The following is a 237,396-nucleotide window of genomic DNA, read 5'->3' as shown; positions in this document are numbered from 1 at the left end:
TTGCATGCGATGGCTGTGGAGCCTCCTTGTAGTTTTTCATGAGGATCCCAGGCTGTCCAGAGGGAGTGGTGCACAGATAAGAGGATTCAATTCGCCTCTGGGGTCCTTGAGGGACCTTGAGGATGAAGCGAAAGTGGAGACTCTTCGGGATTCTTTAGAGGAAGGGGAACTGTTATCTGACAGAGAAGATTCCTCGATAGTTTGCCTGTTCTGGAAGGGGGAATTTTCATTCCTCATTGATCCACCAGGAAGGATCTTCACTGTGTACGTTGGCCTCGAAAGTGAAAGAAACACTGGATGAGGATGAAGCAACCTGTTAAGGCTTTCTCTCTTCATAGAGTTCTAGCCAGAGTGGGAGATCTTCAAAGGGGGGGGGTCCTAAATTTTTCACTTTACTGGTGGAGGACAAGGAAGCCAGGTTCCGAGACCCTAAGGTGGATATTCTAGTCTTCGCTGTGATCCATAAGACAATAATTCGAGTGGAAGGAGGGGCTGCCCTTAAGGATACAGGGATAGAAAAGCTATTTCCTTTTTGAGTCTTGCAGTTCAGTTTTCGATTGGTAGAGGTTATATGGCTCGTGTTTTTGTACGTTAGTCCCAGCAGTTTCCAAAGAGCTCGGAGGTAGCTTGGCTGGAGTCTGGGACTGCCTATATGGCAACTGGTAAGGATCTCTTCTAGGGCTGTAGCAGCAGTTCTGGTAGCACACACGCATCTTTGGTTGCACATCTGCACCATAGATTAGTCCTGTTTGGGTAAGCTTCCTTTTAAAGAGAAGCTGTTGTTTTGTCAGGATCTGGAGAAGTTGGTTAAGAAATTGGGAGAAGGCCCACAGTCTACTGGAGGACATGCCCCAGGGAGTGTTGTGGGCTGCAAGGGGTTATATACATTTTCAGGAGACTATCTGGGGAAGCAGTCCTCATCGCAGCAGTTTAGATACACAGGCGCCAGTCTTTTTGAGGGGCCAAGAGGCCCGAAGGTGACATTGTAGAATCTCCAGAATGGCTTAGTTAGTGCAATGGGTCTCATTGGGTGATTCTGGTGGGAGGTCATCTCCTGCTTTATTACTGGGAGTGGACTTATATGATTTTGGACCAGTAGGTTGTCCCAATTGTGCAGAGTGGTTCTACTTTGGAGTTTGCCATTCCACTTTCAGATGGCTTTACGATCTCCCTCTGCAAATCCAATTCCAAGTAGGTGGCAGTAAATGCTACTTTGGAGAGACTTCAGAATTTGGAGTCATGGTTCCTTTTCCTCTCAGGCAGCAGGGGCTGGGCTGCAATTCCTCCTGATCCTGCTCCCGTTCTTAGCCACTGGTGAGGTGGGGTCAAGCATCAGCCTCGCAGGCCTCTTCCTGTTCTCTGTTGCTGCTCTCCTGGATATGCACACAGTTAGTGTTGTACGGCACACCCTGTTTTAAAGTGGGTAGTGCCGGATACTGCGCCCATGCTTGTACATTGTTAGGCTTGATATTAGGAGCTACCACCCAGGAAAAAGATCTGGGCATCATAGTGGATAATACACTGAAATCGTCGGCTCAGTGTGCTGCAGCTGTCAAAAAAAGCAAGCAGAATGTTAGGGATTATTAGGAAGGGAATGGTTAATAAAACGGAAAATGTCATAATGCCTCTGTATCGCTCCATGGTGAGACCGCACCTTGAATACTGTGTACAGTTCTGGTCACCACATCTCAAAAAAAGATATAGTTGTGATGGAGAAGGGCAACCAAAATGATGGCTTCCCTATGAAGAAAAGCTACAAAGCCTAGGGATGCTCAACTTGGAGAAGAAACAACTGAGGGGGGGATATGATAGAAATCTATACAATTATGAGTGGACTAGAATGGGTAAATGTAAATCAGTTATTTACTCTTTCAACAAAGACTAGGGTCACTCCATGAAATTAGTATGTAACACGTTCAAAACAAATCTGAGCACATTCCTTTTCACTCAATGCACAATTAAGCTCTGGAATTCATTGCTGAGGATGTGGTTAAGGCAGTTCCCATAGATGGGTTTAAAAAGGTTTGGACAAGTTCCTGGAAGAAAAGTCCATAAACTGTCTCACGGGGTTTTTACCACTGGCTCCTCTCCCATTCACAATCTGGCTGCTTAAAAAATTGAACTGATTAAGCTTCTGGGGGATGTTTTTCCTCCTCTGTCTGTTCATTTGGTTCTGGTAGGACTCCTTCCTGTTTCTGTCTCACCCTTCTCCCATCATGCCTGAGCTCTCTCATCCTTTCGATAGGGCAAAGCCTGGGTAGTTCCTCCCTCTCCAGAACCCCTGTGTCTTCTGGGAATTGGAGTCAGCCTCCTCTTCTGATTTCTTTTACATACTGGATCTCTTTCCCAACTTTTCCTTACAGCCTGCCTTCTTGTATTCGCCAGAGGAATATAATGCCCCTCACAACTATTATTAACCAAGTAGACTTAGGGAATAGCCACTACTTATCGCTGCTTGATAGCAGCACGGGGGATCTATTTATGGTTTGGGATCTTGTCAGGTATTCGTGACCTGGATTGGCCACTGTTGGGAACAAGATACTGGGCTTGATGGTCCTCTGTCTGACCCAGTATGGTAATTCTTATGCATCTACTGGAGACAGAGAATACTGGCTTTTTGCTGGCGTTACAACATGGTAACTATCAGTGATAATGTCACAGAAAAAGTTGTGTCCTCTCTGAGAAGAGGGAGAAAACACTCACACTTCTGGACTGGTATAGCAGGATGATAGATCCATAGCCACCATGGACCCATGTGCTGCCGCATGGGGTCCAGAAATTGTCAGGATGAAGGCAAGGAAGGAGAGGGGAGCACTTGCCCTGAGCATTGCACCTCTATGGGCATCAGGCTACGGCCCTGACTCCAACTCCCATGTGGCCCATGGGGACAAAAGCAAACTGCTCTGCCCCCACCTTTCTGATCCAGCTCAAGTGGGACTGAAGAATCTGCAGCCACCACCAGAACCAAAAATGTGATCAGCTGCTGGGGCTCTTTCCTCTCTGACCCAGCACAAGCCCGACGTGTGGAGATGGCTCCTTCCTTCCCTCCCATGTGATTCAGTTCTACAATCCCATTATTTATTTATTTATTTATTATTTTTACTATACCGGCTTTCATGACATGGATCACATCAAACCGGTTTACATTTAACAAAGTGTGCAAGATAAGAGATAACTCAAACAATTGTAACAAGAGCATTGTAAGGAGAGTGACAGTTACAATAAAACAGGGAAATAAATAACTGGGAGTTGGAGGTGAGAAGAGGGGGATTTAACTTACAGCAACTTATTTACAAGGTTACAAGATTGAATCCGATTAAATGTGATTTGTATAGTAAATGATAGTGTTAACAATGTGAGGGTGATGGCAGCGAATGACAAAGTTTGTTATTTAAAACCATTTTTTAATAGTGTGGTTGAGATGTCGGGTGTAGGTCTCAGTCGGGGCTTGGATAGTGTGGAATAGAACCATGGAAAAGGAGTTTGAAGCAAACGAGGAGGAAGGCACCCAAGCCAGGAAAAAAACCAGGACCAACACAATTAGAAAATATGAAAAATGACCAAACAAAGGTAGAAACCATTTTATTCCAGTTGTTAAACTTAAACGCTTTGGGAAAGTGCATTTCTTAGATCTTGGTATTTTGCACAGTACAGAAGGAAAAGCAGTTCTGTTTCTCTTTCTCCAGAGTTGCATTACATGCATATTCCAGCTTCTTGATGTTTCTATCTGCATATTCCTATATCTAATTTGTGGTCCCTTGTTCTATTTTGGGGGAGGGTCAGTCTGTGTTTTGCATGTGTGAGAGTCTGCTAGTTTGTTGCTTCTGGGTAGGGATCTGTAGCAGTCTAGCTTGATTGGTTTTCCCAGTTGGAGGTGTTTTAGTGTCTAGGGCCTGGTGTGGATGTAGTGTCTGTAGTGTATGCTTTTCACAGGTTGGGTTGTTGCTGTTTGAGTCCTGAGAATCAGTGCTGCTCTTTAGGACAGGTTTGCATATGGTTTTTGTGTTGTTTAGAAAGTGCCTGGTACTGGATAGTTTGTGCTGCCATTAATGAGGTGACACCAGAATTTGCATATTATGTATATTGTACTTCATCACTGAAGGTATAATTGTGTATTTCGGCTGAAGTACATGTTTTATAGATTAATTCTAAAATTCACAGTTTGGTGGTGTATCCAGATTCCATATTAATTATTTAAATTAATGTATCTGTTATGTAACATTTGTGACATGATAAAGTTGTAAATGGGACAGAAATATCTTTTTCTTCCTTATCATGGTACCGGACCAGTCCAGATCGGTGGGTTTACTCCTCCTAACTAGAAGACAGAGGCAGAGAACACAAGCCTTGTCTGATGTCATCTCGCCATAGAGCTTGGGATAGCTGGGGAACTACCGACTGGATGGGCCAATTGATCTTTTTTCTACTGTCATTTCTATGTTCTCAATAGGCTCTGTAAGATAGCATGTCAAATACATTTTTGTTGGGGTCTCATTTGCTGGGATGGGCCAAGTTGCTTTAGGTATAGCCTGTGTCAGGAGAGATGGTTCTGAGCAGGCAACTTAGTTTTGGCATATTGAGGTGGTAGAGGAAGTAGTAGCTGACAAGATGTTCGTACCTGCACTATTCTCTGGGATGGCAACTCTTTCCCCACTCTGCTTCTGGTGCTTCGGTTCACATAATTTACCTACCGATAGGTTCTCTGCCTCCAGCAGACCGTGTAGACCAGGGTACACCAAACTCTGTCCCCGAGGGCCCCACCCCAGTCGTGTAGGCAGGATTTCCACAATCAATGTGCACGAGATCTATTTGCATGCACTGTCTCTATTGTATGCCTATACATCTCATGCATGTTCATTGTAGAAATCCCAAATCTGGACTGGGTTGCAGTGCTTGAGGACTCCTGGTCTAGACTGACTGGGATAGCAGGATGAAGGCACGCCCTGGTACGACGGCCTGCGAGGCTCGATCTTTTGCTAGGGCTGATCGAACTGAGCCTTAACACAATGGGCAGCAGTGGCTGCTGTTCCTATGAAAAGAGAAGAGCCAGTTCTCATTTGGGCCTCGTCGTGAGTTTTGGTCCTAGAGAAGCAGGGGCAAGGCCTTGTTCTCGCTGGTAGATAGGCTCAGTTCGTGCAGGACCCTCCTTGTGGGACAGATAGCAGAGAGGGGAAGGACGTGCTTGTTGTTTGGCAGCCGACAGCAGAGCTGAATTACAGGTTCCTTCTGCAGGACCTGCATTGGCCTGGTTACCCTGGCACTGCGGGAGGCAGCCAAGGGAAGGACCTCCACCCCGTCGGGACCGTGGCTGGGGCTCCGGGAAACCGGGTGGGACAGAGCCTTGCCCATAGGCCTGCTCTTTTGTCCTGGTGGTTGCCTCAGACTCGCGGTTATGAAGAGACTCTTCCCCCACAGCAGGACCAAGAAGCAGCAAAAAAAAAGAAAGCGGGAGAAAAGAAGACGTTTTTTGATTCAATTAGTTGTGCGCATTGGAATTCCCTTTAATAGGAGCAGAGAAGGAGGAACAGGAGGACCTGTCCTTGATGGTCACTTGTGTAAAACCAAAAAAAAAATATTTTTTGTGTTTTCATCTATTTTCTGTTTCCCTCCTTTTACAGGGTGGGGACAAAAAGAACCAAAATGGAGGGAAGGGAATCCGTTGCCGATAAATCCAAGGGCTCAGGCAGCAGCCTCTCCAGCTAGCTGAAGCTATATAGGGCTACATGATCTCGGAAAAGGCTTGGGTTCTCTGCCTCTGCTGGGGAGAGGGCGTAAACCCATGGGCCAGGACTGGTCTGGCAGGACTCCCAGGAAAGAAAATTAACAGATGGGTTTATAGCTCAGCTTTTTAATTTAGGATGGGGTTACGAGAACAGTTTGTCCAGTCCAGTCCAACTCCTTGCTCACATGCCCCCCAACCATCCAGGCCTTTGTTTCTCAGTCTTATTTCTTGATCCTGGTAGAGGTTAGGTTGTGGATTTGGCTATCGTGCCCAATTGCCTGGCTGTGGCGCGGTGGCATGATAAGGAACGGAAGTTGCTGACGTCTCTCCTGCACGCTCTTTCTGCTCCAATCAAGTTTGTACATTACAGAACCGAGCTTGATCGAGCACGCAATCACGTTTGGTGTCACACAATTTCTCTCCCTCTGTTCTCTACCTAGGGGCACGTCCTGCAGGCCTGGATCTGCTTGACCAGGGCAAATGTTACAAAATGTCGATTTGGCACTGAAAGTAGAAAAATGACAAAGCTGGCAGCCTGGAACCAGGCACTGCTGTTTGTAAGCAGTGGGCGTAACCTCCCCCTTCCAAGTAGGTTAGTGCTACCCTACAATGGAGAACATTTAAAAGAATTGTATTTTGCGTTTTTTTGGTATATTCCAGCCGACTCCAAAACTATTATGGAATTTTTGCTGTAGATCTATGCACACAGTTGGGATGCGAGGGGCAGTCGTGCAATCGCAGCGTAGTTGCCCCTGCAAGGCCTACAAATTGCTGGTTTTCCACCAGTACTGGGGACTCCTCTTAGCTACAGGGTCAGGAACATTTAAAAACCAGTGGGAAAGGAATGGAGCAGCCGTCGCAACGGCACCAGTTTTCAGCAGACCCGGTGGGGAAGGCGTGCGGCTGCCGATCTCTCAACCAGAAAAGCGTAGCTGTACTAAAAAGGAAAACAAACAAAAAAAGTAAATAAAATAAAACAAAAGTTATAAAAACTCACTAACAAATATAAAACTGTAAATGGCGAACGTTTCCATCCACACTCTCCACCATCACTGAAATCTGAACTGCAGTAGCCCACCAATAAGTAATGCAAAATTCATGTAGGTACATAGTGGGGGATTAAGAAGCTTTGGGCACCAGCAATTCTGGTGTCCGGCCCAGCTCATCCAGTCCTGGCTCCTCCCCCGGGTAGGCCCTGCATTCTTTAAAGAAACCAGCAGGATTAAGGAAGAGTAACTGGACAGGAGAAGGGACTTTCACTGCTGCAACTGGAATTTTTAGATACAAACTTCAGCTTCATTCCCACTCTGCCTGCCCCTGGAAGACACTTACAGCTCTGGTCCTCCTAGCACCCAGTTCTACCAGGGTCCTAGCTCCAGCTGAGCAAGGAAAGGGAGAATACTCAGCCTCTCGTCATGCTGGTGCAATAGGGGGAAGACCAGAGGTGCTTCACAGCTTTTAATATCTTCTTCTTAACCAGATATGTTATTTTATTTATTGAAAAGCTTTTCTATACCGACATTCGTGGTTTACAAGGAACTGGGCTAACATAACTCGGGGGAAAAAAAGAGGCAAAGTTACAATAAACAGGGAGAAATAACTTGGAGGTAGGAGGAGACAGAAATAAATTGAGATTAAAATAGTAAAAAGGTAAGGGGTGACTAGCTAAGGCCTAATTAAACTAAATGGATAGGCAAAAGGGAGTCAACTGCTAATCCAATGGTTTAGATAGAATTAAGAGGGTTAAAAGGAAAAGAAGTAGGCATTGGGATGAACGGGAGAGACTAGGACGGGGCGATGAAGGATGTGGTTATGGGAAGGCTTGTTTGAGCAGCCAAGTTTTTAAAGGTTTGGGTGCAGCGTTCCAGGCGTAGATCTGGAGGCATGGAGTTCCATAATGAGGGTAAAGTTATCGCTTACCTCCTTCTCAATATCCGTGAGAGATTTGATGTGCAGGTCTGCAAAGGAGGAGAAGACCTAGAGAAAATCACGAGGAAAAGGACACTAACTATCTTGGAGATATATACACACACACACAAAAATGACAGCAGAAAAGGCCCAATGCTCCTGGACGTTTCTGCCGCGCCATCCCGATCCGTTTCCCAGAGAGCAGTTCTTCCTGCAGTAATCCCTTCCTTTCTCCCAGTACGGGAGGACACTGCCGGCTTGCAGAATCTCACTACAAGGCCCAGTGGTTCCTGGAGCTGTTCCATCTCCCTAAGGGCCTTCTGGTATCTGAAACTATTCAGCCTCCAGCAGGAGCCCCTGTTCGGCTTCCCCTCCCCAAGGGGCCTGTGTCTTTTTATGGAGCTTATCCCAGTTCATGATGAGCCGTGATGAATGGTGACGCTTGGGGCAGAGAGCGCCAGGCTCGTGAGTGGCCAGAAGGGCTCACTTGTTTGCAATATGTACCTTTGTCTCCGTATTCTTGCTTTCAAACTTTGGATGCAACGTGAAGGGCACCCCGTCCATGGCTGGGGAGGAGAGGGAAAGCAGTCTCAGATTAGGAACACACACATTTGGTTTGGTTTTCATAATCACTTTGTGCTTTAGTTTCTACCAAACACCTGTTTGTCAGGCTTCAGCCGTTATAGAAGGATAAAAGCATGAAACGTATGTACGATATGCATTACCATCCCATCCAGCTTTTGTTTTTTTTTTTTAATTATGTATACTTGGATAATACCTAGAATTTTTTTTTTTAATTCCATTTTTGGATCCAGTAATTTCCTCATCCTTCTAGCTCAGTTGAACCTGAGGCAGGGACCTGATGTCTCAATGCATTCACAATGACCTCAAGCATTCTCCATCCCACTCCCTCCTTGAGGTTGACCATCATGGCAATGGTCCTCAGCCAGAGGCCATGCACAATGGCTCTCTCTGGAAGGTGCAAACATGCCCCCCCAGTCTGACTGTTGAGAGATTGTTTCCTTCCCCATGAGGGCTGCAAATGTTGGAATTGAACCCTGGTCCTCTGTATAGCACCCTGTTCATCCCATGGTGCACATATTCTGAATACAGACTCGACCACACCCATTTCCATGAGGTCATTCCTCAAGGTCTTCCTGTTGCTTTCCAAACTTGTTTAAGGTTCTTAATACGGATATAATGGCCCACTACTAAACTCTACCCAACTAATCCTCCACTAAGTTAAAGTTCCCAGATCTAACTCCAGCAATTCCCCATCCTTTCCCCCAAACTAAGTTCTAATATTGACCCAATATGTCCCCCCTAAGATCCACTAGAACTGGTGTGCATGATGGTGGCTACTTAATTCATGGAATATTCAATCTGACAAAGTGTGGGATATTTTATCAAATAATTCTGGTTTGGGTACTAGGTCACAGGTTAGCTTAAGCAATTTTAGATAAATAGTCAATGAGATAAGATATCCCTCAAAATTGGAAGCAGTTCTATATTATATATTGTGATGAAGCGCAGCCAGCTTTGAGGCAGGAACACCCGGGCTGGATCCATGCTGGGAGAACCCGGAGCCGAGTTAGGCAGCAGAAAAGGGACTACAACTCCCAGATTCACGGAGGCCCAGCTGAGCCAATGGGCAAAGGAGGACGCTGAGTATGCAGCTGAACTGAGCCCCTGTGACTCGGACACACCCGAACCAATGGCGGTGGAGGAGGAGGGCGTGCCGGAGTGCTACAACTGGCCAGAAAGGCCGAGCTCCTCGGAGGAGGAGATGGACACTGATTCCCCAGCAGAGGAAGCCGCTGACTCCAGCGTGGAAATGGAGTGAGTGACACTGCTGGGGGGGGGGGGGATTTTGTCTGTTTGGGGATGTTTTACTTTGTTTTGCTGCACCATGTTTTTGTTAAAGGAATGGGAAGGCCGTGACCCGCTGCACAACTGAGAGGAGTTGGGGGCGGGTTGTGTGACTCCCAGGCAGGGCAGTTGTTTGCTGGCTGGAGAAGCCAGGCGGTGTTGGAACCCACTGCGAGTTGTTTCTGTGACCCACCCGTGGTCATCGGGGAGGGAGCTATAAAAGAAAGGACTGTTACATTCTGTCTACAAACTGTTTTGTATTTGTTTGCTGGGGAGCCCGGCTGGACTGGCTGCCCGGCACCTGTGCAGACCCAGCAAGGGCCTGGAGGCCTACGTCCAAGCCTAGAAAACTGAAGTACAGCAGAGCTCGGTAGCGGAGATCCCTGGAGAAGAAGTGGTTTGGGGACAGTGCGGCGCTGGACTACCCTCCTGTGAGTGACGTCCTACGTGACAATATACAGTACACACACACCCATATTTTCTGTTTTGTTTTGTTTTTTTGTACTACTTAACCCATCATGTCCCACACATTTTTTTAAGATGATAGGAATTATTAGGAAGGGAATGGTGAATAAAACGGAAAATGTCATAATGCCTCTGTATCGCTCCATGGTGAGACCGCACCTTGAATACTGTGTACAATTCTGGTCGCCGCATCTCAAAAAAGATATAATTGCGATGGAGAAGGTACAGAGAAGGGCGACCAAAAGGCTGAAGAGGTTAGGGCTCTTCAGTTGTCTCTTCTCCAAGCTGAAAAGTCCTAACCTCTTTAGTCTTTCCTCATAGGGGATCTGTTCCATTCCCCCTTTATCATTTTGATTGCCCTTCTCTGTACCTTCTCCATCGCCTCAAAGCTGGCTGCGCTTCATCACAATATATAATAGAGAACTGCTTCCAATTTTGAGGGATATGATAGAGGTCTTTAAGATCATGAGAGTTCTTGCACGAGTAGATGTGAATCGGTTATTTACACTTTTGAATAATATAAGGACTAGGGGGCATTCCATGAAGTTAGCAAGTAGCACATTTAAGACTAATTGGAGAAAATTATTTTTCACTCAACGCACAATTAAGCTCAGGAATTGTTGCCAGAGGATGTGGTTAGTGAAGTTGGGTTTAAAAAAGGTTTGGATAAGTTCTTGGAGGAGAAGTCGATTAACTGCTATTAATCAAGTTTACTTAGGGAATAGCCACTGCTATTACTGGCAGCAGTAGTCTGGGATCTGCTTAGTATTTGGGTACTTGCAGACTGGATCGGCCACTGTTGGACACAGGATGCTGGGCTTGATGGACCCTTGGTCTGACCCAGTATGGCATGCTCTTATATTCTTATCTCGTACAACTTTCAATCTATCTAAATAAATAAATAAAATATGTCCTCCAGTTCACCTTGGATCAGACTCTTTCCTCTGCTAAATCAAGAAGGAAGCTTGGATGTTGAGTGCTTAGTGACTGCGAATCTTTCCTTGACCAAGTCTATTGCAGATATGATGCTTTCAGCAACTAGATGCAGTTATTCATTTAAATGGAAGAGAGATTCAAAATGGGGCAACCGAAATGGCTTAGAGCACCCGTTCTCATATTTACTCCTTTTATTCGACTCTGGACTAAGAGAACACCTTCGTGCCGCGGAGGGATATCGTACGTCCATATACGTGTAACGCAGCACATCCTCTCATAATGAAGTTTATAGGTGGTTTGTGGCACTCGAAACTTCCAGGGGCTGGGGATTTAAACACGGCCCTTGCACGTTTGAGGACGCTGCCCTTTGAAGGTTGGAGACCGTGCCCCTGAAGCTCGTTAATTAGCCGGATATAGCTATCCGGCTAAGGTAACAGGGATATCTTAAAGGTATATCCGGCCAACTATAGGGCAGCACAAATTAGCCGCATAACCTATGCGGCTAACTCTGGCCCACCCGGAACCACCTCCCGCCCCCGGAAGTCATTGTGTGGCTAGAATTTAGCTGCATGTGGCGCTGAATATAGCCGACCTCATGGTGGTTCGAGCAAGCGGGCTGAGAAGCAGGGAAGCCAGGGTTCAAATCCCGCCAATGCCTCAGGTACAAACTTACATTTAAGCCCTCAAGTAACTACTGTACCTGAATACGACTCACCTTAAGCCACCAAAGAAAAAAGAGGTGAGCTACATAAACAGATACGTGCAGAAGAGGCGACTAAGATGGATTGCCTCTTGTTGCTTTTCAATAAACCCGCATAGGGAGGGTTTTGCCACTTGTCCATAGCTAGAATTTTCTGATTGGGGGGGGGGAATAAAATCTACCTTTACAGTTGCTAGGATGAAGCCGGGGGAAACGCCAAGTTCGGTGGGCAGGACTGGATTTTTTACTGCCCTTGCCATGGCTATGCAACTTATCACCCTGTTCACAAGGAGAGCAATATTCAAAGCGCATTCAGTGCTATTTAGCCAGATAAGTGGGACTTATGCGGCTGCTGAATATGCAGCTATGTACAGCAGCAGCTGCTGCTTAGCCACATAAATCACTTAGCCACATAAGTTGTGGGCATGTAGTGGGCAGATTGGGGTGGAGCGAGTTGTGGGCATAACATGTCCAGCTAACTAGCGATATTCAGAGTTAGCGGCATAAGTTATATGGCTAACTTAAACACGCCCGACTGCTGGTTAGAGCCTATCCAGCTAAGCGCTTAGTTATACGCCGTGCCGCTGAGTATACATCGTAACTTGGCCGGATACGTTCTATCCAGTTAAGTTACTGAACCGGACACCTGAAGACTGGGCCCAAGAATTCTAACACATCCAGTGTATAAAAACCTGGCGGCTAATCCAGCTTGCTCTGGATCTTCCCTGGTTACCCTTCTTGTAGAAATTCTGATGTACAACGTTCTCTGAATACAAACTCTTCCTTCTCCCGCTCTACAGTGATATTTGAAGCTGAGATCTGTGAAGTCTCAAAACGTCATGCACTTACACCATCCTTTATCTTGGGCATTTAATAGGTGTCACAGCTTAAGCAGGCTCGCGTTGGGCTGCAAGACTTCTAAAAATGAAGTTCCCTGTTTATGCTCATTCAGCCAGTTCCCTGTGTTTTTTTTCATTGAATTAAATGTTGATATGTGTTACGCTGTGTCCGATAGGTGCCCACACACTTTCCGGTTGCAATAACTGAAGCAGCGACTCTAACTCGGACGGGGCAGTGACCGCACCGCACGGTCGGGGAACTGCGAGTACCTGAGATGCCGTAGACATTAGATGTGTCATGGAGGGAGACTGCCCGCTCCAGGGTCGGCTTCCGGGGGGGTTGAGGAGGTGCAGAGTCGGCGGCAAGCTTTGTGCTTTACGCCAAAAAAAAAAAAAAAAAAGAAAAGAAACAGAGGTTATTACTGGTTTCATTAATAGTCCTGAAGCCCCTGCTCTCTTGCATAACAGCCCTACCCCAGTGCGAAGGTTGTATTGGGTAGGTATGGTGTGGGGGGAGGGATCTCTAATCATTGAGTTGTTTCTTGCCCTTTAAATCAGTTGCTAGGCAACAGCAAAGCACCAGTTCACCAGAAATACTTTAAAGACTCCCATTCCATAGCAGCTTCAGCCATTCCGGCATTTACTATGAGCTTAATCAGGCACACAGGGAGAGGGCTTATGGATTGTGGTAAATTAAGATCCCAGTCAACCAGGGAATGGGCTTAAACTGGGAGTCTAAATATCCACCCGGGTGCCTTGACCGAGGTCTTAGGGCAGAGTGGAAGAGACTAGAGGACTCCGTTCCCAAGGACAGGATGGAGCTGTCCTGAGTGGGGTGTGGTTTAGAAACATGGAAATAAGAACAATTCATTAAAGACAAACAGGAGTTCATCTCCGTGCATGCAGAACCAGAACCGGCTCAAGCTGTCCTAAGTGACACAGTCGTTGAAGCCCTGAAATGGTCCCAAGGCATTAAAAATGAGGTCCCCCACTGGCCCCGGCACACAAAAGCAGGTGTTGCCATCCGTGACCCAAGCAATGCCAGGAGTGAGGTTTACCCTCAGCCAGGAAAGCTGCTGCGATCCCATGCCACCTCTAGGAAAGCAGAGCCAAGGCTGCCAAGTGATCTACGGACGGACATTGTTCTAAAAAGTTGGTCTGCGGATGGATTAGAGTACACGCAAAGGACAGAGGCATCTGAATAGCTTACAATCAATCAGAATGAGCACGTTAGGGTGGCACTGGAGTCCAGCACCCAGTGGTGCAATCCCAGGCCGGCCCCGCAAAGGCAGCGCTGAAACCACCCTGCTACTGAGAGCGAGTAGCAGCCAGCGGGTGCTGCCACTGCGAAATAAGAGCCAGCACTGCAAGCAGGGGCCACGCCGCCCTGGAAACGCACAGCGGAAGCTGTCGCCAGCCCTGGGGAAAGGGGGAGGAGAGGTGAACCCCCGGGAGCTCACACCCAGCCCTGAGACAGCAGATGCTGTGGCTGTTCGTCGTATGAGCCCTGGCAAGGCAGAGAGCGGCTGCTGCTGCAGGCTGAGGCCAGCCCTGGGAGAGCACTGTGCTCGTTCCTCTAGGTGTCCCGAGGGAGCTACCAGGAACAAGTGAAGGCCAGTGGTTAGGCGCTGGGAGGCCCGGGAGAATCGTGCAGCCAACAGGAGAGATGAGGAATATGTTAAATATGTACAAATACACACACAATAAAGTTGGGTGATTTACACCTAAAAAGTAAAAGCTGCTGCTACAGCATCCTAGGATTTCCTTTACCAACAGACGAAGGCGACCATGCAGAAGAAAGTGACAGACAGATAAGAGAGGGGGCAGGGGGTAAAGTTGCAGACATGCGGGATGCTGGATACTCACTTTGCCTGACTTGAGCCGTCCAAGGAGAGTTTCCTTATGTCTGCACCGAGGTTTCTAGGTTTCGGCATAGGTTTCGTCACAGAACCTCTCTTGCCCCAGATATACAGGCCACCAACTTCCCTGCCAGAAAAGAAGCAGTGCCTAAGGAAGCAGGACAGCAAGGTAAGGGGCCCGGAGTCCCTGCCCCCCTCCCCCCTCCCGGGCAGAGGGAGAGACAGGATGAGAGGAGGCCAGGGCCCATTTACAGAGGCAGAGTCACGGCGCCACGAAGCCCAGCGGCTCGTGGGGGGGTTGGAATGACGTGCTTTATATTTTTCAAGGGGCAAAACAAGAACCCGGTATTTTCTAACCCGTCAAAGGGGAGTAAGGTCATGGTGGAGATGCTTTCTGTTGTGCAAAATGCATCCATAAAACAATGACATGATAAAATAGTTTTTTCATCCAACAGCTTTTGAACGGCAGAGTTGAAAAAAGCACAATTGTGTGTGTGTGTGTATATATATACACACATATACACACACACAGAGCCCAGGGGCTTTTTTTTTTTAAATCAGTATGAATCAATTTTGCTAGATGCAATTTCTGATCTTTTTTATCACTAAGCAAGATTCAAGTCCAAATATTGTGCTTTTTTCAACTCTGCCGTTCAAAAGCTGTTGGATGAAAAAACTATTTTATCATTTCATTGTTTTATGGATGCATTTTGCACAACAGAAAGCATCTCCACCATGGCTTATTTCTGTGGACTAAACTGTGCGAATCTCGGCCAGAGTTAGGCTCTGTTTGAATTTTAAATATGTGTGCCAATCAATATCTCCACGCTAAGGCGACTGGTCTGTCTTGCTTCTGTTTACCTTATCTGTTTCGCCACCTTAAAATCATCAGATATGATCACTCCCAGTTCTTCCTTTTGTTTTCCACACCTTCCAGGGTGTCAATCCTGTTGCAGATTTTGGTATTGTCCACTAAAGGCAAACCTCTCTCAATAGTCCTTCTCCAATATGTTCAACAGCACGGGATCAAGGGCTGATCTCTCTGGCACACCACTGGTAACCCCCCTTTCTTTGGCATCAACTCAGTTTACCACTGCTTTTTGATGCCTCCCATTCAACCAGTTTCTAACTCAGTAAGTCACTTTAGGGTCCATACCAAGGGTGCTCAGTTTATTTATGTGGAATCGTGACAAAGGCCTTGCTGAAATCCAAGTGCACTACATCTGGCTCACTACCCTGATCTTAAGTGTCTGGTCACTCAGTCAGATTCATCCAACAAATTCTCGCCTTGATGAAAACCATGCAGGCTTGGATCTTGTCCTCTTTGGCTCAGAAAATGTAGCTCTGTTGGGGCAGGAATCACTGCATACAGAGTTGGGAAAGACAAGTTACACGGGACGTATGTGGAAGGAACCGGCTGCTTGAGGATCGAGTCACGATATTCTTAGTGTGACATGCCTGGGAGGGTAGAGACTGGACGGGGGGTGCCTCACTGGAGCTGCACGGAAACAAAGTAACGTGGCTTAGCCACGCAGTAACAGGACTGGGAAGGAGCTGGCGCACTGGAGCTGTGGGGTAGCAGTTTCCATAAATGCTCTTAACCGCAGAAAGACAGACTCCCCCCTACCACCTGCTGAGCCGCCCGTCATTACTCACCCTACGCGGACGTAGGACTGTACAATCTGTTTGCTCTTGCCGGTCACCTTGATGTCGAATACTGCATTGTCGCCTGTGCTTATAGGCGCTAGCTTCACACAGATTCGCTTCTTCTTGGACACCGATGTTTCTAAGCAAGAAATAAAATATTCCAGGGGATTCATGCCAACGCGGATGCCTCCCTGGTCTGAGCTATGGGCTGTCCTGTAACGTGGGTTTTTGCTCAGCTACCAAAAGCACAGGAAGCCAGGCACCCCATATAGTCATTTACAGCACAGAAGAAAAAAAAATGATGTTTGTGTCTCTGAAAAGAACCTTTATCAGCGTCTACTGTCCTGTGGCAATGTCTGGGGTGTATTTTCTAAGCTGCGGTAAGCGTTTATTGTGGCAATATCTCCCGCAAAGGACACTTATTTAAATGAGGTGCTTTGCGTGCATGCAAAGCACCTCATAAATACCTAATTTTATGTAAATACAATATTGTAGCTTGCCTCAGACTGCAAGGCCCATTATTTTCTGAAACGTTAGCTACAACTCAAGAACTGTAGCTAACTTTTCCCAGAGCCAGCAGGACGCTAGGATGCATGCCGATGTCTCCGAGATGCTTCTTAAAGGGCTAGTAATGGCCTTAAAAGCACCTCCCCCCTCCCATAACGTTCTAAGTTGCACCCAAAAATAACATTTCCACCCCCTCGGGGCAAAGGGCAGCCAGAGCTATTTTGGAAAGTGGTGGCTGGCCCGGAGCCTAGGGGTGCTCCAGGTCCCACTGGACGACCAGGACCAGGAGCTATGGCCTGCAGGGGAATGGGGGGTCCAGGGAGGGTTGGCAGGCTCGTACTGGGGGAGGAGGGGCGGCATATCGCCACGCGACTTCAAACTTTGGGTTTTTTACCTTCTCTCTTTTACTTTTGGGCCGCCTTTAGAGGCGGCAGGAATTTTAGGGCCACCGCTCGCCTGCTAATTTTTTTCCCCCCAAATTTTAACTAAGCCAGTGAGTCGCAAAGTTACCCAGAATATACTCAGCTAAACGTTCTCTAACGAGTGCCCTCAAGACTCTTCTTCCCTGACCCTTTTACAGGGCCCAGTGGTGGTAGACAAGACCACCCCTATGAAATACTGAAGCCACTGAAAACAAAGCCAGCGGGGCGTGCTCGGGCAGAAGCCCGGCCTCTCTTAACGTCTGCCTGCACAAATGCCACCCGAGCTAATGCAGCGAGGACAGGGGATGGGTGCGGAAGGGAACTCACTTGGATCCAGGAACTCCCAGATGTAGGAGAACCCTGCTGGCAGCAGAGACCTCTCGTTCAGGATCTGAATGTCGGAGATCACCATTCCTGCGTAGGTCTGGGAAAAGAAAAAGGGAAGCAGCACCCGGGGCAGTTACAGGACGTCCTGGGCACAGGCAGGAAAGTTCCAAACGTTCTCATTCATTCATATCATTTAGATTGATTTCTGTGCTCAGACCCCCTCTTACCTTCCGCTTCCTCGGCTTAGAGGGGATCTGCAGGAAGGATGTCAGGACCAGCACAGGTGCAGAGAAAGAGGTTCCCCAAGAATAGAGGGGGGCATAATTTGTGCCTATGGGGAAATCCTTTTATAATCAGGGCGCTGGAGCTCTCTTCCTGAGAAGAAACCAGCTCCCCTCGCTGCGTGATCTCACCCTCTCAATTCGGTGCGCTCGGCAGAGCACAGGTTTCCGTGCAATTCTGCACCCAACCTTTACTCTGGTGCAGGAAGGAACTTTGTGCGTAAAAATGCACATATTGGAGGCAACTTTCAAAGGCGTTACGTGCGGAAATGTACCCTGCTACCGGGGCACTATTCAAAAGCCCACTCACTGGAGCAAAGTGCATGGAGGTGAGTGAGGATCAGGCCCGTTGGTTGGCACCTTTGCCTGTAAATCTAAAGCGACCGAAGGCATTATCTATCACCTCCCGCCATGTAGTCCTCCGGCTCAGAGGAGGCTGAACTGCACTCAGCATTTATGGGCAGAAAACAGGGCTTTGTAGACCCAGCATGATTTCTGGGCATAAGAGAGGATTTATGCACAGAAGACGCTTGCTGGAGCAGGACACATCGGGGGACGCGCACAGATCGGGTTCAGGCACCCTAGAAGCAGGTGTGTGCGCGGGTGGATGTTTTCGGGTCAGCGGGCTTCTTTTTTTTGTCTGTTTGCTTTACGTTCCTGATGCATCAGCGTCCCGTTAGCTTATTGCATCGGGAGTTACGTTTTGGTTGGGTTTTGGTTTTTTTTTAGTGCGCGCCTAAAGAAGTTGAGCGCACTTTTTGCGCGCACGTTACTACCATCGGGCCCCTTTGCTTGCTCACCTCTGAACCTGCCTGAGAAGCCCGCTCTGCTTTTCCTACCCAGAGGGCCATGGCCATGCCTTGAACCAGTCTCTCACCTTTTCTTCTCTTTGAAGCCGCAAGCATTGAGAGGACGTCCGAAACCCCCCCTGGCTAACTTGCCTCCCCTTTTACCCCAGTAGCTCCGACCCATAAAATCTCCTTGATTGGATTAGAAGCAAAGTTACATGGTAGGGGACCCCCGGCGCACGTTCATGCGCGTAAACACTTACACGCAGACTCCGCCCATTCCCCACGAAAAAATGTTATGCATGTACCAGGAGATATGCGTGTACTCGCACGTTTTTTTTTAAATCTGTGCGGCGCACGTCTGGCCGAGTCGCGCACGAATCTCCTGGCTTTGGCGCGCGGCGAGGATTTAAAATCCACCAGGACGCTGGCGGTTTTTCCTTTTGAAAATCTCCCAGACATGAGGTACCCAGTGACAAAAGAACCTGCGGCCTTTGCAGCTCCTGTTCCTGCAGGCAGTGAGCAGCTGCGAAAATGTCATTCTGTGCTCGTACTTTGCAGGCCCCTTCACAGACCGTACGCTTTGGCGACATGAGTCGGGGAAAAGGTGGCAGCTGAGACCAGTCCACAATCCTGTGGACACGCCCCGCTGCAGGACCAGGCCAACCACAGGACTTAGCCCATGATCTTCCTCCTAAAATCAGACACACAGGAGCTGCCCAGAACCCTCCTCTAGAACCACATCCCCTACCGCCTGCCGTTCTCTCCCAAATCAAAGACAGAGGAGCAGCCTCTAATCCTTTTCCACAACCAAGTCATCACACTAACTCAGAAGTCACCACTAGAATTAGCCCTAACTTCTGAACCAAGATACAGAACTGGCCAAAATACACAGTGAACACAGAGGCCTATTTACTAAAGTACATGGAAAGCACACTTTAATTTGCATTTTTCATACGGCAGTATCGCAAGAGGAGCATACTTTTGAATTTTGGGACCATCAGGGCAGGAGCTACTGGCGTTCGGCTCCTGCCCTGGCGACCCTGAAGCTGCTTTTCAGGGTAAGGGGAGGAGGATGGCAGTTTTTGTATGCAGGTGCGTGCGGGATCTCCTGGCCAAGGGGCATTGCTTGGCAGCAGAGTAGGGGGGCAGGTAAGAAGGCTTAATGCTTGAGGCTACTGCCCCATTAAAGCTAGAGGACCAGTGGGGATTCAAGATCATCAGCAGCTGGAGTTGGAAGCTCAACGCAGATTGCAAAGTTTATTGTGATCTGCCATAAACTATTTTAATATTAATGAGCTGCTTTTCAGGCATTTGCATGTGAATGCAGCTCAATTAAGTTGGCTGTGTGCTTGACCTCAGTTTCTCATGTTATCAGTACGACGGAAGCGTGCGTTGCCGCTAAACACGCTTTAAATGCGATTTTTAATGCACATTCAGCGCCAAATAAATACAGTGTTTTCATGTGTTTGTGCACTTTTGTAGAGAGATCCCAACGTCCTAATCCTGAACTAAGTCACCATTAGGAGTAACCCACAATGAGCTTGGAACAGGCTTTCACGCAACCCACAATCCCAATCCCGGGATCTGCCCATAATTCTCTTCCTGGAGCAAGAACTGTAAACCGCCTATAACCCTTCTATTGAAACCCAGCTTATGGGGCAGCCCACAACTGTACCCCTCAACCAAGCGGCAGGGCCCGCCCGCCATCCTCCTCTTGAATGAAAGCTAGAGTCCCTCCATATTTCACCCCCTCTTTATATGTTTAAGATTGCTGCCGGGCTAAATCCCTTTTCTTACCTCATTGGTTGTAGATGAAGTAAAGCACAAGTAACAGCCTGACTTCTGTCCAAATCCTTTCACAAAGTTTGCAGATGTTCCTTCAATTGTCATTTGAATCTGAAAAACACACAAACAAAAAAAAAAAAAGAAAATATTGAGGTGATAATCACGCACCAGGGTTCCCTCCCCAACGCTGCAGTCATGGGCTCGGAGTCCAGCCACTGGGTGTTGCCGTGGGCGATGACTGGCCTGGGGCTGCGAATGCTGACCCCTCACCATCCCCAACCCTAGCTGGTCCAGGGAGCAGAGTCCTGCCCTAAGGCAGGCTGCGCCACTTCCACTGAGTGACCAGGCCACCCCATAACCAGTTCTTTGTACAACACCTGCGCTTCGCCAAGTGTACAAATCCTGAGGCAGCCAAGTAAGAACGGATAAAAGCCTCATGGCTCACACGGCTCCTTGAAGCAGGGGCTTCCCAACGGAAGATGCCTTGCTCACCATTGTATACTCCTTTGGACACGTGTTCTGGTTTGAAGTCCAGGCCAGCGCCGTGAGTGGACGAGAGCCAGATTCCGCCATCTTGGTTTCGGATGCAGGAAATCTGAAGGGAAGTATTGAGAATAATGTGTAATTTAAACAAAAAGACACATCCACCACAGAGTCCCCAGTTGGGTTTCCCTAAGTTACCATGAGTCCAGAGAGCAGTTTGGAAATCAGAAGTGGTAATGTTATGGAAACTCCTCCCCTCACAAGTGGATGGTGAAACTCAATTTTTTGTTTGAGAGGAAGCTGCATTATTCTTTAGCCCCAAAATATTCAGAATTGTTAGATTTCCTGGATTGTAAGCCCTCTGGGGATAGAGAAATACCTACAGTACCTGAATGTAAACCGGTGTCATATCTCAATTGAGATCGAATGTCGGTATATAAAATAAATAAATAAAAATAAAATAAGTTTGTTAAATAAACAAAATATAAAATCCTGGGGGTGAGCAAACTTTCTGTGCAAGGGCCCTCCTCCAAGATGGTTTGATATGTGTGTGTTTCTCTGTCTGTCTATCTCTCTCCCTCTATATACCTTCTCCAGTGCAACTATATCCTTTTTGAGATGCGGGGAACAGAATAGTACACAGTATTCAAGGTGCGGTCTCACCATGGAGCGATACAGAGGCATTATGACATTTTCCATTTTATTAACCATTCCCTTCCTAATAATTCCTAACATTCTATTTGCTTTTTTGACTGCTGCAGCACACTGAACAGACGATTTCAAAGTATTATCCACTATGATGCCTAGATATTTTTCCTGGGTGGTAGCTCCTAATATGGAACCTAACATCGTGTAACTACAGCAAGGGTTATTTTTCCCTATATGCAACACCTTCCACTTGTCCACATTAAATTTCATCTGCCATTTGGATGCCCAATCTTCCAGTCTCAGAAGGTCCTCCTGTAATGTATCACAGTCTGCCTGTGATTTAACTACTCTGAATAATTTTGTATCATCTGCAAATCTGATTACCTCACTCATATTCCTTTCCAGATCATTTATAAATATATTGAAAAGCACCGGTCCAAGTACAGATCCCTGAGGCACTCCACCGTTTACCCTTTTCCACTGAGAAAACAGATCATTTAATCCTACTCTCTGGTTCCTGTCTTTTAGCCAGTTTGAAATCTACGAGAGGACTACAAACCTTTAACCATGAACCTTCATTCACAGTGAAGATTATTCCATTTTTGTTTAAGTGCCTGACCCTCTTCTCTATATAAATAGATGATCATCACTTAGGGATGTCCAAACTAAGCACTCAGGCCAAATCCGGTACACCTTTGTCTTTGAAAAGTTGCATTTTGTGCGGCCTGCCAAAGTTTTGACCACCCTCTCAAGTGCCTGCCATCAAAGATCCAAACCTCCGCCTTTGATGACAGGCTGCAAAGTGTGATGTGGTGATAAGGTCAGGCAGGGAGGGTCGGTCAGTGGCAGCAGGCTGGGCTGGAGATGTGATTGGCTTGCTCAACAAAAATGTGCCAGTCAGAGGCATATTATTCCAGAGTCTCCGATGCAGGCCAGTTTTAAAAGCTTGTAGGAAATCCAAGTAAGCCACACTTGTATTTTTGTAGATTTTCATCATTGCTCTATATACCATTGGCTGTCTCAGATGTTGGTGTATTATACAACAAAAGCACACAGAGAAAGCGGAGAAAAAGGCACACACATTTAGATAAACAGCAGCAAAATGATTTGCGACAATTAATTGTACTGGACAACAACACTTTAGAAAAACATTAGTTTTTTTATTCTGTATGTGCACAAGGATTCAATCTCAGAGTAAAATGTTGATTGGGAAAACATCGACACGGCCGTGTTTCGCGTCAGGGGGCCCAAAATTCAGCCTGACGTGAAACACGGCCGTGTCGGGGTTTTCCCAATCAACATTTTACTCTGAGATTGAACCCTTGTGCACACAACTGTTGTGTGCACACACAGAATAAAAAACTAAATGTTTTTCTGAAGTGTTGTTGTCCACTACAATTAAGTGCCGCACATCATTCTGCGGGTATGTTATATAAACCAACTCGCCCTCGACACCCCTCCCCTTTAAAAAAAAAAAAAAAAAGACCAGGTATTATCATACCAAAAAAAAAAAAAAAAGGCAAATCATAGGAGCAGATCTTCCAGCGTCGGGGGTGAGGAGAAAGGACAACACCGACTACTCCGGTGGCTACCTGAAAAACCTGAGCTCTCTGAGCACGAGGAGCAGTTGTCACTCCTCGTTAACAGAGCCTAAGTACCCAGTACATGAAGCCCAGAATGCGTCAGACATGACCATCAGGGAAGATGACGTCAGAGACAACGCCAATGTTGCTGTCTAAGCTCTTCCAGCTGTCAGCGAGGTGACGTCATAAATCAGAGGAGACTGAAGGAGATAGCTTGAAAACCTAAGATCAATCATTACAACCGCATAAAAAGTAGCGCCCCCGATACTAGCCTGCCGCTGACGCGGGAGCAAGCGGGGTCCTGTTATACAAGTTTCCCTTACCCACAGCAGGAACCCGCAAACAATCTCGGCAGCGCCGGGCGTACACACCAGGAAGTGAAGCGGGCGAAATTCTCGCAGCCAATCCGAAGGAGCCAACGCGTCCAGCCAATCAGAGCGCTCCCAGAGCCCGGCCAACGCGGATGGCGCAAGCGGTCCAATGGCAGCGCTTGCTCGCGCCTCCCGCCTTTTCGCGCGCCGGGGTTGAGTTCCGTCTGTGCCGCGGCCCCGCTGAGCTGGTGAGAGTGGGTTAAGTGGCTTCCGGTAAGTAAGCTTTGGGTTTGGAGGAGGTGGGTGACCGCAATTAGAGAGGAGGTTTATTTTATTTTTTTGCCCTTTCTCCCTCCACCCGGGGGGAGACGAGCTCCAGTCTGTGCCTAGGACTGTGTTCTGGTTTTTAGGATATCCCTAGTGAATATGCAAATCTCTATGCATATTGGACCGGGGCAGGGTTGGAGTCACTTTTTCAAAATGATGGGGGTGTACTTAACTCCAAACAAATGACCCCTCCTTCCTCTTGATTTGATAAAGGGGTTTGCTCAATAACGGAAGTGCTCAAGCACCCACTCTACATACACAGGCCTGGATTTGGCCATAGGCAACACTGGTAAACAGGGTTTTTTTTTTTCTTGCCTGCAGGCGTTTTGGTGTTCCAAATAGATTTTTTGATGCTGATCACATATATTACTTCGAAATTTGTACATCAGGTTTTTGAGAGACGGCCAATTTGGTGTTACAATTGTGAAATTTTAAAACAATCATATATTTTCATGCTGGACAGTAGTTTGATTTTTAAAATTCATGTCGTATTTTTAACAGCCATAAGCAAAGTAACAGAGACTAACTTTTTTTTTAAAATACACCAAGAAACTCTGCCTGATCATTCCAGCACTTGCTCACGCAAGCCCCAGCTCTGCTGCAAGATTCCAGCTTGTTTCCATGATGATGTAGTCTTATATAAGCAGCGTCAATGAGTAGTTTCCTATGCAACGTCTGTGTGAATGAGCAAATCATATCGCTAAAACTGTTTAAAGCTTGTGGATTTAATTTCATATACTTTATGAATTGTCACACCAATGTCGTAATAGCCGTGACACGTTTTGTTACATCTGTGGTGAGTTTACTCTCTGGCCGATACAGAAAAAAGTGTGGGAGAGCCGGCGAGCGCACAGGCCACTCTCCTGTGCGCGCGATTTAGTATCGGCCCGCATGCAAATGAGGGCCCGCGGTAAAAAGAGGTACCAGGGACACTAGCGCGTCCCTAGCACCTCCTTTTTGACAGGAGTGGCTGCTGTCAGCGGGTTTGACAGCCGACACTCAATTTTACTGGCATCAGTTCTCAAACCCACCGACAGCCACAGGTTCGGAAAATGGACACCGGCTAAATTGAGCGTCCATCTTCCAACGCACGGGTCGATTTTTAATTTTTGGGGCCTCCAACTTAATATCACTATGATATTAAGTCAGAGAGTGTACAGAAAAGCAGTTTTTCCTGCTTTTCCGTATACTTTCTCGGTGCCGGCAGAAATTAAAATGTGTGGCTTGACTGCACATTTTACTTTCTGTATTTATTTATTTATTTAACATTTTTATATACCGGGCTTCATGCAGGATTGCATATCAGCTCGGTTTACATTATAACTGAACAAGACATGCATGTAGAATGCAAGTTACATAGAACAGGGACTTAAAACTTGGAACAGAATACATGGGTAAAATAACTTAAACATAAAGGAAGAATGGGAAACTTAAAATTATCTTTGAATGTGAAGTGTTATGTTGTATGGCACGGGAATAACTAATAGGCCCATCAACATGCATTTGCATGTTGAGGGCGCTATTAGTTTGCGGGGGGGGGGGGGGGGGTGTTGGCCACGCGTTTGACGTGCTATTACCCCTTACTGTATAAGGAGCACACTGTACTGTATCAGCCTGTCTGAAAGCACAGAAAAGGGGTATCACTTTTGGGTTGGCCACCTTTTCCAAGGTTATAGTGGTGGTAGCAGCAGTGCTGAGAGAGTATGGCATTCTGGTCCACCCGTACTTAGACAATTGGCCGATTCGGGCCAAGAGTCTGGAAGAGAGCCTTTGGGTCTCACGCAAGGTGATCTCCTTGCTACAGGACCTAGGTTGGGTGGTGAACTTAGCCAACAGCTATCTATAGCCATTCCAGACACTGGAGTATCTCTGTGTTCAGTTTGACACGAAGCAAGGCAGGGGTGTTCTGCCTGAGGGTCGCATTCAGAAGCTGATGGCATAGGTGTGACTATTCAGGAAAGCACAAGAGCAAAGCCAGCATGCAGTGTGTATATGTATAGGTGCATAACCCACTGGTGTGGATTAATTTAAAGAAAAAGGAAATTATCTGGTAAGTAGTAATTTCTCCATGGACACTGAAATTTAAAGTTTTGTCTCCAATGTTTTCAGACAATTTGGGGTGCATATATAAAAAATGTTTACCTATAGAACTGCAAGTAAGATTTTCATTGCCTTGACTGCACTGAAGTGACATATCTTGACTGATTGGGGTATGTGATTCTTTTAAAAGAGAGGGAAGGGGAATTTAGTCAATTGACAAAGATTCTTGTCTGTTTCAGGAGATGTTGAAGAGTTAGAGATAAAAAAAAGCAGGTTAATGCATTGGCAGATTTATCATAGACCCTTTTATTTTCTAGGTAACTGTAAGATTAAGCTGGCTCTGGGCACAGTAAATCATTTGTGCACCATGAATATGATGGGATATACTATCTGGTTGGCAGGGGAGTAAACTTAGGATGTGTTTTAGAGTGGGTTACGTTTCCCATTGTAAATCACCACAAGCTTCTTGGTAGTGGCATATAATAAACATACGGTTTTAATCACAGACTCTGGAGCTATTACTGAGGTGGACAGAGGAATGATGCATGTAGGTTTGATTATTCCAACCAAAAATTTAGCAGGTGCAGATGTCTGCAGGTAGTTTGTTTTCCTAAAGAGAGAAAAGTACCCCTGCCGTATTGTTTTGATTATTGCTGCAAACATGGATAAAAGTGTCTGCAGAGTTTGCCCCCAGGTGCTCAGTTTTGATTTACCCCTACATATTTAGGTGCAAATAGGATTTGGTCATTGCCCTGCGCTATGCATCTTCTGTGGCATAAGAGGTGCTGTTTGATACTGGCTGTGCCAGGAGTATTGCAGTGCAAAAGGGCTCACTCATTTTAAATTCCTTTTCCTCTTCAGACATGGACTGTCTGAGACATGGGTTCTGTTCTCTCCAGCAGGTGTGCTTTTGAGTTAGGGCTGTAGCTTCCAGTAATTCCCAGCCCTTGCCAACCCAAAGAGCAGAAACCAGATTTGAGAACTGAATCTGATTCACTGCCTATAGGCCATAGTGCCTCCTAGCTTAGATCTGTTCTCTTAGGAAGGGGGAAGGACTTTCACATTGGTTTTTCTCTCACTAAGGTATGTCTGCAGGAGAAGAAGGGAAGTCCCTGTGTAAAGCAGGGACAAATAGCAATGACGACTCCAGCCCTGGGAAAGCTACTGGTGTCAGATCCAGCTCTAGAAACACAAGTGGCACCAGCCCTGGGAAAGCTACTGGTGTCAGATCCAGCTCTAGAAACACAAGTGGCACCAGCTCCAATAAGATATCCCCTTGGAGATGCAGGCAAGAAAAAATGAGGACCAGTCCATATCTTTCTCCAAGAGGATGCAATTTGCAGAGTAGACGACGTTCCTGGCGTCGCTCCAGTTTAAAGGGCAGCAAACGGCGGCAGTCATTGCCTCCCATTCACCAAGACCTCACAGGTGAGCCCTTGGCTTTTTTTTTAGTCAAAAATCCATTGTAACTGCAAAGATAAATGCTGGCTTATGGAATTAAAATTAGAGGTTGCTTTCTGAAATGGTTTGGTGCTTCACTGGTTGCAACAAGCTAGGGATGCAGACCTGAAGCCTGTGCTGACACTTGTCGGAGCTTATCTTGAGAGGAGGCAGCTGGAGGGTTGGGCTTGCAGCTTTGGAAGTCAGGACAGGGAGTTTCAAGCCTCCCTGAGACTCACGTCATCCCACTGCAATTGCTGCAAATTCTCTTTTAGTGCTAGTCCCAACTGTCATGAAATGCTGTCAACCAGGTTTCCCCGTTACCAATCCAGAGTGACTTTTAAAGCTATTTGTGGGTATGTTGGCATTTTACTGCTTCCTGTATGTGCAGAATGTGTGTGTCTGTGCCACTGGCTAACCAGACTTCAGTATATGTTCTGGCTGCCTACCACTTGCTTTATTTGCACCCTTTGGTCTAGCCACATAGCAAAGCCATGTGGCAACCTGAGGGACAATGGAAGGGCCTTTGAGGAGTTGCTGCTACTGCAAGGACCCACATGCTTTTGGATTTTTATTTAGATGAAATGATCCTAGAAATTACTTTTTGCCAAAAAGTGCAATCTAAGTTGAGCCCAAGGAGCATAGTAAAGTGGGAGAGGTGAGGTGGTTTGACAGAGGGAAAGGAACTAGAGCCCTAGCCATGTTTTATGGCTAATTCAACCTGCTTGTCAGCACAGAAATATATTTGTGTATGTGTATAATATGTCTATTCTACAGAGAAAAGAAACAGAACTGGCAAAATATAACTATTTAAAAAAAAATAGTTGCTATAACAAAATCCTAGAACACTAATGCACTCAAATTTACCAAATTTTATTTAAATATACATTTTAAACGAGTACAAAAACTAACATGTCTGTGCGCATTAAGATGAATCTTAGTGCCTTCATACCACATCAACCCATTTGAGTAGTATCATCCAACTATAGTCTTTTGGATAAAAAAAGAAAGTCTCAACTACACAATGTGTAGCAAATCAAAGAGCAATTCAACTCTTGTTGCTGAGAACAGTTCCTCGTTCCGACAAAAGGCCCTTTGTTTTGCCAAACAGCTTCTGCAGGGGGGAGAATGAAAGCAGAGGGGACCCAAGTGGGTTTTCCCTATAGATCACAGAGAAGTTAATCCCTTGTACAAATTGAAAATCAAACTGTGGACATGGACAATTTTTTCCATTCAATGAAGATCTTTATTTCAGTCTGTGCCTTGTTCTGCGTTTCCTAATTAAAACGGTAAGAGAAGGAAAGCTTTTCAGGTAAAAGGCAAGCTAGAGGAAGCACGAAGGCTCTATGGACCCACAGGTGTGCATGCAATATTTAAGAATTGTTAGCACTGCAACCTCCTGTCAACTTGTGTCCCCCTAAGCCAACAATTCTTTCTATGATTCTTTTTAAAGGGCTTAGCCGAGCTATCAGTTTGGAACTGCCCGAGAAGGAGAGGCTCTCGCTGCTGTTGCAGTCCTGTTTCCAGGTGATGTACCACCCTTAGCTTTCTAATAAAGGCAATTCTCTGATCTCTAGTTCTGTTCTCTCTCAGAAAAGCTCCACTAAGATAAGTCATGGATGGGGAAAACAGATGAACATTCAGGAATATGTGATGGGAGCAAGCAGAGCTGGTCCTTGTGTTATTCCACTGCATATATGGAGTGTTAGTTCCTCAATAAAAGCAGTGGGTAAAATCAAGACTGGTCCAGCTTGTTCCACCGGCCATGGAGCTTCCTGCTCCCCCTAGGGAGTCAGAGTCACTTTCAGCCCTTTAAACATTTCTGATAACTTCTGAGTTTGCCACAAGCCCAAGGTTTTTGAATATCTGGATACATTTTATCCAGCTAAGTAGGTGTTCTGGGCTGGAGTTAATTTAGCCAAATAACTGTATTCAGAGTTGCCCGATAGCACCACCCTCCTCAACTAACCAAATAAAAAAAAAGCTGTAGTGCCCCTGAGGCTAGTCCTCCATTTCTAAAGAAGTCACCAAGTCCCATCCTGACCCTCCTGAAACCCTAGTTGGGAGTGTCTTGTGTGTTTCTGGACAGCAGTGGTGTTATGTGCTTCCAGTGGGACAGTCAGAAGCAGGTAAGACACTACTGTGCTCCCAGCTGGAGCCTTAGTGATGTCTATAAAGGCATACACCTTGGATGGAGGGGAGAGGCTAGCTTTGGAGCACTGTGGCTGCTTGGTTTATTTACTGAAATCCATGTAGCAAAGTTACATATCATTTTGGTTTACATTATAACAGAAACAAGCATGTAAGAATGTGATTACATCAAACCGGGAGAATAAACTTGGATAAAGGAACTGGGGAGTAACTTACAGAGATAATGATTAGGTAGTGAGATTCTATAACTGAAACCTGGCTGAGTATCTGGAAGTCATGTTACATGGTGCATAAATTACAAAGATTACAATATGGTAATGAGATTCTACAACTGGGACCTATCTAAGTGTATGGGAGATATGTTACATGGTGCATATTGATGGGTGATTATTGGTATGGGTTAAAAGCTTGTTCGAATAGCCAGGTTTTGAGTCTTTTTAAAGGTGATAGGGCAAGGTTCCTTCCATAGTTCTGGAGGTAGAGTTCCATTGCACAGGGCCTGCTGTTTTATAAATTTGATGGGTTAGGGGGAACTGGACACTAACCAGCACTTTAAAAAAAAAAAAAAAAAAAAAAAGGCTTTTGTGGGTGGAGGCCTGCAGGCTCACAAATCTTTATTTTTCCCCCTTTTAATATTAACTTTTCAGTACTTAACTTTATCTAATTGGCTATATTCAAATATATGCTTATCAGGGTACATGTACATGGATAACATTGAATCTAACCAGTTATATTCAAACTGAGCTGGCTATGTTTAAAAGTAATCTGGAAAATGCCTGAATAACTTTGTGAGTGTTGAATATACTTTATAACGTATCTGGCTAGCTGGATAAGTTCTTCTGAATATTGGCCTCCTTACATAATTTAATCAGCTAATGGGGTGAAAAGGATGAACATCTGATATATCTATTGTGCAACTTGTTTTACCATACCTCTGCTAAAAAAACACAACATCCGCCCTGAACAGGTCCTGGTAAGATGAACTATAAGTCTTGTAATAAATGCATCTTCTCTTATTTATTCTTTGTAAACCAGGACCGATCACTTGTTGGTAGGCACTAGGCTGGATCATTAAAGGCGTCAAACACCTGGCTTCTATTCCTAGGCTGGCTGGGCACATGCCATGTATAACCCCTAGGCGGGAAGGAGTTGGTCATACCTGTTGGTTGGACTTGTGATGCATGTGTTCTGGGATTTGGAAGGAGCTGCAGTTTGTGGCTTCTGGCCTCAGACATCAGTGCTAGGTGTAGAGTTATAAAATCCCCGAGTAGCTGTAAAGGAAGTCTTATGGCCAGAGCCCCTGGTTTCCTGGGGCAGAGGTTTCAACATAATGTGGCAAGTGTTAGTAAATTCTGAGAGATTTTTCAAAGTGCTATGGCAATTCTGTGGCAAGTTAGCATAATTGTGTTCTGCCTCCGCAGCATATTTAATGTATGTTTCTTTATTACACTAACACCTGTATCAATTTGTCATTTCTTAGCTTAGGTTCTCTTCATATTGTAGAGCTTACCCTCCTTATTGGTTATGGTTTAACTATTGCTAAGCTTCTGGATGGGAGCTGTTTGCTCCTCTAAATCCCTGGGAGAGCCTACTTTCTGCTGAAAGTTCAGTGTTTGGAATTGGCTGACAAATGTGCAGGTTCCTAGCTGCATTGCTCCCTTTCCCTCTTGCTGCTGGTTTCTGCTATCTGCTGGCACTTGCAACTTACTACCACCACTACCCAACATACGCAGCGCTGTACAACCATATGAAGAGACTGCCTCTAGGCAGCAGTCGTCAGAGCTCAGAGTTTCTCATCACAGCTGTATCAGGTCTGCTGTCTGTGCAGTTATCTTCAATACCATTCACAGTGAGTGTCAAACTGTTTTGATATTAAGATCAGAGTCCTTTCTGACTTTGCAATCTAAAGGAAGAAGTTTTAACTTTCTGGATAGGCTCCCAAGCTTGGACAGAACATTTTACATAAAGATTCACATATCTGACTATGCAAGAAGTCAATCTTTTATTGAAAAAAGGTTTAAAAATAAAATATGTACCCAAGTACAAAAATCAATTTTTCCAAGTTGACGTACCATACATACAGTGAAAAGTCACTTGTTTTTTGAATTGCAACCAGCCTTTTTATATTTGAGAAAGCCTCTGTCTTTCCAAGTATGAGCTTTCCCTATGCTAAAATGCCCTCAGCCTCAGTTTGTCATGCGGTCAATGCCACAGAAAGATAAATGCACGTATATTGGTAATGGATCCCAAGAGTGGTGGACTTGTCAGCAGTAGTATCAGACTTGTGCAGCAAGGCTTCTATGAATTTAAATTCTTGCCCTCTCTTCTAGTTATGAGACACCCAACTGTTGCAGAGTTCAGAGTGGCAAGTAGCCTGTGGCCATGGTGGTAGTGCCACCCCATGGGCCCAGAAATTGTTGGGATGAAGGGAAGAGAGGAGCACCTGCCCCAGGAATTTAGATTCTGTGGGTGTCCCAGCACCAACTCTGGGTTACCCATAGGGCCAAAACCCAAAATGCTCTGCAGCCACCCCACTTCCTTGATCAACTTATGCAGGAATGAAGAATCTGCAGCCACCAGCAGAGCCAAAACTTTAAATCTGCTGCTCCCTCCCTTCCATGGCCTAGCACAAGTAAGAAGGAACTGGCTTCCCTCCCTCCCATGTTGTTCAGAGTCTAAAATCTCATTTTAATGCACAGTGCTGACAACTACAACTTGGTCCAGTCCACCTTAAGCACAGACACTAGGGAATACTGGGAGGAGTATATCTAGCCCAGGCCAGGAGGGAAGCCTAGAAAAAGCACACACTACTGACCTGTAAGGTGTGATGTTTTGTTACTAATAAAAGGTTTATGCAAAGATTTCTACCAGAGTCCAAACTGAATCTGTCCTCTGGTTACTCTGGTGCCACATGGTGTCATAAGTGAGATTTCTGTGTTAAGCCTTGCACATGCAGAGAAACCACGCCAACAGAAGAAAAACATGTTCTCTTTTCTTGGGCCTCACTGCAGTGACAGCTGAAGTTAAATTACAGCAGGCAAAGGAGGCTGGCTCTGCCTGGAGATAGGTTATGTTCAGTGAGTTAGTGCTGGACAAGCAGGTTCTTACCCTCAGAAGAGGTGGTGAAACAGGGCATGGTCCCTATAGTGAGTGAAACTGCCTGAGATGGTGTGTGGGCACGAGGCATCCAGGTCCAATAAGTCAACGTGGACTGCATGATGCAAGTCCTGGGGGAGGACCAGCAGAACCTCCAGAAGGCCTTTCAAACCTTATGTGAGATGCTCACCCAGCTACATGCTGCCCCAACACCTGTGAATCCCCCTCCTCCCATCTGGTTGAAGATGAAAGCAGGGGACAGCCTGGATGATGGTTTGGCCTGAAGCTAAGTGGAATACATACCTGGCAAATTTACTTACAGGCAAAGGCCAAGTGGTGAATTCGGAGGGAAGGGCTACTTAGGTGGAAGTCAAAGCCACCATCCTAGAAAGGGCAGGCTATACTTCAGAAGCCTTCTAACAGCAGTTCCAGAGGGGCGTAATACAGCCCAGGGAAGGCAGAGGTCTGTTCCATAGACTGAAAGATGCTGGATGGAAATTTCAAACCAAGACAAAGATATCTGGAGATAGCTAACCAGGTACTTCTAGAACAGTTCCTAGACTGATCCATGCAGAATTGGGTTTGTCATCACCCCAGACTCCCATTGGTAGAAGTATTACAAGTGGCAGAGGCCTTCCACCAAGCCCAATTAATGCCTGGAAAGGCAGCCTGTAATGGTGCTGTAAGGAGGAGAGGACCCTAGCAATGGGCCTCTGCATGTGATAGCTTGGGGTCTGGACCCAGCTCTTCCCACTTGCTTCAACTGTGGAAGGAGAGGTTGCATGGCTAGAGACTGTCAATATGGTGACAGTGAACAGTAGAGAATAAAGTCATATATATAGAAAGGAAAGTCTTCCAAGCAAGTCCAATCAAGTCTGGGGAAAAAATGAGACTCAGGACGAGTATAACCCAGTAATAAGGGTACAGATACTTTCTGCTTCTGTGCAGGGAGTAGACATGTGGAAGATCACTGTCCATATAGAAAGGCAGAGAACGAAGAGCCCTTGAAAGGAAGAAGTAAAATAAAGAGAACCAACCCTAACACCATGCTCATACTGTAAGGCAGCAGGCCATATGGATGAAGAGTGCAAGGAACTCCAGTTAGCAGAAAAGTGCAAGGAGCAGGGGGTGAAGGCCAAGCCCCAGAATGAGAATGAAAAAGTGGGACCAGGAATAGACAACCACGTTTGCAAGACTTCAAGGCTAGGGTAGATGCCCTGCATCAGGAATTTGTGATTCAGGTAGAGCTCCCACCCAAAGCTCTGGCTGCGGTAAGACCCTTGAGGGGAGATTAAGAAGGCAACACTGATCTGTTTACATGGCAACAGCCTGCTAACAGCCCCAGCAGGGCAATTCATTATGGAAGTGGGGGGTACTCCTAGAACTTCCTTATCCTGTGGTCTGAAGGCACAGGTGGCCCCAGTTTATGGACAGTCGAGCCAGATTAGAACAGCTGACACCCCATGAAGCCAGGAGTGGTTTCCCAGATGACTTGGCGTGGGGCAACCTTAAACAGGGTATGCAAACCCAGCAAAGGTTGGGGAGTGAAGAGAGAAACATGGGGTTTAAGAGTATAGCCTTAGTAGGCTTAAGTACTCAACCTAACTTAGAGCTGAGGGGGAGGATATGTGAAGAAAACCCCACCTTAAGCACAGACAATAGAGGATCCTGGGAAGGAAGTATATCTAGTCAGGAACAGGAGGCAGCCTGGAAAATAAACCCTACTGAACTGTAAATTGTGAGACTGAGCTGCAGAGAATAGCAGAACTGTTTCTTGGTTATTTTGTTTGCTGTGGATAAGAGGTTTCTGCTGGAGTCCAGACAGAATCTGTCCTCTGGTTACTGCCACAGGTTCAAGGAGGAATCCAAGCAAATCTACAGTCCTTTCCAGGAACACAAGCTTAATTTGATCTTGGGAGCCCCTGTAGGAAGCTTGTGTGTACAGGGGAAGAGAACTGGTTCTACAGGCTGTTCCTGCGATCATGCCACTGGGAGAGAGAGGAACTACAACCTGCAATCATGGCTCCACAGTGAACAGGAGCTGTGCAGACTCTGCTGTGCCTGAGGGTAAATCTGTAGCACCACCCCTATCAGAGTGCAGAGAACCTGGCATACTGGACTTGTTTATAATTGTATGTTATTTTTGGCTCAAAGTGGCTGTAATCCTGAGCAGGCCCTGTTCCATGTGCACTATAGTGCTACCGTCCCCTCATAGGGGCCAGGGCTTGAATTAGAGAACCCACCCAGTTTTGCCTGTGGCAGTGTACCGACTGGATTGCACCCTCCTGGTACCTGCCTGCTTGCAAGCTGGGCAGAATGTGCCAGCTGCCGTGCTGAGCCGCCTGCTCTACCGGGAAGTCAGTCCAAAGACTGTTGCCCTAGAGCAGAGCTTTCCAAACTTTTCATGTTGGTGACACACTTTAGACAAACATAATTTCACGACACGGTAATTCAGTCTACTAGTAAACCAGAGGTTAAAGGTTAAACGAACGAAACATTTTGACAATTTATGTATGTTTCCTTAAATATATACATAAATAAAATGTTTCACGACAACCTCTCATGAAAACCTTAAATTTATATTAAAAATATATATTCCAAGATTCATGTTATTGTTATAATTTGAGAAACAATAATAAAACAAATTGTCTGTCCCCCACACACTCATCTCTCTCCCCTTCAAGCACATGTCTGGCCCCCACACACTCATCTCTCCCCCTCAAGCACATGTCTGAACCCCACACACTCATTTCTCTCCCCCCCAGCACATGTCTGGCCCCCACACTCATGTACCTCGTCTTTGATTGTTGCCAGTTAAGTGCTTCACTCCCTTCCATGATCACCAGACACTGCTGCTTGCAGTCAGTACTCCTCATGGCCAGGCCTCATCGGCAGCAGCAGCCAATGCAAGGATGGCTGGGCTCGTTCCACCCACCAAGCCCCCCCTAAAAACACGATTGACAGCAAAAATCACCCAATAATAAGCAACCCATAAACTGAAAAAAAAAAGTGAATCTCTAGAAAAAAAAAAAGCCCAAACTCGCACCAGAGTTGACCGGGCTTGCGCGACACCTGCACACTGCAGGCGACACACTAACGTGTCCCGACACACAGTTTGGAAAGCTCTGCCCTAGAGGCTCTGTCCATAGTTCTGCTGCCAGACCCACCAAGGGAACAGTCACTGGGGCCCACCTGGTACTTGATCCATTGCTGCGGGAGCTTAGACCCCGACTAAGCTGGTTCCCAAGGGGGGGGGGGGGGGGAAGGAGAATCAGTTCAACCGAATAGTTTCCCAGAAACTCACTCCAGAGCTCTGCCTATGCTCTACCGGGGAGCCTTCCAGGCTCTTGTGACTTGGATTGGCCACAGGATGCTGGGCTTGATGGACCCTCGGTCTGACCCAGTATGGCAGGTTCTTAAGTAGCCTACTCCTGCGCTATAGCACCAGTTCACATGTTTTCAGCATCTGCTGGAGATGGAGAAGTACCAAAGGCAGCACCAGACCTTTATAAGGGGGAGGGACGTCAGCTTTGAGCTTTTTGTTTTCTGTCTTCATCTACTGGCAGGAGGACATAACCAGTTTGTAAGGATTGGTCAGGCATGGATAAGGAAACTGCTGTGCCCCCAAAAAGAGTTTCAAGTTTAGTCAGTTTGAATCTACAGGTTCAAAGACGCCAGGATGTGTAAATTGTGTACACAGACTTGTTACGCAGCGCTTAGTTACTGCCTGCCTAAGAATTGGTCCTAATTTTACCCCAAACTTCTGATCTCACCTATTTAAGCAAAGAAGAACATTGATTTTAGCCACCTTGCTCTGTTCAGACATTTTTAATCTTTGTTTAAACTTGTGCTGGTTTTATCTGCCTCTTGTTTAAGCTTTTTTCCTCTTTGGTCAGTTAATTCTGTTGTGGCTAGCCAGTCATCTTCTGGAATCTGAAATTTAGTTTTTATTCCCAGAAACCCTGCTTCCTTTCTCTTATACACACATGCCCTTCATTCATTTTGTAATAGGTGATCTTTCCTTTCCTAAGAAATTAAAGAGTCATGGGATAGGGGGCAGGGTCCTATTGTGGATGGCTAACTTAAGAGAAAACAGAGTAGGGCTAAGTAGTAAACTTTCACGATGGAGAAAGGTGAATAGTGGAGAGCAGTTCTGGGATCACTGCAATGACAGTTATTCTAAGTTGTTAAATCACAAGAGGATTGTGAAATTGCAAGTCTTAGTTTTACAACTGGGCATGCAAACGAAATGTAATGTGGACAAGTGCAGAGTGATGCACTTAGGGAAGAGTAACCCAAATTATAGCTACAAAATGCAAGGTTCCACATTAGGAGTCACCACTCAGGAAAAGGATCAAGGTGTCATTGATAACATGTTTGAAATCTGCTCAGTGTGCAGCAGCAGCCTAGAAAGCAAATAGAGTGCTAGGGAATGGAGAATATCATAATGCCACCTCATCTTGAGTATTGTGTGCAGGTCTGGTCACCAGATCTCAAGAAAGATATAGCAGAATTAGAAAAGGAACAGAGAAGGGCGACCAGGATAAGGTGAATGGAACAGCTCCCCTATGAGGAAAGGCTGAAGAGGTTAGGACTCTGCAGCTTGGAGAAGAGACAGCTGAGGGGGGATATGTAGTAGCTTGAGATATATTCATATATGGGTAGATTTTCAGAGGCCTATGCACATAAACCCCGGTACACACACACACAGCTGCCGGGCCTCTTCAAAGGGGCAGGGACAGCGCCATTGAATGCTGTCCCAAAGACTTGCGTGCTGGCAACCGGCTGGTGCATGCAACTTACTCCAGGTCCCCAGGCTGAAGTAAGTTCTAGAACAAAAAAAATGATAGGTAGGTTTAGGGGGTGAAGGAGGAAGTTTAGGTAGGGAACTGGGGAAACCCAAATGCATTGCCATGTGGAGTTGCATTATTCTTCTCCCCTTGTGCGCACCCAGATTTTATGTATCAAATGATTTATTTGTAATAAAGGAAATAGTGTTTCCTTTATGTGAAGGAGGAAGAATTTGAATGCCATGGTTTTACATAGGACTATATAATTTGGGGTTAATTGCTTGGAACTCTCTCATCTTTCTGGGTTAGAAGAATGGAGAGATACAGACAGTTAAGCACTGGAATGGGGGCTATTAGCCTTTTTGCACTGAGTGGCATAGGTTGGATTGTCTTCTAGTTAGGGAGAGGCTAGGTGTGCACACAGGCCGATGCAATATCTGTGCATGGAGAACGGGTGCTCCTGATTCAGCACCTGCTCTCCTAACGTGTGCTGATCGACCTCTCCAGGGCGCCAGATTTTAATAATTAAATCAGGTGCCGTAGTAAAAAATTGTATGCCCAGGAGGGGTGGCTGTTAGTGGGTTATGAAAATGGATGCTCAATTTTACAAGTACAGAAAAGCAGTCATTTTTCGGTACACTTTTTGGGCTGATCAGGAGCAGACAATTTTAGAGTGTTTACATGTGATTAGCTTTGTGGGGGAGGGTTGATGTGTGTATCTCCTTATAGCATAAGGGGTTGTGAACGCACATCCACTCGACTGAGTGCGCTGTATTGTATCTGCCTGACAGTGTGAAGAACTCCTGGCACTCAGAAGTTGCTAAGACCAATTTTAGTCTGTTTTACCTTTTCTTCATAAAAACAGCTATAAGTGATTGGGGGGAGAAGACATGCGGTCTAAAAAACTTTTTTTATTTTCAGTTCTCAGTACAGAAACTTGAAGACTCTTTAAGACATGTTGATGGCTTTGATACCCAGGCTTTTCACGTGAAAGGTAAGCTAGAGGAAGCATGAGAAATATGGGACTGCAGGTCTGCTGTTATAAGAAAAAAGGTTTTTCCTTGTCTTCTCTGCTCACCCTTCAAATAGCCCTCCTCCAAAGACACCACACACCGATGACTCTGGAAACTTTGCTAGCCTTGAGGATTAGGCTGGTCTCAGGAGAGCCCAACCTTAAGCACTGCTCATTGGCTCGCCACAGTACTAGTGGCCATATTCCCTCCCTCGATGTACTGCATCCAGGTTACAAGGCCACTCCGAGGAGAGCTGCCTTTAGTTCTGCCTCTGTTTACAAGCAGGATTAAGTTGGCCATAAGACAGTGGTAATGGTGCCAACACAAACTCTGCTCTTAGAGCTCAGATGTCTGAGTGTATGCAGGAGTTCCTGTGCACAGTCATTGCCAGGTGAGCCCCTCTGTCTTTCTTCAGCCAAGCCATTCATAGACAGATTGCCCTGTGTCCATTGTGGACACCCATACTGTCTCCTACCCCTGCCTGGACCCAGACCATGATGTGTCTGTGGGTGATTCGGACCTGGGTAAGACCCCAAAGCCTCAGCCTGAGGACAGGTAACAGCCACTCTTCCACGCAGAGTAAATCCTCTCTAGGACAGGCAGGATGTTAGTCCTCGTGCAAGGGCGACATGGAAAACTGTTTTATATACCAACATTCGATCTGAGATATCACATTGGTTTTGTCAACTTTCCTGAGCATGCCACTATCCACACAGGATCCCCCTTCAGTCTCTGTGAAGCTCATGCTTTGTGGAAAACTATTTTGTTCCCTTTTTTGATCACGCCAGGTCTCTTCTACCTGGGGTTAGTTACTGGGTGTCTCAGTAAGTTATGTTGTCTGTGGTTGCTGGTCATAGACCACGTGCCAGATTTTTTCCCCATGGCATTGTCTGGTTTTCACTGGATGTCCCCAGTGCCCCTGGGCTATGTCCATTACAGACACACACACACCCCCCCCCCGGTCTGTGCCCAGATGACTCCCAAGGGCCATCATGCACATCGACAAAATGGATAAACTGTTTGGTGCCAAAAAGTCTGAGCCCTCAATGTTAGCTCCTCAGGAACACCCTGTTCTGAAATAGATTGGAAGTGAGGTAAACCTCAATCTTATTTGTGTTTGTTTTATCTGGTCCTGGCTCCAGGCCCTGCCACAGTGAACACAGAACAGAAATATGTTATGCAGTTTTACTTTTTCCTCCTCAGCCTCCACATATTCCTCCCTCTCACCTTTGAGTCTCAGAATACCACTTTTGTACTTCTATCACTAACAGATCTTAACAAAAAACCTTGTCCTTCTGTAATACTGTATTTGCTATTTTTCCTCTATTTGAATTTTCACATTCCTGACTCCTCTCCCAGACATTGTTGCCTGGTCTTCCTTTGCAATCTCTTGCACTTTATGAACACAAACCTTTTCAGTTACTTCTTTAGAAAGATAGTGGGGTCTTTCCTCACTCCTTTTACATCCCTAACAAAATTGGTTGCCCTTCTAGCTCCTTTTAGTTTTGCCTTTGACCTTCTACTTCTCCTAGGTTTTCCCATCTAGCTTAATGATTCCTTGAGGTACTCTTCAAGCCTGTTCTGGTATCCAGTGCTCAGCTCCTTGTCTGTTCCAGTACCCAGACCTTTGCTTCTAGTCTGTCTCTTCCCACAGTGTCCAGCCTGATCTCACTTCCAGCTTGTCCAGCCACTGAAGCCAATCCCTATCAGCCCCCACCCTTAATGTGGTCCTAGCCAAACTCATGAAACCTCTCCAGTTGGTAGACCGGAAGTTTCTCGCCTGGAAGGTGCTGTTCCTTGTGACTTTGGCATGCAAAGTGGGTGGTGTACAGGTAACTACTGGGCATGCCTAGAGACTTCTGAGAGCTGGGTCTGTTGGCACTGTTGAATGTTACTACTTGTTATGGCTGATTGATACTGCCATCTATGGAGAAGCCTGGGTACAGATAAGCAATGTTGCTTCTTTTAGTCTTATATTTACAGTAACCTTTTTGCTTCTATCAGTGTCATCAGTTTCCAAGGAACTGCAGCATTTCATTGAGAAGCTAGGGCATGATGGGACCTTGCAGAAATGTACAGAAATGCCAACAAGGTAAAGATATCTGTTATAGCACCATCCCCAGGAATTTTACAGCTGAGGTTAGACAGGAGCTGTAGTCCATAGGTTGCATTATGAATCAGGATAGCACAAAAGGGTGTCAGTTAATTAGAATTTAATTTGTTGGGCTGGGAAAGCCAGACTGGGGGTAATATTCAAATGATTTCCATGCAAAAAATCCTCAGCTTTTGCATGTGAATCTGCTTTTGAAAATCATCCAAAGGGTTATGTGGGGCAACGTATGCATGAAATTAGCTTCTGTGTACTTTTCCCTGTACTCTGAGTAGGTATTCCAGGTAGGGTTAGAGTTGAGCAGGGAAAGAATTTACATGTATACTTCTGATTTTCAAAGGCATGTGCCTAAATGCATTTGTAGAAAGATATATCTGCTCAAGAGATAGTGATGTGTCCCAGAATCCCAAATTTCACTCAGATTGTTTCCTTATGTACCAGGCTACCTGAAACTTAAATTTGGTCCAGAGTCTTTATTGCAGCACACACAGTGATCATTGGAAGGATTACACCTTAGTCAAGAAAAAAGTTCACACTTCTACATAAAGTTCTGTCTTGTATAAGGCCCATATTCTTTATGGTGATAGTATACATAGAATTAGTATGAGTTTTTTGTTGGATATATATAGAAAAATTTGAGGTTCAAAGTTTTTAATTGTAACTTTCCTATTTGTTTTAGTTTTAACACACCTCCAGAAATGGAAGCATCAAAGGCTCAAATGAATGACTATATAGCAAGGTATATCTGTCAGATCTTGACCTGATATTTCATTTATTAAAACATGTTATCCAAGTGGCTTACAATATAGTCACCTGCATAAATAAAGACAGAAATAAATGTGGCTGTGGTGGAGCAATTGGTGCTTATACTTTGCATTTCTGACTGGATCAGGCGTGATGTGTACCTTGTCTGACTGGCAGAAGGCACAGCCGTGTTGTGTGCACCTTGTAACTATGCCAGCAGAGTACACATGCATGTGCCATTTAACTAAGGCTCGTGGGATGCATGCATGTGGCACTGTATGTTGTACCAACTGCCTGGCAAGAAATGTTTTATTTCTTTAGCTCTTGGATTTTTATTGGTAGTTCAATGTGAGTTACATTCAACTTCTGAGGCAATGGGGTGTGAAGTGATGTGCCCAAGGAGCATAGGTGGGATTTGGTTCTCAGCCCACTGATATAATATGCCTTGAAATGTGACCGGGATAGTGTGCATGACTGTTGGAGGAATTGGAATCTTTTTTTGGTCAGCCAGAATGGCTAGTTGTGTCTTGTATATAATCTAACTTTTTTCCCTGCAGTTTTTCTGAAGAATGCAGAAGGTGGGATCGGCTATTACTGAACTACCAGAACAGAGTGCAAGAGCTATCCAGGTGAGAGAAAAGAACTGCTCCGAGGACGTCTGTTCTGTACAGCACTAGAAGCTGCTCCCACATTCCTTTCCTCTCAAACATAATGGTTCCCAGCCAGGAATATGCAACACTGCTGGCCTTACCCCAGCTTCCTCCATGTACCTCTCCAAGAGTAGGAAGGCGTGGCTTGATCATAAGGCGCTCTGATTCTCGTGATGACGATGCCAGCAGTGCTTCCACCCCTCAGGCAAGCATACACAGGGATGCTGCCTAAAAAGAAAAAACAAACATTGCTGTAAACAGTAAGGTGATGCAGACCAGTCAGTCTGTGGCAACTGGCAGTGTCCATACTTTACATAATAGTAGCATTAAATAAGCTAAAACTATAACCTGTCAGGGGCATGTTGCGTCATGAGGAGTGACTAGTTAAACCAAGGTACACATTTTGCTTTGTTAGCCCAGGCTGGGTCTCTGCTTGGAGATCTACCCAGGGAATAATGGAGTATACCAAGTCTTCAGGAACCCAGGGTCCAGAATGCTGTTGTGCCAGCAGAGTTAGATCCCTGAGTAGTCCTTATGTTTTGAGACCAATCTCCAATTGCACCAATGAGATGTTTCCTAGGTGGCTCTGACCCCAGGCAACCACAAGGTAAGTTTTTGTTCAAAAACATAGCACAGCCCTTTGCTGTCTGTAAAGAATCCTTTAGGGTAGAGGTTCTTAACCATGAAGATTACCAGGCCAGTGCAGTTTCCAGGATATTCACAATGTGCATGCAAACATCTCTTAGGTATCCTGAAAACATAACAGTTAAACACTGCTTCCTTTTCATCCAGTCAGACCAGTGCAGATGGAACCAGACTAACAGGCTTGCTGACATCCCCAGGTCTAGACTCCCATGCTGAGCTCAGCAGAAGGCAGGCAGACATCCCATGCTGTGAGCTGAGGCCTGGTAAAGATAAAAAAGTTTGGACAAGCAGCTCCTGCAGTGAAAGTCTTGTACTTCCTCCTTCAGTTAGACTAGGGGAAGCCACCAGAGTCCCCTCTACTCCCACTTTATATTTACAGTTATTCTTTGCATAGATCACGATTATTCATGCTAGAAAACCAGACAAAATTGGCACTACTAGTAGAAGGATCAGTACTAAGCAACTGTTTTGTACTATAAGGAGAGAAAGATGATCATAAAGTACTAAGATAATCGGAGACCAAGAAAATATGGCCTCAAGATGCAGAAACTGTTCTAAATTTTGAGCACCACTCACCTGATTAAAGAGAGCATCCCTGCTCACTTCAAGATGGTACCTGCATATTATACCATTCAGGCTTCAGAAAGAAGCCATTTGGCACAATGCAAATAAAGAAAACCAGTAGTAAACGTGAGTTTGAGCTCATACTACCCAATATACCCTGGTTTAATTCTTGTGCAAGACAAGCCCAATAGAAATCCTGTACCTCCAATTCTTTAAGTGTATACTCTGTATCCACAGAATTCTCCCCAGCACAAGGGGCAGAGCAGGATGTTTTCCCATTCAGCACTTTGTACAGAAATTCTGGTGTAGTCTTAACAGACTCTCCACTGCTAGGTACATAGTGAAATACAAAGTACTAACAAAAAACCACTGCACAAGGAAAATGCTATACCACAGCAGCACTAACTCAGAATGCCAAACACAGCAGCACTGCAAATATTACATCTGGCCCTAGAACACCAATACACCATGAACATGCTAGCTGGACACCTCAGCTCAGTCATACTTGCAGAACAGACCTTCACAAATACAGAATAGTTGACAACTCCCCCGCCCCCCCCAAGAAGCCCAGACTGTTCAAAGCTGGAAAACACCCTCTCTCCCGTGTACAGCAACGTCACACATTGCCCCACCCCCTAGTGTCTCACACCCCCAGCAAAGAACAACCCCCACCCTGTCACCTCTACTATGGCCCTATTCTGAGGACAAGCAGGATGGTAGTCCTCACACACAGGTGACACAAGATGGAGCCCTGATACTGAAAACCTATGGCAAACTCCTTAGAGGATTGTGAGAGGCTCTGTTTGAACCACTAGAGAGCTACGGTTAAAGACTTGACTCTTAAAGTGGTTCTCTTGGTTGCTATTTGTTCAGCCAGGAGAAATTGGGAGCTCCAGGTGCTGTTGTGTTGAGATCTCTTCCTACAGATGTCTCATTCGGGGGTATCTGTTTGGTGCCGCTTTTTCTGCCTGAGGTAGTCTGTGTTCCATCTTAGACAGTGGGGCCTCCTGCTTTTATGGATTCGGATTCCTCTACACAGGGTCTGTGGAAGCACTAGGCCTGTGCCTATGGTGCTGACAGGGGGCGTTGCCGCTGCTTCAGGCGGCAGAATTTTGAAAGGGCAAAAAGTGCCCCTTCAAAATTCTGCACCCCCCCCCACACACACACCCCTAGTCCAATGGAGGGCCTGGGAGTGATCTGCTGCTCTTGGGGCCTCAGCTGCCACTACCCAAAGTAGCACTGTGGCCTTTATCTCCTACCATGGGACAGGGGCCAACCAATGGCACTGGTAGCCCCTGTTACATGGTAAGGGCTGAAGGCCACGGCACTGGCAGCCAACGGCCCAGGAGCGGCAGATTGCTCCCAGGCCCCCTGCTGGACCACCAGGTGACAGTTTTGCGGGGGTTTGGGAGGGTGAGGGAGTGGCAGCATGTGGTCCTCACCCCTTGAGTCAGGGCAGCAACTGTGTAATTTAGATTTTCAATAAATGTTTTGCAAGGACTTCTGGATCTCTTATTACCCTCATGGCTTTGATAGACAGTCTTCCTTTGTGTTTTTTTGGGCCAGTATAATCTCAGACCAGTGGATTCTTTCCATCATCCGCTAAGGGTACCAGTTGAACCTATTGGGTGCCCTGCGAGCCCGTCTTGCATCAGGGGTTGCGTCTAATGGAGCTCTCCTCCCTCTTAACGGCCAGAACGGTCGAGCCTATTCCAACAAGGCAAAGAGGGCGGGGATTTTACTCCAGGTACTTCCCGATTCCAAAGAGGACAAGGAGGACTCCGTCCAATTCTAGATCTAAGGGCCTTGAATGGTTTATCAAAAAAAGAAGGGTTCAAGATGGTTCCCCCACCCTCGAACTGAAGGATGCATACACTCATTTCCAGTGTCTGGGGAAGATCGATCTCAGATTCATAGTGGGAAAACAGCACTTCCAGTATTGGGTGTGGCCGTTTGGGATAGCATCAGCCCTGTGGGTCTTCACAGAATTCCTGGCCTTGGTGTTGGCACACAGTGCATGGTTTCCCTTATCTGAATGATTAGCTAGTCAAGGGCACATCTCGGGCAGGACCCCTAGGGTCCTTGCATCTGACCTTCTGGGTGTTGGAGTCACTAGGGTTCATATTCAGCCCTTCACTTCATTTGGACTTCATGGGAGCCCTGCTAGACACGACTCAGATTAAGGCCTTTCTGCCTTGTCAAAGGGTCATCAGTTTGATGACCATTGTGACAGATTCAGCAGAGCTAGCAGGTGTCAGCCTGGCACATGTTGAGGCTGTTGGGTAATATGGCCTCAACTGTCCATGTCACTCCCTTGGTATATTTACACATGCACAGAGCTCAATGGACCCTGAGGTCTCAGTGGCACCAGGCCATGCAGAACCTCCAGCATTGCACTGTGCCCCTCTGAGACTGCCTGGTGGCAGGTTCTTTCAGATCTGGAATGGGGGAATCTCTTTTCAAAGTCCTCCTATCCCTGGATGTGTCCACCCTGGGCTGGGAAGTTCATGTAGATGGGCTCAGCACCCAGGATAGCTGTTGTCAAATCAACTCCCTGGAGCTTTGGGTGATTCGGTCAGTACTTGCTATGGGCTTTAACCCTTGCTGGGCAGTCTCTGCTGTCATTTTGATATGTTACTATGTAAAATATAAAAATGTAAAGTGTGACTGACAGTGATCTTATTGAGGCCAGCGTGAGCACTGTTGCCTGCCCTAACTCATAATAAAGTTACATTTTCTAATGTAAAGTAACACTACAGTTACTTTACAGCAGGGAGCTGGCTGGTTATAATGTAAACTGTAGGAACAAAAATATGAAATAACCCCCACAACTGCTCTTTTTTAATGTAAGAGTACAGCAGTTGCAGAGAGGACTTCATGCAGCTGTTTTTAATAGTATAAATGCAGCCTCAGCAGCAGTTTTCAAATGCCTTTATTGGGGACCATATGAAGAAAGTGAAAATTAAGTACCAAGAGATACTGAGTCAGAAAAACAGAAATAGTCCCAAATAGATTGGGTGCCACTGGCCCGATTAAGAAGCATTTTCAAGCACACCTTGATCTGTTGCCTATAAAAATTACACCCTATGAAGTCCAGAAGGAGGCTCTCTGGCACAATGCAAGTATTAAGGGCATTAGCAGTCAAGTTGAGAGACTGAGATTATTCCCAGCATACATAGAAATGACGGCAGAAGAAGACCAAATGGCCCATCCAGTCTGCCCAGCAAGCTTCACACACTTTCTCTCATACTTATCTGTTTCTCTTAGCACTTGGTTCTATTTCCCTTCCACCCCCACCATTAATGTAGAAAGCAGTGATGGAGCTGCATCCAAGTGAATATCTAGCTGATAAGTTAGGGGTAGTAGGGGTAGTAACTGCTGCAATAAGCAAGCTACACCCATGCTTATTTGTTTTACTCAGACTATGTTATACAGCCCTTATTGGTTGTTTTTCTTCTCCCCTGCCGTTGAAGCAGGGAGCTATGCTGGATATGCATCGAAAGTGAAGTAACAGGCACATTTGGTTTGGGGTAGTAACTGCTGTAACAAGCCAGCTACTCCCCGCTTTGTGAGTGTGAACCCTTTTTTCTTCTCCCCTGCCGTTGAAGCAGAGAGGTCTGCTGTATTTGCATAGAAATTGAAGTAACAGGCTTATTTGGTTTGGGGTAGTAACCGCCGTAACAAGCCAGCTACTCCCCCTTTGTGAGTGCAGATCCTTTATTCCACATTTCCTCTTGCTGTTGAAGCTAGAATACCCTGGCCTATAAATGAGGTTCATGCCTGTCACTATGTGTAAAACAAGCCTATTTGGAAACACTGCTCCAGAGATACTCACTGTAGCTAATTTGTTTGTTTTTAAGGCAATTGGAGGAAGTCAGACTTAATGACATACAAATGGAATGCACAACAAGCCTTGGGACATCCCAGGATAAAGTTATCTATAGCAAGCCTGACTACAAAGGCATATTAACTGAACAGAGTCATGTGTTTGACTGCATGGAGCTTGTGGTAAGTTGCAAAGACTTGAAAATATCAGAATTCAGGATAGGCCCGCCCGGTCTGCACCTGCCTCTATAGTAAGCCTCTAGTTCCAGGCCCGCCCGGTCTGCACGTGTCTCTATAGTAAGCCTCTAGTTCCAGGCCCACCCGGTCTGCACCTGTCTCTATAGTAAGCCTCTAGTTCCAGGCCCGCCCGGTCTGCAACTGTCTCTATAGTAAGCCTCTAGTTCCAGGCCCGCCCGGTCTGCACCTGCCTCTATAGTAAGCCTCTAGTTCCAGGCCCGCCCGGTCTGCACCTGCCTCTATAGTAAGCCTCTAGTTCCAGGCCCGCCCAGTCTGCACGTGCCTCTATAGTAAGCCTCTAGTTCCAGGCCCGCCCGGTCTGCACCTGCCTCTATAGTAAGCCTCTAGTTCCAGGCCCGCCCAGTCTGCACCTGCCTCTATAGTAAGCCTCTAGTTCCAGGCCCGCCCAGTCTGCACGTGCCTCTATAGTAAGCCTCTAGTTCCAGGCCCGCCTGGTCTGCACCTGTCTCTATAGTAAGCCTCTAGTTCTAGATTTTTGCCCTACCTCTAACACCTTCTGTACACTGTTGCAAGCTAGCAATTCACATGGAATGACAGTATATAAAACACAAAAAATCTGCTCTTTGGGGCAGTGGAAGAAGAGTACCTCTGAAAACAGGAAGAGGGGAGAGGAGATAAAGGGATAAGGAAAAAGCTTGAAGTAGTTTGTTTCTGGTTTGGGGTTTGTCTTCATTCCTGAAACTGCCAGTTCATCTACATAATATGACAAAACCAGCACTAACTCAGTGTGATGCTGCCTCTGGCCAATCACCTCCAAACTCAAGCCTCTCCAGAGTCCAGTCTTGGAGAGGGACTTTCCTGGCCACTTGAAAACTCAAATAGAAATCTTTTACAGTTCTTTCCCACAAGTCTCCAGGCAGGGTTTGAACCATCCCCAGGTCTGGCTGGAAGGCAGATGCCCCTCCCTGCTTAGCCAACCCACCCTCACAGGAGAGGCTGGCTTGAAAAGTGAAGCCTAAGCCTCTAGCTTTGTCTTTCAGTCCTCTGTGAAATCCAGCACAAAACAAACTAATCTCAATAAGTTCTCCCAAGTCAAGGTCTGGCCCACTGGGCCTAACTACCACCTCCCCCCATACCTCTGCAACATTAAACTTTTCCCCAGCAATACAACCACCCACTTGGCAGTTTCCTTAGTAACATGTCCTCAAGGCAGGTAAATCCAAACTAACAGAAGCTTTGGTAGCCACAAGCTCACCTACCTTGGGCTCACTGTCACTATCCTTCTTCACAGTGTAGAGGCAACATCCAGAGTCAGCATCTCCTAGAGCAAGCAGCACAGTCCCACTCTTTCCTCCACAGTCCCCCCCAGCAGGAGACTGAGAGTACTCTGCTAGGAACTCCTTTTTATATGATGTAGACTCCTCCTCTAGTAGCGAGGGATTGGTTCCTAGGGCCCCACCCTCTGTTTTGCCCTCCCCCTGTAGCCAGGGATTGGCTTCTGGAGCTCCACCCTCTATTTCCTACACCTGGGTCTTTTCTTTCTCTAGGATTACAGTGTGCATCCTTGACTTTGTGTCTCAGGGTTTTTCTTCCCCCTCCCCCTGGGATTTTTGGTTCTTAGGGCTTTGGCCTACCTCCCAGGGCTGGAATATAGACCCCGTCACACTCAGCCAACCTCTGCTGATCCTAACAGACTGCTAAACATAAGCCATTCAGAGGGAAGGTACCCCAGGGTGCCAAAAGCACATATGCAAGTAATTGCTCACTGAAATCACAATTTCTTCTTCATCTAGTCAGACCAGTCCAAAAGTATGAGTTATGTCCAGCAAGCAGAAGATGCTTACCTCAACCGACCAGTATTCTGTCTCCAACCTATGGTAGGCAAACATCCCATGCTGTGGAAGGAGACAGGTTAGAGTGACTGAAGAGGAAAACCTTTTCTGGACAGCAACTTAAGGCAAAAGCCTGAGGGAAAATCATGGCCAGCTGCCAAGGTGAAAACCTCGATCTCCCTCCCTTAGTTGAGCGTGACTTGGAGATGAGTCAGTCCACTGATGGGAACCAGCTCTGGAGGTGAAAGCTTAACTTCCTCCCTCGCTGGAGCAGGATCCAGGCCCCAAGGGAACAAGTCTGGTAAGGTCAGAGGCTTCAGGCCTTCCCTCGCCACTCATCCTTCTATTCTCCTTACTCACGGCTCGATACAGTAAAGTGGAGCCGCGGATACCCCGCTCCTAACCCGCTTTCTACTCACTTTCCGGCCGCGTTAGCCCTTCCTGCGATACACAATCCCCTTTAACCCATCCTCACCGCCTCTTTAAATCCCCGGGTAACCCCTTCCGCCCGCGGCATGTATATGAGATGTAAACCATCGAATTAGCTATTCCCTCCCATACAGTAACGCGCGCCCCGACTATCGCTATTTTACCCTGCTGTTTTGCCCCGCGCTTAACTTGCTCATTTACCGCCTACCCTTACCCCTGCGTTAGAGGCAGGGGTAAGGGTAGACGGCAAACTTTCCCCCAAAAAGAAACCTAAAAACATAAAATCCCCTCCTCCCGAAGCAACTCGACGTGTTATCAACTTACTTTGTGTTGCTTTCAGCCCCTTCAACCTTCTCTGCCGTGCTCCGGAGGGGGCAGCCAGCGGCGAAAGCGGCTTGCAGCGGCGTGCCCCGCGCAGGTCCCGGTTCTCCTGGCTCTTCGACGATGTACCCCCCCAAAAAAAGACTGCTGAGTTACGGCCTTGGAAGCGAAGCGAACTTTCATGGGCTTGAGCGTCCAAATTGACGGGAGCTCAAGCCAATGAAAGTACAGTGACGGCGAAAGCGGCTTGCAGCGGTCCCTCCCCCCCCCCCCCCGCAGGTCCCGGTTCTCGACGATGTTCCCGCAGGTACTCCAGCTCGACTTCTGGCTGACAGCTCCCCCCCCCCTCATTGGCATGAGCGCCCAAATAGCCAATGAAAGCACAGGGACGGGCGGGCGTGACGTCTTTTTTTTTTCCCCCTTGGCTGCACCCGCGCTCTTCTTTTAATTTCTTGGCCGCTGGTGACGTGAGCGCTGGAGGCAGCCCGCTGTCATCGAGAGCCAGGAGAACCGGGACCAGGGGGGGACACCGCTGCAAGCCGCTTTCGCCGTCGACTGCACCCCCTCCGGAGGACGGCAGAGAGGACGGCAGAGAAGGCTGAAAGGGCTGAAAAACAACAAAAGGTAAGTTGGCACACGTCGAGCCGCTTTGGGAGCAGGGGATTTTAGGTTTTCATGGGTTAAAGTTGGGATCCACTTCCTGGTGCCTGTCATTTGAAATGACAGGCACCAGCGCACCCAGGATACTGTATAGGCGCTGTATTAAGCGCCTATACAGTAAAATGGGTGCCTAACGCTTCTTGGACGCTGCTTACATTTGCATGAGATTAGAGTACAGGATCGAGCGGTAGGTGAGCCGGACTGTGCGTGCGGCAACCGCGGGTGCGCCCGGCACTAACGCAGCTCTTCCTACCTGCCCTTACTGGATCGACCCGTCAGAAAGGATCAGCTGTCTCATCTCTTTCGAAAAGTACAAAGACCAGGGGGCACATAATGAAGTTACTGGGTAATAAATTTAAAATTAAGAGAATATTATTTTACTCAACACATAATTAAGCTCTGGAATTTGTTGCCAGAGAATGTGGTGAAAGCTGTTAGTGTAGCTGGGTTTAAAAAAAAAAGGCTTGGATACGTTCCTGGAGTGATAAGCAGCTTGGAATCTCTCTACCCCTTGGGATCCTGCCAGGTACTTGTGACTTGGCTTGGCAATTGTTGGAAACAGGATGCTGGAAAGAAATCAGTACAACTAGGGGTCACAAAATGAAACTCCAGTTAGGATGACTCTAATTCCCCTTTTCCTCTTTTTGCCCTGCCATTGAAGCAGAGAGCGATGATGGAGTTGTATCAACAATATGAAGGCTTATTGGTTAAGGGGAGTAACCGCTGCACCAGCAAGTTACCCCCATGCACTCTTTTCATTCATTCCCAGCCTCTAGCCGTTAGGGATTCACAGTGTTTATCCCATGCCTCTTTGAAACCTTTCACTGTTTTTGTCTTTACCGCCTCCTCTGGACGGGCTTTCCAGGCCTCCACCACCCTCCTATGAGATGATCAGCTTATTCCAGTCATCTATGCAAGGGTTCTATTTAGGTGTTGAAAGGAAGTAGATGTCATGGACAGTTTCACTGTGCAAAGCAGAAAGGCATCAGCCTTCATCCCCCTGCAACTCCAGGGAGGAAGACTCAGAACCAATGTCAGGAAATATTTCTTCACTGAGAGGGTGGTGGGTGCCTGGAATGCCCTTCCGGAGGAAGTGGTGAAGACTAAAACTGTGAAGGATTTCAAAGGGGCCTGGGATAAACACTGTGGATCCCTAAAGGCGAGAGAAAGGGAATAAATAAAAAAGCTTGGGGGTCATTTGCACGGAGCAGCAGTTACTTCCCTTAAGAGAAACATGAGGGTAACCCACATGGAGCAGCAGTTACTACCCTTAAGAGAAACATGGGGGTAACCTGCACGGAGCGGCAGTTACTACCCTTAAGAGAAACATGACGGTAACCCACACGGAGCAGCAGTTACTGCCCTTAACAGAAACATGAGGGTAACCCATACGGAGCAGCAGTTACTACTCTTAAGAGAAACAGGGGGGCAACCTGCACGGAGTGGCAGTTACTACCCTTATGGGAAACATGGGGGTAACCTGCATGGAGCGGCAGTTACTACCCTTACGGGAAACATGGGGGTAACCTGCACAGAGCGGCAGTTTCTACCATTAAGAGAAACATGGGGGTAACCTGCACAGAGCGGCAGTTTCTACCATTAAGAGAAACATGGGGGTAACCTGCACAGAGGCAATAAAGGTGAATGCATTGCAAAATAGTGTTTGACTTGTATTTAATTATTTTTATTTTGTAGATGGATGAACTGCAGGAGTCAGTCAACTTATTGCACTCGTTTATGGATGAGGTTTCTCAGTGCCTGAGGAATATAACACTGAAGCTCGGTAAGAGACCTTAGTTTAAGCTGTGTAGCACTAGCTGATGGTTTGTGTAATATGGTATAATCTATCAAACCTAACTACTGCCAGGAATGGTCCTCTTTTTCCCGATTTTGCTGACTTTGGTGACTTTCTGACGTCTGCAAAGATTCCCCAACTCCTCTAGACTTGGCTTCTGGTGCTAATGAGATGCGAGGGACCCCAGATGGACTAGAAGTGCTTGTCTCCTCCCGTGGTATTGCTGGATCTCAGGGGTGCATAGGATGAGACCAATGAACAGCAGTGAACTTGATGCAAGTGCTTCCTTATTTTATTTACAATATTTCTATGCCGCCCAGTCACAAAAGCTGCGAGCAGCTTATATCAGGTCACATCTATAATATAATCAAAACATACGGAACAAAAAATGACAAATCACAGCTCATAAACAGTTCCCTCATTCCGCTAAAGGTTTTAGAGCCACACACAAGCCCATCAATTAAAAAAAAAAAAATCTATATTTGCTTTCTGTTACCTGTCAGGTAGAATACAAGAATCTTCAGAGCTTTAAACAATTTAAGGTGAACTTTCAAACGTGCATGTAAAAAAAATATAAAATAGCACTTATTCTCAGGAATGCAAAAATTAAAATAGAAGAAAAAATAGCAAATACAATAACACAGAAGGACGACTTTTTATTTATTTTTTTTTACATACGTTAGTGATAGAAGGAAGTGCAAAAGTGGTATTCTGAGACTCAAAGGAGAAAGGGAGGAATATGTAGAAGACGATGAGGAAAAAGCAAAATTGCATAACAAATATTTCTGTTCAGTGTTCACTGTGGAAGGGCCTGGAGCAGGATCAGATAAAGCAAACACAAATCAGATTGGAAGTGAGGTAAACCTCAATCGATTTTCAGATCAGTGTGTCCGTGAGGAGCTAACTAAACTTAAAGTAGATAAGGTGATGGGGCCGGATGGGAAACACCCAAGGGTACTAAGGGAACTTAGAGATGTCCTGGCAGCTCCGTGCTGACCTGTTCAATGCCTCCTTACAGTCTGGAGGACTGGAAAAGGGCGGATGTGCTTCCTGTTCATAAACGTGGAAGTAAGGAGGAGGCTGGGAAGTACAGGCCGGTCAGTCTGACCTCTGGGGTGAGCAAACTAATGGAATCGCTGCTAAATCAGAGGGGAGCGCGATGTTTGGAATCCAATGGATTGCAAGATCCGAGGCAGCAGGGAGTTAGCAGAGGTGAAATCTGATTAATTTCTTTGATTGGGTGACCAGAGAGTTGGATCAAGATGCAGTGTACTTGGGTTTCAGCAAGGTCTTTGACACTTTTCACACACAAGACTTATAAATAACTTGTGCGCCCTTGGTATGGATCCTAGAGTGACCGACTGGGTTAGAAACTGGCAGCGTGGGAGGTGGCAAAGGGCAGTGGTAAATGGCGTTTTCTCTGAGGAGGGGGTTGTTACCAGTGGTGCCTCGGGGATCGGTCCTTGGACCGGTTCTTTGCAACATTTTTGTCAGCGGCGTAATGGACGGGTTGTCGGGAAAGGTTTATATTTTTGCTGATGATACCAAAATCTGTAACAGGGTGGGCAGCCAGGAAGGCGTGGAAAACATGAGGAGGGATCTAGCGAAGCTCGAGGAATGGTCTATGGTCTGGCAGCTCAGATTTAATGCTAAACAATGCAGAGCAATGCATTTAGGATGCAAAACCCCAAGGGAAAGTCGCAGTATTGGAGGTGAAATTCTTCTAAGCACAAAGGAAGAGCGGGATCTGGGGGTGATCATATCTGATGTGGATAAAGCAACAGTAAAAGCCAGAAAGATGCCTGGCTGCATAGGGAGAGGACTGGTCAGCAGAAAAAGGGAGGTGACACTGCCCCTGTACAGGTCCCTGGTGAGACCTCACTGTGTACAATGCTGGAGACTGCACCTTCAGAAGGATAGGAACAGGATGGGGTCGGTGCAGAGGGGGCTACTAACATGGTCAGTGGGCTTCCTTCTAAAGCACACGGGGATAGACTTAAAGATCTGAACCTGTACACCCTGGAGGAGAGGGGAGATAGGAGAGATGATAGAGAGATTCAGATATCTCTAAGGTTTTCATGCACTGGAGGGGAGGCTTTTTCACTGGAAAGGATGTTCTATAGTGAGGGGTCATGGGATGAGGGTGAAAGGGGGCAGACTCAGGAGTAATCTTAGGAAATATTTCTTTACAGAGGGGGTGGTGGATGCGTGGAACGGCCTCCCCGTGGAGATAAAAACAGTATCTGAATTCAAGAAAGCATGGGATAAATACAGGGGATCTCCGAGGAAGTGATAAAAAGGGGGTGAATAGTATAGAGTGGGGGCAGAGATGTGTTTGTGGGTTGTCTGTGATAGGTGTGTGGGGGAGAGTACAGGAATGAGGATACTTTTCTCTTTGCACTTTCCACTTTGTCACCCTCTCCGCACTGGTCTCATCTCTCCTCCCTCCACTCCCTCGATCAGGCGAGCAGCTGTTTGCTGGTGGCTCACGTTTCACAGTATTTGTTGGCCTGCTCCTTCTCTGCCTGCTGTCCCCACCCATACCATCACTGACTGGGAGCATTGGAAAGCCCTGGTAGGATCTGAATGGTTTGCTTGCCTGCATCTCATCTGCTGCTGGAGCCTGCTGTTTCTACCAGCCCCATATGTGATGTTATAATCAATAAGCAATCGTAGCTTGAGATCTGTTTAGTGTTTGGGATCCTGCCAGGTACTTGTGACTTGGATTGGCCACTGTTGGAAACAGGATGCTGGGCTTGATGGACCCTTGGTCTGACCCGGTATGGCATATATTATGTTATGTTACTGACTCTATGCCTGTTGAAAACCACTGAAGCCTGCAAATGCCTCCTGTCCTGCAGTCTCTGTGGTCTCTCCCGCTCAGCGTTTCTTTATCCTTCTTCGGCCCACCCTACCACGCTATTTGAAGGTCCGTGCATGCACTGCAGCATGCACACACGCAGTTGTGCTGCAATACACACACACACACACACACACACACACACACCAATAAACCCTATAATTAGGGGGGTAACACCACTATTATGTTAATCAATATAAAAAAATGTTTGTTACAACGAACTTTGTTATACAAAATCAAAGTAGTATCAAAAAATGTCAGTCATGCTAAAACAATTGTCAGAGTGGAAGGAGTGAAGTACAGAGCAGCAGATCAAGATAAGGGGCATGGAACGGCTGCCCTATGAGGAAAGGCTAAAGAAGTTAGGGCTGTTAAGCTTGGAGAAGAGATGGCTGAGGGGGGATATGCTAGAGGTCCTCAAAATCATGAAAGGTCTTGAACAAGTTAATGTAAGTCAGTTATGTATTCTCTCAGATAATAGAGGGACTACGGGGCACTCCATGAAGTTAGCAAATAGCTCATTTAAAACAAATCAAAGAAAATTCTTTTTCGCTCAGCGCATAGTTAAGCTCTGGAATTCATTGCCAGAGGATGTGGTTACAGCAGTTAGTGTAACTGGGTTTAAAAAAAAAGGTTTGGATAAGTTCCTAGAGTAAAAATCCATAAACTGCTCTTAATCAATAAGCAATAGTAGCTTGAGATCTGGTTAGTGTTTGGGATCCTGCCAGGTACTTGTGACTTGGATTGGCCACTGTTGGAGACAGGATACTGGGCTTGATGGACACATGGTCTGACCCAGTATGGCAATTATTATGTTCTTAAGTTATGTTCTAAGAGAGGAGATCCACTAGATGTGAGCCCTCTCTGACAAAAGAGCCAAAATAAGGCTGAAAAATGTGTTGAAGCTGTGGATAACCCACCAAAGTCATTTGTATTTAGTGCTAGAGAAGCCATTGAGACAGCGGAGTTTAAAAAAAAAAACAGCAGCAATTTTGTATATTGTGTGTTTTATTTATTTTATATTCCACCTTTCAGTACTTCAAAGCAGATTACAATTGTAAGTGAGGCAATGGAGGGGTATATATGTCTTTTTTTAATTTTTATGTATATACATATATAATGGTGATTAAATACCTTACCCCACACAAATAATCAACACACATACAGTGGTAAAGAGTTTAAATTCATCTAAAAAAGCATACAATAAATCACACATTAAAATGAATTTATATGTAATAATTTAATGTAGAAAAATCATTTTTTATGGGAAATCTGATTTTTGCATGTTGAAATGAATTTATCGTTGTGTATGTAATGAAATGTATAACTTTGAATATGAATGTAATGTTTTCTTTACCACTGTATGTTTACGTGGTTATGGCAGTGTGGGGAAGGGGCCAGAGCCTCCTGTCCTGGTAACTTGTCAGTCAGTTCCACCAGTTACTGGAATACTAACTCCATTGCCAGGGCTGGAAGCTGGGGGGAAAGTGGGTGGTACCCCTCCAAAGATGTGACCCAATCCATTTTCTGGACAGCTCTCTCCGTGTAGAAATCACTTCAAATGCACCCCATTAAAGGGACTGATGATGAATGTGTGTTTAGTAACATACAGCGTATTGTCGGCAGAAAAAGACCAGTCCGCCCAGGCAAGCTTCCCATGGCAGCAGGTTACCCCCCAAGGACAGGAACTGCCACTGTGTGCACGTTACCCCCATGTCTTATCTTACCTACAAGTAAGACCATGCAACTGTCAAACCCATAACAAAATTACTGAAACTTCCGGATAATTCAGACAATGCTGCTTTCATCTTCTTTGCTTTTGGACTTATCCCCAATGTACTAAAAATGTGGCAAAGAAGGATCCAGGGAACCCTACAGATTGCTGTGCTATCATTTTTATTTTAAGAGTCAAATACTGGCATGCAATGATTTCCTCATTAAAAAGGTGTATTCCTTTTTGTCCTTGAAAACCAGTTCAGACAAGTGGGTTATGCTCACCAACCAGCAGATTGAGACGGAGATGAACAGATTCGCTAATGTAACCCAGGCCTGGATTTAAGCAAAGGCAACTGCCTAGGGCACCACATTTTGAAGGAGCCATGTGCTGGTTTCTCTTCAAAAAGGCACCACTGTAGCACTCGAGTCCATCAGCCTGTCCTCCCGTCCTGCCTCTGGGCACCAAATTTTTAAATCCCCCCCTTATAAGCATCCAGGCTGACCTCAGCGTGCCGGTATTCTGTCTCGGCCAGATGGTAGGCAAACCATCTGCGGGTGGGTTGGCATAACCCACTCATCTGGACTGGTCTGCCTGGAGTCAAGGAAAGGAAATTATTAGGTAAGAGTAAATTCCTCTATTACCAATGCAAACTTTAACAAAAAAAAAGAGGATTTAATTTTCCAATTCTGGGCTTTCCTAAAGGTCTCAATTGCCCTCTGCACAGATTTTGTGAAGACTTAATTTGATCTGGTGCTTGTTTTCTCTCTCTCTCTCTCTCTGCAGAACGGAGGTCTTTCAAGCAAATGGAAAATTCACCTGTACGCAAGTTGCTGAAGATTCCCAAAAGTTCACAGCAGTAACATGGCAAAAAAAAGAAAAACGTTCTTTGGATTGCTACTTTAAGTGTTCCTTCAACTTTGTAATGTTTGTGATTGTTTTCTTTTCTGCTTTGGTTTTGCTGATAAAACTCTTTTATGAGACAATGAGTTACAGGAGTGGTCTCTCAATCTGCAGATGTCAGAATTACAGTGAAAATATGAAGAAATAACTCAGCCAAAAGCTTTTTACTGAACCACCCAAATGGTTTGTGAGCAGCTTTGGAGACTCGTATTCTCTTCATGGGGTCAGCGCACGATGAAAATAAGCAGTTAGCAATGGTGTTGCATTCTTTTAAGTGGAGGAAAACTGTGACAAGAGGTGACACATGCATATTCTCAGCCATCACTAGCCAATTGTAGAAAAAGGAACATGTAGTATTTTAGCCACAACTTGAGAACCAGCTGTGGGTGATGTATGATACAGCCAAGCACTAAATAATTCCCTTAAAAAAAAGCTTCACCATAATATAGTAGTCTATACAGCAGTAAAGAGGTAGTGTTACTCTTCCGGATATTAATTGGACCATCCCATCTGCAGACTGCGTTGGAAGCAAAATGTGCCTCGATTCCTTTGGCCAATGATAATAGAACCCATGATGGAGGGGATGAGAGACTTAGGAACAGATAAAGCATTTTTAATGTGCAGAAGAATGACCACCTAAATTCCAGTGATCACCGGATATAAAAACCAAAGCAGTGAGGGGGGGGGGGGGGGGTCATACAATAGTCAAAATTGTGGACTTCAGGTGTACCAGCTTTCAAATGGGGAAAATGTAAGGAGGGGTCATCAGCATGGGAAGTTGTTTTTTTTTAATTTATACATTTCAATGAATATACAAGCATTACTTGTGAAAAAAGGAAGGAAAAAAAAGCATACAATATGCCTGATAAGGTAAAAAAAAAAGAAAAATACACATATCCTTAGACCACCATCAAGAAGGGGGTGGAACTATAAAAGTTAAATAGGGAGTAAAAACAAAAACCATAGAGGAAAAGGCAAAAGCATGCTTTAAGGTCGCTTAAACATAAGAGCATAAGAAATGATTCTGAACGTCCCATGTTAAACTGCTAAATTATTGCAAACTTTTTTGCTCAAGAAATTCAGATCAGGAGAAAAGAATTGATATCGGACAACATAGGAAAATGTGGGAGGGAGGTTCTGGAAGCCAAATTTAGGCTCTGAGGTAGGAAGCTGAAATCCAGAACTTCCAGGGTAGCATTCTCTGAAATGTTCCCTGTTCCACACGCAGGTCCCCAGAGGCAAGCAGAGCTCCGGAGTCTCAATGCGTGGATAAGACGATGCTGCAAGGAAGATGGATTCACGTTTGTTAGGAACTGGGGAACCTTTTGGGGAAGGGGGAGTCTCTTCCGAAGGGATGGGCTCCACCTTAACCAGGGTGGAACCAGACTGCTGGCACTAACCTTTAAAAAGGAGATAGAGCAGCTTTTAAACTAGAACAAAGGGGAAAGCCGACAGTCGCTCAGCAGCGCATGGTTCGGAGAGAGGTATCTTCAAAGGATACTAATGATGCATTAGAATTCGGGCATCCCGACAGTGAGGTTCCAATAATAAGAAAAGTAGTCCAAGTGCCTGTAACTAAAAACTCAGCTGAGCTAAAAAAGTCTAACTTGTCCCTATCAATTAAAAAGCAGAATGAAAATACAAACAAAAAACAAACTTTGAAATGTTTGTATGCTAATGCCAGATGTCTAAGAAGTAAGATGGGGATATTGTTCTGTACTTTGTATTGGCTGTTGGTGGTTGCTGATTGATGGAGGCATTGTGGACTTGCTGTTTTCCTGATAAAAAAAAAAAAGTTTATTGTAATAAAAAAAATCACATCGAAGTGTGTTTAAATAAAACAGACAGTAAATGTGTACCGTGGGACTTGTGGTTTATAAACGGCTGCCTTTGAGGCCTGAGCCACGGTTGGATTCTGGGAGGCTGTAGTGCTCCTGGTAATGATATCTTTTCGCATGTGGTCGGGGGAGGCGTTTCTACTTGAAATGTCAAATATAAGTTCCGAAAAGTACTTGGTGTGAAAGCCTCGCTGACCCAAGGGTTGGGAGCCGGGTTAGTATCATTGAGGTTGTGGGTTCGAAGCCCCACCAGCTCGGTAACGTTGAGGTTGTGGGTTCGAAGCCCCACCAGCTCCGTAACGTTGAGGTTGTGGGTTCGAAGCCCCACCAGCTCCGAAACACCGTGGGTTGTAGCATCCTCTCCGCGACAGAGGATGTTACTGAGCCTCTGTCGTGGAGAGGATGCTACACCAGCTCAGTAACCTTGAGGACCAGCTCCGTAACACCGTGGGTCGTAGCATCCTCTCCAGTCAGGAAGAGGTAGTTTTGGTGAAATTTTGGCCATTTTGGCCTAGTAAAAAGTAGTAAAACCCCCAGTCTGCTGGTGGCTCTTTCTTGTTATTAATTAAGGCTCTTTCTCATTAGAGGTATTCACCGGAATATGCTTGGAACACAGGTCTAACTGACCCCCCCCTCCGCCCCATCCACCCGCACCACTTACCTACACTGGCCCCCACCTAGCTTCTGGCTAAGCTAGACTCGAACCCGCGCCCTCCTATATTCGAGTAAATCCCTGTAACGGAGCCGTGAGACAAAGCTGCTGAGCCACCAGTCAGCTGGGTACAGACTCTCCCGGGTTTTTACCCCTTATTCTTCTCCTAGCACAGGACTCCAGCCTAAGGACCAGCCCTTCACAGCCGGCTCTGCACTCTCAGAGGCTCCGGAGTTTTACCCCTCTTTCCACCACTCTCTTGTATTACACCCTCCGGTGATTAACAGCTCCTCGCCCGCAATCACAAGAATGAAATGTTCTCTCTTAAAATAAAAGAATCTTTCTAACGCACACAGTGCGCGGTGAAACCTCCTCCCCTATGCAAACAAACATTAAACGTGCAGAGATTATGGGTTTCTAGCAGGGACTGTTAGACCCGGGCTGCGGGGGAGCTTCTGAGCCATCTCTCACCGGCACAGACCGTCCAGCACTGCCCTGGGAAAGGAAGCCCCCAGGACAGATTTAGCCTTCCCCGTGTGCGATATTTACCGCTCATTCTCTCCCACACATCGCATCCCTCGGTCATTCATTCATTTATTTAACCGATATCTGGTTCCATGCGAACACCTCTGTCACAATCAGACCGTGAACACGGAGCAGTGAGAGCAGGCTGGCGGGAAGAGCCGCTTAAAACCCGGGGACCTTTGCACGGTTTGCAAGCTTAAAGCCTGGGGAGGGGGAGGCCGTAAAGCGCCGCTCATGCCTGGGCCAGAACCCGCGCTTCCCCCCAGCCTTAGCCCCCATTGCTCCTTCAGTGCTAAGCAGCTTTTCCCGCAGGGCGGCCGCTGCCCGCTCTCGGAGCGCACGGCCGAGCTCTCGGTCACCGACCGGAAGCTACAGCTCCGCCATGGTTGTGAGGGCGAGACAGGCAGGGTGGGAGCCTAATCACAAGAGAGAGCTCTGCTGCAGCCCCGCCCCTTCCTGCTGCTGCGAATGGACGGCAGGGGGAGGAGGCGGGGCACAGCACAGCCCGGTCCCGGCCGTTCCTTCGCAGCGAGCAGGAGATTCAGAGACCCCGAGAGACGGATCCAGGCCCAGGGGAGAAGGTAGGGAGAGGCGCGGGCAGAGGGGACGTGGAGGGAGGGACCGGGGTCCCAGGATCTCACCCTCTGTCCGGTCCGGAGCTGCAAAGAGCCCTACAGAGAGAGAGATCGATCCCGGCCCAGGGGAGAAGGTGGGGGGAGGAAGGCACCGGGGGACGTGTGCGATGCTGTTGTGAGCGGATCGCTCCCTTATGCAGAGCCCTTCAGCAGCTCATAAAGACTGTGAGGAGCTCTGCTTTCCTATGGGAATCTAACTTTTTGCTGTTTAATGCGGCGATCGAGGAGGCTCCTGCACAGGTCAAGCAGTTCATGTCTCAGGTTCTTAAGGCTGCGAGGTGCTCGGATCCGGCCGAATGGAAGAAGATCGCCGCTCCAGCAATGTCGCGTGCCTGCAGCCGTCCGGATGAGATGCACAGGATAGAAAATTTCACGCAATATGGAGAAACAGACCAGATGCTTTTACAAATCTGTGGAAGTGGAAATCCTAATATTGTCAAGGGCGGGAGGGGTAATGAAATAATGGTTGAGGATATTCTATACTTTGTATTTCCTGTTGATTCTAGCTGATTGCAGTATGATGCTGTTTTCTAAAGAAAAAAGTTTATTGTAAAATCAAAACAAAAAAAACCAAATCCAATTGTGTTTAAATAAAACAGAGGTTGAACCGTGGGACTTGTGACTTATAAGTGTCTCCTGCTGAGCTCTGAGCCACTGGGGGACGTTGGAAAGCTGTAGTGCTCCTGATAAAGTTATCTTTCCGGAGGTGGTTGGGGGAGGCGTTGCTGTTCCTTGAAAAGGTCAAATAAAAGTTCCGAAAAGTCATTGGTGTGAAAGCCTCGCTGACCCAAGGGTAGGGAGCCGGGTTAGTATCGTTGAGGTTGTGGGTTCGAAGCCCCACCAGCTCCGTAACACCGTGGGTTGTAGCATCCTCTCCAGTCAGAAAGAGGTAGTTTTGGTGAAATTTGAGCCATTTTTCCTAGTAAAAAGTAGTAAAACCCCCAGTCTGCTGGTGGCTCTTTCGGCCATTTTTCCTAGTAAAAAGTAGTAAAACCCCCAGTCTGCTGGTGGCTCTTTCTTGTTATTAATTAAGGCTCTTTCGCATTAGAGGTATTCACCGGAATATGCTTGGAACACAGGTCTAACTGACCCCCCCCCTCCGCCCCATCCACCCGCACCGCTTCCCTACACTGGCCCCCGCCTAGCTTCTGGCTAAGCCTTCACAGCCGGCTCTGCACTCTCCAGGCAGCCGGGGACAGAGGCTCCGGGGTTTTACCCCTCTTTCCACGACTCCCTTGTATTACACCCTCCGGTGATTAACAGCTCCTCGCCCGCAATCACAAGAATGAAATGTTCTCTCTTAAAATAAAAGAATCTTTCTAACACACACAGTGCGCGGTGAAACCTCCTCGCCTATGGAAACAAACATTAAAAGTGGACAGATTATGGGTTTCTAGCAGGGACTGTTGGCTCAGTAGCTCCCCGGGAGCTCGGGTCTATCTATTGCCAGCACAGACCGTCTAGCACTGCCCTGAGAAAGGAAGCAACCAGGACAGATTTTGGCTTACCCGTGTGCGATATTTACCGCTCACCCTCTCTCTTTCTCACACAAATCGCATCCCTCGCTCATTCAGTCATTCATTTATTTATTTATTCAACCGATTTCTGGTTCCATGCAAACCCCTCTGTCACAATCAGACCGTGAACACGGAGCAGTTAGAGCAGGCTGGCGGGAAGAGCCGCTTAAAACCCGGGGACGTTTGCAGGACTCGCAAGCTTAAAGCCTGGGGAGGGGGAGGCCGTAAAGCGCAGCTAATGCCTGGGCCGCGCTTCCCCCCAGCTTTAGCCCCCATTGCTCCTTCCATGCTAAGCGGCTTTTCCCGGCAGGGTGACCGCTGCCCGCTTTCGGAGCGCACGGCCGAGCTCTCGATCACCGACCGGAAGCTACAGCTCCACCATGGTTGTGAGGTCGAGACAGGCAGGGTCGGAGTCTAATCACAAGAGAGAGCTCTGCTGCGGCAGCCCCGCCCCTTCCTGCTGCTGCGAATGGATGGCGGAGGCGGGGCACAGCACAGCCCGGTCCCAGCCGTTCCTTCGCAGCGAACCCGAGAGACGGATCCAGGCTCAGGGGAGAAGGTGGGGAGAAGCGCGGGCAGAGGTTGGAGAGGGTGCGGGGAGGAAGGCACCGGGGGACGTGTGTGATGCTGCTGTGTGGGGATCGCTCCCTTATGCAGAGCCCTTCAGCAGTTCGTAAAGACTGAGGACTCTGCTTTCCTATGGGAATCAACGTTTTGCTTTTTAATGTGGCAATCGAGGAGGCTCCTGCACAGGTCAAGCAGTTCATGTCTCAAGTTCTTAAGGCTGCGAGATGCTCGGTTCCGGCCGAATGGAAGAAGATCGCCGCTCCAGCAATGTCACGGGCCTGCAGCCGTCCGGATGAGATGCACAGGGGATGGAGGAGGTCAGGGCAATACGGAGAAACGGGCTGGATCCTTTACAACAATTGGGAAGTCCTAGGAGACGTGGAAATCCGAGCATTCTCCGGGGCGGGGGAATAACAGAAGGGCTGGGGATATTGTTCTGTACTTTGTATTGGCTGTTGATTGAATTACGATGGATACAGGCGTTGTGCACTTGCTGTTTTCCTGATAAAAAAAATAAAAAAAAATTATCGTAATAAAAATCACATCGAAGTGTGTTTAAATAAAACAGAGGGTAAACGTGAACTGTGAGACCTGTGGTTTATAAGTGGCGCTCTCTGAGCTCCGAGCCACGGGTGGATCCTGGGAGGATGGGGGTGCTCTTGGTAAAGATATCTTTTCGGAGGTGGTTGGGGAAGGCGGTGTTTCTACTGCTTGAAATGTCAAATATAAGTTCCGAAAAGTACCTGGCGTGAAAGCCTCGCTGACCCAAGGGTTGGGAGCCGGGTTAGTATCCTTGAGGTTGTGGGTTCGAAGCCCCACCAGCTCCGTAACACCGTGGGTTGCAGCATCCGCGACAAGGACGGGTAGTTTTGGTGAAATTTGGGCCCAAATTTCACCAAAATTTCCCGTCCTTGTGATCAGTAACATCCTCTGTCACGGAGAAAACGGTACAATCCAAGCTGGTCGGGCTTCGAACCCACAGCCTCAATGTTACTAATCCGGCTCCCCACCCTTGGGCCAGCGAGGCTTTCACACCGAGTAACGTTCGGAACTTATATTTCACCTTTTCAAGGAGTAGAAACGCCTCCCCCGACCACATGCGGAAAGATATCATTACCAGGAGCACTACAGCCTCCCAGAATCCAACCGTGGCTCAGGGCTCAAAGGCAGCCGTTTAAAAACCACAAGCCCCACGGTTCACATTTACTGTCTGTTTTATTTAAACCCACTTCGATGTGTTTTTTTTTATTACAATAAACTTTTTTTTTTTAATCAGGAAAACAGCAAGTCCACAATGCCTCCATCAATCAGCAACCACCAACAGCCAATACAAAGTACAGAACAATATCCCCAGCCCTTCTGTTATTCCCCCGCCCCGGAGAATGCTAGGATTTCCACTTCTCCTAGGACTTCCCTATATCTGTAAAGGATCCAGCCCGTTTCTCCGTATTGCCCTGACCTGCTCCATCCCCTGTGCATCTCATCCGGACGGCTGCAGGCCCGTGACATTACCGGAGCGGCGATCTTCTTCCATTCGGCCGGAACCGAGCATCTCGCAGCCTTAAGAACTTGAGACATGAACTGCTTGACCTGGGCAGGAGCCTCCTCGATTGCCGCATTAAACAGCAAAAAGTTGATTCCCATAGGAAACCAGAGTCCTCACAGTCTTTATGAGCTGCTGAAGGGCTCTGCATAAGGGAGCGATCCCCACACAACAGCATTGCACACGTCCCCCGGTGCCTTCCTCCCCGCACCCTCTCCAACCTCTGCCCGCGCCTTTCCCTACCTTCTCCCCTGGGCCGGGATCTCTCTCTCTCTGTAGGGCTCTTTTCAGCTCCTGACAGGACTGAGGGTGAGATCCTGTCCCTCCCTCCACGTCCCCTCTGTCCGTGCTTCTCCCCACCTTCTCCCCTGAGTCTGGATCCGTCTCTCGGGTTCGCTGCGAAGGAACGGCTGGGACCGGGCTGTGCTGTGCCCCGCCTCCGCCATCCAATCGCAGCAAAAGGAAGGGGCGGGGCTGCCGCAGCAGAGCTCTCCTGTGATTAGACTCCGACCCTGCCTGTCTCGCCCTCACAACCATGGTGGAGCTGTAGCTTCCGGTCGGTGATCGAGAGCTCGGCCGTGCGCTCCGAAAGCGGGCAGCGGTCACCCTGCCGGGAAAAGTCGCTTAGCATGGAAGGAGCAATGGGGGCTAAGGCTAGGGGTGGGGAAGCTCGGGTTCTGGCCCAGGCATGAGCTGCGCTTTACGGCCTCCCCCTCCCCAGGCTTTAAGCTTGCGAGTCCTGCAAACGTCCCCGGGTTTTAAGCGGCTCTTCCCGCCAGCCTGCTCTAACTGCTCCGTGTTCACGGTCTGATTGTGACAGAGGGGTTTGCATGGAACCAGAAATCGGTTGAATAAATAAATAAATGAATGACTGAATGAGCGAGGGATGCGATTTGTGTGAGAAAGAGAGAGGGTGAGCGGTAAATATCGCACACGGGTAAGCCAAAATCTGTCCTGGGGGCTTCCTTTCTCAGGGCAGTGCTAGACGGTCTGTGCTGGCAATAGATAGACCCGAGCTCCCGGGGAGCTACTGAGCCAACAGTCCCTGCTAGAAACCCATAATCTGTCCACTTTTAATGTTTGTTTCCATAGGCGAGGAGGTTTCACCGCGCACTGTGTGTGTTAGAAAGATTCTTTTATTTTAAGAGAGAACATTTCATTCTTGTGATTGCGGGCGAGGAGCTGTTAATCACCGGAGGGTGTAATACAAGGGAGTCGTGGAAAGAGGGGTAAAACCCCGGAGCCTCTGTCCCCGGCTGCCTGGAGAGTGCAGAGCCGGCTGTGAAGGCTTAGCCAGAAGCTAGGCGGGGGCCAGTGTAGGGAAGCGGTGCGGGTGGATGGGGCGGAGGGGGGGGTCAGTTAGACCTGTGTTCCAAGCATATTCCGGTGAATACCTCTAATGCGAAAGAGCCTTAATTAATAACAAGAAAGAGCCACCAGCAGACTGGGGGTTTTACTACTTTTTACTAGGAAAAATGGCCGAAAGAGCCACCAGCAGACTGGGGGTTTTACTACTTTTTACTAGGAAAAATGGCTCAAATTTCACCAAAACTACCTCTTTCTGACTGGAGAGGATGCTACAACCCACGGTGTTACGGAGCTGGTGGGGCTTCGAACCCACAACCTCAACGATACTAACCCGGCTCCCTACCCTTGGGTCAGCGAGGCTTTCACACCAATGACTTTTCGGAACTTTTATTTGACCTTTTCAAGGAACAGCAACGCCTCCCCCAACCACCTCCGGAAAGATAACTTTATCAGGAGCACTACAGCTTTCCAACGTCCCCCAGTGGCTCAGAGCTCAGCAGGAGACACTTATAAGTCACAAGTCCCACGGTTCAACCTCTGTTTTATTTAAACACAATTGGATTTGGTTTTTTTTTGTTTTGATTTTACAATAAACTTTTTTCTTTAGAAAACAGCATCATACTGCAATCAGCTAGAATCAACAGGAAATACAAAGTATAGAATATCCTCAACCATTATTTCATTACCCCTCCCGCCCTTGACAATATTAGGATTTCCACTTCCACAGATTTGTAAAAGCATCTGGTCTGTTTCTCCATATTGCGTGAAATTTTCTATCCTGTGCATCTCATCCGGACGGCTGCAGGCACGCGACATTGCTGGAGCGGCGATCTTCTTCCATTCGGCCGGATCCGAGCATCTCGCAGCCTTAAGAACCTGAGACATGAACTGCTTGACCTGTGCAGGAGCCTCCTCGATGGCCGCATTAAACAGCAAAAAGTTAGATTCCCATAGGAAAGCAGAGCTCCTCACAGTCTTTATGAGCTGCTGAAGGGCTCTGCATAAGGGAGCGATCCGCTCACAACAGCATCGCACACGTCCCCCGGTGCCTTCCTCCCCCCACCTTCTCCCCTGGGCCGGGATCGATCTCTCTCTCTGTAGGGCTCTTTGCAGCTCCGGACCGGACAGAGGGTGAGATCCTGGGACCCGGTCCCTCCCTCCACGTCCCCTCTGCCCGCGCCTCTCCCTACCTTCTCCCCTGGGCCTGGATCCGTCTCTCGGGGTCTCTGAATCTCCTGCTCGCTGCGAAGGAACGGCCGGGACCGGGCTGTGCTGTGCCCCGCCTCCTCCCCCTGCCGTCCATTCGCAGCAGCAGGAAGGGGCGGGGCTGCAGCAGAGCTCTCTCTTGTGATTAGGCTCCCACCCTGCCTGTCTCGCCCTCACAACCATGGCGGAGCTGTAGCTTCCGGTCGGTGACCGAGAGCTCGGCCGTGCGCTCCGAGAGCGGGCAGCGGCCGCCCTGCGGGAAAAGCTGCTTAGCACTGAAGGAGCAATGGGGGCTAAGGCTGGGGGGAAGCGCGGGTTCTGGCCCAGGCATGAGCGGCGCTTTACGGCCTCCCCCTCCCCAGGCTTTAAGCTTGCAAACCGTGCAAAGGTCCCCGGGTTTTAAGCGGCTCTTCCCGCCAGCCTGCTCTCACTGCTCCGTGTTCACGGTCTGATTGTGACAGAGGTGTTCGCATGGAACCAGATATCGGTTAAATAAATGAATGAATGACCGAGGGATGCGATGTGTGGGAGAGAATGAGCGGTAAATATCGCACACGGGGAAGGCTAAATCTGTCCTGGGGGCTTCCTTTCCCAGGGCAGTGCTGGACGGTCTGTGCCGGTGAGAGATGGCTCAGAAGCTCCCCCGCAGCCCGGGTCTAACAGTCCCTGCTAGAAACCCATAATCTCTGCACGTTTAATGTTTGTTTGCATAGGGGAGGAGGTTTCACCGCGCACTGTGTGCGTTAGAAAGATTCTTTTATTTTAAGAGAGAACATTTCATTCTTGTGATTGCGGGCGAGGAGCTGTTAATCACCGGAGGGTGTAATACAAGAGAGTGGTGGAAAGAGGGGTAAAACTCCGGAGCCTCTGAGAGTGCAGAGCCGGCTGTGAAGGGCTGGTCCTTAGGCTGGAGTCCTGTGCTAGGAGAAGAATAAGGGGTAAAAACCCGGGAGAGTCTGTACCCCGCTGACTGGTGGCTCAGCAGCTTTGTCTCACGGCTCCGTTACAGGGATTTACTCGAATATAGGAGGGCGCGGGTTCGAGTCTAGCTTAGCCAGAAGCTAGGTGGGGGCCAGTGTAGGTAAGTGGTGCGGGTGGATGGGGCGGAGGGGGGGGGTCAGTTAGACCTGTGTTCCAAGCATATTCCGGTGAATACCTCTAATGCGAAAGAGCCTTAATTAATAACAAGAAAGAGCCACCAGCAGACTGGGGGTTTTACTACTTTTTACTAGGCCAAAATGGCCAAAATTTCACCAAAACTACCTCTTTCTGAGAGGAGAGGATGCTACGACCCACGGTTTTACGGAGCTGGTCCTCAAGGTTACTGAGCTGGTGTAGCATCCTCTCCACGACAGAGGCTCAGTAACATCCTCTGTCGCGGAGAGGATGCTACAACCCACGGTGTTTCGGAGCTGGTGGGGCTTCGAACCCACAACCTCAACGTTACGGAGCTGGTGGGGCTTCGAACCCACAACCTCAACGTTACCGAGCTGGTGGGGCTTCGAACCCACAACCTCAATGATACTAACCCGGCTCCCAACCCTTGGGTCAGCGAGGCTTTCACACCAAGTACTTTTCGTAACTTATATTTGACATTTCAAGTAGAAACGCCTCCCCCGACCACATGCGAAAAGATATCATTACCAGGAGCACTACAGCCTCCCAGAATCCAACCGTGGCTCAGGCCTCAAAGGCAGCCGTTTATAAACCACAAGTCCCACGGTACACATTTACTGTCTGTTTTATTTAAACACACTTCGATGTGATTTTTTTTATTACAATAAACTTTTTTTTTTTATCAGGAAAACAGCAAGTCCACAATGCCTCCATCAATCAGCAACCACCAACAGCCAATACAAAGTACAGAACAATATCCCCATCTTACTTCTTAGACATCTGGCATTAGCATACAAACATTTCAAAGTTTGTTTTTTGTTTGTATTTTCATTCTGCTTTTTAATTGATAGGGACAAGTTAGACTTTTTTAGCTCAGCTGAGTTTTTAGTTACAGGCACTTGGACTACTTTTCTTATTATTGGAACCTCACTGTCGGGATGCCCGAATTCTAATGCATCATTAGTATCCTTTGAAGATACCTCTCTCCGAACCATGCGCTGCTGAGCGACTGTCGGCTTTCCCCTTTGTTCTAGTTTAAAAGCTGCTCTATCTCCTTTTTAAAGGTTAGTGCCAGCAGTCTGGTTCCACCCTGGTTAAGGTGGAGCCCATCCCTTCGGAAGAGACTCCCCCTTCCCCAAAAGGTTCCCCAGTTCCTAACAAACGTGAATCCATCTTCCTTGCAGCATCGTCTTATCCACGCATTGAGACTCCGGAGCTCTGCTTGCCTCTGGGGACCTGCGTGTGGAACAGGGAACATTTCAGAGAATGCTACCCTGGAAGTTCTGGATTTCAGCTTCCTACCTCAGAGCCTAAATTTGGCTTCCAGAACCTCCCTCCCACATTTTCCTATGTTGTCCGATATCAATTCTTTTCTCCTGATCTGAATTTCTTGAGCAAAAAAAGTTTGCAATAATTTAGCAGTTTAACATGGGACGTTCAGAATCATTTCTTATGCTCTTATGTTTAAGCGACCTTAAAGCATGCTTTTGCCTTTTCCTCTATGGTTTTTGTTTTTACTCCCTATTTAACTTTTATAGTTCCACCCCCTTCTTGATGGTGGTCTAAGGATATGTGTATTTTTCTTTTTTTTTTACCTTATCAGGCATATTGTATGCTTTTTTTCCTTCCTTTTTTCACAAGTAATGCTTGTATATTCATTGAAATGTATAAATTAAAAAAAAAACAACTTCCCATGCTGATGACCCCTCCTTACATTTTCCCCATTTGAAAGCTGGTACACCTGAAGTCCACAATTTTGACTATTGTATGACCCCCCCCCCCCCCCTCACTGCTTTGGTTTTTATATCCGGTGATCACTGGAATTTAGGTGGTCATTCTTCTGCACATTAAAAATGCTTTATCTGTTCCTAAGTCTCTCATCCCCTCCATCATGGTTCTATTATCATTGGCCAAAGGAATCGAGGCACATTTTGCTTCCAACGCAGTCTGCAGATGGGATGGTCCAATTAATATCCGGAAGAGTAACACTACCTCTTTACTGCTGTATAGACTACTATATTATGGTGAAGCTTTTTTTTAAGGGAATTATTTAGTGCTTGGCTGTATCATACATCACCCACAGCTGGTTCTCAAGTTGTGGCTAAAATACTACATGTTCCTTTTTCTACAATTGGCTAGTGATGGCTGAGAATATGCATGTGTCACCTCTTGTCACAGTTTTCCTCCACTTAAAAGAATGCAACACCATTGCTAACTGCTTATTTTCATCGTGCGCTGACCCCATGAAGAGAATACGAGTCTCCAAAGCTGCTCACAAACCATTTGGGTGGTTCAGTAAAAAGCTTTTGGCTGAGTTATTTCTTCATATTTTCACTGTAATTCTGACATCTGCAGATTGAGAGACCACTCCTGTAACTCATTGTCTCATAAAAGAGTTTTATCAGCAAAACCAAAGCAGAAAAGAAAACAATCACAAACATTACAAAGTTGAAGGAACACTTAAAGTAGCAATCCAAAGAACGTTTTTCTTTTTTTGCCATGTTACTGCTGTGAACTTTTGGGAATCTTCAGCAACTTGCGTACAGGTGAATTTTCCATTTGCTTGAAAGACCTCCGTTCTGCAGAGAGAGAGAGAGAGAGAAAACAAGCACCAGATCAAATTAAGTCTTCACAAAATCTGTGCAGAGGGCAATTGAGACCTTTAGGAAAGCCCAGAATTGGAAAATTAAATCCTCTTTTTTTTTGTTAAAGTTTGCATTGGTAATAGAGGAATTTACTCTTACCTAATAATTTCCTTTCCTTGACTCCAGGCAGACCAGTCCAGATGAGTGGGTTATGCCAACCCACCCGCAGATGGTTTGCCTACCATCTGGCCGAGACAGAATACCGGCACGCTGAGGTCAGCCTGGATGCTTATAAGGGGGGGATTTAAAAATTTGGTGCCCAGAGGCAGGACGGGAGGACAGGCTGATGGACTCGAGTGCTACAGTGGTGCCTTTTTGAAGAGAAACCAGCACATGGCTCCTTCAAAATGTGGTGCCCTAGGCAGTTGCCTTTGCTTAAATCCAGGCCTGGGTTACATTAGCGAATCTGTTCATCTCCGTCTCAATCTGCTGGTTGGTGAGCATAACCCACTTGTCTGAACTGGTTTTCAAGGACAAAAAGGAATACACCTTTTTAATGAGGAAATCATTGCATGCCAGTATTTGACTCTTAAAATAAAAATGATAGCACAGCAATCTGTAGGGTTCCCTGGATCCTTCTTTGCCACATTTTTAGTACATTGGGGATAAGTCCAAAAGCAAAGAAGATGAAAGCAGCATTGTCTGAATTATCCGGAAGTTTCAGTAATTTTGTTATGGGTTTGACAGTTGCATGGTCTTACTTGTAGGTAAGATAAGACATGGGGGTAACGTGCACACAGTGGCAGTTCCTGTCCTTGGGGGGTAACCTGCTGCCATGGGAAGCTTGCCTGGGCGGACTGGTCTTTTTCTGCCGACAATACGCTGTATGTTACTAAACACACATTCATCATCAGTCCCTTTAATGGGGTGCATTTGAAGTGATTTCTACACGGAGAGAGCTGTCCAGAAAATGGATTGGGTCACATCTTTGGAGGGGTACCACCCACTTTCCCCCCAGCTTCCAGCCCTGGCAATGGAGTTAGTATTCCAGTAACTGGTGGAACTGACTGACAAGTTACCAGGACAGGAGGCTCTGGCCCCTTCCCCACACTGCCATAACCACGTAAACATACAGTGGTAAAGAAAACATTACATTCATATTCAAAGTTATACATTTCATTACATACACAACGATAAATTCATTTCAACATGCAAAAATCAGATTTCCCATAAAAAATGATTTTTCTACATTAAATTATTACATATAAATTCATTTTAATGTGTGATTTATTGTATGCTTTTTTAGATGAATTTAAACTCTTTACCACTGTATGTGTGTTGATTATTTGTGTGGGGTAAGGTATTTAATCACCATTATATATGTATATACATAAAAATTAAAAAAAGACATATATACCCCTCCATTGCCTCACTTACAATTGTAATCTGCTTTGAAGTACTGAAAGGTGGAATATAAAATAAATAAAACACACAATATACAAAATTGCTGCTGTTTTTTTTTTTAAACTCCGCTGTCTCAATGGCTTCTCTAGCACTAAATACAAATGACTTTGGTGGGTTATCCACAGCTTCAACACATTTTTCAGCCTTATTTTGGCTCTTTTGTCAGAGAGGGCTCACATCTAGTGGATCTCCTCTCTTAGAACATAACTTAAGAACATAATAATTGCCATACTGGGTCAGACCATGTGTCCATCAAGCCCAGTATCCTGTCTCCAACAGTGGCCAATCCAAGTCACAAGTACCTGGCAGGATCCCAAACACTAACCAGATCTCAAGCTACTATTGCTTATTGATTAAGAGCAGTTTATGGATTTTTACTCTAGGAACTTATCCAAACCTTTTTTTTTAAACCCAGTTACACTAACTGCTGTAACCACATCCTCTGGCAATGAATTCCAGAGCTTAACTATGCGCTGAGCGAAAAAGAATTTTCTTTGATTTGTTTTAAATGAGCTATTTGCTAACTTCATGGAGTGCCCCGTAGTCCCTCTATTATCTGAGAGAATACATAACTGACTTACATTAACTTGTTCAAGACCTTTCATGATTTTGAGGACCTCTAGCATATCCCCCCTCAGCCATCTCTTCTCCAAGCTTAACAGCCCTAACTTCTTTAGCCTTTCCTCATAGGGCAGCCGTTCCATGCCCCTTATCTTGATCTGCTGCTCTGTACTTCACTCCTTCCACTCTGACAATTGTTTTAGCATGACTGACATTTTTTGATACTACTTTGATTTTGTATAACAAAGTTCGTTGTAACAAACATTTTTTTATATTGATTAACATAATAGTGGTGTTACCCCCCCTAATTATAGGGTTTATTGGTGTGTGTGTGTGTGTGTGTGTGTGTGTGTGTGTATTGCAGCACAACTGCGTGTGTGCATGCTGCAGTGCATGCACGGACCTTCAAATAGCGTGGTAGGGTGGGCCGAAGAAGGATAAAGAAACGCTGAGCGGGAGAGACCACAGAGACTGCAGGACAGGAGGCATTTGCAGGCTTCAGTGGTTTTCAACAGGCATAGAGTCAGTAACATAACATAATATATGCCATACCGGGTCAGACCAAGGGTCCATCAAGCCCAGCATCCTGTTTCCAACAGTGGCCAATCCAAGTCACAAGTACCTGGCAGGATCCCAAACACTAAACAGATCTCAAGCTACGATTGCTTATTGATTATAACATCACATATGGGGCTGGTAGAAACAGCAGGCTCCAGCAGCAGATGAGATGCAGGCAAGCAAACCATTCAGATCCTACCAGGGCTTTCCAATGCTCCCAGTCAGTGATGGTATGGGTGGGGACAGCAGGCAGAGAAGGAGCAGGCCAACAAATACTGTGAAACGTGAGCCACCAGCAAACAGCTGCTCGCCTGATCGAGGGAGTGGAGGGAGGAGAGATGAGACCAGTGCGGAGAGGGTGACAAAGTGGAAAGTGCAAAGAGAAAAGTATCCTCATTCCTGTACTCTCCCCCACACACCTATCACAGACAACCCACAAACACATCTCTGCCCCCACTCTATACTATTCACCCCCCTTTTTATCACTTCCTCGGAGATCCCCTGTATTTATCCCATGCTTTCTTGAATTCAGATACTGTTTTTATCTCCACGGGGAGGCCGTTCCACGCATCCACCACCCCCTCTGTAAAGAAATATTTCCTAAGATTACTCCTGAGTCTGCCCCCTTTCACCCTCATCCCATGACCCCTCACTATAGAACATCCTTTCCAGTGAAAAAGCCTCCCCTCCAGTGCATGAAAACCTTAGAGATATCTGAATCTCTCTATCATCTCTCCTATCTCCCCTCTCCTCCAGGGTGTACAGGTTCAGATCTTTAAGTCTATCCCCGTGTGCTTTAGAAGGAAGCCCACTGACCATGTTAGTAGCCCCCTCTGCACCGACCCCATCCTGTTCCTATCCTTCTGAAGGTGCAGTCTCCAGCATTGTACACAGTGAGGTCTCACCAGGGACCTGTACAGGGGCAGTGTCACCTCCCTTTTTCTGCTGACCAGTCCTCTCCCTATGCAGCCAGGCATCTTTCTGGCTTTTACTGTTGCTTTATCCACATCAGATATGATCACCCCCCAGATCCCGCTCTTCCTTTGTGCTTAGAAGAATTTCACCTCCAATACTGCGACTTTCCCTTGGGGTTTTGCATCCTAAATGCATTGCTCTGCATTGTTTAGCATTAAATCTGAGCTGCCAGACCATAGACCATTCCTCGAGCTTCGCTAGATCCCTCCTCATGTTTTCCACGCCTTCCTGGCTGCCCACCCTGTTACAGATTTTGGTATCATCAGCAAAAATATAAACCTTTCCCGACAACCCGTCCATTACGCCGCTGACAAAAATGTTGCAAAGAACCGGTCCAAGGACCGATCCCCGAGGCACCACTGGTAACAACCCCCTCCTCAGAGAAAACGCCATTTACCACTGCCCTTTGCCACCTCCCACGCTGCCAGTTTCTAACCCAGTCGGTCACTCTAGGATCCATACCAAGGGCGCACAAGTTATTTATAAGTCTTGTGTGTGAAAAGTGTCAAAGACCTTGCTGAAACCCAAGTACACTGCATCTTGATCCAACTCTCTGGTCACCCAATCAAAGAAATTAATCAGATTTCACCTCTGCTAACTCCCTGCTGCCTCGGATCTTGCAATCCATTGGATTCCAAACATCGCGCTCCCCCTCTGATTTAGCAGCGATTCCATTAGTTTGCTCACCCCAGAGGTCAGACTGACCGGCCTGTACTTCCCAGCCTCCTCCTTACTTCCACGTTTATGAACAGGAAGCACATCCGCCCTTTTCCAGTCCTCCAGACTGTAAGGAGGCATTGAACAGGTCAGCACGGAGCTGCCAGGACATCTCTAAGTTCCCTTAGTACCCTCGGGTGTTTCCCATCCGGCCCCATCACCTTATCTACTTTAAGTTTAGTTAGCTCCTCACGGACACACTGATCTGAAAATCGATTGAGGTTTACCTCACTTCCAATCTGATTTGTGTTTGCTTTATCTGATCCTGCTCCAGGCCCTTCCACAGTGAACACTGAACAGAAATATTTGTTATGCAATTTTGCTTTTTCCTCATCGTCTTCTACATATTCCTCCCTTTCTCCTTTGAGTCTCAGAATACCACTTTTGCACTTCCTTCTATCACTAACGTATGTAAAAAAAAATAAATAAAAAGTCGTCCTTCTGTGTTATTGTATTTGCTATTTTTTCTTCTATTTTAATTTTTGCATTCCTGAGAATAAGTGCTATTTTATATTTTTTTTACATGCACGTTTGAAAGTTCACCTTAAATTGTTTAAAGCTCTGAAGATTCTTGTATTCTACCTGACAGGTAACAGAAAGCAAATATAGATTTTTTTTTTTTTAATTGATGGGCTTGTGTGTGGCTCTAAAACCTTTAGCGGAATGAGGGAACTGTTTATGAGCTGTGATTTGTCATTTTTTGTTCCGTATGTTTTGATTATATTATAGATGTGACCTGATATAAGCTGCTCGCAGCTTTTGTGACTGGGCGGCATAGAAATATTGTAAATAAAATAAGGAAGCACTTGCATCAAGTTCACTGCTGTTCATTGGTCTCATCCTATGCACCCCTGAGATCCAGCAATACCACGGGAGGAGACAAGCACTTCTAGTCCATCTGGGGTCCCTCGCATCTCATTAGCACCAGAAGCCAAGTCTAGAGGAGTTGGGGAATCTTTGCAGACGTCAGAAAGTCACCAAAGTCAGCAAAATCGGGAAAAAGAGGACCATTCCTGGCAGTAGTTAGGTTTGATAGATTATACCATATTACACAAACCATCAGCTAGTGCTACACAGCTTAAACTAAGGTCTCTTACCGAGCTTCAGTGTTATATTCCTCAGGCACTGAGAAACCTCATCCATAAACGAGTGCAATAAGTTGACTGACTCCTGCAGTTCATCCATCTACAAAATAAAAATAATTAAATACAAGTCAAACACTATTTTGCAATGCATTCACCTTTATTGCCTCTCTCCCAAATTCTGCCTGGGAAACTGCTCTTTCACGGCTTCTCCTGCCCAAAATTTTGCCCAGGGATTGCTGTCACTGCCTTCCCTCATATTTCTGTAAGGGGACACTATTGTCGCTCTACAGATTTTTGCTGTGGAATAATTTCTCCAACAATTCTGCACGGATTTGCTCTGTTGCCTTACTTCATAATAGTAACATAGTAATGACGGCAGAAAAAATCCAAAATGGTCCATCTAATCTGCCCAGCAAGCTTCCCAAGGTAGTAACTGCCGCTCCGTGCAGGTTACCCCCATGTTTCTCTTAAGGGTAGTAACTGCCGCTCCGTGCAGGTTACCCCATGTTTCTCTTAAGGGTAGTAACTGCCGCTCCATGCAGGTTACCCCCATGTTTCTCTTAAGAGTAGTAACTGCCGCTCCGTGCAGGTTACCCCATGTTTCTCTTAAGGGTAGTAACTGCTGCTCTGTGTAAGTTACCCCATGTTTCTCTTAAGGGTAGCAACTGCCGCTCTGTGCAGGTTACCCCCATGTTTCTCTTAAGGGTAGTAACTGCTGCTCTGTGTAAGTTACCCCATGTTTCTCTTAAGGGTAGCAACTGCCACTCTGTGCAGGTTACCCCCATGTTTCTCTTAATGGTAGAAACTGCCGCTCTGTGCAGGTTACCCCCATGTTTCTCTTAATGGTAGAAACTGCCGCTCTGTGCAGGTTACCCCCATGTTTCCCGTAAGGGTAGTAACTGCCGCTCCATGCAGGTTACCCCCATGTTTCCCATAAGGGTAGTAACTGCCGCTCCGTGCAGGTTGCCCCCCTGTTTCTCTTAAGAGTAGTAACTGCTGCTCCGTGTGGGTTACCCTCATGTTTCTCTTAAGGGTAGTAACTGCCGCTCCGTGCAGGTTACCCCCATGTTTCTCTTAAGGGTAGTAACTGCTGCTCCGTGTGGGTTACCCTCATGTTTCTCTTAAGGGAAGTAACTGCTGCTCCGTGCAAATGACCCCCAAGCTTTTTTATTTATTCCCTTTCTCTCGCCTTTAGGGATCCACAGTATTTATCCCAGGCCCCTTTGAAATCCTTCACAGTTTTAGTCTTCACCACTTCCTCCGGAAGGGCATTCCAGGCACCCACCACCCTCTCAGTGAAGAAATATTTCCTGACATTGGTTCTGAGTCTTCCTCCCTGGAGTTGCAGGGGGATGAAGGCTGATGCCTTTCTGCTTTGCACAGTGAAACTGTCCATGACATCTACTTCCATTCAACACCTAAATAGAACCCTTGCATAGATGACTGGAATAAGCTGATCATCTCATAGGAGGGTGGTGGAGGCCTGGAAAGCCCGTCCAGAGGAGGCGGTAAAGACAAAAACAGTGAAAGGTTTCAAAGAGGCATGGGATAAACACTGTGAATCCCTAACGGCTAGAGGCTGGGAATGAATGAAAAGAGTGCATGGGGGTAACTTGCTGGTGCAGCGGTTACTCCCCTTAACCAATAAGCCTTCATATTGTTGATACAACTCCATCATCGCTCTCTGCTTCAATGGCAGGGCAAAAAGAGGAAAAGGGGAATTAGAGTCATCCTAACTGGAGTTTCATTTTGTGACCCCTAGTTGTACTGATTTCTTTCCAGCATCCTGTTTCCAACAATTGCCAAGCCAAGTCACAAGTACCTGGCAGGATCCCAAGGGGTAGAGAGATTCCAAGCTGCTTATCACTCCAGGAACGTATCCAAGCCTTTTTTTTTTAAACCCAGCTACACTAACAGCTTTCACCACATTCTCTGGCAACAAATTCCAGAGCTTAATTATGTGTTGAGTAAAATAATATTCTCTTAATTTTAAATGTATTACCCAGTAACTTCATTGTGTGCCCCCTGGTCTTTGTACTTTTCGAAAGAGATGAGACAGCTGATCCTTTCTGACGGGTCGATCCAGTAAGGGCAGGTAGGAAGAGCTGCGTTAGTGCCGGGCGCACCCGCGGTTGCCGCACGCACAGTCCGGCTCACCTACCGCTCGATCCTGTGCTCTAATCTCATGCAAATGTAAGCAGCGTCCAAGAAGCGTTAGGCACCCATTTTACTGTATAGGCGCTTAATACAGCGCCTATACAGTATCCTGGGTGCGCTGGTGCCTGTCATTTCAAATGACAGGCACCAGGAAGTGGATCCCAACTTTAACCCATGAAAACCTAAAATCCCCTGCTCCCAAAGCGGCTCGACGTGTGCCAACTTACCTTTTGTTGTTTTTCAGCCCTTTCAGCCTTCTCTGCCGTCCTCTCTGCCGTCCTCCGGAGGGGGTGCAGTCGACGGCGAAAGCGGCTTGCAGCGGTGTCCCCCCCTGGTCCCGGTTCTCCTGGCTCTCGATGACAGCGGGCTGCCTCCAGCGCTCACGTCACCAGCGGCCAAGAAATTAAAAGAAGAGCGCGGGTGCAGCCAAGGGGGAAAAAAAAAAAAAGACGTCACGCCCGCCCCTGTGCTTTCATTGGCTATTTGGGCGCTCATGCCAATGAGGGGGGGGGGGAGCTGTCAGCCAGAAGTCGAGCTGGAGTACCTGCGGGAACATCGTCGAGAACCGGGACCTGCGGGGGGGGGGGGGAGGGACCGCTGCAAGCCACTTTCGCCGTCACTGTACTTTCATTGGCTTGAGCTCCCGTCAATTTGGACGCTCAAGCCCATGAAAGTTCGCTTCGCTTCCAAGGCCGTAACTCAGCAGTCTTTTTTTGGGGGGGTACATCGTCGAAGAGCCAGGAGAACCGGGACCTGCGCGGGGCGCGCCGCTGCAAGCCGCTTTCGCCGCTGGCTGCCCCCTCCGGAGCACGGCAGAGAAGGTTGAAGGGGCTGAAAGCAACACAAAGTAAGTTGATAACATGTCGAGTTGCTTCGGGAGGAGGGGATTTTATGTTTTTAGGTTTCTTTTTGGGGGAAAGTTTGCTGTCTACCCTTACCCCTGCCTCTAACGCAGGGGTAAGGGTAGGCGGTAAATGAGCAAGTTAAGCGCGGGGCAAAACAGCAGGGTAAAATAGCGATAGTCGGGGCGCGCGTTACTGTATGGGAGGGAATAGCTAATTCGATGGTTTACATCTGATATACATGCCGCGTGCGGAAGGGGTTACCCGGGGATTTAAAGAGGCGGTGAGGATGGGTTAAAGGGGATTGTGTATCGCAGGAAGGGCTAACGCGGCCGGAAAGTGAGTAGAAAGCGGGTTAGGAGCGGGGTAACCGCGGCCCCACTGTACTGTATCGAGCCGTGAGTAAGGAGAATAGAAGGATGAGTGGCGAGGGAAGGCCTGAAGCCTCTGACCTTACCAGACTTGTTCCCTTGGGGCCTGGATCCTGCTCCAGCGAGGGAGGAAGTTAAGCTTTCACCTCCAGAGCTGGTTCCCATCAGTGGACTGACTCATCTCCAAGTCACGCTCAACTAAGGGAGGGAGATCGAGGTTTTCACCTTGGCAGCTGGCCATGATTTTCCCTCAGGCTTTTGCCTTAAGTTGCTGTCCAGAAAAGGTTTTCCTCTTCAGTCACTCTAACCTGTCTCCTTCCACAGCATGGGATGTTTGCCTACCATAGGTTGGAGACAGAATACTGGTCGGTTGAGGTAAGCATCTTCTGCTTGCTGGACATAACTCATACTTTTGCACTGGTCTGACTAGATGAAGAAGAAATTGTGATTTCAGTGAGCAATTACTTGCATATGTGCTTTTGGCACCCTGGGGTACCTTCCCTCTGAATGGCTTATGTTTAGCAGTCTGTTAGGATCAGCAGAGGTTGGCTGAGTGTGACGGGGTCTATATTCCAGCCCTGGGAGGTAGGCCAAAGCCCTAAGAACCAAAAATCCCAGGGGGAGGGGGAAGAAAAACCCTGAGACACAAAGTCAAGGACGCACACTGGTTCCTTCCCCCTGTAATCATAGAGAAAGAAAAGACCCAGGTGTGGGAAATAGAGGGTGGAGACTATTTTAAGCCAATCCCTGGCTACAGGGGGAGGAGTCTACATGATATAAAAAGGAGTTCCTAGCAAAGTAGTCTCCTGCTGGGGGACTGAGGAGGAAAGAGTGGGACTTTGCTGCTGCTTGTGCTAGGAGATGCTGACTCTGGATGTTGCCTCTACACTGTGAAGAAGGACAGTAACTGTGATGTCAAGGTAGGTGAGCTTGTGGCTACCAAAGCTTCTGTTAGTTTGGATTTACCTGCCTTGAGGACATGTTACTAAGAAAACTGCCAAGTGGGTGGTTGTATTGCTGGGGAAAAGTTTAATATCTCAGAGGTATGGGGGGAGGTGGTAGTTAGGTGCAGTGGGCCAGACCTTGACTTGGGAGAACTTATTGAGATTAGTTTGTTTTGTGCTGGATTTCACAGAGGACTGAAAGACAAAGCTAGAGGCTTAAGGTTCACTTTTGAAGCCAGCCTCTCCTGTGAGGGTGGGTGGGTGGACTGGCTCAGCAGGGAGGGGCATCTGCCTTCCAGCCAGACCTGGGGATGGTTCAAACCCTGCCTGGAGACTTGTGGGAAAAACTGTAAACTATTTCTATTTGAGTTTTCAAGTGGCCAGGAAAGTCCCTCTCCAAGACTGGACCGTGGAGAGGCTTGAGTTTGGAGGTGATTGGCCAGAGGCAGCATCACACTGAGTTAGTGCTGGTTTTGTCATATTATGTAGATGAACTGGCAGTTTCAGGAATGAAGACAAACCCCAAACCAGAAACAAACTACTTCAAGCTTTTTCCTTATCCCTTTATCTCCTCTCCCCTCTTCCTGTTTTCATAGGTACTCTTCTTCCACTACCCCAAAGAGCAGATTTTTTGTGTTTTATATACTGTCATTCCATGTGAGAATTGCTAGCTTGCAACAGTGTACAGAAGGTGTTACAGAGGTAGGGCAAAAATCTAGAACTAGAGGCTTACTATAGAGACACGTGCAGACTGGGTGGGCCTGGAACTAGAGGCTTACTATAGAGGCAGGTGCAGACCGGGCGGGCCTGGAACTAGAGGCTTACTATAGAGGCAGGTGCAGACCGGGCGGGCCTGGAACTAGAGGCTTACTATAGAGGCAGGTGCAGACTGGGCGGGCCTGGAACTAGAGGCTTACTATAGAGACAGGTGCAGACCGGGCGGGCCTGGAACTAGAGGCTTACTATAGAGGCAGGTGCAGACCGGGCAGGCCTGGAACGAGAGCCTTACTATAGAGGCAGGTGCAGACCGGGCGGGCCTGGAACTAGAGACTTACTATAGAGGCAGGTGCAGACCGGGCGGGCCTGGAACTAGAGGCTTACTATAGAGACACGTGCAGACCGGGTGGGCCTGGAACTAGAGGCTTACTATAGAGACACGTGCAGACCGGGCGGGCCTATCCTGAATGTTGATATTTTCAACAGTCTTTGCAACTTACCACAAGCTCCATGCAGTCAAACATGACTCTGTTCAGTTAATATGCCTTTGTAGTCAGGCTTGCTATAGATAACTTTATCCTGGGATGTCCCAAGGCTTGTTGTGCATTCCATTTGTATGTCATTAAGTCTGACTTCCTCCAATTGCCTTAAAAACAAACAAATTAGCTAGTGAGTATCTCTGGAACAGTATTTCCAAATAGGCTTGTTTGTCACATATAGTGACAGGCATGAACCTCATTTATAGGCCAGGGTATGCTGGGAATAATCTCAGTCTCTCTCAACTTGACTGCTAATGCCCTTCTTAGTACTTGCATTGTGCCAGAGAGCCTCCTTCTGGACTTCATAGGGTGTAATTTTTATAGGTAACAGATCAAGGTGTGCTTAAATTCTTCTTAATCAGGCCAGTGGCACCCAATCTATTTGGGACTATTTCTGTTTTTCTGACTCAGTTCCTTGACCTCAGATAGCATCTCTTCATATGGTCCCCAATAAAGGCATTTGAAAACTGCTGCTGAGGCTGCATTTATACTATTAAAAACAGCTGCATGAAGTCCTCTCTGCAACTGCTGTACTCTTACATTAAAAAAGAGCAGTTGTGGGGGTTATTTCATTTTTTGTTCCTACAGTTTACATTATAACCAGCCAGCTCCCTGCTGTAAAGTAACTGCAGCATTACTCTACATTAGAAAATGTAACTTTATTATGAGTTAGGGCAGGCAACAGTGCTCACGCTGGCCTCAATACAGATCACTGTCAGTCACTCTTTACATTTTTATATTTTACATAGTAACATATCAAAATGACAGCAGAGACCGCCCAGCAAGGGTTAAAGCCCATAGCAAGTACTGACCGGATCACCCAAAGCTCCAGGGAGTTGATTTGACAACAGCTATCCTGGGTGCTGAGCCCATCTACATGAACTTCCCAGCCCAGGGTGGACACATCCAGGGATAGGAGGACTTTGAAAAGAGATTCCCCCATTCCAGATCTGAAAGAACCTGCCACCAGGCAGTCTCAGAGGGGCACAGTGCAATGCTGGAGGTTCTGCATGGCCTGGTGCCACTGAGACCTCGGGGTCCATTGAGCTCTGTGCATGTGTAAATCCTGCCAAGGGAGTGACATGGACAGTTGAGGCCATATTACCCAACAGCCTCAACATGTGCCAGGCTGACACCTGCTAGCTCTGCTGAATCTGTCACAATGGTCATCAAACTGATGACCCTTTGACAAGGCAGAAAGGCCTTAATCTGAGTCGTGTCTAGCAGGGCTCCCATGAAGTCCAAATGAAGTGAAGGGCTGAATATGAACCCTAGTGACTCCAACACCCAGAAGGTCAGATGCAAGGACCCTACGGGTCCTGCCCGAGATGTGCCCTTGACTAGCTAATCATTCAGATAAGGGAAACCATGCACTGTGTGCCAACACCAAAGCCAGGAATTCTGTGAAGACCCACAGGGCTGATGCTATCCCAAACGGCCACACCCAATACTGGAAGTGCTGTTTTCCCACTATGAATCTGAGATCGATCTTCCCCAGACACCGGAAAGGAGTGTATGCATCCTTCAGTTCGAGGGTGGGGGAACCATCTTGAACCCTTCTTTTTTTGATAAACCATTCAAGGCCCTTAGATCTAGAATTGGACGGAGTCCTCCTTGTCCTCTTTGGAATCGGGAAGTACCTGGAGTAAAATCCCCACCCTCTTTGCCTTGTTGGAATAGGCTCGACCGTTCTGGCCGTTAAGAGGGAGGAGAGCTCCATTAGACGCAACCCCTGATGCAAGACGGGCTCGCAGGGCACCCAATAGGTTCAACTGGTACCCTTAGTGGATGATGGAAAGAATCCACTGGTCTGAGATTATACTGGCCCAAAAAAACACAAAGGAAGACTGTCTATCAAAGCCATGAGGGTAATAAGAGATCCAGAAGTCCTTGCAAAACATTTATTGAAAATCTAAATTACACAGTTGCTGCCCTGACTCAAGGGGTGAGGACCACATGCTGCCACTCCCTCACCCTCCCAAACCCCCGCAAAACTCAGTCACCTGGTGGTCCAGCAGGGGGCCTGGGAGCAATCTGCCGCTCCTGGGCCGTTGGCTGCCAGTGCCGTGGCCTTCAGCCCTTACCATGTGACAGGGGCTACCAGTGCCATTGGTTGGCCCCTGTCCCATGGTAGGGGATAAAGGCCACAGTGCTACTTTGGGTAGTGGCAGCTGAGGCCCCAGGAGCGGCAGATCACTCCCAGGCCCTCCATTGGACTAGGGGTGTGTGTGTGGGGGGGGTTCAGAATTTTGAAGGGGCACTTTTTGCCCTTTCAAAATTCTGCCGCCTGAAGCAGCGGCAACGCCCCCTAACTGTCAGCACCATAGGCACAGGCCTAGTGCTTCCACAGACCCTGTGTAGAGGAATCCGAATCCATAAAAGCAGGAGGCCCCACTGTCTAAGATGGAACACAGACTACCTCAGGCAGAAAAAGCGGCACCAAACAGATACCCCCCGAATGAGACATCTGTAGGAAGAGATCTCAACACAACAGCACCTGGAGCTCCCAATTTCTCCTGGCTGAACAAATAGCAACCAAGAGAACCACTTTAAGAGTCAAGTCTTTAACCGTAGCTCTCTAGTGGTTCAAACAGAGCCTCTCACAATCCTCTAAGGAGTTTGCCATAGGTTTTCAGTATCGGGGCTCCATCTTGTGTCACCTGTGTGTGAGGACTACCATCCTGCTTGTCCTCAGAATAGGGCCATAGTAGAGGTGACAGGGTGGGGGTTGTTCTTTGCTGGGGGTGTGAGACACTAGGGGGTGGGGCAATGTGTGACGTTGCTGTACACGGTAGAGAGGGTCAGTTTTCCAGCTTTGAACAGTCTGGGCTTCTTGGGGGGCGGGGGAGTTGTCAACTATTCTGTATTTGTGAAGGTCTGTTCTGCAAGTATGACTGAGCTGAGGTGTCCAGCTAGCATGTTCATGGTGTATTGGTGTTCTAGGGCCAGATGTAATATTTGCAGTGCTGCTGTGTTTGGCATTCTGAGTTAGTGCTGCTGTGGTATAGCATTTTCCTTGTGCAGTGGTTTTTTGTTAGTATTTTGTATTTCACTATGTACCTAGCAGTGGAGAGTGTGTTAAGACAACACCAGAATTTCTGTACAAAGTGCTGAATGGGAAAACATCCTGCTCTGCCCCTTGTGCTGGGGAGAATTCTGTGGATACAGAGTATACACTTAAAGAATTGGAGGTACAGGATTTCCATTGGGCTTGTCTTGCACAAGAATTAAACCAGGGTATATTGGGTAGTATGAGCTCAAACTCACGTTTACTACTGGTTTTCTTTATTTGCATTGTGCCAAATGGCTTCTTTCTGAAGCCTGAATGGTATAATATGCAGGTACCATCTTGAAGTGAGCAGGGATGCTCTCTTTAATCAGGCGAGTGGTGCTCAAAATTTAGAACAGTTTCTGCATCTTGAGGCCATATTTTCTTGGTCTCCGATTATCTTAGTACTTTATGATCATCTTTCTCTCCTTATAGTACAAAACAGTTGCTTAGTACTGATCCTTCTACTAGTAGTGCCAATTTTGTCTGGTTTTCTAGCATGAATAATCGTGATCTATGCAAAGAATAACTGTAAATATAAAGTGGGAGTAGAGGGGACTCTGGTGGCTTCCCCTAGTCTAACTGAAGGAGGAAGTACAAGACTTTCACTGCAGGAGCTGCTTGTCCAAACTTTTTTATCTTTACCAGGCCTCAGCTCACAGCATAGGATGTCTGCCTGCCTTCTGCTGAGCTCAGCATGGGAGTCTAGACCTGGGGATGTCAGCAAGCCTGTTAGTCTGGTTCCATCTGCACTGGTCTGACTGGATGAAAAGGAAGCAGTGTTTAACTGTTATGTTTTCAGGATACCTAAGAGATGTTTGCATGCACATTGTGAATATCCTGGAAACTGCACTGGCCTGGTAATCTTCATGGTTAAGAACCTCTACCCTAAAGGATTCTTTACAGACAGCAAAGGGCTGTGCTATGTTTTTGAACAAAAACTTACCTTGTGGTTGCCTGGGGTCAGAGCCACCTAGGAAACATCTCATTGGTGCAACTGGAGATTGGTCTCAAAACATAAGGACTACTCAGGGATCTAACTCTGCTGGCACAACAGCATTCTGGACCCTGGGTTCCTGAAGACTTGGTATACTCCATTATTCCCTGGGTAGATCTCCAAGCAGAGACCCAGCCTGGGCTAACAAAGCAAAATGTGTACCTTGGTTTAACTAGTCACTCGTGGCTCAACATGCCCCTGACAGGTTATAGTTTTAGTTTATTTAATGCTACTATTATGTAAAGTATGGACACTGCCAGTTGCCACAGACTGACTGGTCTGCATCACCTTACTGTTTACAGCAATGTTTGTGTTTTCTTTTTAGGCAGCATCCCTGTGTATGCTTGCCTGAGGGGTGGAAGCACTGCTGGCATCGTCATCACGAGAATCAGAGCGCCTTATGATCAAGCCACGCCTTCCTACTCTTGGAGAGGTACATGGAGGAAGCTGGGGTAAGGCCAGCAGTGTTGCATATTCCTGGCTGGGAACCATTAGGTTTGAGAGGAAAGGAATGTGGGAGCAGTTTCTAGTGCTGTACAGAACGGACGTCCTCGGAGCAGTTCTTTTCTCTCACCTGGATAGCTCTTGCACTCTGTTCTGGTAGTTCAGTAATAGCCGATCCCACCTTCTGCATTCTTCAGAAAAACTGCAGGGAAAAAAGTTAGATTATATACAAGACAAAGATGCCAATTCCTCCAACAGTCATGCACACTATCCCGGTCACATTTCAAGGCATATTATATCAGCAGGCTGAGAACCAAATCCCACCTATGCTCCTTGGGCACATCACTTCACACTCCATTGCCTCAGTAGTTGAATGTAACTCACATTGAACTACCAATAAAAATCCAAGAGCTAAAGAAATAAAACATTTCTTGCCAGGCAGTTGGTACAACATACAGTGCCACATGCATGCATCCCACGAGCCTTAGTTAAATGGCACATGCATGTGTACTCTGCTGGCATAGTTACAAGGTGCACACAACACGGCTGTGCCTTCTGCCAGTCAGACAAGGTACACATCACGCCTGATCCAGTCAGAAATGCAAAGTATAAGCACCAATTGCTCCACCACAGCCACATTTATTTCTGTCTTTATTTATGCAGGTGACTATATTGTAAGCCACTTGGATAACATGTTTTAATAAATGAAATATCAGGTCAAGATCTGACAGATATACCTTGCTATATAGTCATTCATTTGAGCCTTTGATGCTTCCATTTCTGGAGGTGTGTTAAAACTAAAACAAATAGGAAAGTTACTATTAAACTTTGAACCTCAAATTTTTCTATATATATCCAACAAAAAACTCATACTAATTCTATGTATACTATCACCATAAAGAATATGGGCCTTATACAAGACAGAACTTTATGTAGACGTGTGAACTTTTTTCTTGACTAAGGTGTAATCCTTCCAATGATCACTGTGTGTGCTGCAATAAAGAGTCTGGACCAAATTTAAGTTTCAGGTAGCCTGGTACATAAGGAAACAATCTGAGTGAAATTTGGGATTCTGGGACACATCACTATCTCTTGAGCAGATATATCTTTCTACAAATGCATTTAGGCACATGCCTTTGAAAATCAGAAGTATACATGTAAATTCTTTCCCTGCTCAACTCTAACCCTACCTGGAATACCTACTCAGAGTACAGGGAAAAGTACACAGAAGCTAGTTTCATGCATACGTTGCCCCACATAACCCTTTGGATGATTTTCAAAAGCAGATTCACATGCAAAAGCTGAGGATTTTTTGCATGGAAATCCTTTGAATATTACCCCCAGTCTGGCTTTCCCAGCCCAACAAATTAAATTCTAATTGACTGACACCCTTTTGTGCTATCCTGATTCATAATGCAACCTATGGACTATAGCTCCTGTCCAACCTCAGCTGTAAAATTCCTGGGGATGGTGCTATAACAGATATCTTTACCTTGTTGGCATTTCTGTACATTTCTGCAAGGTCCCATCATGCCCTAGCTTCTCAATGAAATGCTGCAGTTCCTTGGAAACTGATGACACTGATAGAAGCAAAAAGGTTACTGTAAATATAAGACTAAAAGAAGCAACATTGCTTATCTGTACCCAGGCTTCTCCATAGATGGCAGTATCAATCAGCCATAACAAGTAGTAACATTCAACAGTGCCAACAGACCCAGCTCTCAGAAGTCTCTAGGCATGCCCAGTAGTTACCTGTACACCACCCACTTTGCATGCCAAAGTCACAAGGAACAGCACCTTCCAGGCGAGAGGTTTCATGAGTTTGGCTAGGACCACATTAAGGGTGGGGGCTGATAGGGATTGGCTTCAGCAGCTGGGCAGGCTGGACAAGCTGGAAGTGAGATCAGGCACAGGCTGGACATTGTGGGAAGAGACAGACTAGAAGCAAAGGTCTGGGTACTGGAACAGACAAGGAGCTGAGCACTGGATACCAGAACAGGCTTGAAGAGTACCTCAAGGAATCATTAGCTAGATGGGAAAACCTAGGAGAAGTAGAAGGTCAAAGGCAAAACTAAAAGGAGCTAGAAGGGCAACCAATTTTGTTAGGGATGTAAAAGGAGTGAGGAAAGACCCCACTATCTCTTTCCAAAGAAGTAACTGAAAAGGTTTGTGTTCATAAAGTGCAAGAGATTGCAGAGGAAGACCAGGCAACAATGTCTGGGAAAGGAGTCAGGAATGTGAAAATTCAAATAGAGGAAAAATAGCAAATACAGTATTACAGAAGGACAAGGTGTTTTGTTAAGATCTGTTAGTGATAGAAGTACAAAAGTGGTATTCTGAGACTCAAAGGTGAGAGGGAGGAATATGTGGAGGCTGAGGAGGAAAAAGTAAAATTGCATAACATATTTCTGTTCTGTGTTCACTGTGGAAGGGCCTGGAGCAGGACCAGATAAAACAAACACAAATAAGATTGAGGTTTACCTTGCTTCCAATCTTTCAGAACAGGGTGTTCCTGAGGAGCTAACATTGAGGGCTCAGACTTTTTGGCACCAGTTTATCCATTTTGTTGAGATGTGCATGATGGCCCTTGGGAGTCATCTGGGCACAAAATACAGACCTGGGGGGGGGTCTGTAATGGACATAGCCCAGGGGCACTGGGGACATCTGTGAAAACCAGACAATGCTGTGGGAAAAAATCTGGCACATGGTCTATGACCAGCAACCACAGACAACATAACTTACTGCAACACCCAGTAACTAACCCCAGGTAGAAAGACCTGGCGTGACCAAAAAAGGGAACAAAATAGTTTTCCACAAAAGCATGAGCTTCACAGAGACTGAAGGGGGACCCTGTATGGAAGCGTGGATAGTGGCATGCTCAGGGTGCCAGCCAAAGCTTCTAGAAACGTTGACAAAACCAATGTGATATCTCAGATCAAATGTTGGTATATAAAGTTTTCCATGCTGGGCTCCATCTGTCACCCTTGCACGAGGACGAGGCCTGTCCTAGGAGAGAATTTTCTCTGTGTGGAAGAGTGGCTGTTACCTGTCCTCAGGCTGAGGCTTTGGGGTCTTACCCAGGTCCGAATCACCCACAGACACATCATGGTCTGGGTCCAGGCAGGGGTAGGAGACAGTATGGGTGTCCACAATGGACACAGGGCAATCTGTCTATGAATGGCTTGGCTGAAGAAAGACAGGGGCTCACCTGGCAATGACTGTGCACAGGAACTCCTGCATACACTCAGACATCTGAGCTCTAAGAGCAGAGTTTGTGTTGGCACCATTACCACTGTCTTATGGCCAACTTAATCCTGCTTGTAAACAGAGGCAGCTCTCCTCGGAGTGGCCTTGTAACCTGGATGCAGTACATCGAGGGAGGGAATATGGCCACTAGTACTGTGGCGAGCCAATGAGCAGTGCTTAAGGTTGGGCTCTCCTGAGACCAGCCTAATCCTCAAGGCTAGCAAAGTTTCCAGAGTCATCGGTGTGTGATGTCTTTGGAGGAGGGATATTTGAAGGGTGAGCAGAGAAGACAAGGAAAAACCTCTTATTCCCTTGGAATGAAAAGTAATAGACCAGGCAGCATAATGGTGTAGAACTGATAGGACCAGGGCTGCAGCATTTGTAAAAGCAGTAACTTCCTATATAACAGACAAGTCTGCTGCAGGTGTAACAGCAGAGACAAAGCCATTACAAACGGGGATATAAATAGCAAAAAAAATGCAGATTACAGCAGACCTGCAGTCCCATATTTCTCATGCTTCCTCTAGCTTACCTTTCACTTGAAAAGCCTGGGTATCAAAGCCATCAACATGTCTTAAAGAGTCTTCAAGTTTCTGTACTGAACTGAAAATAAAAATATTTTTTTTCAGACCGCATGTCTTCTCCCCCCCCCCATCACTTACAGCCATCTTATGAAGAAAAGGTAAAATAGAAGTTGCTAAGACCAATTTTAGTCTGAGTGCCAGGAGTTCTTCACACTGTCAGGCAGATACAATACAGCGCACTCAGTCGAGTGGATGTGCGTTCACAACCCCTTATGCTATAAGGAGATACACACATCAACCCTCCCCCACAAAGCTAATCACATGTAAACACTCTAAAATTGTCTGCTCCTGATCAGCCCAAAAAGTGTACCGAAAAATGACTGCTTTTCTGTACTTGTAAAATTGAGCATCCATTTTCGTAACCCACTGACAGCCACCCCTCCTGGGCATACAATTTTGTTTTACTACGGCACCCGATTTAATTATTAAAATCTGGCGCCCTGGAGAGGTCGATCAGCACAAGTTAGGAGAGCAGGTGCTGAATCAGGAGCACCCGTTCTCCATGCACAGATATTGCATCGGCCTGTGTGCACACCTAGCCTCTCCCTAACTAGAAGACAATCCAACCTATGCCACTCAGTGCAAAAAGGCTAATAGCCCCCATTCCAGTGCTTAACTGTCTGTATCTTTCCATTCTTCTAACCCAGAAAGATGAGAGATTTCCAAGCAATTAACCCCAAATTATATAGTCCTATGTAAAACCATGGCATTCAAATTCTTCCTCCTTCACATAAAGGAAACACTATTTCCTTTATTACAAATAAATCATTTATTGCAACACAAAATCTGGGTGCGCACAAGGGGAGAAGAATAATGCAACTCCGCATGGCAATGCATTTCGGTTTCCCCAGTTCCCTACCTAAACTTCCTCCTTCACCCCCTAAACCCTACCTATCATTTTTTTGGTTTGTTCTAGAACTTACTTCAGCCTGGGGACCTGGAGTAAGTTGCATGCACCAGCCGGTTGCCAGCACGCAAGTCTTTGGGACAGCATTCAATGGCGCTGTCCCTGCCCCTTTGAAGAGGCCCGGCAGCTGTGTGTGTGTGTACCGGGGTTTATGTGCATAGGCCTCTGAAAATCTACCCATATATGAATATATCTCAAGCTACTACATATCCCCCCCTCAGCCGTCTCTTCTCCAAGCTGAACGGTCCTAACCTCTTTAGTCTTTCCTCATAGGGGAATTGTTCCATCATTTTGGTCGCCCTTCTCTACCTTTTTTTCTAATTCTGCTGTATCTTGAGATCTGGTGACCAGACCTGCACACACTACTCAAGATGAGGTGGCACCATGGAGTGATACAGAGGCATTGATATTCTCCATTCCCTTCCTAATATCCCTAGCTTTCTTGGCAGCTGCACACTGAGCAGATTTCAAACATGTTATCAATGACACCTCGATCCTTTTCCTGAGTGGTGACTCCTAATGTGGAACCTTGCATTTTGTAGCTATAATTTGGGTTACTCTTCCCTAAGTGCATCACTCTGCACTTGTCCACATTTCATTTGCATGCCCAGTTGCAAAACTAAGACTTGCAATTTCTCACAATCCTCTTGTGATTTAACCTCTTAGAATAACTGTCATTGCAGTGATCCCAGAACTGCTCTCCACTATTCACCTTTCTCCATCGTGAAAGTTTACTACTTAGCCCTACTCTGTTTTCTCTTAAGTTAGCCATCCACAATAGGACCCTGCCCCCTATCCCATGACTTTTTAATTTCTTAGGAAAAGGAAAGATCACCTATTACAAAATGAAGGGCATGTGTATAAGAGAAAGGAAGCAGGGTTTCTGGGAATAAAAACTAAAGTTCAGATTCCAGAAGATGACTGGCTAGCCACAACAGAATTAACTGACCAAAGAGGAAAAAAGCTTAAACAAGAGGCAGATAAAACCAGCACAAGTTTAAACAAAGATTAAAATTGTCTGAACAGAGTAAGGTGGCCAAAATCAATGTTCTTCTTTGCTTAAATAGGTGAGATCAGAAGTTTGGGGTAAAATTAGGACCAATTCTTAGGCAGGCAGTAACTAAGTGCTGCGTAACAAGTCTGTGTACACAATAATTTACACATCCTGGCGTCTTTGAACCTGTAGATTCAAACTGACTAAACTTGAAACTCTTTTTGGGGGCACAGCAGTTTCCTTATCCATGCCTGACCAATCCTTACAAACTGGTTATGTCCTCCTGCCAGTAGATGAAGACAGAAAACAAAAAGCTCAAAGCTGACGTCCCTCCCCCTTATAAAGGTCTGGTGCTGCCTTTGGTACTTCTCCATCTCCAGCAGATGCTGAAAACATGTGAACTGGTGCTATAGCGCAGGAGTAGGCTACTTAAGAACCTGCCAGGCTGGGTCAGACCGAGGGTCCATCAAGCCCAGCATCCTGTGGCCAATCCAAGTCACAAGAGCCTGGAAGGCTCCCCGGTAGAGCATAGGCAGAGCTCTGGAGTGAGTTTCTGGGAAACTATTCGGCTGAACTGATTCTCCTTCCCCCCCCCCCCTTGGGAACCAGCTTAGTCAGGGTCTAAGCTCCCGCAGCAATGGATCAAGCACCAGGTGGGCCCCAGTGACTGTTCCCTTGGTGGGTCTGGCAGCAGGAACTATGGACAGAGCTGCTAGGGCAACAGTCTTTGGACTGACTTCCCGGTAGAGCAGGAGGGAGGTGAGGCACTGCAGGCAGCTCAGTACGGCAGCTGGTGCATTCTGCCCAGCTGGCAGGCAGGCAGGTACCAGGAGGGTGCAATCCACAGGCAAAACTGGGTGGGTTCTCTAATTCAAGCCCTGGCCCCTATGAGGGGACGGTAGCACTATAGTGCACATGGAACAGGGCCTGCTCAGGATTACAGCCACTTTGAGCCAAAAATAACATACAATTATAAACAAGTCAAGTCTGCCAGGTTCTCTGCACTCTGATAGGGGTGCTACAGATTTACCCTCGGGCACAGCAGAGTCTGCACAGCTCCTGTTCACTGTGGAGCCATGATTGCAGGTTGTAGTTCCTCTCTCCCAGTGGCATGATCGCAGGAACAGCCTGTAGAACCAGTTCTCTTCCCCTGTACACACAAGCTTCCTACAGGGGCTCCCAAGATCAAATTAAGCTTGTGTTCCTGGAAAGGACTGTAGATTTGCTTGGATTCCTCCTTGAACCTGTGGCAGTAACCAGAGGACAGATTCTGTCTGGACTCCAGCAGAAACCTCTTATCCATAGCAAACAAAATAACCAAGAAACACTTCTGCTATTCTCTGCAGCTCAGTTAGTCTCACAATTTACAGTTCAGTAGGGTTTATTTCCAGGCTGCCTCCTGTTCCTGACTAGATATACTTCCTTCCCAGGATCCTCTATTGTCTGTGCTTAAGGTGGGGTTTTCTTCACATATCCTCCCCCTCAGCTCTAAGTTAGGTTGAGTACTTAAGCCTACTAAGGCTATACTCTTAAACCCCATGTTTCTCTCTTCACTCCCCAACCTTTGCTGGGTTTGCATACCCTGTTTAAGGTTGCCCCACGCCAAGTCATCTGGGAAACCACTCCTGGCTTCATGGGGTGTCAGCTGTTCTAATCTGGCTCGACTGTCCATAAACTGGGGCCACCTGTGCCTTCAGACCACAGGATAAGGAAGTTCTAGGAGTACCCCCCACTTCCATAATGAATTGCCCTGCTGGGGCTGTTAGCAGGCTCTGACTGTCGCCATGTAAACAGATCAGTGTTGCCTTCTTAATCTCCCCTCAAGGGTCTTACCGCAGCCAGAGCTTTGGGTGGGAGCTCTACCTGAATCTCAAATTCCTGATGCAGGGCATCTACCCTAGCCTTGAAGTCTTGCAAACGTGGTTGTCTATTCCTGGTCCCACTTTTTCATTCTCATTCTGGGGCTTGGCCTTCACCCCCCTGCTCCTTGCACTTTTCTGCTAACTGGAGTTCCTTGCACTCTTCATCCATATGGCCTGCTGCCTTACAGTATGAGCATGGTGTTAGGGTTGGTTCTCTTTATTTTACTACTTCCTTTCAAGGGCTCTTCGTTCTCTGCCTTTCTATATGGACAGTGATCTTCCACATGTCTACTCCCTGCACAGAAGCAGAAAGTATCTGTACCCTTATTACTGGGTTATACTCGTCCTGAGTCTCATTTTTTCCCCAGACTTGATTGGACTTGCTTGGAAGACTTTCCTTTCTATATATATGGACTTTATTCTCTACTGTTGACTGTCACCATATTGACAGTCTCTAGCCATGCAACCTCTCCTTCCACAGTTGAAGCAAGTGGGAAGAGCTGGGTCCAGACCCCAAGCGATCACATGCAGAGGCCCATTGCTAGGGTCCTCTCCTCCTTACAGCACCATTACAGGCTGCCTTTCCAGGCATTAATTGGGCTTGGTGGAAGGCCTCTGCCACTTGTAATACTTCTACCAATGGGAGTCTGGGGTGATGACAAACCCAATTCTGCATGGACCAGTCTAGGAACTGTTCTAGAAGTACCTGGTTAGCTATCTCCAGATATCTTTGTCTTGGTTTGAAGTCCATGTCCATCCAGCATCTTTCAGTCTATGGAACAGACCTCTGCCTTCCCTGGGCTGTATTACGCCCCTCTGGAACTGCTGTTAGGCTTCTGAAGTATAGCCTGCCCTTTCTAGGATGGTGGCTTTGACTTCCACCTAAGTGGCCCTTCCCTCCGAATTCACCACTTGGCCTTTGCCTGTAAGTAAATTTGCCAGGTATGTATTCCACTTAGCTTCAGACCAAACCATCATCCAGGCCGTCCCCTGCTTTCATCTTCAACCAGATGGGAGGAGGGGGATTCACAGGTGTTGGGGCAGCATGTAGCTGGGTGAGCATCTCACAAGGTTTGAAAGGCCTTCTGGAGGTTCTGCTGGTCCTCCCCCAGGACTTGCATCATGCAGTCCACGTTGACTTATTGGACCTGGATGCCTCGTACCCACACACCATCTCAGGCAGTTTCACTCACTATAGGGACCATGCCCTGTTTCACCACCTCTTCTGAGGGTAAGAACCTGCTTGTCCAGCACTAACTCACTGAACATAACCTATCTCCAGGCAGAGCCAGCCTCCTTTGCCTGCTGTAATTTAACTTCAGCTGTCATTGCAGTGAGGCCCAAGAAAAGAGAACATGTTTTTCTTCTGTTGGCGTGGTTTCTCTGCATGTGCAAGGCTTAACACAGAAATCTCACTTATGACACCATGTGGCACCAGAGTAACCAGAGGACAGATTCAGTTTGGACTCTGGTAGAAATCTTTGCATAAACCTTTTATTAGTAACAAAACATCACACCTTACAGGTCAGTAGTGTGTGCTTTTTTTTCTAGGCTTCCTGCTCCCTCCTGGGCTGGGCTAGATATACTCCTTCCAGTATTCCCTAGTGTCTGTGCTTAAGGTGGACTGGACCAAGTTGTAGTTGTCAGCACTGTGCATTAAAATGAGATTTTAGACTCTGAACAACATGGGAGGGAGGGAAGCCAGTTCCTTCTTACTTGTGCTGGGCCATGGAAGGGAGGGAGCACCAGCAGCAGATTTAAAGGTTTGGCTCTGCTGGTGGCTGCAGATTCTTCATTCCTGCATAAGTTGATCAAGGAAGTGGGGTGGCTGCAGAGCATTTTGGGTTTTGGCCCTATGGGTAACCCAGAGTTGGTGCTGGGACACCCACAGAATCTAAATTCCTGGGGCAGGTGCTCCTCTCTTCCCTTCATCCCAACAATTTCTGGGCCCATGGGGTGGCACTACCACCATGGCCACAGGCTACTTGCCGCTCTGAACTCTGCAACAGTTGGGTGTCTCATAACTAGAAGAGAGGGCAAGAATTTAAATTCATAGAAGCCTTGCTGCACAAGTCTGATACTACTGCTGACAAGCCACCACTTTTGGGATCCATTACCAATATACGTGCATTTATCTTTCTGTGGCATTGAGGGCATTTTAGCATAGGGAAAGCTCATACTTGGAAAGACAGAGGGGCTTTCTCAAGAAAATATAAAAAGGCTGGTTGCAATTCAAAAAAAAGACTTTTCACTGTTATGTATGGTATGTCAACTTGGAAAAATTGATTTTTGTACTTGGGTACATATTCTATTTTTAAACTGAATCTTTTTTCAATAAAAGATTGACTTCTTGCATAGTCAGATATGTGAATCTTTATGTAAAATGTTCTGTCCAAGCTTGGGAGCCTATCCAAAAAGTTAAAACTTCTTTCTTCCTTTAGATTGCAAAGTCAGAAAGGACTCTGATCTTAATATCAAAAGTTTGACACTCACTGTGAATGGTATTGAAGATAACTGCAGACAGCAGACCTGATACAGCTGTGATGAGAAACTCTGAGCTCGGACGACTGCTGCCTAGAGGCAGTCTCTTCATATGGTTGTACAGCGCTGCGTATGTTGGGTAGTGGTGGTAGTAAGTTGCAAGTGCCAGCAGATAGCAGAAACCAGCAGCAAGAGGGAAAGGGAGCAATGCAGCTAGGAACCTGCACATTTGTCAGCCAATTCCAAACACTGAACTTTCAGCAGAAAGTAGGCTCTCCCAGGGATTTAGAGGAGCAAACAGCTCCCATCCAGAAGCTTAGCAATAGTTAAACCATAATCAAGGAGGGTAAGCTCTACAACATGAAGAGAACCTAAGCTAAGAAATGACAAATTGATACAGGTGGTAGTGTAATAAAGAAACATACATTAAATATGCTGCGGAGGCAGAACACAATTATGCTAACTTGCCACAGAATTGCCATAGCACTTTGAAAAATCTCTCAGAATTTACTAACTCTTGCCCCAGGAAACCAGGGGCTCTGGCCATAAGACTTCCTTTACAGCTACTCGGGGATTTTATAACTCTACACCTAGCACTGTCTGAGGCCAGAAGCCACAAACTGCAGCTCCTTCCAAATCCCGGAACACATGCATCACAAGTCCAACCAACAGGTATGACCAACGCCTTCCCGCCTAGGGGTTATACATGGCATGTGCCCAACCAGCCTAGGAATAGAAGCAAGGTGTTTGACACAGCCCTTAATGATCCAGCCTAGTGCCTACCAACAAGTGATCTGTCCTAGTTTACAAAGAATAAATAAGAGAAGATGCATTTATTACAAGATTTATAGTTCATCTTACCAGGACCTGTTCAGGGCGGATGTCGTGTTTTTAGCAGAGGTATGGTAAAACAAGTTGCACAATAGATATATCAGATGTTCATCCTTTTCACCCCATTAGCTGATTAAATTATGTAAGGAGGCCAATATTCAGAGAAGAACTTATCCAGCTAGCCAGATACGTTATAAAGTATATTCAACACTCACAAAGTTATTCAGGCATTTTCCAGATTACTTTTAAACGTAGCCAGCTCAGTTTGAATATAACTGGTTAGATTCAATGTTATCCATGTACCCTGATAACTTTATCTAATTGGCTATATTCAAATAATATATGCTTAAGTACTGAAACAATATTAAAAGGGGGAAAAAATAAAGATTTCTGCTGGTTAGTGTCCAGTTCCCCTAACCCACCAAATTTATAAAATAAACCAAGCAGCCACAGTGCCCCAAAGCTAGCCTCTCCCCTCCATCCAAGGTATGCCTTTACAGACATCACTAAGGCTCCAGCTGGGAGCACAGTAGTGTCTTACCTGCTTCTGACTGTCCCACTGGAAGCACATAACACCACTGCTGTCCAGAAACACACAAGACACTCCCAACTAGGGTTTCAGGAAAGTTAGGATGGGACTTGGTGACTTCTTTAGAAATGGAGGACTAGCCTCAGGGGCACTACAGCTTTTTGTATTTGGTTAGTTGAGGAGGGTGGTGCTATCGGGCAACTCTGAATACAGTTATTTGGCTAAATTAACTCCAGCCCAGAACACCTACTTAGCTGGATAAAATGTATCCAGATATTCAAAAACCTTGGGCTTGTGGCAAACTCAGAAGTTATCAGAAATGTTTAAAGGGCTGAAAGTGACTCTGACTCCCTAGGGGGAGCAGGAAGCTCCATGGCCGGTGGAACAAGCTGGACCAGTCTTGATTTTACCCACTGCATTTTCGGAGATCTAACCCCTGCTTTTATTGAAGCACTTCCACTCCATATATGCAGTGGAATAACACAAGGACCAGCTCTGCTTGCTCCCATCACCATATTGCTGAATGTTCATCTGTTTTCCCCCATCCATGACTTACCTTAGTGGAGCTTTTCTGAGAGAGAACAGAACTAGAGATCAGAGAATTGCCTTTATTAGAAAGCTAAGGGTGGTACATCACCTGGAAACAGGATTGTAACAGCAGTGAGAGCCTCTCCCTCTCGGGCAGTTCCAAACTGATAGCTCGGCTAAGCCCTTTAAAAAGAATCTGACAAAGAATTGTTGGCTTAGGGGGACACAAGTTGACAGGAGGCTGCAGTGCTAACAATTCTTAAATATTGCATGCACACCTGTGGGCCCATATATTCTTCAGGCTTCCTCGAGCTTGCCTTTTACCTGAAAAGCTTTCCTTCTGTTACTGTTTTAATCAGGAAACTCAGAACAAGGCACAGACTACTGAAATAAAGATCTTCATTGAATGGAAAAAATTGTCCATGTCCACTGTTTGATTTTCAGTTTGTACAAGGGATTAACTTCTCTGATCTATAGGGAAAACCCACTTGGGTCCCCTCTGCTTTCATTCTCCCCCCTGTGGAAGTTGTTTGGCAAAACAAAAGGGCCTTTTGTCAGAACGAGGAACAGTTCTCAGCAACAAGATTTGAATCTCTTTGATTTGCTACTCATTGTGGAGTTGAGAGTTGGTTTTTTTTTTTATCCAAAAGACTATATACTTTGATACTATTCAAATGGGTTGATGTGGTGTGAAGGCACTAAGATTCATCTTAATGCACACTGACATGTCATAAGTTTTTGTACTTGTTTAAAATGTGTATTTAAATAAAATTTGGTAAATTTGAGTGCATTAGTGTTCTAGGATTTTGTTATAGCAACTTTTTTTTTAAATAGTTATATTTTGCCTGTTCTGTTTCTTGTCTCTGTAGAATAGACATATTATACACATACACAAATATATTTCTGTGCTGACAAGCAGGTTGAATTAGCCATAAAACATGGCTAGGGCTCTGGTTCCTTTCCCTCTGTCAAACCACCTCACCTCTCTCACTTTACTATGCTCCTTGGGCTCAACTTAGATTGTACATTTTGGCAAAGTAATTTCTAGGATCATTTCATCTAAATAAAAATCCAAAAGCATGTGGGTCCATGCAGTAGCAACTCCTCAAAGGCCCTTCCATTGTCCCTCAGGTTGCCACGTGGCTAGACCAAAGGGTGCAAATAAAGCAAGTGGTAGGCAGCCAGAACATATACTGAAGTCTGGTTAGCCAGTAGCACAGACGCACACATTCTGCACATACAGGAAGCAGTAAAGAAATGCCAACATACCCACAAATAGCTTTAAAAGTCACTCTGGATTGGTAACGGGGAAACCTGGTTGACAGCATTTCATGACAGTTGGGACTAGCACTAAAGAGAATTTGCAGCAATTGCAGTGGGATGACGTGAGTCTCAGGGAGGCTTGAAACTCCCTGTCCTGACTTCCAAAGCTGCAAGCCCAACCCTCCAGCTGCTGCCTCTCAAGATAAGCTCTGACAAATGTCTGCATCCCTAGCTTGTTGCAACCAGTTCAGAAAGCAACCTCTAATTTTAATTCCATAAGCCAGCATTTATCTTTGTTTCTTTGCAGTTACAATGGATTTTTGACTAAAAAAAAAAGCCAAGGGCTCACCTGTGAGGTCTTGGTGAATGGGAGGCAATGACTGCTGCTGTTTGCTGCCCTTTAAACTGGAGCGACGCCAGGAACATCATCTACTCTGCAAATTGCATCCTCTTGGAGAAAGATATGGACTAGTCCTCATCTTTTCTTGCCTGCATCTCCAAGGGGATATCTTATTGGGGCTGGTGCCACTTGTGTTTCTAGAGCTGGATCTGACACCAGTAGCTTTCCCAGGGCTGGAGTCATCATTGCTATTTGTCCCTGCTTTACACAGGGGCTTCCCTTCTTCTCCTGCAGACATACCTTAGTGAGAGAGAAAAACCAATGTGAAAGTCCTTCCCCCTTCCTAAGAGAACAGATCTAAGCTAGGAGGCACTATGGCCTATAGGCAGTGAAAATCAGATTCAGTTCTCAAATCTGGTTTCTGCTCTTTGGGTTGGCAAGGGCTGGGAATTACTGGAAGCTACAGCCCTAACTCAAAAGCACACATGCTGGAGAGAATAGAACCCATGTCTCAGACAGTCCATGTCTGAAGAGGAAAGGGAATTTAAAATGAGAATGAGCCCTTTTGCACTGCAATACTCCTGGCACAGCCAGTATCAAACAGCACCTCTTCTGCCACAGAAGATGCATAGCTAAGGGCTAGCAGGGCAATGACCAAATCCTATTTGCACCTAAATATGTAGGGGTAAATCAAAACTGAGCACCTGGGGGCAAACTCTGCAGGCACTTTTATCCATGTTTGCAGCAATAATCAAAACAATACTGCAGGGGTACTTTTCCTAAAGAGAAAACAAACTACCTGCAGACATCTGCACCTGCTAAATTTTTGGTTGGAATAATCAAACCTACATGCATCATTCCTCTGTCCACCTCAGTAATATCTCCAGAGTCTGTGATTAAAACCGTATGTTTATTATATGCCACTACCAAGAAGCTTGTGGTGATTTACAATGGGAAATGTAACCCACTCTAAAACACATCCTAAGCTTACTCCCCTGCCGACCAGATAGTATATCCCATCATATTCATGGTGCACAAATGATTTATTGTGCCCAGAGCCAGCTTAATCTTACCGTTACCTAGAAAATAAAAGGGTCTATGATAAATCTGTCAATGCATTAACCTGCTTTTTTTTTTTTTTATCTCTTAACTCTTCATCTCCTGAAACAGACAAGAATCTTTGTCAATTTACTAAATTCCCCTTCCCTCTCTTTTAAAAGAATCACATACCCCAATCAGTCAAGATGTCGCTTCAGTGCAGTCAAGGCAATGAAAATCTTACTTGCAGTTCTATAGGTAAACATTTTATATATGCACCCCAAATTGTCTGAAAAAGTTGGAGACAAAACTTTAAATTTCAGTGTCCATGGAGAAATTACTACTTGCCAGATAATTTCCTTTTTCTTTAAATTAATCCACACCAGTGGGTTATGCACCTATACATATACACACTGCATGCTGGCTTTGCTCTTGTGCTTTCCTGAATAGTCACACCTATGCCATCAGCTTCTGAATGCGACCCTCCGGCAGAACACCCCTGCCTTGCTTCGTGTCGAACTGAACACAGAGATACTCCAGTGTCTGGAATGGCTATAGATAGCTGTTGGCCAAGTTCACCACCCAACCTAGGTCCTGGAGCAAGGAGATCATGTTGCGTGAGACCCAAAGGCTCTCTTCCAGACTCTTGGCCCGAATCAGCCAATTGTCTAAGTACGGGTGGACCAGAATGCCATCCTCTCTCAGCACTGCTGCTACCACCACTATAACCTTGGAAAAGGTGGCCAACCCAAAAGTGCTTTCAGACAGGCCGATACAGTACAGTGTGCTCCTTATACAGTAAGGGGTAATAGCACATCGAATGCGCGGCCAACACCCCCCTTGCAAACTAATAGCACCCTCAACATGCAAATGCATGTTGATGGGCCTATTAGTTATTCCCACGCCATACAGGAAAAACTGCTTTTCTGTACACTCTCCGACTTAATATCCCCAGCCCTTCTTTTATTCCCCCCGCCCCCGAGAATACTAGGATTTCCACTTCTCCTTAGGGCTTCCCTATAGTTGTAAACTCTGGAATTTGTTACCAGAGGATGTGGTCAGTGCAGTTAGTGTAGCTGTGTTTAAAAAGGGATTGGATAAGTTCTTGGAGGAGAAGTCCATTACCTGCTATTAAGTTCACTTAGAGAATAGCCACTGCCATTAGCAATGGTTACATGGAATAGACTTAGTTTTTGGGTACTTGCCAGGTTCTTATGGCCTGGATTGGCCACTGTTGGAAACAGGATGCTGGGCCCACAGTCTGCAAGCGAGCAGGCCTAATGCACCATCTATAGGACACCTTAAACATAAACATAGAAATGACGGCAGAAGAAGACCAAGTGGCCCATCCAGTCTGCCCAGCAAGCTTCACACTTTTTTTTTAAATCTCATACTTATCTGTTACTCTTGACCTTTAGTAACCTTTTGGTTTTATTTCACTCCCACCCCCCATTAATGTAACCTTTGGTTCTATTTCCCTTCCACCCCTGCCATTAATGTAGAGAGCAGTGCTGGAACTGCTTCTAAGTGAAGTATCTAGCTTAATTGGTTAGGGGTAGTAACCACCGCAATAAGCAAGCTACTCCCACACTTATTTGTTTACCCAGCCTGTGCAATTCCGTCCTTGTTGGTTGTTACCTGAATATAAATCCACTTTTCTTCGTTTCCCCTGCCGTTGAAGCAGAGAGCTATTCTAGATATGTATTGAAAGTGAAGTATCAGGCTTAATTGATTCGGGGTATTAACCATCCTAACAAGCAAGCTATACCCATGGTTATTTGTTTACCCAGACTGTGTAATTCAGTCCTTGTTGGTTGTTTGAATATAAAATCATCTTTTCTTCAATCGCCCCTGCCGTTGAAGCAGAGAGCGACACTGGATATGGATATGCATTGAAAGTGAAGTATCTGGCTTGTTTGGTTTGGGGTAGTAACCGCCATAACAAGCAAGCTACTCCCCACTTTTTTGTGGATGCAAATCCTTTTTTCCACATTTCCTCTTGCCGTTGAAGCATAGAGCAATGTTGGAGTCGCATTAACTGTGTGTATGTTTATTGACTAAGGGTATTATCTCCAGGAAGTAGCTGTCTTTCCCACAAGCCACCCTCTCTTCATTCACATCCTCTAGACTTTATGGATCCACAGTGTTTATCCCTAAATGCATTAATAAAGACCATTTAGCTACAAGCAAAGGTCCATCTTCCCATTCCTCCTCCTCCAGTGCAACCTGCAGATCCTTCTCCCACGCTAATTCATGTTTCCATTTAGCCAATGGCCTAAGCAATAACAGTTTATACAGTTCAGATGCCAATATTTTAACCCTTACAGCTTTGGAGCATAAACCTTCCATCCCAGCTGGAGCTTTAGCCAACCGCACCTTACCTAAAGCACTGACAAACATCAGCAGGGGGCTGGGCACCATTTAGTGGTACAAGCACTCCTTCGCCCCTACTTGGCTGCAGGCTCAGCCGGCCAGTCCTGTCATCCAAGGAGGTACTGCCCCCTCTCCCCATGCCCAATCATGCTGCCGGCACTGCTGATTGGAGCAGGGACATTATAGGGGGAGGGGAGAGTGGGGACTGGGTTTGGAGCAGGAAGGGGGTACAGGCCTGGGCAGAGAGGGGGAGGGGGTCACTGCAGTACATTCTATGTTTTTGTTTAAGCCCCGGTAATGTCCACGCTGCTGCGGGACCTGAGGGAGGAGAGCAGCTTCCCAGCCAGCTGCAGCTCCTGGCCGGACTGAGGGTGAGGTCCTGTGACCCTGTCCCCCCTCCTTCCACGTTCCCTCTCCCCAAGCTGTACCTCTGTCCACGCAGATCCCTAGGGCCGGGATCTCTCTCTCCCTCTAGGGATCGCTGTGGCTCCTGGCCAGACTGAGGGTGAGATCCTGGGACCCTGTCCCCCCCTCCCCCCACCTTCTCCCCCTGAGCCGGGATCTCTCTCTCTCTGTGGTTCTCTTCAGCTCCTGCACACTGCGATGGAGTTCTCACTGCTCCGTGTTCACGGTCTGATTGTGACAGAGGGGTTTGCATGGAACCAGAAATTGGTTAAATAAATAAATGAATGAATGAATGAGCGAGGGATGCCATGTGGGTGAGAAAGAGAGAGGGTGAGCGGTAAACATCGCACATGGGGAACCCAAACTTTGTCCTGGGGGCTTCCTGTCCTATGGGTTTGTTGCCTCCGTATTTGGAGATGCAGTAATTGTTTCAGATGTCTGTGTGACCAACAGGAATAGTATGGTCTTTTGAAAGAGTAATATGGATGTATCCTATACAGGAACATCGGTATATAAAAGTTAAAAATAAATAAATGTATGGGAGGAGCTGGCTGCTCAGAGGCGGAGAATAATTGGACAGCTACATTCTGTTCTTTGAGGTGGGAGATAACTTATTCAGCAAAAGAGAAATTATCTCTGCGGCAAGACAGGTCTGCCAATTTCTCACGTATATCATCTTTACTAGAGCTTCCGTGTACTCATGGCATCCTGTGGAGTCCAATGGATGGTACCGGTCCTGCTCATAAGAGGTGACCAACCGCCGCTCCCACGGCCAATAGGGATTAAGAAGAGAACATCTGCCCTGTGTTGCCTTTAATGTAGGACTTTAGACTTTATATGCAGTGGTGCACCACGTAGAATTCATGGTGTGCAACCCAAGAGGCGAACATGGGACCTTGAAAAACCTTTTTACCAAAGAAATCGAGCAGGCGATGTTTCCCAAGGGTGAGGTAGAGGGAAGGCTTGGGGTTTTTTTTGCCTTTTTAAGGGCAGATTCAACCACCACCGACTGATGTGGTAACTAAACTATACTGTAAGTGGGTGACATCTGCATACAAAACTTGAGGTCTAGCTTTCGCGCTGTTGGTGTGACTGAGATGGGTGTTTCTCACATCTCCATTTGTAGGTGGTTGAGGAATGAATGGGTAGGTAAAGCTACTGGGTCAGAAGGAACATTTAAAATATGCAAAATATTCTTTCTGAACGTGAAGGCCCAGTGATTCTTTTCCATCTTTTCCAGGAACCTTGAATAAAATAAGTCCTCCAGCAGGGACATATGGTCTGGTGGTAGCAGAGAGAGATCTGAGGGGATTCCTGTAGAGATACCTGGGGACTCCCCTGAGGATGAGCCTGCCGATGAGCGCGGCAAAGCTGAACGTGTATATGGTGAGGAAGGCACTTCTGGTGGATAGGGTAGAGGGATGTGGTATAAATGAAAGCACTTCTCTGGGTCCTTCAGGTGGGAATTCTGTGTTGTGTGATGAACCCTCCTGTGGTGAAAAAGGTGGTGCTCCTGGCATGATCGTTGAGGGAGGTCAGCTGGGGAGCGAGACAGAATGGGTGCAGGTGGCGGCGATCACACTTCCAGTGTAAAGGTTATAAAGAATGCTTTAACAATATCTGTGAATTGCTTCAGAAATGATTGTATCCTTTATGTGGGGGAAGGAAGGCACAGCATCTTCTTCTGGTACTAGTATGGGTTCCCCTGGTAGTGCTGAAGGCTTAGTGGATGTCAATAGAATAATGTAGCAAATTGGATCTGGGCCTTTAAGGCACAGACTTTGTGCTACTACTTGTGAACTTGGTAGCGTTCTGATTTGTGGCCGATATCAAATTATCCGATGGCTAAGGAAGCCGCGATACAAGACTGGTAAAAGCAGCAGTCAAAAATCACTGGCTTTGGCATCAGTGGAGCTGGTGGTGGCTCCCCAAGCAATTGAAGGGTCCTTGATGCCCCTGAGGCATGCGGCATCAATGATGGTTTGTGCCAGTGTTCAGCACAATGCCGCAAGGAATGCGTCGAAGCTGGACAGGCTATTTGGCACTGCGATGCATTGGGTGAAGCAAGAAGGGGCATCATGGGCATAGGCTGTGTTCGTTATTTTGATCCCCTGTGTGTCACACTCTCTGGTTTAGTATGCTTTGGTTGTGCTGACTTGCTGGGTTTCAAATATATTGAGGCACCTGGAGCCGGGGGAGGGGACTTAACCCACTTTGATGGCTTTCCCACTGCATCATGTTTCATCGATGCAGTGTGCGTCAGGCAGTCTGATGGGGCAGGTTTCTCTGCTGATGCAGGATGCTTCAAGACATGCGTCGATGATCTGGGCTTCCTTGTTGAGACAGGATGCTTCGGGATAAGTGTCGAGTGCACTGAAGATGCAGCTTTCATTGTCTTCGATGTGATTTGTGGCTCTTCAGGCCTTTTGCATTGCCTCAGGGCAATGGGGAGGGAGGCATATCAGCTGATCCCATGCTTCATGCAAAAGACATGGTACTACGGGCTGCGTGTGATAACTGTGCTCGACCCAGCTCCTCAACTTTTTCTGATCTGGCCCTTTGGGCTCTTGGGGACATTTTTCTGCACTCTGGCCAGCTGGGCTGATTGTGGTTCGGCGACAGACAGCAGTAGCAAACGTTGTGTGTCTGCACAGACATGAGCTGGATATATGTACTGGCCTTAAATCCGCTTACTGACTTTTTCTTCAGAGACATTCCCGAAGGTTCTGAAGATTCTTCTCTCTTTTTTAAGCACTGAAACGTGCTGTTTGTGAAGCTGCTGAGGCAGTGAGGCTAAGCCATCGAAAAGCAAAAAGTATTCTAACAAAAGAAAAAGAAAACAAATTTGTGTGAGAGAGAAATCTCTCTCTGCTCCAGCACAGACAAAAAAAAAAAAGACTGAGGAGACAGAGGCAATGCCCGTGGGTGAACTCCTGCACATGCTCACTAGAGTCAAAAGCTGTACTAGCTATGAGAGAGAAGTCCATTCCGTGCCACCAGCTGGTATCGCCCCAAAGATCATGGCTAATTGAGCCTGCTTCTCGAAGGAAAATAAAAAATGTGGGTTTGCTTTGGTCTGTTCACCTTTGAAACTGATGTCACAGGTGCAAAAGTGATACTGTAAGCATTGGGACTACAGCGCAGGAAAAGAAGAGAAGTGGAACGAGGAGAGAGGGCAATGTGGGAGGTATAGGGGAGGTAAAAGGAAATGTGCAACATCTCCCACCCACCTGTTCCCCCCCCCCCCCCCAACCCATCTCCTTCGTGAAGCCCCATTCCTCCAAGACCCACATGCACCCAGAAATTCTAGGAGACACATGGAGTCATAAAATATACTCCCTGAATTTGCCATGCCCTTCTAGACTTATTCGATTTAAGAGTGCACTTAGTGAGACACTGGGGTTTGGAAAATACATTAACAAGGATCTCCTCTAGCATAATATTGAGGAAAGCTAGCATTTCCTAACTGATTCAATTATGGGCTGGGTGGTTTTAACCATTTTATTTATGACAAGTTAACTTGATACGTCTGCTTATGTTTTACTTCCCAAAACTTTAGCAGTTTGCAGAATGGAATAAAATACCTCCATTATAGAAATAGCAGTTGCTAGGTTGCAAGATAGATTTCCAGCTTTTTTTTTTTTTTTTATATGACATTTATTTATTAAATCTGTACCCTGCACAAGCCAAGGCCTAATGGGAGAGAGGATAGGGCATGGAATCCTTTTGTGATTTTGAAAATGTTTAATAACATTTGAGTCTGAGATGATTCATTGCTGGCATTCTTGGGAGACTGATATGTTTTCTTGCCAAGCTGCCGTGGTAGTGTTTAGAAAACGGATGGCATTGGTTTCATTACAAACAAGCCAGAGCATTTCCGTAACAAAATCAAGCCTATACCGTCAGAGTTGGCCATTGGTACCAGCCAGCGCTGCACCTTTCTAAACTGCAGCACTGCCAGCATGTGGGATAATCAGCTGCAAACCAAGTCGAGTAGATCCTGAGGCCGAAGGCTTTGCAAAGTTGGGTGCACCTGCACAGCCATCTATGCAACCTTTATCTCCTGCACAAGTACAATTCCCCAAGTTTTGTTTTTTTTTGGTTGTTGGTTTTGGTTTTTGTTTTTTTTTGCTCATACAATGTTATTCAAAATCAGTTAAATGAGCTGCTCTAATGCAAAACTGCACCCAAAATGGGCAACGGCTACTGGAGTTGGCTAAAGAAATAACTACATTTCAATGAGCTGTAGTTGCTACTTTGATAACATTTCATGTAATTAAATGATGCACCCTATTTTTCCACCATGATGCTTTGTATAATCAATCTCAATAGAAAAATAGCACATGTAACGTACTGAAGTGCACACAAAGTTTGGCACACTTGCCTCAAAGTCTGTTATGTGCGTATATATATATATAAAGTATACAATCAACTACATAAAACAATCAGTTCATGTGCTTTTAGTCCACATCTGTGCCATAACACAACTTCGTATTGTTCATGATGTGAAAGCGACCTCTCAGGCAGCCTTGGCCCTGCTCTTCCTTCCAAGCATTATGCAAACATTTCTGCTCCAAGGCTGTGTGTGTGCAGAGGGAGGGGCAGGCGTGTGAAAGCAACGGCGGAAAATAAAGGCTTCCTATACCTAAATGCCGAAGTAAAAGGGAAGTCAGAGATTCACCGAGCAAATGCGATAGGCCTCGTGCTGCTTATTTACTGTCACAGTCTGTGTTGCACTAGCATTACTGAAAGACGACACAGGTAGTAATACTACAGGGAGACTTGAAGAATGTTCCAAGGTAATCGAGTGCTACTGCACTTAAGAGTTCCAGGGTGTGGATCCAAGGCGAGAGGCCTTTTGCCTTGAAAAGGTGCTTGGCAATGTCATTTTAAAGGATCTGCCTCACGCTTGTGTCCCAAACCAAGTCTCCTTGTTTTCCCCATGCTGCAGTGCTGATATCGGCAGCTCACAAGCTTGCAAGGACGGCCCTCTGGCCCTGGATAAACAGTCTCTCACTAAACGTTTAAGCTTTGGAATATGATTTTTTTTTTTCCCCCTTCAGGAAAGATGCACGATTTGCTATGCGGACAGCAACCAAAATGACACTTTGCCTTGCAACCAGTGCTCGAGAAAGTAATTACAGCGTGGAATCCTGGACTGGGTGCCCATTCTCCGCCAAGATCCTACGCTCCAAGGTGCAGGACTTCACGGAGGAGGAGTACTTGGAACGCCTGTTGCAGCAGAAACAGAGGATCTGCTTAAAGGTGGTTCGCATCTCATTGTCTCGATAGGAATACACAATTGGGTTAATCACGGAGTTGATTTCAGCCAGGAGGAGGAAAAACTTCTCCACAGCAAGGACGTTGCAGCTCTCACAATCCAGGCCATCTAGCAGGAGGACAACCTGTCCAGGGGTCCAGCAGATCACAAACGCACCTGCAGAAAGGCAGAGACAAAGAAAGGACACCATTAGGAAGGTAGATGCTTGATTAGCACTAGCTCATTGCACTCATGTATGATATTTATCTACTCGTGCAGGGAGAGCATCGGACTCGTACATTATTGGCCTCATTTTAAAAGGCCGGCACGCACCAATACTGGGAGATATGCATGTGACCGGGTCGCGTGCATTTTCAAAGACCTGCGGCCACATGCATGTCTCCCGGTACATGCAGAAGACCCGGCAAAGTAAAAAGGGGAGGGGCTGGCCACGCTACTTACTACCGCTCAGGAGAGCAGGTAAGGTTTGAAACAAACCAACAAAAAAAACAAAAGTAGTTGGGGGTTTTAGAGGGGGAAAAGGCAGGCGGGGGGGTTAAGAAGGTCCCTCCCAGTCTGCTCCTTTATTGGAGCGCACACCTGCACGTGCCAATATAAAATCAGGTAGCAGATCTTCCAACGTGCGCACCCGTTTAAACATTCACCTTTGTGTGGATACCTGTAGGACCAGTCCTAAGACTTTAGGAGGAAGATTCCCGTGGGATCACGTTATCTTTAGGACCCAGGGGTTGTAAAGCTAGCGTAAGTCAATCCTTTTCTATTCATCTCTTCAATGTTGCCAAATGGCACCAATTATCCTTAGGCCCCAGCCACTGGGCTGTTTGGGTAAGCCAATACCCGAGATGAATAATTTAGCAGATAACAAAATGAGTTATTGTCCTGGGAGGCTGCTGACCGCAGAAGCCACCGCTGCTGGTAGTGGTTTGCAGGGAACTATTGTTGGGACTTAAAGCTTGGGCAGAAAATGAGTTTGTGGGGTAAACTGGTAATGCCTGCATCTTCGAGCTTTTACAATTGAAAACGAGTCTGTTTCTCTGTCTTTTTCCCCCATTTCCCCCCTCCTCCCAAGCACGTTTGTGTTACAGACTGCCAGAGCAAAAGTTTCACAAGTAAATTAGGGTTTCGCCTAAAACAAGGTAATAACCCTTCCCTTTAAAAATAGATTGACCCAATAACATAAAATATACATTAGATTAAGCAGCCCCACAGCGCCGGTGCGAGCCTTTTTGCTGCCCTGTGCGAACAATTATTGTGCAGCCTCCCAGCATGTTCATTTAGTCTCTGTCTTGGGCCCAGCTCCTTCCAGCAACCTAAACTTTAAAAACTGTCACCCCCCCACCTCTGGGTCTTCACCCCGGACCCCATGGCCAGTGCAAGAGTAGGAGGTGCCCTACGCGAACCTTATACCCTTGCATCCCACCCCACCCTCTGCACACACACAGATAAAAATATGCATTCATAATAACAGCTTTTACATGAAAAGGAATATTCAAAGTGCAGTCTTCTGAGATTAAAAAAAAATCACAACCTGTCTATTATATTTACATGCACTGCTATGGTGCCAAGCAGAAAACCCTACAGAAAAAGACACTTAGGACTACTGTAACGCGTGTTGGGTGTGGGCTTGACCCTCAGAAAGCTATGCGTAAATCACAATTAAAATATAACAAGCCACCCACACCAAAACAGCACTAACTGCCAGCACTTAAAAAGCAAGAACCCTATCAATGAGAAGGCAGCACTGCAAATATTACACTAGGCCCTAAAACACCAATACACCTCCTATCAGGAAAACAGATACTCTCACACATGCTCCCTCTCTCACGTACAAATGCTCGGACACACACACTTACAGCCTCTCTCTCACACACCACGAGCAAGGAACCTGCAAAAGAGAGAACACCAACGCTTCCTCTCCTACCTTTCGGAAGTGAAAACATACAGTCAGTGCAGCCACCCCACCTTCTACCGAGCCAGGGCCCCTTCTCTGGAACTCGCCTCGTGCCCGGAATGACTGAGCCTCTTGCAGGCTGGCGCTTCCCCCACCTTAGGAAAGCACCCGTGACGTCAGGTGGCAGGTTGGGAGCACCAGGCAGCCCCTTCCTCTCAGCCGTGTGGCAAGGGGAGCATGGGGCGGCCCCGCAGCTCCTTCCACTCAGCCATGTGGTGGCTTGGGAGCACCAGGTGGCCCCGCAGCTCTTTTCACTCAGCCGCATGGCGGCAGCCTCTTCTGGTTCTTAGCCTCCTGGTGGGGTTCACATTGTAGCTGAATGTGGCCCCCCAGGTCGCCACCCCCTTCAGGCTGCCACCCTGTGCACGTGCATGGCTTGCAGAGTGGGTTGTGCCGGCACTGCATCCCTACTCCCTCAGCAATCTTAAATAACACAATATCAAGATACTGATAAGTCTAGGAGCAAGATGGGGAGTATCCAGTGTTTTGCACCAAGTCTCACATGTATGGTTTTTTGCCAGTTGGTGAGAGGTTGTATGTTTGCACTCAGTGCAAAAAGCGCCTGGCTCTCAGAGACCAAGTCCAGTCTCTAGAGCCTAGAATTACAGACCTGAGGCAGACAGAAGTATATAGAGGAGACCTTCAGGGACATAGAGTTGTCCCCCTTCCAGTCTGGCTGCCCTTGTGCTGCCTCGAAAGACCAATATTGCTGGAAGTGACAGCATCACGATAGTGTGATAGGAAATGCTCCTGTAGTTAAGACCTGGGCAAAATGGTAGAAGCTATTCTGAAAAACAAATGTTACTGACCATCAGGACAAAGACAGATTAATGGGACAGAATCAACATGGATTTAGCAAAAGGAAGTCTTGCCTTAAAAATGTTTAGATGTTTTTTTGAAGAGGATTAATAAACACGTGGACAAACCTGAGTTGGTTGATACAGTGTATCTGGATTTTCAGAAGTCGTCTGACAAAGTCCCTCAGGAGAGAAGAGACAATGTCCTATTATGGATTGGTAACTAGCTAAGGGATGGAGAGGGACTTCCGCTTTCAGTTTTTATTTTATTTTTCCTGGGAATTTATCAATGTTTATTATAATGAACAAACAGGATAAAATCAGTGGGAAAAAATGACAACACAACTGAAATTAACGTCCCTAAGGATAGGAGGCAGTGTAGGACTGAATGGTCATCATGTCTATCAATAGAGAAATAGTAGAGTGCCCCAGTGATCTGTACTGGGACTGGTGCTTCTCAATATAGTTATAAATGATCTGGAACAGGAACTGATGAGTGAGGTGATCACATTTACCGATGACACAAAATTGTTCACAGCTCAGATCATAATCATGTGTGAGGATTTGCAAGAGGACCTTGCGAGACTGGGAATTGGGCATCTAAGTGGCAGATGAAATGTAGTGTAGACAAGTGCAATTTAATGCGCACAGGGCTGAAATCTCTAAGCAGGGAGATGGTGTCGGCGTTCGAAAAATTGATGGACCCGCAGCATCTTGCATGAATTATCATTGTTTAAAGATCTGCTTTATATCCCCGCTAAAGCAAGGGGAAGTGCTGGATCAGGAGAGCTTGAAACGGATGTCTCTGAAGCAGCTTGTGTGGCGAAACGCGCGCATTGGACAAGTGACTCCGACAGCTACGGGATGAGCAACCCCGACAACCTACAAATAAGGAAAGTCGACCCTTTTTAAATATATAGTAAAAAACACAAAAAAATACAAATAATTGAACTTTGATGCTAGTTCCTTGGACCAATTGATTAAATGTGACCCTGTGAAAGTGCATGAAATGCAAGTTTAACTTGTGAGCACTGGGGGTGGTATGATGGTCCTTAAATCTAAATGAGAAAATTCTACAGCGTTGTTATTTTCTAAAAGATTTCTAAATACCACGTGTTTTCATATAGTAGATATAACCACCCCATTTACAGAAGAGAGGGTTTCAGGGCCGGCTTTTGGGATGTGTGACCTGTATGGCCAACACAGGGTACCACAACCAAAGGGGGCACTGCTGCCCATGCCCTCCCACACCCTTCCATGTATCTGCAAGCAGGAGAAAGGGCAACTTATGGCTGGTGTTAGGTGAAGGATCAACCTACAAGGAGGAGAAGGGGTGAGAAAGAGAGAGGAATGTCGCTAGGCAGGGAAAAGATGAGAAAGAATAGGATGATAGAGAGAGGAGAGGGGAATGCCAAATACTGTGGGCAGGAGGGAAGGGAAGCATGGGAGATGGTGATGCTGGGCTGGAACCATTGCTGTGCCAGAGTTGCCACCGGGGGTGGGTGGGATGCTAGAGAGCACCAATTTAAGTTTTCGTACAGGGCACCACTTAGCCTAGAGCTGGTCCTGGTGTATTTGGGTGGAACTAACAAAAACAAAGCGGACAAGGCCATGGGTCCTGATGAGATGCATCCCAGGATACTAAGGAAGCTCAGCGAGGTGCTGGCAGGTTGGCTGAAGGACCTGTTAATAGATCCTCGGAGATGGGAGTGGTACCACAAGACTGGAAAAGGGCGGATGTGTCCCAGTTCACAAAAGTAGAAGCAGAGAGGAGGCTGGAAACTACAGGCCAGTTAGCCTTCCCTCAGTGCTGGGAAAATTAAATGGAGACCCTGCTGAAGGGAAGGACACGGAACTATTTACAATCCTGTGGGTTGCAGGATCCAAGCTCACATGGTTTTACCAGAGGAAGGTTGTGTCAAATGAATCTGATTGATTTTTTTTTTTTGATTGGGTGATTAGAGAATTGGATCAAAGATGAGCACTTGATACAGTCCCACATCGAAGGCTCCTGAATAAAATGAGCAGCCTGAAGAGTGGGTCTGAAAGTACTGGAAGGGATTAGAAATTGGTTGACTGACAAACTCCAGCAGCTAGTGGTAAACAGACCTCACTCTGAGGAGAGAACGCGATAGGTGGAATGCCTCAGGAACTGTTTTGGGAGCTGTTTTTGTTCAATATCTTTGTGAGTGATTCAGTAGCGTGGTTAAAATGAAAAATGTGCCTCTCTGCAGATGAAACTAAGACCTGCAACAGAGTCGATATCCCTGAAGGAGCAGAGAAAATGAGACGGGATCTACGAAAACTCAAGTAGTGACTGAAGGTTTGGCAGCTAGGATTCAATGCCAAACGTACAGAGTCATGCATTTGGGGTATAGTTATATGAAGGAGCTGTAAATGATGGGGGGTGAGAGACCAATGTACACGGACCAGGACAGAGACCTCGTGGCGACAGTGTTTGATCTGAAGCAATGGGACAAGGCAGGGACTTGGGCCAGAGGGATGCTGGGCTGCATAGAGAGAGGCATAACCAGAAGGAAAAAGGAGGCAATGAAGCACCTGTTTGGGTCATTGATGAGACCTCACCTGGAGTGCTGTGCTCACTTCTGGAGACCATAGCTTTAAAATGATAGAAAAGCAACCAAAATAGTGTGGGGCCTGCATCAAAAGACACGCAAGATGAGACTTGAGGACCTAAATACGTTTATCCTACAGCAGAGAGACCGGGGGGGATATAATATAGACGTTTTAATACTGGCATGGTATTAATAATGCACAGGAATCAAATCTTTTCCAACAGAAAGGACCCTATAGAACTAGGGGTCAGGATATGAAGCTCCAAAAGGTGAAGACTCAGGAATGTCACAGAAAGGATAAGGAATGCATGGAATGTCCTTCCAAAGACACGGCGAAGACAAGAATGGTAATGGAGTTCAAAAGAGCAGGAGATAAACACAGAGGATCCCAAATGGCAAAGAGAAGGGGGGAACCTGTGAAAGCTTTGGAGTAACATTTCTGTATCGGGGTAACCTGCTGGCATTTACTGTTACTAAGTTACTATAAACAAAACGGATTTCAAGTGCCTTACTTAAGGAATCTCTTCTAAAAACCATGGCAAATGCAAAAGTCAAGATGACAATAGGTCAGAATGCACGGAGAGGGTGGGTGGGTGGGTGGGAGACAAAATATCTAGAGCTAAACCAGGGCTTGACTTCCTAGACACAAGATCCTGAGCATCTCCTGCGTCTGTTCCCTCCAATGCACTGCTCGTCTGCTGGCTAGAGGGAGGATGGAGGGAGAGGATTGCACCATGATACTGACGGGCAGGCCCCCCTCCCCCAAACAACAAAAAAAAATTACTGCAGATTCCTATTTAATATTACATTCAAATTGTTTATAAGTTTTAAATTAAGTTTAAGTATACACTTGCAACCTATGGCACCCTGCATGGCATGTGCATACTCTGCCCAATGGGAAATCCAGCCCCGACTAAAAACCCTCAGAATAACATGGTCTTAAGTAGGCAACAAATACACCCTAAAATGGAGTACTCTGCTTAGTAGTGCAAACCTAATCTTACTTTGCTTTTTGCTAACCAGTTTGAGCACAGTACTCAGGAGCAGGTGTGAGCCACTTACTTAAGATGATAACAACAGTTTTCATGAGGTTGATCATGGTCTCCTTGTACTTGGGATGGAAGGATGTGTGCTGAGACATGCGTGTCATCTTCCTCTTCACATAGATGAAGATGTGGGAGTAGGCAACCAGCATGATCACAAAAACTACCAGGTTGGAGACGGCCCAGAAGATGAGGTAGCTGCGGCTGTAGAGGGGGGCCATCTTAGAGCAGTTCTGCACGTCGCACAGACAATGCCACCCAAAGGAGGGGATGAGACCCAGGAGTAGAGCCGTGATCCAGATGCAGACAATGAGAATGGTGACACGTTGGTTGGACATCTTACTGTGCAGCTGCATAGTAAACACCGTCTGGTGCCGTTCTACCGCAATGGCCAGCAGGTTGGCCACGGAAGCCGTCAAGCTGGTGTCCAGAAGACTCTGTCGTAGCATCCACGTTTTGATGGTCAGCCCAGCTGTCCTGGGGCCGGTGTTGAACATTAGGTAGGTGTAGCCTATGCCTGCAAAGAGGTCTGCTGCGGCCAGGTTACCCAGCAGGTAGTAAATGGGGTAGTGGAAGCGACGGTTGATGATTATGGCAGTAATAACCAGGAGATTGGTCAGCAGCACAATGACACAGACTGTCAAGCCCAACCCCACCACCAATTTGTCCTTGGTTCTCCAGTATGTGGTCAGCTCCTTGCCACTGATGTTGTAGAAGAAGCGAATGGTTTCATTGTAGTAACACTGCTTCATCTTGATGCTCCCTGGGAAGTCTTCCTGAGCAAGTGTGAGAAAGCCACTTTTCAATGCAGGTCCAGCTAGCTTCTGAGCCTCAGAGTATCGGGGCTGCAGCTGGAAAGAGAGAAACGATCAGGAGTGACTACAGCAAGCAAAATTAGACAATAAATCATACACTCAAGTGGCCAGATTACTGGGCTTCATTCACCACTAAAATAAAAAGTTTGCCTATCAACAGCAACAGAGCATCATTCTGTCAAATCAGCTGGGTTCACAGCTAGTGAAAATCACTAGTTACCATTCCACAAAAGTGAAGCAAAAAGCAAACGTGCCTTTGTTGTTTCTCCAAATACACATTTAAGACATATCTCATCTGTTTTATCCTGTACACCACGTATGGTTGCCATCTTACCCAGGTCAGCCCGAACTGGCTGACCCAATCTTAGTCTTGCCCCATTGCGTGCATGGAGTTGTAGTTCTGATTTTCCTAAGAAATGTACGATTCCATCTCCGTGCATGCAGTGGGTAAACTCAGGTCTGTTTGGGCTCAACCTGGTGACATGACTACTGCCCTAATTCCAAGGAGAAGTTACTAAGTGACCCAGTTCCTGGAGGAAGGCCTTTTTCAAACTTACATCCCAATGCATTATGAGAGCAATTTTCAAAAGCTATTTACTTGTGTAAATGGATATTTAACTGGCTGAAAGGGCTTTTTGAAAATTATCCGTTGTATATGTGGGTAAAGCATGCATAGTCTCACAATGCATGCATTTGTTTCTGCATTTTAGTGAAGATGTTCCCAGGGCAGGGTTAAATTGGGGGAGAGAAGCATGCAGATTGTTTTGGCTGTGTAACCCCCCAGACAAGGCACATAAAAGGCATCTGATGCTGGGTTTTTGTGATCCTGGCACCAGGCTGTGGGTTAAAAACGTATCTTTGGTCAGATAGGTGGTGAACTGGACCTGACCCAGAGGCTAAGGGGCAATATTGTCTCATGCTAGATAGGGAAATATAACAAAATTCTTCTTTTCCACCTCTACGATCATCTTATGCACCCCTCTAGCTATCATTTTCAATCTCTTCTCTATTAGGTTGGCAGACTCACACCTTGAATTCACCACCCCGAGTCTAAACAAATAGTCTCACTCAATTATTGCAAAATGATAACACTTTATTCTTCTGGGGTACCAGCAGTTTTATCCATAAGGAAGAGACAGCATTCTTAGCAGAGATAAAGCAAAGTTGCTTACCTATGACAGGTGTTCTCTGTACAAAGCAGGACAAATCAACCACTTTGTACATCCAATGGGGTTGACCCGGAACATGCTCAGAGCTCAGGATGACCCAGATATTCTTCTGAATATGCGTGGGTAAGCCCGTGCAGCTATTGTTGCACGAGTCTCCTCAATCTTTCTACAAACGAGGAAGGTGGGACTGTGTGGCTGATTTGTCCAGACGTCTACAGAGAACATCTGTTACAGGTAAGTTACTTTACTTTCTCTGTGGACAAGCAGAACCAGCATCAGCTGCGCAAATGGGTATTCCCAAGCTAAGGGTTACATGTAAGCGTTAGTTATAGCGCTAAATTCACAGTGTAATTAACTCAGAACTGAAAGGAGAGTTGAAGCAACTGGCTGACTAAGCTTCTAAGTACTGCTTGTACAAAAGTGCTCTACTGTGAAGTTGATGGATTTAGTATAGCAGCAGGGGAAATCCAAGAGAACAAAATTTGTTTTGAGACCGAACACCCTGGAAATAATTAAAGGTGATTTCCTGCAAGGCTTGGCTCTTTCTAAGTAGAAAAATAGAGGTCTTCTGCAATCCAGACGATGAAAAGCTTCTTCAGCAGCTTTAGAAAGAAAGTCGGTAGAGCTATAGATTGATTTAAATGAAAATGAGACACCACATTGGTAAAAAAAAAAAAAAAAAAACAACAAAAGAAAACAGGATGAGCCTTTACTACTACCCTATTTTTTTTTTTTTAATTTGCATATAGTGTGTAATCAAGGCCTGCAGTTCAGGCCCTCGTCCTGACTGGTATCGATTACTGCAATGCCCTGTATATCGGCTATCCAGCGAGCACCCTCAGGGCACCACACAGTGTGCAAAATGCTGCAGTTAGGATCTTAACTGGGACTAGGGATCGGGATCACGTTACTCCTACTTTACATTTATTCCACTGGATGCCCATTCAATGGAGGGTGAAATAGAAATTAGCTATGCCGATTTCTAAGCTGTTCAATAACGACTCTACTCCATGGATTAACTTTGTTTTCCAGATATATAAGCCCTCGTGTTCATTGGGAGTTTCTGGAAGATCCATTTCCCTTGTTGAGACATTCTCTGTGGTGGGTCCTGCTCTTTGCAACTTATTGCCTGAACAATTATGGACCATAGCCTGCAGTAAATCATACAAGAAAGCACTGAAACTGTTCCTATTCAAACAGGCCTTTGAATCTTGCTAACCCAGAGGATGGGCAGCAGCTGGATTTAATAAATAGCAGGATAACTTAGGACTAGTTCACATAGCGCTGCATCATTGAATGTATCATTTGTTTTTTGAATGTGTTATTGTTTGTATTTCTATGTTGTATTGTGTATATTTTGCTGTTTACCACCACAAACATTTTTGGATGTGTGCGAGTTAGAAGTCTTTTTAAATAGATGTGTGTGGTTGCAGACAACAATTCAAGGAATCTGCTATTTGATTTTTCTTGTCTGGGAGAAGAAAAGCACCAAAGTATGTTCTGTGTAATTGCCCAATTACAAATTTTGCATGTTCTCGGCAAAGCTTAGATCAGATAAGATAAATGTCCGGTTAATAGCTGTGGTAATATTTGGTGGATTTTATGTTTTAGTACGTGCATCTTTTTGTTTATTCAATTTGAAATTGTGCATGTTTTTCATTGTTTCCCTGCCCCGAACTGAAAGAAAGGAACAGGCAATAAATTCTTTTAAATAAGCTTTGAAAACCCTGTTCCTCCTTGTTTGTTCATGTAGTACATTATTACTTGACTCTCTGTTTGAACTTGTCTACTTCCCTGTTTAACCATGGCTTGAAAACCTACAAAGCATTGAAGATGGTTCCAAGTTCTAGTAGGTTTATACAGAGCTTTTGTTTCTGAATGTTCCAAGTTCCCAGAGAACAAATATTATTGAAACCTTGACTGGGGACATTTGCAGTGAGGACATGTTGAATCTGAGGGGAATGAAGAGTTTGGCCATGGAGGATTTTCGAAGATTGGTTCCAGCACTTCAGAAAGAGTGAATGAAGGCCTTTGACAGATGGATTTTGAGAGACTGGAAATGTTGGTGCTATCGAGCTGGTTTCATATGCAAATGAACAAAAGGCCCAACATGTACGGTTGTTGCCATGTGTCTTAACATCCTCGTGAAAACCCTGCCTGAGATGCTTGTCTGATTGGACAGACAATTATTTGGATTAGATAATTCTTTCTTTGATGAGGGAAGGAAAGCTTTTCCTATCACTGTGTTCAGTGAAGCTCCTATAAATTCTAACTGACGCACAGGCTCCAGATTTGACTTTAGAAAAATAATGACAAAGCCCACTGATTGAAGCAAGTAGTGTGTTGGCTTCCTGCAAGGAGATGCTTGATATGAGCCCAATTGTCTAAACATGGCAACTCTTAATACATTTCTCTTTCTTTCAGAAGCAGCTATAACTGTAAATACACTGGGAGCTTCCACCAGACCTAACAGTAGTGATTGTCCACCACAGTGAATCATAGAAAGTTCCTGTGGTCTTGGTGAGTGTAAGCATTTCAAATCTAGAATAGTCAGCCAATCACTGACTTCCAAATACAGGAGAATGGTTGGTGCCTATTGAGAGTTCATTTGGAACTTTCCTCTTTTTAGATGTTTGTTCAGATTTCTGAAGTCTAGATGTTGGATGAATATCTCCTGGGATATAAACCTCCCATCATCTTGGGAATGAGGAAATACTTTGAATAGAAACCTTTGTTGTGTTCTGATTCCAGGACTGGCTGCACTGCTTTTGGCTGCCAGGAGAGATGAAAGTGCCACTTGCAAGATCTGCAGTCGTTCAAGAGGGATGTGATGAGTCACTGGAGGGGTGTGTGGAGATAAAGTCTGAAAATGTAGGTGATACCCATTGTGGATAATCCACACCACCCAACAGTCTGATGTGACTAGGGACCATTGAGAACGGAAGTCCATCCCCCCACTGGAAGAACCTCTAATTGCAACTGTGGGAGAGTCTGTGATTGGTAAGGAAAAAGGACTAGGATTTGTACAGGTGGTTGGTTTGGCCTAGGCTGTGTTCCCTCTGAGGAGACTCAAGGGAGTACCCATGTATGCTCAGAAAGTTCTAGGCTTTTCCGAATTATGAGAACACACTATTGGATGTCATCACCCCATTTGTGTGGCTGATCCTTATCCTGCTTGTCCACAGAGAAACGGCAGCATGAACTAAATACACTTTAGAGTTCCACTTCCTTTAGCATAGCATTTATCTGATTTTCAGACTTCCCTGTTGGTTTAGTCATTCCTCACATATAGTCTCCTTCGTACTCACATCCTGTCACAGAAGTCTTCCCAGCGGCAACTCTCAGAAAAGCCACAAGATCTCCACAGGAACCCAGACACGATAGTTGTGGTACACAGTGCCCACTAAGTGCTTCTTGGCCCTATATAGGGGCATACCATTGGTGCACTAGCACCTATGGGTGACAAGGACCCTGCTGGACTTAGAACAGGGTTTCCCAACCCTCTCCTGGAGGCACACCTAACCAGTCGGGTTTTCAGGAACTCCATAATGAATATGCATGAGATACACTTGCATACATTGGTAACCCAGTGTATGCAAATTGCTCTCATGCATATTCATTGTGGTGATCCTAAAAACCCAAATAGCGGGGGGGGGGGGGGCCAGGACAAGGTTGGGGACCCCTGCCTTAAGGCAAAGGGAGATAAAGTGAGTTTCCAGGTCACACAGAGTGTCAATGATGTGTATGATAGGGAGAAAGAGGTGAGGAGGGTATGGAGTTAGGGCAGGAAAGAGAACCAGGGTCAAAAGGAGAAAGAGAAAAAGCAAAGGGGGTGGAGAAGCAAGCGAGAGCACGAAGGAAAGGAAGAAAGAGAAGAGAAAGGGAGTGAACGAAGCAGCAAAACATAGCATAAACTGGTATGAGAATAGGAAAAAGCAGGAGCCAACATGATGGATGTAGGTGCAGGGAGGTAAAGATTTGAACCACAGTGGGGGGGTCCTGTTAGTGATTGCACAATGCATCCTGAGCAGACGGAGACCAGAGGAATGTGCTATCTCACATGCTGCTCCCTCTGCTTACAAAACAACTGAGATGCCAAGGAAAAGAAAGCTCTAGCTTGAAATCTCTGCAGAGACGTGATGAAGGGTGCAGAACTCCAGCCGGCTAGTCACGCACATCGAGTAATAAAAACGCATCGCACGCAGCTTGCTTGGGATGGAAAAGGTGCTTCATTCTAGCTGGTTGCAACTCAGCGCACAGAGCCAGTTGCCCGGCCCAACTCTCTGTTGCTAGTGCTGAAAATGAATGCTAGCCGGCTAAGTTTGCTGGCCCGGCTCTCTGAACCCCCTCAAACTGAGCTACAGCAGTAGATTTTCAAAGGGGCTGATCCAGCTGCCAGGCTCCCGTAGGGACCGATGCAAAAAGCTGACCATTAAAACTATGCACCAGCTAATTTTTCTTTTTAACTCTCAATGCAGTACACTTATAGTGTGCGGACTGAAAAATGTACACAAAGGAAAAGCTTATCACGTAGCAAAATGATTTATGCACAAAACTCATATTTTATACACGGAAAGCATGGTTTCTGATTGTGCATACATCGTGCTTCCTGCATTTACCATACGCTCTCTGTGCATGCAAGACCACGTACAGGTCCTGGCACCAGAACTCCAGCGTCCGCCTGTAGACTAGAGTTAGCCCTAGAAACCTTACTCCACCTCAGACCAGGAGCTCAGTGTCCAGCACTAAGAAAACACGAGGTAAGCCAGCACAGCTCTTTGCACGGGTACGTAATAGTTAATACAATTTCCATGTGAGGGCACTGAATTCAATGCAAACCATTCTGTGCAAAACTCCTTACAGCATTGGCATAAAATGTGCGCACAACTAAGGGTTAAAATGGTGCGCTCTGCCAAACGCACCTTATTGCTTCAGCATAAAAATCAGGTGGCAAAGTGTACCCTTACATCAGGGGTAGGCCACAACCCGGTCTGGTTTTCAGGATATCCACTATGGAGATACATTTGCATTCGGTGAGGATAGGGCAAAAGAGATGTCCCCAAGTTTACTCCTAAATGTAGAAGTAACCCAGAGTGATGTCATAACCCCTCCCGAAAGGATCAGAGAGCTTGAAACCTATAAACTGCTTTCTGAATTCCACACTCTCCCATCCCCCCACCACACACACACACACACACACACACACACACACTCTCTGGATTTGGCCTGGAGACTCTGTAATTTTAAACAAATTGCCAAGTCTCTGGACCAATGCAGGAAAATGCCAGGTGGGCTGCTGACCTGTAAGAAGCCACCTGGGCCTCATGGATGGAAAAGAGGAGGAGACAGTCACAGGGCCGGAAGGAGGAGGAGTGTCTGGCCGCATGATGGAAGCAGCAACCTAGACAGCCTTGGCCTGCATAGCTGGAAATAGAAGGAATTGGTTGCACAGGCACGAAGGAAGAGATGACTACTACTGCCCCACAGGCCTGAAAGAGGAGGCGGCAGCTGCTGTTGCCCAATGGGCTTGAAAGAAGAAGAGACAGCAGAGCTGTTGCTAGCCCTTGGCCAACATGGCCATGGCCATAGGCGCCACTGCCCTAAGGGCACCATAACACTAGGCCACCTCATGGGCCCAGAAACTGTTGGGACCAGAGGAAGGCCGATTAGGAGAGAGGAGCACCTGCCCCATGCATCGTGCCTCTATGGTCATCATCAGGCTGCTGCCCTGCGCCCAACTCTGATGTGGCCCACAGGGACAAAACGAAATGCTCTGCTGCTGCCCCACCCTCCTGATCCAGCTCAAGTGGGGCTTAAGAATCGGGGGAAAAGTGAGTCAGCTGCTGGTGCTCTCTCCTCCCCCCCATGCCCCTGCAGAAGCCGGAAAAAGGGCGGAGCTGGCACGTTCCCCTCCCTTCCATGCAGTCCAGAGTCTTAAGGGACCATTTGAGATCCATTGGAATCTAAGCTGCAGCTCAAGGTTCAAACTGCCTCGTCGACCATGTACAAGCAGAGAGGTGCAGAGACTGCGATCCTGACGGATGTGGTGGTTCTGAGGCACTGAAGTGAGCCGCCATCCCAGCGAGGAAATGAGTTTGGTTCAGCTGTCGCCTGTAAGACAGAGCGAAAGCTGATGGGCAGCCGTGGCCGCCTTTTTCATTTTGGGGATATCTTTGTGGTGCAGAGCGTGGGATTTGAAAGATACTGGCGAGAGCGGCGCGTGTGAAGGTTAAAAGCCTGTGACCGTCTTTGGCAAACACTCTTCGGTTTAACAGATCATGACATTTTTTTTTGGCAACATTTCAGTTGGTTCATACAGGAAAGAGATATCTGTTTACTTCACAGTGGATGCCACAATAATAGCAGAAGCCGCTGAAAAATAGCATTAATGAAATTAGAGCACCTTTTGCACAACCTCCTACGTATCCCGGATCAGCAGCCATGTTATCTATCCCCTGAAGAAGCCTGCACTAGGAAAACCAGAGAGGCCGCTCCTTTGCTGGGCTGCGTTTTAGTGTAAAGGCTGAGACAGACTTTTCTACTCACGTGGAATACATTGTATCTTTGTCTGTGGGAAGTGATACATTGTAATTTGAGACCGCGTTTTAATTCGCTACATTGTAATTGTCGATTGTACTGGCTGGTTGCAAGGAGCTTGTGAATGTTGGACTAGGGAAACTTAAGGTTCAAGCAGGTATGGAATGAGAGTAATCCGATATAGATATATATTCAAGAGAAATTAAGTAAATATGCTTTTTACGTACATGTAAGAATTTTTGACTACACATTGGAATATCGTATGGTGTCTGCATTCAGTTGTTTTTTTTTATATTTATTGATTGCAAAACATTATTGCACTTTGTACCCCATTATATTCCCGGCATGTACAATGATCCGGTAGGCCTGAGCCCCTCGTCCTGGCTGGGGCCTGCACCTGCAGCTTCAACCCATGGGAAATGGCCACTGCCTGGGTGAGCTGCCATTACCAAGACCTCTGGACTCCATCCCCAGCCTCCCTGGAGAGAAGCTCCCATGACCCCTGCTCAGCTTTCTTTTTCTGCCCCTCAGATATCTTTCTCCCTATGACCCTCATTTTGACTCCGGGCAGCCCCACATGCCTCACCCCATATGGCATGCCTAGGTCCCGTGTCGGATGGAATTTCCTCCCAGTGGCCCCCGTCTCTGTTCTGGGCCCCACCAGCAGGTAATCTCTTCTTCCTGGCAGCAGACAGGAGGCGCATGTGCTGCTTAATGCGCCGTCTCCTCCCTGGGCACTCTGGGACACCCAGGAGGAGCCCCTTCAGGCAGACAAGCCAAGCCCTTGCATTCCTTCCCAGGCCCTTCGTTCTGTGGGGGAAGCCTTTCTGGGCCCAGACGGAAAGCTCTCTTGAATTGTGCCTGATCACTGGAATACTATTATTGTTATCTGTATAGTGCTTTGCAGACATACAGATCGATAGTTCCTGCTTCTTCAAGCTTACCATCTAATAAAGACAGACAAACATGAAATATGGGGAGGGAGGAGGGGGAGATCTTTATAAGAATGGAGTCTGCTGTAAAAAGAGGAAGACGCCCATAGGTGCCTGCATAGAAATAATTAGGTTCATAGTTTTTTTTTTAGAGCGGCCTCAGAAAGTTGTGGTTTTATGCTGGATTTGAATCTCACGTGAGAGGGAGCAGGACAACGGTTTAAAAAGGTGATGCCAGGCACTTGGCACGGCAGGCTGGACGGCACGGAGGAGAATGGGCAAGGGAGGAGAAGGGCACAGATTAGAGCAGTTTGGGAAGAGGGAGGCACAAAAGTCAGACATTCCTCCCTGCAATCCACGGCAATGGGAAGAGCTGCAAAATGTGGCCATTCCTAGCTAAACTGCCACGGGAGACCAGGCACCCTCTGCTGGCAGTGGAGAGCATATTGCCCCTCTCCATCCCTGTCCTGGGAGAGGAGCATTAGTGGCAGTGGGAAGGCGCAATCTACCCCTCCCCCTCCCTTCACTAACCACTGCAGCAGTGCAAGAAGAGGACAGCAGCCTTCCAGCATCCTGAGCAGGTTCTTCTCCTCCTCCTCCTCTCCTGCTGGGTTCAAAGCTTAGGCCCAGCCCAGGCAGGAGAGAAGGCAGTAGCAAACACACTGGGGACACTGTAAGGCAGGGCTTCCCAAACCTGTCCTGGGGATAGGGCAGAAAAGGGGCCGAAGGGGGGTGAAGTGAGGCCTGGGAGCAGGTGGAAGGGGAGCAAGAAGAGAAGATTTCCCCCCCTACTCCCAGTCCCCTCCTCTCCTCCCTCCCTTCAGCCTCCTCTCTCCTCCTGTTCACAACCCCTGCCTGCCCTCTCTCTCTCTCTCCCCTTTCCCCTGCTCTTACCTACCTCTCTGCTCCCACCCTTCCCCCTCTTGCTCTCTCCACTTCCTCCCCTCCTCATCTTATTCCCCTCAGCCCTCTTCTTGCCCTCTCCCCCCTCCTCATTGTTAGAATAATAATCTATTATGTGAAGAATGCATGGAAGAAAGAATGACATGGTAAACCAGGGGTGGAGCTGGGGGCAATTTGCAAGGCTCCACCAATCACAAATGTGTTCCACTGCCTCTGGTGAGAGAGGAGCATTAGTGAGGATCTATTGACCTTTTGGGATCCTGCCAAGTACTCGTGACCTGGATTGCCCACTGTTGGAAACAAGATACTGGGCTTGAGGACCCCTGGTTGGACCCAGTATGGCAAATGTTATGTTCTCGTGTAATGCATCTGTAGGCAGGTATGAGCAATTTGAATTTTATGTGGAACCAGAAATGGAATCAATAAAAGGGGTTACACAATTGCAATCGGAGGAAGATAAATCAAGTTGCTGAGATTTGAACAGACTGCAATGGACAGAGGTCATTCAGTGGCAGACCCATGAGAAGCAGGTTGCAGTAATTCTAAGCCTAGTTGGATTTTGGTTGAGAAAATGAGAGCAAGAAGCCTTAAGGCATAGGAATCAGAAGAATGAATGGACAAATGAATGAATGGAAAAATGAAGGTCAGGATGCTGGGTTTGATGGACCTCTGGTTTGACCCAGCAAGGCACATTTTGAGTTCTAATGAAGGAAGAAAGATAGACAATAAAGGAGTAACATGCTCATACTTGTTCTTGTCAAATATCAATTTAGCAGCAGCGTTTTGCTGCTATAGTAGGAGACGGGAGTTTCTTGACAAGCCACATAGCTTCTGACTTTGTAGGACTGACTTGTAGTTTGAAGGCGGCTAACCAGTTTGCTACTGTGGTTAAACAGTTTATTTTTGTTAGTGCATCAGCCAAGATGAGATTGCAGCTGACTATTACCTGAATGTTGTCTTCATAGATGTAGTTACAGAAACCAGGTCTCTGTATGATTGTCCATAGAGGAGCTAGGTAGAGATTGCAAAGAATGGGTAATAATACCGAGCTTGGAGGAACACTACAGTGTGGGTGACCAGGTGAGCAGGCTGCAGAATTCCATACGACCCTGAACGACCTATTTTCTAAAAACGATTTCAGCCAATTGAGGGCTTGATTTCATATGCCGATTTCATACAGTTGATCAATCAGGAGTTGCTGAGCAACTGTGACAAAAGCAGCACACGTATCAGGGCTGACAAGTAACACGTCCTGAGCATTATTCTAGATGGAGATTGGTTTCGGTGGTGAGAGCTGTTTTGTAACCTGACTGCTTGGGGTGTAATACAAGTGTTTTTTCTAGGAAACCGGATAGTTGAACCTGAACAACCTTCTCAGTTATTTTAGAGAAATAACTGAGCAAGTTGGAAAAGGGGCAATAGTTTTCTGGTAGTTCTGGGTCGAGGTTCTGCTTCTTAAGAACCAGGCATGAATTGTTGCAGTTTGTAACTCTTCAGGTACTCTGCCAGCTGTAAACTGGCATTAATAATATCTGTGAGTGGGGAAAAAAGACCAAGCTCGGGATTTGTAAAGATCTGAAAGGTAAAGGATCTAAGATTGATAAGGAAGTAGGGTTTGTTTGTTTTAGCAATAATTGTAACCCTGCGGAAGTGATTGTTTTAAAGGCCGAGAGTTTTCTAACCGGGACTAGCTCTATCTTGTGAGGGAATAGGGTCTTGTAAAGGTAGTGGAGGGGAGGGGGGAGGTTGAGTATATTGGAAAACAGAGAAGATTAGCACAGATTGTATCAATACCATCCCAGGAACATGAGCAGGAATGAAATAACATAATCCAATAGGTAGAAGGCAAGCAATAACATGAAAAGCTAGAACACCAGTGAGTTCTTACCTTGTCTCATTCTATTTTATGTCTGTTTTATCTCATTTTAATTATCTTAATTTATCTTAATTTTATTTGGTTATATTATTGTACTTTTAATTTTTTATATTTATAACTTTACTTTTCTTGTATTATGTGTTGGTTTTATAATTTTACTTTTTGCATGTATAATGTATAATGTGATCTTTATTTCATATAGGAACACCGGTATATAAAAATCTAAAAATAAATAAATAAATAATGTGTTTTCTTTTAATGTTTTATGCCTTGTTAATCGTTGTGATAGAATACTGACCGACGGTATATAAAACCAATAAATAATAAATAACTAAAAACTCAGTGAGAAAGGAAGAGGGGGGGCTGGTAAATAACAGCTCTCCGGAAAGGAAGTGGGGTGCATGGACAGCTGGGTGTAGGAGGTCTCTGAAGGAGAAAAAAGGATTGAAACGTGCAAAAGGGGGAAAGTAGTAGCCCCATACCACTGCCACTGCCCCCTTCCCCCCGAGTGAGGTGTGTGGAAGATGAAAGAAAGTCAAGCCAACAAAGGTGATCAGAATATTCAAGAAGTTTGAATGTGAAAGGGAGGAGAGAGATGGGGTTACGCAAGGCCCAGTGGGAGTTTGAGGTGTGGTATAATCACAGCATGTTTAAAGGTCCCCCAGCACCCAGCTGTGCCAGTGTGTCCAAGAGAGTGGCTCAGGGGTTATATATGTATTCATTTTAGGACTAGCAAGTCTTTTATCAGCTATTTTATTGATCAGTGGCTATAATTTTATTTAAATTTACTTTTGACTTTCTTTTCCTCTGCATTATGGCTTTTTTATATTACTTATTGATTTGTGTGTTACTTTGTTTTATTGGTTTGTTTTTATTATGCTGCTTTTAGTTCTGATGTCCTTTATGATTTGTAACTTTGCTAATAAACTTTTGCCATTTTATTTTTATACATCACTTTGAACATAGAAAATGTTGAGAACAAAAAACCCCCACCAGCAATAAAGGTTTTGTTGCCTGAGTGACAAGGTGCCTGGAATTTTTCCACTCCTGATTTTAATAGACTAACTTGCACGCCTTCCTGACTCTAACTCCATCATCCCCTTTATGTCCTCCAAATCTCAGCTGCATGATTACTTCATCAACATTTTCTCCTGCTTCTTGCCTTCTAGCAACAGTACACTGGCTCTCAGTAAAGCTAGGATGTCACTTCAAAACACTCACATTTATTTGCTCTTACTTACATATTGGCTATCATCTCCTGTGCCTCCTCTACCCATAACTTCCACTCCTTCTCACTGTTGCCTCTTGATATTCCTTGTGGCACCGTGAGCCATCTTAGGAGAGCCAGAGGACAGATTCAGGCTGTATTCTGGCAAAAGTCTTTCAGAAACTTATTTGTGAAGAAAACAAACAAAACCAGCTCTCCGATGCGTCGCAGTTCAAACAAATGTAGTGTTACAGTTCAGCAGTACTCTCTTTCTCTAGGCTTCCTTCTCTCCCCTGTGCCCTTTTGTGCCTGGCTAGTTATACACTTTCCCAGGGACTTCTGTCTGGACCAGGATTCCCTGCTGTCTTGGGCTTAAAGTATACCGGGCCAGATCTCTGGATCTGATCCTTTAAGGTGTTTTGAGGTTTCTTCCTGTATATTCCTTCACACTCCTAATAAAAAGCAGGCTTCAGTTCATCTTTACATGTTCTCTCTCTAAGCACCTCATCTCTGGAATTTCTCAGTTGACATCCAAAATTTCTCCTCTCCCCACTGAGCTGACACTGTTCCTGTCATCTGCCCCCAAGACCAGCAGCTTGCTTCCATCAGCCGCTGGGGTCCTTGTTAAGAGATTACCCTACTGAGCTCAGACCATGGTGTGACCCCACCCCTGGACATCATTTCCATGTGCGGGACTATTTAAAGGCCAAGCTACCCTCCCCAGCCTGGATGATCATCTAACCCCCGCCATCGGTGTGGCATAGGCCTTTTCACGCACACAAAGAAGGGCAGCAAAGGAGCCTGCTCCTTGGCATGCAATTAACGCGTCCAGCGCTATTGGTCGTCTTTCATTACTCTGATTTTGCTGTTTTCCTCTTGTTTCGAATGCCTTGTAATACTTTGGATCTTTGTGCTGCTTTTCCTATCCCAACAATTTTGGGGCAAGGTTGAGATGGGGGAATCTGCTGTGTTAGGCTACTTTTCTCAGTTCTAGGTTCAGTATTATAACGGACTCTACAGCAGCCGAACCCTCATCGATGTTATTGGGCCTGTCTATCGAGTCAATGCAAGATCTATGCACAATAGAACTGCTTCATATTTTGATTTGATAAGTGACCATAAGCCATATATATTTTTGGTAATATTGAGACTTGGCTTCTTGATACAGATCATGTTCTGTTTTCACAGTTATGTCCACCAAATTATTCATTTTTTTCTAAATCAAGGCCTATTAAGCATGGTGGTGATGTGTTAATTTTAGCGCGGTTGTTACTCATCAATAGTAGAGCTTGCCATTACTGGCAGTTCTGAAGTGCTTTTGATGACTAAATCATATGGGATTTGTTTATATTACTGCTGTCCAGGTGTATTCTCTGCTGATTGAGTATCTCATGGAAACTAAAATTGAGCTGGGTAATATAAATCCTGCTCGGTGATTTTAATCTTCATGTTCACGAGTTCCCACTGTCTCCATCATGTACTGAATTATGATCAGAGGTTAATAAAAGATGTGATGGTAAAAGTATGTTCTTACAAGGTTAGCACACAGATTACAGACACAGCACTGCTTAAAGAAAACCTCTCGACTGGTTTACATCCTTTCTTAAAAACAGATACTTCAAAGTAAACATCAACAACCACTCCTCAGATGCCATACCTCTTGAAATGGGATTACCCCAAGGATCCGCACTTTCAGCCACCCTGTTTAACATATACCTACTGCCTCTTTGCCAGCTCCTCATGAGTCTCGGCGTCACATACTACATGTACGCCGACGATATCCAATTAATCATACCCATAACAAACACCCTCGAAAACGCACTGAAACTCTCGGCCACCTACCTCGACACCATAAGAAACATGCTAAACCACATGAAACTAGGTCTTAACATAGACAAAACTGAGTGCATACTGCTTGAAAGAAAAAACTCCGGAATCAAGCTGAACCACACCATACAAATTGACAACACATACATCAAATTAAAAGACAACGTGAAAGATTTAGGAATATGGTTAGACCCAGAGCTTAACTACAAAAAACACATCACAATGAAAATCAAAGAAGGCTTCCACAAATTACTAATCCTCAAACACCTAAAACCACTACTGTATCACCCTGAATTCAGAACCATTCTACAATCACTCATATTCACTAGCTTCGACTACTGCAACTCACTCCTGATAGGTCTACCCAAAGCTACCATACGACCACTCCAACTACTACAGAACACCTCAGCCAGAATCCTCACTAGTCACAAAAGAACTGAGCACATCACTCCGGTACTAAAGAGTCTACACTGGTTACCTGTAGAAGAGCGAATCAAATATAAAACTCTAACCATTATACACAGTACAATACACAACAGTGAAAGCACATGCCTAAACAACATTATTCAGAAACACATCTCTCAACGCAATACGAGAGCAGCAAACAAATCACAACTAGACATATCATCAGTCTCAAACGCCAAACTTACCACTGTAAGAAACAGAGCCTTTTCAATAGCAGGTAGCAGGACCCCACCTCTGGAACTCACTACCAGAACACCTAAGATTACAAAACAACACTAAAATATTTAAAAAAGCACTCAAGACCTGGCTCTTCAGACAAGCCTTCAAAGACGGGATCGGCTAATCACTCACACCACAAACGACACCGCATACAATTACGGATAGTCAAACTCTTTACAACTGACGATAAACCCAATCTGTTGCTATATAAGCTGTTAGCTATAACCATTTTGCATCCATTGTTATAACCTTTCCTTATCTGTTGTTATACCAGTTGTTTTTTCACTTGTAATTTGTTGTTTTACCTGTAAACCGGGGTGAAGGCCTCTAGCTAAACTTCGGTATATAAAAGCGTATAAATAAATAAATAAAGAAATTTCGGGCTTGTGGGCTGTAGGTAGCCCCCCTGCTTTCTCCCTGCTCTTCCCCCCAACCCCCAGTAGCCCTCCCGTCCTCTAACGAAGTCTGCAAGCTTCAAGGTCACAAGTAGAACTCAAAACTCAAAGACCAGCTACAAGGTCATTTCCTGCATAACTAAGATTAGGTTAGAAACAGAACAGCTGCAGCTTCACACAGAATAGTTGGGCAGAAAGCCCAAAATATAGCATAAAAGCTGAGACAAGCTGAAGAATCAGATTCAGTAAGGAGAGCATCCGAAGACCCAAGACTGAGTCTCCAGTACTGACTTCCCAGTTTCCTGATACTGTCTTGCACCTGGGAATGTGTGAGGACTGTGTCACTATAAATATCTTTTGCAACTGCTACTGCTTTTTATATGCATATAACCTTTGGTATCTAACTGAATATAAGAATTTATAATATAATCGGTGTTTTGTTTATGTGCAGACATTGTCACAGTGTATGTTTTGTGCATATATTACATTTTTATATTCTGCTTTTTTGCACCTTTCTTTTTTTTTCAGGCACTTCAAAGCATTCAGGTACTGTAGGTATTTCCCTATCCCCAGAGAGTTTAACAATCTAAGTTTGTACCTGAGGCAATGGAGGGTAAAGTGACTTGCCCAAGGGGGACGTGGACCCTGGTCTCTTGGTTTGTAGCCCACTGCTCTAAGCACTAGGCTTCCATACTAGTTTTCCATACGTCCACATAAGCTGTAATCAGTGTCAGTGTGTTTTTTATGATCCAGACAAGGCAAAAACTGCCATTCTTACACTGAGGTTCCTCCCTCTCTGCTACATTGTTTAATATCTACCTCAGACCAATCTGTAAGCTTCTTGCTGGTCTCGGTCTATATTATCATATCTGTACTGATGATAATTCAGTCTATGTTCAATCACATCTAACCCTAATATCACTCTGGATCTAAAGTCTCTATCTCAGGGCCATTCAAGCCTGGTAAACTAACAAGTTGACCTTAAATACTGGGAAAACTCAAATCATCAGGATAGATTGGTTTTCATCTCCATCTTTTCAGTAGGAGCTACATCTTGACAATTTTACAATCCCAATTATGCAGGAAGTTAGGAATTAAGGGTCATAGTTGATCAACATCTTTCTTTTAAACCTCAAGTGAAGCTCATTTTTCAAGCTTCGTGTACTGCGAAGGCTTAAGCCTTTCGTAGAGGTTAAGGGTTTTCATACCGGCTTCGACTTTTCGTGCTCTGCTGGTGGTTCAAAACTCTGCAGCCCTCTCCTGCTTACTGGGTCTTCAAGGTGTGATCACACAACTCCTGTTTTCTCCTTACACTGACTACCTATTGAATCACCTGTGACATTTAAATTACTTACATTAGTACACAAAGCTTTAAATGCTGTGTCCATGCTCTTTTAAAAATCTACAGGCCACAATAGAATTTATGTTCTGCTGGGCGTCTATTAAATATTCCTTCTGTGCACCTTATTAGGCTGTCTGAATCATGCAAAAGATTGTTTGCTGTGGCAGGCGCTGTGGTGTGGAATATTCTACCTGAGGTACTGCACAGGCAGCAACGTCCTAGGACCTTTCAAAAGGATTTAAAGACCTATACGTTTAAGCAAGCATTTCCTCGGGTACTCTGAAGCTAGTGGTTAGGCTTGGGCTAGATTTTCTGCTTTTGGATCTGGTTCTACTCATTGCTCTGTGCGTCAATTTTATGTTTGGGTTTTATGTATTGTTTCATGGTTTTATTATTGGAATTTTAATTACGAATGTTTTTACTGTAAACCACTTAGAACTGTAGACAGACAATGTGGTGTATAAATGCTTTAATAAACAAACAAATCAAAACTCATGTCTATAGCCCCTCTCTCAATTACTCTGCAATGCCTGGAGCGCTGGCTTTTTGTGTACGCTAATGATGTTTCTGATGTAGAGTGAATTCCTCATGGGACATAGGAGGAGCCCTCAAGGGGACAGACTCCGTAGCAGCAGCGGAAAATATTTCGCCATGGAAAGGGCATGAATGTGTGGCATGTCCTCCCAATGGAGGAGGTGTAGACAAAACAGTAACAGATTTCAAGAAACACAGACTCCCAAAGATGTGAAGGAGTGAGGGGAAAGCCAGAGAGCGCCTGAGGCCTATGTCACTGAACCAGGAGTGACATTGGGCAGAACAGATAGGCCTAATCATCCTTATCTGTTGTCATGGTCTCTATTTCTATGCTAGGATAAGTAAAAGAAAGAACTATCATCCCATACACAGTCCCTATAAGGCTGCACTTACTTCTCCCATGCAGATATTATAACCCACAGCTACTACACTGCTGAACATATCACCCGGCACAGACAAACGCTAAGACCCTGGGTTAAGAGACACCCTGTAACCCCGTACACAGAGAGCAGGAGGGGGAAATTTTGTTGCTGTGGCTCCACTGGAGGCCACGTGAAAACTGCCCGGGAAGCCCGGTACCAAAGGGGAATCTGCCCATGCTCCGTCCTTTGAGAACGTGGGTCTGCACCAGCCAAACATCGCTGCTGTTTTACGGCAGGTATGACAGATGCACAGCGATTGAAAGACTTCGCAGCACCCGAGATTTTGGTCATTCCAGGGCCGGCAGAATTTACCCGGGGGAACTGCTTAGTCAGATCTCTTTGAAAACTGCTGGGTTCGCCATAAATGTTAGAGCCAAAAGGTCTTTCTGGGTTTAGCACCAAGGAAGAAAACTGCAGGAAATATAAATGACAAGAGATAAAGACCCAATGGGCCAGGCAGTCTGCCCAGCAAGTTGCAGGTGACCCCCATATTCCATCTAAGGTTAGCCCTTTTCTTCATTTCCTAGGGATCCTCTGTGTTTCTCCTACGCTCTTTTGAAGTGCATGACGGTCCTCATGGTCACCACCTCTTTTGGGAGGTCATTCCATGCATCCACCAGCCTTTCCGCGAAGAACGATTTCACGATGTTGGTTTCCCAGGCTACGCCCTTGGATTTTCGGCTCCTGAAGCCCCGTTCTACAGCCTCTTTCCTTGGAAGATTTAAGAAGGCAGCCTTCTTTGATTAGCCCCTGATGCACATGCTGACATTCGAACTACTGAGTCCATGGCTCTCGTTTGTAATTGTGACGACTACTTGTTTTTATTGTGACTGTTTGTATGTAACCTGCCCCGAACTTTGGAGGGTGTGGGGATAGAAGTGATTTAAATACATTTAAAAAATAAACAAAACAGCTTCCTTTCTGTTGGAAAAGGTTTGATTCTCGTGCGTCATTTTTACCTTTAAGGTATTTAAAAGTTGGTATCGTATCTCCCCTGCCTCTCCTCTCCTCCAGGGTCTACATATTGAGATCCTTCACCTCTCCTCATAAGTCTTCTCATACTGACCCCACACCCTTTTGGCCGCCCTTCTCTGGACCGCCTCCATCCTGCCTCTATCCTTTTTGAGGTACGGGCTCCAGTACTGAGCACAGTACTCCAGGTGAGGCCTCACCAAGGACCTGTACAAGGGGATCACCACCTCCTTTTTCTTACTGGTGATTCCTCTCTCTATGCAGCCCAGCATTTTTCTGGCTTTAGCTATCGTCTTGTCACACTGCTTCACCGACTTCAGATCGTTAGACACTATCACCCCAAGGTCTCTCTCCTGCTCCGTGCACATCAGTCTCTTGCCCGTCGTCATGTACAGCTCCCATAGAAGAAAACAAGTATTTTGTAAATATGTAAATTTGTCGAGTATATTTAGTTTGCATTCCCCCCACCCTCCTCAGCTCCTTTGTTATCAACCTCCTCCCTCCCTCGCTTCCCTGTTCTACTGGTTACTTGTTACATGTAAAGCCTGTTGCTTGTTGCGTTCTCTGTAAACCGACGAGATGTTCCCAACGTGCGTCGGTATATAAATGCCTTTAAATAAATAAATAAATAAATAAGTAAGTAAGTATTTTCAAAAGTTCATTTTAAATTGGTACATCGTTAGAGCCTTGTAAAAACCAGCGAGTGGTATCTTTAGACGGATGTATCTGGGAGATGGGGAGTGGTAATAGAGTGGCAAGTGAAAGTGGCATTTCGGCACATCACGTCAACCCCCACAGCGGGGCCCCTGCTTTTAAATTCACTATAAAAGATGCAATAAGAAAAAAAAAAATCACAAAATACCTTCTGTACAATAAAAAAAAAAGTAGTTTCAATCACCCATTAAAACTACAATTAAAATTATTTGATAGCCTTATTCAACCTTCTATATGGATATGAGCCTGAAGTCTATACAAAAAAGGGACAGAATCTAAGTCATTAAGTTATTTATCCTATCCCCATACAATTCTTTTTACTCCCCACTGTTCCTCTTTTTTCTCTCTCCCAGTTATTCTACCCCTGGTTTTTTGTAACTGCTTCCCCTTTGCACCAGTTTAGTTCTACTGTTCTATGCACCCCTTGTTTCTATGTAAACCAGCATGATGTGACCTGTTCTTGAATGCAGGTATATAAAAAACCTAAATAAATAAATAAATAAATATAAATCCTGCACCTCCAGTTCGGTAGCACACACTCCACGTCCAGAGACATTTCCCCTTACAACGTACAAAAAAATATATTCAAATTCTGGTGTTACCTCAGAAACAGTAACACAAGTACCTTCAACACCAAACACTTTGTGAAGCAACACCAAACCTTGCAAGGGAGACACTCAGAATCTCCATAGCAAACCTATAATGCAATAGCGCTGACTCCCAGGACTCCAACAGCAGCAGCCCTGCCTAGGACATTGCAGCAATTCAAGCATTACTATAGGAGCTCCTATTGGAAAAATACTATAAGCACTTAAAATATGCCCATACTGGGTCAGACCAAGGCTCCATCAAGCCCAGCATCCTGTTTCCAACAGAGGCCAAACCAGGCCACAAGAACCTGGCAAGTACCCAAACATTAGATAGATCCCACGCTACTATTGCTAATCAATTAGTAGCAGTTTATGGATTTTTCCTCAAGGAACTTATCCAAACCTTTTTTAAACCCAGTTATACTAACTGTTGTAACCACATCCTCTGGCAATGAATTCCAGAGCTTAACTATGCATTGAGTGAAAAAGAATTTTCTTCAATTTGTTTTAAATGAGCTACTTGCTAACTTCATGGAGTGCCCCCTAGTCCTTCTATTATCTGAGAGAGTAAATAACCGATTCACCTTAACTTGTTCAAGTCCTTTCATGATTTTGTAGATCTCTATCATATCCCCCCCTCAGCCGTCTCTTCTCCAAACTGAACAGCCCTAACCTCTTTAGTCTTTCCTCATAGGGGAACCATTCCTTGCCCTTTATCATTTTGGTCGCCCTTCTCTGCACCTTCTCCATCGCAACTATATCTTTTTTGAGATGTGGCGACCAGAATTGTACACAGTATTCAAGATGCGGTCTCACCATGGAGCGATACAGAGGCATTATGACATTTTCAGTTTTATTCATCATTCCCTTCCTAATAATTCCTAACATTCTGTTTGCTTTTTTGACTGCTGCAGCACATGGAACAGACGATTTCAATGTGTTATCCACTATGACGCCTAGATCTCTTTCCTGGGTGGTAGCACCTAATATGGAATCTAACATCGTGTAACTACAGCAAGGGTTATTTTTCCTTATATGCATCACCTTGCAGTTGTCCACATTAAATTTCATCTGCCATTTGGAAGCCCAATCTTCCAGTCTCTCAAGGTCCTCCTGCAATTTATCACAATCTGCTTGTGATTTAACTACTCTGCAAAATTTAGTGTCGTCTGCAAATTTGATCACCACTGGTCGTACCTCTTTCCAGATCATTTATAAATATATTAAAAAGCACCGATCCAAGTACAGATCCCTGAAGCACTCCACTGTTTACCTTTTTGCACTGAAAAAAACTGACCATTTAATCCTACTCTGTTCCTGTCTTTGAACCAGCTTGCACTCCACAAAAGGACATCACCTCCTAGCCCATGACTTTTTATGGATACCAACCCAGATATCACAAGCCAGCACAGGAGTAGGCAACTCCAGATCTCGAGTGCCACAAACAGGTCTGGCTTCCAGGAGATGCACAATAAATATGCATGAGATATATTTGCATACAGTGGAGGCAATGCATGTAACTATATCTCATGCATAATCATTATGGATAGCTTGAAAACCAGACTCAAGGACCAGAAATGCCTACCCCGGCGCTAGCAGAGTCCCTCACCTTGGTTGCACCCACAGACCATAGACTGATACTTATTTAATATTAAACAAGGAAGCATGAATTAGAAACAGAAACATGCAGATGAAAACTGAAATGGAAACACCAAGAAATTAGAGAAATGGATGCACGGCCTAATGCACTGAGCAAAATACAAAGATATAAGAAATGCACATTCCCAAAGTTAACACACTCCACTCTCTAAAAACCGAAAAGAAAATCTTTCCTTTTCTACCTTTGTTGTCTGGGCATTTCATTTAATTTTTAGGTCCTTGTCTCTTTTAGGTCTTCCCTCTAAGATTCTTTTCTAGGGTCTTCGTTCCATTTTTTTCTCTCTTCTCCCATCTCCTTCCCTACATTGGTCTCTGATATTTACCTTCCCTTTTTATCTTATTTCTCTTTTTCTCGTCTGCCTCTCTCTCCTAAATAGCTACATTTCACCTCTCACCTACCTACCAGCTTTCTACCCCTCACTCACCCCTCCCATTGCCTCATCTCTAACTCCTTCCACCCTCTCCCCAACTCTCATGTACCTTACTCTGCCTATCATGGCCTCACAAGCCCCAGGGCATTTCCTGTCTCTCATTCTCTCCTTGGTCTTTAACCTGTCTCTTTCTTCCCTCTTTTACTACCTTCCCAGGACCATTCTCACCCTCCCATACCCTTCACAAACCCATCCCTTTCCACTGCCTCTCACCCTCTCTCCAGTCCTCCACAGCCCCACTCCCCACCCTCCTTTGCTTACCCCATCTCATACCCCCAAACCCATCCACACTCATACTCACCAAGCTTCCAAGTTCCCCCAGCCTTCCAAATCCCTGCTCACTCTCTGTCCACACTTTCTCCCTTCTCGGCATCCCCCACTATCTCCAAGTCAGAACTCCCCCACACATTCTGAGCCCTTGCTCTTAACTCCAGATTCCCCAGTCCCCAATCTTCCCCTTCTCCTGCTCTCCCCAGGCTCCATGTCCTCGCTATTGCTCTATTCTCTCACCCACGTCTCTGCTCTTCCCCTCCTCTCCCTCCCCAGTTTCCAAGTCATTCTTCTTCCCTCTCTCCTCCAGCCCATTTCTGAGTCCCGGCATTCCCCTGACTACTCAAGTCCTCACTCTCTCCCCTTTAGCCACGACAGCCTGACTCCTCTAACCCATCCTGCAGCTGCCTCTAGCTTTGGCTGTGATCCCTTTTCCCTGCACACCTCTCTGCAGGAGAAGCAGCCAGGCTGGGGTTGCAAGTCACTTTTTTTTCGGGCAGGCACTTGTGGCCCCAGCCACCCCATAATGATGCCTCTAAAGTCAGCCCCAGTCCATTAAATTCAATTATTAGATTACAGCAGGGCCCAGAGGGCGTAACTCAGCTATGTGACTCAGAGTCAAGGTAGAGTGTAACGTCAGCGAGAGCACTTCCTGCCAGATCTTCGCGTGCCCACATCTGGTCCGAAAGGAGAGCAATGCATGGCTTGTTATTGCTTGTGAGCTGCTATCATTACAGAGGATCCTGTGTGGGTGGCTGAAGTGTTGCCAGTAAACAGAGACAGAGCTGCGTGTGCTCTCGAAAAGCAGCAGCTCCCTTTCATCAGGCCCAGGCTGAAAATAATTACAGTATGAAGTAATCCTAGCTCTCTGATTTGTGTATATACAAATACCTCACCCCCCATTAACAGCTGCAAAGGAGAAAGTCCACTACACCAACAAGAGTCTTGCTAAACTAAAGGGAGGAACAGTCTGCTCCAAGACTGCACCCTTGTCATTCTTCCAAGAGCTTTCTGAGTCACAATTCTGTGACTTTTAGTCGTTGAAATGGGATGGGACTGGCCCTGTGGACTGTGCATTGAAGCACGAGGGAGCTGCAGAGACCCTCTTGCTCTGTCTTTGTTCTTGAACTTACATTGCAAAGTATTGGGGTATTTATATTCTCTGCTACTACCATTTACAGTTCCCATAATGCCCCAGGATGGGGGGGGGGGGGGGGGAGGTCAAACATCCAGGATGGGCCTAAGGTTTCCCTCCTTGGACTGGTTCATGTGGCACCACGGAGCATCTGGTTTTGGAGCCCTACCTGTTCAGGCTGCTCAAGCCTGGGCATGACCCAGAGGTGGCACAACCAGGCCCAGGAAGGGTAGGGAGCACGGCTGCTGCTTCTACGACCTCCCCTGACGAGGGCGTGTCTTAGAGGAGGCACCCTGCCAGCCCTCAGGTTGGCGAGGCTTGTCTGGGAAGGAGGAGCTGAAGATGGAAGGATAAAAAGTTTGAAAATCCGCCCGGCGTGCGAAAGGCCGGGATTTGTGTGTGCTGGGGGTTTGAAAATCTACCCCTACGTTAGCTGATTAAGTTACATCCAGATAACTGGATATCTTTGACCATTGGGCCCAAGATATCTCCAACATAAATTTCACCTTTTTCCTAAATAACTAGGTAGAGCACATCCTGGACCAGAGATGCAAACGAAATGCAGTGCCCCCTCCCCCACATTTGGTCACATCTGTCATACATAGATCCTGGATTCCTGCCTGGTGTTAAAGGCTCTTGCACCAGTTGCCAAGTAAGGAGACAACCACACTGCCAGCCAGTGACTCAGAGACACACCCTCTCTCTGACACACACACCTTCTCTGACACACACACCTTCTCTCACACACACACCTTCTCTCACACACACACACACTCTCACACACACACACACTCTCACACACACACACACACACACACACAGAGGCTCCCACTCTCACACACACACCCTCTCTCTGACTGACACACACACACACCCTCTCTGACACACACACACACACATTTGGTTGTTCACTTGGCAGACCGATGCAACAACCCGAGCATTCAAACTGCTGAAATTCAGTGCAGTTTCTTCACACACGGCTTCAACATGTTTTATAACTCCAGATGGAGCAAGCTAATGCATCAGGAGTTTATAAAGGCACAGCCTCATGTATCGCGAGATCAGCAGAAAGGAAGTGCTAGCCCCGCAATTTTTTAATGCCATGGGGCTGGCACAGGACAAGGCGCAGCAGCTGAACGGGCTCCCTCCTGCCCCTGGTCAGATCATGCAAGGGCCTCTTCTTGTCTTTGCTGCCGATGGGATGGGGGTCCATGGGTGGCCCTCTTTCTTTTTTGGGTGAGAGTATGTGTGCGTGTGAAAGAACGGGTGTGTGAGTGAGAGGATGTGTGTGTGTGAAAGAACGGGTGTGTGAGTGAGAGGATGTGTGTGTGTGAAAGAACGGGTGTGTGAGTGAGAGGATGTGTGTGTGTGAAAGAGCGGGTGTGTGAGTGAGAGGATGTGTGTGTGTGAAAGAGCGGGTGTGTGAGTGAGAGGATGTGTGCGTGTGTGTGTGTGTGTGTGAAAGAGCGGGTGTGTGAGTGAGAGGATGTGTGCGTGTGTGTGTGTGTGTGTGTGAAAGAGCGGGTGTGTGAGTGAGAGGATGTGTGCGTGTGAAAGAACGGGTGTGTGAGTGAGAGGATGTGTGTGTGTGAAAGAGCGGGTGTGTGAGTGAGAGGATGTGTGTGTGTGAAAGAGCGGGTGTGTGAGTGAGAGGATGTGTGCGTGTGTGTGTGTGTGTGTGAAAGAGCGGGTGTGTGAGTGAGAGGATGTGTGCGTGTGTGTGTGTGTGTGTGTGAAAGAGCGGGTGTGTGAGTGAGAGGATGTGTGCGTGTGAAAGAACGGGTGTGTGAATGAGAGGATGTGTGTGTGTGTGTGTGTGTGTGTGTGTGTGAAAGAGCGGGTGTGTGAGCGAGAGGATGTGTGTGTGTGAAAGAGCGGGTGTGTGAGCGAGAGGAAGGAGAAAGATCCCCCCCCCTCCCCAATCCACGGAAATCTCAGGGTGACTGGAAAACAAAAGTTCCCAGGTATGTCAATGTTTGACTGGGAGAAGATGAGGAAAGTACTGCAGAGCTGAGTCAGGGCAGTGACAGAGAGGTTAAGCAGGAAAAGGTCACTCCTGGCTATTGCTGACCTTCTCCCTGCCCTGCACAGCAGCCCCGTGAAGATATCATTCCTGAGTCAGAGGAGGCCGGGCAGTTAACTCCTGAGAGCAGAAGGTGAGAGGTGGCTGAGTCATTCTCCTTCCCCCGCAAAGAGAGGGTTGGTAGACAGGAACAAAAGGGAAAGAGAGAGATGAAACCTTTACTAAGGCTGCAGTGTGTGAGTGTGTGTGTGAGTGTGAGTGAGTGAGTGTGTGTGTGTGAGTTGGTTTTTGCTTTCAAGGCCGCCTGCAGGCAGACAGGATCTGCACTGGAAACTTTACTCCATCTCTGCTCAGCAGTAAAAGGTTTCCAGCGCTAAGAAAAACGGGCTAGGCCACCGCACCTCCCTGCATTAGGGAGTCCTGCTTACTGCCCTCATTTGCATGGGACTTCCGGGCGAGGGTGCCAAGCAGGACAGGCACTTCTAGAGTCACATTTTGTGCACTTAAACCCCTTCCTGCTCTGGCAGTAAGGTTTCTGCTTGCATGGTAAAACACAGGCGCTTGTATTACTATTGCGCACACAACCGCCTCAGCTGGGGGCGTGATGCAATAAAAGAATGCGCTGCTGTGCTAAAAAGGACGCACCGGGGGAAATTGTGCATCCCTAGCGCGCCAAAGCATCGGGCGCCCAGGTTAGGAAAATGGACGCTCAATACGAGCGTCGTTTCATCCTGCCGCTGCAGGAGTTCATAAGCTGGCTGATCCGACGTGACTTGAGAGAGGACACCTTACGTACTTACACCAGGGAATGGCCAGCAGCAAAAGAGAGTAAAAAAGCTGCACAATAAGAAGAGACGTCATTTAAATGGGAAGCACAGAAAGCAGCAGTATTGGTTGGGTTTTGAGCTGAGCCCTGCACTTGTGGGCTGACTTAAGCCCAGCTTCAGGACTGACATTAATTAAATTTGCCGAGCGGTGATTTTCTACATGGGGGGGTAAGAGCTAATTGCCTCATCTACATGTGATGAGCACTAATAGCTACGTGCATTTTAGACGCACTAATCATAACGCTTGCCATACTGGGTCAGACCAAGGGTCCATCTTGCTCAATATCCTCTTTCCAACAGAGGCCAATCCAGGCCACAAGAACCTGGCAGGATCCCAAGGGGTAGATAAGATTCCAAGCTGCTTATCCCAAGAATAAGTAGTGGATTTCTGAAACTCTCCCTTAACAATGCTCTCATGCATATTCATTGTAGATATCCTGAAAACCTGGCCAGTTTGTGGAACTTGAGGACTGGAGTTCACCATCACTAGTCTAAGATGTTGTCAGCCTTTAGGCCCACAAAGCCTTCCTCCCCTCAATGGCTCCTCAAAAGTCCAAAACTGGCCATGTGACGTCCAGTCAGGATGTGCTGCTGAGAAGAAGTTTCCCACATCATCAGACATTTTTAAATATACACAGCAGAGACTTTACCATTCCTGAACTGGTGGCTGGTGATGGGGCCTGTGTGACAAGATCTGCTCAAACTCACCATGAAAAAAATGATACACTGAAAGAAGCTAGATGGCTGCATCAGCGACTCCTTCATTCCTGAACTTAAAAGAACTGGGGTGAGAGATTCCATGAGCTGTTTCTGCTACGCTGGAAGACTGATTAAGTAAGTTGCAATCCTCTCTAGATGAGAGCAGAGCGGGGATGGAGAAACAAACTGAACGAATCGCAGATTTTGATCACAGAATGCCGGTGTAAGAGATCTCTTTGGAACAGTTGTAGATATTAAAGGAAAATGCGGCACTGCTGGAGCGTGTTGAGGATCAAGAAAACATAGCTCGCAGAAGCAGCATTCAGATAGTTGGCTTCCTGGCGCGCGTGAAAGATCCAGAGCTGTTGCAATTCGTTCAGGTGTGGCTGCCTGAAGCGTTAAGTCCTGGCACTGGTTACAGAGCCAGTGGTGATGGAAAGGGTTCATTGGACAGGACCTCCGCAGGGAGAAATGACGAGACCGAGGACAATTATGTGGAAAAGGTACAACTAATGCAAGCCTATAAATACACAAAAACAAAGATGTGCTGTATGAAGGCAGGTTTGCTAACTCCCAGAATTCAAACAGTAACAGCCCTAAGAAGTAACACTGCAAATATTATGCTGGACCCTAGAACACCAATACACCTTCTGTTGGAAAATAGAACAAGCTGGACTGTTAGATTCCTGCATAAAAATTTACTTATGTTCCATTGCTTATAAACTGTCAGTAGTGGACGGATTCTAACTAGCCCCCCTTTTGAGGCACAATATTTATTTTATTGTATTTTTAATGTTTGTTTAGATTGTTTTCTGACTAGTTTTACCTTTTATTGTTGTAGTTATGATTTTATGTTTTTATTATGAATGTGTTTTTTGTAAACTGCTTAGACCCACTTCCATTCTATAAGCAGGATATAAAAATGTTTAAATAAATACATGCTTGCAGAATGTTTCACCTAGGCCACGCATGCACAATACAGACAAACCATAACCAAATACAGACTAGGGGACCACAATTAGGAGGAGAAGGACTAGATTAGGGAACAGAGTGCTTAGCAGTGTGGTCTTCAGTTTCATCCCCTCTCTGTCCTGTCCCTGAATGGCAGAAGAAGAACTGGACTAGGGTGTAGCATGGCTCTTCTTTCTAAGTTTTGTCTGCTCCAGGCTCACCCCCTTCCCCTTCTATTCTCTGCCTCCTGTCTGGGATGGGAGGGACTGGAGCAGAAAGCAGAAGGCTGAGACTGGCTAATAGAGTCCTCTGGGCAGAGCCCAGTGTGCTCATGCCATAGTCCTCCTGCTATGCAGGGCTCGGGCAGCGGCCTCTTTCAAATGTCACTTATAGAGATACTGAAGAGAAGGTGACTTCGTACTTATCGTCGTGGTACATTGCTGATCACGTTTCCTTCACCAGAGTGGACCCTCTGACGACCACTCTCCGAGTCCTGTTCTTCAGCTAATTTTGCACCTAGGTTTATTCATTTTTGTTCCCGTGCGCCAGCTGACTCGCTTGCTTACCAGTCTTCCATGTGGAACAGCAGAGATGGAAAAACCCCAGGCCCAAGTGCCAGGAGCAGATGTTCTGCCAGGCCCCACAATCAGGACCTGTTGTCTTTTCATAGATGCCCACACCTAACGTATATTACAACAGAACTAATACCATATGGGTTTCAAGTATCTTTTTTTGCAGGGTTTTCTGTTTGGCACCACAGCTATGCATGTAAATATAATATATATACTGAAAGTCGTATTTGTACCTCAGTAGATGGTCTTTGAATGTCCTTTTTCAGGTAAAATATGTTATTATAAATGCATAATTGTGTGTGCATGCAAGGCTATAAGGTTCACCTAAGGCAGTGCTTCCCAACCAGTGTGCCTTCAGACTTGTTAAGGCGTGCCACAGAAAAAAAAAGTTACCATTGCCTGATGCTCATATTCAGGCCAGCACCTGGGCTTTGCTCTCAGTGCCTTGCAGCAACAAGACACACCAGTGGTGGTTCTTAAATATGTAGGAGAGAACATGTGTAATCATGCAGGCCTCTTCTTAGCTACAGCATCAGCCCTAGAGTGTGGTGATTAATGGGCAACTATGCAGGGCGTGGAGAGCTGGAACCCACTTTGTGCAGCTTACAATGTCTAAGCTGTGCAACGTGGGCTCCAGCGCCTTTCCAGCCTCCGTCATCTTCAAGCCGAGTGCGATGGCACTAAGCACTGGAAGTGACTCACTCAGTGCTGGGAGCTGACTGCCCTCACCACACTGACTTCTGCCTTCTCTGCACTTATATATAGGCAGAGCTGGTCCTTCACCCCCATCTTTCCCTTTCTTTTAAAACTTGGAAGAGACTGGTGGGGCTTTCAGTGTGTCCTGGTTCTTCTTTTGGCTGTACGAGACCTCTCCGTGTCCGCAGTGCCTGCTCTGTGGAGGCTGGGGGTGCCAGAACAGTTTTGCTAATCTACAGTGGGTAAGAGCCTTGGCTGGGAAAAGGTTGGGAAACCCCGAGGTCGGGCACCTAATCCCCCTGCACAGGCCCTGGGTGAGATGTGGTGAGTGGAGCCCAGGTCCTGGTCTGGACCTCCACTTCAGGGCAGTGGTGACGAGCAGGTCTGAAAGAAGAGCAGTGTGCCAGGACACCACTAGTCAGGAAACACCGGGCTAAACTACAAGGAGCCATTATGAAAGCAAAAAACCTCTCGTAGGGAAATAAATACAAGCAGAAGGAAAAAGATCAGTACTGTTTTCAAAGGAAGAGGCTGAAAACGTAAGGGCAAAAAGATTAGCATGCAAAACATACAAATTACCCGTGGAAGCAGAAGACAGGGAAAAATCATCTAGAAAGGCGGGAAACAAAGCATTTTCAGACAAGTCAGTGAAATGAGATAAGACTGACAGGACAAAGAAAAGAAAAAGCTGAAATACCAAACACATATTTGTGTTCTGTGTTCAATAAAGGGGTCACAGAAAGTTAGAAGGGCTACATATGGTAGTAGAAAAGATCCCATACCATTCAAAGAAGAGGCATGGAAATAGCAAAGCAAAGGGGGCAAAGCTGCAGGGCCAGATGGGCTCCATCCTCCAGCTTAAGGAAGCTAAGGCAATTGATCTGTTCCACCTCTGGAGACAGGACTGGAGAAGGGCAGATGTCATTTCTCTTCATAAAAGCGAAAAAAGGGAGCTTGGAAGTGACAGACACAGAATCTAACCTTCGCAGTCACTGAATGGAGTCACTCCTAAAGAAATGGATAGGGAATGTCTCAAATCCAGCAGATTACCGGATCTGGTTTTACCAGCGGGAGATTATTTCAAACCTATCGAGTATCTTTTATGAGCGACCAGCAATTAAGAACGAGGCGAATGCTAGACAGTTTACTGGGATTTCAGCAAAATGTTTGACACTGTTCCACATAGGAGGCTAATAAATTGAACAGTCTAGGAGTGAGCGAGCCTCAAGGCAGTAAACTGAGGTAGAATGATGGACAACAAAGTGCAGATAAGAGTTATCATTGGTAAAATACCTTAGGGATCGGTCCTGGGTCAATACTGCAGAAGAGTTTGTAGGAAAGGGATGTTTTTCTGCAGATCACACCAAGAGGCATGATCTTATTAAAAAAAAAAAAAAGCTGTAGCAGGTTGTCAAACGTTTAGTAACCAAAATTTAATTCAAAAAGAAAAAAAAAAAAAATCAAAAAACGATAGTCATGCATTTGGGGTGCAGTAAAGTTACTGATGTGCATCAAACAGGAGAGAGATCTTAGGGTGGTATCTGCTGACCTTATGGCCTTAAAGTAAACACATTTTGCTAAACTGCAAATGACAGCATGAAAAAGCACATTATTCACCAAGCCTGTGAAACGTTGTGAACTCATGCAGACGGAGTGCCAACATAGAGCAGCTCAAACTCTTCCTCCTGGTTTGTTACCAGCACTATCTTGGACCCCACAACTCTTTTTGGTTTCTTCATCATGGGGAATGGGCAGCTACTCCTATTTTCTCTCACTTTAAACATCCTTCCTTAAAATTGCCAATACGCCTTCAGATAAAGCCAACTTTTACCTCTCTCACGTTCTCGCCTCACAGATCGCCCTCTTCTGATCAACACGTGGTTTCCTGTAGACAGATCTCATACATCTCCATTTCCTTTTTAATACTGAGACCTGGCTTAAGCCTCAAACAAGCCTGCCACCCAATTACAGCTTTTTTCACACCGAGGCCTAAGTGTAAGGCTGGGGAAACAGATAATTGCTATTTCAACCTTCTTTATCTTAAAGTACTCTCTTTGAATACAAAGTCTACGGAGTGCCCTTTTCTACAGCTGCATAAGACCACTAGATTTAATATTCTTTTGGCATATCCCTAGTAACCAACCAATGGCTTCTTGATTTAATCTCCATCATAAATGAAAGCACCACCAGGAGCTCACGCCTTGTTTTATCAGGGAACTTTAACCTACATGCAGACGAGCCAAACAGAAGGCAGATTTCTCTCTGCCACTACAGATCTTTTGCTAGCCCAATGGGTAAAACAACCAACACACAAAGATGGCCATACCCTGGGCAGGATGTTTACATTGGACAAAATCTGCCCACAACACTGTGGCTATCCCATGGTCAGACCATATTATGATCAAACTCCAGCTCAGTCACGAAATTCCAAATAGCGTGCCCCGCAAGACAAAAATATCAGTCCATAGATCCGGGAAGACTAATTCAAGACACTGAACTCCCCACGGGGTTCCCTAATCGTCCTCTAGAGGACAAGATCCAGTGTTGGAATCACAAACTAAAGGATGGTTTTGATCAGATTGCCCCAGTTCACTACTGTACCTATAGGAACACAAGTATCTATCACACCAGGCTAAGAATTCTGAGAACACAGTTACGTCATCAAAAAAGGAAATGGCACAAGACGAAGCAACCAGAGGATGAATACAGACTGAAAAACTCAATCAAACACCCTTGCTGAAATAAAGGCACAAAAAAAAAAAAGCCTACTACAAAAAAAGTCTTAGCAAAAGCAGATAGACTAAAGCAGCTCTACAAGCTCATATCACATATTTAGACCACCAGACGGTACAGTCATCTGGTCCTTCAACCCTTACAGCGGCCAGCCTTGTCATTTCTTTAACAATATTTCTTTCTTTATTTATTGGTTTTATATACCGTCGTTCAGTATTCTATCACAACGGTTAACAAGGCATAAAACATTAAAAGAAAACACATTATACACGCAAAAAGTAAAATTATAAAACCAACACATAATACAAGAAAAGTAGTTATAAATATCAAAAATTAAAAGTACAATAATATAACCAAATAAAATTATTAAGATAAATTAAGATAATTAAAATGAGATAATACAGACAGAAAATAAAATGAGACAAGGTAAGAACTCACTGGTGTTCTAGCTTTTCATGTTATTGCTTGCCTTCTACCTATTGGATTATGTTATTTCATTCCTGCTCATGTTCCTGGGATGGTATTGATACAATCTGTGCTAATCTTCTCTGTTTTCCAATATACTCAACCTCTCCCCTCCCCTCCACTACCTTTACAAGACCCTATTCCCTCACAAGATAGAGCTAGTCCCGGTTAGAAAACTCTCGACCTTTAAAACAATCACTTCCGCAGGGTTACAATTATTGCTAAAACAAATAAACCCTACTTCCTTATCAATCTTAGATCCTTTAACTTTCAGATCTTTACAAATCCTGAGCTTGGTCTTTTTTCCCCACTCACAGATATTATTAATGCCAGTTTACAGCTGGCAGAGTACCTGAAGAGTTACAAACTGCAACAATTCATGCCTGGTTCTTAAGAAGCAGAACCTTGACCCAGAACTACCAGAAAACTATTGCCCCTTTTCCAACCTGCTCAGTTATTTCTCTAAAATAACTGAGAAAGTTGTTCAGGTTCAACTATCCGGTTTCCTAGAAAAAACACTTGTATTACGCCCCAAGCAGTCAGGTTACAAAACAGCTCTCACCACCGAAACCAATCTCCATCTAGATAATGCTCAAGATGTGTTACTTGTCAGCCCTGATACGTGTGCTGCTTTTGTCACAGTTGCTCAGCAACTCCTGACTGCTTGACTGTATGAAATCGGCATACGAAATCAAGCCCTCAATTGGCTGAAATCGTTTTTAGAAAATAGGTCGTTCAGGGTCGTATGGAATTCTGCAGCCTCCTCACCTGGTCACCCACACTGTAGTGTTCCTCCAAGCTCGGTATTATTACCCATTCTTTGCAATCTCTACCTAGCTCCTCTATGGACAATTATACAGAGACCTGGTTTCTGTAGCTACATCTATGAAGACAACATTCAGGTAATAGTCAGCTGCAATCTCATCTTGGCTGATCCACTAACAAAAATAAACTGTTTAACCACAGTAGCAAACTGGTTAGCCGCCTTCAAACTACAAGTCAGTCCTACAAACTCAGAAGCTATGTGGCTTGTCAAGAAACTCCCGTCTCCTACTATAGCAGCAAAACGCTGCTGCTAAACTGATATTTGACAAGAACAAGTATGAGCATGTTACTCCTTTACTGCAGACCTTTGCACTGGTTGCCTGTTGTTTTATGTATTCAATTCAAGATAGGCTCTCTCGCCTTCAAAACCTTTCGCTGGGGTATGCCACCATACCTTGACCAGTCTTAGAACCCCCGATCAAGCGGGCCGGTTCCACCCATCTCCAAGGGAGATCAGACTTGAAAGCAAACGTGAAAAGAAAAGATAATCTCTCTTATCTTGCCCCAAGCTTGTGGAGTTCCTTCCCACTCACCCTTCTACTCGAGAAAGAGTCCCTTCAATTCCAGAAGGCCTTGGTATTTGATAATGCTTTATAATTTAGGAATTGTATAGCTGGTACAAATCCCGCTGGCTGTTTATTTTATTTATTTATTTAAAGGCTTTTATATACCGACATTCATTCGTCAATAGATATCACATCGGTGTACAGTTTGATTAAAATGCCTTATTAAAAGCATTTAAAATAGTCAATGAAAATGAAATACATAAAACTTAATACAATAAATACATCTAACACTTCATAAAAGTATAAGCACTAAAAGACAAGATAAAAGTAAAGTTTAAAAGATTTTTGGGACTCCAAAAACGCCTCTGGAAAAGCCGAGTTTTGAGTGTTTCATGCTGCATTGGATTTAGACCATTTTCTGTTGCTTAGAAACTCCAATTTAGCTTTCTTTCCTATATTATCCCATCAGATTTATATTACTATTTTAAAGTTTTATTATTATGGCACTATTATACAGGTTTTTGTTTTTATGTTATTTTTAAATTATTTTTTTATTATTGCCTCAGACTTTATGGTTTTCTTTATTGGATGGACTTTGTAGTAACTTTTATTCTTCTTTTACACTGCATCAATTTGCAATTGTGAGAGATTGTGATTTATCAAGAAAAAATAACATAGATATAAAATCTTGCAGTGATGAAGGTAATTTGAATGACTTTTTTTTTCAAGTGCTAAAAGGACTAGACCCAGCTCTATGCAAACAAACTCAAGGCTGAAAAATTAAAAATTCAGGTGACCAGATACTTCAGGAGGCTTAGGTTTCTTTGAGGATTAGGTCTGTAGATGTTGAAATGGATATCGGGTAGTTAAACAGTACTGAAGTTTTCCTCTCTCTGACTCGGAGGGCTGTTCCTGTTAGGTGACTCGACAAACAGAAAACTCAGACAGAGTAGTTCCAAACTGGTCTGACTGATTTGTGCAAGCGGTTTCATTCCCAGGTCACAATCCACAGAGGCAAGGAGTGTAAGCTTTCACATTCCAAGGTGGCAAAGTGAACATCAGACACAACCCTGGCAAGAAGCTCCTTAGTGGAGCTATTCCAGCCTCTACATGTTGGGGGCCAATGGAATGAGCTGAACGTTAAAACAATAGCTAAAGTTCAGTGCAGTTTAGCACACACTTCAAAGAATTTAACTCCCTACGCAAGTGCTTAGGTACTCCCAGACACAAAATGGGAACAACCTTTTATCACATCAGGTCTGTAGCACGCTGATGCCATCCTAATACATCAGGAGTTCAAAGAAAAGGCACACACGTTCTTAGGCTTCCTTGTTTAATGTAATGCCTTGTTTGCGCAAATTGCTATGGTTTTATGTAAACCGAATTGATTTGTAACTTGTTACAAGAATATCGGTATATAAGAGTCCTAAATAAATAAATAAAGTATGGGTAAGAGAAGGTTAAGAGGTGAATTTTCAAAATATTGAGCATATACGAAAGTAAGTAGCTTCTACTTGCGTATTCCATGTTTTATAAAAGTCAAAAATACGCAGTATGTTCACTTTTGTGCGCACATATGTGCATGTACAAAAGGCCAACAGTCACGCATGTAAGTTGCTATTTTAAAAGACACGCGTGTACACTTTCCAATTTAGCCGTGTATTTTCACACCTGCTAATGATCTGGCATGGCATTAAATATGTTTATTTTGTAGTACTGACTGTCTGATTGGAGAGTTCAGGCAGAAGAACCAGAAAGGTCTCGATGACCTGGAGAAGGACTGGACAAACTGGTGGACCAGTTGGTAAACTGGTTCATTTCCTTGATGTGCACGTTTAATTCAGTACTCACGTGAGTATGTCCAGGTTTACTTTCACACATAAAACATACGCACATATATATTTAAAATAGGTGGGTACAGTCCGCGCGTTCAAGCCATTGATATACATAGTTCAACACCCTGCTTGCATTCATGCATAAGCCCACATACATGGATTTCATGAAATGTGCACATGTCATATGCATGGATTATAAAATACTATAGCAAATACGCATGCAGCCACCTAAATGTGTTTATGCTGCTGTGCGCAGTTAGAACATAAGAACATATGAAATTGCCATACTGGGTCAGACCAAGGGTCCATAAAGCCCAGCATCCTGTTTCCAACAGTGGCCAATCCAAGTCACAAGTACCTGGCAAGTAACCAAACATTAAATAGATCTCAAGCTAGTATTGCTTATTAATTACTGTAATAGCAGTTTATGGATTTCTCCTCTAGAAACTTATCCAAATCTTTTTTAAACCCAGTTACGCTAACTGCTGTAACCACATCCTCTGGCAAAAGCACAACTATGTGCTGAGTGAAAAGAATTTTCTTTGATTTGTTTTAAATGAGCGTGTGTGTGTGTGTGTGTGTATTTATGTATCAGCTGTTGCGCGGGAGTGTGTGTGTGTGTGTGAGCAGGTGTGAGGGAGCATGTGTGTGGGGGGGGGGCAGTAGGTGTGAGGGAATGTGCATGTGTGGATGTGTCGTGTGCGAAGGAACATGCATGTGTATGTATGTATGTGGTAGGAGAAAGTTTGTGCACCTTCTCATCCCCCTAATCCAGAACAATCTCAGGGTGACTGTAAAGTGCAGAAAGCAGGGCACTTTAAAAAAATTCTTATTGGTTTTAATTATTGGGTGTTAGCTCATGTCTGCAGTTTTAAGATATTCTATTGGTTTTTGGGACATTTTTTAAATGTTATATGAGCTTAATTATTGGGTGTTCAGCCTTTTTGAAAAATGTATTCTTTTTATAAGTTTGGCTTTACTATTACTGATTTATATTTCTTGATTTCATTGTTTGATGTTTTATGAGGAATGGTAATGTTTCTCTTTTACCATTATTGCACTGCATACAGGATCTGGCTTGTTGTCGTCTCCAGTTCAGTTTTTGTCTGCACATTTATATTTATACTTTAAGATCTCTTTAATCTGTATTTGATGAGGGTCAGTCAGTGCTCTGCATGTGTGATTAAGGTGAGGTGTTCTGCTAGCCTGTAGTTTCTGCTCAGAGATCTGTAGCAGCTTAACTTGCTCTGTTTTCCATATGGTAGGTGTATTGGTGTTTTAGGGCCTGGTGTAATATTTGTAGCATTTGAATGCTGGCTGTTAGTTTTGGTATTGAACATAAGAAATTGCTATGCTGGGACAGACCAAGGGTCCATCAAGCTCAGCATCCTGTTTCCAACAGTGGCCAAGCCAGGCCACAAGAACCTGGCAAGTACCCAAACACCAAGAAGATCCCATGCTACTGATGCAATTAATAGCAGTGCCTATTCCCTAAGTAAACTTGATTAATAGCCATTAATGGACTTCTCCTCTAAGAACTTATCCAAACCTTTTTCGAACCCAGCTACACTAACTGTAGGTGTTACAATAGGCTTAATGCAATATGGGATCCAAGTGGTTTTTCTATTTTATTTTTAATTTTGCAGGGTTTTCTGGTTAGCAGCACAGCAGTGACTGTACTTTGAATGTCCTTTTTAATGGAAGAACTCTTATAAATGCATAATGTTTAACTGTATGTGGGGAGGGGGGATACAAGGCTGTAAGGTTCCCTTATGACACCAGTCCTGGCTGCACATGAGAAAGGACTCTAGCGCTGTGCTGCTTTGGGTCCTGTGGCTCTCTCTAGCCTCGGCCAGGGCTTCATCTGTCTGTTTAGAGCCTGGAGGACCAGCAGGGATCCTGCCTGGGCTCCCCTCGAGCAGGCAGGCAGTGCAGACCCCGTCGCACACATTCAGTGGGAATGTACTGGAGTGATGGCAAGGGCATGGAGAACTGGATGCAAGCTGCAGTCACAGAAAGGAATGGGATGAGCCCGGAGGAAGTGCCTTCTGCCTGCAGGGCTCTCCAGTGGTGAGGTGCGGAACCAATGAGGCTCCTGGGGTGGAAGTGCCACGAAGGCTGGGCAAGGGCTGGCAGCAAGCAAAGTCTTTTTGTACATAATGATGCAGCAGTACTGGAGTGGGGGCACTCACTGAGAGACCGGAGGAGCAGCAGCAAAATGTGGAACGTGTGTGTCAACGTGTCTCTCTCTCTGGGATGCAGAACCCCCCCCACCCCCCCAATACACACACACACACACATTCTCTAGGACAACCCTACATTGAGAGCGAGTGTGTGTGGTCTCTCTCAGACACAAAGTGGGTGAAAGAATGGGTGTGGGTGTCTGCCACCGGCTGGCAGTGGGGTTGTCACATTACTTGGCAACTGGTTCAAGAGCTGATTGGTTGGCAAGTGTTTTACTGGCTTAGGAATTCAAGATGTAGCGAAACAGAGGGCAACATGGATGGAAGAGGGCCTACAGCTCTGGTTTGCTCACCTCTGGAATATGGTGTGTGCTCTACTACTTACAGGCCGATACAGAAAAACGCGCGGGAGAGCCGGCAAGCGTCCGCTCTCCCGGCGCGCGCACAGGCCACTCTTCTGGGCGCGCGATTCAGAAAGCCCAGGTATGTAAATGAGGGCCCGCAGTAAAAAGAAGCGCTAGGGACACTAGCGCGTCCCTAGCGCCTCCTTTTTGACAGGAGTGGCGGCTGTCAGCGGGTTTGACAGTTGACGCTCAATTTTACCGGCATCGGTTCTCAAACCCGCTGACAGCCACGGGTTCGGAAAACGGACGTCGGCTAAATTGAGCGTCCGTCTTCGGACCCGCGAACAGATTTTTTATTTTTTTTTTAATTTTGGGGCCTCTATGATATTAAGTCGGAGGGTGTACAGAAAAGCAGTTTTTTCTGCTTTTCTGTATACTTTCCCGGAGCGCACTTTACTGTATCGGCCTGTTAGTTATTTAGGAAAAATGTGAAACTTCTATTGCAAATGTATGGGTTCCATTCTGGCAGGCTGCAGGTCACATGATCCACCTCTGACGGGTGAGTTTGGCGTGCTTTCGGGAACTATGGGGAAAGCACACAGGGGCATCAGGCAGACACCCCCATGGGCCAGTTTGGAGAAAACCTCCCCCAGGGCTATTTTGCTGCAATCGGCCCCTGGCCAGAGAAAGTGACTCTGAAACCCCTCAAGGCATGCATAGGAGACCCAGCCCCAGATTTACCTTGTGGACAAAGAAAAGAGCCATACATTACATTCTGCCCGTCAACTTACCGGCCCAATTTTAAAACAACACATCTTTGGTATAAATCATGCCATTCCTTTCCTGCAAGGGAGAAATTGTGCAGGGAAACACTTAGGTGCTGAGACACCCATGGATGGGTCCTTCTGCCGCAACCTACAACCCTTAGAACAAGGGGGAAAGTCCCCCAGGCGTTCCTGATGCAGACCACACATTAGGCGCTAAGGCATGTGGTTGGACTTCTCTTTGAACTGCCCTCCGAATGAGTTTGTCTTTTGTCTGAGAGTTAATGGTGGAGGGGCCAGCGATCCACACAAAGGGGGAAAGAACAAACATGTCCTTCCAGCAGGGTGGCTCCTTCCAGCCCTGTCTGTGCAGCTGCCAGAACAAGCCCCGGCTGGCAGGGGGAGGGGGATCTGCCCAGGGCACTTTGCAGCCTGCCGGCTCGGAGGCCGTTTGCACATGGGGGGGCGAGGGACTCCCAGCCCCAAAAGGGCTGCTGCCCCTTCTGCTTACTTATTTTCCAGGGGGTTTTGCTCTCTTAAGCCGGTTGCAGGCACGCTGCTTACCAATGCACAAGCCGTCCCAAAAGAAACACCATTAAACTAGGAGGCCCGGATTTTCAATAATGCGCGTTCTGAAAAGAACATCTACCGGCGCCGCTGCAGCCCCCGCTGCTCCCTCCTAGCAGCCGAGCGCCGGCGCACGCCCTCTGGAGTGCGACCGAAACGGCAACGACCCGAGCGGAGACGAAAGCGCCAAACGAGCCAACTCACGGGCAGAGGTGATGCCTGGGGGGCGGCGGCGGAAGGCAGGTCCCATGGCCCCTGGGCTGGGCTCCGATCTCCGGGCTCCGCTGGCCATTCGGCTGTGCCCCTCCGCAGCTGGGGCTCGAGTGAGCCTCGCACCCACCGGCTGGAGGTGGAGCCTGGGGAGGCAGAGCGGGGCTGGAACTCCTCCCTTTCGGATCTGGAATGAGCTGGCCCGGGGAACGTGTGACTGCTGGAAAGACGACGGGGGAAGCCAAGCTCGGAGCCTTGGCTGATAGCCGGGGACCCTGGAGCACGCGTAATCGGCTTTCAGGCATTTTATTCAAATGACCCTGGCTGACTGGAGCTCCTGCTCTTATCTACCGCCTGCGCGATAAAAGGGGTCACCCCCCCCCCAGCCAGAGGCAGTGACAGCCCGAGGGATTAGAAGCGATGCCCAGGGAGATAAAGGAGGGCCTCACCCCGGGGTCATAAAGGTTATCCGCGTGGCGTTGGATTCGCAGGGAGGTCAAGAATGCGAAGCCCAGGCTCGCAGTCATTTCATGGCAGCAACCCCTCCCCCTCCCCCAGCCATGGCTCCGGTGCTGTGGGCTCAGGACTAGGTCTTGGTGTTAAAGCCCCGCCTAGCAAAGGCAGCTGTGCACAGAAGGGCACCAGGAAAGCAAAAACGTTGTCAGTAAAAAAAAACACAACCCAAAAGTTAATGAACTGACAACCCCCGATGCGAGCTCCTGCTCCTGTCTGACAGGTAATACAAGAACAGCTGAAGAATCCCACACAGGGACTGGGGCACAGCCCTGCCCGCAGCTGCTTCCGCCTCATGCACTTAACCAGTGCTGTAGTGACAAATGCTTCGCTGCTCAGGGTCCTAAACACAGCACACCCTTTTTTTTTTTTAGGGAGAGCTCTCGGACTGATTGGAGAACTTGGGCTGATCCAGGAAGACAATCCAACAAGGAAGAACATGCAAAACCACTAGGACCCTGCCCATAGTGCAATGTACACATTGATCTGGCTGCATTATTGCCTTGTAGTCCTACGCTAGTTATTTTGGAGAGTCTTACTGTTTATTAAGAAGTGTAACAAGGGTGAACCACATAGCTCCGTATCCAAGAGAACAAGCTAAGCCAGTCCTGGTCTTACCCCATTGCCTGCAGGGAGATGTAGTTCTCTTAAGTTTATGGCCCAACAGTTTCCGCTGGTTCCTTTGGGCTTCCAGTTTAATCAGAACAAGCCTCTATTGGGGAACAGGGCCATAAGCTTTCCTTCCCAAGCTTCCCCCTGTCTTAAATATTCCTCTCTCAGTCTAGTCATTGCAGTCAGGCCTGGATTTAGGAACAGGTAACTGTGGTGCCCCAACCCAATCACAAGCCCTGCACTGGCAGGGCTGCCATAGGGCCTGGGGGCAAGGGCCGGAAGGCCCCCATTGCTGCTGCGTAGGGCTCAGAGCACCACCCCTCTCTATAGCATGTGCTGACAAAGGTGAAGGAGAGGACCAGAGAGGGCAGGATCTGGCCTGGGGCAAGTTGGGCTTCCTCCTCACAGCCCCCTCTCCTCCCACTATTGATGAATGGGATGGGAGTTGACCCTCACCCAACCTCACACTCTCCAATTATTACAGGAGCAGGGGGAGGGGGGCAGAACACCTCTGCCCTGATTGCCTATGGGCACCCAGTATTTAAATCCAGCCCTGATTCCAGGGTCAACAGCCAACTCCCCCTCTCTGCTAATGGGGATTTCAGTCTGGCCCCCAACTGGCACCATTGTGCAATAGTCGAGACTCTCCCCCCAGCGACTGTACATGCACCTCCTCAGCATCTCTAGCTCTGGCTGATCAGGGAAGCAGAATTCTGAAATTGCTAGTGAGTCACTGGCTTGGCTAAGATATGATTCTGGTCCCCCTAATAGTTTCCCTAAGAAAAACAGGCCTAAATCTCCATGCTGCATGGGATAATGCCAGGACTTGTCCCTCTGTTCATAAAACTATATGAGCACCAACCAGGATGTTTGAACTGACGGATTGGATAGGATCAACACCTACACTTATACATGTATTTTATAAAATATCATGTAGCATTGCTCTGAAAGTACATATGTATCAGTAGAGACAGTTTGTTTTTTTTATTGCAGCCATCGGCACGGGCTATTCATCCAGTTTATAAAAGTGCACACATTTTATGCATCAGCTACTTGTAACATGAGCATGGATACATTGAGGCAGGTGTTTGATAACGCTAGCTGTTGTATGCATATCATTTTCCTTTTGAAGATAATATGTGGGTATTGCCAAGCACCCGTTCACAGAGACTTCTATCAGTTGAGCCAGACCTTCAATTCATTTACCCACACTCTCCGCCCCAAAACTCCAGACGACACAGAGAGATCAGCTTTCATTTCCGTGACTTGAATAGCAGGTGTAAAAGCATGAGTGCATGTTTAATGTGTATACTCCATTTATAAAGGTAAGCCCTGGGCTAATAGTCCTGGCTAAGGTCCCAGGAACCACACCTCAAACACAGTCTCTGATGTTCAAACGAGCCACAGTGTCAGTTTTAAGTTCACATCCACCATTATTCTTCCAGGCCCTATGCCTTGCTTTTACTCAAATCCCATGATGGAGTTCAGGTAAACAGCACTGATGAGCATTCAGTTATAACTATAGTAATAATGCTCCAAGGACAAGCAGGATTTTAGTCCTCACCAATGGGTGACATTATCAGATGGAGCCCAGCATGCAAAACAGATGGCAAAGGTTCTAGAACGTTGCCTGAGCCTCGCTGAGCATGCTGGGTCTCTTCAGTCTTTTTTTTTTTTTTTTTTTTAGCAGAGGCCAGTAATTCATGGTTAGGTGAGTAACCTTTTTGCTGTAGTGTACTGTTTTTTTCCTGGCATTGTCTAGGTATCTTGTCAGGATCGTGTGAGTCAATGTGGGGTCCCTCAGTTTTCCCTCATCTCCTTACCTGAGTTTTTCAATATTGCTGATAAGTTTTGTTTCGTGTTGACCCCTGGAGCGGTAGTGCACTCGTTGGCAGTAGCCATCAATGGCTATTGGCCAATCTATTTCGCTATCGCGTCCCTTTTATTTGGCAGCACCATGCCAGTTGCGGGGTTCCAGTGATGCCCTCAGTGTGGGAGGATTATTTCTAGCACTGATCCTTATAATAGATGCCTCATCTGCCTGGGGCCGTTGCATGATAGCTGGGGTTGCTGTACATGCACTCAGATGACTCCAAAAGAACACCAGGCCTGACTGGAGAAGACGGACCAACTCTTTGGACTCACAAAGACTGATTCATCAGCATCAGAGACATCAAGAGCCCTTGGAGCCACACCAATGCCTGTTGAGCCATCAATGTTGGCTGGGCCATCGGCTCCATCAGACTGATGACTTTCAGGGGCACCAGATAGGGGTCATCATCCCGTTCCTTCAGGCTGAAGACATTGGGTTCATCATCTTCAGCCTCAAAACTAGGGACAGACCAAGCCGAGGATCGAGAGAAGCTGAAGAAGCATCAGTCCCTGTTGATATACAGTGCCAGGCACAGGGATGCACCAGCTTTTATTGCATTGCTCCCAAAGTGAGCCCATGGGGAGGAGGCAAGTCCTTCATGGGTCCTAGGGGTTTGTCATGACCTCCACTGGTCCTTATGTCCACCACTGATCCTCCTTCTCAGTTCTTCCTGGATCCCAGACCATCTTAGCATTGGCAAAGAGGAGTTGAAGAAGTGAGTCCAGCACATCATAGAGAAGGGACTGTAGGGTCTTGGTGTCAGTGTACCAATGGCACCATTGCTCCTCAAGCCACTGCTCGGCTCCCTTCAAGTGCTTATCAGCACTATGTCTATACCAGTACCGGTGTCGGTACCCATTGGGGCACTGGAGCCATGGCCAGCCAGGCAGGTGGTCATCCATGGTTCCTCAGATGAGAAAGAAACCCCAAAGTCAAGGTCGGTCTCAGGATTCAAGCCCAACCGAGCAGTTGCATTGGTTCTTATGGCACTAGACAAGGACAGAGCACATTGTACGCCATCCCTTATCTACAACAGTGAGGTGGATCTTTTTGACCCTTGAGAGGAGGCTCCTCAGAAGCGTTGAAGGACAAGGCATCAGATGGCCTCCCCTCTGAACCCTCTCCTCCCACAGGTAGAAGGAAGTCTATTGAGGAAGACATCTTCACAGGTTTTGTCCAGTTAATGGTGGAAACCATCCTATTTTTGTTACAGAAGAGGATACCCAGCACAAGTTGCTGGATATGCTCCAGTATGTGGAGCCTCCTAAGGAGAACATGGTAGTCCCAATACATGAGATCCTTATGGAGTTGCAGAGGAGGAAGTGGGGAAAACCCCCTCCCAGTTTCTCCAGTTAATAGGAAGGTGGACCTGATTTTTTTCATCCAAAAAGCTCCTGGATTTGACAAGCATCAGCTGCTACACCAATCTGTCATGGTTGAATCCACTCTCAAGGGAGCCAAGCACCTTTGGACCTATGCTTCCTTGCCCCCCAGGAAAGGGGAAGGATGCAAGGGCCATTGATACACTTGGGAGGAAGGTGTTTCAAGGAGCTATGCTTAGTGCCTGCACAGCAGCCTACTAGCTCTTCATGGGCCAGTATATACAGGACATCCTGAAACAGGGGGAGGTGATTTAATGTTGATAAATGTACAGATGACAAATTGCAAATGAGCAGCATCATCTTCCTGCTCGGCCAAGTAAAAAGATCCATGTAGAATTTTCTAAATGTACCCGCAATCTCATTTGGCCCAGTACATCACATATTAGGCACCGATATCAAGCCATTAACAAATCTAGAACGACCCTGCTCCCTGGTTAAAATTAGCTAGCATTCATCCAGGATGGTTTCCATATCAAAAAATGTGTTTTAAAGCAAAAAGAGGCAGTAGCTCTCTTATATAGCAGATCATTTAACAATTTTTGTTCAGCTTAATACTTTAATTTTGCTTCTATAGACCAGGAACTGTCCAATGCTATCTCATTAGAAGCTAGGTTCTCCTCATTGATTTTTTTCTTTGTATATGCCACAAGACTAATAATTTCGTCTCTCACGACTACCTGTGCCGTCTCCCAGTACAAAACTGGGTTTGAAAGATGTGCATTGGAGTCAGCAAAAAGTTGCCATTTCTTTTCCAAATATATTTTAAACTGAAGAGCAGTGAGTAACCAGTGAGGCATTTTACAAGATAAAAACTCTTTAGTAGATTTAGCAGGAAAAAAATGAACAAATGTCAGGACTATGGCTCGGAAATCTCTAAAGGACCAATAGATGCATCTACTACTTTGGGGAAAAGGAGTTCAGAGACCAAAATGTAATCATTTCTAGACCATGAGTCATGTGCCCTAGCACGATGAGTAAATTCTTTTGACCCTGGATTAAGAGTCCTCCAACTGTTTATAATGTGTAACGTATTTCATAAGAAACCCACCCCTTTTGTAGTATGGGCACATGTCACTGCTTTCCCTTTTTTTTTTAAATCTAAATTGGGGTCAGCCACCCCGTTTAGATCACCACCCAAAATGATAATTACCCATTGCTGATATATCCAATATCAACTTAACAAAAAATGGATGATTGTAGTGATTTGGAGCATATACCAAGACCAGCAGGACCAACCAGCCAAATAATTTACCACAAACTAAAACATAACGACCCTCCGGCTCGGAGTGGGTGTGTTCCCTACAAAAGGATATATTCTGATGTATAAGAATAGTCACGCCACCTTTAGTAGAGCCAGAAACAGAAAAAAGTTAGGATATCCCCCCCATCTCCTTAATTTTGCATGGTTGGCTTGTAAAAGATGCATTTACTGTAAGAAAACTAGGTTACCTGTCCTTCTATTTAATTGTAATATAATCTTTGCTTGCTTGATCGGTGAATCCATACCTGCAACATTCCACCACCCCACTTTGTGTCCATTACAGTTAAAACTTATTACTTGAAGCGACAATTGAAAATATAGTGAGAAAGGATTGCATAATCCCAAAAAGAGCCACAGCCTCCTCTCCTACATGATGAAATATATCCAATGCATCCCAGATTATCAATTTAAACAATTGTATAACAAATCGCTCTCAGATCTGTTTTCCCTGTATATCCTTCCCAAACCACCCCGCTGGTAGGGCAATATTCCCTCGCCTCCAATTGTAACAAACCAAAGCAATTAAGTTCATGAAATATCCCCTTGTTCTCCATTACATAAATTCCCTTACTAAGTAATACTCTTTGAGAACTAGAGCCACCTAGGGATATGTTCAGGAGCCAACCCCCTTTTCATCTAGATAAGTTTACAAACAGCAAGACTTATCAGAGAGAAATAATTCACAATGAACTTCACCATAGCAAGAATAGGGAACTTTTAGCCTAGGACAAGATAGCCCTTGACTATCCTGTATTATTAACGGACTGGCGTAGAGATAGTAGTTAGGAATTTCTGCGCAGACTCCACATCTTCACAAACCAGGGAGAAGTTATTGGGCCAGATTTTCAGCTTCGTAGAATACTGCAAGGCAAATTTGATCGCCCACTTCACCCAAGTAGAACATCTTGGAACAGATTCCTTTTGTTTTGCAGAGAAATCCTGCAAAATTAAAATTCTATGTTCTTGAAAGGTTAAGACCCGGCATTTAGGGTAGGCTTGCAGAATTGCCAGTTTATACATACAATTCAGCAATTTGATAATTACTACTCATGGCTTATTAGGCTCCCAGGCGATGGGCATGCTGCATCTTGAGCAGGCCCTCCAACATTGATAAAAGAGTAGCAGGCAATCAGGATGCCAGAGTGCTCCACAGATTACTTTCGGTTAAGGATTCAGGAAGTCCCACAAGCCTCAAATTGCACCTTCAGGATCTATTTTCTAAATCTTCAATTTTTTCAGCTTGGTTCTGAAATTGCTTCTCCGAAGTATGGAAGTTGCACTACAAACCTGTCAAGTCATCCTCCACGACACTCAGCCTGCCTGCCTGCCACCTGGGCCTAGCTGCTGCCCGATGTCAATGATCGAAGTCTGGACTTCGAGAGTCAAATCAACTATTCAAGGTGGTGACCACAGATTCACTCAGCAGCGCCACATTTAAGACACTGATTTCAGATTGGGAGCAGTTTTCCATGTCGGTCGCCCTATTGCTTGTGGCAGGACGCACTACGATTTTCTCTTTCGTCACCGCTCTGCTGTACGTACCTTCGGCGTGTTCACGGGGGTTAAGTCGGCACTCAACTCGCAGCCAGGCACCAAAATTTTAACATTGTACCCTGCACTTTAAGTTAAATAATAAAGAAGTGCATGGGAATGGCACCTGGGACTTGAGATTAAGCTGCTCGGGAACACTGCTCCCACACCTCAGCAGTATTGCTCTCACTGGCTTAAGTCTGTGCTGAAAGGGGGTCAGATTTACAGTTTAAAATTGCCAATTCAGTACATAGCGCCACATTGATCTCTTATAGCGTGGACACAGAGGAGTCTTTTCTGCCGGCAGACATTTTGATGAGAAGGGGTCATGGTGTCTCTCTCCTTTTTAAATGATCTAGTGCTCAGTACTGCCAAGTATTAGGTCATAGATGTGTCCAGGCACACATCATCGATGATATGTTCCAGTTGAAGCTCCTCAACTGATGATACGCAGTAGATATTAAGTGTTTTTAGGGGGATTACGCAGCCATCTGGGCTCACCGCATCACGTCACGCCTAGGGAAAAAAGTGGGCCTAAAATTTTTAGGGCAAGTATGAGAAGATGAGAGTACTAAACTTAAATCCTTTCAGGATTTTCAAGAAGAATTTGAAGTAGAGAGAGGATCAGAAGCTTTCTACCAAAGGTTGGTGGAAGAGGTGGGTAGATATTAGAGAAAGGGGTGGCAGCCCCAAGTGTAGAGAGGATACTAATACAAAAAGATATACACTGTATGGGGGTGTCTCTCTCTCTTCTACAAAGCCCTGAACAAATGTCAGATTGAATAAGAACCACCCTTGGGTATAATACAGCAATGGAACAGGGACCTTAGTAATTAGCAGTGGGAAGGTATATGGAAAGAGGTACATATGATTGTGATATGCACTCGAGTAGAAATGATGGTTAGGCTTCTCCATAGAGTATACAGGTACCCTCTCTTTTATTCTAAGTTCTCACCAACCTCAACAGGGCTGTTGGTGGGGTTGTGATCACCCAGGATCTTACATACATGTCTGGTGGACCTGTCTACATATCACAACAGACTGGAAACAAGTTAAGGCAGAGTGCCGTACAACATGAGGAAAAGCAATCGATATAAAGCCTGAACTGTGCTTGGTGGGAATATATGGAGGGGGGGGGGATGACACACATGGCAAAGGTGCTTGGCTGACCAATCCATACATGCAGGGAGGTTCACAATAGTAGCACGGTGGAAGTCTGCTCCCACACTGAGTAGATAGCGGAAACAGGTGCATGAAACTGCGTTGGTGGAGAAGCTTAGCCATTTGTTTAAAAGAAAGATGTTGCTCTATAAAAAACCCAAAATCTGGTCCCCCTCCTGCCAGTACTGGAATAGACAGAGTAATTAACGGGATATGGAAACCGAACCTGGGTGAGACGATGTCAATTACAGAAAATTTGTACTGGTGGTGTAACAAACAGATGTGTTAACCAACCTTTGTGCCCTGCTGGGGGGGTGTTTGGGTTTTTTTCCTGTCTCAGGTATTCTTTAGTCTTTTTCTCATTATATCTGTACTGAAATAAATATAGAGAGTTAAAAAAAAACTAGGGGACTTGGAAGTCCTATTCTTACCTGGGCAAACTAGGAAAACTGCTAATGGCATCAGTGCACATATACACGCGGATGTTAGAAAATGGCCAAGTCCCTGGGCGCGGAGCGACAAATGCATGCATGCCTGCACTCGCGTGCCTCTTTAAAAGTTCTCATCGAAGAGCACTCCATTCCAGACTCCCATGAGGGAGCCACAAACCCCCGCTCACGCGTCTGTGTCCTCCCCTCTGCGAGTTAGAACATTCCTTCCGCCACCGATGCCCTGAAATCTCTACATAAAATATGTAAATTGGGATGTACATTGCAACCCAGCCTGGAAGGTCCTTGAAACACTCTGTGTACATAAACACGGTTCAGCTCAGCAGCGACAACACCCATGTACTCCCACCCCTTCTGAGAAACTTTGCTTAGTGTGCTGAAGCTACTTTTGCCCATACATGCTGCACAACCCCTCGTAAGCCTTGGAGAAACTTCCCACCAATAGCTTGTGTACACATAACCTTTAGGTGCTGAACTTATGAGTTAGGGGCCACGTTTTATGGGCAGAGCACAACTTTTATGCACACAAAGCTTGCTTTCTGCAACAATAAGCATAACTCATGCTTTGCCTGTGCATGTGGGTTTTTTTTTAAACTCATGCAGCATTAGAATACCATTCGCTTACTGCATGTGTAGTTAAAAAAAAAGTTAAGCACATGAGCAAAGAAAATGTGCACTGAGCTCCAATGCACAATGTTTCCCTCATGTCTTATTACAGTAGGACCCAATGCTGACAATCCTACATCTAGAAACATAAAAATGACAGCAAAAAAAAAAAAAAAGGACCAAATGGTCCATCCAGTCTGCCCAGCATGTTTATGGTAGTATCTGCTGCGCCGTGCAGGTTAGCCCCATGGTTATCTGTTTCCCCGATCATAAAGGCAGGGCTCCTGGGTGCTGTTTGAATCTAATGTCCCATTACCCCTATGCTGATCAGTTTTCCAGACCATAAAAGGCAGGGACCTTCACTGCTGTTTGAATCCAATTCCCTGTTAACCCCCCTGTCGTTGAAGCAGAGAGCAATGGTGGAGTTGCAGCAAAGTATCAAGCTTATTGGTTAAGAGTAGTAGCCACTGCGTCAGCAAGTTAATATTAACATAGGTAGTAGGAAGCATGATCTTCTCAGACCATAAACTTCTCATTCACACACATGCACGAGCCCTACAGCCACCCCCACAATAGACAGTAACCTCTTTACATTCAGAAATAGCCACAGTGAGTACAATTCATCTGAATGACAGGTAGACACATAGAACAAAACAGCACATTTTCTCTGGTCTGTAAAGGCTTCTAAGTCCTTTTCCTACATATTGTTTACCGCTCAGCAATTCCCAATAAATGCATTCTGCAAACAGTGGGGTACATTAGGCCATGATCTTGCTATAATGCACGTAAAACAGTGTTTAACACATGTTAAATGCCATATATTGTGCACTATTTAGGCCTCAAACCTGCTCCTATTTACAATGAACTGATCTGATCTACCTCATCACTGTGATATAGCTGGTAGTCCGGTATCATACTAGCCCATTGGCTATTCTCATTCTACTACATCTGAGACGCCAATTATATCTACCTCTTCATGCAGTGCTATACATTTTGAGCTACCCTTTTATTTTTTTTAGACTTCTGACATTTGCAAGCAGACACTGCACAGTATTTAAATAAATGTTTGTATATACAATCTTCCTGGCAGGTGACAGGGAAAATGTGGAATCTTCTTACTCCATCTGCTCTTTATTAATAAAGGCACCTGGGCAAGGAGACGTATATGCAGTTGCAGCCCATGCATTGTTTTTCTTTGTTCGCTTCCAAATGTCTTATAATATGTTGATGTTTGGTGGCCGCTTTGGGCTACTATTGGTCCTCTTGTCTTGCGGCGGTTGTAGTTGTGTTTATGCGTTCTCAATAAAAATGATTTTGGGGGAAAAAAAAAAAAAAGGCACCTGGGCTACCCTTGGAAGCAGGCAGGACACGCTAACTTCCCTCATTCGTATCTTTAACAAGGTCCCACACTCTGCAGCATTTTTTGCTGAGCAACTGTCACCTCTCTTCCCATGTTCTTGTTTAAATATTCCTCTATCTCCTTTTTTATTTAAAAAAAAAGGGACAAAACATTAGCACCAGCTGCCTGACCTGGCTCAAACATGGTTAAAAGTAGAGCCCATCCTTTTGGAATAAGCTTCCTAACTAAGCTCAAGCTCTCTTCGCTGTTCCATCATTTCATCCACAAGTTGAGACTGGAGCTCTGCTTGCCTCTAGGGTCCTGCGCAGAGCGTCTCCCACCCATTGCCTCATTGCTAGCCCCATGTAGTATGACAGCAGGCTTATTCCCAGCACCGGCTAAAACCATCTTCACACCAAGCAGGCTAGTTCTCAAGCGAACCTCATGTCCATCAGCTACCCAGTTATCTACATTCCTAATGAATGAACCACCAACTAGGATGGCTGTCCTAACCCTTCTCCTTCTGGGCACAAGGCCATGGAGGCCTATCTTCAGTACAAGATAAATAACCTGGGCAACCGAACACTGGAGTCCACAGGGAACTAGAAAAGACAAAAGAATCTCCAACCAATGGTTGGATAAAGGCAACAGACGGGGTCCTGCAGTTTGGAGCTGCACTGTCAAGCTGAACCATAAGTATACAGAACCAGTTACCGCTCATCAGACCAATCTAGTAGGCTTCAAGGTTCGACTGCCAGGGTTTCATGTCACCCTCCTGAATCCCTACAAGCTGATCCCAGTTGCAGGATGGCTATGCTCTCCTCCCACACCAGTTATGGCTCAGTGCCAGCACAAGTTTGTCTTCCAAATTCTGAACGTAAGGTATATTTGGGAATATTTGCATTGCTTAAGAGACTGGGAAGCCTATGACACAGAGACCAACAGCTAGAACCAATCCACACAAATTATCTGCCCACTTCTATAACAAAGCCAGACAGGGCCAGTGGAAGGAAAAGTATTCTATGAAGAATGGTGCACCTCCAACCTGTGACCCCTGGAGCTCTGGGCATAGACAGGATTAACAAGACTGGCTGACTCTCAGAACATCATGGTAGCAGTTATCTAGTCAACTTGGTGGGGGCTGGCCATACCCTGGGTAGTTTCTGATTGGACTAGCAGTAGATGTACCCCCCCAGATTGAGAGCTGGATATAAGGAGCCCTCACCTGAGACACCTTTGCTGGTCCAGTCTCCTGCGGTCTTCCCCCATGGGGACACTGCTCGACTGGCCTGATCCAGCCACACCAAGGCCGCTTGAAGCTTTGGTTTACCTAGGCTCTTGAGGTATTTCCTGAAGTCATCAAGCCCTGAACATGGCCTGCACTCTCAGCTGTTGCATCAGGCAAAGACCCCGCCTGGGTGGCACACCTGGTGGACTCCTTCCTTTGATGCAGCTGCTATTTTTCACTGCAGACAGTTGGGACCCCTGTTCTCTTTAGATGCTTTCTCTGCTCTTGCTGGAGTAGGGCAACATCCCAAGGGACCTGAAAAACTGCGCTACCCTCTGCCAAGGAGGACAGTGGCTGCGCGGGAGCAGTCACCCATTGAGAAACAGTACAAAAAAGGAGGCCAAGTTGGTTCCACACAAACTATTTATAAGCAAAACCAAACTTCAGCGTCGAGGCTACTTACCTCAGCAGTCTCACATCAATCAAGTACACACAGTTCTTGCCTAGACTGGTTTCCTGCCTTCTCCCTGTGGCCTCACTAGCCTGCTGGGCTCTGCCCTCTTATCCAAAGCTGCAGAGATCCACCCTGGCCTAGAATGCCTTGCTGGTATGGTTCTTAAGGAGGACCAGGCCAAATAGCTGTGGCCAGGCCTTTGAGGGAGTTTCTTATACACTCCCTCACAAGTATATAGTTACAGTGGTGCCTCCTTTGCGACTCCCAATAGGGATTCTCACTTTAAAACTATCATGCACCTACTTGCCTTGTGGAAGGGAAGAACCTTACATGGCTCCCTGACACCACTCAAAGATAATGTTTCCTTCTGGAGCCTCCTCTACCGTTGATGAGAGTTAGTGAAGTAAATTTCTCTTCTCAGAAAAGTGTAACAGAGGATTCTTCTCCCTCTGAGGTTACCTCCCTGTTTGCCAAATGGCCCAAGAGGCTACCTGCCTCCATTTCCTCATCCCCTGAATGGGGGTGGGGAGGGGGGGGGGGGGCACACCCAGACCTACAAGGGCAGATCTTGAACAGGTCCAAAACTCCCTAGCCAAACTAGGGCACTTGGGCGATCAGTCACATGGATCGAGTACCAGAAGGCCCTGAGATGTCTCCCCTACCAGGCAGCCTCTGCATGGCCCACAGGTCCTGGTGCATGACAGAACAAATCAGGAGAAACACACTAGCTGTGAGCACAGAGAGCCCCAAGCTGCCTCTCAGGTTCTCCCTCAGAAAAAAAGCATCAGAGGGCCAAGAAGGCTGGACTGAAGGAGAGCCAGGGCCATGGATTCCAAAGAAACCGCAGGGGAAAAGTCAGCACGGCAGCTATTCAGCTGCTGTGCAATCTGCCGCAGTAACGGAAGCTACCTGCTCCCCTACTCGGTGGCTTTCCTGCATGCGAGAGATTCAGGTTTAGCTTGAGTTGGTTCTCTCACTGAAGCCTCTGTGCTGCCATTACAAAGGGCGGCAAAAAAAAAAAAAAAAGTTGTCCGCATTGCACCAGTCCGGGATGATGGCCCCTGCCTACAAAAGACTATGGAGACCTCCCTAAAACTGCAGAAAATAATGCTGCACCCATGAGCCTTCCTCTATTTTTCTTAGGAAAAAAAAACCAAAAAACTATATAGCCTAACCTGCCTATCCCAGCAAGGAATAAAGAAAGGCAGAGGGAAGAGGGAGAGAGAGAGGCCTGCTGGGACGGGTGACTGATACCATCTGTTAACTTCCAGGCTCAATCGGCATCCTGGGAGCCACCGCCAGGACCTGCTTTAGAAGGCAGCCACATTCTGGAAGCCTGAACTAGAAAAAGAGTTTTCAAAAACCTGCTGCCATAGGGGTAAAGATCTTGCTCAACCAAGGGAAGTAGCCCAAAAGCTGTTGCCCTAGAAGCAAACCAGTAAACTGCTCTACCAGGAAGTAAGCCTCAGAGACCAAGGAGCAAAAATTCTGCACATATCACCATCTGCTGGAGACAGTGAATACTGGCAAGTACCTCATCTGCACCTCTTATACCAGCGATGAGGTCACTGAAAGGCTGGGCCCCTCCGTCTACATATAGAGTGAAAAACCTTGTGTGGACTGGTTTATCAGGATAAGAAACATCCTTTAGTAAGTTACTAATTTTTCTATAGCATTACTCAATGTACACAGCATTGCATAAAAACAGAAGTACCTTCTCCTCAGTAGAGCTTACAATCTAATCCAGACAAAAAAAAGAGTGAGAATTGCTTTTAAGAAAATGGTTAAAAAGCAATAAGACTGTAAGCAGGATAGTAAGGGGGTTAATATTTAAAAAGGCTTTTAGAATGGATTTGAAGGAGGCAAGGAGGAACATAAGGCACCAACTCAGCAAGACTGTTCCAGGCATGCAGTGCAGCAAGGTGGAAAGCAAGGCGTCAAGATTTGGTGGCCTAAGCCGGGCACAGGAGGGGTGCGGGGAGAGAAGAGGAAGTAGTAGAGAGCTGCAGAACGAAGGCTTTTGGACCAGCAGCTTGAACAGACAGGGAGTCAATGGAGTGACTTGAGAAGAGGGGTTATGCGTGTGTAGCAGTTAAGATGCACAGCTGAATTTTGGATAGCTATGTGGGGAGAGACGGTGCACTGGGAGACCTGCGAGGCTCATGCGCCAGCAAACACGTTTTTAAACCCGCTTCAGTAACTAGGTCTTTTCGGTTTGTGATCCCCTAGCCATTTCTCCTTACAGTCACCCTCTACCCCCAGTAAAGCCGAGGTAGGGTTTCATACTAGGGAGTTGCTTTGTATTCCCCCATCTTTTGTACACACATCAGGCAGAATTGGGAAATCCATTCTACCACACACTCACACAAGGATGAGATACTGGGCCCTAGACAGCAGCCAGCGGCTCCTGCCACCTGCTCCCCCATGAAGAGGAGATTTTCACTTTGCCTCCCATGCGTTACTAAGTCAGGCCTGAATTTACTTTCACACCACTCTCTCTCTCTCACACGCCAAGGCTGCTCAGTCCCAGTGCATATTTATTAAAAGCATTTATAACCTGCAGATAACCAAGCTAGTCAGCTATGCGCTTCTATATGCATTCAATTTAGTAACCGTGCTCATGTATGTAGCATACAAATATATACATATCTAAAGTACTGGCTGGGGACTGGAGATCCCCTTCGTTTTATGACAGTTTACACACATTCACGTAGAAAATCTTTTATTAGACAAAAGAAACACATCCCTGTTTCCTCTTCACACAAATGTAGGAAGCCATCATTATCAAGACAAAGAACTCTGTTTCAGCATATTCATAAGAGTTTTACAGCAAAATAGCCAGATTTTCAGGGTGCAACCCTCTCCCCAATCACGTTGAGACCCTTTGAGAAGCTCTCATAAGGCGTTGATTCAGACACTGAGAACCAGAGTGGATTCAGGGGTTCAGATGTAGGGAAATCCTGATTTGGTTGGACGAGGTGATCTGTGGACTCAGGCCCCAGTGAGACCGTTTGTGATGGATTGATCTAGGTGCTGGGGCACAAGCACTAGAATTGTTTTCCTATTACTGCCGTTAGCAATGTTTTCTGACCAGCGTAATCACAAAAAGCATAATCCTCTCTCCGAACGGGTAATGTTTGGATGTAAACCACTTTGGGTGGGGGAAAAGCTATAAAAGTATAAACAGATAGAAAGTAGGAGTTTTGTGCAAACAAGAACGAAGCTTACTGATGGGTTTTCTGATGCTTGGTGAGATGGGCGTTCTGGTTGAAGCTTTTCTTGCACTTAGCACACTGATAAGGTCTCTCCCCCGAGTGGATGCGAAGGTGCTTGTTAAGAGCCGATCGTTCCCGAAAGTCTTTGCCACAGTCGGCACATTTATAAGGTCTCTCCCCCGTGTGCACTCTCTGGTGCAGAATGAGATTAGAGTTACAGATAAAGGCTTTCCCGCATTCCTTACACTTAAACGGTTTCTCCCCCGTGTGCAGTCTTTGGTGTAGTATAAGCCCGGCTTTCTGAAGTAAGTTTTTCCCACATTCATAGCACTTATATAGTTTCTTGACATAGCTGTCTGCATTCTTGGGCTTTTTCTGGGGTTTGTCACTCTTGTGGGTTTGGAGGTGGCCCTTCAGGTGATGCGAACAGCGAAACCTCTTCTCGCATTCAGTACACTGATACGGCTTCTCCCCACTGTGCGTCCTTTTGTGAATATCAAGATCAGATATCTTCTTGAAGCTTTTCTCACACTCGCTGCAGCCGTATGGCCTTTCCCCCGTGTGAATCCGCTGGTGGATGGTGAGGGTCGAGACAGACGAGAAGGTCTTGCCGCATGCCACGCACGCGTAGGGCTTCTCGCCCGTGTGGGTCCGGAAGTGGTCGGTGAGATGGTGCAGGACCTTGAAGGCTTTCCCGCACACCATGCACAGGTATGGCCGCTCCCCTGTGTGCATCCTCTGGTGAATGGTTACCTGCTGCAGAGTCCCGCACTTCTTCCCACACTCCACACACTGAAACAGAGTCTTTCCCTTGACCGTTATCTTCTTGTGGCGGGCCGTGGTGGAAGGCAAGCTCTTTTGATGTTCCTCGTCTTTCTTCTGCGGAACAAGCTTTGCTCGTTTGCCATGGCCTCTCTTGCTCCTGGAACAGCTAGTCGCTTCTCCACCTTTCGCTTGGGGCGCGTTTGCTGCCTTGTCACCCTCAGCAGCGCGGGCGCAGCGCTGGGTGGGCGCAGCGCTGCATGTCCATCCAGTGCGTTTCCCACCGCACCCTTCCTCTTTAGATCTGCCTTCCAGGTCACTTTTGACTGCAATGAAACGAACAAAGTACTTCATCATGAACCTTTGTGAGAATCACAAAACAAGCTAATATTGGCGATGCCCTCCCACCCCTTCCTCAGGTGGATATCAGAAGCATACCTGACCCGGAGGGCTGCCGCAATAGGAAAGCACATGCCTGCGAGATCGCCAAATACCATGGCCCTAGGCAACTTGTTGCATTAGATGGCTACACCTGGAGTTCAAGTTCTTTCCAAAATGCAACGTAAAATTCTCCTGCTGTAATTTAAACCAGGTACCACTTCTCCTTTGCTAGATGGAGACGCTCACTGCTCACCACACTGTGTGTTTGAAAGCAGTTATATAAACCCCCCCCAGTCTTTTCTTCTGCAGGTTAAAGCAACCCAACTCCTTTCCCAGCTCTCAGAGCTCAATCACCCTAACCATATTTTTTCTGGCTCTTCTCCTGAATGTCCCCAAACTATCTCCTTCGTAATGGGCAAACTGTCCAGGATTTACCAGGGCTGGAAGTGCAGGTTGGCTGAATCTTGCAGGGCGACTTGTCCTCATCCTTAATCCAGATGGCGTCCCGACCGAATGATGGCAACCCTGAGATTAAGATACGGAGAATACGTGATATGGTGTCTAGCACATCCCAATCTTACTTTCTTTAACATCCTGCGCTCCTGGTTTGCATTAACCCCTTTTCTCAGCCATGATAAAAATTAAAAGCAGTGTTTAAAGTGGATCTGGAACCATGGAAAGAAATTTAAAATAACTGGCACTGCTGGGTTGGGAATTCCACTCATCAGTAATTTTTTTTTTTTTAAAACCCGATCAGGCTCCAAAACTTGAACATTTGTTTAAATGAAACTCGGACAAAAATGCACAATCCATTTCAACTATTTACTCTGTTCTTCATGCCAATGTACATTCTCCCCTCTTACCCAGGAATCTGTGACCACCTTTACATTCACCTCCCCCATTGCAAGTAAAATCTCTCTCTCACTATCCCTGGCACAGAAGCAAACTCACTTGCCCTCCCTGCTACTCTCCACACACGTAATCTCTTAATTGCCCTCCCAGCTAGGCCGCACCCCAACTCACTTACCTACTGTAGAATTGTTTGCACTTTCATCTCCGTTAGCGGTAGTGCAGTCACTACAATCTGGCTCGTTCACTTCTTTAATCCACAGAGAAACATCCGGGTTATAAACCATATCACCTATTATAATCAGAAACAGGTTAAAGCTGGAAATATAAACTGTCAATGCTATGTAGAGAATGAGATGCACAGCGGAGCAGCAAGGAAACCAAGGCGAGCCTACAGGAGGCAGGATGGGAGAGTGGGACAGCCACGGAGGTAGTGGAGAGAGAAGACAGCAGGAGGGGGGCGTGGCAGTGGTGAGGGAAGCAAGATGAAAGGGAACAGGACTGTGGAGCAGTTTCCAGAGGTGAACTGCAGGGCTCTGAGAGAGAGAAAAAGGCCTGGGGACTTAGACTGGAGTGCAAGGCAGTCTTTGCTTGTTCTTACTCACTGGAAGTCACCTTGTCTTGACTCTCAGCAGGGCAAGACTCCACATTCACTTGGTGCTGAACCTTCAGTAGGATGTCCGGTCCGACAAGGGGAACCTCTGTAGTGTAAAAGAAGAATACCTGGTAAACAAAACCTACTAAATGTGTGTGGTACATACCAGATGTATACAGCACTGCACGCACACACAGGGCAATTTTCAAAGCAGTCAAAGCCGGGTTTTATGCATGTGAATGGCTGCACAGAGTCAGTCCAGAGAGGGAGCATCTCCCTTATGACCAAGATTCTTTGCAGGCTGCAATCCCAGTTCTCAAACCACCATGAAGATTATCCATCTATGAAAGAACTAGACATCCACAGGGGTGACCGCCCTCCTGAGATTACGTGCATCACTGTCTGCAAGGAATCCAGCTTTCTACAGGCCTGACCTAGCAGCTCTATGTAAAAACTAACACCACAACCACGGGAACTCAGGGGCTAAATGAGCCGTTACACCTTCCACCATGCCTCTCCCTTTCTAGACAAAGCACATTGCAGTACTAAATATGTAAAATGATATTCCAGAAAGCATAATGAGCGCACTAGAATTCAGCCCCTGCTTCAGATAAGCTGGTGAGGAGCACATTTCCAACCCCCACACCTCACACTTGCCCCAGTGGGACTTGGTGCTTCCCCAGGGTCTCTTCACTGCTCCTTCCTCAGTGCTCACCCGCGTATCTCATAGTGAAGCCGGAATGAGCTGGAAAGGAAAATTAGTTTCTTACCTGATAATTTTCGTTCCTGTAGTACCAAGGATCAGTCCAGACACCTGGGTTGTGACTCCGCACCAGAAGATGGAGACAGAGCAAGACTTGTCGGGCACCCTCACATATAGTAAGGCACCACCCACAGCTCGTCAGTCTTACGAATGTCAAAGCAAAACAGCAATGAAACCAACTTATCTAACTATACCGCCCCACACTAGGGCCGATTCAACCAAAGTCCCCAGCTGGATCAAAAACTTCCAGAAACAGAGGACCAACAACAGATACTGAAACACCAATGGAACACCAACCGAGCGGACTCTTCTTAAATCTGAAAACAGACTTGGGTGGGAGCCTGGACTGATCCTTGGTACTACAGGAACGAAAATTATCAGGTAAGAAACTAATTTTCCTTTCCCTGTACGTACCAGGATCAGTCCAGACACCTGGGATGTACCAGAGCTGAACTACCGAGGGCGGGAACCAGAGAGTCCCGCTCGCATAAATCCAGGTCCGGAACATCCAGCCGATAGTGTCGCGCAAAGGTATGCAACGACTTCCAAGTTGCCGCCCTGCAAAACTGCTGCGGCGACACATACGAAGATTCCGCCCACAAGGTGGTCTGAGCTTGCATCGAGTGGGCGCGGAGGCCCACCGGGACAGACTTACCTTTCAATAGGTACGCAGAAGAAATAGCTTCCTTCAACCACCGAGCAATCGATGCTCGAGAAGCAGCGCCACTCTGCTATGGACCCGAAAACAATACAAAAAAGGGAGGGTCCGAAAACCCGAAAATGGATTCGTTACCTCCAGATAACGGAGCAGAACTCTGCGAACATCAAGTTTCTGCAACATCGCATGTCCTCAGGAAAGGCAGGCAATTCAAGTTTCTGCAACACCGCATGTCCTCAGGAAAGGCAGGCAATTCAATGGTCTGATTCAAATGAAACGCGGACACCACAGAGGCAGAGAAGCGTGAGAACGGTTCTCGACAAGCCAATGCCTGCAACTCCGAAACTCGTCTCGCCGAAGCAATCGCCACAAGAAAAACCGCCTGAAGGGTCAGATCTTTTAGAGTTGCTCTCCTGAAGGGCTCAAAAGGCGACGTGCACCGCGCAGTGAGCACCAATTAAGAGTTCAGGAAGGACCAGGATGCCGCAACGGAGGCCGCAGATGCTTAGCTTCCCGAAGAAAGCGCGCCACGTCTGAATGATGAGCCAGCGACTTACCTTGCACCTTACCTCTGAGACAGCCAAGCGCCGCTACCTGTACGCGGAGGGTGCTGCATGATAGGTCCTTAGCAATCCCCGCCTGAAGAAAAGCGAGAACATCCAGTACGGATGGTAACACCGGATTCACCTCACGCGATCTACACTAATCTTGGAACACTGCCCAAACCCGGACATATGCAAACGAGGTAGACCGTTATCGAGAACTCAGCAAGGTAGCTACCACCACATCCGAATATCCCTTAGACTGCAAACGTTTCCTCTCAAAAACCACGCCGCGAGACCGAAGTGAGCCGCGTCCTCGGACCCTGCCGCAGGAGAGCCGCTTCCCCTCGAAAACGGAGAGGAGCCTCCTTTGCCAAGAGCAAGAGGTCCGTGAACCAAGGCCGTCGTGGCCACTCCGGCGCCACCATCATCACCTCTGGAGGCGACTCTATTCGACGAAGGACCTTGCCGATCAGAGGCCATGGAGGGAACACATATGAGAACGTCCGTGGGCCAAGGGAGTACCAGAGCATCTACCCCTTCGGCTCCTCGTTCTCTCCGTCGACTGACGAATCGCGGAGCCTTGGTGTTCTGAGCGGTGGCCATCAAATCCATGTGTGGTGTTCTACACCGTTTGCAAACTAGGCGGTAAGCCACCTCCGGCAGCTCCCACTCCCCTGGATCCAATCGATGCCGACTGAGGAAATCCGCTTGGACATTGTCCACTCCGGCGATGTGGGACGCCGTGATGTTGCTGAGGTTCCTCTCCGCCCAAAGCATGAGCAGCCGCGCCTGCTCCGCCACCGCTTGGCTCCTCGTACCTCCCTGGCGATTGATATACGCCACTGTGGTCGCATTGTCCGACAACACTCTGACCGAAGTCCCTCGGAGCAATGGGAGGAACGACTGGAGCGCCAACGTGACCACTCTGGTCTCCAAGCAGTTGATGGACCACTGTGATTGAGCTTTGGACCACAGTCCCTGCACCGAGCGGCCCATGCAAATCGCTCCCCAGCCGGAGAAGCTGGCATCCGTGGTGACTACCATCCAGGTGGGCATGAGTAGGGACACTCCGCGTGTCAGATTGTCGGTGCAGAGCCACCACTGCAAACTGGACCTCACCTGATCCGTAAGCGGGAGGGGAAGGTAAAAACTCCTCGGACACCTGCCGCCAGCGGGAGAGCAATGCGGATTGCAATGGACATAGATGAGCGAACGCCCAGGGGACTAGCGCCAGCGTGGCCGCCATCGATCTCAACACCATCAGGTAATCGCACCCCTGCGGAATCCGGAGGGACAAGGGACGGCGTATCTGACCCCGCAGCTTGCAGACCGGTCCTTGGACAGAAACACCCTGCCTTGCTTCGTGTCGAACAGTGCTCCCAAGTATTCCAGGGTCTGGGTGGGAACCAGCCGGATTTTGGCGAGCTTGACCACCCATCCGAGTGACTGCAAGAGCTGCAGGACTCTGTCGACTGCCTGTCGGCACGGAATCCCGGATGTGGCTCGGATCAGCCAATCGTCCAAGTAGGGGTGAACCAAGAACCCCTCTTTCGCAGCTCGGCTGCCACTACTACCATCACCTTCGGAAACGTCCTCCGAGCCGTGGCAAGTCCGAAGGGGAGAGCTTTGAACTGATAGTGTCTGCCCAGGATACAGAACCGCAGATACCGCTGATGGCACTGCCGAATTCCGATGAGAAGGTAAGCCTCCGTCAGGTTCAGCGACGCCAGGAAGTCCCCTGGTCGAACCGAAGCTATGACTGAACGGAACGCCTCCATTTCGAAGCGAGGAACGCGAAGACACCTGTTGACTCCTTTGAGGGCCAGGATGGGTCGGAAAGTGCCCTCTTTCTTCGGCACTATGAAGTAAATGGAATACCGGCCCAGATGACGCTGTCCTGGAGGCACGGGAACTACGACACAGCGTATCCCGGACCGCCAAACGCTTGATGCCGCCCTCGCAAGGGGACACCAGAAATTTGTTCCCCGGAACCCGAGCAAACTCTAACCGTGGTGTATCACACTGAGGACCCCCTGGTCCGTAGTTATCCTGGCCCATTCGGGGAAGGGGCCCTCCGCATTTCAATGGGCTGGCTACGGACCGGTCCCCGACGAGGAACCGCCTTGCCGTCCAAACTGCCTTCCACGAAAGGACTGGGACCATGACGACTGACTCGAAGAACCAGATCTATACGGGGCCTCCGACGATCTCTGTGGTCGCGACTTCCTGGGCCCCCGAAAGCGGGACCTATTGGAAAACGAAGTCCGAGCCCCGTATCTGTCCTCCGGCAACTTGAACGCCCGGTGTCAGCAAAGGACTCAATTGCGGAGCCAGAGAAGACGTCGGGCCGACACTGCAGAGACCGTGGCCCTAGCCGAAGTCCGCAGAAGATCATGCATCGCATTAGCGCTGTACGCAATAACCGCCTCCAAGCCATCCGCTTGCGCCGCCTCCTCACTCGAGAGGCTCGCATTGGCCTGAAGGACCTGAGCCCAGCGCAAGCCGGCCCTCAGGGCAAAATTACTACAAAGAGCCGCACGTACCCCCAGAGCCGAAACCTCAAAGCCTTCTTGAGCTGAACCTCCAGGTTTCTGTCTTGGATATCTTTGAGGGCCGTGGCCCCCGTCACCGGAATCGTCGACTGGTTAGTGACCGCCGAAACCGCTGCGACCACTCGAGGAAGACGCAGGAGAGCCAACGCCTCCTCCGGCAACGGGTACAGCTTATCCATAGCTTTACTAACCTTTAGGCCCAACTCCGGGGTGTCCCATTCTCGAAAACCGGATATCAGAAGTGGAAAAAATGGAACGGAAAAACCACCGCGGGTCCCGTCAGGCCCAACAGCACTGGGTCCATCTTAGCGTGCTGTCTAGCCTCCATGGGTGGAGCATCCACACCCACTTCCAGAAGAATAGCCGGGATAAGCGGTGCGAGCTCCACCTTCCGGACCAAGCGCACCACCTTGGGGTCGACCTTCAACCGCAGGGGTGCCCTTGTTGTACCCCGCATGAAACGAATCCTCTTCCGCAGGCGCACTGTCGTCCCGCGGGACCCCTAAGTCAGGGTCCACGTCCTCGGAAGAAGCCGAGTCGGAGTCGGTCTCCCGGGGCCCCCGCGGCCCAAGCGCCGCTCTCTAAGCGGGTCCACGGGTCTCCGGGAACCCTCCCCCGCTCGCCTCCTCCGGGGATCGGACCGATTGTCTGAACCCCCCTTGACCTACGACCGTTTCCGTTTCGAGCGTTTACCTTTTAAAATTTTCTTTAAAAGAACCGCGAAGTCTGCGAAAACGAGGCCCCAGAATCCGAGCTGGCCTCCTCCTGACTCCGATCCGCCGTAGACGCAGCCCCCCCGCAGGGAATTCCCCCCGGGGTCCCGCTGCTGAGGAGCCAAACCGGCGGCCTGCCGCCATTTTCCACCGCCCGCCGCGTGGCCTCCCCTACGGACTCCAAAATGGCCGCCGCTCCCGCGCTAAGCGGGAACAGGTCGGCCTCACCGGCACCCGCAGGGGCAGCGCGCGGCGGCGATCGCGGTCGAGCGGGAACCCCCCCGACCGCCCTCGGACGACCCTTCACCGCCCGATAACCAAGAGGAGCATAGGCCGTCGCGCACGCGCGCGGAGCCACACTCAAAATGGCCGCCGTTCCCGCGCTAAGCGGGAACAGGTCGGCCTCACCGGCACCTGCAGGGGCAGCGCGCGGCGGCGATCGCGGTCGAGCGGGAACCCCCCGACCGCCCTCGGACGACCCTTCACCGCCCGATAACCAAGAGGAGCATAGGCCGTCGCGCACTTGCGGCACGTACCCCTCTTTGGCATGCGCCGCACCGGTCCGGACCGCCGAAAACGCTGAAAGAAAAGAGAAAACCCAGCAAGCAGCCCCCGGAACGCTCCCCCCACGAAGAGCCAAGCAGACCGCATGGACAGCGAAAAAACGGCAAGAAATAAAACAAAGTCCCTTTTTTTTTTTTTCTCTACCTGTCGCTGACCTTGGTCCTGAACTGTCTGGTCTAGCGGGGGTGAGTGAACCGGGCTCCCCGGTGTCACCCCCGGCGCTGCTGCCAGAGACAGGCCGGGTCCTCAACCCTCAGCAGCGGCCTCGACCAGGGGAGGGTGGTCCCCTCAGGACCTCACAACCCCCCTGGGAGGCACTCAGGACAAGTGAAGCCTTCTATAATTTTCCCTTTTTTTTTTTTTTTTTTTTTTTTTTTTTTTTAAATAATCCAATCCAATTAAAACAAATTAAACCAAATCCAACAACCCTGACTAGCTACACAACTACCCAGGGATCCACAGAGCCTGTGGGTGAACCTGCCCCATCTGCTGGAGACAGAGAAAGACTGATGAGCTGTGGGTGGTGCCTTACTATATGTGAGGGTGCCCGACAAGTCTTGCTCTGTCTCCATCTGCTGGTGCGGAGTCACAACCCAGGTGTCTGGACTGATCCTGGTACGTACAGGGAAACATTACTTAAACTATGGGTACTTACTGACATGGGAATATAAGTTAGAGTATGCAAGTGGTCTCCCCCCAACCTTCTGTCTGGTGCAGGCTGGCAGATCTCATGAGGTGTAGCCCCCACGCGACCTAAGAACTACTGGGAAGCCCAGATGGAGAAGAGATGTGGACACCCACCACCACTATTGGGAGGGAAATAGTACATTCAGCCTTGCTGAACTGTGGGGTCCCCAGCAGAAACCCCGATTAGAAATACCTTTCCCTTACTTCTGCTAATAGTGTTGGGGCGACTCCTGCCCCCTGAGGTTCCGGCAACTCTCCAAAACGAGTCCTCTTGTGTAATCTTCACTAGTACGGAAGGATTGGCAATTCTGTGACCTGTGATTGGAAACACAACAAGTGAGACCGTATATACATCACATCACATGCAACACACACACACACACACTTTACTGTACTGTGAAACCAGCTTTACCAGAGTTAATAGCAGGGATAAGACGACAAGAAATGCCATACTGGGTCGTACCATTCTGATAGCGGCTAATCCAGGTTGCTGGAGGGAGGGAACTGCATGATACCTGTATACATCCCAGAGTACTGAAAGAACTGAAAAATGACATTGCAAACCTATTATTAAAATCAGCTCTGGTACCTGAACATCGGATGGGTGGCCAATGTAACGGCAGTTTTTAAAAAGGGGGTCCAGAGGTGATCCAGGAAACTACAGACTGGTAAGTCTGATGTCAGTGCAGGAAAGAGGACTGAAAGTTTTATAAAGAAGAAAGTTGCTGAACAGAGAGAGAGTCAGTTTAATGGTACAAGCCCAACATTGAGGAAGTCTTGCCTCACTAATCTGCTACATTGGATAAAGGGGAAACAGTTGATCTAGTTCATCTGGACTTTCAGAAAGCATTTAATAAGATACCTCACGAGAGACTCCTGAGGAAATTAAAAAAAAAAAATCATGGTATAGGAGGCAATGCTCTATTGTGGACTGAGAACTGGTTAAGACAGAAAACAGAGTAGGGCTAAATGGTCAATTTTCTCTTTGGAAAAAGGTGACTTGAGGAGTATCCCAGGACTACTGCTGTTTAACCTTCATAAAGGACCTAGATATGGGAACAAGTGAGCTTGGACTTCAGGTAGTTGATGATAAACCTGAGGGACTCCAGCACCCAAATAGTCGAGTGCAGGGAGCGAAGTGCCTGTTTCTTTGGTGGCCCTCTTGATCAACCAATCATCCAAGTAGGGAAACTCTTGCACCCCTAGCCAGTGGAGGTTTGCACTCACTACTGCCAGATGTTTGGTGAAGACGTGCCTCTCAACCACGGGGAACCACAGATATTCCCCGGTCACAGGAAGTATCTCAATGTGGGCGTATGCAGCTGAAATCGAGGGAGCAAAGCCAGTCCCCTCTTTGCAGGAGGGGGAATGAGGGCGCCCAGCGAGACCATCTTGAACTCTTCTTGTAGAAATCTGAGCAAGGCTCTCAGGTCCAAAATGGGGTGGAGCCCCTGTTCTCTTTGGAATCAGGAAACAGCGGAGTAGAACCCCCATGCTTGCTATCGGCTCAATACGGGTTCGACTGCTTTGGCCATTACGAGGTTGGAGAACCCAGTCAAGAGAATTTCCTGATGCGAGAACTGGCCCAAAGATGGGCACAGGGGATAATCCATGGGGACACCCAGGAAGTTCAACTGGTACTCTTGACGAATGAGACAGGACCCACTGGTCCGAGGTAACCTGGGGCCAGAGGTCTGCAAAGGACTTATGCTCCCCTGCAGCGGGGCTCAGTGGCTGAGGCCTGGGTGGTCCGCTACTGTCTACAGTGGCCCTGGGAGCTCATGTGTGGAGTACGAGCACACGAGGCAGGAGGACAGCATTTCCTCTGGCGACAAGAGGACCTCCTAAAGCACCGATGCGAAGATTTCCTGGCATAGGACAGCAGGTCCGACATACTGGCCGAGACATGCTGAAGGGTCTCATGGAAATCCTTCAAATTGAGCCACAGCATCTCTCACCTTATCCTCAAACAGGTTCTCACTGGTACAGGGCAAGTCCACAAGCTTCTTCTGGTCAGAGATCAGAGGCTCGGAGCCACACCATCCTATGGGCGCCAATGCCCGCTGTGGCCACCCTAGCTGCCAACTCAAACATGTCGTAGGTGGACCGCACTCCAGGTTCTGTTGGGAGACTGCCAAAAAGGCATCCTGCTGCTGCTGGGGGAGGCGCTCAGATAACGCCCGAACCTGCTTCCAGAGGTTCAGAGTATACTAGGTCATGTACAGCTGGCAGGAAGCAATACGGGCGATCAACACAACTCCCCAGTACACCTTCCTACCTAGAGCATCCAACACTCTGCTCCCGACCTAGAGGAGAAGCAGCATGGGTGCAGGAACGCTTGGGCCTTCGAGGGCAGACTCCATCACTACTGATTGATGTGGGAGCTGATGCCTCTCAAATCCCAAGGCCTGCTGTAGCAAATAGACCACATCTGCCTTACGATTTACTGGAGGAACAGAGATGGGGCGCTCCCAAATCTGAAGGAGTAACTCAAATATATCATGGATGGAAACAGTCACCACCTCCTTTGGGGCATGGACAAACCGGAGGACCTCCAGCATCTTATGTCGGGCATCTTCCTCCATCAGGAGTTGAAACCGAATGGCTTCCACCATGGCCCGGACAAAGCCCAGAAAGGTCAAGTCCTCTGGCGGGGGACCAGCACCTCTCCTCTAGAGGAGACTGGTCCGAGGGAAGATCCCCCAAGCCATCAGAGGAAGACTGAGGTAACATCCCCACGGGTCATACAGAGCATCCTCCTCACTAAAGTCCCCCTGGGGACCCCCGTGGAGGGCCCCTCGGTTTGGACACTGTGGGTATCAAGGGCACCAAGAGACTGGGAATCAGAGAGGGCAACACCGGAAACAGTACCAAGGACCCCGACAGTGCTGCGGGCTGCAACAACTCATCCTCCTTGGAGGATCCCATGATAGGAGTCACACCAGATGGGGTATCGATGGACCCCCCCGAGCATCGGCAGCTACTGCATAGGCAAGACAGCCAGAAGGACACAGAGGCGCTCCAGCCGTGGCTCCAACATCACAGGTGCCTGCTCCGGCACCAGTGGAGCCAGCAGCTCGATGCCCTGCAGGGCTCAGATCTGAAGACAGAACGGATAGAGGAGGAGGAGAAGGCATCACCAGAACTCCCTCAGAGCCCAGAGGAAGATCGGTGCCCAGCACCAGCGGGAAAATGCCTGGGGCTGGGTTCGATAGAGGTCGATGCCGCCTCTCCGTGGGGGTCATTTCGAGGGCATCACGGCGGCTGCCAGTGCCGATCCGTGCCTGGCGCCATAAGATGGCGGTGATGCTTCCAGGACTTCCCTCCATGCTCGGCCTGGTCTTTCCCCGGCACAGAGGACGACGGAGATGATCCCGACGGCACAGACAACAGCTTATGGCCCTCTGTCTCATCTTTTACTAAATGGCATTCCTATATTAAGTCATGCATGTAGTCTAGGAGTGTTGATAAACAGATCTTTCTCTAACATCTCTGCTATAGTTAAAAAGTCATTTTTCAGGTAACACATGCTGAACGCCTCCGTCCTCTGCTTTTTTTTTTTTTTTCTATCAAGACTTCCATACGGTTCTTCAATCCCTGGTTTTCTCTGGACTCAATTACTGCAATGCACTCTATTTAGGTTTACCCGATTCAGCCATATGTCCTCTTCAATTACCTCAAAATTCTGCCGCTCATTAACTGGTACTCAATTGAAAAACCACATATCTCCAATACTCTACTCTCCATATTGGCTCCCCATCAAATTCAGAATCCTATATAAAAACGCTTTCAATCATTCAACTCACTCACACATAACCCGTCTTCAACTGGGCTGTGTTCCAATTTGCAAATCTACAAACCAACAAGACGTTCAAGATCCTTAAATAAAAACCTATTAGAGGTGCCATCAGTCCCCGCCTTGCAAGGCTGGACATTACTCGAAAAAGAGCTTTTTCTGTTGCAAGCCATCTATTTGGAATAACTTACCAAACACCCTTTGTCAAATTTCAAATTCACAGGAATTTAAGAAATCACTAAAAACCTAATCTTTTTCAATTGGCTTTTGATACTCGTTAGCACACACCTAACTTCTCTCGATTAATATCTCTCCCACATTTCACATCTGTTAACTCGTGTCCTTTTGTTCATTAAAACTGGATATTAAAATATAACTAAGTAATGAATTAAAATTGTTTGTTTTATTTATTACTTATTTTGCTTTTATTTCTGTTTTTTATATTATGTATGTATTTGAATTTTTTTTTATTATGTATGTGCCTGTACATGAACCATTTTGACCAATTTTGTAAAAGCGGTATACAAACATTTTTAAATAAATAAAAATAAAATGTTAACAGTCTCTCTTTCCAAAGTTAAATGTTATTGCACTAGCTTAGTTTAGTGTTTTCCCTTCTCTAATCATCTCAAATTTGATTCCATTATGACCACCACTGCCAAGTGGTTCTAGCATAGTTACCCCTCACACCAGATGCTGAATTCCAGTGAGATATTTTTGTTCTTTACCACCAAAATACAAACATTAAGGGTTCGTCACAGACTTAGGAGAGAAATTTGATTTCAATTTACAGTTCGTACAGAGCTGATCCCATGGCACTGAAATGATCGGACCTCAGATCCCATGCACAGTTACCAAATGTGATGAGAATATAATAGCCCAACATAGGTGAGGACAGACATAGGGCATGGAGCAGCACGCCTTGTGCAGAATAGTAAGATGGTAGTCTGCAGTAGTCTGGCACTTCCCAGAGGGCTTAGGGCTGATCCTGGGACCACACTTATACCAGGTGGTCTACAAGCTGCTTTTCTACCAAGCATCTGATTCTCGGAAGCTTGAGAGCACATCGCCCCTACCGAGAGAGATGAGGGATGCATGGATCTCCTCCATCATCTTCCTGTAGTTCTCCTTCTGCCACTCTTCCAACGCATCCCATTCCTCCTCCATGAAATAGGCTGCCACATCACGGAACACCACCGAGACCTGAAACAACAACAAATGATACACTCGCAGTCCCTTCTCTTGCCAGAGATGAATTCAGGGTGCCTCAGGTGGTACTATCATGGGTCCATCCCCCCACTACCCTTTCTCTGACCCTCTATGGGCGCCTCTTATGACTTGGTCCCAGGCAACTGACCCATCTGCGCCCCTCAGTATCTTCTGCTCCTCACACTAACCTTCAGTACCATTCCTTGCCCTACAGCACCGACTGAGAATAAAGGAAATCAGCAACATTCAAATCCAATAAAGTACAGTATGTAAGGGAGTCTGATGGACAATTAAAGTTGAGCCATGGCTCAGCCTGTAAAAAAAAAAAAAAAAAAAAAATTTCAACCCAACTGGCCTGCATGTAACTTTTGAAAAGTTATGAGACCACAAGAAATAAGTTATGCCAATAAAGATATACAGTAACTATGATGCAGGTGAGAAAATCTGTAAAGGGTCCACAGAAATTCTTCAGGTAGGCAAAACTGCAGCATGCATGTCCAGTCGGTGAAGCAAGGAGAGAGAAGGCAGACACAACGGGGCAGAGTATGCTGCGTTGTATAGAATGGGGGCAGCATGGGTGCAGGCCACAGTTTGGTGAAAATGAGATTTTAAAACAGCTGAACAGAGAGGGGCTCACAATGGTATAAAAAATAAATGCTTAGGTGGCTGAGCCTATTGGTGGCCAGTGGGGCATTCACTGTGTGGCTTGGGTAGTCATATGGGATGGAAGGTGACACAGACTGTGTCGAACACCTTCCAAAAATCCAAGTACACCACATCTACCGGTTCACTTTTAATCCACATGTTTATTCACCCCTACAAAAAAAAAGGGTATGATTTGTGAGGCAAGACTTCCTTTGGGTAAATCCATGCTGGCTGTGTCCCGTTAAACCAGGTCTTTCTATATGCTCTGTGATTTTATTCTTTAGAATAGTTTTCACTAGTTTTCCTGGCACTGAAGTCAGGCTCACTGGATCACCCCTGGAGCCCTTTTTAAAAAAAATTTTTATTTATGAATTTTCAATATTAACACAAAACTATCATTTTGTGCTCAGAAATACATGGAAGAAAATTATATACTAACATCAATACAATTGAAACTATTATCCATTATTACCAAAAATCATGATTAGGAGAGATCCTGGTAATTTAAAGAGTACAATAGTAGAAACTATCCTTATAATAGGGCTTAAGCCGCCTTACCCAGCATTTTTTTTTTTTTTTTTAATTATTGGGGATGAAGTGGTGGGTTTCCTCGAATTTATAACAATTCTTAATTGGTCTGTTGAAAAAAAAAAAAGATAAGATTCTTCCACTTTTCTTAGTAAAGATTTACAAGGAAAACGTAAAAGAAAAGTAAATCCCAAACTTCCTGACATAGGTATAAAAAACCCTTGTGTTGTGTCTAGATAACGGAGGCCAAATCTGGAAAAATCTTAATTACAGCAGCCATACATTTTACAGGAAATTCTCTAAAATATTGTTTCATAACAAGTTGTACAGCTGAAGTGGCACTAAATGAAACAAGTAGGGTCCCACGATCTAACACTTCAGGAGAAGTATCTTCAAGAAACTCTGTTACATCTCCTGGGATATTTAACCGTAATGGAGAAACTGCATGTTCAGGCAAGAAATAACTGCTGATCGATGGATGGAGCATTCTCTGGAGTAAATCCAAGTATCTTTTGAGCGGAGTATAAGGAATTTCAAATGTCTCCGACTCCAAATCCAGTTCCGCACCTGGATCCAGCAGCTGCCGCTTACCCTGGGCGGGGGGGGGCCCCCCCCCCCCCCCCCCCCCCCCCCCCCCCCGCCTGAGAGAGGGCCACAAGGCCCCAATCCCATTAATCAACAAAGTCTTATGCAGGATGACCAGAATCTTCCAGCTCCAAGGAGCTGTCTTCTGCAGGACCTCATCCTGCCATGCATAGGAACTAACACAGAGGCATCCAAGAAGGCCTTCGCCAATTCTCCATACCTCGCAGGAGAAAAGGGAAAGACGCTTGCCGCTTTGGCCATTGGAATACCTCTCCCAACAGTGCAGGAGCCTGCAGCCAGAGGCTGCCCCAGGTTTTTTTTTTCTTCTTTTTTGCTGCTGGATAAGCTTGCCCAAATGCCCCTCATCCCCATCGAAGTAGGAAAGCCTGAGGCCAGAGGATGAAATCCTGGTGCGCTGATCCCCATAGGCCACACACTGCTTGTGCATTCAATGGTCGTGGCAGCTGAAACACATTCACCAAGTGCTGCAGACCTCTCCTCAGACCTTCAGAGTCCCAGCCTTCCAAGGTTTGCACTGCAGAAAGCAATGCTGGCCAGTCAGTCTTACTGCTCCCCACCAATATAAATCCTTAAAAGGACTTCACCCCAAAAAGGTACACAGCAAAACAAGATAAAAATGTAGATGGTACTTCCCTGAAAGAGTCCAGCAGGAGCCAGGCCAGAAGGAAACCATGGAGACCTCCAGAGGAGAGGGAACGCACCGTCACTGACTTTCAAGCCATCAGAGATCCAAGGATGCCAGGTACATAACTCAAACATAAGGCCACAAGCTAATCAGGGATCACCAACCCCCTACTCAACCAGGATAGCAGCCTTAAATCCTCACTCCTGGGAGCAATATTTCCTCATCTTCCACTACAACAGCCCACTTGCAGGAAAGTCCCCTCTACCATCTGCAGGTGGTACAGTAGCATATGCACCTAGAGGTACAGTAAAGCTTTCCTTCTGTCTCCTTCTGCTAATAGGGGAGAAAAAAACCCAAACATCCATCTGTAAAATAAGGAATTGTTTTCATCCCACACCTTTGGTTTCCAGCTCAGCTGGAATTGAAGTGAGTTTTGCTTTCCTCCTATTTTATACCAATACTCCAACTCATTTAGTCCAATCTTCAGTTGGGGACTGTGCAGCAGGACTCCCTCCATAACCCTGGAATTGTGGGGCTAAAGTCACCACTAGCTAGCACCACTATGGCATGACTGGGCTTCCCTTATGCTGACCTAGTCTTTCACATGACAGCACTGCCACTGAGGCACCCAAGTAGGAAGCAGTGCCAAACCCATAGGTCACCAGCGGCTCGAGGAAAAGGTTTTCCCACAGAAGACTTCGTGCTCACCGCTGTATATGCCTTTGAACATGTGTTCCAGTTTGAAGTCCAGGTCTGCGCTGTCAGAGGAAGCGAACCAGATTTTGGCATCGTGGTTTCTGATGCAGAAATCTGAAGGGAAATATTGAGAATAAAATGTTGACATGTAGCTAAATACATGCATAAGACTATATAAACGACACATGCACCACAGAGTTTATAGCTATTTGCTCACTTTAGAAAGATTCCTTCTTGTTATCATGAGTCTGGATAACTAAGTCGCAAGAGGTGATATTATGAAACTCCTCATTAAGTATACAAGACGCTAAATCCTTCATCTAATAGTTTCACTTATCAACCAAGACATTCAAGTGTCACTTATATTTTGTTAAATAGATTTCATGTAATAGTTTACATATATGTTCTAACTATTTATATATAATAAAACCTTTGAGAAACTTAAGTATCGTGGTTTGATTTAACACACACACATGTGCATTCAAATATTACAAAGAGCAATAGAAACCTGTAACAAGAATAGGAATACCACGACAGGCGCTGTTGTCTCACTCATGACAGACTATTATGCATTCCTATACATGCCTATGCACACAAGCATCTCTCAATCATATACAGAAACAAGAGGTACACGCTGTTCTGAATCACTTGCAACAGCGATTCAAAAGTTATGCCCGTCTTCTTTCCGCTCTGCCTCCCTGGCTGGTCTGCTCTACATCTTCCCTCCAGTCTATGGCTGAGCAAACTGCAAGAGTCAATTGGTCTTATCTGCTACCTTAGCCTTTATGGGTTTTCAGTCTGACTGGAAGATTAGCAGAAAGAGAAAAAGTGAGCGTGCTTTGATTGCCAGCATTAACTTGTTCTACAATGAAGATGAAAGTTTGGAAAGACATGAAAAAAAAGAAGACAAAACTTTGTTGGTGCATGAGATAGTAGGTACTGGGGTATGTAATGGAGCAAAGCCAACAAGCAGCAGAGTAACTGGAGATTAAGCAGAAAAAGATAGGGAATTGATTCATTTAATGTGCAGAATCAGTTTAAACTCTGCATGAAACTTAATGTGGTGCCAGAGGAACAGGCTAGGAAAGGGGAGACATGAACATCTGGGCAAATGATGAAGGCAGTGACAAGTTTTACAAAAGTTGGAGTGGGTCGGTTTGTGAGAATGCTGTTACAAAGTCAAGACCTCGCACTAAGATGACTGGCCAGCAAAGGACAAAAAAAAACTGACCCCATAATCGCCTTTCCTTCCAGCTAGACCAGTCCGGATGCATGGGTTTATGCCTCCCAACCAGTAAGTAGATAGAGGCTAACAGTCCTCAGCATGCCAGAAGCTAAAACATGTTTAATATATAAAACCTTTCCCTCACCCCTTATACAAAAACCTGAGGGCTTCCAAAGGAGAACAAATATAAAACAAACCGGACACATTCTGCATTCCCTGATAAGGTTTATTACCTTAATAGCCATCATGCCTATTAGTGCCCACAGTTATTCTGAAAATGAATAGACAAAACAGGGAAGGTCCTGGACTGGTCTGGCTGGACTCAAGGAGAGTCAGGTAAGAATTTCTCCTCCCTCTTCAGAAAGCCAGGCCAGTCTAGATGCATGGGATGTACCCAAGCTATCCCTCTAACGAGCATGACACTGCCAAGTCCACTCTCAAAAAAACTTCTGAACCCAAAAGGAAGCCCCTTCCCTGGCTTGAAGGACAAGATAGTGCTTCAAAGTAGTATGCAAGAAGACCAGGTTGCCATTCTGCAAATTTCCAAAGGCAACACCAGGCTAAAGCTCTGCCCACAAAGTGTATGTTGTTAATGTACTCCGTGTTCTCTAATACTTATGAATGTTAATGTCATGAACCGTGGTGAACTAGTGATTTTCACTTGGAACGATGGTATACAAAACCTCTAAATAAACAAATAAAATAAATGATAGCATACACCCTGAATTTCTTGGGAAGCAGTAATCTTAGACATGCAAGCCTCCCTTATCATTTCCTTAATCCAATCAGCTTTGTAAGCCTTTGAAGCTGCTCCACACTTTCTAGAACCATTAAAGTGAGCATAGTGATGCTCTGAGATTCTGAAACAATTAGCGACCTGTATATACTGCAGAACTCTAAACAATGAAGTTGAGCATACTTTTCTCTATCTGAGTGCCTTTCAAAGGGAAGGCAGACATGCCATCTGGTTAAGATGAGAGGAACAAAGGACCCATGCAAACCTTCACCGCCTCATCTGGAAAAACCCAAAGAGGGTCTCCCTACCCTACAGAGCCTGTAACTCTAGAATATCTGGCAGAACAGATTGCTACCAAAACACACACTGCTTCAAGAGTAAGCAGCTTAAGCGACACCTCTCTCGGAGGCTCAAATGGATGACCAACTAGGTATGTCCACACTCCAGGCAGGTACTGAATCTCACAGGAGACTGAATACGGAAACCAGAGACATCTGGATAAGATAAGGGTCTGCCTGCACCTTTAGGGAGTTAGACAGCCAAGCCGTAGCAAATCCCCCATGCAGGAATTCTAACTTAGCTAGCACTAAAGTTCCTCTCACTGGGATCTTTCCAAGCAAACCTCAAAACTTCGACTCTCACATATAGATCAACAGCTCAAAGCAGCATAAATGTACAAAAAGGCAAATACAGAAAACAGAATTACAACCCCCTGCTCAAAAAACACACATTTGACTGCCAAAATTGCCACAAGACTAATTACACAGATTATAAACTGCCTCTACCAAAGCCTTAGGCGGTGAACATAAACATAACAATAAAATAAACAATCAAAAACAGCAGTACAAACAAAGGCACAATCAACCTGTTTTAAAAGCATCCTATTCTGTTATGGCCTGGTTTCAGCCATTTTAAAACCAAAACATAGGCATCATTAGCACAGTGAAATATTTGGTATGAGAAGCAGCATAATTTGGAGAGTGTTTCAGAAATTTTTTTATTGAGATAAATAGTGAAACAAATGAACAATAAATGTAAGACACGTACGAATTTAGATTTGGCAATCACTCCCCTTTAGATAAATTCCCTGATGCAGCCCATTCAGGCCAAACATGAACTGAATTTATTGGGACTTAAAGCGAAAGTATTGGGAGGAAAAAAAGTCACTTTAAAATACTAAAAATTGAGGGTTTTTTGATTTGGGATGGTTCATCTCAAAGGCAATTATAACCTGAGATTTGGCATCTGAAGTTTCTTTCCCTCGAAAATACATTTTCATCATGTGCGGTTCACATTAGTGGCAATCACTATTTTTGTTTAGTTTATTTCTGTGCCTGGGGGTCTCTTGGCCATTTTGATTTTTCTGGGATTATAGATATGCATCATCCATGGCAAGGCACTTTTGCTGAATATTTTACGTACCATCATGGCTGCTTTTTTGTACTTAAATCTGCCATTCAATTGGGAGCCAACGTAATTCATTAAGTATTGGCATGAGATGTGACCACAGGGCCTGACCAGAGAGAATCCAAACTGCAGAGCTCAGGTACGTTGGCTGGCATCCCTATAAAGATTGAATTACAATAGCCCATTCTGAAAAACAGTAGGGCCTGCATGACAGCAAGATTCTGATAGGTCTAGTAGGCAACATCAGACATTTAAGCTAGAGGATGCGGGTGCCAGAAGTAGTCAATGAAACTGGAAGGTCACCTCCGACAAATAAAAATAGAAGTGAGACGAGAAAGTAAAAAACCACCTCTGTTTACTCTTGAGCAAAAGGAGAGAAAAGGTGTCCAGAGGTAGCTCCCTGATCCGTGAGCAGAGAGAGGAAAGAAAAAAAAAAACAACAACAAAGGTTACGCACATTTAAAGTTATTTTCTGTTAATTTGGAAAAACCATGATCAAGGCAAAACTATAGCATACAAACATTCAAAACCGGATATTTTTCTCTTTCCTCGAGTCCTGCTAGACCAGGCCATTATACTGGGGATTTCCCTGCTCCTCAGCCTCGGGAGACAGAGGGCACTCTGTGTCATAAAGGGGCATGGTCAAAGCCCCAATCCTGCTCTACAAAAGTAATAAAACAGTTGAGAAACATATTGCTTGAAAAATCAATCCTGCAGTCTCTCACTGCAGCATGGAAAGACTGCTCTCAAAGGGGCCGAGCGCACTGTTTTAACCCATGCTTGGACGCGCATACACAACCCCTTATGCTATAAGGGGATTAGAGCATTCAAAATGCACATCCAACCCCCCCCCCCGCGAAATAATAGCAATTATTACATGCAAATACACATCGATGAGGCTATTGGTTATTCTCCTCAGATCGAAAACGGGCACCCGACTCACATTTTTACGCTCAGATATTAATGCCTGCCCAGAGCCAAGGAGGCGCACATTTGTCCCTAGCGCCTCCCCTCATTTAAATATTCAATCGCTGGGGGCCCCGGAGGGGTGACTGGAGCGGCATTAGGAAAGTTTCCCACACAGATTGTGTGTGCTGGCCCTAAAATCTCTTTTGTAAAGACACGCACACAGGCAGTTGATGCTCGTTTTTTAAAAAAAAAGTGCAGTCAGCCAGAGCACACTACCTGGGGCTATTTCTTTCTTTTGTAGAATGTGGCTCTGACACATGGGCCGCTCCAGCTTTGATTGCACGTCAGCGACTGCATTCCAGCCGAGCTGAAGCAATCGGGTTTCAGTTCCTAAGCTGAGTAAAAACAAACCACCATAGCTGGATAACAGCAGAGGAGGCCTTTCTTCTTGCTTAAATAAATTCAATCAGGTCTGCTTTTTGATCGGATTTATTCCACCAGGAGAACCTGACGGACATTCTCTCCCTTCCTACCATGTGTGCACTGATAACTGGGAAAGGTTTCTTTCCGCCCAGATGAGTGTCCGTTCACACCCGCTACCAGTCTGGGGAGGGGGCGCGAGTTCCTTCTGTTTGTTCACATATGCCATCGCCAAATTGTCTAGAATATTCAAGACTGCCTTCCAACAAGGGTTGGAAGGCCTGCAACGCCAGGCTGAGCCCTTAGATCCAACCTGTAGATTGGCTAAAGTGCCTCCTGCTTTGACCAAGTTCTTTGGGCCAGCTGACCCAGACAATACATTCCCTAGTCACTTATGCTGGCATGTGGTTAGCCTGCTCCAATCTGGTGGAGCTCAATGCACCCCTGTTCATTAATCCAGACTCTGCCACACCTTGCAAAACCAGTAGGTGACACTCGTAATCAAGGGAGCTGAGGGACCGGTGGGCTAGAAGCACCTGTAATTGATGCATGTGTGCTCTTACCCATGGGATTACATCTATGGCTGCTGTCATAAACCCCGTCACTTAGAGATATTCCAGTACCCTTGGAGGGTTTAGTGAGCAAAACCATCTCAACTTGTTCCATTAGCTTGGCCACCCTTCTGGGAAGAAAGGAGACCTGATTTTCTCCTATATCGAACAGAGCTAAGAATGCAAGTTTGAGGGCTCCCCATTGCTTTTTATGTAGTTTACTACCCAGCTTTTCCAAAAGCAGGATCATTGTGGTCAAGAGCTGTCGGTTCTCCTGTGCGTTTTATTTTTTGTTCCAGTGAAGTAATCGTGTAAATAAGGATGTGTCGTAATTCCCTGCTTGCGCAGAGCTGCTACAATTACCATGACCTTGGTGAAAGTTCTTGGGGCTGCTGGGAGTCCAAAGGAAAGTGATGGCCCAAAACACAAAAACGAAGACGTATTTGGAATCTGGGCCTCCTGGGGATACGGAGGAAGGCTTCTGCCAGATCCAATGACTGGGACTCTCCTTTCCTCACAGCCACCCAGACCAAGCGAAGGGTCTCTATTCTGAAACAGGGTACCTTCCAGGCAGCTGTTGACCCCTTTCAAATGCAACACAGGATGAAAAGTTCACTCTTTCTTTAGCACAAACAAAATGAATCCAATATGCTCCTTGCCCCATCTCTTGGGGTGAAGCCAGAGCTATTAATTTCTCAATCCTTGCAGGGTTTACCTTCCCAGCTTCCCTTTTTGACCTGCAACGTGCAAGCAGAAATCCTATACATATTTAGTCTTAGGGACACGCACTCGTGCTTAATCTCACATGGGGCCCACACTAGCCTTGGATCATCCACTCACTAGAATTGCTTGCAGAGGGACCTACTGGATATTGATAAGGGCTACTGCCCCTGCAGTTGCAAGCGAGTTTGTTCTTAAATTCCTTGGCTCCCTGCAAGGGTTGGCACCTGTCACTTCCTGAACAGCCTATGTTCCGGAGCCTTTGATCTTCTGCTACTTAAGTGTTGGCAACTAAACCCTTGAGAGGCTGACCAGTTTCTTTCTTCTGGGAGCTTTTGATTCCCCAACTCCTTCACTAATTTTTCTAGCTCTACCAAAAAGGGTAGAAACCCCCCCCCCTTTAAAAGGGGCACTTGCATTGGCGTGCTTTGGATACAGAGGCCACTATCTAACTGCATAGCCAGAGGCCCCTCATTGAGAATAATCCGATCCTCAATTAGGGGCCTCTGGGGCAATTGCTGACTCTTAGCGTGTGGATTCCTGGCTTTTGGCGAGTTGCTGAAGCAGCGCAAGGCTGCCTGTGCAACCTAGCCATCACAAATTGAAGCCTGAATAGCCGTGGTCCCTGTGGAGAAGGCTTGCTTCAATACTTTATTTTCCTATCCTGAGGGGCCTCTAAGACTGTTTCCTTTGAAACTTCCCAATGGAACTCCATCACCCCGACACATGAAAGAAACTTGTCAATTTTATTCCCAGACTTCGAAATGGGGTTTTAAAACACTTAGTAGTGGGATTTTTTTTTTTTTTTTAAGATGACCAAATATTCTGAATGTATTAGCAACATTTTCATCAAGGAATCATTTTCAAAAAAGGTTTAGGGGTTTAACTTTTAAAAAGTTAAGTGCCTAAATCAGCCCCTTTGAAATTGACTGGGGCTGAGCACCTAAATCCAGAAGCCTATTTATACAAGGCACCTAAAGTCAGGTCACAAAAAGTGGGCAGCTACAGGAGCAGAATCAGGGAAGGGGGGAAAATTAAAAAAAAAGGGAGGTTCCTAAATCTTATTTATAAACATTTGATATTACCCTTTGACCGAGCTGGTCTCAAGGTGAATTACAATCAATTTACAGAAGAATGCATACATTTATACTAAGCACAAGGAAGAGCAAGAGGAGGTGTTAAATATAGGGAAAGCACAGCGACAGTGTAAGGGAGGGAGGTATTTGGAGAAGCATGGAGAGGTTAACTAAAGGGAACACAAGGTGAAATAGTAGCTGGGACTGCTCAGTGCTGTGGGAGCAGGAAGACAGAAATATGCTGGAAAAGGTGCAAAGGTAAAAAGAATGCACCTAGTGCAGTGGAAAGACAGTTAAAGGGGTGGGAGAGGGGATTCCAAGATATGGAGGGCACAGTTGAGAGGACAAGTTCAGTAGTCAAGTCACAAAAGGAATCTGTTACTCTCAGGACACAGTAAATCTTGGCTACTCTGGTCCTGGATTACCACAAGCAGGAGTGTTTTCAGGATATTCATAATGAACATGCATGAGATATTTGCATGCACTGCCTCTACTGCACACAAATGTACCTCATGCATATTCATTGCAGATGTCCTGAAAACAAGACCTGTTTACAGCACGCCAAGACTGGAGTTTCCTACCCCAGATCTAGGCAAATTTGGACACCTAACAAGCACCAAGCATTTTTTGAAAACTGATCCATAAGTGCCTTTTTTTCCCTTCATTTGGTGTTATATTAAAGAAACCGGTGGATATAAAACTACTGGGAAACTTAAGTTAAAGGAAATTGTGACTATGGAGCAACTTTCATTAAGGGGCAGATTTTCAGGGAAAACTAAGTTTCGTTTGTGCAACCAAATTTTGGCTGCCTATATTAGGTTAGGAAAATGGACACTTGTTGATTGAGCTTCTCTTTTCCTAACCTGATAGAGGGAACCCCTTTTTTTGGAGAGGAGAGGGGGGGGGGGGGAGGGTACAGGACAACATTATAGTTTTGTAGTTCCTCTGACTTAATATCACCACAATATTTAGTTGGATGTACAAAAAAACATTTTTTTCTGCTTTTCTGTACTTTTTTTGGGCTGGCATTAATTTCTGAGTGTACAGATGTAAGGATCCAGCACACATTTTTGTATTTGGGACAAATAACTAATAGCCTTATCAACATGCATTTGCATGTGATGAGTTTCGGGGTGGGGGGGGGGTTTGGAGATACTAAACCCCTTATGTTATAAGGGGCTGTGGATGCATAAACAGCATGCTCAGCTGAGCACACTTTACTGTATTGGTCTGTATATGTGGAGATCCACTGTGATATATGGCATACAAAAAAAAGAAAAAAAACTTGGGCAAACTAGATGACCCTTACAGTTCTTTCCTGCTGTCTACTCTAATCGGTGCATAGAAGTTACATGAAAAGCCTGAAAAACAAAAACCTAGAAAGAAAAAAAATAAAGTTGCCATACTTCTACAAAGGAACACTGCAGCATAAAACTGCTGAATTGGAACGCATCAAAAAAATTAATACCCCAGGTCTGAACAGAGACAATGGCTTCATGACTCACTACAAATGTCTATGAAATTAACTGTTCTCGGCTCATTCGGTCTTTTCACACCTACCTCTGTTGTCAGGAGGCTATACTCTAATGCCATTGACACTCTCTCCACACCAAGCCCTGCCTAATCCAGTGTTCTGTATAAATATATATTCCCCCATCTCCTGTATATCACTTCATGCATGACAGACGACGTGGACACGGTCCTCGAAAGCTCATGCTTCAATAAATTGGCGCCACCCTATTGCTCCCATATTTTCCTACACCAGACTAACACGACTATCCCTCTGAAGATTTTTCACACTAAGAACAGTAATAACTTCCCATTACTTCTAGCCCCTTTTATTTTGGTTAAATATCTTTGCATTGTTTCAACATTCCTTTTACTCTGGGTGCTCAGTTCGTTGGGTTTTTTTTCAATCCTAATACTGCTTTAAGTACAAGCTTGCAACCCAATCGGGCAGCAGCCATCGCCAATCGATCGTAACCCTCCAACGGAATCACCCAAAACATCGCCACCTAACATCGTGTGGTTTTAGCAACCTGTTCCCCTTGCGCGTGTAAAAGCTGCACTACAGGCCCTGGAACATCAAGGCGAGGAGCGTCCAACATCTAAGACAGGCCCACCTCCTCCCCATAAAAACAGACAGGAAAGCTACTCTAGTTCCGGCCCGTGCGGCCACAACCGGTTCGCAGCAGAGATCGCCTCATCCGGCCCGGGGAGCTGGGCGCGGGCTCACCCACCGACTCTTACCTAGAAGAGGCCCACGAGAGACACCGCAACCTACCCTACGCCTGTACTCAAAGAGCGGGAACGAAAGGAAGCACCCATCCGCGCGCTCGGATTGGCTAGGCGGGTTTGCGGCGCTCGGATTGGCTGAGAAGCTAAAGCATGTGGATTGGCGGCCAGAATCTGGCACGCGTGGATTGGCTGCGAGCGTTTCCGGCGACTCACTTCCCCGAGAGCAGGGCGAGGCCGCTTTAATTTCCGGACCGTCGACTTTGTCTACGGCTTGCGGACGCTTGTACGTAAGCGACGCGAGGGGAGGGCCCTCGCGTTGCGTGACGTCACATAGGCCGGGTGCAGGCTAGGGCTTCCTGTTAAGGGGGTCTTTGCCGGATAGGAAGAGCCATCGTAGAGTACCCGAAGGGTTGTGGACTAAGTGAAGACCCTTTTTTCTAAGGCACACACAGCCCTAGCTGGTGGCGCTAAACGCAATAGTTAAATGAGCTGCTGTGTTAAAAAGGACACACTAGGGGACCGATGCAATAAAATTTGCAGAAAGCGGGCACTGACTTTTCAGGGGGCACCCTGCAACACAGTAGGGGGTTGCTAGCACAATCTTAGCTCCTCCTCGCTAACGTGACCCCGTGGATACCAGCGGTCTGCTGGTTATGAACACTGCTGCTGATAAACTTGGCATCGGTTTTCATTAGTGCAGCCGGCCGGTTATGAAAACCAACACCGAGAATATCGGTGTCAGACGCACATTTATTTTTTTTTGCATTTGGAGTGAATAAGTAACAGCCTCAGGCACATGCATTTATGTGATGAGCACTAACTCATTCACTCCGTGTAGGATGCACATTAAATAGGTGCTAAGCCCCCTATTGCATTAGGAGGTGAATTAGCACCAGTACCCGCACTCGGCTGAGGGCACTGTCTTGCATCAGCCCCTAGGGCAGAAGTGGGTGCCCCTAACCCTCAGATACAGTAGATGGCCACAAGTGCAGCGGGTGCTTAATACAAGCATCCATTTGATCCAGCTTCAGAGCCCTTTCACCCACTCTACACGTACAATAGAAAGGAGCAAAACCAGCCTTGAACCTGTAGAGTGTGCCTCCAGCATTTTTTTTTTTTTTTAACAAGGTACCAGATTATACCTTGATTCTTTAACAGCACAACTAGTAGATTTAAGCATCGCAACAATCTTAAGGAGAAGGAACCACACAGAGGGGACAGCAATTCTTAAAATGTCTCCTGTACCCTTGCATCACAGCTTAACTTTATGTCACTGCCAGGGCTGGAATTAAGTTTACTGCATTAAAAAGTGTGCATTAAGTACTCAGTGATTCTCTGCCTCAAGGAGTAATAGGTAATAGCTTTATCAATATAGAATTTACAGGTGATGAGAGCTATTGGCTACACATTTGTTTGGGTGTGCGTTTTGGACACTAATCTCCTTATTGCAGCACATGTTAGTCTAGCACAGTGGTCCACAACCCTGTCTGGGGACCCCCACCCACTCTGGTTTGCAGGATATCCACAATGAATATGCATGGTATGGAGGCAGTGCATGCAAACTTTCATGCACTGCTGTATAACTGTCCACCCACAGCTCAGGGTCACTCTTGAGACCAAGGTCATACTTGTTGACAGATTATAATGAAGGATATGAATGTTAAATTACCTGCCTAGAATTTCAGATGGATGGGCTAGAAATGTTTTAAATGAATAAACTTAGTGTTTTAAAAAATCACATTCTTTCAAGCTCACATTGTTGTATATTGTGCACAGGGTGAGGATGCACTTTGTCATTCGGCCATAGGTGCCAAATTGCTTGACTACATCTTGTCTTTTGCACGCAAGCCTGATGCAGGCGCAACATGGTATAACTACTTTGGTTATGCCACACAAAGTCGGCAAAAGGCACCACCTGTTAGGAGCCCAGGGTTGTTCCAGTCTTAACCACCCCAGAAACATTAGGGTCAACAGCTGTCACTTAGCTTCTGTTAAAAAATGGTACTGGAGTTGATCCAGCAGTCGGCTACAACAGGTTTCACTTTGTCTGTTTCTTAGCTCATGGCTTGCCGTTTAAAATGCTGAACAGTCTCACTGCCTACTTAATGGAAATAAACAAGATAAACATCGTACAGATTGCATACACAGGATAAATTCTGTAAAATCTTTAATTAGGAAACACCAAAATACCCTAAGTTATTTTACTTCTGAACTTTTAGAATTTAGTTAAACAAGGCTTTTTGGGGTTTTTTTTGAATGATTTAATACCATTTTCAAATACAATAAAAAAGTTAAAGCATTCACTGAAATTAAAACCTTTAAATAAAAGATTTTTATTAGCAAAACTGTATTTAAAAAGCATGAACAAAATATTTCCAGCTGTACAGCGTGGCACTGGGGACCATCTAAAGCGGTTGTGTTATTCCTTCCATTATCAACCAGTATGAAACAGGGATCAAGAAAGCAGCTTAACTATGCCACTGTACATTACATCATATCTACACATTATTTCAAAATGAACAAAGCAAATGTTAGCCTGATTACAAGAAAGCCAAAAGTTAGACCTTGCAAGGATTCTGATGCAGTCTTTGGTAAGGAGAAACAGGTTTGTGGAATTATAAAGGATGATGATTTCCTCTCTCACCTTGAGACCAAGGAGTCTGTCATGGTTGGTTCTCTTTGGTTATTTTTGCAGCCTTGACTAGCAGAGCACTCTCACTGTCCGAGGACACGGGCAAGATGGGCAAAAGCATTAAGATATAGCAGGACATGCAGGGCACCAACTTTAAAAACAGACAGACATTCGTGACAGACTGCAGTGTTGGTTTAGAAATACCCACTTCTTTCGCACTGTTTTGGGGTAAATATGGCAAACCTGTTCCATCATTCAGATCTTCTGTGCAATACATGAGAAAGTAAAAAAAATTATACATAAATACACCAAGTATCTGAGCTACAGTTAATGCCATAATATGAGACATTCTTGGGTACTGGCTGACACTAAAGGTCTGCCAAAGACATCTCGATAATAGGAACAGTCTTCCTTTTTGCACTAGGCATACCCTAGTTCTGCCAGGTGCTCCTAAGTAAGGGTTAGTTATGGAGGCTGAAGACTAAAAGCCCATTGGGCTGTGAGTGATTACATTGGGGAAATAGTTCCCCAAGAAGATTCAGTGGTGAGCAGGGAGAGACCACTATGCAGTGATCTAGGCCAGGAATACAATTTGTGACACTCACTTGGACTATCAGATGGCTCTCTCGTACCACTGGGAAAATTAATATGCTGACATGGGCTTGGAGAGTTCCCTTTATCCTATGACTGTGTGCAATTTTGGCATAAGGCATGCAACCACAAAGGACCGACATGATAGCCGAGGACTGCAAGTCTTTTCCCCATTATAGGCTTGCTTTCCTACGCCTGCAAATCTTCCATGCTTGACCCAAGGTTCCCAAGCTCCATCACCATTGTTAGAGCACGTGTCTGTGAGTGACTGATTTCCAGTGCACCCCCCTCCAGCGTGGTAGAGTAAAGCAGACATCTCAGTTTGCAATATCTGACCTCTGCGAGAAATACCTTTTAGTCACTGACCTCCATTTCCCTCGTTTGCAGCTCAGAGATTTCAAGCATTAAGGCATACTAGTAGAAATACAGTGTTGGCCCAGGTTAAAGGACACCCCTCCATCCCAACAGAATCCCCATTATAGGCAAGAACAGAACCCTTCTTTTCAATTAAGGAAAGCCCCTTGGTATACAATATTAGGGGCTGAGGGAAGACTTCTCTTCCCCCTTACCTAGCTTCAGCCACTAAAGCACCCCCCATGCTCAGTTAGTGCTGGGGGTCCTTTTGTCTGTAATGTTCAAAGGTAAAGGTAAGTCTGCCCCGGACTAAGATAGGGTGGGGGTATTGCTATCCCGAGTATCTTTCTATTGCTTACCATGATGGAAAATTTATATTCTTACTCACCGCTCCTCATGCCTTTGCCTAATTTTGTTGCAGGTTAATGGTTTTCCAGAAACCTTTAAGCATCTGGAAGCTACAACCATACATAGTTATTTCAAAAAAATACAAACTGTAAATTGAAAGTTAGATATATTAGAGTCTAACACAGGAAAAGCAGCCACCTTTTCTAAGGAGAAAGTCATGGGACTAATTGGGGATGGCACAATATGCCATCTCGGGCTGAGATTCAGGAAGCAAGCCAAAAACATTGGACAACATAAAACCCAACTGCACCAAAAATGTTTGCAACTGAGCGACTTGATTAGTGGAAACTAGCCAGCCATTTAGTCTTAGCATGATGTAGCTCTGATCCTCTTAGCATGAGATATCATAGGTTTTTGGGGCTTTCCCTGGAACCTATTATTTTAACATAATAAAAGCTTTAGTTTATAGAGCAATCCTTTTTAGAACGGTGATACGCACAGTCAAATGGCAAACATTTTTTAGCTAGCATTTGACCTCACACCACAGCTAATGTACAACAGGACAAGAGACCTGGCATAAAATACATACTTATGAGCTCTGAAGTCTATGATGAATCCAGATAGTTTTACATAAAAAATCTAGAATACAGCAGTAACTTCTACAAAAAAAACCCCCATTGCTGTCTGAAGTTGCAGGTTATGTTCAGAACACAAGATTTGCCTTACTGAGTCAGATCAAAGGTCCATCAAGCCCAGTATCCTGTTTCTAACAGTGGCCAATCCAGGTCACAAGAACCTGGCAGGATCCCAAGGGGTAGAGAGATTCCAAGCTGCTTATTCCAGGGATAAGCAGTAGATTTCTGCAACTCCACCTTAATAATGGTTTATGGATTTTTTCCTCCAGGAACCTGTCCAAAACTATTTGAACACAGCTACACTAACATCTTTCACCACATCCTCTGGCAATGAATTCCAGTGTATGGGTGGAATAAAAAACATATTTTCTCTTACTGATTTTAAATGTACAACTTAGTAACCTCATTGTGTGTCCCTGGTCTTTGTACTTTTCAAAAGAGTAAACTGATTTACGTTTACTCATTCCACACCAATCATTACTTTATAGACCTTTATCATATCTCCCCTCGGCCATCTCTTCTCCAAGCTGAAGAGTCCTAACCTCTTTAGCCTTTCTTCATAGGGGAATAGTTCCATCCCCTTTATCATCTTGGTCGCCCTTCTCTGTACCTTTTCTAATTTTGCTATGTCTTTCTTGAGATGCGGTGACCAGAACTGCACACAATACACTCAAGATGAGGTCGCACCATGGAGTGATACAGAGGCATTATGTATTCTCTGTTTTATTTTCCATTCCTTTCTTATTAATCCCTAGCATTCTATTTGCTTTCTTGGCTGCTGCTGCACACTGAGCAGAAGATTTCAACATATCATCAAGGACAATGCCTGGATCCTTTTCTTGAATGGTGACTCCTAATATGGAACCTTGTTTTGCGTAACTATAATTTGGGTTACTCTTCTCTAAGTGCATCACTTTGCTCTTGTCCACAATAAATTTCATTTGCCATTTGCATGCCCAGTCTCCCAGTTTTGCAATGTCCTCTTGCAATTTCTCACAATCCTCTTGTGACTTAACAACTTTGAATCATTTTGTGTCATTGGCAAATTTGATCACCTCACTCGTTTTTCCAATTTCCAGGTCATTTATAAATATGTTAAAAAGCAGTGGTCCTAGAACAGATCCCTGGGGCCCCTCCACTATTCACCTTTACTCACTGAGAAAATTGACCACTTAGCCCTACTGTTTTCTATTTTAACCAGTTCCTTAGGACACTGCCCCCTATCCCATGATACTTTAATGTCCTGAGACGTCTCTCATGAGGGACACACTGTCAAATGCTTTCTGGAAATCCAAAAACACTGTATCAACTGGCTCACCTTTATCCACGTTTGTTTATGCCCTCAAAAAAAAAATGTAGCAAATTGAGGCACGACTTCCCTTGGTTCAATCCATGTTGGCTTTGTCCCATTAAACTATGCTTATGTATATGGTCAGTTCATTTTGTTCATGATAGTTTGTACCATTTTGCCTGGCACCAGATATCAGACTCAAAGGTCTGCAGTTTCCTGGATCACCCCTGAATCCCTTTTTGAAAATTGGTATTAACTGGGCTGTGATTTGGCAAATATATTAGAGATCATAAATACTCCTGCCCCCTTTGCTCCTTATGTAGAAAACAAACAATGGGGGAAGAACAGTGACCAAAGAGAAAGCAGAGTTGCTTGCGTTTAACAGGCTTTCTCCACGGATAGTAAAATGTCAGTCCTCACGTATAAGGTGACATCATCCAATGGAGCCTAGCCCAGAACTTGTGGGTCAGACTTTCTACAATGTTGACCGTGCCTTTCTGAGCATGCCTAGTTTGCCAGTATACCCACACATCCACACGGGGGCATCTTCAGTCATGTTCCTCAACATTATAAGGACACTTGGGACAGGTAAGCCACTCTTTCTCCAAGGACAAGCAAGAGGACAGTCCTCAATTGTGGGGAATAATCCCTAACTACAGATTGCCCTGAACAAAACAAAAATGTGCCAGCAGAAACTATTTGGGCTGGCGACAAGCCTTTTTTCTTCCCCCCCATGAGGGGAAGCCTGGAACAAAGACAGGCCCTAGGAGGGAATGAGTTTGGTTCTACACCTCAAACAAATTCAGCAGAACAAACTGGTCAAACCTACTGTCAAATTTCAGTATCTGACCAAAAATAGTGAGATGTGAATGTGTGCAGAGAATTCCACATCGCAGCCTCGATCTTGTCCTATCTTAGGTGAGCAGCTGACACTGCCATGGCTTGGATAGAGTGAGCCTTGACAATACCCACCAAACTCCATAATGGGAGTGGCCGTGTCTTTGTGGGAACAGAGAGGTGTATCAGTAGCCGACACCTGGATTTCTGACTGATGCGGTTCCCAGGCCATCGGTGAGAATCAGCTCTCTTCTCCATGGGACGTCTCTGCTACCGCTGGACCATCCTCGCTCCTGGCATCATGCACCAATGGAGACTGATGCTGGTACTTCTTAATCTCGATACCCAGCACTGGAACTCAGTGCTGGTGTTGAAGAGGTGGATAGCCAGACAAGGGCCTCTCTCTCGGATCCCTATCGATACTTCATATCAAGAGAGTGGGCTGCCCCCTTAATGCCAGTACAGCTCCATGATCCTTTGATGTTGATGCCTATGGATTGGTTTTCTGGCACCTGAAATGCTTTTCCATCAGTTCTAGCCAGGACAGTCATCCCCTTGAGGTCATGAGGTGACCCAAGGCACAGGATACATCTAGCATGAGGATCCTTGATAGACATGACCATGGTGCATACAGTGCATCACTGGAAACCATTAGGCATGGTCAACCAGAAAACAAGGGGGCAGTCAGGCAATCAATCCCCATCAGGCACATCCACCCGGCACTAAGATGGAAAGAAAAAAAAAAAAAGACCCAAAATCTACTTTAATAACTACTGTGCCAAAACCAGACCGTGGGCAAACGATCCTGAGACAATACCCCCTCAAAAGGAACAGGATCAGGAGGAGAGAGCGGAACCTCGAATGGTGGGCTCCAGAGAAGAGACTGAAGGGGCCCCCCCATGCGGTGGGCAGCCTCAGGGAGGCACAGTCAAAGTTCTAGAAACATGGTCGGGCTCCATCAGATGACGTCACCCACATGCGAGGACTGCCATCCTCGGAGGCAATTTATTTCTGTGAAGCTGGACTGCAATTGCTTTCTGAATGGTGGTTTTAGCAGAAACCTGTCTTAATTACAGATGTTCTTCATTTCATTTTCTAAAATCTAATACATAATGCTATTCAACAGCTATACGGGCTCTCTGGCAAAACTGAGGGTGTTTGAAAATATATCCAGCAAGCAGGGGTTCATGGCATTTTCTTTTTTCTTTTGCTGGATTGCTGCTCATTTCTGGCAAGCACAAGGCGAGCATTGTTAAGTATTATGCAGGCCCTCCTCTGCCAGCCCCACTGCATATTCTGCGAGGTAGACACGCGCGACGGTGCGCGGCATCCTGGGATCTTCAGGATTAAATGGCAGCGCACTCCCTCTGTCGTCAAGGTGCAGACCACTTGCTCAGCTCGTTCACAGAAGAGGCCCAGTCTGCCTGCTGTTCCCATTGCTTTATAGCCACCGACTGTGCTGGGCCACAGCATAACCATGCCGCTCAAAGGCCGTGACGCAAGTGGCGCGCAGGCAGTGATTGGTATATATTTTGGACAGGCCATAATCTTGCGATAACGTTTTCATAAAGTTCCCAAGAGCATTCTTCCCAATGGGGGCATTGCCATACCAGGGGCTGGGAGTTGGAGGTGCACTGGGTTTTGGTCTTTGCCAAAAAGCAGGGTTCTCTGGATGCAGCTTCATTATGTACTTCTCAAAAGATAAGACTGGGCATCGTGGATTCCCTATGAGAAAACAAACAAACAAAAAAGTCTGTTACTTTACCCATTATAACTGCATTCATTGAAAAACATTTATATTCTGCTTTTCCGAGGGCCCCAATCAAAGCCGATTACAATTTTTTAGCTGTTATTACTATTTATTGCATGTTTTACTGTATTTCTTTATTGTATTTTGATTGTAAACCGTTGTGAAGGCTATGCTGATGTGATGGAATATAAAAAACAATAATCTCTACAACAGGTGCGGAGTCACAACCCAGGTGTCTGGACTGATCCGGGTACGTACAGGGAACAACCAAATTGGAAATTCTGTACTCTCGGGGGAGGGTGTTTTGAGGGAGTCTGCGCTCTCCCTTTCTGCTAGCTGCATTGTCCCCAGCATCGTGGCTCATCTGGTGCAACTGCCCCAGTGTCATGGAGCTGGCCAGCTCCATGACACTGGGGCAAGAGCCTTGGGGGGACTGGCTGCATGCAATCCCTTTTTTCCCCCCCTGCCACAGCACCCTCTGGTGGCAGCTGTCCTTAATCAGTTGGATGCCTGTGGCTGAATGCAGGTTCCAGGGCTCAACTCGAGGCAGCATGGATTCACCAGGGGAAGTCCCCATCAGACAAATCCGATTGACTTTTTTGATGGGGTGACTAGAGAATTGGATCAAGGAAGAGCACTCGATGTGATTTACTTGGATTTTAGTAAAGCTTCTGATACGGTCCCACATAGGAGACTCGTGAACAAAATGAGAAGCTTGGGAGTGAGCACCAAGGTAGTGGTGTGGATTGCAAACTGGTTGACTGACAGGAGACAGCGAGTAATGGTAAATGGGACCTACTCTGAAGAAAGAACGGTGTTAAGTGGAGTGCCACAGGGATCGGTGTTGGGACCAGTTCTGATCAATATCTTTGAGTGCGACATTGCGGAAGGGATAGAAGGTAAAGTTTATTTGCGGATAATACTAAGATCTTCAACAGAGTGGACATGCCTGAAGGAGTGGAGAGACTGAGAAGAGATTAACCGCCTAGACGGATAGTTTACCTACCCATTGTTGCGGTATATAAGACTTTTAAATAAATAAATAAAATTTAAGAAAGCTTGAAGAGTAGTCGAACATGTGGCAGCTGAGATTCAATGCCAAGAAGAACAGAGTCCTGCATCTGGGGTGCAGTAATCCAAAAGAGCTGTATATGATGGGGGATGAAAGACTGATGTGCATGGACCAAGAGAGGGACCTTGGGGTAACAATGTCTGGGGATCTGAAGATGGCGAAGCAATGTGACAAGGCAATAGCTAAAGCCAGAAGAATGCTGGGCTGCATAGAGAGAGGAAGAACCAGTAAGAAAAAGGAGGTGGTGATGCCCTTGTACAGGTCCTTCGTGAGGCCTCACCTGGAGTACTTTGTTCAGTTCTGGAGACCGTACCTCAAAAGGGACAGAGACAAGATGGAGGCAGTCCAAAGAAAAGCAATTAAAATAGTGAGGCGTCAGCACTGGAAGACTACTGCATGGGATCTGCCAGGTACTTGCAACCTGGACGGGCACTGTTGGAGACAAGATGCTGGGCTCAGTGGACCTTGGTCTGACCCAATATGGCAATTCTTATGTTCTCATATTATGTAGAAAGAACGTATGCCATCAATGATGTCTTTAGGAAATAAGGTGGGACTCTTTGCTAAATGGATTGTATGTTAAAAGCATTCCAGAACATTGTGAACAGATTATGCTTGCCATCTGATTTGAATACTACCAAAAAAATGGAGAGAGATAAAATAAAGCTCCCTCTGGTATTCAGGACTTAGTGTTCCTCTCCCCAGTTTCTGGATAGTATTAAAAAAAAAAACTTATGACCCAGAAGCCAACCCACATCCACCAGGTTTAGATTTGAGCAGCTCTACTCTTGGCCTTTTCTGGTCCATGGGATGCCGGTTACCTTTTAGCTCGTACATGCGCGGTCCCTTCTCGCCACTGTCCATTTGTTCTCCTCGCTGGTTTCTGGGGAGGCGGCGGGTCTTGGTGGCGATGTACTTGTGGCCGGCGGAGTCAATCAGGATCAGGAACTCGTCCTTGCAGAACTCCCGCAGCTTCTCGCGCCCACGGTTGTAGAGGTGCAGCATGAGGTCAACGAAGACCTTGTGCTGCAGCCCCGCGGGCGTGCCAATGTCGCAGCTGGCGTACAGCTTCCGAAAGTCGTCCTTGGTCAAGGGCTCCTTGTGCTGCACGTCGCCCTTCCCCTCCCGCTTCAGCTTGGTCAGCACGGCTGACATCATGATGTTGGATTCCCGGAAGACGGGGTCGTGAACAATGTCCACCCCTCTCTGCTGGTGGAAGAACTTCTGCAGGCCATAGCGAAAGGTGGTGATGGACTTCTTGGCATAGTAGTCACCGTTGGGCTTGCGGACATCAGCGTAGAATTCACAAAGCAGGCTGTTCAGCTGGTAGTCGTCATACTGATCTGTGATCTTGTAGTCCAAGTGCCGGGCCTTCAGATAATCACTGAAGACCGACACGGCCGTTTTCATGACTATCTTGGTGTTTTTGGCATCTTTTTCTGCCAGGGCCTTCTGCGCCTCACATCTGGATGCATGAGGGAAACGGATGTCCACTCTCGCTGTGTCACAAAAGAAAGAGAAATGTTTGCAAGTCCCAATAACAATTTAAAATCTGAATTATAAGCTGTTCAGGAAGAAAGAAGAGCATTTGAAGTACAAAAAAAATATATGAACATGTAGTATACTTTGAAAGCACTTTGCCGTTTTCAGATTTTAAAGTGAATTTACTACTAGTGAAAAGTGCAAAGATAAGAAAATGAAGTCCTCTGTACACTCACTGACCTGCAGCGTTCCAGTAGCTATATAGGTCCTGGTCAAAACTGGAGTCTTAGCACGCTGTAATACCTTTTCATGGATCAATAAAAAGATGTTATAGGATATGAGCCCTCAAGACTCTCTTGGAAGCTCAAATACTACAATATTTTCATGGTCCAGTGAAAGCTAGCAGAACCTACAGAGCCCAGAACATTTCAATGAACTATTACATTAGAGAGAGTGGCAGCTTAAGTTTCCCCATAATGTCCCATCACCAGAGCTCAACACTGATTTGGGGTGTCAGGTGAGGAACCAGTTCTTCTCCATGCACTGCTAAAGTGAGTCATTTCTTTCTTTCTTGGCATGCTAGCAAAATGCTCATCCACTCTTATCACTTCCCACTTACACTACTGCAGTTCACCCTTCATGGGCCTCCAATGATGAAATTAAAAAAAAACAACTTACCTGTTAACTTCCTTTCCTTTAGTTCTGCTGGACCAGTCAGACAAGTAGGTTATGCCCCCCTTGCCAGAAGATGGAGAGAGAGAGAGAGAGAGAAAAAGCTCAAAGGTGACATCACTTCCCTTACACTAACGTTATGATTAGGCCAACTACTTTCAGAGTGGGCAACAATGTACTCGCTCTTAGTTTTCTCAACTTGTCAGAGCCTTTGAATGCTATGGCTTTCTGTAGGTTCTCAACTGGTCTAGCATGACTAAAAGAAAAGGAAATTAACAGGTAAGTTTAAATTTCACCTTTACTTATCATCCATGCCAAACCAATACAGACACGTGGGATGCACCCAAGGCTCCACCCAAACCGGGTAAGAAGCAGCCATGATAGCTCTTCAGGACTCCTGGCCTGCAAAACCATACTGAGGTGCTTTGAGCAGGGATGCAATGGAGACAAGGGCGCTGGCCTGCCATTATGCCTTCAGAAAGAGTTTCTGATTCTGCCTACAAGGAGTCCTGCAAGCTCGTTGAGCTAAGCTCACCAGCCCTTCGGGATCTGCAACTCTTGCTGGAGCAGGCTGAAACGCACATCTTGATTCCTCCTGAAATCGGTACCTTGGAAACCACGTGTCTTTTAAAAGGATACACCAAAGACCTATGCAAGAAGAAAATTGATCACCTACAAACATCTCAAAGATGACCTACAGGAGACTTGAATAAGCTGTACCATCCTGGCCTCTCTCACCATCATAAGTGAGAAAATCCAGATCCTTACAGAAGTGAAACACTACCCTTAAGAGAGAGAAAGTTTCGGGCGCAGAGTTACCTTTTTCCTTTAAAATTAACAAAGGCCATCAAAGAGACTGACTTCAACAACATGACTCGGAGATGCTGACCTACAAGGCTGGAGAGGAAGGAAGGCCGGATGCCTACAAAACTAAGGAGACTTCCAGTTAGCAGAGGACTTGCTTTGTTGACGCCACAGAAGAAAGCATCTGAGAAAGTAGTGATCGAGCTTCCATGACTGTCACTTTCAGCAAGCCAGAGCCAGCCTCTGCCCTCAGAGACATGCGAGTTAGGCCTTCATCTCAACCTCCTGCGGCAAAAAGACAAGGTTGATGGAATGGATCCCTCAAAAGGGAAATATTCTCTCCTCCATAAAGTGACCTCACAAGAGGCTTCAAACTCTGACACTAAGTATCCTCACTATGTAGCTTGATGCTTTCAACAGCCAAGGTTTATTTAACATATTTTTAGCCCACCCTTCTAAATTTCTCAACAGGTTGCAAATGGAAGGGATCTTCTAAAGAAGAACGCTTTGACGGTTATAAAGGGTGAAGTAGCACCTCTGCTTGCAGTTTCATAACTCGGACGAGGGAACGCCCAGAATCCTAATGGAACACATGCAGGAGGACTGGATGTCTCTCATGGCTCTGCCAAGATATTCAAAACCCCCGAGCTCCTGCTTTCCAGTTTTGACCAAAGAATTTGCTCATCTTGGAGCTTTGTTGGGTAGATCTGAAATCCACTCGTGGAGCTGCCCCACTTGATCCCTAGTAGGGCAAAGACTGCTTCCTGCCACTCCTTGCACTTCAGAGTCTCAGTAACATGACAGCAAAAAAAAGATCATAAGGCCCATGAAATTTGCCAATAAAAATCATGGATGTTCTTCAAGCCAGAATCAAATCAGCGACCTAAGGATGTTTGGAATCTCACCTACAGTCCTTCCCTCTACCAGCCGAGCTATCGAAGGCTTCTCAGCCGTTGTTGACAAGATTCGAACCTATGCAGGGAGACCCTCAATGGACTTCAAGTCCACCACTTTAACCACGTGGCCATGCTTACCTCCTAATAAGCTTCTAGCTAGAAACAAAGGCTGCTTTCTCTGAGATTACGAGACTGACACGCTGCCTGCTACGCTAAGGCAATCAAAGTGTCTTTCAAGTGTGTAAGCTTAACATTTGTTTGTATGATGATGGTGTCGGTCATGTGAGCTGCTGCTAGGTTCTGCAGAGGAACTCCAATCCAGACCAAATTAAATCACTTAGCAGGGAGGTCTACTAGATCCCCTCAGCTTGTTCACATCAGCTAATGGGCATTACATTGACCGTTGCCTACCTGTGCTGCCTTCTCCTGACCCAAAGGTCAGGATTTCTGAAGCCCTAGATGGCTGGCTCTGGCACTCATCCTAGACCTGGACCCACTGAGGGAGCTCAGAGATGTGCTGGCAGGTCCGCTGAAAGACCTGTCCAATAGATCCCTAGAAACAGGAGTGGTGCCACAAGACTGGAGAAGAGCGGTGGTGGTCCCGCTTCACAAGAGTAGTAGCAGACAGAAGACTGGAAACTACAGGCTGGTTAGTCTGACCTCGGAGGTGGGAAAATTAATGGAGACTCTGCCAAAGGAAACAATCAATAGTGAACTATTTACAATCTGGTGGGTTGCAGCATGGATTCTCCAGGGGGAAGGGCCTGCCAGACAAATCTGATTGACTTTGATTGGGTAACTAGAGAACTGGATCAAAGAAGAGCACTCAATGTGATTTACTTGGATTTCAGCAAATGGTCCTACATTGGAGGCTCCTGAATAAAATGAGAAGCTTGGGTGTGGACGTCAAGGTGGTTGACTGATAAGAGAACAATTTTAAGTGGCGCGCCTCAAGGACTGGTTTTGCGACCGGCTCTTTTCACTATTTTCCCGAGTAACACTGCAGAGGGGTTAGAAGGAAACGTTTTGTCTTTTTGCGAATGATACTAAGATCTGCAACACAGTGGACATGCCTGAAGAAGTAGAGAGGATGAGAAGCGATTGAAGAAAACTTGGAGTGATCAAACGTTTGGCAGCTGCCATTCAATATACAACCACATGAACAAATTAGGGGAAATGTAATGTTTAAAAGTTGGTCAAAAATGTGTTCGGTCCTAAACCACTAGCGAAGGTGGATGCTACCCACCCCCACTGGATGTATATTGCACCATTTTTATTGCAATTTAATAAGGTAAGGAAAGACCCTTTTTTTTTTTCTTTTCTTGTATTTTTATATTTTTCTTTGCATTTAAGAATGAAGGGTGCTCTCGTTCTGAACTCATGTCCATTCCTTGAATGTGCTGACTTACAAAAAAACTTTTATCACTCTCTCACTCTGTTGGAAGAGGCGAATGGGCTCACGAAAGTTATCTTAATTCAACATTGTAAAAATTGGCAGTGTAATGATACACTTAACTTGTCGGTGAGACCACCGCTCGCTATATTTAAATTGACCGTGTACGTACTTATTATACGTTGAAAACCTCGGCGGTGTGTTGCCGTGATTTTAAAGATCAAGGGACCAAGAGTCAAAGACGTTTCAGATGACATCACTGGTCACCAAGAGGAAGTTTCGAAAACGCTAACGTCACTTCTCAAAGCATAGCCATTCAGTAAAAACACTGCCGACATACCTCAGACATCTGAGAGACCTCCGGGCTCTAGTTTCCTTGTGATTTGGTACAACCTGTCATTTGTGACATCACCCCACTTCGAACAGTATCTATTGCAACATAAATTGTTATCCCTCCACTAAATGTTAAATACCTTAACAGCAACTTTTATTTCCTCAAGGATTACCCAATTCACATAAAGCATATTCCCTTACAAAGCCTATAATATATCAGACTAAAGCATCTCTAAACATTGTTATTTGTATCAAAGACCCAATAAGACTCATTCTGAAACCTCCAATCAACCCCTTGCTATAAATCACTCTCACTCACTCATCTACAAAATACAAATGCCATTTAACTTGGGAAACAAAATGTCCAAAATGACGATGGACCATCCTCAAAAACAGGTGTAATATGGAGCCAAAAAATACAAGCGAGATACTGCTAAAGGGAGTCCACAGTAAGATGTAACCAAATGTGGAGTTATTCCTTCTGGACCGTTCAACTTGGATAATTATTTCTGTTTTTGATGTATTTACTGCACCCCTGTTTATTTGTAAACCAGCATGATGTGATCGTTTCATGAATGCCGGTATATAAAAACCTTAAATAAATAATAGTTGTAGCGAGATCCCATGGGGCAAAGCCCTTCAGGGATGACAAAACCTCTTGACCATATGGTTCCTATTCATAGGACTTAAGCCACTCAGAAAATAACTACAGACAAATCTCACCAGTTTAGATAGCAATTGCTGTAAAGAAGGGATAAGCTAACCTCCTCCCCCCTCCAGCTCTTACCGATTTTGGATAGTGGGACCCCCATCCTCCCTGTACAATCCTGTGGATCTGAGGTGGGTGACAGTTGGCTGCCCTTTCCCCACTTCTTACCCGTATGGGGACTGATAATTCCTTCCTTCTTTTCACAGTCCTGATGGTCGATGAAATACGGATCTTCCACTTGCTTAATCCATAAGGAGATATCACGGTTGAATATTAGACACTCTGAAAGCACAATTTATCGTTTTAACAAACTGAACGCTTAACTTGGGTGACTGCACTTGCTTGCAAAAGCCCCAAACCTACACACAGCAAGGATAGTGAGATGTCTCAGAGCTTGTGAGCAACAGAGACCCCCCCCCCCCCCCCCCCCCCCCCGAAGACTGCCAAGCTCTGCCTGTCTCCAGTAAGCGTTACGGCAAAACGCCAAGGCTCGAGTCACTGGCTTTGCCCATCCATGCCCTTCTCTTATTTTACAAGAATTTACTGGGAGTACAATCTGGCAGAATAAGAGGGAGGTTTGTGGATCCAGACTGTCGGTTCTCCTTGGTGTTCTATTTGAATGCCCAGTGGAGATAGGAAGACCACTGGTCTTGTCGGAACAAGAGTGGGATAGTGGATGGGAGGATAGCCCAAGTAGAAACTTTGCTCTAACACTCCATCGTTGTGAGCCGACTACTTTACTGGCGTGCACCCTCCAAACCTCCCTAGTACTGAACTGCGCAGGTGAAAGGATTTTCTCCCACAACTAAGAACATAAGAAATGCCATATTGGGTCGGAGCAAAGGCCCATATCAAGACCGGCATCCTATCTCTGACAGCAGCCACTCCAGGTCAAAAGTACCTGCTAGGATCCCAGGACACAGGTCCAACCCTTCTTGCTCATAACCAGGGATAAGCAGTGGCTTTCCCCAAGGCTACACGGCTAATAGTGGTTTATGGAATTTTCCTCCACAAACTTGTCCAGACCCTTTTTAAACTCGGCTAATCTGTTTTCACCACATCCTCTGGTAAATTCCACAGTTTAGTTGTGCACCAAGTGAAAAATTATGTTCTTCGATTAATTTCATATGTGCAACCTAGCTTCCTGGAGTGTCCCCCTAGTGCTAGCAGTATTGGAAAGGATAAATAATCGTTCCCTATTTCAGCACTTAAGATTTTATAGAGTTCTAGATCATCTTTTCTCCAGACTGAAGAGCCCTACCTTGGTTTAGCCTTCCTTCATAGTGAAGCCGTGCATTTTGGCCACCCTTCTCTGTACCTTTTCTAGTTCCACTATATCTTTGATTGAGACGGGGCAGCCAGAACGGCACACGATGGATCGCTACAGGCATTATGGTAACTTCTATTTTATTTCCCATTTCTTTCCTTGTAATACAGTGTTGGGTATATGCTTTTGTTGACCATAACTGCACACCAAGCTGAGGATTTCAAAGTACTACTATCCCAGAGGGACTCAAATCCTTGACTTGATGTGACTGGAAAGATTATAAAGCACCAGAGGTGTGGGGTGGACGCGGACCTTAATGCACAGTTTTCAGAGGTGAAGCTACCTCGGTCAGATGCAATAAGAGGCACCGAATCATTGAATATGAAAGTGTGCAGTGAAACATGGCCCAAGTTGTTCTATCTTTCGGGAAGGGAAGCCAGGTCCCGGACTCTTCATATCCCCCCCCCCCCCTACGTCTCTGCAGACGCGGGCTGGTTTCCGGGTTATGGCTGGCAACGAAGCAGCGGCGATTTCCGAGCCCGTCGCTGCTTCCTACGCACCTGTGCTGGCGCTGCTCCCACTGCCGAGGCCCTTTGGGTCTCGAGGGTCACTGGAATAAGGCCCCTCCTCTTGCTTAATCTCAAAAGGCTCGTCTGCAATCACAATGGGATAACCTGTGGGCAAGCGGCAAACCAGAACAGATTGAAGACCAGCACAAAGTACTACATCTTGAAGCGATTACTTTGGTTGAGCTGAGAAACATCTGAGTTGGTTAAAAAGGTCCCATGCTGGATTCGGACTGTTAGCGTGTGTCACTGCAGCCAGCGGGAATAAGTCGGATCACACTGTCAGGGTCTCTCTGCATGCCCTTTCATTGACAGAATATGAATCTGCTCTGCCATCCTGGAAGCCAAGGCAGCAAGTTTGTTAAATAAGCCTGATGTGTCCTTTTTGGATCCTGTTGGACTAAATATGACTAAATAGTGGGCACAGGGTGCCCTGACCCTGTCCCAGGCCCCTCCCCCAATGGGCACATCATCCAGACCCCGGGCATCTTTATACGAGCGCAGGCTGACCATGCACTTCGCAAGATTCCTGCACAACATTTAACTCTTTATCATGCCACCCAGATACCTAAATCCCTAGAAACGTACCAAGTAGCACATCTAGGTCCCCCCCTCCTCTCTGGACATATCCTAGCAAGTGAAAGCTGCTCCGGGCATGCTTACTCACTCGTGCTTGGATTTTCTTTTTTTTCCAGGTCAGGATGATCCTGGGAGCGCAGACTATCTTCCTGCTTAATCCTGGATCTCATGTCAGGGCCAGCAGTAGGACTGCCTGTCAAATAAGATCATGTGTTAAGGATAAAAAAAAAAAAGTACTCAACCAGTGTCCCCCCGCATGTTGAGTATATATGAGGCTGAAGTCACTATATTGCATGTAGAGATATATATACACAATGCCACAGCCTGTCCAAGGATGGGAAAATACTGTGAAGTGTAGGAAGTCTGTAATCCAAATGTGTGGCAGTAGAAGGTGGACTGACTATTCAGAGAGAAAGGGATGGAGCTGGAGAGTACAGCCAGAGAGAGGTGGAGCTTCATTTTCATGTGCGATAGTAGAGATTGGACTGGAGAATACAGTCAGAGAGGGTGGAGCTGGAGAGTACAGCCAGAGAGAGGTGGAGCTTCATTTTCATGTGCGATAGTAGAGATTGACTGGAGAATACAGTCAGAGAGGGTGGAGCTGGAGAGTACAGCCAGAGAGAGGTGGAGCTTCATTTTCATGTGCGATAGTAGAGATTGGACTGGAGAATACAGTCAGAGAGGGGTGGAGCTGGAGAGTACAGCCAGAGAGAGGTGGAGCTTCATTTTCATGTGCGATAGTAGAGATTGGACTGGAGAATACAGTCAGAGAGGGTGGAGCTGGAGAGTACAGCCAGGGAGAGGTGGAGCTTCATTTTCATGTGCGATAGTAGAGATTGGACTGGATAATACAGTCAGAGAGGGTGGAGCTGGAGAGTACAGCCAGAGAGAGGTGGAGCTTCATTTTCATGTGCGATAGTAGAGATTGACTGGAGAATACAGTCAGAGAGGGGTGGAGCTGGAGAGTACAGACAGAGAGAGGTGGAGCTTCATTTTCATGTGCGATAGTAGAGATTGGACTGGAGAGTACAGCCAGAGAGAGGTGGAGCTTCATTTTCATGTGCGATAGTAGAGATTGGACTGGAGAGTACAGCCAGAGAGAGGTGGAGCTTCATTTTCATGTGCGATAGTAGAGATTGACTGGAGAATACAGTCAGAGAGGGTGGAGCTGGAGAGTACAGCCAGAGAGAGGTGGAGCTTCATTTTCATGTGCGATAGTAGAGATTGGACTGGAGAATACTGTCAGAGAGGGGTGGAGCTGGAGAGTACAGCCAGAGAGAGGTGAAGCTTCATTTTCATGTGCAATAGTAGAGATTGAACTGGAGAATACAGTCAGAGAAGTATGGAGCTGGACAGTGGGGCACAGCTGAAGAGTACAGGGAAAGAGAGGCAGACCTCATTCCCATACAGAGAGAGAGAGAGAGAGAGAGAGAGTGAGGGGGGGACGGAGCTCAATATCCATTTGTGGTAGTAGAGAGAGGGGTGGAGCTCAATTCCCATAGAAAGGGCAGAGCTGGAGAGTACAGGAAGGGAGAGAGGCGGAGTTCAATTTGCATACTGGCTATGCAGGTGCAGGGGGCATCTTTCCTCTATTATAATTAGATATATGATCCATCCCAAATTTCAACTGAGGCTAGGATCACTGTTTGACATATTCTGAGACAGCCAAATAGAGGTCACCACCAAGACCAAGTGTACAGTCTAAGCTAGGAGCTGAATGGTCCCTTTGGATGAGTGAGAACCTTACAATTTGAGGGGGGTGGGGGGGGGGGGGGGTCAACACTCTGCCACCATGAGGGTCACAAAACTATTTGAGCCCTAAACAAAATGGAAGATGAAATCCACCTTTAAAAAAAAACAAAAAACAAAAAGTTTAAAATATTAAACCCACATTTTAAAATTTGAAGTCTTAGGAAAAACCTACGGTAGACAGGAATGGGGCAATATTGACACCTTGCTCATGAGAAAGATACAGCATTGGATACACTGCAACTTCAGGTGAGACTGTGATTCTTACAGAGGAGAAGAGACTGTGATTGTCTCTCCAGAGAGAGGTGAACTTTGAGGAACCGTAAAACAGGCCCTTGGCTAAAACTTTGTATCCAGCTACAGAATGGGTTTTGTTAACAGATTCTCTGAACTTCATTAACCCACAAGGAACTATTCCTATGCATTGGGACTCAGATGACCTTATTTGCATCCCACCAATCCTGTGTCTATAGGAGGCGGCAACATCCAGTTCAGAACACTGGAGCCTACGGAACGGAATAGTCAATGAGGTTCGACAGAAAAAGGCCTGAGAGTTCCCTAGACGGGGACATTATCCGAAAGCCTTGGCCAAGGGCTTTTCCCCGTGGATTCCCTAAAGCTCTGCCAAGAGACCTTTGCTAACAGAACTTTGACTGCTGCAGTGAACCTGCAAGCTAAGACTGAGTGCTCACTCAGGACAATCTGCTCCATAACGTGGAAGCAACTGTTGTGCTATCTATTGAAAGAATTAGGGCAAAGAATTCCTTAAGCTTTATTTTGCCATCAAATCTCTCACAGAGATGTCAGAGACCTGTCAGTCATCCACTATAAGGGGGTTTTGATGGATTAACCACGTGGTGCGGTATCGAGAGTGTCCCGACTTCTACCTGGGCTGGTTTTAAGGGTGAAAATACTGGCTTAATTACCTTTCGGCTGGGTTATTTAGATTGGCATTGCATAAATATTAAGTGCAAAGTTGGACACAGACAATACGCTTATAAGTTCTGAATTATCTTTTACTACACGACCTTGCGCTGTAACTGTAACAAACGAAACCAAAACAAAGAAAGAAAGAAAAGAAAAAGCGTAATAAACCTGTTTACCTTTTGCTGCTTTAGTAAATCAACTAATTGACTATCTCATAAGTGTCTGTAACTGTTTCCTAAAGCTAATGAATTAAATATCACAAGGTTATTGGTTACATCTAGTAATCGACTGTAAGGTATCCCCACCCAGATACTCCTACACTACCACCCTGCTCTGATCCTGTTACGGATTAAATACGTGGCTCAGTGTCACCACAAAATAAATATGTGGCTCGGTGTCACCACAAAATATGTGGCTCGGTGTCACCACAAAATAAGACAATACTATCTTTTCATCACTTATGTTCACCCTTTGCCAAAATGCATTTCAAAAGCTATTTGAACCTTCTCACTCACTTGCAATGGTGAAATCTGCTCCTTCTCTTCCATTCAGTGCCTTCTGATTATGGACCGAGACATCTTCTTGCTTAATCCGCAATAAAACATCAGGCAGGATAGCCGGTTGGCCTGGTGTGAAAAAGAAACGACTTTCAAAATGCTTCTTCAGGCCTTGCGGCAGAAATATTTGAAAGCTGTGCTACTATCAGCCCCCCCATCCTCCCGGGATGTCGCATGGGACTGCCTGATGCCATTCGCGGAATCGTACAAGGCCTGGTTTCAGTTGTGGAATAAACGGAGCAAAAAATTATGCCCAACTCCCTCTGGTTCAGTTTCCATGCACAATTGTAAAACTGCACTTTCTTTTGCCCATAGAAAGAATTTCTGGCAACTTTTTTTTTTTTTTTTAATTTTAAAAGAAATCTTTGATAATCACCCACGTGGTTTGCAAACTTAGAAAGACCTCGTATAATGCTGCTTGTAAAAATAGGACCTAATACAGGGCATAACAAGAAATGACATGTAAGCAGAAAACAGTGGAAGAGAGCAGTTTCATGTCAAAATACAATCCTGTTGATAATCAAATACAAAGAGAGGCAAATCTCTGTCTATATAAGAAATCTGAATTTTCCACTTCAAAATATAGGAGCTCAGGCCAGGACACAAATACCTCCCCCTAGTGCTGGATTACCCACCCTGTCTGGGTTTTGGCAGGGTCTCTGACCCGGTGAGATGTTCTAGAAATAGCTGCAGTTAGTAGTTTGCAATATGAGATCATTGAATCAGTTAAATCGAGAAACCACATCCAATTAGATTCATCCCTGGAGCAGAGGATATTGGCATAGAGCATCCAAAAACTACTTCAAAATGGACTTAAATTTGTAGTTCGAGGAGTTGTACCCCTAATACTAAGTAAGACTGCTAGTAATACCTCTGGCCAGGCTAACCCAAGTTTCATCTACAGCTTTAGCCGGTCTAGTTTTAATAGTTTGGTTCATTTGTTCCACCTGGCTGAACGACTCTGCGGTCTGTTTCATACCCATTGCAGCAGTTACTTGTTCAATTACATTAGGAAATTCTAGTCCTTGGTCACTGCCAATACAGTCTGGTACTCTCTGCCTAGGGATATATTCTTTTCATAAAATCTTGGCCACTGTGGCAGCTGTATTGATGTGTGCAGGATAGGCCTCAACCCATTTGCTAAAGCGGTCTACGATCACCAAACAATATTGATAACCTTGAGCTTTTGGCATGTGTTTAAAATCCACTTGTAACTGCACAAAGGGCCTCAAGGGGGCGGTGCAGCTTGTTCAGATAGATAGGTCCCAGAAGCAATAGGTCTGGCACAAGTTAAACAGTTCCGGACAAACTTTGTAGCTACTTGTCCAAACCCAGGGCCATAGCACACTTTGCAAAAGAATGAAAACCTTGCAGTTTGCCTGTATGTGCCATAGTGTGATCCATAGGGGCAAGATAAAGTAACAAAGAGCAGGATGTAACCGGGCGACCGTCATAATGGTGCCATAGCCCATCTGCATATGGTTTACAATTACTCATCCAACAGGAGCAGCTTCCCGCAGATCAACATCCAGGAGTGCAGACATGAGTGGGAGTCATGTACCGCTCTCATACAATACCTAAAGCCGGTATAAAAAAAAAATGCACACCTTGTGCATACCAGAGGGCACTGCTGCTCAATGCTTTGAACTCTGCAACCTGAGCTGGAGTCCCAGGGGCTGACTCAATGATGCCACGGATGGTGATCACGGGGTACCCTGCATGCTGAATCCCATCTTTAAAAAAAAAAAAAAAAAAGGCAGTGCCATCCACACCCACACCCCCCCCCGTTCCAGATCAGGATTGAGTAATGCTTCATCATGAATATCTGGTCGGGGAAGAGTAAGAATCGCGGAAGGGAACGGGATCATTGTCTTCCGGTTCTGGTAAATCTATAAAAAGGTTTAAAAGCAGGGCAACAGGCTAAAAGTGCAGAGCCATCTAAACAGGGCAATCTCCCACTGACAAAACCGATTGTGTGACAAACTGAGTGCGGCCTTGGGGGATAATGCTATGCATGGCATGAGGGGTCTATGCGATATTAGCTGCTGCTCTGACAGTTGTAATAGTAGCAACCACTGCCCGCAAACAGGAAGGCATGCTACGTGCCACGGAATCTAATTTAGAGGAGAAATACCCTACAGGATGCTGTCGAGGTCCATGGGATCGGGTGAGAACTGACAGAACCACCATTCCACGTTCAGTTGCGTACAGATTAAGTGGCTTACTATAACCTGGCAGGCCTAAGGCTGGAGGAGCCTGGGCCAGAGCAGATCTTCATTCCATTCAAGAGTATCAGAGGGGGTTGGAGATCTTGGAAGAAGGACGACCTCCAGAGGAGCTGGCCTGAGGGCACACTCCATGATGGGATGAGGAGGAAAAGTCAATTTATAAAGGCTTGAGAGAGATGTAGAGGGCACTGCTGGGGAAAAGGGTTGAGAGGTTAGGTAAAAGACAAGGTGTGTGTGAAGGGGGGAGAGACTGGGAGAGATGATGTACTGTAAGCATGGGACGTTATATGCTCAGCTACCCCCAGAATGGTAGAGAACCAGAGAAACCCACAACTGGGCAGGCTGGATGGGCCAACTGGTCCTTATCTGCCAATATCTACTCTGTTACTTCCTGTACCCCCCTTCCACTTCCTGCCAGAGGGACTTTTGCAGTTGCCCCATTCCGACCTTGTGGGTGACGACAACTACTTCCTACTTACGTGCAGTGGGAGATTTAAAGGCTCCTCTTTCCTCCGAGTCAGGAGGGTCTCTGAAATACGGCTTCTCCTCCTGCTTAATCCGCAGCAAAATGTCAGGATTCACAATTACATAGCCTGTTATGGAAACAAGTAATCCGGTTGTTTTTTTATAATATTCATGGAACATGAAGAAAGCCACCACCCAGGCAAATAGTTTTGTGCGCTTAACCCAGTTAAATCCTTATGGGGGCGCCTTGAGCTGTCTGAAGGCTTCCCTCCTCTACACTAGGACATCTAACACAAGTCAAAAGGGACACAGAAGCACCATGACGTTGTGGTGCTTACAGCCCCATTACAGACATCCGTCAAAGTCAGGGCCCTTGTTGGTTGCTGTTTGAGTCCAATTCCCCTTTTCCTCTTTTTCCCCTGCCTTTAAAGCAGAGAGCAATAATGGGGTTGCATCAATAGAATGAAGGTTTATTGGTTGTGCCTAATCCGTGGCTGTGTGTAGCTTGCACCGCTGCTGCCGGTGCCGTGTCTAATCCGTGGCTGTGTGTAGCTTGCACCGCTGCTGCCGGTGCCGTATCTAATCCGTGGCTGTGTGTAGCTTGCACCGTCGCTGCCGTGTCTAATCCGTGGCTGTGTGTAGCTTGCACCGCTGCTGCCGCTGCCGTATCTAATCCGTGGCTGTGTGTAGCTTGCACCACCGCTGCCGTGTCTAATCCGTGGCTGTGTGTAGCTTGCACCGCTGCTGCCGGTGCCGTATCTAATCCGTGGCTGTGTGTAGCTTGTACCGTCGCTGCCGTGTCTAATCCGTGGCTGTGTGTAGCTTGCACCGTCGCTGCCGTGTCTAATCCGTGGCTGTGTGTAGCTTGCACCGCTGCTGCCGCTGCCGTATCTAATCCGTGGCTGTGTGTAGCTTGCACCGTCGCTGCCGTGTCTAATCCGTGGCTGTGTGTAGCTTGCACCACCGCTGCCGTGTCTAATCCGTGGCTGTGTGTAGCTTGCACCGCTGCTGCCGGTGCCGTGTCTAATCCGTGGCTGTGTGTAGCTTGCACCGTCGCTGCCGTGTCTAATCCGTGGCTGTGTGTAGCTTGCACCGCTGCTGCCGGTGCCGTGTCTAATCCGTGGCTGTGTGTAGCTTGCACCACCGCTGCCGTGTCTAATCCGTGGCTGTGTGTAGCTTGCACTGTCATTTCCGGTGCTGTGCATGTTCTGCAGTGGGGCACTGTTTGTAAGGGAAGCATGCACTACTGCTTGCATTGCTGATGCGTGCGCTGGATCTGTTCTGCGGTGAGAAACAGACAAACAAACTCTCCCCCCTTGTCTGCTCTACGTTCCTCCTCTTGTCATTTAGTCTTCCCCACCGTCTTCGTGCATCCTATTTTTGCCAATCCCTCTCCTCCTCGCTACACCGCTGCCCTATCTACAGATACTAACCATCTTTCCATTTCCTCATGTTCGCACCCAGGGCCGATGCAAGGGCCATGGACGCCCTGGGTGAACCCTTCAACCCCCACTTGCCCCGCCCCACCTATTTACAGGCAGGCGCTCCAGCACAGCACTCCCTCCCTACCAGTGGCGGCAGCGCCAGCACAGTGCTCCTTTCCTTGGTGGCAGTGGCTCTGACAGCGTCCCCTGCTCTCTCTTCCCTCACCCCCCAATTCCTTTGCCTCCTACCCATAGTGTCCTCTCCTCCCCCCCCCCAGCACACAAGCATCACCCCAATCTTTGCTCTGTCCTAAGGCCAACCAACCTCGTTCCCTTGTGTCAACAATCTTCAACAACCGTGAATCAAGGGAACCCCCTAATCCACGGTCTTGTACGGTCGCTGTCTTTCGGGCAACCACTCTGTGGCTGTCCCCCTCTGTATAGCTCCCGATTTTATTCTTTATTTACTTAATAGATTAGACACGGCAGCGACGGTGCAAGCTACACACAGCCCCAGATTAGACACAACCAATAAACCTTCAGTCTATTGATAATTGTTACCGCAGGAGCGGTAACAATTAATTGACAACAAGAAGTATTTATGAAAACCTGGAGTAGAAAAGCGGGAAAATCCCAGGCGGGTCGGACAAACAGCCGGGGAGTAGAAACAAAGCACAAAAAAAATCTAATAAACAAAAACTAATATGTTGATTTTAAGTAAATAAAGAATAAAATCGGGAGGTATACAAAGGGGGACAGCCACAGAGTGGTTGCCCGAACGTTAGCGACCGTACAAGACCGCGCATTAGGGGGTCCCCTTGATCCACGGTTGTTGAAGACTGTCCTAATGCCTAGCAGCCTCGCTCCACCCTACCACCCACTCTTCAGCCTCCAAGCCCACTAAGCATCTTCTCGCTCCACCTCCCACACCTATGGAATATTACCTTCCCTCTCCCTTCCCCAATTATGGCAGCTTCAGGCCCTTTCCCTGTTTTTGGCCACTGGGAAAAGGGGGTCCACAAGGGTGGCCTCCTGGAGTCCTCACAGCCACTGGCAGGATGGGCTTTGCCAGGAAGCTGCAAAGGATCTTCTCGCCTTCGACCGAGGACAAGCTGGGACTCCCCCGGGACCCTGGGTGCTACCCATCATCTCTGGCTGCTGGCAAGCAGGGCTACGCCAGTGGTCTGCTCTGCTCCTAACTGCTGGAACTGGGTAGCCTGGGGCTATGTTTTGGCAAAGGTGGCCCAGTGCAGGTTTGAGACTATTGGGGAGCTCGATAATTTCAGGCAGCCTGGCCCATAGTGAGGAGGAGAAGAGAAGTGCGGGGGAGGCTGGGGAGGAAGCATTGCTCATGGTACCCACCACAATCTGCCCTGTGCCATGGCTGTAGCAAGGGGCATTAAAGTGGAAAGCAGTAGGCCGGAGTGGCTAGAGTCTGTGGGCCTAACAGCAACAAACCCCACTACTGTGGGGTGCCCTCAGGTGCCTTTCTTGCTCAGCTCCTGACTACTTTTCTTGGTTTTCCTCCCATTTTGTCTGGCATGGTCTCCTGATAATTTTTCCTTTTCGTTTCATTCTTCTTCCTTGCCTATATCACTATGTCTTCCTTATCTGCTCCCAGTCTCACCCCCTTCATTTTCCCTGCCGGCTCTATCAATCTTCTTCCATCTCCCCATAAATCGCCACGTTTGTCCATCTCACCAACCTTAACCGCTCTCATGCTTCCTCCTCCCTCCACCCCTGTGCTCTCTTACCCCCTTCCCCTGCTCTCGTCATGTCATCCCCCCCAAGCCAAGCCCTGGTTTCTCAGGCCTCCCCTGGCTCCGCGTGCCACGTCACCGTAGAGACGGGCAGCAGGCCTGGAACCACTTTGCGCACTTGCTGAGGCGATGCGTACACTCCGAACCACAGCAGCAGAGTGGCTGGGCTGCAAACCCTGCTGGTGAGTTATCTGTCAGGGGTGCTCGGCCACAGGGCCCCTGCGGCAGGTATGACTAGTGCAGTGAAAGATTTTGACATGTCACACAAAAGTCATTGTTCTTGTTCTAAGGTTTTGATTTTTTTTTTACAATCAGTAGCTTTAAAAATGACTGACAAGTATTATAGCCTTTCTGCTTCAGTTTTGGGCTTTGCTAGACAGGCAGATGCCACAGGCTAGAAAGAAAGTGCGGTATAAACTGAAAAGTACTGGTACAGAAACTATGTTTAGGAAAAAACACCAAGACTGCAGCTGCAGGCCCAGATAGCATTTGCATAAAAAGCAAGGATTAGTGTACATGCACAGCAAGAACAAGTTAACATACGGCCATTCAGATTCATTGTTTATAGCAAAAAGGCAATCCTAGAAATTGACAATTGTGGAACCTAGTTTAGAGGTTGGAAATGTACAAGTGTAAAGCCTATAAAATGTCCTATCAGTAAAATCACTTGAGAGAGAGTTTTCTACTGGTGCTTTGCGTCACGCACTCTCTCTCTCCACAAGGTATGCAGCATTTAATAAAATGCTTTGCTCCACAGCTGTTGGCTCTAAGCGCCTATTCCCTGATCCACATCAGGCCCACTGCATTGATAGACTCTGGAGGAGTGGGGGTGGAGCTGTGATCAGTGCTGTAAGATACAGAGCCTATAGTCAGGAGAGAATCTGGGTCACCCATCTCTAAGTTTCAGGATCGCAATGCCAAAGACTGTACTTTCGGAAGAGAGACACAGAACCTCTTTTACCCAGGGAGATGAGGGCGGCGTGAATGTCCTTCATGACGTTTCTGTACAGTTCCTTCTGCCAGTCTTGCAGCACGTCCCAGTCTTCCTTCAAGAAATAGGCCGCCACGTTGTTAAATTTAACAGAGACCTGAAACAGAAGGGATACACCATCCTTTAATTCAGGTGCCCTGGGGACATCTTCCCCGCCGCTGTACTTCGAGTTGCGCAATGCAGTCTTTTGAACAGTCTCGCACGGTGGGAGCAGTGTGTCACATACAAAAGCCAGTTGAACACACTTCAATAACATGGAGGTCGAGGGCACACCAGTGGTTAGGCTCTGTAGGTGTAGTTATCCTGAATTTGAGTACCCTAAAGTGACAGATTGGGTCAAAAGCTTGTTAAATGGGAGGCAGCAAAGCATTATGGGAAATGGAGTTCACTCCAAGGAGATGGGCGTTACTGGCAGTGTAGCACTGGGTTTGGTCCTTAGACTAATCCTTTGCAACGTTACCGAAAAATTGTCAGGAAAGGTGTTTATTTTTGCCAATGATAGCAAAACCTGAAAAATGATAGGTGGGGGGAAGCTTGGAAGAATGGACTCGAGTCTGGCAGCAGAGATTTAATGCTGAACAGCTGCATAGTTATGCATTTGGCCTGCAAAAAACATACTGAAGAGGTACAGGATAGGAGGTGACATTCTTCTACGCATAAACAAGAGCAGGATCTGGGGGTGTTCATATCCGATGACCTCAAGGTGGCCAAACAGGTGGATAAGGAGAAAGCAAAAGCCAGAAAGATGCCTGGCTGCATAGGGAGAGGAAGGGTCAGCAGAAAAGGGGAGGGTCCTGGTGAGACCTCAGTACAATTCTGGAGACCGCACCTTCAGAAGGATAGGAACAGGATGGGGGTAACCTGCACGGAGCGGCAGTGACTGCCTTGGGAAGCTTGCTGGGCAGACTAGATGGACCGTTTTGGTCTTCTTCTGCCGTCATTACTATCTTACTAAAATGGTCAGTGGTCTTCGTCCTAAAGCATATGGGGGACAGCCTTAAAGATCTAAACCTGTCCACCCCAGAGCTTCCCGGGGGGCGGATAGGAGCCTGAACAACCCTGAAGGGAGGTCTATTGGCTGCCCAGTCAAGAAGGAAAACAAATGGCACTGCTATCGAGTCTCACCGACATGAAGGGACTGCAGAGCTCAGGAGGGAGCTGTCAGAATGGCGTGATAGCTTAGCCATGCGTCTTTCCGTGGGCCAGGGAGAGGAGCTGCTCGGGCAGGGTCTCTTACTTTGTGGCAGAACTGGACAGAGGGGCAGCCCCCTGAGGAGCTCCCCAACCCAGGAAAAGCTGCCACTCTCAGACCTCAGCCCGAGAGGCGTTCCTGCTGCTGCAGGGGTCCCTATCTACGGAGAGAGAGAGAGAGAGACCACAGCTGTCGCCTGCCGGGGGAAAAGACATGGTGAGGAAGCAGAGGGGAATGAGCAAAGAGGCCAAGGATGAGGAGGTGAGACAGGGAAGGAAGAATAAAGACAAAAAGTGAAAGAGAGAAAAAAGATAAGCAAACTAAGAATAACTAGTGAAGACAGTAAAAAGAAAAAAGCAAAAATAGAGTTGGACAGGTTAGGATGGAGTTTTTCTGAGCTCAAACTTTGGCTGGCACCAAAGGTTTTTTTGAAGACTCTTCCAGCCCTTCCCATCGTGGTACAGGGACTGTGTCTGAGTGTAGCGTGATGCGGGGGTCTGTCTGCCTGGGTGCGCTATGTAGGCCTCTCTCTGTGCCTGTCTGAGTGTTGGGTTTCAGGTATCAGTCTCGGCATGGGTGTGGGATAACTATGTCTTATGTTTGTCTGGGTGGCTGTCTCGCCTTCTCTCAGCCTGGGCACGAGGTATCTGTTTCTCTCGGTCTCTCTGGGTGCAGGGTTGTCTGCCTCTATGTGCCCATGTACGTGTGGGAGCTTTCAGCATCTTGGAGAAACAAAGCGGGGGCTTTGAGGCACTGGCTGGCAGTGCGAGTGTCTCTCTCTCTCTATATACGGTGACCCATCTTGGGGGGCCGTGGCTGAAAGAGTTTGCTCCCGCTTGAATGAGGGATTAGGGGAAGAAAGTGAACGGGGGGGTAATAAGGAAATATTTAGGGAGAAGGCGGGGGGCGCGCACTGAACAGGCTCTTCGTGTAGACAAAGGATGGGATAAATCCAGGGGATCTCGGAGGGAGTAGCGAGGATCGTAAAGCTGAGTAGTTGGTACGGATGGGCAGACTAGATAGGCCCGTCATGGTCCTTTCCTGCTGTCACGTCCCCCTATGAAATCGTCTTGCTTAAAATGAGTCCTCGTAAATAAGAAATGCCATACTGAGTCATACCGAAAGGCTGCTTCCGACAGAGACCCAACAAGGTCACAGGTTCCCAGCAGGATGCCACGTGGCGCAAACTGCCCCACTCGGGGCTTGCAAGGGACTCGCTGGAGGTGCTACAAGGCCACCATCCTCCTCCCCCTGTTTTATGAGTGAGGAAATATTTCCCCCAAAACTCAAATACTGCAAAACAGCAGACATTTTCAACACCCAATAACTAAGACGACTGCTTATTTTTGAAATTTAAATGCTGAATTGTTTGGTCACAAGGTGAGAGTTTACCCGGACTGATGAAGATTGACTCAGACGAGAAGGAAAGCTTGCTTGGCACTAGATGCCACATTTATATTAGGCTATCCTTGCAAAAGTTTCATTAAATAGAGATCTGATTTCCTCTCTCTCTCTCTTCTCCTGGCCAACTTAAATCTTTTCCTGATACCAGGAGGCTTCCCATCTCTTCTCCGGCTCCCTTAAGGAACCAGGAAGCTGGAGAAGTCTACGACAGGATCCACCCGCTCGCTAGTGCTTTCTTTGGTATTCTCCTCCTTCTCTGCTCCCATTGTGGGGAATTTAATGATGGGAAGTTTGATTTCTATGGGATCCCTCATTACTTTTCCCAAAGTTTTTGTGCTTTTTTAATATAAAATATTTAAAAAAAATAAAGTAAAAATACACATTGTATTATATATAAAACTCATCTTTAGTTTGATCTGTAGGGATTTTAATGGATACTTATTAGGGATATTTTGGAGATGGCAATGTTAACTTCTAACAATGCATTATGAGAAGGCAATGACAGGAAATGCAGTTTTTTGTTTTTTTTATCAGGATCTTTAAGGATTTTATGGGTAGGTGGTTAAAAATGCTGACCAACCTTCAACAAGGTAATTACATGCGAGACAGATATGGATATAAGGATACGATGGGTGGGTGGTTAGCAGGCCTGACCAACTTTTGTCAGTGAATTGTAACAATTACAGGCATAGCAGACTTGTGGTGTGTTTTATGATATATATTCGTCTATTTACATATGTTTCTGTTTTCAGTTATCAGTATTTTATGTTAACATCTTTGTTATGTGCTTTTTGTTTTTATTATGGGTGTTACTGATAATCCACTCAAAATATGTATAGTTGGCTTATCCTTGACTCTAACTAAACAAACAGTGGTTGGGCGCGTGAAAATGTTTTAGCCTTAAACATAGCCAAGACAAACTGGTTGTGGGTAATCCCTGTTATATGACGTAATAGTGCCGCCAAGGAAGCCAGAAGCTTGGGGGCAAGTATTAGATTCTCAACGCTCAAAGGCTCATCTTAAGCAGGTTAAGACAGCATCTCATAAGCTAAAACAGATGAGAGCTTTCAAAGTTTCTCCTCACAAGATTTTGATCTGTATTGCAGGCCATGTTATTTGATCAGCTGGATTACTGTAGCACGGGGGTTTACCCAACAGACATATGACAGCACTGCAGCCAATTCAAAATTCTGCTGCAAATACTGCTCTGGGGGTTGGGAGGGGGAGAATTACATCATTTTAACATATAATTCCCCCCCTCATTGTGTCTGGTCTGCATTGCCTGCCTGTAGAATGCTAACAATTATCTGTAAACTATTGTATGGGGGTAGCACGATTAGATGGCAGGCTCCTTCCTGTGTTTGTGGGTTATCAGAGAGACAGCTGCTAACCACTGCCCGTTGTGTGAGTCTAAGTTACAAGTCCTGTATGTATGAGCAATCTCATACGTTGGGCCACCCTTATGGAGCTCCCTTCCAGTACAGCTACCAGAAGAGCAAGACAAAAAATAATGCTTCGGCAGAAACGCTAAACTTTTTATTTCAAGGAAGCTTATAAATGACTATTTTGTTTACGCTATATACTTGTTTTAAATACATTAAAATGAAACATTAAATGTTTAAATAATTGTGTTTATTATGAATGTTTTGGGATCTGCCTTCAACTAATATTGGGAAGGAGCAAAATATAAATTTATACAAGTCCCTCATGAAAGACTCAAGAAAATTAAAAAGTCATGGGATAGGAGGCAATATTCCATTGTGGATTGAGAAATGGTACAAAGGAAAAACAACAGTAGGGCTAAATGCAGAAAGGTGAATACTGGAGTGCCCCAGGAATCGGTTCTGGGACCACTGCTTTGTAACATATTCCTATGACTTAAGAGATGGGAACGAGTGAGGTGATCACATTTACTGATACTAAATTATTCAAAATTGTTAAGCCACAAGAGGATTGTGAGCAATTGCAAGAGGACCTTGCGGGACTGGGCATCCAAATGGCAAATGACATTTAATGTGGAGAAGTGCAAAATGATGCACTTAGGGAGGAGTAACCCAAATTATAGCTGCAAGGTTCTCCATTAGGAGTCACCACTCAGGAAAAGGATCCTGGTGTCATTGAAAGTGCATTGAAATCTTCTGCTCAGTGTGCAGCAGCAGCCAAGAAAGCAAATAGACTGCTGCCTGCTAGGGCTCCAATTATAGGCAAAATTAGTTCTAAAATTTACAATGATCTAGTCACAAAATCTTTATGCCAGATAACTTAAATCAAACCTGACAGGGAAACTTTCCCAATTTACAGGAGATCAGGACCGCAGGTTATGCTCTCTCATCTGCTGGAGTCAGAGATATACTGAAGGATCGCAGGGGGCGCACCAGAGTGTATAGGGGGTGCCTTTTCAGTTTTCTCTCTGACTCCATCTGCTGGACGGGAGGCATAACCCAGCAGTCTGGACTGATCCTGGTACGTACAGGGAACAGAGTATTTCTTATTGCCTCTGTATCGCTCCAGGGTGTGACCGCACCTTGAGTATTGTGTGCAGTTCTGGTCACCAGATCTCAAGAAAGATACAGCAGAATTAGAAAAGGTACAGAGAAGGGCAACCAAAATGATAAAAGGGATGGAACGATTCCCCTATGAGGAAAGACTAAAGAGGTTAGGACTGCAGCTTGGAGAAGAGACGGCTGAGGGGAGATAGGATAGAGGTCTATAAAATCATGAGTGGAGTGGAACGAGTAAACAGTTTACTTTTTCAAAAAGTATAAAAACTATGTAATATATTTAAGACAAATACGAGAAAAAATTTTTTTTTACTCAATTCAATGCATAATTTAAAAAATTATGGAATTCCTTTCTGTAGGATGTAGTAAAAGCTGTTTTGAAAATGGTTTGGACAAGTTCTTCGAAGTGGAAATCCACTCTCTATCCCTGGGATAAGCAGCTTTGACTCTAATCGACCTTTTGGGATCCTGCCAAGTACTCGAGACCTGGCTTGGCCACTGTTGGAAACAGCATACTGGGCTTGATGGACCTTTGGTCTGACCCAGTCTGGCAAATCTTATGTTCTCTGAAGCCTCCAGAACAAATTATCACTAAAGCCCCTCCAACACGTCCACCATCTGTTAGTATAAATTCACTTCCAAGCTGGACCGGCAGTGACAGACTGCCTGCCTCTCAGGCAACAGCAAAGTTCAGCATCCTGCCAAGCAGGTCATTCAGGATACGCCTCATTGGATCCCAGCATTATCAAAAGTACTGAAAGTCCCAAATCCCGAAATTCACTAACTTGCTATCTCCATACCTAGAGTCTGTCTTTAGCTGTTCTTGGGGAGGAGAAAACAGCAACCTGAGGCACCCACAATATGAACTCGACATTTAAAAGACATACCGGAAAACAAACTTGTTCTGCCATTTTGCCCGTTTCGATTTTGCTTTGGATTATCCAGACGGAGAACGAATGGCTGAAAGCACGGGGGAAAACCCCTCAAGGAAGCAGCTTTCACTCCTTGCAGGATCCTGTGAAAGAAGAAGATTGAAGCTTTCAGTCTCTGCGCACTCTGCTTCCCGGGAATGAGAATCCTGATCAGAGCCACGGCGCAGCCATTTTCATCCACATCACGCTTGCTAACGTGTTCCCCAGATGCAGCCTTCATCTCGAGTCACACAGGCCACCCCTGGATCTATTCCTTTTTTTCCTTCTCCCCGGGAATAAAAAAGCCAACAACCCCAAGCCCTCCCCCTCCAAGATCCTGAGCCAACCTTTCACTAAACCGAGAGATCTCATCCAACATGCCGGCTCTCTCTTTTACCCTATTTCTGCACCCTTTCTAGCTCAGACATCTCTCTCAATTGTGGGCCCAAACTTGTGTTTCCTTCTGTGGCCTAAAAATCATCCCTCCTCCCAAAGACAATTGTATTTATATTCTGCCTTTCGCGACAGGTCAGCCACTTCACAGCCGTACTGCAGATCAGATCTCTATCCCGTGAAGCCTTGGTGGCTGCTACAAGGCCATGGATTCTTCAGTGTAACTTACTTTGACAGTCATTTGAAATTCAGGAATATATGATTGAATACTGTACATTTGCAATCCTATGGCTTACACGCCATGTGCCAGTGACCTCTCCACTGCCCTAGGCTCATTTTATTCCCTTCTGGGGGGGAATGTATACATCACAATTTACATTACCAGTGACCATAGCGTTACTGCTCTGTCTCAGTCCCATCCACACTCACTGAATGAATTTGTGTTATAAAAAATTCTAGCTGTTACTAGAATACACAGGTACAGACCACCATCAGCAGCCAGAAACCCCTTCTCGCTCTTACCCCCCAAAATACCAGTGTGACACACAGTTCTCGTGTCTCTTCCCCCTCCCAGGGTGACCCACAGGGCTTCCCAAACCTTTCTCTGGTGACCCCACAGAATCTCCACAATGAATATCCAGGAGACCCATTAACATATCATGAACATCTTAACATTTCTCATGTAGATTGTGGAGAGTCTGAAAACCCAACTGATGGTAGGGTCACTAGGTTTGGACAGCCTTTGCCCAAATCCCCTCCCTAGTCATGAGTGTGACCCACAGATTCAGAGCCCTAAAGCCCCTGTTCCTCTCCCGAACTAGTATAACCCATGGTCCGAGCACTCCTCCCCATCCTCCATCTCCAACCTCCTGGCACAGAGTCAGCTACAGTCCCAGTGCCAGAGGCCTCTCTTCTCCACTAGCCATACCTGCAAACTTGAGTTGGCCCCCTGAGGTTGCTGCTGACTGGGGGAAGGGTATTTTAGGAGGGAGAGAGAATAATGCATATTAGCTTTTTATATTCTTCCCCCTTTCCTAATTCGTACTCTCCACCCCTCCCCCCTCCAGGGATGACCCCCCAGCATTCTTCCCTGTTCTCCAGCACTCTTTGTGCTCTCAACCCCCTAGAAGTCACCACTCTGACTTATGCACCCTCACTCAGCCCTCAGCTGAGTCCCAAATCCTGGAATCATAGCTGAAAGGAGAAGAGTGATAAGTGGGGTGCCTCAAGGATCAGTTCTGGGGCCATTCCTGTTCAATACCTTGGTGAGCGATATTGCAGAAGGGTCAGAAAGAAAAAGGTTTGCCTTTTTGTGGAGGACAGATCTGCAACAGAGTGGATACGCCTGAAAGAACAGGAAATGATGTAAGAAAGCTCAAGAAGTGATTGGTTTGGCAGCTGGGATTCAATGCCAAGAAGTGCAGAGTCCTGCATTTGGCACGCAAAGGTCCAAAGGCGCTGTATGTGATGGGGGATGAAAGACTGATGTGCACAGACAGAGAGACCTTGGGAGTGACAGTGGGACAATATGAAGGTAGCAAAGCAAGGTGTTAAGGTGGCAGGTACGGCCAGAGGGATGCTGGGCTGCACAGAGAGAGGCATAACCAGCAGGAAAAAGGAGGTGATAATGCCCTTGTACGGGTCCTTGGTGAAGCCTCACCTGGAGTACTGTGTTCAGTTCTGGAGACCTCACCTCAAAAGGGATGGAGGCAGGTTGGAGGCGGTCCAGAGAAAGGCAACCAAAATGGTTAGGAGATGAGAGTGAAAGGCCTAAATATGTACACCCTGAAGGAGAGGAGATACAGGGAAGATGTGATGCACATCAAATACCTGAAAGGTATTAATGTTGCATAAGAATCAAACCTTTTCTGATGGAAAGAAAGCTGTAGAACTAGGGGTCACAATATGAAACTCCAAGGGACTAAACTCAGGAACTATGTCCGGGAATATTTCTTCAAGGAATGGGTGGCAGATGTATGGAATGTGCTCCCAGAAGAAGTGGTGAAGAATAGCAACAGAATTAAAAAGGACATGGGATAAATACAGAGGATCCCCTAGAGGCTAAAATACAGAAATGAAGGAAATTAAAATGTCATGGGATAAGCGGCAGTTCTCTATTGTGGACTGAGAACTAGTTAAAAGCAAGAAAACAGAGTAAAACTAACTGGTCAATTTTCTCAATAGAGAAAGGTAAATAGTGGAGTGCCCCAGGGATCTGCACTAGGACCACTTCTTTTTAACATATTTATCAATGACTTGGAGATAAGAACAAGCGAGGTGATCAAATTTGCTGATACAAAAGTATTCAAAGTTGTTAAATCACAGGAGGATTGTGAGAAATTGCAAGAGGACCTTGTGAGACTGGACATCTAAATGGCAGATGACATTTAATGTGGACAAGTGCAAAGTGATGTATAGTGTAGTTATGATTTGGAGTTGCTCTTCCCTGCGTGCAAGGTTCCACATTGGGAATCACCACCCAGGAAAAGGATCTAGGCATCACTGTGGATAATATACTGAAATCTTCTGCTCAGTGTGGCGGCGGCAGCAGCAGCCAAGAAATCAAATAGAACGCTAGAGATTATTAGGAAAGGAATGGAGAATAAAACAGAGAATCTCATAATGCATCTGTGGCGCTCCATGGGGCAACCACACCTTGAGTACTGTGTGCAGGTCTGGTCACCACATCTTGAAAAAACAGAATTAGAAGAGATAGAGAGAAGAGCGAGCAAAATGATAAAGGGGATGGAATGATTCCCCCATGAATTAAGGTTAAAGAGGTTAGGGTTCTTCAGCTTGGAGAAGAGATGGATGAGGGGAGATATGATAGAGGTCTATAAAACGAGTGACATGGAACAGGTAAACGCAAAATCAGTTTACTCTTTCATAAAGTACAAAGGCTAGAGGACACACAATGAAGTTACTGGGTAATACATTTAAGATGGGAGGAAAAAATGTTTTTTTTACTCAACACAAACTCTGGAATTCGTTGTTACACAATGTGCTAGAAGCAGTTCATGTAGTTGGGTTTAAAAAGGGTTTGGATAAGTTCCTGGAAGAAAGGTTCATAAACCATTAAGCTGGACTTGGGGAAATCTACTTATCCCTGGGATAGGCAGCGTGGAATCTATTGACCTTTTGGAATTCTACCAGTTGTTTGTGACCTGGATTGAACACTGTTGGAAGCACTGTTGCCAATATGGCAAATCTTAAAGTTCTTATGAAGAAAAGTAAAAACCTGTGTAAACTGGGGTAACTTGCACAGAGCAGCAGTTACTAACCTAAACGATAGAAAAAAAAATCTTGCTGGACAAACTGGGTGGACCACTTAAGTCTTTTTCTACTGTCATTTACTATGCAGGCTGAATTGTGTGTAGTAGCCCTTTCCAGCTTTCCCCAACGTGTACTTGGAGTGTCTGCACTCTAGGCTGACCCCCGTCTCCTCATGTTCCCTGCAGGCTTCCTGAAGGTGAAGGGGCTGGAGCTGTAAACAGGGAGGCCTGAAAGTGTTTAGGGCTTCCCCAAAGATTCAGCAGCTGATGCAAATTCCCCTAGTCTGCTGGCAAAAATCTGATAAGCTCCCAGATATGCTTCTGGCCCACTATGACCCCCAATCCCAAAGCTGCTCTTCCACCTTCCTCTCGGCACAGTGTGAACAGCAGCTTAAAGTCATTCTTCCCAGGCGCAGATCTGGCCATAGGCAACTTAGACGAATGCTTTCTGCACCAAATTTTGAATGTACCAAATACCTGGGCTGAAGAAGCGCTTGTTGGTCAAGTATGAACATCTGATATATTTTGCCTTTTCCCTAGAGCTTCCTCAAAAAGACATTGCAGTTGCACTCAGACCATCCCCCACTAAACGTTCATAGAGGCAATCGGGGACGAGTTTAAGAATCTGGAGCCCATAGGAAGGGCTGGAAAGGGGTAAAACTCTTCCCTCTCCAGTTCTGCCTATGGGCGCCAAAATCTTAAATCCGGTCCTGACTCTTCCCCCACCCAGCCCAGTGTCTCAAGAACTTCCTTTTCCCTACCCCCATCCCCGCACCCTCAGAGCCCCTCCACGGGACCGGGGTGCCCCGGAACCTCAGAGCTCACCTGCTCTCCCCCTCCCGGATACTGATCTCTAGCTCCAGGACTCCTCAAACGCAACTTCACAGTCTACAATAACCTGGCATTGCGACCATGACAGCAGCTAACACGCATGCCCAGAAGCACCCAACACCCATTGCGCATGCGCGAGAAGTTGACCTGACCTGCTAGGGGCATTGGAAAATCCAGACATAGCTGGGTCCGCGACGAGCTGTCCTCGAGTACCCGCAAGCTCTATGTGCATGCGTAGGTTCGTACACCGCCAGCTGCGCGTGCGCAGGATCGTACACCGTCAACTGCGCGTGCGCAGAATCGTACACCGCCAACTGCGCGTGTGCAGGATCGTACACCGCCAGCTGCGCGTGCGCAGGATCGTACGCCGCCAACTGCGCGTGCGCAGGATCGTACGCCGCCAACTGCGCGTGCGCAGTAGTCTGGCCTGACCTGTACTTGTCCTGGAAGACCCCGTGCATGAGGGAGAGTGTTGGCTAAATATATATGCACGCGTAGGAACGCAGTTAGCGAGTGACAAACTATATCTATGCCCACGCTCCGTGACTCTCAAACATGCCATACATTCTGACACATTGAAACCCAACAACCGCTGAAGGAGCCAGCTAAAGTTAATAGCGTAGGGAAAACCAGAAGTGCTAGCAAGAACCGGTAGCCACATCCAGGGGTCCCAAACGTTTTGGGACAACTCGTGCACAAGACATGAATTCACCAGCCTCTTTGTATCCTGACATTACAGACGCCCTTAGGCACTGA

The 237,396-nt window shown here is 46.3% G+C and overlaps 6 protein-coding genes and 1 long non-coding RNA gene across 20 annotated transcripts; 2 read left to right on the top strand and 5 right to left on the bottom strand.

Annotated features, from left to right (window-relative positions):
* Positions 1–3,559: 3,559 nt before the first annotated feature.
* On the bottom strand, positions 3,560–48,033 carry MVB12A (multivesicular body subunit 12A). Its single transcript, XM_029584974.1, has 11 exons — positions 47,932–48,033; positions 41,546–41,672; positions 20,551–20,653; positions 20,071–20,169; positions 17,202–17,298; positions 15,955–16,084; positions 14,306–14,425; positions 12,710–12,813; positions 8,135–8,196; positions 7,643–7,699; positions 3,560–6,659 (listed from the first exon to the last, which is right to left on the bottom strand). The coding sequence occupies exons 3-11, from the start codon at positions 20,629–20,631 to the stop codon at positions 6,597–6,599; spliced, it is 813 nt and encodes a 270-aa protein (XP_029440834.1). The 5' UTR covers positions 20,632–20,653; positions 41,546–41,672; positions 47,932–48,033; the 3' UTR covers positions 3,560–6,596.
* Positions 23,206–57,276, top strand: LOC115080648 (kinetochore-associated protein DSN1 homolog). Of its 2 annotated transcripts, none has more exons than XM_029584972.1 (10): positions 23,206–23,356; positions 26,534–26,878; positions 28,344–28,417; positions 37,849–37,921; positions 39,945–40,032; positions 40,730–40,789; positions 41,352–41,423; positions 46,514–46,661; positions 51,614–51,701; positions 57,074–57,276. In XM_029584972.1, exons 2-10 carry the CDS (start codon positions 26,536–26,538, stop codon positions 57,148–57,150), a joined length of 1,023 nt encoding a protein of 340 aa, XP_029440832.1. In that variant the 5' UTR covers positions 23,206–23,356; positions 26,534–26,535; the 3' UTR covers positions 57,151–57,276. The 2 variants fall into 2 exon arrangements, with proteins under 2 accessions (XP_029440832.1, XP_029440833.1); XM_029584973.1 differs by lacking the exon at positions 23,206–23,356 and adding an exon at positions 23,568–23,699.
* Positions 57,277–70,474: 13,198 nt separating this feature from the next.
* LOC115080650 (kinetochore-associated protein DSN1 homolog) lies at positions 70,475–102,079 on the bottom strand. Of its 6 annotated transcripts, none has more exons than XR_003853616.1 (9): positions 99,677–100,151; positions 98,174–98,260; positions 89,881–89,951; positions 87,595–87,682; positions 86,840–86,899; positions 86,233–86,304; positions 81,574–81,719; positions 76,055–76,142; positions 70,475–70,676 (listed from the first exon to the last, which is right to left on the bottom strand). XR_003853616.1 is itself a non-coding variant. In XM_029584975.1 (8 exons), the coding sequence occupies exons 1-7, from the start codon at positions 99,754–99,756 to the stop codon at positions 76,076–76,078; spliced, it is 525 nt and encodes a 174-aa protein (XP_029440835.1). In that variant the 5' UTR covers positions 99,757–102,079; the 3' UTR covers positions 70,475–70,676; positions 76,055–76,075. The 6 variants fall into 6 exon arrangements, 1 of the variants encoding a protein (XP_029440835.1); XR_003853619.1 differs by having other exon boundaries at positions 98,174–98,247; positions 99,677–100,147; XR_003853617.1 differs by lacking the exon at positions 98,174–98,260 and having other exon boundaries at positions 99,677–100,148.
* On the top strand, positions 80,222–98,849 carry LOC115080652. 2 transcript variants are annotated; one of them, XR_003853623.1, is made up of 3 exons: positions 80,222–80,332; positions 85,984–86,110; positions 98,424–98,849. It is a non-coding gene; the product is annotated as an uncharacterized LOC115080652 (long non-coding RNA). The 2 variants fall into 2 exon arrangements; XR_003853622.1 differs by lacking the exon at positions 98,424–98,849 and adding an exon at positions 96,137–98,180.
* Positions 102,080–106,970: 4,891 nt separating the features above from the next.
* Positions 106,971–156,042, bottom strand: LPAR2 (lysophosphatidic acid receptor 2). Of its 3 annotated transcripts, XM_029584958.1 has the most exons (4): positions 155,740–155,840; positions 154,996–155,047; positions 115,151–115,982; positions 108,622–108,920 (listed from the first exon to the last, which is right to left on the bottom strand). In XM_029584958.1, exons 2-4 carry the CDS (start codon positions 155,017–155,019, stop codon positions 108,622–108,624), a joined length of 1,155 nt encoding a protein of 384 aa, XP_029440818.1. In that variant the 5' UTR covers positions 155,020–155,047; positions 155,740–155,840. The 3 variants fall into 3 exon arrangements, with proteins under 3 accessions (XP_029440817.1, XP_029440818.1, XP_029440819.1); XM_029584957.1 differs by lacking the exons at positions 154,996–155,047; positions 155,740–155,840 and adding an exon at positions 146,931–147,021 and having other exon boundaries at positions 106,971–108,920; XM_029584959.1 differs by lacking the exon at positions 154,996–155,047 and having other exon boundaries at positions 155,740–156,042.
* Positions 156,043–170,858: 14,816 nt separating this feature from the next.
* On the bottom strand, positions 170,859–198,026 carry LOC115080632 (zinc finger protein 135-like). Of its 5 annotated transcripts, none has more exons than XM_029584932.1 (8): positions 197,837–198,026; positions 188,555–188,656; positions 185,310–185,436; positions 180,642–180,752; positions 173,966–174,061; positions 173,539–173,652; positions 172,947–173,036; positions 170,859–172,456 (listed from the first exon to the last, which is right to left on the bottom strand). In XM_029584932.1, the coding sequence occupies exons 2-8, from the start codon at positions 188,633–188,635 to the stop codon at positions 171,378–171,380; spliced, it is 1,698 nt and encodes a 565-aa protein (XP_029440792.1). In that variant the 5' UTR covers positions 188,636–188,656; positions 197,837–198,026; the 3' UTR covers positions 170,859–171,377. The 5 variants fall into 5 exon arrangements, with proteins under 5 accessions (XP_029440792.1, XP_029440791.1, XP_029440793.1 ...); XM_029584931.1 differs by lacking the exon at positions 197,837–198,026 and adding an exon at positions 197,147–197,793; XM_029584933.1 differs by lacking the exon at positions 197,837–198,026 and adding an exon at positions 185,631–185,755 and having other exon boundaries at positions 188,555–188,662.
* A 5,412-nt stretch (positions 198,027–203,438) lies between these two features.
* Positions 203,439–236,738, bottom strand: LOC115080633. Its single transcript, XM_029584936.1, has 10 exons — positions 236,635–236,738; positions 232,121–232,248; positions 226,107–226,233; positions 221,976–222,089; positions 219,227–219,337; positions 216,124–216,228; positions 215,451–215,564; positions 213,792–213,905; positions 208,156–208,833; positions 203,439–206,237 (listed from the first exon to the last, which is right to left on the bottom strand). The coding sequence occupies exons 2-10, from the start codon at positions 232,142–232,144 to the stop codon at positions 205,954–205,956; spliced, it is 1,671 nt and encodes a 556-aa protein (XP_029440796.1). The 5' UTR covers positions 232,145–232,248; positions 236,635–236,738; the 3' UTR covers positions 203,439–205,953.
* Positions 236,739–237,396: the final 658 nt, after the last annotated feature.

Source organism: Rhinatrema bivittatum, chromosome 19 (assembly GCF_901001135.1).
Source record: "Rhinatrema bivittatum chromosome 19, aRhiBiv1.1, whole genome shotgun sequence".
NCBI classification, from domain to species: domain Eukaryota; kingdom Metazoa; phylum Chordata; class Amphibia; order Gymnophiona; family Rhinatrematidae; genus Rhinatrema; species Rhinatrema bivittatum.
Note: the sequence above shows the minus strand (reverse complement) of the source record. Positions and strands in the feature narration are given on the sequence as shown.

Coding starts and splice junctions, on each gene's coding strand:
- LOC115080633 (XM_029584936.1), bottom strand. CDS start 232,144: ATGGCAGAACAAGTTTGTTTTCCG. Junction 216,229..219,226: donor AGCAGATTTCACCATTGCAA/GTGAGTGAGAAG, acceptor CTTATTTGACAG/GCAGTCCTACTGCTGGCCCT. Junction 208,834..213,791: donor AATTATCAGTCCCCATACGG/GTAAGAAGTGGG, acceptor TTTGTGACACAG/CGAGAGTGGACATCCGTTTC.
- LOC115080648 (XM_029584972.1), top strand. CDS start 26,536: ATGTCTGCAGGAGAAGAAGGGAAGTCCCTGTGTAAAGCAGGGACAAAT. Junction 40,790..41,351: donor ATGAATGACTATATAGCAAG/GTATATCTGTCA, acceptor TTTTCCCTGCAG/TTTTTCTGAAGAATGCAGAA. Junction 41,424..46,513: donor AGAGTGCAAGAGCTATCCAG/GTGAGAGAAAAG, acceptor TTTGTTTTTAAG/GCAATTGGAGGAAGTCAGAC.
- MVB12A (XM_029584974.1), bottom strand. CDS start 20,631: ATGGCGGAATCTGGCTCTCGTCCACTCACGGCGCTGGCCTGGACTTCA. Junction 14,426..15,954: donor CAGTCCTACGTCCGCGTAGG/GTGAGTAATGAC, acceptor CTTTTCTGGCAG/GGAAGTTGGTGGCCTGTATA. Junction 6,660..7,642: donor TCACGGATATTGAGAAGGAG/GTAAGCGATAAC, acceptor TTTCCTTTTTAG/TACAGCTACGCTTTTCTGGT.
- LPAR2 (XM_029584957.1), bottom strand. CDS start 146,957: ATGAGTTCACAACGTTTCACAGGCTTG. Junction 115,983..146,930: donor CACAACGTTTCACAGGCTTG/GTGAATAATGTG, acceptor CTCTCTTTCCAG/CTGCAGCCCCGATACTCTGA. Junction 108,921..115,150: donor AACTGTTGTTATCATCTTAA/GTAAGTGGCTCA, acceptor GCCTTTCTGCAG/GTGCGTTTGTGATCTGCTGG.
- LOC115080632 (XM_029584931.1), bottom strand. CDS start 197,179: ATGGCATTAGAGTATAGCCTCCTGACAACAGAG. Junction 188,657..197,146: donor ATAGCCTCCTGACAACAGAG/GTAGGTGTGAAA, acceptor ATTTCCCTTCAG/ATTTCTGCATCAGAAACCAC. Junction 173,653..173,965: donor TCAAGACAAGGTGACTTCCA/GTGAGTAAGAAC, acceptor TGATTATAATAG/GTGATATGGTTTATAACCCG.
- LOC115080650 (XM_029584975.1), bottom strand. CDS start 99,756: ATGATGTTCCTGGCGTCGCTCCAGTTTAAAGGGCAGCAAACAGCAGCA. Junction 86,305..86,839: donor ATGAATGACTATATAGCAAG/GTATATCTGTCA, acceptor TTTTCCCTGCAG/TTTTTCTGAAGAATGCAGAA. Junction 76,143..86,232: donor AGAGTGCAAGAGCTATCCAG/GTGAGAGAAAAG, acceptor TTTATTTTGTAG/ATGGATGAACTGCAGGAGTC.